At 42.2% G+C, this 288,358-nt stretch overlaps 3 protein-coding genes across 4 annotated transcripts; all 3 read left to right on the top strand.

The window, feature by feature from the left end:
- Nucleotides 1-8,847: 8,847 nt before the first annotated feature.
- On the top strand, nt 8,848-15,932 carry APOH (apolipoprotein H). The gene is made up of 8 exons (XM_009482695.2): nt 8,848-8,911; nt 10,061-10,237; nt 10,843-10,939; nt 12,311-12,387; nt 12,972-13,160; nt 13,762-13,941; nt 14,430-14,627; nt 15,862-15,932. The coding sequence occupies exons 1-8, from the start codon at nt 8,848-8,850 to the stop codon at nt 15,930-15,932; spliced, it is 1,053 nt and encodes a 350-aa protein (XP_009480970.2).
- A 5,324-nt stretch (nt 15,933-21,256) lies between these two features.
- Nucleotides 21,257-204,171, top strand: CEP112 (centrosomal protein 112). Its single transcript, XM_075719938.1, has 27 exons — nt 21,257-21,288; nt 22,260-22,380; nt 23,342-23,532; nt 24,321-24,487; nt 31,222-31,318; nt 33,723-33,797; nt 43,309-43,356; nt 43,497-43,574; nt 56,947-57,033; nt 58,956-59,055; nt 60,272-60,390; nt 62,449-62,592; nt 65,461-65,615; nt 65,950-66,079; nt 67,093-67,185; nt 67,984-68,043; nt 71,572-71,651; nt 87,979-88,114; nt 91,383-91,490; nt 103,788-103,970; nt 133,636-133,866; nt 150,434-150,496; nt 154,421-154,570; nt 179,071-179,160; nt 199,935-200,036; nt 202,415-202,479; nt 203,835-204,171. Exons 2-27 carry the CDS (start codon nt 22,281-22,283, stop codon nt 203,836-203,838), a joined length of 2,856 nt encoding a protein of 951 aa, XP_075576053.1. The 5' UTR covers nt 21,257-21,288; nt 22,260-22,280; the 3' UTR covers nt 203,839-204,171.
- Nucleotides 204,172-236,599: 32,428 nt separating this feature from the next.
- AXIN2 (axin 2) lies at nt 236,600-260,078 on the top strand. Of its 2 annotated transcripts, XM_075719964.1 has the most exons (11): nt 236,600-236,641; nt 237,249-238,178; nt 244,172-244,312; nt 249,905-250,007; nt 251,916-252,056; nt 252,267-252,763; nt 252,902-253,084; nt 253,369-253,587; nt 254,187-254,282; nt 255,509-255,676; nt 259,952-260,078. In XM_075719964.1, the coding sequence occupies exons 2-11, from the start codon at nt 237,355-237,357 to the stop codon at nt 260,076-260,078; spliced, it is 2,499 nt and encodes an 832-aa protein (XP_075576079.1). In that variant the 5' UTR covers nt 236,600-236,641; nt 237,249-237,354. The 2 variants fall into 2 exon arrangements, with proteins under 2 accessions (XP_075576079.1, XP_075576078.1); XM_075719963.1 differs by lacking the exons at nt 236,600-236,641; nt 252,902-253,084 and having other exon boundaries at nt 237,355-238,178.
- The last annotated feature ends 28,280 nt before the right edge of the window (nt 260,079-288,358 follow it).

The raw sequence follows: 288,358 nt of genomic DNA on the forward strand, positions 1-288,358 counted from the left end.
CCAACGAAACAAGAGAGCCTTTGTTATTTATTTGGAGAAACATGGCACACAGGTTTGTAAGAAACAAAGTAGGTGGCTTTTGCAATGGACAACTGACCCCTGGAATTCCTTGCCCAGAAGAACCAAACGCAAGAAACCGGCGCTGGTGCAGAACACTTCCGTGGGCTAAGGGGAGTGAGAAAGCCTGGCAGAGACAAACGTTGGATGCTACTGAACACAGACCGCAGCTGGCTCAGAAAATTCCCTAAAATGGAAAATGCTTAGAAACCAGGAGATTCTTAGGAGGAAGTACCACATCTGCTTGCCCTGTTCTCGCTTCTTCTTAGGTGTGCACCTGTGGTCGCTGTTGGAGGCAAAACTCGGGGTTAGATGGGCTCTGCCTGAACCAGCACCACCACTCCTACGGCCTTCGTTCTCTTCTTCAACTGAAGAAAAAATATTTACTGTATCCCTGCCAGCTAACAAAAATTTACCCTCAAAAACCTACTTTTCCCACCCTTTTTGCATTAAAAATGTAGGGTGTACATGTAGGGCTTGCATTTGCAGGTAAAAGGAACTCTGTAGGTATGTCTATATGCGATCTCTTGAAGAATAAAATATGTCCATCAAAACCAGGTTAGGAAAGCAGAGTCACTGCACTGCCCTGAAGCCTTTTCCTGACAGGTTGTTGGAATTTCCAGTGTGCTTTTCTGACACTAAACTGGTATGAAGAGCAAATCACTTTATACTGCTTGATTGCTGGAAAACATCAGGTTTGGACTATCAGTTTGTCTAGCATCAGACAGCTCCTGATGTATCAGGACAATACTCACAGTTTCTTTATGGTAGTTACGGGCTGTGTGATGTCACCTCGCTGACACTGAAGCCAAAGTGAAGTTCCCCACTATTTCAGTGTGAACGGAAAGGTGTGGTATATTTTATTTAACGTATTCCCACAAATCCTCTATTGAAAGGAACAACAACGTTGCAAGAGTAAGCCGAGTAGAATTTTGCCATGTGAAGATGAGGTGTAAATAGATATAATATCTATCATACTTCCAATTATTATTTTTGACAGCTGAATATCATTTATCACATAGACAAGAAATAGTAACTTTCACGTTGCATTTGGTTTATTCTAGAGAATAAATGCGAGAGGAAAACAAAATCCTATCAGCTGGAATACACAGGATATTCACTTCTTTTTCTGTGCCACCATTATATTATGACATGTTGATGTAGAGAAAGCAAAATACCATTTTCAATGGTCTGATTTCCAATTATACCACGTCCGTCTGTGCTCTACACAAGTGTTTACGCTTATGGAAACACTAATAATTGAAATGACAAGAGCTTGGCTGGACAAACACGGCTTTAAAATATTTGTTTAATTTAGAAGAACTGAAAAGAGAAAACACTGACGCACAAAGCAAGCTGACCTTAAATTCAATCAGAAAACCCCAAATGACAGTTAACTGAAAAATGAAGTGTGGAAAACCTTTGCCGCAGAGACGTAACAGGAGGAAGGATTCTGTTTGTTAGCATTTAACATTCGTTCAACTCCCCGCTGGAATTTTCATTTCCCAAAAAAACCCAGAAACTGTCCTTTAATGTCAGTAGAGACTATTTTTGGTCTTTTAATCCAGTATTGTGGATTAAAGACTGAAAAGATTAGCAGACTAATACATATCATAACAAGGGAACATCTCCTTTGGTTGCGTTAAGTAAGGCTCATGCTACCATTCAGTTTCACAAGGTATGGTGACCTTAATAGCCCAAAATTGCTATTTGTAAGAAAATAAAATGCTACAGATGCTCTTTCAACATGAATTACATTTTAAACTAGTTTTGTTTGAGAAAATATACTTTTGAAAATCAGACATCTCACCCACACCACTGCTAAGGAAAAAAACCCAGGGCATCCCATCTGCAAGCACCAGTGGATTTTGTTCCAGATGTATTATGTCATGTCTGTGATATAAGAGCTGGGCAGCTGGCTTGAAAAAGGTTTGGGACAGTGGGTAAGCCAAATTGTACAGCAGACTAATATTCAACCTGACTACACTCTGACATCCATGGAAAATACAATGACCCTCTCACAAATGACCACATGCTTAGGTGACGTGAGGGAGAAAAATGAGATAATTTTCTTTTTCCTAGAAATAAATTAAAAAAAAAGAAACAAAACGTGTAGCAAGCATATATACATGTGCTTTCTGTGCATTTTCAACTTGTGTCATAAATACTGTGCACTCCATAGAATGCTCATGACCTGTTCTCTCCAAAACATCTGGACATCGTCTCTTTTCAAAACTTAAATTTATGAGAATGTCACTGGTATCAGTTCTGGCAAGGTTGGAAAGATTGCAATTTTATTTCATTCTCTTGCCAAAATGCTGGCAGCATCTTTGTGTCTCCATGTGCAATGAAAAGATCTCCATGTGCAGTGAATAAAGGAAATAGACCTCTGATATTTATTTTTCTTATTTTTACATAAAATTACAAAATAAATGCAAAACTCCAAGGAAAACCTGGCTAGATGATGTGGCAGATTGCAATACTAGAATCAACATTTTTAGAGATATACACCCGTGTGGAGATTGTCAAAGCAGTTGAGTGACCTTCTGCAAACTGAAAGAGGTAGCTACATTTTCCGAAAAACCCAATATGCCAAAAATTTACTTTATTAAAGTGAGCACTTTTAAAAGCATGGCCTTCATTTAGTTATCTAAATAGAATTTGAGCCCTTCTGAAAATCTGATTCCAGTTATTGATACAGGCCCCTTCAAAATCTGCTTCCTCTTAGAAAGACTTCGCCCTGGATTTATTGCTGGAGATTAGAGGCTGTCACAAAGTGAAATTAGTTTATTGATATCTTCCTACTCTCTAATGGTCCACACTATCAGAGTACCATAGTTCGTGGTACACTACGAGTCTGTTAACAGGATCCAGACGCAGAATAATGCGATGTCACGAGCATCAGACACAGGCCGCATCAGCAGAGGTGTATGAGGAGGTTTCAACAGCAGCACGATTTTCTAGCAAAATGTCTAGCTCAAGACATACTAATCTTGCATTAGCTGTAAACTCATCTACTTGTGTTTAAATATTCAAGAACACTCTTAAAAATTAGCTTGTAAAAGTCAATGGCATTCCCTCCGGATCCAACAATTTGTGAAATTTTCTGTTCCGAGACTCCATTTTTGGCTTTTTCAGACTTGTCAGTCAACAGTGCAGTTGAGAATTTCCCCTTTTGGAGTAAATTTGCTAGGAATACCAGATTAAAAATATGTGAGGAAAAATTATAGTCAACTATTTGTGTTGCTCAAGAAAGACTTGGAAAAAACCCCTAATCTTGTAATTTTGTTAGTTGTATATAAATTGATTCAAATCACATATAAAATAATTGATAAAATCCCAGGAAAAGACCCCAAATGAAGCCAAGGACAAGAGTCCGCCTGGCTTGCGAAGGTTTTGGTTTAGACCATACGGGAGATCAGTATCCACTTTTTGATTACGCTGTACAGGAGCTGAATCACAAAGAAGGTGGATTTATTCATCTGGAACACTCTGGACTTCTGCCCAGGAAGAATGTAGCAGATGATATCGATGGGTTAATAGAGATCATAGGATCCATCTAGATTGAAGCTGTTGATTTATTAGGTGATACCAATGGACGCCTCCGACACAGCCAAAGAGCATCAATTCTAGGCTGCTTTTAGACACACGCGCTTTTCAATGAAGTTTTTAATATGGATGAATACACCAAACGGCTTCTTGATTATTGATCCCCTTATCCGTCATTTGGGAAAGCCAAAGAATGGCAGTAAATAAATGGGGTGGTAGCTGGGCTTTCTGATAGCATCGCGGCAATGCGCCAAGGGAGGCACAGGCAATTTGAGAGTGTTCCCGTTTACCCAGAGAAATCCTTTATTGGGAGGGATGGAGTCATCCTAGGATGGAAACTAGCAAGGGGTGCTCCACCGGATCACAAAGCGGTAAAATGCTAATGGCATTTTTGATGTGCTGAAAGTGTAAAGTGCATTCCTGCAGCCGTGCGCTTTCCTTGGAGAACTTGCATCAGATCCTGACCAGGTCTGAACCCTCTCCAGCTTGTAAACAAGATGACAACCTGAGGCTGTATATATATATACACACACGCACAAAAAAAAAAAAAAAAAAAAAAAATTAAAAACCCAAGGCCAGATGCTGCTCCCACGGAAATCTGTAGCATCTGCTTAATAGAAAGCAGAGCAATAATGATGAAGGGAATCTTGAAAACTTTGTTTCAAGCTTGATGGGAGAAGAGAAACAGTTTGGCTTGAGCTTGGAGAGCACCCTGTCCTTTCTGACCCCTCTCTTAGGATGGCTGGCTGGCTGCTTCTTTGAATGCAGTTGTGTATCTCTACACCTGCACTGAGGGAAAAGGCAAAAAGGCGGGACAAGGCAAAAAAAGGGTGAGAAGGTCTGTGGCTCCATACTGGACTTTCATGTTGATATCTCAAAAATTACCCCTTGCAGATCTGTTCACTGCAGATTCAAACTCTCATAGAGAATTATTTGCCCCCAAGGCTTCATAATTTAACATTCCCAATGAAGAAATTTAACACAGGATTTTTTAGACAGAGTTTTGCTGAATTTATCAGAGGAACAGACTGTTTCATAATATTTGGGTCGCAGTAGAACTGTGAGAGAGATTCTCCGGATTTTCCGTGCAGGAAATGAGAAGTTGAAGAGGAGGAAGTAGCTTTAAAGCGCGCTCTGGTTTTGCACACTGTGAATTTAACGTATGTGAAAACTAGAACACCTTCATGCCTCTGCGAGAGAATATAGGCCTGCTGTCACCCGGAAAATTTGTTAGTGCCAGCCCTCTGACATCTTGGTTTAATACAACATTGGGTATTTTAGTACTACACATCCAGTAAACTGGTGGATGCTTAAAGCAATTTAACGTCTAGGACTAAAATGATAATTATTTTGCTAACTGCAGAAAAAACACTGTGGAATGTCAGTGGTAACTAGAACTGCAGTTTACCCCTAGAATATGCTACTAAGTGAAAATAATCTTTTTAAGAATTATATAGACACTGGTTACTTTTTATGTCACCGAGACATGCTTTCAGGTCAGTAACAGTTACTGTGTGCTGACTTCCAACATCTCCAAACACATCAAATATAAACTTTCACTAGAAAGTAATTCACTCCAAATGGATCTGGGCTTCTGGCTGGCTGAATATTTTGCTAATAATGAACATATACATCTAAATTGTCTATACAGGTCTACATCCAATATGAAATGCAACTAATATTTAGGAGGTAGGAATATTTTCAACTTGTCCAGAACAGAATGCAATTATTTTTCTTTAAGGCTAAAAATGACTCAGCTTACCTTCTTGCTTTTTATTTCTTACCTCTTCAGTGCAATGGAGCACTCACCTCAATATCGGATGTATTGAGTAGAGGCGATAAAAATGTTTGTGCAGTGTGTAAATGAACTTTGAACAAATATTAATAGAACTATCTTGGCAACATGAAGGGCCACGATTGGACCCGTGACTTAGCACCTGCTCCTGCAGAGGAACACGGATACATCCGTTAGCCGTCTGACCATCACCTCTTCATAGCCCGGAGAGAGAAATGGGTGCTCATATGAAAACCCAGTGACTGACACGTGAAACAAAAGGAACAGCATGAAGGAAGCTGGAATCCAAGTATCTGAGCCTTGTAGGAAAAGGATGAGGTTGTTGGTCCCGGTACCGGCACAAGGCCGGCTTTCACGCCAGAGGGAGTGCCTCAGCAAGTAGATGCTGGCACGTAAGGGGGACGGCATTTGGGCTTCTCAACAGTCTGCCTCAGTGTCCCTGCTCAATACATTCCTGTCGATCTGAGAAACAGCTGCTTTTTGAACTGGCTCTGTCGTGCACTTTGGGGCTGAAGAACAGTCACAAAACCTTGAGAAAGGTGGGTAATGCAGACCCAACGCTCGCTGTCTGGAAGGACAGACTGCCAGGAAGCCTGTGGCAGGATCAGAGGTGTGGCATCTCCTACAATATCAGGAAAATTAAGCATCAACTAGAGAAGCAGACAGGCAGATTAGAGGAAGGACATAAGGTCTGGCTCGTTAGCTGGGGGAACTGTGGGGAACTGTTACCTTGCACCGACCTTCAGTCTGTCTAGTTCTTGCAAACTTTCTGCATAATACCACTAGGAGAGACCAATTCCTGTCTGCAAGTCTTTGTCTACCACCTTCTTATCTTGTGTCCCGATTATTACAATTTCTTTTCCTATTGTCATGACAGCTCCAGCTGCCCCCTGGCATCAATGAAGAATGCTGCTGCATGGGCTGGTTTTCATCATCATTTTTCTTTTAGCATCCCTCTACTATTTTTTTTCCTCCTTCTCTTCCATATGACATTTTTACCTTCACTTTTAAGGCCTTTGCTGGCTTATCCTCTTCCTCTCTCTTATTCCTTACTGAAACCACTCTAATCAGCCAGCGATGCCGGTCGCCATCATTTAATTGCTATCTTTTCAACCATGCACTCTTGATCTCTGCTATGCTGCCCTTCACGTTTTTATCTGGGCAACAACCCCTTCCGCAAAGCCAATTCGTTCACATCCCTCCTGCATATTCTCCTTTTAGGTTATGCAGGCACAAAACTGGGTCACAATTAGCCTTCTGTGATACCGATACTCCACATATCATGCCAGCCGATACCATCTCAGGGTGCTCTTGCACTACTTTCTCTGCTTGCAGCTACCACTTCTTTCCTTAGAATGCAAGGTTATTTGTGGTAGAGACCATCAGTCTGCTCTGTATTTATATGGTCACTAATGAAACAAAGTTCTGCTTCATGATTGGGTTTATAGGAGCTATGCTAATAAATAGCACCCGTGCTAAAGGAGCAGGTTGGACTTGCTAGGCAATCAGATGATAGCTATAACTGCATACTATCACCAAATACAGAAGGAACAAGGTTGGTTTGCTTATGCTCTGCCAAGGTGAAGCCCTACAATAATAATCACCTCTTCTCCAGTTACTGGAAAATACACAGTTATTTGTAACATACAGTCTAATGTTTCTTATTGCAGAGAAATAGGTTTTCAAAAAGAATCAGTGTTGGCAGTTACTGTGCAGTTGTGTGAAATGCATACTTCAATACTCATTTCTCTTTCAGTTTTGCGTGCAATTATTCAGTTTTACTTTCAGTTTCAAAAGCAGTAAAGTTATGCCACACAAAAGCCATGGAAAAATTAATGTGTGCATAATTTAAGCCAATTTTTTTTTTCCTCTTCTTAAAGCAGCGTAGAAAACTTTTCAGTTCAAGTTTCTCTCGGTATGGTAGATGGTAGAGTACATTCTGCCATCTGCCGAGCACAGTGCGAAATGCTCATACGGTCAATGTTGAAATGGATAAAATTGTGCCCATCTATTCCTGGGTTATTCTGAACACAAAAAAGAATGTAATCAAAATAGCAGGCAGATTTAAGGAAGGATTTAAACCAGAGGCAAGAAAGTTCATTACAGCATTGCAGTGTGTTGGGAAGGGAAAAGATACTTGTGAAATTTTGTAGAGAAAGAAAAGAGGAAGAAGCAGGCTGTGACAAATGGAAAAATAATCAGATGTAAATTCAGAAAATTAAGACAATTTTTTTTTTTCCCTGTTGATTTAGCTGTGGTACTTTGCCCTTTGGCACTGTGTACTTGGCAAATATTTTGAGCAGGACCTTCATGCCATTTTCTTTCTGAGAAGAATAGCATGTTCCTAGTTGTTTAATGTTGTGGCTAAAATTTGTGTTTTAAATGCAAACAGATAAACTTTTTATAAAACAAAAATAAACAAATGATTTAAGATCACAGCAGTAAGAGTTCGACATAACCTAGCTTCTCGTTAGAGCTTCGAATGTCCCTCACTCCCCCTCACAGGCTGTGAGTCAGCAGGGAAGGAGGCTACTTAGATTAGAAACACCAAACCGTGGCACAATGATTACACAAATGTTATTTTGGTCGCACTTCAGATGCTCCTGCAGTTCAGATCTGCTAAATTAAGAGAACTGCACTGATCAGAACCTCAGCCGATATCTGTGGAGTCTTGACTCGATGACCCCAAATCACAGCACCAAAACAAGTTTTTATACCACCCAAAAATATGATTTAAGTTTGACCCCCTTGTCACAACTAAGCACAGTCCAGAATCATTATTTCACTTCTCCTGCAGCGCTGGCGTTGTGAGCGCTGTCTCCGCTGCTTTTAGCTACCTGGTAATTGAAAGATGCTTATTGACGATGTGAATCTGAGCAAACAGGCCCCCGAAGCCTGAATTTCAGGCCAGATCATCATCTAGTGTAAACTGGCATGAAGTTGGTATCGTCACCGGAGGCGTATGACAATACCAGTGTCACTCCAGCGCTGACGCTTCGCCTTACGAAGGTTTTGTTGTAACTCTCAGGACTCTCTGGTACGCAGAAGTGTACACGCTCGAGTGACAAACAAAAGCTTCTTAGTGACAGTTCTATTATTTGATCCAATATCGTATTCCAAACACCCTCATCCTCTGAAGATGCTGAGAAGATAATATTGTCTTTTCAAAAACATCGGTCCCAACAGGAGATGCTCTGCAGAAACAACCGGAGAGGAGCTGTTTTCAGCGGAGATCGCTATTTGAATTCCTGCATTATGTACGAATGCAACATGTGATGGTGGTTTCATCCTTTATTACACACCACACAAGGAACCTTTTATCTTTTGTTTACTAGGATGGGAATAAATACAAAGAGTTAATATGTAACCATCCTTTTGTGGATGCCTTTATTTTTAAGAGAAGAAGCACTGGACCGAGGGTCACTTGGGCTCGTGGACTGGCAGCAATGCACTCCCTGGCACTGGTTGTGTGCGTAGTTGCTCTGAGCCACTGTGTTCTTCCAGCCAAAGGTAAGTGTCTTCCACTTTCTAACAGCCGATACTACCCTGAAGTGGGGATGAGGGAAGCTGGAGAAAGCAACAGGATTTTAAAGCCTTCAGAAAATTCTGAGCAAGTGTTTTGAAGGGGAATTTTCTCTGAAAGCTATTTCCTCTCTTTTTCCCTTCCTTTCCTTCCTCTGTCTCTTCGCGCAGTGAGGTGAATTGCTGTATACAAAAGTATAATATGGAGCAAACCAGAAGAAATATTGACAGAAGTTGTGGAAACCAGGCTGCCTGCATGCCAGGGGCATTGCGTGTGCCAGGAGCTAGCCTGGCTCCCCTCACTCTCCCTGCTGCTGCAGGGGCTCCCTGGCACAGCTCCCGCCTTCCTTTTCTCCTCCTTTCCCCCACGCCAAGGGCTCTGGGCACTGTTCCATGCGCTCTCTCCCTCCGTTTCCTGTGCATTTCCACAGCACGAGCTTTGTGTTCCTCTGCTCTCTCCCCACAACCTCAGCAGGAGCCTCTCTCCATGCCCTTTGCAGCAGCACAGTCTGCACCCTCCATTCCCCCGTCGCTGCTCCCTCCTGTTCTCACTCTCCGGGTGATGAGTTCTTCACGCTGTCAACACGATAAAGCTGTTTTGGAATCACAAATGTCTAATGTAACAGAGCGTTTGCCCCACTGAACAGAAAAAAACTGGGGAAACCAGAGAAAAAGAAATTTAATTTAAAAAAAAATTAATAATCTCATTTCAGGCTGACCCCACCAAACTAATTTGGATTAAAAATGAAATGCATTCATTTGCTTCTAAGTCCCTCTCACCCTCTTTTGTCCAAAATAATTTACCATAATTTACTCACTTGGCAGAATACCTACATAAATCCACTTTGAAGCAAAAGTAAATTTTAGTTAAAAAAAAAAAAAAAGTGACACTAACTGGGGCTGCTGACAAAGCTGCCGAGGAGAAGAGGAAGAACACCTTTTTTTCTGGCTAATACTTCTAGCAGCCATCAGTTGCCTCAGTAAGTTACGTACCTATAGATTACAGAAGGACCGTTTAGCTCAGTGCAGGAACATACCATCGTCAATGATAATACAGAAACCTGTGCTTCCAGTTGAGAAATAAAAGCAACTCCAACTTTCTGCCCAATTTCTTGTAAAGCGTCTCCTTTCCTCCAGTCTGTCCCAGGCCACCAGCAGTGCTATTTGCCACAGTTGATGCAAACAAAACCGTGTATGATGTGGGTGAGGAAATACAATATACCTGTAGGCCTGGGTTTGTCCCCAATAACGGCCAAAGGAAGTACACCTGCCTCCCGACTGGCAAGTGGCCTCTCAATACGCTGCTATGCCTACGTAAGTAAAACAAAGCAAATCCTACTCCTAGATTTTACACCATCTCGCTGACATGCCATGCGCTGACCTGAAAAGGGTATTTTGTAGTCCACGTGTTTAATCTGAGATATTTAAACTGATATACTTCTGTTTTCCGATTGTTCTTTCTTTACTTGTTGGAAGACAACTGGGTGTGGGGCAGAAGAGGGGCAAATAAGGGGAAGGATCTTCCCATACATGTCCCACGCTTTCCCTTAAGCCTCTGCTCCCAGATGGGGATGGAGACGGGATCTGGACAAGGTGAACCTTAATCTGACTCAGCCCAGCAGTGCTTATACTCTAACGACACCTGCATTTATTATATCCCTCTTTGTTCATTTTTATCACCTTGTTGCATAGAATCCAGAATCACCAGACAATCAAGCATTAAAAATTATTTAATCACAAAACCTTGTAAACTACTATATTTTGATAGAAAGGTAGAATGGCCAGACTTATGAAATGTAAGACATGGGAGTGGAGAAACATGAAAGACACCAGGACCCCTTTAAGATCAACTCGTTTCCATTAGCCTAGCTTCGTGCCTCATGAAATAATATTATCCTTCTTTTATCTTTAATTAACAGCAAAGAGATGTCCTAGCCCTGGACCCTTGCAGCATGGAAAAATTGATTTCATAGACCTCCACTATCAGAGTTCTATAAGTTTTTCATGTGAACCAGGGTAAGCATTCCCTTCCTCATGCTGTTAACCAAATAACCTAAACACAGTATTACATTCTAGTTATCACCTGCTGCAGTATTGCAAGCCTGGGAAAAATTGCACATAAAAGCCCACCTCCACTTCAGAAACAAGAAAAAAAATTGCATAGCTGGTAATCCTCCTCAGTTCAGTTTTGGCTATAACATCCCAGAACTTTGCTCCTCCAAAGCAATGTCTTACAGATACGGAAACTATCAAAACAGCACAGATTTTATGCAAAGATTTATTCTGGGCTGCTTTCCCCTGCTTTTTAAATCCTCTTATTACATCATGAGATGAAAACGTATAGCAGAGAGAAAATAATCTCCATCTAAGTTGTTATGCTGTTAGGCTCTGGAGACTGAAAATTTTGTTTCTATGCCTTTCTGAGTTCAGTAAATGAAAACATGAGGTTAATCCTAATTCGGTCCCTGGAGCAAATGCACTTTTACTCAAGGCTACTCACCAGTTTTAGAAATGGTGATGCTTTTAGAGAAGAATAGTTATGGCAAATGCAGGGAAATACTTGATAGTAGCAGACAGTTCATTTTACTTGGGTAATTAATTAATAAACAGTGCTTACCTGGGAAGGCTGTAGGCGAGACACAGCCAAGAGTTCACTGAAGAGCATCAACAGCCTCAGCTACCTCCTCCTTCTCCAAAACAGGAGGAAGGTAAGGAATAAACAAATTCAACTATGACACCAAGTGTAGCAATGGGACTTGATTTAATTTTGCTAATTATAATTTACTGGGTTTCAGCTGTGTGATATTGAAATGCTAGATACACAATGAACATCTCTTCAAAACTCAGAGTAAGTGCTAATAATATAAGTACAGAGGATGGGAGAGAAGCATTTAGAGTGCGTATGGAAATTAAATTGGGCTATCTGGCATTAAAATAAAATAATGCACCTCAGTGACTTTAGTTCTAAAGAATGCTGAGTTCTTTGCAATAGTTTGATCCTAATTGCCATAATTAGCTAGGAACCCCTCCCAAGAAACCGTGACATTTACATTAGCAATCACAGATCAATGCTTGCTACTTACATATATCCACAGTATTAATCACTTGTAGAAATTAAGATATAAGATAGAATATACAGTTGAAATGGCAAAACATCTTGTGTTATCAAGCCTTTTGTCTGGATACTTGCAATACTCGAATACTAACAATTTTTCATATTTGAATCTAAGCTTCCTTTGAGGTCAGTAAGTGCTAGAAGTAGAGAAGGATTTCAGAGCTGGACTCTTAAGTCTGTTTATGAGAAATGGCAATCTTCCTTGCAAAGAACAACTTGATTCTTCTCTGTGTTTGTTAAGCTTTCTGATAACTGGGTCTTTTTGTTTTCAGTTACAACCTTGTTGGGACAAGAACGAGCCAATGCATGGCAGATGGAAAGTGGAGTGGAACTTTTCCACAGTGTCAACGTACGTGTTTAAATACTGAAGAACTACCCTATCCTTATTCTTATTACAGAAAGATTCCTTTACATTGCTCAGAATTACATATACTCTTATTCAGAGGCCTCCTATAGTGCCATGCAAAAAATGGTTAGGAAAAATCAAGAGCCCTGTATGTTTGGTTTTAGATGCGTGGATTCTAGTTTTAGAGAAATAGAGTTTAAAGGTCTGTAGAAAAGGCCAGGATTAGGGATGCTCTTTACAGCTGAAGGTAAGATGCTTATCCACTCAAATTCTTTCTCCCTGTGTATAAAAAGAGGATATTGTCATGCCTTTGCAACTGTTATACCTGTTTTTGCTATAACCTGTCCTGCATAAACACTTTACTGAAAAAGCAATATACTGCATAATATTGTCTGAAAAGCATAGCAGAAATCACGAATTACATACTCTAAGGCCCCTGAGACTTTTAATCTGAACTTTTTGTTTTGTTAGCTACGCTTCTGCAAAGGGCGGTGTGGGTTAATTTGGTTATAAGCATCTTGCTCCTGTGATTCTAGTAATAATTTGATCTTTAAGCTTCAGTTTCTATGAATGCTGTGCTTTTCTAGCGGTGACTTGTGCACCTCCCTCGATTCCTGAATTTGGAGTCCTTTCTTACCGTCACTTAAAACCTGGAAAGCCTTTTAATTTCCTGGACACAATTACTTTTGAATGTGTACCTCCTCTTGCACTTATTGGGAATGAGACGGCTACCTGCATGGCCAACGGGAACTGGAGTGGCATTCCAGAGTGCAAGGGTAAGTAACTTTCTTTCCTCAACCCCTAAAAATATTCCCTAGAATTGTATATATAAAACTAGATGAACAACCTTAATATTTTTTTTCCAATTGTTTTTGCAAACATACAGTAGAATTATTCTGAAAGTTAGACTCGTGAATGGAAGGCAACTGCTAACGAGATTGCATGCAACATGGGTTTGACAAAATGTTTGCTGGAGGTATAAAGGTTATATAAACAAAACCTGCTCAAAGTAGTTCACAGTGGGGAATCAGAGCCTGGCCTCCAGAGAGCAGCGAACATTTTATCCTACTGAGTGTTAGGATTAATCTAAGAAATAGACAACCTTACCCCTAGTCCTAAGAACTTCACTGGTTTCAGTGAAACTATGCCACATTTAAGTAGTCTTTGGATATAACTACAGATTGCAATAGATGTGTATTTAAAACAAGTAACATTTATTTACTGTGTTTTTTTAAACTATCTTTCCTCTGGCTATGTTTTCCTGTGCAAGAGGCTGAAATGAACCACCATGAAAGCTTTATGTATTTTTCGAAGTATATAATGCATCTTTTAGAACTGCAACATTGATAAAGCTTTGTTTTTGTTCTTGTACCGCAGTTGTCGTATGCCCCACTCCAACAGGAATAGAAAACGGATTCATACAGTTTGCTGTTCGTAGAACCTATCACTATAATGAAAGCGTCAGCTTCGGCTGCCAGTCCAACTATGTGCTGGATGGACCTACGCATTCCCGATGTGAAAAGACTGGAAACTGGTCCACGAAGCCCACCTGTAAAGGTATACATGCACTATCTGTTAGCAACTATCTATCGAAGTGAATTTTCCCTGCTCTGATTGTTAATGAGCTATTACAGCTTTGTGCAAAAGCTGTCCTCAAAAGAAAACTGAGATAGTAATTTCAAAGCCCTGATAATCTAAGACCACCCCCAAAACTGAACGCTGTATGACACGATGTATCTGAATTGACATCAGTAATCAGCCATGTAACTTTATTTGTCTGAGTATTTCCTCTTCTCTTCTTATTTAATATAATTAGAAATTTTACTGAGGCTGAATTTTCACTGGAAACTTTCGATCCTATACTTAGGGGTCTGAATTTCTTCAGCATTGTAATCCCAGCAGAAGTACTATGTATGTGTGGGACACATTATTTTTCACTCCCAAATGTCACCTGTACAGATTTCTGATGGAATCTAATCTACCCACTTTTCAAAATAGAGTTCTAATCATCCTTACATGTTGCTTGTAACTGGATCGTTTTACAGGACCATGTAAAATACCAGTTAAGAAAGCTGTAGTACTATACAACGGCGAGAAGAAAAGAGTTCAGAATGACCTTAAGGAAGGCATAACGCATGGTGAAAGTATATCATTCTTCTGCAAGAATAAAGAAAAATCCTGTGCCTATACCGTAGCTGCTCCATGTGTGGATGGCAACCTTACTGTCCCCGCCTGTTTCAAAGGTACAAGCTAGGCTAATCATAAAACAGCTTCTGCTGGTGGAATAGCAAGTACTTTAGTGTGGGTCAACATCATAATTCATCTTCGAGCCCTATTTGACTGGCTAATTCATCTGACTTGTACTAAATTTATTGGGTGTTTAGGAAGAAATGGCCTGAGAGAAGGAGAGAATGCATAGCAAGACTTTTCTTTTGGATACATCGGAGACCTGCTTTAAACCCTATTCTGTTCTTAGAACCATAGAATCATCAAATCGTTTAGGTTGGAAAAGCCCTTTAAGATCATCCAGTCCAACCATTAGCCTAACACTACCAAGTCCACCACTAAACCAAGGAAGGGGAGAGTAGCAATTTCATGTTTCCTGGCTTGGTGGCTGGATTATTTTTAAAGACAGTAAAAACCAGGAATCATTAAGGTTGGAAAGGACCTCTAAGATCATCAGTCCAACCATCAACCCAACACCCCCATGCCCACTAAACCATGTCCCCAAGTGTCACATCTGCCCGTTTTTCGAACGCTTCCAGGGATGGGGACTCCACCACCTCTCTGGGCAGCCTGTTCCAACGCTTGACTACCCTTTCCGTGAAGAAATTTTTAGAAGGTGTTACTTAGAGTTGGCCTAGCCCCAAAAAAAGGCCATGCATAAAGTATTCCTGGATTTCATGAATCCTTGGATCAACGTCTTCTACAGGGGAAAAGAGCCTGAATGCTGCTGCAGCCTTGAGAACCTGACGTATTCACTGCCGTTTTGGTGAATTACTCCCAGGTTACGCTGATGGGTAACACACTGGTTCTGACTTTGGAGCAAGAGAGCAAAGAGCAGCTGATGGCTGCAGTGAGGAAGGGATGCTGGAGGAACTCGTGCACAGGCACACAGGTTTTAGAATAAACAAACAGACCAAATACTGGAGTCTGGTAGCAAGAGGAAATGCATTGCATTTGTTTTATCAATATCCCTTGAGTAGAATATTCCTCGTAAGTTTTATTTTCATTTGTAAGTGAAGGAAAAAACATAGCCTATGCACGATGAAAACATCTTTCCTCACATTTGGCTTGGCTTCTGATGGATGTAGCTTAGCTTTCATTAAAATAGAAATTAAACCAGTGTATTTCTTCTAGTGGTTTTACTATGATGCAAAGATTGATCGCTCACCTAGCAGGATCCCTGAGACATACTGTTTTCAGCTATCATGCGTTTCAAGAATTTAACCCAAGTTCTTAACTTGTTTTCAACAGAACGTGGCTTTTTTTCAAGTCTTGTGAAGAAGGACCCATCAGACATGAAACCATGTGAAGATCAGGCATGAATCAGAGAAGTAATACAGCACTAAATCTCTGCCTTACTGCAACAAAACATTATATATGAGAGGAAAACTCAGGTTCTGTGAGTGTACCTTTCCAGGCGAACTCTGGACTCTCTGTAAACACAGTCTCAGCTGTTTTCCCAACCACTGTCCCTACCGGCCTTTTCACAAGCTATGACACATTATTTCAGCCATTAACTTTCATTCGCTTTCCTCTGCCTTCTTCCAAATCCCCACAATACTGCTTCTCTTTCCGTATTTCCAACGCTTATGCAATTGCAAATTACTTTCTCAATAGCAGTCCCTTTACAATAAAGTAATTTTCAGCCAATAGTGTGTTTTTATTTAATATTACCTAATCATCAATCAAATCCTTTAGCTCTTAACTGATTTATACGGAAAGGCCTTCATCATTAGTAATTAGCTGGGTTCTGATTCCATTACCACTCCCCTGTGATAGGGAGTGGACCTTTAATTATAGATAGACAGAAGGTCATCAGCCAAGGATTTTCCAGAATTTACGTAAGTAGAAAGACTGAGATTTCCAAATGAGTTTAGAAGCCAAGTATCCAACCATAGTTCAAATGTCAATAGCATCAGATGAAGGGTTCTTTTACACTTAAAAAAATTTGCTATAGTAAGAGTTTTTAGGTTTTTGAGATTCTAACTTCACCTGAAACTGTTTTAAACAACTGTTAATTTTTACCACTGTTTCAATATTACGCAATGTAACTGATTCCTTTATTTTTTAAAAAAAAAGAATTGTACACCATTGAGCAATAGCAATGATTTCTGGTCATTAAGTAGCTTTGAAGTAAACTGTACTTTTAATTGGATTTATGATACAGGTAGTTCACTCGTATGATCCAGTCTGGCAACTTTTGTGCTTATGTCCGCATTTCTATTCAGAAAAAAAAAATTATTATTTCAACATACTGGAAAGTGATAGAGAAATATTTGTTGTACACTTATAATAAATTGTCATGAGTCATCTGTGGTTCCCTCTGAAGTATAAAAGCTTTCTCTGTGATTAAAAGCAGAGGTAAGCTACATGGCAAGCAAGCTACTGTAGAACTTCTTAAAAGGACCATTTAACATTAAGATCAAACTACTTGTAAGATGCTACAGCTACCATTAAAAAACTCTGAACATACTCTAATTATCTTTTTTTTTTTTTGAAGGCTGCACATGAATATTTTAATAGTATGACTGATACAGTTTTTCTTATACTTCCTATTTTTCAGGAGAGATTGAGGCAGCTATTATTAAGTATTTAATACTTTGTACTCATCAGCAATTTAATTCACTAATGTAGAGACAGACAAATTCACGCTAGCAACCGGAGAGGGTATTTCGTCGGTACAATGTGCACGGTACTTTGGTTCCTAACGTATTTAAGTGGGATCCTTGAATGGCATTTGACTTACGGGCCAAGATATTCACAACTACTTTTAAGGCATACATAGATCAGCTGGCAGGAACCCATCTGTTTGGAAATCTAGTCTAAATGTTGTGTGGATACATCGCTGGGATCGGGATGTTCAGGACAGTAGCTGAGATACCAAACACAGTTTAATATTAACTTGTCTTTCACAGCAAAACACTGTGAAGCTGGCGTTAAGTAAAGTTAGCATTCACTGCCACAGACATGCTACTTTTCACTGACATAATTTATATTTTGCACAAAAACAGTTGCCCCAGGAACATTCAGATTTTCCTAAGCAAATTTTCCCAGTTCTACTTACCTGTGCAGCAGGATAAAAACTGATCACATCAGCTGGCCCTGCTTCCTAGCTGGATATGCAGTGTTTGAATATTTTAAAGAACCACCCTTAGGAGCCAACGTTCATATGCTGAATTTATTATCTAGTCTCCTGAAGCAAGAAGAGGGAGAAAAAAAAAATCTGTGACCTGGTAAGTCTTTGAAGTAGTGAGGTGTTTGTGAATCACAACTTTTCAGATATGAAAGGTTTGCTTAGACGGTCTGAAAAATAACATCTTGCAACTAGAGGTGTTCGAAAGGCTGGTACGGGTAAGCGAAACCTGCCTTTTTTTTTTAAAGATGTTTGAAAGAATGCCTTAAGCTGTGCTCACGTTACTTGCGGCAACCTGCTGAGACAGTTACGGAAATAAGAGAACACGTTAAAATGAGATTAAAAAAACCCAGTGAATGTGTTTTACTTAAATGAAGATTTTTTACAATTCAAGTTGGGAATTTGTTCTGTGTTCTGGCTGGGATATCTATGTGTTCTACAATTGCGTATCTATAGTGTTTTCCTCCAGAGGGTCAGTGCACATCAGGACTCACCAGGTCCGGGCTGCAGCTTCGGCTGGAGACAAGACCTTGGTCACTTCTTGAACCTTTAGGTTTTCTTTCTTTTTGGACAGAAGTTATGCAATTGTCAAATCAATGCAGGTAGGCTTCAATCTCTCTGGCCACTCTGCTCTGCATTGGTAAGCAGACCCAGAAACCGGGTCTGTTCTCTCAGGAAATTTGTCCTGGAGTACTGGTTCCAATGTCATTGGTTCTGCTCTGCCTCGTGTTCTTTTTCACCATATACCAGCAAATTCAGTTTTTCAAAGTATTTTGTGATGAGCACGACAGAGATATATTCAAATCTGAAGGTAACGTGCAGATATGCATCAACGAACAGCAGTTGGCTTAGAAATTCCAACCCTTTTCAACTGTCAGATTTGCAAAGCTAGACAGAAATGGAAACCTCACCGTGTATCAGCCGCCTGGAAAGAGTCATATTGTTAAGTCCATTTGGCCTTCCATGTTCTACTGAGTAACAAAACTGTTGTCTGTCTCCTGTGACTTGGACTGACTTGGACTTGGATTTCATAACGATTACAAAACTCCTGTAACAAAGCTGGGTATCTGAAGACGTGAAAAGTTCAGCAAGTTCAGCTCTTTGAGCAAGTCAGCCACCCAGCAGTCTTACTGTGTTGCAAGAATCTTCTGCTATTTTAAAATAGATTACAAGTAGTCATATCTTCAAAAATATATTAAATGACAATTATTTTAAATTTGGAATTTAAAGATAATAAATATACTTTATAATCTACTCATGAGATTCTACCACGGATTAAATACTCCATTACTGATTTTTGCACTGTTTCTATGCAAATGTTGATTTAAGGAGTTATGTGCAACCTGAGTAGGCAACCAGTGTAGCCGTTGTAGCTATCACCAAGTGAGCCCCAATGCAGAACCTTTTCTGCTGACGATCAGCTGAGAAATCAAAGAAAACAGCCAATTTTCTATGGTACATTTAAGAAACTCTTGTTCGATGTGTATGTGCATGTGAATTGTGCTTAGAAGAGTTGAAGAGTTTGCTCATTCGAGGTAAAAGCACTTTAGATGCTATACACACAGTAAGGTCAATGACAGATTTTGGGGAAAGAGAAATAATTAATTGAATCAAAGAGGTCAGACATTTTATTTGGGATCATACATACACACAATTAGTTCACTGACTCAGCAAGAGGCTGAAGAGCTGAAGGGACTGGGAGATTTGATCATAGAATCATAGAATCATTTAGGTTGGAAAAGACCTTTAAGATCATCCAGTCCAACCATTAACCTAACATTACCAAGTCTACCACTAAACCAATTAAGGTATCTAATTATTTTGGATTAATCAATGGTTTTCTTGACATAGCTACAAAACAACAAGGGTAACCTATGTCTTTTGTGTAGAAATGTCAGGCACGCACTTTTAAACTTTTCTATTCCACAACACCCCCTCCTGTTTTGTGTCCTTGGGATATGACATAGACAACCCATGAAACATGAGCAATATTGAGCCTACTAGACGTTTCAAAGTGAACTCAAAATCACTCTGTTATCTACAAGGATATACTTGAATAAATTTTACTTAGAAATACTCAGAAACTGTGGCTAAAATTGGCTCTGCAATTATTCAGCCTGCACCTGCAAATTTCAGTCTCATTTTACCCGCTCATGTTTCTGACACCCACTATGGAGCTACAAAAACACTGCTCAGACTCAAAAGCTACTTCTGATTTGTTGACCTTTAATTTCAGAGTGGCAAACATTTCTCACTAAGCTTTGAGTGGAAGCATTTTTTTCCCCAAATATTGATCCGAATGAAGATGTAAAAATAGATACAGCCGATATCCAACTAGCAGCAATTAAAACGAAGAAACACATCTCAAACAACCCAGAGTTATCTCCCGCTGCTTCTGCACCTTTACTTTTCTAGCCCAGACTCTCCCGCGGTGCTGACCCAACGGGTCTGTCCCCTGTGCCACGAGGACACGAGCCAACCTCAGGGAACTTCTGGCATCTCCCGCTTCTCCTCCGTGCTCCCTCAGGCTCTGCTGGGCCAGCTTGAGGTTTTTAATGTGCATGGATGAGCAAGTGTGTATGAGGCCGGGCTGAGAGTTGGGGGTGTTCAGCCTGGCGAGGAGAAGGCCGCGAGGAGACCTTACTGCGGCCTGGCAGTGCTGAAAGGGGCCTACAGGAAAGATGGGGAGAATCTTTTTAACAAGGCCTCTTGTGACAGGACAAGGAATAATGGATTTAAACTAAAGAAGAATAGATTTAGACTAGACATAAGAAATTTTTTACAATGCGGGTGGTGAGGCACTGGCACAGGTTGCCCAGAGAGGTGGTGGAGGCCCCATCCCTGGGAACATCCCAGGCCAGGTTGGACGGGGCTCTGAGCACCCTGGGCTGGTTAAAGCTGTCCCTGGCACTGCAGGGGCTGGGCTGGGTGGGCTCTGAAGGTCCCTTCCAGCCCAAAGCATTCTATCATTCTAAGTAACTATTTAGCTACGTATGCATGTGTATTTGTGGGGGAAGAGCGCTGGGCGTAGCGATGGCTGCACAGCTGGGTGCGGCGGGCCCGGCTGGGACAGCCGCTGCCAGCTGCGTGAGGCGACATTAATCACTTCAGAGAGCGATTAAGGCTCAGGACAGCGACCGCCCTTCCGCCGTCCAACAGGGCCACCTTCCATGCACAACTGTACTCTCTCAAGCCCAAAGAGTTTCTTCCCTACGGGCTCCTGGGCACGACCAGCTCCCCAGACTCCACCGCCCCCCCCGGCCCTCGGCGCTCTCCTCACGGCCGGCGCTACCGGCTGCCCCAGGCTTCCCGCCCCGGGCTGGGGCCGGGCCCGGCCGCCGCCTCGCCCGGCGACCCGCGGGCCGCCCGCGGAAACGGAAACGCGCGGGGCCGGCGAGGGCCGCCGGGAGCGGAGGTGGGGTCGGTTTGAACCGTTGGCCGCTCGGCCGGGCCGGCCTTTCCCCGGCTGAGGGGGGCCGGGAGCCGCCGGCCCGGCTCGGCCCCCCCGTCCCCCGCAGCCGGGCCTGGGAGCCGCGGAGAGCGAGGTAGCGGGGGCGGCGGGTCCCGAGGGGAGCGGGGCGGCCTCCCCGGCGGGAGAGGGGCCGCGGCTGCCGGGCGAAGCTGGCCGGGGGGAGCCCCGCCGGGCCGCGGGGCCTGGCTGCGGCATCAGAGCCCGCGAACTCGGCCACGGCAGCGGCGGGAGCGGGAACAGGGCCGGGGCCGTTCGCTGTGGCAAACGGCTGCAGGAAGCGGCTCCGGGCGGACGCGGGGCTCCTCGCAAGCGGCTTGGTGAAGCAGCTGAAGGACGGGAAGCAGGGAGACGCTTGTTGTCGCCCTGCAGGGAAGGCGGCCGAAGCTGGGGCCGGGCGGGGAGGGCCCCACTGCTCGGGGGTGCGCCGGGGCTCGGCGGCGGGGAGGGCCCCAGCCGCCTGGGCGGGCTGCCGGCTCGGCTCGGCTCGGCTTGGCCCGGCCCGGCTGGGCAGAGAAGCGTGCCAGCTGCGAGCTCGGAAGCACAGAAAAAGGTGCATACTGGGACATCAATGACAGATGACCTTGGATAAAGAGCTCTTGTTTGGCTGTCTCTTCAACACTCCATCAAAAACCAGCTCTGACATCTGTTGGTTCTGTTACTTTGAACTCATAGGCCTATTTGCTGGCTTTTCTCCTTTATTTCCCCCCCTCTTCTTTAAAAACCCCCACTAATTCTAAGGAAGAAAAACGTGAATGCGGCTATGGCGTTAATTCAGGTGTTTTATGCAAATTGTGTGTAATTGAATACCTTTTTGTGCGGTTGACTTTATTTTCAAATCTCTACAAGCACATTCTTGTAGATTACACTGAACACCTGTTGTTGGCAAAGACTCGCTCTTGTGTTTGTGTTTATTTGAACCTAACAAAACATTCAGTTTTATTTTCTGTGTAGTTCCAAAGGATGTCTTTGCATAGCCTAAGATGAACAGAGACAAATCTACGGCGGTATTTGATGTTTTCTACTTCCGTGTGAATAATTTTGCAGGTTACTCTGTGTTCTTTCAAAATGAATGGTGAAGAGGAAGTATGGGAAAAACTAGATGCAGAATTTGATCACTGTGTTGTGGATATGAAGCCTCACGTTCTAAAACTACAGCATAGGTCAGGTAAATATGGTAAAATGTGCGTATAGAGAAACGCTCACAGGAACATGTAGGGTACTGGTAATTATTATGCGTACTTGTGTCGCTTTCTTTAACCAGACGCTTAATATCTGACCTTACAAGGCACTGTTTGGGGGGAGGGGGTTGTACAGCTTCTAAAGTTGGATTTTTTTAGGTACCTGTTGCTATTGTTTGAGCTTATCTGTCTTATCTTGGTGATGTAAGTGTGCTTTTGCGTAAATACATTAACTTCTCTATTTTTAAAAAAATTAATTCAGTAGAAACTAAAAGCTTCTAGAAGGCATTGTTTTTGAGGTTGCGCTTAAAAATTGCAAATATTTTTTAGAGATAAGGTTTTTAAGATTTGGCTTAGGAATGTGTAATAATATAAACATCAATTAATAAACGATGGCTCATAAATCTAATGATTAGGACAAACTGTTATTATTAAAGGCACGAACCTTACAAAGACTTTGCTTTGTAAACATTTAATGAAATGAAGAGTTTAATCATCTGGTAGCAAAGCTTGTGTAAATAGAGGCTTTTAAAATGAATGAAGATTTGTTGTGTATTTAAAATAGTAACACTCATGCAAGCTGTACACTGTAGTTAAAGGCAGCTCTTGCAGGGAGTTCAGAATTCCTGGTGACTTAAAGTGTTCTGTACTTATTAGAGATCGATTCCCAACATGCTATTTCTAGAAGTCATGTAAACTTCTGGTAAACTTGAATTCATAGAAAATATCTGTGGATGACAAATTTGAACTATTGTTAAAGACTTGGTTTTAGTCTGGGTATTTAACCATTTTTTTTCATTTGGCTCAGTCAGGGTTTTTTGTTTGTTTTGCTTTAAACTTTTGGATAGAAGGGAAACATCTAAAAAGTTGGTCACCAGTAATGGCTTCTGTTATTTCTATGTGTTTGTTCTGAAAATGTATAGTGATTATGTGTATCTATATTTTTAGAACGACAAAGGTGTGCACTGTGGATTAAAAAACTATGTGAACCCTCTGGAGCAGGCACAGGAATAGTGGGAAGGAAGAATCGGAACCTCTATGCAAAACTTTTGCTCCATATGCTGAAGCGAGGTGTGCTGGAAGGTCCTTTTACACATAAACCAGAACCAGGAATACTGAAAACTTTACCTTCATACATGGTGGGTGTAACTTCTCTATAAGACAAACTTGCTTAAATCTGTTCTGAGAATACTTTTAAGTCTTTGATTTGGCGTGACTTTGAAAAACAATTCTGTATGAATTGAGTGGAATTGCATGTGGTAAATACAGGCATTTATGTCGTATATCTTGTAATTGGTGTTGGAAAAAACCTTTCAATGTGCAAAACCTTTTATGAGATGTGTTTCTTCTTCAGAATTCAGGTTCTAAGAAGGCTAATAAAAATAGGTGTTCTGAAGGAGCAGAAAGATAATTTTTGTCTAATTCTTTGGAAGGACATAATAAAAGACCCTGGAGGCTGTATTTTGTCTTAATCAGCAGATAGTTCTTCTAAAAGGAAAAATGTGCTTAAATGAGGTGACTTCAGTAGTCTGCCATTGTGGCTTTTGCTACACACTCCAGCTATTTAAACTCTATGAAAGAAAAAGTAACAGTATTTCACATAGATATTGTTAAACTTGCAGTTTGTTTTCTGAAGACCTGAATATTCTGTGTCAATCACTGGAATCAGCTTTAGTGAGATAACAGTCCTAATTTATGCTAAAATTACCCATACTGAAAGAAGTCAAGTACTGGAAAACATTTACACCATTGCCTGTTGTACTAAATTCCATGGGTTGGGAAGGTAATATTTGCACACCTCACTGACTTCACTGGAAAAAGAATTTTTATGCTGCAGATATTCCAGCAAGGAATGACATTAACAGTGTAAAGAATGTATTTGTGTAAATATATTCTAGTGTTGATTTTGTATTTATTTTAATTACAGTCAATTTATTTTGATGAGCCAAATTCAACAAGAGTTCGGAGTAGTAGTCCAGACTGCTTACCTGACTGGGTGATGGGAGAACTAGGAAACAGTGAATCCAAGCATGAGGAATCGTGGAAGACATCTTCTAAAGAGGAGTCATCTTTAGCAACACCACTTACATATGGGTAAGACTTCTGTAGTTGCTTTATTCAGTATTTGATTCATATTTAATAGATGTTTGATTTGATAAGCCCTATATATTTGAATTTGTATGTATGAATTTATTGCACTTCCTCACAGACTCATCTTGAATATGGCGTTTGTACTTTGTATACAGAAACTGTGGTAATAGCTTCTAACTTAATGATAGCTTTTATACTTTTCTGTTATTACATCCCTCCATTATGTCTTCTGTTAAGTCTTCTTCCATGTCCCATAGCTCTATCCTCTTTCCCTTCCTCTTGTTCTCCTTCCCCTTTAAGTTACGAGACACTTTGCATGGAAAATCAAGAGGCCAAACTGATAGTTTGAGAAATTTAGCAGCAGCTGAAGGAGGGCTTTACAGTAATTTGGACTATAAGTTACTGTGGGGTACTCCTGACTTGTACAAAGAGCACATTTGCTAACATAGAAAGAATCACTTTCTGCTTTTTTGCACCATGATCTCTCTTTATGTTAATACTCTCTGTAGTCTTGGTAACATCCTCTGTAGACTTCAAAAGTAGATAATAGCTATCGTTCTGGCATTCTAAATATCTATCAAATAAGCTGGTACTTTGGTTATGTTTTTTAGACCTCAGATATTATGGTGGCAAAGCACAGTGGTCACAAGGCAAGAGACAGAATTCATACAAAATTACTTCACTGGGAGAGTGAAGCACAGACAGATGTGGACAGGCAGTAAAGAAGAAGTGATGTGGTAAAAGACTGTATAGAGGCAGAAGATTCTCAGGCCAGGTTTCTCTTAAAATAGATCAAAACCATTGCTGTCCCCTTGGAGTTCTTGTACAGTCCTGCTTTCTGCATGCTGATGTATGGAAACTGGAAAGTGGTATTAATGAAGTAAGCTTCATTAATCTTCGCTATTTCTATACTATCCACTATAAGTGGATTAATCTTCACTATTTCTATACAGTTCAAAATAAAAGGAATGTACAGTAAGCAGTGACAAAAAATGTGGGGAGAGTAAACACGTAATATTAAAAAAAAAGTTGTAGTCTAAGGTCATAATGCTGAAAGGAGCTTTTATATCAAATAGTTTTTAATGGCTTTTTTTCTGTAGAGAATAAAAATATAAACACACATACAGATGGTGGATTTAAAGGATGTTCTATCATTGTTGCTCACAGGTTTTTTAGAGGAAACAGAATAGTGGCTCCCTGCAGATAAGCAAGTTTTGCTCTTCTGTGACAAAGGCAGGCAAGTTAGATGCGTACAGAGAAAGAGGGATTTGATCCATCTTTTTGCGAGCATGTTAGTTCTTATTAAACACTTCTCTGTTTGTCTTGTGTTTCATCATGGCTTCTTTATGAAATAGCAAGATTTCTTTGTATTTCCCGTAAGCTTCACAAATCTTGGATTACAGAGGGTCAGACTGGACCAGCTATACTTGTTAAAACTTATGAGGCTAAAAATCAGAGCTGCTGCCTGTGGGATACTCTGCCATGTGGTTTTGTTCTACTGTGTGGGGGCGATTGTTTGCAATGACTCCATCCTTGCCTGAACAATCTCTCTCTGAGTTTGATTTAAAATGTTTTGATTTATATCATGCTGTCTGCTACAAATACATGTGCTTTGTTGGCGACTAGCACCCCCTATGCCTAGATCCTGCTTGTTTGTCATTAGGCTAACGCAAACATTTCAGTGTTGCTTATTTGCAGCTGTACAGCAGAATCCTGAGTATCTGTAGTGGCATCTTGTTAGGGCAATCCATTGGACAGTCTCTTTTTGTAGGTTCGCAGGAGCCAGTGAGCTTAAGCTGTATCCTTAGTTCCAGTCAGCTGAATATAGAGCTGTTCACAGAGCAGGTAAAGGGATGAAATGTATCGGGTTATTAAGGGTTGTTTTCCTCTTGGCTTAGAAAAATGTCCCTGCAGTACTGAAGGTGTGCCAAGCTGCTCAGCTGGACACAGTTGAAAATCATAGGCTTTATCTCTGTCCTATTTTTTGGGCATCTTAGGTAAATTTTATTTTAATCTACTGTCTGTTCTTAAATATTTATTTTTTTTCTATTTTTCTTTGCAGTGCAACTTTGCACTGATTATCAAGATCTGTGTTCCTTTTGTTTTTTTCTCGTGTAGCTGCATTTCAGTCATGGATGGAATTGCCTCTCACTCGTTTTGAGGTTTCTAGTTAATGTTTAAACTCTCTGAAATCCTTGGTGAAAAGAGCACTCTTAGAGGTAGGGCGTGCATATTATTCAAAGCTCAGTAAGCTCTGTACGAAAGGAAGTAAGTGTTTGCTCTATTTCTATATGAAACTTCTGGTTTCGTTTCATTGCATTATAAATATGCTCTCAGTTTTTGTTTCAGAAGTCTAATGCTTTTTTAATGTGTTCACTTATACTTTTCATAAGCGGTTATCATTAGCTGTTCACTTTTTTAGGCACACTGATGTTTATGCTATATATCACAGTGCCATCTTGCATTTTTTTTAATTTTTCAGCTGTGATTTGGATAGATGACGCATAGGCGCTCTTGCAAGTTACATCATGTTGATACTGAGTATCTTGAAACTTTTCCTCCTAACATATCCATTAACTGTGTAATTCTAACAGTCATTTAAACAGTTGCTCTTAGGACTGATGCCTCTCTCTGAGTCCTACAATGTTAATACTAAGGGGTCTTCTGGTTGCTTATGCTCAAATGCTCTGATATGAACCTGCGGTTTCGATAGCAGACTTGAGGTTTAAGAAACAAAGGCAGAGAATGGAGAAACTGCCAGCTGTGTTACCGTATTACTGCTTTAGGCTTGGTGGTACAAAGAACCGTTGGGTAGAGCTGTCCAAACACCCTCAATTAAAAAAAACTTGGTTTGACCTTATGAAAACAAGGAATGTTTTATGCTTTAGAAATGCTTTTTGAGACCTTGGCTAAATCTATGTCAGATAATGTTGTGCCGTATCAGGATACCTGGTATGGATCTGATCAGATTGTCTTGGTCGCTTGGAGTAGCACCATCATGATAAAGTGTCACTCTGGGTATTGGAAACAACAAAGCAATATCAGCACAACTCTCCACTCTGGGGCCTGATCTAGCATATTGATTATCTCTACAAGGCCATATTTGCGGCATAACAATACACCTAATTCCTCTGAATTCCTTACTTGTACTGTCAGCTGGGGTGTTATTTGAGTGGGATGAGGCAGCATGCTCCTCCCTGTGCATCCAGCTGGTGCTTGTCCCTGTTGGAGGAAGGCTGAGGTACAGTTCTGCCTACTCCCTCCCTTGTATTCTTCACCATATTTTTTCTCTCTTCGCTACCTGTATAGTAGAATATTGGAACTCTGACCCCTTTTCCTATGCAGTATCTCAGCCTAAGATTCAGCTTGGTCTGGCAAAGTTCCCTAGGATGTGGGTGGGGTAGTGAAGCTTTATTTCATTTACTTTTTCTCTTTTGTCCTGTGGGACTGTAGCAATGCCTACACTGGTGATGACCAGATGGTTCCCAAGGCTCTGGTGAGTTCTCTGGAGACCTATAGTACATGTTATTTCAGGCCAGGAGAGGCAAGTAAATGTGATGGAAGAAGTTACTGGTTTAAAGAAACCTGGAAGTGGAACTTAGCTGTACAGGCATGGCTCTGCTAATGGGTACTTATACCAAGAATGGTGCTGTGTCTAAGGAAATCTGGATTTATGTGTTGGCAATTAGAAATTTTGACAGCTCTGTAGGTTACATAAATTAATCTTCATAGCAATGAGAAACTTATGTTAAATGTGTGAGTTATGCAGGAAGAAATACTGAAGGTAAATGTTCAGGTGTTATGTTTTGTAGAAATAGCTTATTTAATACTTATTTACATGTGCCTATATCAAGATGTTAACTATACTCAACGTATAGATCCTGTCTTTCTTTGTATTTACAGTTTTGAATGAGCTATCAGTGCAAGTAAAGATGTAAAGTACTAAATACTTCTGGAATCTGCAGTTGTAGAGAGAGCCAGCAGATGGTGATCTTGTTACGTTATACTTGTCCCTCTAGTCAGCCCGTGTACTGGGAAAACTGTATCCGTAGGCATGTAATATACGTAGCTGGATGAAAATTTTGCATTCCAACCATGACTCAATTCTTACAGATAGACTACAACATTTTCTTAGGGCAAAATAGATAATGTCAGTGAGAAATGTGTGAGTAATTTTTTGATGTTTATTTATCTCAAGATGCCCTCCTTGAAAAGAAGCAAACAAATGGAGAAGTTCTTTTCATAGTTATTTTTATCTTGCAATACACATACTTCTATGTATGAAGATTTGGGCTTTTCTATAAGAAGTTGTTTATCTGGCTAAATAAAAAGTAGATAGAGAAACCTTACTTGCAAACTAGGCTGTAAATGAATAAGAGCAAGCCAGCTGGTGCTAGGAAGGTGAAACATGAGAGAATTGGTTTTATGAATGTGTAGTTTGGTTTGAACAGAAAACTGGTCTTTCTCACCCTGCAGGAAAATTCTACTGTATGTTTATAGATTATGCCTGAAAAACATTGTTAAAGGTTAGTGTGTAGCTGTGCTATACCAGGAAGAACCAGTGAGTTTCCCTTACTTTGTTCCTAGTAGGAAATTATTTACTAATCTCCTTTATTAGCAGCAAATTGCTTCCTTCTCCCATGCTAGCTCACTGTTTTGGCTGAAGCAGGAGGTCACAGGGCTGGTGTCAAGACTCTGACCATTCTCCGCTCACCTGCCGTGGGAGGAAAAAGAAATAATCTTGTGATTTCTGGAGCCTGACTCGTATTAGCAGAAGGCTGGAAAAGGGAGTGAACGGGTCGTATATGCTTGATATGAGCAAAATTGCAGTCTGAACTTAATGGTCTTCTCAAATTTTGTTTATAGAATCAAGTAAAGCAACTTCCTTTTCAGTTGGTCTTCAAAATAGCAAATATAGAACTAAGAATATATCTAGACTTTTTTCCCCCATTTTGTCAATTTAAAAATATTATTAGTAACTTGGGTTGGTTTGAATATTTATTGATGTTCCTTAATCTCTTAATGATAGGGGCATGAATTCTGTTTTCTCTCATTTTAAACAATTGGGACTTTATTGAATTGTTAGGTAACCCGAGTATTGTTCAGAAAAGAGGTCTGATAAAAGTGCAGATTTACTGACAGGCAAAGATTTGTCCACTTTTAATGAAAGATAATTTTGTGTCAAATGAAATCTTGGTAAGAAACGTGTGATTTGGAATGCTAGAGACAGTCATTGTATTATTATATTTCTTTTGATCTTTTTTACCTCTAAGTCTTTGCTTATCTAAACTATTTACTGCTTTGTAATTGTTATTTTGCATCCATGTATGTTGTTGGTATTTATTGGTGCTGGAAGGGAAGGTATGCTCCCAGTTGTTGTATTTCACTGTTCCCTGCTGTTCTGATGAAAGCTGGGGCGGTGTGCTTCATGAAAAGTTTGTCTGTGTTTGTCTTCCCAGAAGTGACTAGTTTACATTGTACATCTAACAGTTGTCTTTCTGTTCATAAACACTTCATTTGTCTCAGTGTCTTTTTGGCATAACTTACTGTCTAATTTGCTGCTGGATGGAAAGAATGAAAGGTATTTTAATGGTCTGACTTGATTTTAATACAATACAGCTAGTCATAGGAAGGTGAGCGCACTAACAGGAGATTTTAATTACTTTCATACATGTGGATTTGACATTGGAGTACATGCTGAAGGGCGTTTCGCTACTGTTTTGGATCTTTTTGCTATATCAGCCTATCTAATAAACTGTTATAATTTTTATTTTATTTTGTTCCAGGCTGTTCTTTTCTTTCCCTGCTCAATAGTTGAGAAAGGTCTGTTGACCAGGTCCATCAGTGAAGGTTATCTTCAACTACCTGCTATTCTTAATTTCCTTTTGTTCAAATGCTTTCTTTATGACAAAAGCTTTTCCAAAAAATCCCTTTTTTTTTCTCTACTGGGCAGAGTGCTTATTCATGCTGTACTTGTATCCTGTCTTGCGGGCCTTTCTTTACCATCCACCCCTATATGCCACTTTAGTCCATAAAATAGAGCTGAAATTAAATGCAACTAATACAGTCTTTATGACTTGTTTCTTGACTTGTTTCTTTGACATGTTACTCTCCATCCTGGCCTTTCAAGTCATTGCTTTTCTGCTGAGCTGTATGCGTCGTTCTTGCCCTTTTCTTTCTGGTTGTATGTTATATGAAGATACACCTTGATCTAACCTCATATTTTTTTTGGCCTTCCCAAAGTCTTCTCGCCTGTGGTGCAGCCAACCATCACCTTCATTCCTTTTTTTTCTCTGAGTTGCTGGACTTTATCCTACACTGTCTCATATGTTTAGCAATTTTGTTTCAAAAATGTTCTCTTAGATCAGCCTTCTCAGTTAACATAGATTTATTCTAAAATCTGTTGCATGATGTTGGGTCACGTAGTAACGGAGAAATGCAAAGAACGCTTTTTAATATACTGTGAAGTACGCAGTATTTCTGGTGGTTTTGTTGGTGTGGGGTTTTTTTGGCTGTTGTTTTTTTAATGGAATGTTTAAGGCTTTTGTTTGCCTTTAACATGCCTTTAATAAGAAATTTTTCTTTTTTTAGTCTACTATTTTTGATCTTTGCATCTTGACAATTATTTTCGCTTGTGTGTTTTAAAAGATTTTATTTTAAGATTAACATCCTTTGTGTGCCCCAAGTTGTCGAAAATGAATTCTTCTCTTTTTGCTTACTCTTTTTGTTAATAACAGGGAAAGATTCAAGTACAATGAGAAGCCAGCATTAAGATCACATTCTATGAGTCCTCCTCACCGGACAGATGAAGATAACCTAGCCACATCACTGTCTGTAAGATGCTTCTCCTTTTTGTCATAAAACTTGCTCTAGTTTCAATGAATTGTTTTTATATATCCCCGTAAAGCTGTTATTTCTAATTGCACGAGTCATGATCCCTGTGTACAAGTGCAGACATTTGGGAAGGAGTGATAGAAACGACTAAAGCTCATCAAAATCTGCCCTCTGCAAGTGCAGGGGAAAAGAATTTCTTGTAGGATGCTCTCAATTCATCCTAATGGTTGACCTCTGTTTAGTATAGTGTGTTTAATGTCTGCTGCATTGTTTTCCCTAGGCTTGGCAAACTGACTGTATTGACATCATCTTGTATTTTGCAAGAGTAGATTAAAGAAAGCTGCGTAGATGTCTTTGGCTCTGTCTAATGATGGCTGACCTCTGAAAGAGTGAATTTTGGACAGTTTGTTTTATCAAACTTTCCACAACTAGCGTTATGGATGATGGAAGGACACTAGACAGACTTTGTGTAAAACCCTTTTAGTCCAAAATATTTAATGATATTGTATGTATAATAGCAAGCATTTAAACTGAAAATCACTCCTGACAAGTATATGTTATCAACAAGTATGCTGTTTTCCTTCATGAATGTGTTCTGTAGCCTTGTAGTGTCCAGTCTTTGTTACTGGAGAGGTCTGTCTCCTGTAGTTCCTTCACCATAGCCAGAGGATCTATAATAGCTCTCATTCCTCCATGAAACACTGAATTTGCTGTATGTATGCTGTAGGTCTGCTCACACTTATTTTTTTGATTGTATCAGAGGAACAGTTTAGAAAGATTACAGCCAGAGGTGGGCTGTTGACATCTGAGGAATTTGCATAGACTGTTCTTGCACTTCTTTATGGGCACAATCAAGAACTTATGAGGACATGAAGTGCATGTAGGATAAACTGGAAGCTTGCTTCTGAGGCCTGTCTTTCTCAGGAAATTTGTGTTCTGCTATGCATTTGGAATAGAGGACTAGCAAGGGGTTGCTTTATCATGGCAGGCTACAAACAGTGGGCAAAAATTGAATGTCTCTGCTCTAGGCTCTGGTTGGTGTGAATGTACTTATAATGTGTGTGTTGACTGTATATATAAAAATGTAATTTAGAAAAAGAAATGACATAATTAAAAATAAAAAATAAAAACAGATGCTGGATTTACTACATTTCTCCTTATTGGTTTCCTGTTTGTTTTGCTTGACTTAAAGAAGTATTTCTTATGGAACGGTTATTGTAAAGAAAAGGATTTCCTTCAGTTGAAACCTGGATTTGGGGCTTTAAAGTCTTTTGGTTTTTTTGTTGTTTTGTTTTGTTTATTTTTTTTGTTCCTGGCTCTGCCACAGGCTTCCAGGGCAATGTTAGACAAATCACTGCACTTCATTGTTCTTCAGCTCCATGTACTGGATTCTACTGTGATTACAGCTTTAAAAGGGCCTTTAAGTGAAATAATCCTCTCTTGCTTTGCCAAACAGTTTGATGAACGTTTGGCTGGCTGGAACAAATAGTATCTTGTTCTGTTGTTGGTGACACACAGATGTTCTGGCATAATTCAGGCCCAGGTAGAGGAACAGGGAGTCTTTTAAGAAACATTAAGAACTACCTCAACCAAGTATTGATTAACTGAAGTCAAAGCTCCATTCACTGTATGTTCATAATGAATGAGCAGATGTAAAAAAGAGGTGCTTGCATGCCAGTACACAAGCCTCTTGCTAACAAAACTTAATGAGACAAAGTAATTCACGCTTCAACATTCTGTTTCTCTAAATAGCGTTATATCTTGGTTAAGGAGAATCTTCTGTACCAGCTCCCCTATTTGATACACTAAATATGAACAGTAATTCTGTTATCCTACAGCAAAAATTTTGTTCTGAAAGACGTAGCCTTGAGCAACAGTAACTACACTCCTTACTGAATGTTGGAAATTGTTTCTGCGAAGAGGACCCCTAGCCTTGAGCTGGGCAGCAGCTACCCTGTCCTCTGCTTTTGCAGCTCTGCCCACTATAACTATTCCTGCCTTGTTGTGGTTTCCTTTAATTATTTTGGTTTTTATTTGGAGGCTGATCAGGTGATCTCTGATTTCTGGATTAGCCCCACAAAAAGTACTGTGGAGATGGATCATTTCTAGAATAAGTATGTTGCCTAAAGAATGGAGTAGTTTCATTTTTGTTTAGTAAACTCGCCCTTTGTAAAGGAGGCCGTTGCTTTGGAAATAAGTAAAATGAAGAACAACATTAAAGTGTGGAGGCAGGCTAATTTATCCTCTGAATTCCTTTCTTAGCACAGTATCCTCCTGATAACTGAGCTATTTAGATTAAACCTGTCAGAGGTATTGTCATGACACTATTAAGAAGTAATTAATTTTTTTAGACTATGTATCTTCCAGCTCTTCTGATATTTTGTTTGACTTTTTTATGTTCTAGGACCGTTGTCATAAAAAACCCATTTCTTTGGATGACAGTGACCTTGAAGCACGTCTCAATAGTTGGAATCTTGGGGTAAAATAAACTGAGTACATTACTTATTTATTGACTTGAAATGAAAACTACTTAGTGATGTAGTCTGCTTCTCTGAATTTAGTCAACAAAAATTTACGGAGGAGTCGTTCTTTTAGAAATGAATTGGTAAAGCTTGGAAAGGTTAATTATGAATACATGTCATCTTGAGAAGAAAACGTTAAAAATGCCTCATTTTTACACAATAATAGTCTTATTGTATTTAATATAGTTACTGATAAATCAAGCAAAATAATAATACCTGCTGGTCAAAACCAAGTGTCTGGTAGAAGTTCAGACTGTTTCTTGATAACTCAATAACATTATTTTGAATTTATGCTTGTATAAATGAAGGAAGAGTTTGGCTTTCTGTACTATTTTTTTTTTTAAGGAATACAGAGTTTGCAAGCCATTAATACAACTCAACATTTTTTTGCCAGTTTGCCTTGTTTTGGAAGTGTTCAAGAGGCTTTTCAGTGGTTAACCTCTTTCCTTCCCTTTTAATAATTAGAATCTTTAGACCAGCTCTGTGGCTCTTACTCATGGAAAGAATAGCATGTCTTTGCAAATTTGCTTTGCTGAGGAAAGAATCTACCATTGTGGAAGCTTCTGCAGTACTTTGGCCTATGTTCTTGTGGGGCCTTGGCTTTAGAATGTGTTTGTGAATATGGTGCTTTTGCTATGATGCTGAGATTTTTCCTGACTTTGATATATCAAAACTAAAGTATCTGAAAGAGAATCTACTGTGGGGATGGAATAAGGAGGAGTTCTTTCTTGGACAGCTCGACAACTTCAGAACTAGTGTTTATTGGATCTCAGAAAAAAGTAGAAGATATCTCCTCAAAGCTTTCCATGTTTACAGCTAGGAGGACTTTAATCTGTATTGAAATTTTTTTTTAGACTCTAAACCTCTTTTGTAACCACTTCTGTAAAAGCAAATCTATTTTCAAGCTATCATCTTTTCCTAGGATTTGAACACATCCTCTATATTTTTGGGCTGGTGTAGCGCAAGAGGTAAATACAGTGAGGCAGAAATACATTTTTATAAGGAGAGATTTAAAAATTGCTAGGTAAGATCGAAGCAAATCTGTGTTCATCATTGATGTTTGCATGTACAAACTTAATATGTGGGGTTTGATCTGTGTGTTGTTCCTGAGCGGTTAATCAAATCATAGAATGATAGAATGCTTTGGGTGGGAAGGGACCTTCAGAGCCCACCCAGCCCAACCCCCTGCAATGACAGGGACAGCTTTAACCAGACCAGGGTGCTCAGAGCCCCGTCCAACCTGGCCTGCAATGTTTCCAGGGATGGGGCCTCCACCGCCTCTCTGGGCAACCCATTCCAGTGTCTCACCACCCTCATTGTAAAAAATTGCTTCCTTATATCCAGTCTAAACCTACCCTCCTTTAGTTTAAAACCATTACTCCTTGTCCTGTCACAACAGGCCTTGCTAAGAAGATTGTCCCCGTCCTTCCTGTAGGCCCCCTTTAAGTACTTAAAGGCTGCAATGAGGTCTCCTCGCAGCCTTCTCTTCTCCAGGCTGAACAACCCCAACTCTCTCAGCCTTAATATTTTGGACCGGAAATATTTTGGACCTAGACATATTGGATTAATTTAAATTTTATTTTAATTTAAGGCTACTGTTATAATAAGACTTTATTCCCATGGTTGTGTTTTCTGTGGTATTAGTCCACGACAATTCCAAGGTCGTGGTGAAGTTCCTTCTCTCTGTAGCTATATTCCGCTGTATTTTTTCTGTTGTGTTGTTTTGTCTTTTTTTTTTTTTAACCCTTTCTCGTGTACCACCAAATCTTTAACCTATGTGATTAGGATTAATATCCTCATAACAATTTAATTTTATTAAGATCACTTTTATTTTAATAAAGAGGTTTTTTTTCTTTCTCATTTTCTGCTTATTCTCACGGGTTGGAAGCTCACTCAGTGTCTGGGAGAGAGGGCAGCTGAAGTTAGGAGGGATGAGAGCTAGTTTATAAAGAAATACTTCAGCTTTGTTTCTTTAAAAATGAAGTCATGTATTTTCATGTTGTCATTTTAATCCATTACTGAATAATCCTTATTCTTCATCATCAGTTCAGAAGGATATGACAGCATTTAACAATCTTGCCTATTACACTCAACATTTTGCATTGAGAGCTAAGTTCTCTTCAGTAAAAACATAAGTGATAAGAGAGAAAGTAAACTTTTTTGTGTCCTTCTTGGTGTTTCTCTTGCTGTTTTGGTGCCTGTTAGCATTCTAAATGCTAATTGCTTCCTTGCTTTACTTCTGAGAGAGAAGGAAGTCTTGACCTTGAGACAATCCAGGAGCTGCCTGACTGCTTTCTCCAAACTGAAGGTGGAGATGAGTGAAAATGTTAGTTGGAGTGGTATTGCTGCTTGGAGCTCCTTGTGTTTTATAGACTAATACAAGATCGATTTCTGGCACTTCCAGACTTAGATGAATGTATTTTTCAGGAATTGTAGTTTTGTAAAGTGGGCAGAGTGGATCTCCAGAAAGCTCTTCAATAGCAGTCAACTCCAATTTGCGAAAGCGCTATGCAGGTGTCTGAAACAAATGTGCAAGCAGTCACTTGCAGATTTTGGATATTTGGGCTGTATAAATACCTGGATTATATGAACAGATAGTTGTAATACCTTGAGCTTTTAAAGCTGCTTTAAGGGGGAAACTTGCTCATGGCCATTTTACAAATTGTTCCAATTGATGCTGACAAAGAATCTCTTTATATCCAGCATTTTTATATCAGTGTTGATCTGCCTGCTTGCTTATCTCTTTAATTTTATTTGTTTTTTATTTCTTTTTCTAATTGAAATTCCAGTTTGCAATCATGTTGTGTTGATAATGGATGGTTATTAAACTATGATGATCCTCCACTGATATGGGAGCTCTCTTGGATAACAAATTGGCTACCGTGACACATAAATCAGTTTTTCAAGTCTCCTCTCCAGGGATGGTAATTAAACAAGTCGCTAGCGAGAGACTTTGATTGCCTGATAAGACTTGTTGGGAGTTACCTGACAAAGAGGATTTGAGGTTGTAAAAGAGAGGTCTGTAAGTGGTTGCTGTTGAACAGTGTTTCCCCACTATGGATCACAGCCTCCAGTGGGTTCTTAAAGGGTCAGGAAGTTTTAAGTAGAATTTCACACTTAAAGAAGAATATGTAATTATTAAAAATGAAAAAAAAAAAGCTCACTAATTGATGGCAGCATTTCAGAATCTGTAAGGTTTGAGTGTAAGATGTGACTGCTATTATTTGTAAGCATTTACATTGCCATAGGAGCATCTAGCTATCTTTTAATTGCTAGCCACATTTGCAGACCATTCGAGAAACTTAATTTACAAGCGATCTCACCTCAGATACAGAAGACCCTTGACCCAAAAGAATGCTTCACTAGTGAGGGACAGTTAGGAAAGGAAATACAGAATGGTTTTCATTCTGAACTGCCTAATAAGGAACAGTTGTTATTTAAAATATTTTCAAAATTTCCTTAGTGTTTTTTTTTGTTTGTTTTACTTGTGTGCCAAAGAATAAATGGTGAATCGGGGTTGCTAGTCTGGCAAAGTATGTGTGCTTCTGTACATTTTTCTTGCAGTGATGGGGATAGAGCCGATTCTGGGAATTTTCAACAAGTCTGTGTACAAGGATTTTTCTCAGTAAGAATCCTTGAAATTTTAAGAAGCTATTCATATTTCAAGCACGTGTATATGGACAATATCCTTTTATTCAAGAATCTGCAAATATCTAGATAGGTGCTCTACATAAAGGTGAGAAAAGCTTAGCATCTTCCAGCTCTGAGTTGCTGCTAAGCCTTCACTGTTCCAGTATAGGCTTCTGTGGATTATAATCACCAGTTATAAACTGTTAATTTATTTTTACCCTTATCTTTTGGGCTTCTACTTCTTTGATATATTTTAAATTTCCTCTTCGTCAAAGGTCGTGTATTTTTAAGGTCACATACTGAATGTGTTTTCACTTTTTATGATATGCTTGCATCAGTGGCTGAGATTTTTTTTATTATTAAAAATATTGTGAAAAGTTTGGGAAATAATTTTCTCATTTCTCTACTAAACAGAGAGGTCAAAGCTTAATAGACTGTAATATGGAGGCTTCAGATATATTTGTTATTAGTAGTAACAACATTTTCTACACGAGAAGTAAGACTGTTGCATTACTTTGTTAATATTGTTGCTTCTCCTGAGCAGTGAAAGAATTTTTCCATTTGCCTTGCAGCATTCCTGATTATCTCTGTCAAATATTTTATTGTTCCAGTTCTTTAGATTCTACTCATGCATGGGTAAATGTTTAAAATAAAGTTGAGTTTTGATAGTGATAAATTTGCCTTTCATACATGGAATACTAATATAACCTAATTTTAAACACATTCTAAAAATGTGGGTTTCTTAGCCCTTATTGACTCTTACCTAAACTGGTGTGGGCACTCTCCTTTGTTAAGTGTTCATGTCTTGAAGTTGCATTTGTGATGTAGAAAAGAAGAAATCCTTTCGTATTGCTGTTTGAAGGGAAAAGCCAGGAGTTTAGACAAATGCAAGTAATCTTTGGCCACATTGTTACTTTGAACTTTCTTTGTCATTCTTTAGCTATTTTAGAGTATAATAAAAATCCCTCAGCTATCTTATTTATTTTATTAACAGCTGTCAATAAACTTCTACATGTTGTTGCAAACTTAGTACACTTCATAAATAGAACATCCTTCCCTTTAGTCATGTCTCAAAAAATAATTAAATATTGTGAAATAGATGTAGTGTCAGGAGAAGAAGCTTTCTGGATAACGGAATTAAACTTGCTCTCTTTTTCTTTTTCTTTTTTTCCTCTTGTTCAAGCTTTTTAGATTGTAGACAAACACAATTTTTGGATATAAAATTTAAGTTGCGTAAAGGAACAACAATGAATTCAACCACTGCATATTCTTACCTGACCTGCCTATATATGTATTTTTCATGATGCTTCTGATACAGTTTCATTTGTCACTGAACTGTAGCCAGTTTTAGGTGTGACAAGGCAACTCTTTTAAACATCCCAGGAAATTCAGCACTTCATTTTAGGTAGGAAGCATACAAAGAGATTGTACCCTGGGGAAATAGCAAAGGGTTTTTTAATCAGGGAGAACATAATTTTTCATCATTGGAATTCAGCCAGGACAAGAGTTAACTCTTTAGCTTTTACTAGAAGTGATGTGGGATCTTCAATACAAAGAACCTGGATGCTCAGGTCTTACCCAGAAGAATTTATCATGGGAAATGTTGTTGCCTAATAAAGGTTTAAGAGGACTTAGACCAAAGAAATTCTGCGGTCAGTGGCTTGCATTACGTTCTCCTTTCTTGGAGAAATTATGTATAACACAGGGTTAAAGTAGATGCAAGCACAGAGAATTCTTGGGTGGCTACAGCAACAGTGTATGTTAATGCCTGTTTTGTGTACTTGGCTCACATCTGCCTCTGTCTTTCCAGTCTAGTTAAGCTCAACTGTTTCTGTACAAACCATTTGATTATCTTTTGTTTGGTTTCTTAGTCTGTCTGCTTACTATAAACATACCTACTGTATATGTTGTGGTGTTGGAGGGCAGCAACACTGTAAAAACTTTCCCACAGTGCACTCCAAGTGGTGTTGTGACTTCAAAAAATAAATTCAACTTCCATGCTGACAAACAATCTTCATGTGCTTTAATGTCCTTCCACTAAGACTGCAGAAGCAGCATTAAAGTGAACTTCCCTGCAAATTATGATGTTAGATAAGAATGTCCTTACTCAAATTTCCTGAAGCTACTCAGCAGTTATTTCTGTAGGGAACATGCTGGCTTGCTGGGTTTGTTAGATTAAAGTAAGAACTTAGGGCAAGGTTCAGTTTAGTTGTTTACCATTTCAAAATCTTAAGTGTTCTTAACTCTTTCATGTGTGTTTTTTCCATCCTTGTTTTGAAAACAATCACATTTTGTCTTTGAAGAAGCTTAAGGGGGAATGTGCAACAGGCCTGCTGATCCAAATGTGGGGTGTTTTTTTTCCTGAATCTTAATATATACAACATACCTTCTGACTGTTACTGAACTGTAATAAGCTACAGGCGTGCGTTATTGAAGATCAGCATTCCTTGATAACCATCTTCCAAAGGACAAAATGTGACTTCGGAAAGGGTAGAATGAAAGCATAACATTAATGTTGTCATTGTTGTGGTATTTACTGTGTCAGAAACTTTGGTATAAGTTTCTGGACTATGACAGATACCGAGCCTGTACACTGTTCTCAGCCTGAGGGGTGAAATATAGTTGATGTCCTGAGGATGAGTCTCGTGGAAGTACTTAGTGCTCAAAGTTGTGCTTTTTCTGTGCTGTCCTTGCTTTTGGGGGGAAACCATTTCAGCGTGGTTTACTTCTCCTATCAGTGCTTCACTCATGGCTTGCATTGGTAGCTTTAAAATTGTATACTTCAAAAATGTTTGGTTTTGACCACTTTATATAGAAATAGAAGTAAAAAATACTGAAGTTAAAAATTCTGGCCAATTGACCTAAAATTCAGTTTTGGAATCTGAGTCGTTATGCAGATTTCTGCTATACATTTTTCAATTTAGGAGAATAAGTATATTTTCATAGAAGTAGATTATTTCTGTTAAGTAATGGGGATCTGATCATCCAAAGCCTTCCCAACTCAAGCGCTAGAAGGTGACCATGCCGGTCCTCACAAATTGAAACATGGTTTGTTGTCTGTTTGACTGCCTAATAGAACAGGAGAGTCCAAAATCTTTTCTACAAAGAAATTCAAAATGCCATTTTTGTTAAGAAGTGGTATTTACAAATTAGAGTTCAATTCTAGTGCGAATAAAGATGTCTTTCATGATGACATTTATTTGGTTCATACTCTTAAAAAAGCATGTGATTTACTGTTCTTCTCATGGCAGCCCTTCAGTTTCATACATATGTATTTTGGTTTGTCTTTGACCTTTTGCTTATTATTTTTAAATTTGCATGTTTCTCATAAATACAAGCTTTTTTCTTTTTTGGGCATTCTTTATTGTGATATTCCCTCTTTAATGTGGTGTAATTTTGAGAACAAGAAGTTTTGCAGAAGACCAGCATGAAAAGAATGAATGTTGAGACATTAAATGTTTACAGATCAGTTTAAGTGGATATAATCCACAACAAGTAACAAAGTGGGAACATTTAACTTCAAAGCACATATGGCTGCTGTTACAAAATCAAAAAATGCAAGACTTAGGCCATACAAAGTATTAGAGACACATTTTCCTTCTTTCTCATAAACAAGTAGGATATACCTTAGCTTTTTAGATTGGTTTTGAAATGAAGACTGTAAACAGCTTAATTGCACGGTCAGATAAAATATTTGAATTAATTGTAAATATTTACAATAATTTTTAGCTTTAAAAAAGCAAAAGTAAAGGGTGATTGTATTCATTTTGCATGAGAGGGAGCGCTTTTGAAAATCCTTAAGCCTTTGAAATTTGGTTCTGCAGCCTTAGCCTTCTCAAAATTCCACCAGGTACTGGTGAAAGCTTTCAGTGTTACCTGCTGCTCAGTCTTCTGGGGAGCCAAATCAGGGGTCTGCCTTGACCTTTCGGCAAGCCGCCTTCAGTCCTGGCTATCTGTACAGGTGATGCTTAGGCGTGTGGGATGGATGGGGAAGTAGCTGAGATGAGCTAGAAGGAAGAGTATAATACTAGTAAAATGAGAGAATTTTAGATAGAAAATACTATTGCAGGTACAAATGTGTAGGACAAAGAAAATCCTGCTAAATTTTTTTGGTTTAGAATTTCTGTACTTTTTATTTCCATTTCTTTTGATTCCCCACCACTATCTGTCTTCTGTGGTTAATGCCCTGTGATGTTCTCACTCCTATATTCCTCTCTTCACCAATGTCCTCTTCTGTGTCCAAAATTTTTTGCAGTAGGTGCATACGGGATTCTTTTATTCACTAATGTCTATCCGTGTTTTTTGCATGCCAATCATTGTGGCATATTTAAAAAAAAAGACAACCAAAAGCCCCTGAAATAAAACCAACCCAGGATGCTTTATATGAAAGAAAATTTAATGTATCTATTTTAGTAAGCTCATTGACAATAAAGAGAAATAGGTTATTTATTAAATTCTTGTTTCTATATACTTTCAGCTACGACATTAAAATATTAGATAATACTATTAATTGAAATTGAATGTATGTGTTAAACCTGCTAATATCTACAACTACTTCTGGGTGAAACATGACGACTCTTCAACAGCATATAGAAATCCTACATAACCTTTTAGGACAGGAAATGAATAATACTGTATCAAATTGAAATTTCAGAGGGATTAAGCCTCTTCTTCACTGATAAATTCAACACACAAATTTCTTTAATAATACTGGAGAAAGTGCAAGCATTTGATATACTTGCCATGCCTCATAGATCAATTTAATCTTTTCGGGGGGGAAAAAAAAAATCTAAATGTTATGTGTATTGCAATCACATTCATATTCCAAATCTTGCTGCCACATTTTACAAGATTATACCCTTGAAATCGTTTCTTGGGTGTTATGTATTCTGTGTGATGTGATGTTTGAGCCTCGTTGTCTGAGAAAATTAAAAAGATATAGCTGTCTGATAGAGGAAGTGGGTTGCAAACAATGTTTTGTATTCAGTTCTTAAAAATAGTGATTGAAAGAGCTGCTTTAATTATATAGTACTGTTAATGAATTGTTTCCTTATGTTTTGTCTCTATGAGTTGCATATGTGGATATAGTTTCAAGGCACTTAACTGTAGTTTTTTGAAAACGCTAGATTAAGATAATTGTAATCTGTAAATTTATTCTAGCTTTACACTGATTTAAATGAAAGTTTATCCAATAAAGTTGGAAATCTTTTGTATAAGCTATGTATTTAGCTGCTGAAGTCTTTTAAAACATGCACCGAAAGAATTTATACAACCACAAGGATTTGGGGGGGAAAAATGTGCAATTTTTCATCCATTTGCATTAGGAAACACTACAATTTTAAAACTTATTGAGTAGGTCATGTCCAACAAAATGATCTCTTATGAAGACTTTCTGTTTCTGTAATTTATAAAAAATGGCAGTATGTTATTGGACCTTTGCATTCTGCTGAGTGCTTTTCTTAAGGATCATTGAAATGTTGTAAAGGAGAAAAAATTATGCACAGGAAAATTTACTTGTATGTTACATCTAGGTTACAGCCACGTGTCTAGAGATGGCACTGTTTTGATGATTTGCAGATTAACTAAGCAAATTTTCTAGTGGAAAGCAGTTCTTGAACTGGTGTGTACGTCCAAAGGCATGCTTCGATCTGTTCTATTGTTCTTTTGAGTGACAGAGCTACTGTATACCCTCACAGATACAGATTACCTCTCAAAGTGTGCACATGGAGTTGTCATTGCAAACTTTTTTGAATATTTGGACATATTTGTTACTGTTTGTAAGAAATAATAAGACATTGCTGATATTGATTAATTTTTCTCTAACTTGCTGTTTTTCAGTTAGAAAATCCAAGATATTTGCGGGAAAAACCGATGCCAGTGTCTTTGGTAGGTATTTATATTCCCTTGATGTTTTATAAGGGCAAACAAACGTGCTTAATATTTTTCATTTCTGGTTAGGAATGATTTTACTTGGAGTTACTGCTTTGAACTTATTAAGTTGTTTTGAACTTCTTCTCATTCACTAGATGACACCCAAAATTGGCCTAGGAAAAAGTAGCACTTTTTCTGATGAGCAGGCACTATTTCGAATGCATGAAAAAGAGGTAAGATTCTTTTTGGTCTTTTTAGAACAAGAAAATTGCACCCAAATTAGCATGTTAGGGCATTTTCTTTGCAAATTCGGTATTCACAAAGCAGTTTGTTATAGCAGAAAATCTCATGTAAGAGAATTTTTGCTGAAGTGACAGGGCTTTTCATTAAATACTTAATGCATTTCCCAATTACTTACGGAATAAAAAAGACTTTCTGAACACATTTGCTGTTCTTTTGAAGGAATTTTTAGTGTAGAAGAGTTTGAATTCTAGGAATTTTCCAAACTACCTTTTAACAGAAGCAATGGAACCCTTCATTTAGTGAGGATTTTTGTTTACTTTCTATATACCTTTAAAAAGCCACAGATCTAGACCTTATTTCTTTTAGGACCTGCATTATTGCTATATGTGCCCCATCTAGCTCCAATCCTCTTTTACTCATATGGTTTTTTGTATTAATTCTTTTGAAAACTGTTAATTGGCGAGATTACTGTCAAAGCTTGCCTATCTAATTCTCTCATGCCATATTACTTCTTTTTGAACAGGTACAAAGGTAAAGTTTTGTGGTCATTTTTTACCTTTTTCATAGTTGAAGGAAGTTGTATGCCTATGGTATTTTTGTCATAAACTACTCAGTTTATTTAAAGCATCAGTCATGAGATAAAATTAAAATATACTATGTTTAGCACATAGATATTTCAGATTCTTCTGAAACCATGTAAACATTACATTTTTTTTTTTTTTGAAAGTCAGTAAATCAATGGTCTGGTGGACCAGACTTCAGGAAGGGAAATCCAACATATATTAGGAAAACGATAAAAAAACCCCAAACAAACTGAACACACTTCTCTCTTTGCCCTTCAAATTTCTGTTTTCAGCCATATGCTCTTGGAAAATTGAGGCATATGTACACAGTCCCCTAGCTACCCACAAGTACTTAGACCTACACAGGCCTTCAAATACGTACAAGATGGAAAGGAAAGGGCATCATGTGCAAACCATGAAATTGTCCGTCCTTTTCCATGGTATGTTGTAAGGACACTTATGAATTAGAACTGTCCTAAAGTTACTTTCAAGGACACTTCAGAAGACGTCTGTAACTGAGATACAGAGGAGGGTAAATTTAGTTTGCAGATGCTGCTGCTGTTAATAAAGTAATGGGTATGAAAGTCTGCTTTATGTTGATAGCTGGCAGTCTAATTTGATGCTTAAACAAGCAGCCTGATAGGGCAGTTGCACAATACATATGCCTTTCACTTCCTCTGCTCTGGTCTAATATTGACTGTTCTTTTGTATTGACAATATTCAAGCCACCGTTGCCTCAGGATGAGGCAAGGCAAGGTTTCATAAGATGTGAAAATAGACCAAAAAATAAATAAATTGAAAGCACAATGTTGTAATTTAAATATTATTCTCAAATTAAATAAACAGGAATGCATGCCAAGTAGCTACATAAAATAGTAAGTGAATACTTAGCTAGTTCAGTGGAAAAATCCTCTGAACCACACAGTAAAAATCCAGTACTTTTTGCTAATGGTACTCAACTGTGGGCTAGTTTAAACTGGAAAGGTTATAGACAGTATTTCACAATCACCATGTGTGTGCTATTAAGTACAAAACTTAAATGTGTTTTCATCTTATTTTGTTTGTGAAGCTCATTTAAGAGTAAAGCCTTTTCATTTATAGAATATAAATGTATTAACAGAAAAATAGTGCTGTACAAAAGAGTTTTGGTAAACCTTTAACTGTTTTCAACCTCTTTGTAGTAGAATGGGAGAACATAAAATAGGATAACTGTGGTTTTTTGCTTTTAACCTTTAGACCTTTGTTCATAAACCATTCCTGCACCTGTTTTGACTCTGTAATGCTAAACACATGGCCATTTTCAATGATAACCACATCACAGATTTATGAAAATGTGAACATCATCAGGCAGTGGTTTTTAGTCATATTTTCCCCAAATACTTCTGACATGGATTAAACCATTTGGGAAACTGTCATTACCGAAAAATCATGGGTTCAAACAAGGAAGATGCAACAAAACAGGAATATATCAGTTTTCAGCAGTACAGCAAAAAAGAACAGATGGTATGACTGGCTTATCTTGATAAATAGGAAAAAAACCTCCCTTTGAACTTCACCTTTGGTCATCCCGAGTGCCACCCAATACTCCATGGAGCAGAGGAGGCAGGAAAGAAAAAGTTCCTATTCGTGATTTTTCAGAAAACCAGAACTAATACCATTCTAAGATATGGGTTTGAAAGTCTTCTGGAATGAAAAAACAAATTTAGCTATGTCAATAAAATCTGATGTGGTGTTAACCTTTCTCAAACAGCTATCTCAAACAGGTTTATCTGATGTATCCTTTAAAGAAGTTTTGGGTTTTCTTTAAAGGAGTTGTGTTTCTTAATTTTTCGTTTTGTCAGTCCTAATACTTCTTTTTTTTTTTTTTCATTTTTCCTAATTTCTGTCCGTTTTATTTCTGTAAGCAAAGATACTTATTTCTTTAGACTCAGCAAATGAAACCTAAACAAATTTGAGGCAAGAATATTGGAAATAATTCTCTCTTTTTATTCTTTGAAATTGAAGGTTATAATTAACATCAGGAGTAAATTTGTACTGAGCTGTATACCAACTCTGAAATTTTTTTTTTTTTAGGCAAACTGGCAAGGTCGATGCTTTGTGCAATAACTGTATTATGAAGCTTCATCTATCTGGGTTAACTGAGAACATCAAGTGTTTCCAGTGTTTTTGTTGACTTCATCACTGTGCTCTTGTCACTTTTCTGTTTAGATTTTTGGAAATCCAGTGACAAAGTCTTCGGACACTGGAGCATGGGTGCTTTTCCAGCTTCTTGTATACTAAAGCAGTCTGGCAGATGTGTGTCTCCTACAATCAGCTGGGGTAGTAGTTAGTGCAGTGCAGCTGGAGGGAGGAGAAGTTCTGGGGAAGGCAACGGGTGAATTTTCAAGAGGATACAGAATACCTGCAGGATAATTTCCACCAATTTGTCATGTGGAATGAGGACTGAGGAACAGAGAGTACGTGCCCAGGGAAAAGGAGAGATGAGCTCGGTAGTGAAAGATAACGTAGAGTGTAGAGAATGGGAAAAATACGTCTTTTTCCCCTGAAAATGCATTTTCATGGATTGAGGACTAAAAGTAAGATGAAAAGGAAGAGAGGGGTTTTTTTTATGTATTCAAGAGTTGTATCTTTAAGATGCAGCCTTTTAAAAAAAGCTGTTTAGAACCTTTATCTTTGTAATTGTTATTTAGGTTTTTCTCTTTTTTTTTTTTTTTTTTTTAATGAGCACTCCCATTTGTTGCATGACACAAACTTTGTTTATAGAGATCATCAAGCCATGTATATAGTTTTACTGCACCAAAAGTGTTGAGACCTAGTGATAAGTTTATGTTAAGATAAAATCAGCATGCTGCAGCGATGATGTTATAGTTAAGTCTTGGTCTGGCTGAAACTGTTCTGAATTTAAGGTGTTGAAAGCAACATATTTACTGTGCTTCTCACTTAATCTGGCAAGAGATTATAACTTGCAATGGAGAGAGTTGCATAAGGGCTGTGATACTGATTTTCCCCAAGAGGGACCATACATAGAATGTAGAGGAAAGAATGCAGGGAGGAAAGAAAGTTGTAGAACTTGGGAGGGAGAGTGAATAACACTTGCTGGTGTTATCATAGAAAAGAGGTGGGGTTTTAGGGGGGGGAAGAACACTTGAAGATAAAAATATGTGTCCCTGCAATTAGAAGGAGATGGTGATCAGTGAGCATTGTCCTTTTGGTTTAGAGTTCCTCCTCTTAATTGCTCTGTTCTATGGCAAAGTATTTAAATACATGAATTCAGAGTTTAATGCATGCCAAATTAAAAGCAATAAATAAAACTAATATGGAGACAGTATCCTAAAAGAAGGACTCTTGTACTTAAACTGAGCTTTTATCAATGTGAAATTAACATTACTGTGCTTTCAGCTACATCATGGATTTGATATTTTTTCCTCATTGAAAACAGATATTTTGTTCATATCTTCCAAGAATAGTAACAAAATATATCACTATTGTTCTCTTGTATATTATAATGAAATAAAAGTGTTCGTGCGCTCATGTGTATGTATGTCTCTAGAGTTTAAACCTCCTTGGTAGATGGGTATAGATACATATGTGCATGGAGTTAGGAGAGCTGAGTACAGCTAAGGGAGCCTACCTAGGCATGTAATGGGGCTGGTGACCCTGTTTACGCTTTTTAAGCTCAGAGGTATTTACTAATAATAGGAGGCGAGTGTTTCTGATGGACTTCCTGACAGCATTTGAGTTGCAAAGGCTTCTGTAGGTGGACCCAAAACTTGAATCTTGCAATAACTGGAGCTTTGTGTGTTGGTTTTTTTTTTTTTCTTCTGATCTCTCTGTTCTTTACTTCCACTTCTCTTCCTTTACTGTTGCCCTTCTTCTGCCATCCTGTTCATCCAGAACAATCCAAGTCATACTTCTCATAAACTTCTTGCTGTTTTCCAATGGGTAAAAATTGTTTAGCTTTTTAATTTTGATGAATATTCTTGTTAGAATGTAGGAATGCATGTTGAATTCTGTTCACACAAGTGTGGCCCATGAGACTGGGCAAGAAAATGCAAAAAGGCAGAGAAGACAGAATTATTGCTTTCATCTTGATTTTCAATTTTCCGTAACTTTTTTCTTATGACAACTTGATTCTGAAAATACTGTCTTACTCCCCTTAAAAATATTCAAAGCAGTGTGTATTGTGACTTTGAATATTCTCTGGTTCCTTTGAATTTTCTCCTTTTATCCAGAAATCTGATGTCTATTTTGAATGCAGTGTCTGATTGATATTGAGAATTCAGTTGTAAACTGATTCGCACTGCCAAGTAATCATTCTGAATAGTAATCTGTTAGTTCATGTTTAAAAACGCAGCAATCTTGACTTCTGTTAACGTGATTCCTGGCTGATTAATGTCCTGTTCCTAAGAACATATGCAAGTTGTCCATTGTCTTCTGTGTGAGGAAATCGCATCCTGGCTTGCTTTGATAACTCTTCAGAATGTAATGCAATAAAACCCAAACCTTATTTTATTGCTAGGCTGGTGTGAGACATACAGCGTATGTCAGGTTGAGACATGTTTTCATAAACGGATTTGTGATTTATAATTCCTGATACTAATTGGTCTGGTCATGGAGATATATACGTACATGTACAGTTATTTATTTTTTTGCAATAGTTTGTGAACTGTGTCTTTAATTATTGCACATATGTGCTGGAGACACTGAGAAAGATCAAAGAGGTAGGTTAGCAATTCAAACTAGTGTTTTAACCAGTAGAATGTCCAGATGGTTGCCAAGCAGCTGGGAATTAATCTTTTGCTGCATGATTAATCTCTACCTCCAAGTGTCTCTCTCCTTTTTTTTTAAAAAAAAAAAAAAAAAAAAAAGTTTGATTTTTTTTTTTTTTTTAACATGTGTAAGTCCTGGTTTTTAAGGGAGAAAAGACATTGACTAGAAAAAGTAGGTGCTATACACTGTTATAGCTACATGTTGCACTTGGGAAATAAGGGTAGGAGTACGGTTTTAATGATTGTTTTAGGAGATCCTGGAATGAGTGTAAAAAGTTCAGTAGCTGCTGAAATACAACATATTAAAAAAAAAAAAAGGAATAATACTGGGGAGAAAAAGTAAGTGTTGTTGACTCAGTGTATACAGACTCATTTACTTCACTGGGCTCGGCACTATGCAGAATTATATGAAGTGTCCAAGTAGTATGTACTATTCTGTTATACTCAGATTTTACTATCTCCCTGTGAAATCAGTATGATTTCTCCATGTTCACAAGGTTCAACTGGGTTCAATTTTCAGTGCTGGCAATTGAAGATACAGTTTGTTGCATTTTTGAGCTGTCTTCTATGAAATTGCATCTAAGAAGTTATTACCGTGTATAAGCTTTCACAATTTCTAAACATATTTTGAACATTTTTGGTACTTACTGATGTCGGAGTCTCTACTATTAGTGGCAGACATATTTGTTACGTATGGAAGCAGGACACTTGCCACTCCAAATAAAGTTGTTAAGTAATACGATGTGCTGTAGTGCTAATATGCATGTTATGTTTATTAGCTGTATAAAACATCCTTTAGAGGGAAAATACCATTTCAAGTTATTACAGTTGTTGGGATACAAAGCTGTACGCTTTTCTCCCTATTCCTACCACCCCCAACTTGGAAATCTATGAAAAATACATTGTTCTCTCTTGAAAGAGGCTAATGATATTTACATATGAATAAGAACAATTGTCCCTTCAGTTATTTTTCTGTGTACAGCAAATGCGTATTAATTTAAAATTTAATTTATCATTTAAAAAGTCAGACTTTTCTCGACGGGGGAAAGCTGGTATGATTTGATTTAGGACAAAGCCTTTCATTTTTAGTGGCTATAAAAATGGGGTGATGTCATATTAATTTTTTACTTAAGTGAATATCTAGTTTCTCTTCAAAGAGCAGTTTTAAAGAGTAAAGATACAAACAAGGTTAGATATGTGGAGAGAAGTATAAATATTTGTTAGGTCAAATAATATAGTCCAGATCATAAACATAGACTTTTGTGGAGGGACCTTTGAATCTGGGCAAAATGCCATGTTTATAAAGAGTCTTTTTATATTCTAATTTCTGGCTTGCATGTTTCACTGGTTTGATACTGCTTTTCTTTCAGTCTCTCTCTGGTTTGTCCAGACTGTAAGCTCTTTGCGACAGAGACTTTACAAGACATTTAGTTCACCTTAGGCATTGCATGGGATAAAAATATTGATGTATAATTTTTTTTTTTTTAAATTTCTGTGTTACACTCAGAGGACGAGCGCAAACATCAGGAAAAAAGCCCAGCATTAATGTGAATCCCAGATGGAAAACCTGCTTTTATTTTGTGTAACGTTCCACTAGGAAAAATATTATTTATGACTTCCTTTAATTTATAGGATTTGTTCTTAAAGTCTGATAGAACTTTGGAAACTTGAATCAAGTAAAACCAGCCAGGTGGCAAAAATACACACCGCCATCACTTACCCCCGCTGCCCCTCCCAGGACATTTTTGGGAAATGTCTGCATCTGAAACAGTGAGAAACAATGACCCTTGATATTTAAAAGAATCTCCTTGGCATATCATAAAAATTCCCCAAATAGTCCTTCTGTATTGTACAGAATCCCATTATCAAGGGAACCAAGCTGAACCTCAGGGAGGTGCAGCAGGTACTGCTTCTGTACCTGGAACTCCTCTTGAAATCTTAACCTGCGAAGAAAAGCAAACTTCTCAACAATGCATTTTATGGGTTTTTTTTCTCAACAAAACGTTCATCCTTATATCTTGCTTATTTGTTTGTAAGGAGTTTTGGTAGGGCTGTGTGCTTGTCTGTGGACTTACATTGCTTTACACTGGCACAGCTTAAACGTTCTCCTGGTTTTAGCCTTCCTGGAATTTTATGGTGGACTGTTAGACGCAAGGGCATCCACATCAGCCCTGTCTTGTGTTTTGTTCAACTCTTGAGACTTTTTCACCTGTTATCCCTCAGAAAGGTTTATTCTAAGTAGTTTAAGTGAACAAGACAGGCTTGAGGGTCTTATTTAACTCTTCCAGAAAATAACTTTTCCTCTTGTCTGTCTTTTAGACTTTGAGTAAAGATCACGAAACTCTCCTGTACAACATGCTCCTTGAATACTGTCTGCACTTACAAGGAAATAAAATCTGTTTGTGCCTTTAAGACCTGAGGTCATATTTGATACTTTGGCTGTGATAAACACATTTGACTTTGTCATAGACCTGGAACATCAGTGCGTCTTCTCTCCTAATGTACTTTGCTTGCTTTAGTTGTGAAGATTTTCTAGCTCTTGGCTGTCATGGGAAGGGAATATGATCACCACATTCATCGATGTGTGAACGACGAGGTGTATTTCTCTATGCATCTTACACCTTTTTAGCCTTCCCGCTTTCTTTTCATACTATGAAGCATTTCTCTTTGACGTTAAAACCACTTAAAGAGTAGATATTGATCTTCAGAATTATTTGAGCAAGTGGGTAAGAAGCTGCTTATTGAATATAAAAGGTGATATTAAGTTATATATCATGTGACAAGTGTGCTGGTTACAGACATCTGAATGCAATGAAGTTGGAAATGAGCAGTGTTTTTTCCACATACTCCAAACTCAGTGCAAGTTTTTCAGCAGTTCCATTTTGAAAATGGAAGATTAGTTCCAATATGATTAAACTTTATATTTACTGCAGAAATTTCTGTTCCAATAAATTGCTATAAAGTATGAATTTATTTCCTTTTTTTCTGATTTTCTGTTAGATATTTAGCTAGTTATTCTGCCTCTTAAATTGCTCTAAATGTTAAAAGTATTAATACACCTGAAAGCTAATCTTAACAATTTTTGAGGGTACAATATAAAATATGGAAATAACACAATGAAAGAAGATAGCTCATTAATTATGATGCAAGATACGCTATTCCAAATTAATTTGTCTGAAGTCAGCATGTCTTTATGTATAATAAATCTCAAATGTTTTGCAACTACAGTATCTCCTGCCTTGGCCTGCCTATATAGTTTAAAACACTGTATAAATTATCAGTATTTATTTTCTTAACCCTGGATGCAAAAATTGAGTAAACATGATTCAGCAGAAAGTTCTAGTTGTTTGTTGGTTTGGGGTTTTGTTTTGTTTTTTAAGAAACCTTTTTCTTCTATGGAAATATCAAAGCTTTGTATTGTGCACTGATTTCTTTTAGCAGCTGCATAACACCAAGACAAGTAAGTTTTGTCGTATATTGTAAGATACACAAGTCATTGTTCTAGATTGTTAGTTCTTACTTTGAAGTTCTCATTTATTGTTTACATCCTTCTCCCCCTTCCTCGTTTCCTCCCTCCCCCATATATTCATAGACTTGGAAAAAAATCTGGCAAGCAAACAAGTACTGTTTTGTCAAATATATAAAAAAAAAAAAAATCTCTGATGAATGTTAAAACTTCAAGATGCCACCTCTGGCCTAAAGGTGATCCCTGTAATGAAGGCAAGTGAACAGTGATCAGTAGTTCAAAGCTACCTCTGATTAATTTTGTTGGTCTACTTATCGATTTACTTTAAATCGGGTATTGAAATATTCCTACAATTTTTTTTTTAAAGGGTGACAAGATGAATGTTTGTCTTCTGTCATGAGGAAAAACGGGGAGATGACCTTTATTTTGCCAAAGATTTATGATAGTTGCAGATTAGACTATAGGTTTTGGTTTGACATTTATTGTTTAAATTTTCATAGCACCTAACCTGTGCTGTGAAAATATAGGACACTGATAACGATGAAAACCCATTCTCAGGTAACTGTTTGCTGGTTTTGGTGGTGTTTTGGCTTTTTTTTTTTTTTTTTAATTAGGAAGAAAGTGTGACTAGGCACATAAAAGCAGTTCTATTGATACCACCCTCCATGGCTTTAAATAACAGGGACAGCACAGATGTTTGACATCAGTAATGTTTACATGGCCTTAGGGTTTAATTGCCTCATACTCTTTGTAAGGAGAATAAACAATGACAGAAATCCAAAGGAATGATGTTCAGGCAACAGCAATGGCTGCATTTCATACATAGTTGCAAACTTCTCAGCCATAGCTAAGTATCTACACTTCTTTTTTTTTTTCTTTTTTGTCTGAATGGTAACATGCCAAAAATTTCATGTTGTCTGCTGCCTCTTAACTGGTAATAAAAGATATTAAAACTGATGAGCATGAGCGCAATTGGTTCTAGCGAGGTGAATGACTTTTCTAAGTTGTTTTTATCTATTTTCTCTAAAACTTATGAAGGTGTTTGATACTGTTGTAGGTTATTTTGTTTCTCAGTATGTGTTCAATAAATACAGCAAAGCTGAAGTGCAAAGGGCACTTTATAGAAGAGTAGCACATAAAGTCACAAAGCGCTATTCCACAGCAAATTGAGACTAACTTAGCAAATGAGGTTCGACATTTGGTAACTACAGATATGTGGTTGACTCAGTTTGGTATGGTTTTAATTTGAAAGATACTGCTTTATTGAAATTAGTATTTAATAACATGTTTAAACTTTGAAATGGAAGGGGAGAAGTTTCACTCCCAGTTGGGAAGTGATGAGTCCATTTGCTTCAACCTCAGCCTTAATGAGATCACTTTTTAAAATGTGTTTACATGACTCAATTTTTTTTAATCTACATATGTGGTGGGATTGGAAGGCCCCCTTACACAAAGGGTGGGTCAAAAAGCAGATTTAGAAATGAAATCAGTAATCCAAGCTTTGCTGTAGGACGCTGTTTTGTTGTCCTTATGCTTTCTGGCTTTTCCAGCAGTTTTCCACAGAAGCAATTATAAGTGTAGGATTTCTAAACCAATATATCTTTGCTTTTACAGCAAATGCTCAAATTAACACTTCCAGAAGTTGTGATGAAGATACATGTGTGTCTTGGAACTACGGACGTTATAAAATTTAAATGTCGTGGGCAATTTTTTAATTTTATTTTTTACCAGTTACTCATTACAAATACAGCTTTCCTCTTAAAACTAGCCAAAAATTCCATGTGCGCATCAACTATTGAATTTCAAACACTTTAATATGGGGCTCCTCACACTTATTTATAGTAGGTCGTGAAGGGACAAAAATTGTGTAAGTTGTGGATGAAGCAGACAGGGCAGGAAAATGTGTGGGGTGCCGAAACTTGTTTCTAGAAGTTGAGGACCTTGAGTGCTTTTGAAGCTATCGCCTTTTCAGCCCTCAATTGATGAGGAGCTGGTCTTTGGGATTTCTCAAGTCAGAGAGGTTTGGGGGTTTTTTGGGTTGGCTTGGGTTTGGTTTTTTTTTTAATATTCAAAGAAAAAGTAATCTGTTATTAGTGTTTGCCTTCATTGAGAGCTGACTTCTGCATCTTGCACACATTTTTCGCATGTGTTGTTTGGCTGCAAGTAGCTCTCCTTTTTGGAAAGTAGTCCAAAGTCTGTGAAATTTTAAGGGACACCTGTTCTACTACTGGAAGTAGTGCAATGAATTGATGAACTAGAATTGATGAGAACTAGTGCAAGTGCAAGAATGGTGTTAAGTGGAAGATTAATGACAAGAAGTGGGAGCCGACTTCCAAGTACAGGGATTTCTGCTGTCAACCTGTGGGAAAACAGCCATGTGGCTGTGAACAGTCGCCATCACGTGAAAATTTATGTCCATATTTAATACAAGACAAATTTTAGACTTTGTTTTATTTGTATGTTCTTTCAACATAGAGCATAGTAAAATGTAGACCATAACTCAGCTGATGCAAACTGCCAAGGATTAATTTACATCAGCCAAGACATTCTCACTTTATTAATGAGTTTTAAATGTAATGTGTTTGTGCAGATTTAATAGCCATGTGAGTGCAATAGCTATACATCAGTAATTCATAAGCTTTTAATGTAATTCAAGTAGATTGGAATCTCTTTCATGTTTAGTTTCTAGTGTTTGTGTTTTTACAAGACCTTCATATTTATTTATGGAATGTTCACAAACTGTCTGTCTGGAAGTGGATTACTGTGCTCTTTTTTTGAAATCAACACTTATTTATCACCTGGTACTAAGATTTTCTTCTATAATGTCACTTTGTTGGAGGGATATATGCATATATTTCTTTTCATATATACATATGCGTATATTTAATGAATAGAACATGCATTTTTTATCATGATGCTTATTTTTGGATGATAAAAGAGATGGCTGACAGCTGAGAATACTATCTGTTTTCTTTGGATTAATTGTCAATCTAACTTTTTCCCCCCGTAATTTGCGTAAGACTATGTACCTATTTAGTCTTGGGAGATAGGTAGCGTCTTTATATGTGGTGTAATAAGCAGGCATATACTTTGGGTATCAGTGGTTGTGGAGTCTGGATATCGAAAGAATTTGCTGCTCTTGCTTCTTCTGTTTTCAGTTCTTGAGGAGTCTTTGATATTTACTGCCCAGTTTTTTGCATTTTTGAATTGACTTGGATATTTGTAGCTCACGTTTCCGAGTCACGATAACGTAGTGACGTTTTCAAGTCACAATAAACAGAAATATGTAACACAAAGTAATCATATAAAAGAAATTAATAATTTGCAGTGTGTTTATTGTTTGTATACGTTAGATAAGGATTAATGCTTGAATGACTACTTTTGGTAAGTCAAAGGAATAAAAATAAAGGCAGAATGAATAATGCTTGTTGGTTCCTTTTGAGTTTGTCAGTTGAGAGTATTAGAAGCCAGGTTCTTAGCTGAGCGAAACAGAAATTTAGGAACTGAAAATAGCTGGATGGTGATGGGAGTCCAGTGTCCAGCTCCAAGGCGGGTGGACCTCAGCACCATGGGCTCTTAGGACATCCAAAAGACAAATACAAGTTTTCCTGTTGGCAACAGACTGCTTAAAGACGTCTTCTGGTGAGATGTTGGTGCTCACACTCCAGTGATTTTGGTCTGCCCTTCCTAAAGTGAGGGGGGCCGTTGGCATCTGTCACTCTAGGGAAGCTTTTCTGTCCACTTTGCTTTCTGAGCAGAAGAAGCAATTAAATGTGGAAGTGGAATAGCCCAAAACTGAACTCGAGGTGTCACTTTTGCCTTTTAGAAAACTCTAAAAAACACAAAATACCTATCATATTTGCAGAGTCCTGAAGACAGTCTTTAATGGCGTAGTGAAAATATGCAAGAGATTTAAAAATACTTTAAAGATGAAAACTTAGACTGTAAGTAAGAAGTGGCAATGTGTTATTGTGTCGGAGGGGTTCAAGTACGCTACTTTGAACAAACACAAGCAAAAGCAGGAAATGTATTTTAGCAATCAAATTCAGCAGTAATATCCTTAATCCCATTATAAGTAACCTGAAAAGGAAACGTGTTTATAATGTGAAATCTATGAATAATAGAAAACAAACAAAAATAAACACGCATCTGGGCTAAAGGACATTCTTTGTATAAATGTAACACCTGCCTAAAGAATAAAAGCAAGTTTACCGTACTTGGTATATTAACAGAAATATTAAAAGTTTCATTCTTAAGTGTTTATTTAAATAAAGGATGATAGCTTTTTCTGGGCAGTAGCAGTTGTTTTTATTGCCAACTAAAACATCTTAACAAATTCATCTTCTAAATAAATATTTTAGGTTGAGATCTTTTGTCACAGTTTTATCAAATAAATATGAAAATACTGAGAAACTGAGTATACATTTTTCATAGCAATTATTTGTTAGGGACTTCCCATTGCCTTCTCAAAGACATAAATGAATAATTTAAAAGTTATGCAAAGGTCATTAGTGTAATTTATTCTTTAATTATGTTCTGTATCTGTTCTGTTTTGCTTTTAAAGCTGGACATGAAAATGAAAATAGTAGAAGGTAAATTTCATGAAGAAAAACTTAAATTGCAGCAGAAGCATGATACTGACGTTCAAAAGGTAAGAAGTGTTTGTATTTTTTTTTCCCAAAGACCATATATAAAAAAAGAAAAAAAGGAGAGAATCTGATTATAATAATTTGCAGTTGTACTTTTAACTTCTTCACAGTTGCAATTAATGCTCCTTTAAAGTAAGGCTGTAGGTAACAGTTTGCATAAGCTGATAGGAATGCAGAATATTCTATGATAACATAAACTTAGGAAGGGAAAAACACTTGCAGAAAGCAGATGAAAATACAAGGCGATTTGTTTGTTTGTTTGAACAAGACAGGCTATTTTACCAGCCTAACAGCTTCTGTGGATTCGTATGCCGATGAAATCATAAACTCATGATTTTTCTTTTAGAGAGGAAGGGCTCATATAGAAAAACGTGAACAAAAATACTTAAAACAATTAAATTTTTATGGACAAAACGCGAAAAATCACAGTAGGAAAATCTGTGAGTGTATCACATGTTCCTACTAACACAGCAGTTAGTGCTTGTTCTCATGCCTCTGTTTTGACACCGTATCTTAAAGCGTAGGCTGGTCAATAAACAGTTCGTTATTTGCGTTATTGCATTGTTAAAGCTATGTATGGCTTTGAATTCTTCACAGCAATAAAATGGCACCAGATATACTTCCTTTGGGTTAAGCTGGATTTGTCTTTATTGTGTTGCATAACACCACTTTTGGGAAGATTACAAAAAGACTATCAAAACCCATACTGTTACTTTTAATGCTGTGTTCTAAACATGCGGCGTCAAATTCTGTGGGGTCCTAAGTGCTTTCTGGGATCAGAGAGCTTCGGGAACATAATGGGAGTTAAATGCTCAGCGTCAGGATCCTGATGACTTACCCTACTGGAAGCTTTGCGTTACTGAGTACCTCTGTTTTGTTTCTTAAGACTGAGTCACAGGCTTGGAGGAAGTTAGTTGACACAACACTATGACACATCAAAGCCTCCTGAAAGGATGTTAATATTTGGTCAGGTGCATATTTGGCTCATCTGTTCTCAAAGTCTGCAAGCATAACTAGCAAGCGAAGCTGAGAGTCTAAAGGAAACAGCTTTGTGGGAATACGAAATAGTTTAAATGCTTTCTCATCCCTTGAGTTGTCATCCTTTTCGAACTGATGTTAGAATTCCGTCTTTTGAAGTTGTTTAATAACGTTGGATATTTTAGAAAAGGTTCAATGGTGTCATATTAATCTTTAAAGACACAAAACATTTAATGCAGATGGACTAATATTGTTTTAAGATGAAGGCTTCTGTTTGATGAGAGATTTGGGGCACTGTTATAAAATTTCTGTGACTTTAATGTTTATCTTAAACACAAAGTTTAATTTAAACTACTATCTCAAAGTGTGCAAATATTCGAGCATTTTTTTTTCCCAAATCAGCGTGTACGGAAATGTAATTGTAGTTACACCTCGTGTACTTGCTCTATTCCAACCCATTGTTTCTTGGAATACGTGCCAAGAATTGCAATTGGTGAAGTACAAAAGTGTATTGAAGTTCACCAATGGTGTAAGTATTTCTTAAACCTGTTGAGAACTTTAGATCTTTTAAAATAGTATTAGGCAACGTAATTATGGAAAGGGAAACAAATCCTTTCTATTTGCAGTAGTAGCACCATGAAACTTCCAAACTCAACAACAGCAACTCTGGATTTGCCCAAGTTTAAAGGAAAACAAAAAGACCCCCCTAAAACATGAAACTCCTTTTTAATCTACTCTGCTGCCTACATTTTAAGTCAATCGTTTTTTTATGACTGGGCAGTCTTAGCTGTGGAAATTACTTAAATTTATCACTTAGTCCTGCACGACCTTCAAGCGCTTCTTGAAGGCAGCTCCTTTGACAGAGATTGGTGTGTGTTATTTTGTGCACCGGTTGTAGTTTTGGTTTTTTGGACTTTTGTTAAAGTATTGTGAATTTTCCCTACAGATTTTGGATAGAAAGAATGATGAAATAGAGGTATTGAAGTCCCTCTACAAAAACAAACAAAATGAAGCTGAGGAGACGATTAGAAAACTGGAGAAAAAAGGTGAGTTTTATTATTCACAGTTGTTGTTTTCTGCGTGGTGGTATTGTACTGCATCCTTTCTGTGGCTACGGGCTTACGTGTTCCTTCTAGGTGCAGATGTCCCTTTCCTCTTCATTTGCAGGTCTTGACCTAATTTTTCCTCTAGATTTTGAGAGGCTTGTCTGGTTGTCTTTGCTGTCCAGTTTCCAAACCAAATTTTCCAAGAGGCAGTGTGATCTTGGTATATTTAATACTTACAGGTTTTATGAGAGTCACCAAAAAAAGTTTTTTTGATTTTTTCCGAAGTATTTTGACCACTTATTTCAATCTTTTTGGAATCTCTGGCTCAAGGTTAATTTATTTATACATTCAGTACATTTTAATCAAACCACAAGTTATTATTTATTTAGGACTATTGCGGCAAGAGATTTCAAACATGAGTAGTACTCTTGAATATGTCATAAGTCCAAAACTTGGCCTGACTGCGGCTTGTCAGCAGTTTTTGAATGTTATTTTCTTTTAGAATTCCTTGGAGTCCATTTACACTATAGAGTAAACCACAATATAAAATAATACACAAGTTTGGTAACCTACGTACAAAAAAGGAGAGAGTTCCATGTATATTGTTTCCTGCTCCTTGGCAAAGTAAATTGTCCAGCAAGGGATCTGGTGCTTCTGTTGGTGGGCTGGTGGTTGCGCTCAGCTGTAGCGGGTTGTGTTCGAGTCACCTACACTCTTGCCAGATACCGAAAATCATCTTCTGAAAAGTGAATATGTACCTGCTTTGTTTTCCACACAATTTGTCAGAGTATGAATTCTTGATGCAATCGCTTGCTATTTAAGCTGGGGAACTTAATTTCCTTGTATATCTTGGGCGTTCAACCTTCACAAGAACCTTTTCTCCTAAGGATGCATGTAAAATCAGGTTAAAAATGCCTGTTTGCTTGCGGTTACAGAATTTTGTTGATGTATATTTACTGCTTCAGTAAGGAAAACTCACTGTGTAATATTTTGTAAATAAAATAGAGAAGAGACAACACCTAGTAATATTTTAGTGACACAGAATCTAAGTGCTAAATTTTAAAGAAGCATACACATTAAGTATTTTTAAGAGCCAAAAAACATCAGAAAGCCAGGTCAATTGGAAAACTGATGTAATGTGATTACATCTGTTGCCAACACTGAAAAATCCCAAAGGTATCTCTTGAATGGTTGTTTGTTTTCCCATTTTTGACAGTTCAGACCCTTGTTCGTGAGTCACAAGTCGTCAGAGAAGCAAAAGAGAAGCAGATTGGGGAGTTGAAGAAGATGTGTGAGCAAAGCAATGATTCTTTGAACAATGAGTGGGAGAAAAGGGTAATGAACAATACCTGCTTTCTTTGAAAGACTTCTACAGTGTATATCTGGGATAATACGCTTTGTGACTTAAAAAAATATATATATAAGGAATGTGTTACTTTTAGTGATATTTCCTTATGCTGATTTTATTTTTTTCTGAGTAATCTTGCAAGACTCTTTTTGCTGCTGCGTGCACACCCACCCCCGCCCAGCTGGTCACTCTGTTCCTGGGGTGCATCTGGCCCTCTTGGCAAGTCTCTGGATGTGTTAGGGAAGTGTTTATTTCTGGTTGACCTGACATGGAATTTTAATCTCGGTAAACCTGCTGCTACCTGCTGCCACGGTGATTCCTTTGAACTGTTATTTTTGCATTGGGTCATGAATTCTTCAATGTATTTTTATTTATTGTTGGACTCAAGACAGCAGCAAAGCAGAGAGAAAAGCATGTTTATTGCAAGACAGCTTCACCTTTGCCCAGATTATTGTCAGTATTTGTCTTGCTTACCCCTCTCAGGAGAGGGAGGGTCACAAAAAGGGCAAAACCACCTCCTTCCGTAGATGAAGTATGCTGTTTAATTTAATTTTTTTGCAGCTCTGCGTCCGGAAGTGATGTTGGTTTTAATTCTCATCTTGTAAGAGATAAATCATAAATCTTGTCCTTTGTGCTTAAGACTGTGAGGCTTCAGTGTTAGGTGGTTTTTCTTGTTCTAGAGAAGCATTATTCTCAGCCCGAGGTCATCCTGCTTCTTGCAGTTACCTAGCAAGTGCTGTTTCTACAGCTGCAACTGTCCTCAATGATGCCAGTGTGCAAAGAAGGCGGCAGATGAAAATACTACTATTAATTTTAACTTAATGAAATTCTAGAAGTGAAGTTGGAGCATGTATCTTATGGAAAAATGTGGGTAGTGGGAAATATGACAGAAATGTAGTAAAAGTTAACAGTACGATATTTTTATAACTTTATATACTACTTCCTTATGTGTATTTTTTCCTTTGAATAGATGCAGGTTGTTTGAATAGATGTTGCTGACAATAATGCAAATATTACTGTAGTCTATTGTACGGGAAGTAGAGATATTCCCAAATTTTTTGGTTTTATTTGTATCTTATGCACCTGGAGATTAAATATTTATTTATTTATTTATTTCCCCAGATTATTTTTAAAAGAATCTCAAATTCAGCGAATCTTCCGAACACCACAGTATATATGTGATACTTATAATTTATTAGCATTCTTATCTTTGGATGAAAAAATTTGTGTGAAGTTACTGCACACTGTTGAAGTCTGTTAAATAATGGTCCAGATTCACAGACACCTCCGTGATTTTGCTAGTCTATGTGTTAGAAAAATCTATACTTGTGCAAATTAACCTGATTTTAGCAGTGTGTTTAGAATGATGCTTTTATTTTGTATATTGCGTCTTTCTCCTTCAGCCGTGAAATGGATTTGTTAGAAACTTGAGAAATACGTAACAGCTGTTATACAACCAATACACCATGCAAGTTTTGTATGCTAATTCGACGTGACGTTATTCTTTACTGTTGTATAGAGAGAAAATTTAGATTTGAGGCTGCTTAACTAGAAAGGGAGGCCACTGGTGTTTAGAATATAAATCAAGTGTTAGTAATGACACAAATAATCCTTTTATTAGACAAGTAGATGGTCAAGGCTCTCCAGCTTCTTACAAATTAAGAGGCAGATAAACTGGCAGTATAAGTATCTGGAGAGAGTGTTAGTGTTTCTGTAATAGAAATTCATTAATTTTGTGCAACAGTCATTGGTGTTCAGTTTAAATATGTAAACAAATAGAATAGCAGAGAATGGCAAGAATATGTACGTGTTTTAGTATTCTGTATGGATAAGTTATGCCCTCTATACATTTTTAAATGACTTCTAAATTACCGCTTTATAGAGTCATAGTAGACCTGTTTAGTGAGACAATGATCTAGCTTTGTTACAGAGGACAGAAATGTGGCCTGTGCTCCTCAGTTATTCTATTTATATGCTATAAGATAATACTTCTAAATGCTAGTTTTATATGCCATTTATTAATTGGTTATATTTTTGTGATGCAGCTTCACAACGCTGTGGCTGAGATGGAAAAGGAGAAGTTTAACATTCGGAAGAAGCACACAGAAGATATGCAGGAACTGCTTGAGGACACCAACGCTCGTCTTAGCAAAATGGAGGAAGATTATTTGGAACAAATAAAGTCAACTGTAAGTTTTTTGTAAAAATGTCACAACAGAAAGTGTCTCCTGCAGGATTCAATTTTCATGCACTTGAGCAAAAGTGCCCATGAATACTGTTGGGCTGAGAAATTTTTTCAACAGTGCAATTGTGGTTTTTCTCTCTTGGGAGAGAACAGTGTCCTGGCAGCCAGTCCAAGCAAGGACTTTTCCCCCAGATAAAATTCATCAAAGTACAGTGCTTCAGTGTATATTACGTAGATATATATTTGTATTGAAGGATTGTTTCTAGTATTTCTCACTGGTTTTGATTCAAGTTAGCAGAACTTTTGTCTTTGTAGACTATAAAAAAGGATTTATATAGTACATCTGCTTTCATAGATACATGTGACTTATTACTTAGCCACCTCCTCTTTGAATGATCAAATGCTTCTGTTAGATTAAAGATCAAATAATAAAGGAATTTTAAAATAAGTATTATTCTAATTTATGGCATTTGTTTCCTACAATAATTAGAAAAATGTAGGCAGGTGTAATTTGGATTTTGTGCCTGCTATAGAAATGATGTAAAAAGCAAAAAAATTAACAAGTATCCTCAAGAAAGCATCCTGTACTTTTTTTATTAGGATGAGGTATGAAGAAAATTGAATGAGTGAAAAGACAATGTCAAACAAAATTTATTCCTTTATTAATGAATGTTGAATTTAAAAATTAGCATTCAGGTCATGTCATAGGTAACAGTAAATACAGAGAAAAATGGACACAGTCTGTCAGCAAGATTGAATTTAAGAACCATCAAAACTAGACAGATCTTGCTGAGCAGCTTCTGATTTAATAATTAAACAAGGTAGAGTTCAAGGCAGGTCTTAAGATGAAAGACTAGACTGTCACTGGAAATTATTTTCTTTTTTTTCCTCTCTCTCTCTTTCACTCTCCTGATTTTTGTGGGTTGGATTAGGTGGGTTTGGTTTTTTTTTTTTTTTTTTTTGGTTGGTATTTCAGAGTTTCCTCATTCAGAGTTTCACGTTGTCAAGAATGCCATTGCTGTAAGCAAGTGAAATTGGCTGAACAATTTAACTAATACCATAGAACCGATAAGTAGGGTTTTGTCAACTGAAAAAGTATTAACTTCCTTGAGGGGTGGGAGGCCTGGGAGGATTTATGATATTTGACGATATCTTAAGTATGAATTTTTTTTTTTTTTTTTGGTATGTGTGTGGTGGTGGTGTTCTTTACAAAAAAAAAAAACAAACCCAACCCAAAACCAACCAACCAACCAAAAAACCCCCAAAACCCAAAAACCAAACAAACCCCACCTGCCACCCCAGCCCATACTGTGCAGCTGGCTTTGTATTGATGGAAAAGTTTGCTGTACTATGTTCATGAAATATCTTAAGCCACTTGCCAGAGTTCAGGTGACCATTCCGCCTGTGTGAGGTTCTTGCATTACTCCAGCCTCATTTAACAATTCTGTGGCAGTTGGGGCACTGACTTGAGATGGCAGATGTTTGAGTTTTTATTTTACTTTAACAGAGGGTGAAAATACTCTTCCACTTCCCTCGTCTTTGGACCTTTGTTAATATAAAAATAACTATGATACGTATATCCTGGAAGGATAGCTGTGTCTCTTATTTTTTGACTGCAGCCTCCTGAGGAATTCTTCTCTCATTTCCGTGCATATTAACATACATTTAGGGAAGAATGGGAAGTAGTAGAATAGTCTCATGCTACCTGGCTGTTCTCATTCTGCTCATTTTTAAAATTGTTTATGTTGGGAGTTGAAGTTGTTGGAAAAAGATATAGCTTTTGACAGATATTTGTAATTTATTGAAAAGAAATCGCTGTAATTAAGCAAATGATATGGAGAAGTGGATTAGGGAAACACGTATCAGCAGAGGCTTGAGGAATGCGCTCTCAGTCCTGATACGGATTTGGTATATTCCTGAGCACAACACTTTCCTTTTCTGTAATTCACTAATAAAATGGAGATGATGTACTTACTTTACAAGATGATTAGTAAATTATTTGGTTAATATTAGTTAATTGATTTGGAACACAACAAGATAGCACTTGCACTGTTAATGTAGCATTTGTATTATAATCGTTCCTCTTGTATCCTCCAAATCCATAGCAGATATTACTGTATCTTATTGTTTACATCCTTGGATGTGGTTTTGCCAAAGTGTGCACATAAAAGGCAGTTGTTTAAAATCTATAATTCTTTAGCAACCTATGTGTGTTGCTCTTTAGTTTCGAATTTTTTTATATACATATTTTTTTTTTATGTCAACATACGATGGTCATAAAAAGTACTCGGAAGACTATTTCAGCATGAGAAAGCTACACATTTCACTGGATCCTATATATAGTTTAATATGGTTTCTAGCTGACTTTTATAGCTGCTCGTCACCATAATGATCAGTAAAATCTTTTTTTATATATATATAAAAATATAGTTTTTTCCCCAAAAATATTCTTTCCCACATGAGGTTGTAGATATTGCTAGTGCTAATGCACTTGGTGGTTAATGGAAGGTCTAAAAATGCTTGATGTATATTATCATCCGTTACAGTTTTTCATAGAAATACCTGTCTTCTCGCCCATGTTAGAAGATTTGTAGTTTAGAAATCGGTTGCACATACTGTTTTGCTTAGGGGAGAAGACACGTTACTTTGGCGGGGGGTGGGGTGGGTGTGTATTAGACATCCATATTTTGAAGATTTATTTATATTTTATGTACAACATAGAATTGACTGTCATGACTGATGACAGCTTTGCCATTGTAACTCTTGTGTCTCTGGACCACCAAAGAACCTTGTTGCTCTAGGCTACTGAATAACAACAGGGGTATATCCTAATTTATTCTGGTGTTGTCTCAACAATGACCTATTCTTTTAGAACCAGACGGTAAAAAAACTGGAGGCTCGTGTCCAGCAGTTGACTGTTGAAGCTGAAAATAGTAATATACAGCGTCAAAAATTATCTCAAGAAAAGACCGATGCAGAACAACGTTACCAGGCAGTATGCTCTGAACTTCAGGAAATGAAAGCAAGGTAATTAAATAGCAGTTGCTGTTTTTATTGTTGAAGAATATGGAATTTCCAAAAGCAAACAATATTAATTTTATTTCAAGAACTCACTAAATGGTAATTGGCATTAGAAATTTGTCGTGAAAATGTATTAATTGATGTAAAACTCATTTTAGAACTGACCCAAATGACCATCATAAGTAGTATGTTATCTTTCCATTATTTATAAGCATTTCCTTCTGTGAACAACGAGCACGTGGTACAGGCGGACTTGCATACTCTGTAGAATTGATGCTGAGCAGGTAAGATGCCAAAATATGAAAGCAATTTCCATATTCTGTTTGCTTACTACTTGTAGGCACAGCTCACTTCAGAAAGGCAAGGACCATATTATACAGGAATATGAGGAGAACATTCAGCAACTACAAAGTAAATATGATGTTGATATAAATTTTATAAAGCAGGAACATGCTCTCTCTGCTGCTAAGGTATGCTTCCACATATAATAGGCATTAAAATGTTGTTTATTTTTAAGTGGTCTCCTCAGTATAAATGTAATGCTTATGAATAAATCCAAGGAACTTTTCAGTTCCCTAAGTTATTCATGTGCATAAGTTTAGAAAAAAAAAAAGTGAATTTAATTTTGCATTCCCAAATTTGACTGAAAAATCATCTGAAGTTGCCTGATAATTCGGGGGGGGGGTGTGTGGGGTGTGTGTGTGTATGTGCACATACAGGTGGTATTTCAATAGCTGTTTCAGCTAAGGTACAATTAATATGCTGATTTTCTTTGTGCTTCTGTAAAAATTCCATATACCAGAGGACCTCAGCACACTTCAAGGCTTAATGTTTTCATAAGGCCTCTTCGATGAGGGAAAATACTTTTTCCAAAAATAAACTGTCTTGCAGGCCTCTTAATATGGAACATGATGTTAAATATTTATGTGTCTAAGAAATTATTTTTAAATTCTGCAAGCGTATATTCCACCCAAAATGTAATAATTCTGGTTTGTTTCTGTAAAAACATCTATCAGGTTGATATCTACCAATATGCATAGGTAGATACATAGTATATATTTAATATAATTTTTGAGTTAAATAATTGTAGAAAAGGCTCATGTTTTAAATACCATCTGCTAATCCTTAGGACCATAGGATAAATGGGGTCTTTTGCATTTATTTACTGGAATTCTGGGAGCGTTGATGATACTTTACTCCATGTAATTTACAAGGTATTTTTCTTTCTTTCAATTGTTAGTGCCAAGGGGGTTTTTTATTATTAGTTATTGTTTTGTGGTTTTGTTTACATTTCGAAGTTCACCAGATGGACAGAAGTGACATACCCGGAGTTGTAAACTCGTACAGGTTTTTTTCCCAAGTTGGTAATTCTTTCTGATTTCCAGGCACCGTTGAGAAATAAATTTAAAAACGCAAATTAGGTGTCTGTAGAGCTAATGAGGAATGCAACACAAAAATTCCTTCTTCTGTTAAATCCCTACAGGCATCTGATGCAATTGAAGAATTACAGCATAGTCTGTCTCTCTTAAAACAACAGTTACAAGATTCAGAACATCAAAGACAGCAACAGCTGAGGGTGAGCTCTGAATTTCTTACTCAAGAATGACCAGCCCTTTTTCCAGTGATTTGAATGTTTAGATAGCCGTACTAAAATGCACTTATATATAACATGCATCTTTGTATGTATTTTACTCATAGAAATATATAAAGTGTCACCTTATGCTTAAAGGTTGATTTAAAAAGTAGGACTAAAAGAGACCGCTTTATGGGTAAGAGCAGAATTTTCACAGGAACTTTTTGACTGTTTATTGTAATACACAGGTTAAAACAGTATAAATGTGTATCAGTGGACTACAGAGAAGCATGTCAAAGAATTACAGATATATTTCTTTTCCTAAACTGCAAGCATTTTTAAGTTTCAAAATTGTTTTTGTTGCTATTTGACAGTTCAGTTCAATATTCCGTCTTCCCATAGACATTTAAATTAATCCTCCTATCTCAGGATAATGAGTTCCACATCTGTATCATGTATCAATTCGGTTTGAATTTTGGCATCTATTTTTCCTCCTATGTCTTTCATTTCATGGTTGATGTGGTACAGAATAGCATTTTTATAGCTCAGGAAAACAAGTTGCTTTTTCTCTTTAGAAAACGTGAATCATGACTTTTGAGATAGTTTTGTTATGTGTAGTTGTTTTGCTGTTGGTTGAATTTTTTTGTACGTCAAAGAATTTTTTAATGATGATATAAAGTGGATTTTTAGTTTTTATGGACTGTTCTATATAATAGCCAATGTGTGTGTGTTTAATGACTGCTTTGAAATGAAAGAAAACTGTGATTTGTCTATTTAGAATACACATCTCTTCCTTTACAGGATCAAGAATACAAGCTTCAACAGGACAAACTTCACTTGGAGCGTGTATATGAAAAACAGGTAATGTTTTCAGGAAAATATACCATCTTATGCACATTTCCAATTTTGTTGTGTACAGAAGCTAAAGGTTTACATTCTGAAATCCCCAAAGTAGTAAATTTTGGAATCTTAAGCGTTTTGCATGGGTTTGAAAAATAATTGGACACATTCAAGGAAGATTTTAAGTACAGCTATTTAAGTACAGAGATACCGTCTCTGATTCTAAGTACACTTCCTCTTAAAGCACTTTGCAAATACTGTTTACTCTCTTAGACTTTAAACATCAATAGGTTTCAAATTAAACTTCAAGTTTAGTGATGTTATATGTTCAACTCATGCAGTGTTTAGTAAGAGGGTGTGTTAGATGCCTATTTAATTGAAAAGATGTGTTATTTGAACATGTCATTTCCAAATGTGGCAAATTCATAACATAATGAATTGTGATCATAGCTACTTGTCACTTGGTAACAGCATTTGCAACGTGAATTGTAGTGAGTTTTTGGGTTGAGTTAGTGCCTTGTGCTGACTTGAAGTCAAATACTATTTCATTCCAGGATATGTTTTGGTCTAATCCTAGCCTTCATTTGCCTTTTTAGACAAGTCATATTTTTTATGACGTTAGTCTCAAGAAGAGCCTAGGATTGGAATAATATTGCAGGGCAAAATAAAAATATGTTAGCATAATTTGTATATCTTCTAGCTATTGAAGTACAGTGGACATTGGTTTATTGCAATACATCACTTCCTCTGCAGATAAGTACAGATTAAACGTGGCTGGTAGTGTTTCCAGGCACCAAGTCCAAATGCCAACAAATGGCTCACATCTTAAACTTTATGATTCTGGACTGTAAGGTGGATGCATGCGTATTACCTTTCTGCAGTGGTGCCTGTCCTGTGTGAATCCTGAATGAGGTTTGAGGATCATTTGGGAGAATGCTGCTTAGCGTGGGCTAAGAGCATGTCAGCAATCCCTCTCTACCAGTAAGCGCAGCTAGTGCAGTTGTAATGCTGTATCGGTAAACAAGAAAGCAGACCCTTTATTTTTAATAGATAACTTTACAGCAGTTTGCCTAGTCATAAATTGTGATGTAACTCTGTTTTCAAAATCAAATCTTTGAGAAAGGAGGAGAAAAAATACATGTGAACAATCTATGGGTATAAACCCATAAAATAGTGTAGATTGGCCCATAAAATACTAAAACAAGCTTGCCTTCAAGTAAAGGAATCATGAAGTCCCTAGTGCAATCTATTCACTTAAGAACCTACCCATTATCAAATAATCTTTATTAGTCTACAGTGGCTATTGCCTGCTAGGATATTTAAACATCAAACAAATAATAGGTAGTAACCCTGAATGTCTCTGTTTGATTAAATGTGCTTATCTGCTGAATCAGGAACCAGTTAGGCTAAATGGTTTTACAAGCAAAGGAAACACCTGCTTTTTATAAATACTCTACCGCTTGTTTTCCAAACATTCAGCTAAGCGCAAGAACAGTGACAGATTATTCCTGAGAGCCATTCTCGAGCCAGCTGTTAAATATATATAATTTTGCCAGCTTTGGCAGTACCTTCTTTACTCTCTGATAGACAGTCCATCGGTTTGGAGGCTCTTTCAAACCAACCAAGTATTCAGAATTCCACGTGGTAAACACCTACATGGAACTGCTTACGGTAGAGAATCTCTAAATTTGTTTCTTCATTGGACTATACTTTCATGCTTCCGACTATACACTTAGTAAAACACGTTTTTCTTTATTGTAGTGACTTAGTAGCATGTAACATTGCAAATGATTGTGGGTGAGTAAAGGATTTCCTGTGCTCCCCATCCGGTAAAGAAAAACGTGCTTAGTATGTCACATCGCCACATTGTTACTTGAGCAATCCTAAAAGCAAAACAAACTCTTGCACTTAATCTGCCTTTGGCAAAAAGTGTTATGAAAACCCATGGCTTGGATCATGCCTGGGAGGTTGCTAAATTCTGAAGCTGCTTTCCTCTCTTGATCCAGAAGCACCAGAGAAAAGAATTCTTCATAAAAACGTCTATTCCTGGTTGGTGAATTTAGGAAGTGGGAGTCAGATTTTGTTCGATGTTTTTTGCGACTCTGTTGCTTTATAGGGAGGGAGGTACTTTCTCAGATTGCTAGGTTGTGTTCCTTGTGAGGTCTTGAAAGTTGCCATTTTCATTCTGCATTGTTTAAATACTAATAGGAATTAAAATAGTATTTCAAAATTAAATGGTAACTAAAATATACTGGGAAAAATACAAACATTTAGAGGAGAATTAAAGGGCCTCAAAGTTTTTGGAACGATATTTTTAGGATGTTTATGTAAGAGGTCTGTTTGTCTCGTTTTTGTGTGCAAATGTCTTTTAAAATATGTGTATAGATATTGCCTGGTGTAATGGCAGTTGCATGGAGGAGAATTACTTGGAAATGCACAGTGAGCTTGGGGAAATGGACAGGAGAGGGATAAGCAATGTGGCCGAGTGAAGGCGAAAGGTGAGGGACGCCGTGAGGTTAGACAGTAGTGATCCTCTGCTGTGTACTGAGGTCGCGTTTAGTGACGTGGAAGATTTTTACGCTGCAAGATTATTCAAAGTGAACACATATACTGACGCTGGTCTAGGTAAGAGATGATGGGGAAGAGACAGGAAGATGACGGGGGCAGCTTTTTTCTGTTGTGCGAGGATGCAGAGGCTTTCGGGCTGCACTAGGATTGATTTCTTGCCACATCCATTGGCGTGACAGCTGACTGATTCCTCTGGATTCACACTGTATTGTAAGCAGCACGCGGTCACACTTTCCTATGGAATGATCGTTGTTCGTGAAGGTGCTCTATCATTTTAGAGCGGTGTCTGCGCTTTTTGTGGGTTTGTTAGTTGTGCGCTTATACAAGAGTGCCACACCCCTGCATTTCCAAATGGCGTTTTTAATGGCTGGATGCAAAATGGAAAAATGGAAAGTTTTCTCTAATGATTCAAGCGCTCTGGTTTGATTTTGCTGGGTCAGAAGTTCATTAGTACTAAACCACTCTTCCTCAAAGTTTTACTTTTCTTAGGAGTATCTACCCTCAGCTAGTTAATGCTTGAGTATGTATTATTCTAAAGTAATGTTATTTACTATCATTATGTTTGGTATTTTCGTTGTAAGAATTAATAAAAAGTAGTTCACTTTGGTTATTCACAAATTGGTAAGTAGGAACTCTGCACCATAGAATACATGTCATTTTAGGCAGGTTTTTATGTGCTTTCCTGTATTTATCTAAAGAAAATCTATTTCTTTTTATGTATTACTGATATTTCTTTATTCTAGAGAATAATATTCCTTCTAAGAAGAAACATAGCTCTAGTGGCTATATTCTCATACTTTATCTCTCTGTTAATCCTTATTCTTACATTTTATGTGATTTTAGAAATATATAGGTGTTGTCTACATCAGTGCAAAAGAAGTATGCAAAATAAATAGTTTTTATAATTTAAAATAACTTTTTTTTTTTTTTAATCAGACTTTATTTTAGCTAAAATGGTATTTTTTTTCCTTCAAATGGTAGATTCATGTCATCCGGAATGATCTTGATAAAGAAAGAGGGGATGCTCAAAAGAAAATTCGCAAACTGGAAGAGACTTTGAAGTAAGTGAATATGGAATAATTGTTGAACCATCCCCAACATTTTAGTCAAATTTATTAAATAAACTTATGCTTTGTTTCATCTAACTGCCTTCCTATAATTTGTCTGGGTTATCTTCCCATTGTAAAGCTACATCTTCAGGGCTCTAGTCAGCCATAAAGATTAAAAAAGCAAAGCGAGAACCAAGCTACCCAAATTTGTTGACTTTCAAGTGGTAGGAATAAAGCAGAATTGAAGTTAGTGATGTCAGCTGGTCTTGCCCTGTCAAATAAATGAAACTGGCTTCAATTTAGAATGGATACATAATAGGCAAATAATTCAAACTAAAGACTAGTTGCTCTGGACTAATTTAGAGGCATAAATTTGAAAGATGTATTTGTTTAAATTATATTTTAACTTGATTTAGTATCTGATGTTTGTGATTTTTTTTTTTTTTTAATATCCATAGATTACAACTTTAATATGGATTTTTCCTCTTTGATACCACACTTTTTTGTGTGAATACTTATTTTTCCAATGTAGCTAAGGCTCAGAGAAATGGCCTGCAGCAAACAAAAGACACTTTTCATTAACTAACTTGGAACAGCTTTTTTGCTGACCTTGAACATAAAAAAAACTAATCAGGATGCAAGAAGTTTGATGTTTTCCGAGTGGAGGAGTGGTTCACATAGAGCAGATGCACATATGACAAGATTGACTCTTGTTGTGCTGCTTCCATTTTTGATTATGTAAAATATTATTTCCATATGTTTATCCAGTTTAAATTCAAAGTTATGGAAATAATTTCTAGGGAAAACAGATTATTCTGAAACAAACCAGAAGTTATTTGCTAAAACTACTCAGTTAAATGTTACCATGTATCTTATCTAGACTGCTGGAGGCGTTGTGAAGATACTTGCATTCAATAAAAGTCACAGGGCTGAAGTCTGTATTCCTTTATTTCTATAATCTCTTAGGTATTTGGCATAAATAGAGACTATATTAAATCACTACAGACATTAATAAAAATTCTAGCTTTTAATCTTTAAATTATTTACACTGACTATTATTTATAATGTTAGGGAGATTGAATTGTTATCAACTAAACTGTTGATACCACCATGTGGGTGCTGTCAGTGCAGAGTAAATGCCGTAGTGCTCCGCTTCAGGCAGGTATTTGTGAAGTGGGTTAGTGTGCTGCGGATTTTGAACTTTTTAGTTAACAGCGCTGTGCTGAGAAGCTCTGTAGATAGCTGAGGAGGTCTTCATTTAGTTCAGATATTCCCTAGCTGTAATTAAGCTTAGGTTAAATGTTTGGGTTAGTTGGGTTAGAGTAAGGATTTGAAAGACTAAAGTTTCAAGAGCCCAGTTGACGGGTGGATGCTCCAGGGCCCACAAATTAAGATGACGTTGGCGGAGGCTGGTCCCAACCTTGTGCTTTGCGTGAGTCGGTCCTTTGGCCACAACGGAGGCTGGGTCAGCCTCTGGGATCTGAGAGCCCTGGAGACTGGATGACAGCTTAAAAGTATGTCTGGACTATTTCCCCTACAGCAAGTGATTAATACCTATTCCCGGTTTTCAGAGTGTCTTCTAATACAAGCTACTTTACTCATATGTAGAGTACTTTTTCCAGGTTGCTTCCATGTTCTATGGCACTCTGCTCCTGTTATGCTTTTTTATTTTATTTTATTTTATTTTTATTCAGGGTGTTGAAAATAATGTAGCAATTTCTAATATTAGTTTAATATATCGGTCTCCTAATTTAAAATGGAAAATGTTTTAATTTTGGAGATAGCTTACTCTTTGATAATGATTCTATACTACTGTTCTCTTGGTTGTTTTATACCTGTGATTTGGGGTTAGTTTTAAGATTAGTAATGGAATTAGTAATGCTAATAAGGAATTATTTTGTAATTGAATAGAAATAAAAATGAGCTTTCATCCTTGTTTTTGTCTGGATGGAGACAGAAGATGGCAGAATCATCGGGGTGGATTTGTGCTCCTAAAGGTTAAAAACGTTGTATCTACAGAAATGCAGTGCCTTAGTCTAAGCCCAGCATATATTCTGCTGGCCGGTTCTTCCAGATTTCAGCTCTGGTTCAAAACCTCTGCATCTTGCATCTGCACGTTTCTGACCATGGATGTGTCAGTGCATGTGAGTGTTAAGAACAAATGCACACACCCAGTGTAGAGAAACTGCTAATCCCGCAAGGCTGACTTTCTGGAAACCAGGCCATTAATTTAGTACCAATGTTTCTGGACAACGTTAAGATTTTTACGTGTCTGTGTTTATATATGATATGTACATAAGTAATACATAACAAGCAGTAATAATTTTGTGTCAGAAATGGATGGCTTCCTTATGGCTTTTTTGTTCCCACTGCTGCAAAAATCAGTCCTTTTAAGTCTCTTGCTATTAATATGAATCCACAAGATCTAATGTTTTATGTGAAAATGCTTTATTTTTCTGTATTTCTTTAACTATTTGCAGAGTCAAATTAAGTTATTACAAGCTAAGGCAGACACAGTAAACCTTTAGAACACAACCTTATCTTCCTCGAGATGGGTGAAAGTATAGTTCACCATCTTCAATAGAAACGATGCCTTGTGGAATTGCAGCTCAGAACCCAGTAGTAGGTGCATCAGTGATTTCTCATGAACTGCTTTGATCTGAATGCACTTTGATGCTGAAATGGCCACAGGATTATATCTTGAGTAGTCAGCTGCAAACACATAGAAAGGGAAGTGGCAGGCATTTTGGTGGGCTTTTTAATTATTATTGTTATTATTTTTCCAGTGGTGTGACAGCAAACACTGCTGTTGCAGTTTCAAATAATGTCCACGTAGATGCGTAATGAAAGTGATGAGAGACATTGTGTGCAATAGTAAAATCCACATTTCTAAAAGTATCTTTCGCTTCAAATAAATAGTGTTGCCAGAGTTTTAATACTGAATACGTGTTTACAAAGTTTATGGAATGGTTTTTTTTTTATTCTTCTAAAGTTTATGGTGGAAATCTCTGTCAAAGCCAAATCTTTAGCAAAAGAATTGCTCTAAGACTCATGACTCTTGGTTGTGACTTGTAGATATAAATTTTATATTTAGTTTAGCAATGCATGTCACAGGCATTGCCTAATAGCAAAAGTGACTACAGGAAGTGCTCCAAGGATTTTTCTAGAATGTCATTTAAACTGCATTTATATAATAACAAAGCATTCTTAAAAAGCTTCTGTGTAATTACTTGGGGGGAAAGGTTGCTTCTCTAATCCCTTTAGTTTGGTTGCATAAGATACGTCATGAGAGTGGGTTACAAATAGGCTAAATCTCTGTGGTTCTTATCTCTTTTATTTTAAGTAGAGGAATAGAAAATAAAGAGGTACAGTTATGTTGCAATTTGCCACGCTACAGACTGAGTTGAATACCACAGAAAAAAATTAAGAAAAAAATCTGCATCCGTTTGTTGCTGAAGAAATTACATGGAAGAGAAAGAAAGGGTCTTGCTGACTTTATACAACGCTGTTACCCAGAGTAGCTCTCAACATGAGCTGTTGTGTCTTGCTCTGTGAAATTTGGGCACCTGTTTATTAAAAATATTTATTTTGCCTTTGCTAATATTTTACTATCCAATTATTTCATAATTTTAGTTTACTAGGCTGTAGGGAAATATTTCCTATTTTATTGAAGAATTGAAATATAGAAGCGTAGAGACTTGTGGCAGTTTAGGGAACTGGAAACAGCCATGGCCTTGATGTCATTTAAAACTGAGGCTCGGGCATGTGTGTTAAAGCCTCTTTGACTGTTTTTACTCTTATTTCTATTTCAGTGATCATTTTTGAAGCAACTTTACTTACCTGATCTGCACTTGAGTAATGTTGCCAACAGTGGTATTGCAGGTGGAGGATTTATGCCCTTTTCTAAAGACCTAACACAGAGTTCTAAAGAGCTCTTTTCCCCAATAAATAATTGTGGTTTTAAAATGTTTAAGTATTTAAGCTCCCTTCAGTTTGGACCTGTTCTGCACATTCTCTGGCTGTGAAGACTCTTGCTGTGTCTATAAGCAGCAGTTTTTAGTAAATATCTGTCCCAATTACTAAACAAAAGCTCTAAGGTTGTATCTAACTTGTTTTCATAAAATGATGCAAGCATTCTGAGCTGTTAATGCTTTAGTCAGTTTGATGTGTCGATCACAAATGTTGGATTATATTTCTTTTCAACAGAAGGTGTACTAAGTAATGACCTCTATTGATATTAGCCCTCAAAGAACAGGGCGAACTCTAGCCCTCTCACTACAGAAATGTTTAAAGACATACTGAAGGTACTATTTTAAAAAAAAAAAAAAAAAAATTTCCTTTTTTACTGTTTCTTTTGGTTCCAAAATAGCATTGTAAACTACAGACAACAGTCTTCCTAGTCATTGCAAAAATGCCACAAATAATTATAGTAGTAATTTCATGAAACGCCAGTGAGAGTGCATGCTCAGCAAGGACCCTGGAGATAAGTGTGTATTATGTTCACAATGTAAATATTCAGAATTTAATGTTACCGAGGTAGTCATAGCAATGATCCCAGAGGCTTCCCGTGGAAGTATCGCTGCTCTGTGCCAGGCGTTACTTGCAGCCAGCAGAAGTGCCTATACTTTAAGGCTGGCCTCATTTATTTGCTGCTAAACAGAGTAACTTAGAATAGTGTTGCTTAAGATCAGAGGTAAAAATCTCTTTTACGATCCAAAGAAAGAGCAGAATAGCCATGTGCATTATTGGTATTTATATACTCCATCAGTGTACGAGGTCTAACTGCCAGCTTGACCGACATCAAGGAGGAGATCTGGTGTACAGGAGGAAATGTTAGTTTTACAGCATTTAGTTTGAAGTTCATTATATGTTATTAGAATCATAGAATCATTAAGGTTGGAAAAGACCCTTAAGATCAAGTCCAACCGTAAACTGTAAAATATACTATTAGTAATAATAGAGAAAAAAATAAAGATGAAACAGTAAAGAAGGGAGGATTTGATTGTATAAGTAGTTGCGTAGTTACAGGTTTTTTGAAGTGTGAATATAGCATATATTTAGACCACCTCAGTTGTAATGTGGCTTGGCTTTTGCCACTTCCATTCTGGAGTCCATAATAGTTTTATGACTGCATAGACGTATAAAGTTTGTCTGGTTTGAGACGAAGATTTTGGACTGAACTATAAACACACGTAATAGCTGAGGCTGTTATCATCTGTCACCTGCATGGAAGTGCAGACCACCTTGCTGCTGCTGGTTTCTCAGCATAATGGTTGTGATCGGTCTCCCATACTGGAAATAACTATGGGATCTGATTTAACGCTTTCGCGTGCCTCGTACACAAATTAATATTTCATTATACTACTGAAGTACCGCTTTTCTGAGTCCTTGTTCTTCTGTTCTGCAGTGTGATTGAAGGAAACAGTTTTTAAAAAGTCATGTTAGGAGAAATGAACTGAACTGTTACCTCTACAGGTGCAGACGTTGTAATTGAACATTGAAGTGTCAAGGAACGCGTGCGCACTCTTTACAGTTAAATGCCTCATAACATTCTTCCTCTCAATCGTTGCCTTTTTGGTGTTTTGTTTTTGTGTTTTTTTTTTTTTTTTTTTAACCCTGCCTGCGGAGCCAAATCTCAGCACTTTGCAAGTGGTGATGATACAGAGCAAATGTTTAGCAGCTGGTTTATTGAAAGTCACTTAATAAAATTATTTGTTTACATAAGAAACTGGCAACACCTCTTCTCTCCATTGCTTCTCTACCCCTCATCTGAACTTGTTTAAAACTCTTCTGGGGAAGAAAGCGGGGCTAAACTTTCCAGAAACCAACAAAGCCGTTCCTGTCTATTAGCAGATTTGTATTTTTACAACAGATTCTAAGGCGCGCACGTGCAGTTTTCACAGTATTTTGTGATTCGGTTTAGACAGCAGACCAAAATGTTTCAAAGCCTTTTCGACTGAAGGCATGGTATGAAGATGATGCACGTAGGTGTTCAATAAAATCCAGAAATAAAAGTACTTGTGTACATGCACATATTTTCTCTGGGAATCCTTGACATGAGAATTAAGGGAAAGAAATTGGTTTCTCTTTGGGGATGGTGCCGTGCAGTTTCCTCACTGTAGACTTAAAAAGACTTATTTCATTGCTTTTCCCAACGTGATAGCTGTGTCAGTCCTTTATACCTCCACATGCTGGTGCTGGACTCTCCTATTTCAAGGGGCTTTGTGAAGTGTAGTTCAGTGATGCTAATATATATTTTAAATTTCAGTTTTTGTAGTACTAGTTATTACTAGGTTTTGTTTCATAGAACGTATCTGATAAAAATGCATTTGCACTTGTATTTACTAAAACAAGTTGGAAAAATGTTGTTTTGGGAAAGAAATAACAATTTTTTCATACCAGTTATTCTACTTGAAATCTTAGTCATTTCTTTATTCAAAGGGCTTCTGCTTGTCAGCTCCTAGTATGGTTTGCCAGTCATTTGGTTATTCCCTTCTGAATTGTTTGGTCCCTACCTGACATCGTCACAAGATACATGGAGCAATGGAGCTCTTCTCAGGTTTGTCCTGAGGTTTTATACTTAGTGCTGAAACTTGTAACGCCTTAGGAGAATGGCTTTTATATCACACTTACTCAAAAGCAGAAGCTAGTGGCAGTACGTTCTGCACAAAGAAATCTAGTTATAATTGTTCTGCAACTTCAGCCTGAATGCCTGACAAAAGGGATGCCGGGATTGCAGCTACCCGGAGGTTGGGTACGTTCCCATCTCCTCTCGTTTTTACATCCACAGGGCTTCGGTCTGGTTTGGACTATGGTGCAGTGGAATGATTTGAGTTTATGTGATCCTGTTATCGTGCTGCCCTGCGTGTATTTTTTTTTTTCCCCTCTCTGTTCTGAGACTCCTTGTCCGCCTCCAGCAGGCGTTCTGCCTGGTGCTTTCCAAAGTTCCCCTGTGTTGGTGAAATGGGGACAAGACAAAAATGGGAACAGGGCAAGATGGTCACTTGCAGAATCTCTGTTCTACTTTTTCCTGCAGCGATGGCTGCGTAATGACTCATTTTTCATTGTATAGCTTTCTTTGACATACAAGCAGAAGGCCCAGATTTGTTTGGTCTGAAAGGCTCTTTTTGCTTTGTTCAGAATACGTGAAAATGTATCAATTTTTAGCACCAAAAGTTCTGTGTAAGTGTCTTTTAGTCTTTGAGATCACTAATCTTTGCAAAATTCCTATGGCTTTTATATAATTTTTCTTTTCTCTGTATTATGATAAAAGGGACAATGTAAAAGAAATGAGGGGACTTAAATCTGAGAGAAATAAATGGTATATGTAATGCTTCTGAGCTAACAGAGGGAAACATGAAGGCAAGGATAAATAAAAACGTGAAAATAAATGGCAGAAGGAGATAGAATAAATAGCAGTGACTATAACTTCATTTTGTTTTGCAGGTTACAGTTGCATAATTTTGCATTTACTGTTACGTTGGATCCTAATATTTTTAAAAAAGTTAAATTTGGACTTTCCAAATATACAGGAATTGTATTTTTAAAAATCTGTGAGATGTAGTGGATTTTGAGAATTTAATGATACCAAACCATCTGAGAATTTCTTTTTAAACAGCTTCTTCAGAATAGGATTGTATGGATTATATTGTACGGACTTCCTGTAGCGGTGGATGTCATAAATGCCACTGCACACAGAAAAATACAACTGCATGATAATCATCAATATGATGATAAATAAATAAATGGAGTGATAGCTTTAACCACAAGTTGATTTTTTTTCCTTTCTTGCCCCTCGAAGTTGAATCCAGATTCTGAATAATTACTTAGCGTTGTTAATATTTTTAGGATAATTGCCTACGCGTAGCTGTTTTCCTGTAGTTAATTCCATTTTTCCTTGAAAATGAAGTATTTGTGCATGGAAGAATTCTTGTAGGAATGGAAAAGCTATTACTATTTAAAGCCGGAAATAATTAAAGAAATATGAGAAGGCATTGTCTTTAATTCCAAATGTTGCAATAAAGAACATTGTTAAGAATTTATACTTATGTTCATTGTATTCATCATTCTCTCTTATTAAAATGTTTAGTGTTGTCTTGTTGCAACAGTTGCGATATGACGAAAAACGCAAACTTTGTGATTTAAAACCAGTGGTAACGTGAAGTGGCTGAAGAGTTTGAATATAATTTTACTCTTTAAAACAGGGCTGTGTGGTTTTTTTGGTGGGTTGGGTTTTCTTTTCTCCTCTAAGCATCAGTGGAAAACCAGCCAGCTGTTCTCCACTTGGTGCTCTGTTTGAGCATCTGAAACCTTTTAGAGCAAAACCAGTCAAAGTTTCCAGCATATTGTAAACATTCCTTTAGCCCTGGTGAACATGCTGACATAACCCTCACTCTAGGGGGCACAATGTAAAGTATGAACAGAGAACCAAAAAATGTGGTAGCTTTATTTAATAGTCTCACTTAAAAGAAAAAATAAAGTGTTCTATTAACTATTTACAGCCTTTCATTTTCTTTCACCAGTTTCTCTGGAGACCTACTGGCAATAATGAAATATGTATTTAAAGGAAAGCTTCAGTTGTACAAAAAAAATGTAACAGTTCATTTTTAATCCTTGTCTATGGGACTGCTATGTCCCTCAAGATGGCTATAGAGATATCACAACATCTTCCTAATGATACCAACTATGAAAATGTTCAATGTAATGTATAGCTGTATGAAATGAAAAGTATTGCCTTGTGAGGCGAACAGCATCAGTGTATCATGCTATAACGCTTAGGTTAACTGCTGTAAATTGCTATTCTCATAATTAATGTAGTTGAGGGCTACAGATTTTGACCTCACTAAATGAATATAACAGTAGTTAACACAAATGCCGGAATTGTTTCCTTATTATGCTGAAAGGCTTCCCTTTCACATGAGCGTATCTCTTAGATTCAGTGCCATATATTTCAAGACTATATAGTGCCCAAAACATTGATGAAATGAGAAGAGCCTTCAGTTGGCTAAAGAAAGTCTTACAGATGATTGACTTCAATTACTGATTTTTAATATGCATGAAGTGTTTCAGGCTGTCACCTTTTCTGGGTCCATTAACTATCTATAAAAATAGTACAAGGAATGACTTTGTTCCTTTGTTGTTGTTGCTAGGTGATTATGATTGCTAAACTTCAATTACACTTGGTAATCTTAAGTTTACTTTTACATTTTACATGCTTTGTACAACTTTCCTCCAGCTTCATCAACAACACAACCAACCTGCATTGAGGAATTAAAGTTAATATATCAAACAGTAGGGGTTTTTTTGGGTTTTTTTTTCAGTAAAAGTGAAAACCCATGTCCACCATACCAGCATCATAGAAGAAAGAAATTGATGGGTTAAGTAGATACTCATCACTCTTCAGTATTGAGTTACTATATTGTCTGTTGCAACATGGATATTACTGTTGTGAATCCTAAACTACAATAGTACGATTATTTGAGCCATAAAAATAGTTACCTTAAATATGTTGCATGGCAGAATGAATGCTGTATCCTTGTACCTCGTTGTATAGGCGAGCGATATGCTTGCTTTTTGGATTCTTTACTTGCGTATTCAAAACTGGTATTTGGTGGTGCAGCCGTGATTGTCGAAGGGTAGAAGAGAAACAGGATTGGTGGGAAATAATTTATTTTATTAAAGGCTTTTTGACCCAGGGTGGTTTTATCAGCACGTCTTTGAAATAATAAAGCTGGCATGCTTTAAGCTGAAGTAATTAGTTAGATGTTTCATTTAGAATTCTGTACTGGAAAAATTGGAGACAGTCTTAATACTGTTATTTCATCCTCGTCGTCTTTGATTTGCCAACCGCTGTTGGCTCTGCCACTCATAATACATTGTGGGCCGTTCTTTGTTAGTGTGAAGTGATTCTTCTTGCCTGGCTCTCCTCCTCTGCTCGGTGATCTCTGCCATAGTTTGTCCTCCAGATGGTTTATTTTAGTCGCCCTCCAGCTTTCTGTGCCACAGCACTGTTCTCTGATCCCTATCTTTTCCTTCTTTGCACCTCTTCTGGGTATCTCATGAATCTATTTGCTATCTCTGCTGCTGACTTTCTGGTCCACCTTTTAATTACAGTCTTGTCTCCTTTTATCTAAGCCATTATCTACACCTGTCTCTCTAATTCTCCCCTCCGTGTTCTCCTTGTTGAGGTTTAGCTGTCATCTCAGCATGTAAGAGCCATGACTATTAATCTCTGTTCTAATCCTCCTCTCTTGATAACCGAGCCTCTGTGGCCTTTCATATACGTGGTGTATCTATATCTTGTAGACAGTTTCTGCAGTGTTGAGCAAAATTATAACATTTTCCTTTCCAGCCACATTTACAACACTTTCCCAGCCTTTTAACCCACATCTCATTCATCATTTGGCAGTTGCTGTTTTTATTCTGTTTGCATAGCACCTAGCACAACAGTACCCTGTCATTATTATAATGAGAAATAGTTATAATAATTATTAGTGTGTTTAACCAATGTCTAGTTAATTTGTGAGCCATTAATTTTGAATGTAATGCATTATTCTTCTTATTTCACAGAAGTGTGATATACACACGTGGAATATTTACTCTAAATTCATTAACGGCTTTAAGTGGTGGTTTAGTTTGTTAATGTTATCTCATGATTTATTTAAAACATAAGTATATAGTTTAAAATAGTAATTGTATTATAAATGACATTTATTGTTATAGCTTACTTGAAGGAATGCAGACCAGCTTTTTGATGTTAACATCTCAAATTATGCAAATGGTAAACAATTTATAAGTGGTTTGTGCTTTTTCTCATAAAGACAAGCTCATCTTAAAATCAGGGAACGAAAGATAAAATTGTTCTCTATATTTTTGGCTTTATTTCTTTGAAATGATGAAACAAGTTAGAATGCTTTCTAACAACTTCGAAATATTAAAGTGCCCAGGGACATGATAGGGATGATGTTTTGAAGGCAATAAATATTTCAGCTTCACATTTCAGTCTTTCTTCTTCGTTCCTTTGATCTCGCTTTGGTTTAGTTATCATTCCGCTTGAATGACTTCACACTGTCTTTCTTCCTCTCCACACCAAAAAGAAGTGTTCTGCACATACTCCATATGTTTGGGCGCTCGCCTTATAGGAGAGCCCTCGTCGTTCCTCGTTGTTTGCTGGTAGTAATGGCCTCTACAGTGAGATACTCTAACCACAGCTAAGATGGGTGCATTTAGGCCCAATATGTAATTTACACAGAAAGCTGTTACTTAGCTGCCACTGTTTGTTAAAAATAGCAGAGCAGGAGAAGTAAAATTGGTTTTTTCTGTATTTCAGAGAATTGTTACTACTACTGAAGCATTCTTCTGTAACAATAAACTAAACCAGTAACCCCTTCTTTCCACAAATATATGGTACTTTAGGCCTTACTACATTATTTATGTAGTTGAAATAGTCTGCATTCTAGAAATTAAATTAGAGGGGCTGTTGCGTGGAGTGGTTTTAATGGTTATTGCACCCAGCTAAAATGTGGTGTCATGGGTCTTGCATTTGTCTATAAATCATGCATTCATGTGGAGTCCTGGCAGTATCAGGGCACGTCCGTGTGAGAGTCCCTCTGAGATCAGGAGCAGGATCGTGGGGTCACTTATATAAGATTTTGTGTACAGAAATGTGTGTATCTGTGTATGGGATGGGTACTCCTGTCTGTAGCTTATACACAAACGATGCTGAGGTAAATTTCCTGAATTTTGCTTCTGCATGGGCAGATCATACGTGTTTTGATGACGGTTATGTTTTTAGCTGCTCAGTATGCTGTGTATTGTGTTGTCTAGTGAGTTGTCTTCTCCTTTGGGAACATGTGTTTATATAGGTTTTTTTAAATCTAAATGGACTATATAAATGGTGATAATGGATTTTGTTTTTCAACACAGAGTAGTGGGAGAGTCAATTTTTTATTTCTTGTGTCAACAACTAAAAAGGACAGCTGTTTAGAAACAAACCCAGCAATATCCTTCTTCAGCTGCCTTCCAGCAAGAGACTACTTTGCAGCTTGGTGGGTAGTGAAGCAATTTTCCCCTCAGAAGTATCAATATTTGGGGAGGAGAGGAAGGAATGGGCAAAGACTCGTGCAAGTACAGTAAATCTAAATACATAGGGTCAGTGCATATCAGGATCATCAGGGTAGTCAGCAGGAGAGCTTGGCCTTTCTGAGAAGATCACTGTTTGAAGATCTCGGCTTCATCAGTGGGACTGAAGGCTCAACCATTACTCTGCTTTTCCATGTCTCAGCCTTACAGAGCAAGATTGATTTTTATCTACAGGCATAAACTCAGAGTCACACTAACTTGTGACAGACGAGAGATGAAGCCTCTCACTCTTCTGGAGTCCATCAGAATCTAAGTTTCAGCAGCTTATTCAGTGGCAAAATGTATCTTTACCATAGAAATTCCTTGCTCCGCTTTTGTGCTCCACTAAACTCGGGGAACAATGGTCTGTTGGACACCAGTGGGTTTTCACTGCTGCCATCACTATTTGAAAACCTGACAAAGAATTTGCATATTCATGAATTAAAGCCTGGTATAATTTTTGTAAGAAAACATCAGGATTTTCACAATCTAGTTGTTTTTAATATCACTGCAAAGCTCTCCACACTACGCACAGGGCACTTGCGTGCCGATTTGCTAATGGGATGTGAAACTTGCTGTCCACAGAAGTTGTCCACATGTAGCTCGTGGAGGTACACATTTGGTACATCTGCATGTTTACATGCACTCTAAAATGTCTGAATTTTTTGAAGAGGCTGTGACCAAGACAGGTGCATCTCCTGTCCTTGTTTGCTGTTGGTCAGCCCTTTGCTTTTCGTGCAGGGAATGGTGAGACCCCTGCGAGTGACAGTGCTGGTTCATACCGCGTTTGCTGGGGCATCTTGAGTTTATTTAACCTCTCATGTAAATCGCTGGATTGCTCTGTGTTTCATTAACTTGGCTTGCAATGCTGTAATGTCTTACTGTGTTTAGTTGTTACCTCTTGGAAGGCATTTTACGAAGCAAGGAAAATACTTATGATTAAGCATGAAGAGGAAGTATGCAAGATGTTTATATTTTCCATTTATCTGTACACTTCAGAGTGCTGCTTTCTGAAATTGCAATTCTGGACTTCATAGTCAACTTTCACTGAGATGGTTTGTGCTGTGTAAGATTGCTAATTCTGTTGCCATATCCTTTATATGCTGAAACAAGAGGAATTTGCTGCTTTTTAAATTGGGGCCAAAGAGTAAATTCACCCTATTTTTATATTCAAGCCGGCTCAGCTTTAGGGGATTTAAGTGATGTAATTGTATTGTATTCGGCCCCACAACTAGTCCAACTGAAAAAAATAATCTTCAAAGTGAATATTTTAGTGCTTCATGCAAGGCACATTGCTCAGTGTCTTGGGAAAAAGAAGTAAAGCTTTTCTTATATTTGCGAACCGTGGTCCATTGTTGTACGTGTTTTCTAAGCTTCTGTACGAATCTTAACTGCACAAAAAGTAGAGAGAGCTAGCTCCCACATCCTTAAAAAATGAAGTTTTATTCCTGGTTATAATGAGATGTTGCATCTATTCATGGGATTAAGTCCTTAAAAGAAAGGAAGATGCATAAAACCAGATTCCTAAAAGTTTACATCGTAATATTTCAAAATAAAAATATGTTCCTCAGGAAGAAGATGTATAAATTTGGAGGCTCACTAACAGCACAAAGACTGTAATCTTGTTCTTTTACATTTAGATTTGTTGCATTTCCATCTGACTGGAACAAAAATGTTGTTCCGATGTCTCTTGACACTTATCGGCGTGTATATGTTTGAATAAGTTTTGGGTTTTGGTTTTGTTTCCAGTGCGGATTGCAAGCGTTAGATGTGTTTTGCGGGGAGGGAGATTCGTTACCTGGTGCCCATAACTGAATTAAGGATCTTTGGGAGGAGAGGTTGAGGTTTTCCCCTCTTGGTGTTTCCTCCAAGGTGAGGCATGTGGATAGCGCTCCGCTGGTGAACCGTGCTGCTGCCCAGCTCCCATCTTCTCTTCCAGGGTGTTGGGCCATGCGTAGGTCTCGGAAGGTAGATCATCCTCTTACGTATTCTTTCCTGTGAACTGCTGGTAGATGTTGTGGGAGAGGGGAACAACGTGCTCACTGTAATTCAGTATCAAACAGCTATTAACTTAAAAACTTCTACATTCAGCAGCTCCCTGGTGCAGGGGTTTCAAGGGGATAATTGAGCCAAATGCCTTTGCAGCTGGAGCTGATGCATAACTAACTCATCAGACAGTTCCCATCATTTTAGCTCTGGAGGCGTCATTGGCATGCCCATTCTGAGCAATGGCTGAGGATTTTTGTACTTGCAGTTTTGATCTTTTGGATCCTCTGTAGTAGAATTTTAAATCCTAAATGCTCTTTTTGCCAGTTGAAGGTAGACCGGGGGAAAATGTTGATTTTGGTGTTGGGGTTTTTTTGTGTGTAACTTTTATTGTCTCGTAAATGAATGGAGAATATGGTAACTTAGATTAATATACAGATATGCTTCCCCCTCAAAGGAGTTTAGAAAATGGAATTGCTGTGACAGTAGAAATAAAAGATATCTGCCTAGGGGTGACGGAAGCTCTCTAGCAAATTTGAAGAAAATTTGCACATGCTCCTCTATGAACACAAAACCAAAAATGCTAAACAATTCTCACTCTAAACAATTTTGTTCTGTTTTGCTCCAGTTTCTACTGGGTAAGGGAGGTATTTTCCTTTTTCTGTAAGGAAAACAGCAGTCTCCTTAGTCTCAATTATTCCATCAGCTATGAGTAAGGTACCAAAATATTTTTTTTTTTTAAATATGCATAATGAAAAAACTATAAAAGTAAACAGTAATATACTTACTCAGGGCTTGTGGCATTTCTTTGATCTCTTTGCTAATGGAATTACCCTGCTCTCCAGCAAACGGACACTTTGTGAAGATGTAGGATTATGTTCTTTGTCCCATTGTCAAAGTCTGGTGTGGAAACCACAGAAGAGGATGTGAATACTGTAACTTTGGGATTGGCAGCTTCCTGACCTTTATAAAAGGCTTGCTCAGTGCGGTAATAGCTGGTTCAGTGCTGGCAAGGTGACAGACGAGATGAATTAGCTGGTCTTTTCCGTCTCTTATGTGTCAGATTCTTTGTTTTATATGGAAATAATTTCTGTGAAAATGGGAGATTTATCATGAGGTAATTCCTCTGCCTGTGAAATGAAAATGTCAACCACAGGTCTGTTTGAATGTGTCTTCTGTTACAAACGGCTGGTGGAGCCGGCTTTGTCCGTTGATACCACCAGTGTGCTCCCCTGTGCTTTAACACAAAGTCAGGCAACGCCGCTGACCTGCGATAATAGAAACATGTAAGAGAAAGTTAATAATGCTGCCTGATTGTTTTCTATCTGAGGAATCACATCAAAATTCCTTAAACAGAATAGAATCATAGAATCATAGGATCGTTCAGGTTGGAAAAGACCTTTAAAATCATCCGGTCCAACCGTTAACCTACACTGCCAAGATTTACAAGTTATCAGAATTTTTGTCTGTGATGCATCAATATGGTGGATGTGTCTGGTTTTTAGATGTGTATATATGTGTGCATGTACATAAAATGTTACACATGCATTACTATTTATATGCTATGTTGTCTTCAGAAACCCAAACCGATTTCTATATATGTATCGACATTAATATGTCAAATCGTATAGGCTGTTGATATGAAATATCTTTGCATAAAGATTTAACATCTGTCATTACTTTAAAGGCTGAATAGATATTACAGCATTATGGGTTTCTAATAGATTAAGAAGGTACCATATGTCACGCATTACCCTGCTTTGCATTTTGATATGTGTCAAGCAGTGAATAATCCTGCATCTTGTCTGAGCAAAGATGGCACTGGGATAATTTTTTTGTTTGTTTTTAATGGGAGAAGACGATCATGCTAAAAGGAATTAATTTAAATATTGGGGGGGGCAATATACTTTTAAAGGTGAGATTAAGAAAAGGGGGCTGTACAGCGGGTAGTAACCCATTCAAGTCAATGCAGACTTTGAAGATGGAGGTACTGTCGTAAGCTATGAACGCCATGTTTAGGTGGGCAAAATTCAGTAAGAGAAAGCGAAAATAACTCTAGCCTTCTATTCCCTTCTTCAAAGTATTGCTAAGGGAAGTTTGGCAGAAGCTGGGACAGGAAATTGAAATCTGAATACTATTTTAAACTGATAGGGTTAAAGGCCTCTCTTTTACACTAGCACACTTGTTCTTTTATTTGATACTTGAACTCTGAAAATTTTCTGTGACTTTCTAGGGAGAAGGAGGAGCAGCTGACTCGGGTGACAGAGGTACAGAGGCTGCAGGCCCAGCAGGCAGATGCTGCCCTGGAGGAGTTTAAGCGGCAGGTGGAGCTGAACTCAGAAAAAGTCTATGCTGAAATGAAACAGCAGGTGAGAAGGTCACAATGCCAGCCTTTCTGAAACTCTGTCTCAGTAGGAAAGCATATTCTGATCTTATAATGCCAGAAACATGCTTCACTTGAGAGTGCTACATCAAAATCTTTCAGAATGTAGTGTCTTTGCTAGCAAGTCAAAAAGGGATGTTAGCAGTTGTTTCATCTTTCTAACAAAGCCAGAATTGTCATTGTTACAAAGATATCTGCGGTTATGATACTGATTAGGGATTTTTCAGGAGTGAGAGTATAAAGTGTTAGTTTATACACCCCTATGGAACGACGTTTGTAATTTTCCACTTAAATGTGTGTCTCTTCCTACTCTTTTCGGAACGACTCTGTCTTCCGTTAATGAGGTCTTGTAATCAGTTTGAGCCTAAACAGGGGCAGAGCCATTGTGGCTGCTGGCAGTCGTGTGCAGAGGACAGAAAAATCCATTTTTCTGTCCCTGAAAATTAGTAGCAGGAATTTATGTAAAAAGATTTCAGCGTCTTAAATTCCTTAGGGAGCAAACAATAGTTCAGCCGTTGTCCCTGGGATTTTACAAATGTCACGCAATGAGTGAAATAAGGAACAAGTGACAGGTGATCAAAAAGAAGGGGAGAGAAGGGAGTAGTTCCTTAACTGGCTCATGTGGTCGAAATCTCTCCACATATTTCAAGCTTGTAATTCTACTTGACCATATACTCAGTTTTCCAACCTCACCTATCATAACCAAACCTTGCTGTTGACAGTAGGATGCTGCAGTCTTATACTGTAATGGGTTTCTAAGGATGCTGGCTTATAATTTAGGAAATTCTCTTTCTGCTGTTCTCGTGAAGTTTTTTTCCCTGAAAATCTTCAACAAAAGTGAGAAATTAAGTAAGGCATTGCTGGTATTTTTAAGACCCATGGAGACAGCAAATAATAGAATTTGGAAATAAAAAAAGCAAGAACAAGCTCATAAAAGCAAGATTTGTTCTGCAAACTAGACCCATGAGGGCAATACAACAAATCCGACAATTTCAATCCGACATTTTCTGTGCGGTGAGACTCTCCTCCAGCTTCTTCATGATGACTTAAAATAATATCTTATTTCTGCTCCAAAAGGGATGTAGTCTAATTCTAGAAAGACTAATAATAGTTTCATTCACTTAAAAAATCCAGCAAACAAAACCCATCCAAACAAAAAAAAATGTGCAAAAGAATTTGGAAAACTTAAGGTCAACTGTCATTTAAAAATGACTGCGCATTTCATTTAGAATATTGCTGTGGGAAATTTTGAAAATAATTTTTGCTGTACTCCAAGAATCAGCCATGGGTTTATTCTGTCCCTGCTTGCATGCTAAAATATAGAAATAGTAAATGGTATTGTACAATTGAGCAGTACTGTTCTACAGGAACCAAGGTTCAAGAAAATACATCAAAGAAACACTACTGAAGCTGTCTTCATAGCTTTGTCCTTTCTCATTCTTCTGCATGCACATGCTCTTTAGATAAATCACCCATTGGATTGTAACACATTGGAAAATTCTATTTTTTGTGGTTAGGTGGAGTGTATTACTTATAAAACAAAAACTGTAGTAGCTATAGCAACACTGTACTTTAACTACACTAGACATATTGGGCTTCTAAAACCATTTTTTGGTGTGCGGCTAATTATGGAGATAAGTAGGATGGGGTCTGGCGTTTTCATTCCTTGTAATCAATATTTGATTCATTAGTTTGGCTCTGTGATTTTTTTTGCCGTGTGCTTCCTATTCTGTCAAGCTTGTGATAAGAGTCACCTGATGCCCACTGATGGGCGAGTGGTACATTTTTAACTGTAAGTTCTCCATTTTTTTCTAATAGCAACTAGCAAAAAGAGAAACAATACATAGACTATGTCATGGTACTTCAGATCTAGTGTTTCCTGGCTTTGGCAAATAATGATCGAGAGCCCTTATTCCACTTGTAGGAAATATATGAATGTGACCTAATGAGTAAAGCACAAAAGCCAGTAGAGTTAAAGCATCTTTGCATATGTTTTTTTACTCTTTCACTTTTTAGAATGTTTTCATTCTCTTTTAAAAAAAAAAAAATCCTTTAATAAAGTAACAAGATCTTTTATTTTTACTGGGTTTTTTATTGAGCTGAGTAAAATATGGCTATGGACGTGCAATTTGAGTAAGTTTGGAGGCGGAAGAAATTATTCATAAAATATTCCTTGAAGTCCCTTTTCTTACAGCAGATAGTAGCAGGGAGGTTCAAGAGCTACTGGAAGGATAACTTGTTCCTTTCTATTCTGTTTTTCCACTTTCTATCTGGCCAACTATTCCTAGTCCCATATCTTCCCCTCTTGCTGCAGTACTTTCCAATAAAACACTTCTGCTCTGAGTACTGCCTTTTCTCCTCTTTCCCTGGCTTAGAAATGATGTCCAGGCCGATTGGCAAAGGCATCTGTTGAAGACAGAGCACTCCCTTAGGCCAAAAAGGATTTTGGCTTGTGGTTCAGGAATTCATGTGTTTCTTCTTTTGGTACAGCAGATGGACTTGTGGCAGCGCTGGTCCTCCTGACAGCTACACCCCTTTTCTGTTGTTTTTTAGGGAGACAGTTTATTCACTGCTTGTGTTGGGACCTAGATCTAAAAGTAATTGATGAGTATGCACTGCTGCATAGTGCTGTGTGCCTATATATATATCTATTCCCTTGGAAACATGCCTGATGTACAGCTAACAGTTGTGCTTTTGATACAAAAGCCTTTGTTAATTGGGTTATGAAATTGCTTCCTTGATGCTGTGTGCTGGAATCTGCAGGACTCATTATTCATAGGTGATGACTATCTTCAGAGAACTTTACTTGCAGCCAAATAATTCTCTTTTAAGTTATTTTACTGATTTAATGTAAACTTACTTTAAATGTGTAGTTTGTGCACTGACTCACACATGATTTCCCTTGAATTTCCACAGGCAATATATTTTTAAGTGAAATATATTTGAGTCTTAAATATGTCTGGAAAAAATATTCACTCCATTTTGATGGGATGTTCACCACTGTCAAGTGAAAAATGGAGCCAATTCTTTGTAATCAGGGAGTGGCGTGGTGTAGATGATAACTATATCCTTAAGTAACTAATAATCCGGTATTCACTGAATATTAATTTTCACTCCATACAAATAGTATTATCATTCTCAGCAAGTTATATTCGTGTCTTTGATGGTTTGCAAACAACTGTAGAAACGTCAGGATGTTTCAAGCTATGCCGCTTTAAAAAAAAATCAAATATCCCCTTTCTTTTACCATGTAGATGGAAAAGGTTGAAGCAGATCTAAGCAGATCAAAATCACTCCGGGAAAAGCAATCCAAAGAATTCTCCTGGCAACTGGAAGAGCTCAAGCAAAGATACGAGCAACAGGTCAGTTGGTTTGCTCCTTTGGGTGGAGGGGAGGAGGGACATCGTTTCATGCAGATGTAGGTCAGTTCCCATGGCAGGCTTAATCCTGTTCTCGCTGTGCGTTGCTGTTCTTTGTATAAAGACAAAAATTTGTAGGTATGCAGAGTTTATGTGATGGGGGATGGAGGGAAAAGAGTCTACATAGAAAATATTTTTGTTTCCTCTTTGCAATCCTTTGTACCTCTGACTCTTGCAAATTTTTTCCCAGGCTTACAGGTGGCAACACCTATTTTCATAATGGCCAGATGACATTATTTAACGTGTTATCTGTTTTTCTTCTTGTCAAGAAACAGCATTTTATTCTTTTTTTATCATTTTTAACATGGGGAACGTTCATATGAATGCTTGTTTTGGCCCAGTGATAATGATTTTCTTTATTGTAATGTAATTTCAGCATTGGGAAATATTCAGGAAACATTTGGGTGGAGACAAGGAAGTTGAGTTCAGTAGTGTTGCGAAGTGTGAAGGGGAAAACCAGAAATAGAAGCAGACAAATTATCGCGTGATATAGACTTGAGAGCTACGCAGCTGAAACAGCCCGTCAAACGCTTGCGTAAGGTGGTACTTTGTCATGAAACTAAAGCAGTGTCTGTTTGGTACCACCTGTTAAAGGACTGAAAAAATTTTTTTAGCAATGATACAGTTGGTCCATAAGCTTGAAGTTCTCTCTTATCAATGTTTTTGCATGGATATAAGTTTACATTTCCACTGGGGAAATGTGGTTTCATTTCTGTTATCTCCTGTGCTGCTAAAAGGATGAAATACTGCAGTTGGCTTGTGGTACGAGACCTGCTGTGGTCCATCTGGAAGGGGCTTTTTCAACTAATTAAGGAACAGGATCACTTTGGTAGGTGTTGAGAGAGATGTTCGCCTGTGCTTGGGAGGAACAGTAGTGTGTTTTGTGCATGGCTCTCAACTTACGTTTGAATCGAAAGGAGTTTGTTGGTTCAGATCAAAGTATTGTTGCTTATCCTCACTCAGAATTGTCAACATTACTGATTGTGTTGTCACCTGAGAAAGGGTGAGAAGCTGTCCCATGTAAGAGATACAGCTCCCCAGGTGCTTTGTTTTACTGGGTGATATTATTTATGATTCTTCTATTTAAGGATTCAGGAATAGTCCAGGTTGCAGAGATATTGGGGGTTTTTGTTTCGTGGGTTTTGTCTTGCAGATGACCTCACTTGCCAAAGGAACAGTAAGAATTCTACCTCTCTGTCACGATTTAGTATAATCTCTGGAATAAAGGCTAGAAATCACAAATGCAGTCACTACTATGTAATTATGGCAATAGATTTTCTTCATATTATTTATTCATGTGAAAGCCACTGCAATAATTGCTTGCATTAAAGGTGAGGAAGTTTGACATGTCAAAGGACGTACTGAAGGGAGGACGATGGGAAGTGTTGGGGTTAGTTGGGTGTCTGCCTTCAGGCTAATTTTTTAATGGAATCTTATATTTACATCATTTTAGTGATATGGTTGGTTCACTTTTTTCTTTACAGTTCTCATAATTCATGGTCCATCTTTGAAATCCAAAGTAAGCATTTATTCAAAGATCTTGTTCCCAGGCTTAGGAACATGATCTGTAGAGTTAAGTACTAATCTGCAGTTCATCAGATGTTATGACAATCCTGTTCCTACCTCTAAATGGAAATTTTTTTTTTTACTTTCAGTATACATGGCAAGAGCTACCAAGCCATAGATACAAGCTTCTGCCAAATAATCTGCTGGTTTTGCACACTAAAGGAAAATTATAACACCTAGTAGTGTCAGGGTTTATTTTTTATTTGTTTTCTTGTATAATCGTGCCTATTATATTTAGACCTTCTGGAGACTGGATCAAAAAACCCCCAAAAACCAAGAAATGAATGTGATACTTAAAACTTTTTTGGTGAATCTTTTTACATTGGTATTCTGTAACAACGTTGATATTGTGGTAAACATCATGAAAGCATTTTCCACCAAGAGGAGATGTTTACTGCTTCACTTTCATTTATTTAGGATAACTACTTTTTACTGTGAGAAAAAACAGCTAGACTTTATGAAACATCACTGAAACCCAAGAAAAGGGTTACAGCACTAAACAGCTAAACAATGAGAGCCTCAGAAGAATTTTCAGAGGAATCCTGTTTATGCCCTTTTTTAAAATTTATTTCTCTTCGTACTTCATTTGGAATGTTCTTTGAAAGCTTGCGATCATGAAAAATATGTGACCCTTCCTGCAGATTGCAGTGGGTTATCATTGGAAATGACGTTCTTTTTGTATTGTCATTTCTGCAGTACAAAGCTCCTTCAGCCCAGCCATGGAGTGGTATGAGCTCAGTTCTTCCACTCTTAAAATTTCCTTTCAGGAGTTCCAACTTCTGTTTCTCTGTATTACTCTATTTATGCTTCAGAACTTCTAAACCATTTGTAAAGCAGACTTTTCCTTGTCTTGTTTTAGTGCATATTTCTTTGGTGGTTACTTGGGGAGGAATAGACTGATTTAAACTGTTTAAATAGAGCAGTAAATCAGAATTGGTGATGCGTTTCAGCAGGGCTCTAGCAGACTTCCAGTTGGGAAATAGACACCCAACCAAAACCAGGATACTTTAGTTACCTGAGAGATGTAGTAATTGCTTTGAGATGTTCTGCCTCAAGTGTCTGAATCTAATTGTCAAATGGAATTTATACACAAAGGGAAAGAAGATTGACCTTCAGATAAATTTTGCGTAGGTTGGCATGGTGAGTGGCAGAGGTAGCACTGGCAGCATACTGGACAATTCAGTTGCCCGTAAGTTTAATCATGTTGGTAGTGAAGGACCAAATGAACTGATGTGGGATCCAGTTCTCCAACCTGAGAAACGTCTTGGAAGTGTAGGAACTTGAGAGCTGTGGTTTTACCTCTCTGCTTTATTTGAATGGTTGCCTGTGCTTCCTTGAATTTTGATTTTAGAGATGACTGGTGTGAACATGGACTGTTGGTTGCAGGGCTGAAAGATTGCTCTGCCTACAGATTAGATATACTGATATATTATATATTGGTATTTACCTGGTATTTATATCAATAAATAACCTGATATATATTGATTTTTTTTTTTTTTTATTTTCCTTGAAAAAGAAGTAGGAAAAAACCATACAAACCCATGGTAGTTAGTATTTTGTTAACTTTTCAAATGCATTTGGATCCATTAATGAAGCAAAGAAGAAATTTTGGCTCTTGCAGTATTTAGTTTCAGCTGTCACATGTCACTCCTGGTTCCAGCTTCATCTGATTCAGTGCCACTTTCTTTTGAAGTATCCACTGAGAACACTCTTAGAGAGAAACTGGTGGCGCTTTTTTCTTTAAATATACTTTAGCTCAACTTTGTTCTACTTGCAGCTGTTAGATTTGAAAGTATATTTTGAAGAAAAAAATAACTCCAGCAGCACCACAGTTCCTATCTGCTGGGAGCAGCTGCTTTCGGCACTTCAAAGCCAGTGGACACCACAGCGAAGGCCTCAGCCTTTCCTGCCTTTGAAATGGTTGCAGTATCTATAGTCAGGCTTTATGGCACCGTCAGCACAGGAAAAAAGGTTGTTTGGTTTTTTGCACCCCCTCCCTTTTTTCTTTTTTTCTTCCCCCTCCCCCCCCTTACTTTCTAATTACATCCTTAGTTTAGCTCAGAATACCTGGGAAGTGTTTCTGCTCTAATCATTTTCCACAAGCCCAAATGTTTGAAAGAGCATGTGCCCAGACCTTGCAGTAACGGATTTCAGGCAGGCAGATTTGACAGAGCAGTTAGTTAATTTGCTTTTTTCCCGTATCCACGTCTGGGCACTTTCTGAGAGCACGCCTCTCGGGGCGAGCTGTGGTACCACAGCAGGGTGCTCGTGGTGGAGCAGGGCTTCCACTTCCAACGGGGACCTTTCGCAGCGGAGTCAAGTATGTACTCACCTTCGCTTCAGGCAGATTTTCATAAATTGTTATGAATAGAACGCTTTCAGTGACCTTTGGAGATCTTAGTGGTTAAACGGCATTAGCTTGTCCTTTTTAAAAAAAAGAAATACAATAGTAGATCACTGTGATCGCTGTTACACCCATTTTTTGCTATAAATAGTTGCTGAAGTGCTATGACTGAGTGTGGGGAAAAAGAAAAAGATGCAATATTAGTAAGAGAGCCCAAGTCTATGAAATTTCATTTTCCCAGCAGGAAGAACGCACTATGAAAAAGTTGAATTATTGTGATAGCAGGGTGGTGTTACTTGCTGAGTTATGGACATACTTTCTGAGATTAGATACCAACCCGAAGGTATAAATAAGCCTTTTGTTTTGGTTCGTCTTTTCTTTAATCTTGTGTCTTCCATTTTAAAATAATAATTATTCATGCTTCCATAGCAAAGTGGAAAGCTATTACGTGATAACTGAAGAATCTGCCCATATCTCAGGAAATCCTTTCTTGCGACATTTATTGTTGGGTTCTGACTTCTGTAAAACTTGTGAAGGGATAGAGTTGTCATCTTGTCCTGTTTAGCCAAATAGGAAAGAAACAGGACACCTTCAGAAATATTTTACTGGGTATTTTAAAAAATCACTTTGAAATCATGCTAACGATGAGAGGAATAGCCTACACTTTTAAGTTGGGAGCAAGACAAAGATGTGGTTAAGCTTAAATATGCCTTTTTCTATTAAAGAAAGAGAGGTAAAGAAGTGCAGAATCAGCTGGTGAAAAGTGAAAAAAGCATGGCTGTAATCTTACCTGCCAGCAGCAGGGACAAGTATCCAAGGTAGTGCTGGGAAATTGTTCTTATTTTAGCAGTGTGCTGGAGCAGAGGAAAATATTATTAGGAGGAGAGCAAGAATATCCTTTAGATCTTTCTGTATGTCTTTTATAACGTTATAGTGAGGTTAATTTAAAGAAAAGAGTGAGGTTATATCAGGTAAAATATAAATTTTGTAATCACAACCATTGTTTTTATACATAAGTGTATATATTTAAAAACAAACATTCAGTGCTAGCCTAATGTTAAGGTTCCAAGCACAATCTCATGCTCAGTTGCTTAAAAATATTCTAAAGTGTTATTTAGATTAACATTTAATGGCTGGGCATCTCCCCTGATAATTTTTAACCATATAACTTTGTGCCAAGAGATTTCACCACTGTTTGGATTATCAAGGCCGTGATGACGTTGGTGTGCTTTTGCTTAAAATTGTAGTGATAATTCCTCGAAATTCTGGAGGTAGGGTACTTTTGACCTGGGTGCATTTTTATTTTTCCCTTGAAGATCTACTCAAGTGTATTTAGGTAATAAACATTGCTTAATTCAGATGTTCAGGAGCTCAGCGGCTAAATGTTCTGAAGCGTCTCGCTGAGAATTTCCATGTCCTCTCTGGGAAACAGAGCCAGAACAGTTTGCGTATGAAAAGGTGGTGTAAAGGCTGTGACCTCGTGAGAGGGGGGAAAACACAACATAGGTAAGGAACAGACTAAAAAGTGGGGATTAAGCATTAAACCAAGAAACTGCTGTGACTTGGGGATGGGACTTGGAAAGGAAGCTCCTCAGGGAAAATAAGTACTGTCTGTGAAAAGAATTTGAGTGGCTGTGAAAAGCCTGTGCAATGGAGCCTAGAGCTACTTAGGCTGAGAAATGTCATTTAGTCCCATGGATGGAGAGCACTGGAGAGGCAAGTCCTGCAGAAGAGCTCAGCTGGAGGGGTGGCATGGGCTGAAGGGTCCATTAAGCATGAGTTGGCTCTCCGGGAGCCAGCGTTCCTTATTACTCCCGCTTTATCTGTGGCCACTCTGCCTTTCTAAGGTAGGACGCAGAGAGGATAGATGCCGCTTCTACATTGGATGCATTGAGTTTACAGTCCTATCATGTTTATTTGGCATATTACTTTTAGCTAATCGATCTTCCAGCTTGTGGTCTTGTCTTCAGAGCTACTACAAACATCATCAGTCCTATCACGAAACACAGTCACCATATGTGCACCTTAAACTGTGACTCCAGTGTCACGCTCAAGCCTTCAGAGACATTCAGCCGTCTGAATGAGAGATAACATAGAGGTAACAAGCTTAATATTCAGCTTGCATTGTCCCCGTCCCTTTTCTCAGTTAAGAGTTCCTGCTACTGCACTTATGTCCTAGCTTTTTTTCCCAGACTCATTCTTCCTTTTCTGTTTCTTCTAGCTTCTTTTTGACCACTGTTACCCACTCGAGTGAAGAAAACATTTACAAAGATGAGCCTGAAACATGGTATTCCTCAGACAGACCAATGTTCTAGGCGTTTCTTAGCTGTACTTTAAACAGTCCAGTTATATTCAGAGATTCATGATCCATTTTTAGTATGCTGGTTTAGTTATAAGGACACAGTCTTTGTAAAAAGCTTTGTTCCTCTCCTCTTTGTCTATAGCCTAAGATAATTGAAATACAGTCTGTTCTTGCATGGAGGCCAAATGAGCACGTTAGCAGAGGCTCTAAATTTTTCATGTCATCAGCAACAAGCTGCATAAATTTCATTTAATAAATTAACCTAGGATGCATAGATGTTTCCTTTGAACCATCCTAACACACAGATGAATGCCACTCGCGCAGAATATCTGAGGAATAGTTTCTTCAATCGTCATCATCAGCTTTTCACTTTATGATATAGCTAAAACTCACAAATGGGAAAAGGATATGAATTTAATCTCCAAGTAAAGAGTGGGTGGAAATCTTCTCACTGTACTAGTGCTATTTACAGAATTGTTAACCAGACAGATGGGTATTTGCACTGTCTCCTTCAGGCATCTAACTTGTGTGTGATTCAGAGTTAAAAGCCTGAGCTCCCTGTATAGTCAACAGAATCAACTTTGGGGGGAGGAGGGAGAGGGGAGACCATTCCAGGAACATGAATTGGTGCCTGCAGTAAATAGCAAGTCAGGCCGCGAACGCCTGTGAAGTCGGTTCTCAGTGTTGAAAGAAGGTCCTTGGATAAACTCTGAATCCCTAAACAAAGACTACGTACAGTAAATTCTGTACCAGAGCCTACTACAAACAGGCATTTGCAGTGGCTCAAGGTATATTCCTTTGAAAGAAGCGTTTCTGTGTGCAGACCACATTGGCTTTACTGGAGCAGGTGGGCTGCGGAGGGGAGCGGGACCTCCTGACGTTCATCACGGCGCTACGTGTGGTTTAATCACAGGGACGCAACTTCATTTCCACTATGTTGGTGATTTAAAAACAAATTTCCTCACAGCAGGAGGATTGGGAAGATAGGAGGATTGAGGTGAGGTTTGTGCTGCCCGCACTGTAAAGGTATTAAAATTCTGGAAGGCCTTTGTAAGTAAAAATTTACAGATCAGCTATATCATTTTATATACATAGTGAGACCGCTCAGGTATATGGTTGTAGCAGGGAGGATAAATTAAACTGCAGCTTGGCTAATAGACCAGCTTGTCTCTTTTTGAGAATTTCTTGCAATTTGTAGTTTGCAGATGAAATGTAGTTATTAGTGGTTGATTGTAAGGTGAAGTATAACAGGAAACACAGTTACGCCAATTAAATTATTGCAGCCTGCAATGAAATAGAGAGTAAAATGCATTCGCTATGCATGTACATTACCCTATACGTATTTGCTACTTCGGTGGTAATACGTGGTTCTGCACTGATGTATTTTCACTGTCCCATTTGCCCTTGGCTCATTACAGCCCTTTTATCTTGGGAGCACTTTGTGTTCCAAATTATAACAAAATCTCAAAAAAATGTGTACTTTTAAAATCCATTTAATTTATCTGCTGCAAAGTAGTTCTGGTATGCTCCCTTGCCTTGCAGTGAAGATTCCTCTTTTCTGCCCAAAGTTATGCTAAGCCAGAGCCCGGCATGATTAATACTCGATCCTCCAGCCTGTTATATCAGATTACTTTTAGAAGCAGTGTATTTGCGGAGATGGGTAATCCCCATATCCTCATGAAACACGCACATTTATTTGTAGGCTTAGGAGGCAGAAAAGGCTAGATTTTACCAGAGCTGTTATTTGGGGATAGATCGTGTGCTGTATGCTGTGCTGGGCAGAGGGTAGGGCTGGTTTTGAGCAGAGTAATGATAGTGAAGACACCTGATTTACAGATGCTCTTAAATGCTTGTAAGATAGAATTGCTGCAGAACAGACGTGCTATATGCACGCTGTACGAGTGCGTTTGGTTCAGTTCTTTGCCATGACATGTGTAACTTCTTGGTGGCTTCTCCAGCCCTCAGAAGTTCAGTTGTGCCAAAATAGCGCTAATAAAATCATCCTGCCATGCAAAACTATATTTTATATAAGTGTTACTTACAACATTTCTGGAATTGTGGACATAAATTTACATGACTTTTCATACTTTGGTGTCAAATATTTATTGTAGCAGCTACATTTTTCAAAGAGGTAGTGAGCTAACTAATTTCCTTTCCCTCCTTTGGGGACTATAAAAAGAATTTCAAAGGCATACTTGTTCTTGAGAACAAGTTGAAATTGTTCTAAAATTGAGAAGCCTAAAGTTAGCGTGTGATGTAAAAGCAAAAACTGGATAGTAGAAGGTCTTGTCTGTAGTAGGGAGTTTAAAAAGGTATTTGCTGACATTGATTATATTACAGGCATTTGGCTTCTGAAAATGTCTTCTGCAATCAGCAGGCTATTTACTGCAGATCTTTCTTCTTCAGATGTACAAACCAGCGCTAACAGCAGCATGATTTCGCTTTAGGTCTTTATTAGATTGTCTCTTGTTTTAGCAGGTTGTTCCAAAGCACCTCCGCCTTCGGGCGCAGTCAGGTCTGCCCGCGCTACGGGCCGTCCTTCGGCAGCAGCGGTGGTTGTCGGTGCCCGCACAGGATGGGCATGGTCTGCATTGCCAGACTGGTTTGGCAGTCTGCGTGCATGTGTGTGTTTATGCTAGTGAATAGCAAAAGATGGTCACCGTTCTTGGATTAATCTAGTTTTAGCTTTTTCTTAAGAGTTTTGTCTTCTCTTTTCTCTTGTCTTCTCTGCAAGAGTAAGCAAATATTGTTAAATTTCAGGTTAAAAGCAGAAATTTAAAAATAAATGGTGTAATTCTGGTGATGGCTTAGTAAATCAGCTGTTGGCTGTTGCCTTGAATATGGTTCTGTCATACTGGTGCGGAAAGAATTAAAAAATAAAGAATTAATCTAAGAGGAGATTGTAAGTTTAAAATGCTTGCGTTACTTGGTAGTAACAGCATTTCACGGTGAGAACAGCTACATTGGGTCAGGCAGTCCTGCTTGTTTGAGTGTCAGGGCCGTGGCTGGAGATAGGAACAGATGCGCAGAGAAGAGAGTAAGAGATTTTCATCTTCGGGCGGGCAAAATGAGGAAACATCTAAGCCACAACGAATACGATCTGATTACGGTAATAGGGCGCACACTATTATTTAATGAATGTTTCTTTTCAGTGTCACCCCTGATTCCCATTGTGAATATGGTGTTGCTTGTCTGTCTGAAATGTATAGCACCTAAAACTGTCTGTCTTCTAGGCACTTATGTGCTGGATTTGCGTGGACTTTTTAATGTAATCTGATGAAGCACTAGGCATCTGGGGGTAGATGCAGAAAGATCTCAACATGGTACAATTTTGGAAGGAGGTGGTTTTGTTATATCGTTCATAAAGGCACTCTCTACCGCAAAGAGGAGACAGAATCCATACTGATTTATGAAGAATTAATATAGTTTTCATGCAGCTTCCTGTGATGAAGTCCTGTTGTTGCTGAAAACCAGCATGGGTTTTTTTCCTTTTGTTGGTATACGTTAATTTTTTTTTTTTTCCTTTTAAAAAAACCCCAACAACAATACAAGAAGGAGAGGGGAGGAGTGGAAGAGAAACCGTAGCGCTTGGCAGCAGTTCTGAGGAGAACAGGAGGTTCAGGGAGTGTTCCCCAGTGCAGTCAAATAGCTACTTGGTCACTTCATGTTATTTGTACAGGAAAGCGCGTTTTGTTGGTCACAAATGTGGGGCGCTTGTTAATATTCATTAGGGAAGGTGGGTTTTCTGGGTCTTTGCACTTGAGGGAAGAAAATGCTCTCGTCCCCATCCTTTCTCTCTTCTCCTGTCTCTCCACCTCTCCTCCCTGCCAGAGATCTCTAAAAAGCAAACCAAAAACACCATGGGGAATACTTTGCTTTAAGCGGTGAGGTTTTTTTTCTTCAACAAATTTGCCTTTTGTAAACCACCTCCCCTCACACTGCCATCCTTTCTCTTCCCACGTGGCAGGCTGGGGGACACCCCTCCTGCATGCAGAAGGTCTGGGTCCCTTTTAGCTCTTTCCACCTCTTAAATTCAAAAATGTTGCGTCTATAATATAAATGCTGTAGGTGAAGAGATTATTAAATAAAACTGTAATTACTTTGGTTGGGTAAACTGGTGGCGTACACATTTATCGTGTAACTGGTTGAAGAAGCAGGACCCATGCCTTGCCCCCTTCCAGCACACATTCCCTGCCTGCTGCCTTTTCTTGTCTTCAGTTAAAAAAGTGAAAACCTAAATAATTGAAGTTCCCCACAAGAAATTGTCTTTCCCCAGACCTTACATGGCGCAACCAATTGAAAATCCAGTAATGAAGAAAAGAAAATGTTTGTATAAAAAGACATCTCTTGTTGACACGATTTCTTTTTAATCAGGTCTGATTTATGAAAAAATGCTAAAAATGTTTTCCCATAACTCAGGCAAAACCTTTAGAGTTGTTTTAGGGAGGAAGACTTCTTTCATTTAGGCACGCTAAGGACACCGATAGGATCTGAAAAGAAACCAGTTTTGTACACAAACCTTGGGCAAAAACCTGACTTAAAGAACTTTGCCTACGGATCCCAGGCCCAGTACAGATAATGTATGCCTCCTGGGCGGTTAACTCCTTCAGGGACTTCAGGCGTCTGTTAATGAGCTCTTTAGTATTATTAAATAATGTAGATATGTTAAACCGTAGAATATTGCATCTGTTCTACTTGCTCCATCTTTGGAAGGACGCTCCCAGCCGCAGCACGGGTGACATTGACATATTTTCCTTTTAAACCGGGAAGATGCTGATCTGTAGTTTGAGAAAATACGTTCTTTTTTACTTCGCTTCAAATTTTAAACCCGAAAGCCACGCAAACAGCTAATATTATTCCGGAATTGAATGCTACAGCTTTAAGATAAGGTGCCGGGGCGCTCTCAGAGCACACACAGCCGGCTCCTCCCGTTGGCTTTTTTTTCTCACGCTGAAAATAACCCACCATATTCATGATAAGGGCATTTTTTTTTTTTTTTTTTCCCCCTCTCCACCCCCGCCCCCCCCCGAAATCCACCAAAACTGAAGAAAAATCCAAGTGACTGTTCTTAGCAGCTGTGTGGCCCGGAGTTCAGTGGGGAAGCGGCTTCCTGCCGTCCCTATTCATCACCTGCTTCAAAGGCAGCCTGGCTGCTCCAGTGTGCAGGCCAGGTAGGGTGCCATTGTGCGCAGGCGGGGAGGATTAGTATCAAAGCTTCGGCAACCAGGCCCTTGGTCTCGGGCTGCCATTCAGTCTAGCGGGGAGAGGCTAAGACTGGCCAAGGTCACAGCATCCAGTGTGGTGCGGACTGGGAAAGGATCCTGAGAATAGAGGGCTTCTTATGAAATCATGGTGCAAGCTTGCGGCACAGCAGGTGCCCTGCTGGAACACATACATCTGTTTATGTTGGGATAGCGTAGCTGACAACGGGATAATAGAGCTTTGTTTTTTATAATTTTCTTTCTTTTTTTATTTCCAAAAAAAAAAAAAAAAAAAAAGACAACTATATACGACAGCGTTGAGGAATATTGAAGGAAGAGCTTTCGCTTTGGAAATCATAAAGAAATCTTTAAAAGACTTAATTGCTGGGGTGGGGGGGTTGTGTGTGTATACTTAAGCGAAGGGTAGAGCAGGCTGCCTATTAACCATTTAGGATCCTCAGCCCTGCTGATGAGCAGCAGCAGGATACGGGGAGACTGTACACAGAATGCGACAATGCTTTTTTTTTTTTTTTTTCCTTTTTTTTTTGGTTTTTTTTTTTTTTTTTTTTTTTTTTTTGGTACGCTCCGACATTTGTACCAACAAATTGGTTAAGGATGCGCTGGATTTGCTCAGTTGTCTCCATTGTTGGAATCATCTGGAGGAATTCTGTCACGCTAACGGTGGCTTTTTAAAAGGTGAGGTAATAGTGACGTAAAAATAAAATTGCCAACTTGATGAAATTAAGGGGAAAATTTAAGCTGTAGACGAGTTGTCATGACGACAAGGATGTTCTATTGATGAACTGTACTCCTCACTGTCCAATCAGATAGTGGAGCTGAAGCTGGAGCATGAACAGGAGAAGACGCACCTATTCCAGCAGCACAACGCAGAGAAGGACTGCCTGGTCCGAGACCATGAACGGGAAATCGAGAAACTGGAAAAACAGCTTCGCGCTGCCATGGCAGAGCACGAGAGTAAAACTCAAGAATGCAGGAAACGAGACGGACAGGTAATGACCAATACTGTTTCAAAGACGTAGGCTTATTAGAAAATGCTAATAATTAGTGTTTCCTGTTTGCCAGCATTGTTGGTGATGCACGCTGTGTGAGCATTTGCGAAACTGGCACATAAACGTGATTTTGGTTTTCGTTTTTCTTTTTTTTTTTTTTTTTTTCCGCTTTCCCCCCTCCCTTCCCACTGCTGAATAGGGCTTTAACTGCAAAAACCACAGGTAGCCAGATTAAAAATCCCATGGTGCGCTATAACTCGGCCTATTTATAATCTTGTCTCATTTTCTTTCATGATGGATTTGTTTAAGAAAAAAAGGTATCTGTTCTTCTCCCCCCCCCCCGCCCTCACACCCACCCCTCCTTTTCTCCTTCCTGGGCAAATCCATATGAATTATATCTGCTTCATTCGTATGCTTTTTTTGTTTTAAATCTCTGCAGGTAACTCACAAATGGCTTTATTTCATTTTGTTCATGTCTTTTTGTTTCAGTTTTGCATTCTAGATTTGCATTGTGTGTTTGGCTACGTATGTGGGATATTTGATAAGATGATGTGGGTTTGGGGTTGCTTACCATCACGTTTATTTTCCTACACACACACACCCCTCCCATCCTCCATCTCTGTGGTCACTGTTGGAAGCCATTTGGCAGAATAACCCCCAGCTGGGGTAGCATTTGACTCTTCAAACTTCTGGATGAAATGCGCACTGTCAGCATGGAAAATGATCTTTATGAGTTTTCAGTTCAAAAAACATCTTACTGCATTTTTTTCAATATATTTTGTAAGGATGGCATGGTGTATTTTCCTAAGAGCCTATATTAAAAAGGCCTGCAATGGCAATATTTAAAAATGTAGGGTGGTTTTGCAGTTTAAAGAGTGTTCAGAAAATAATCTTTACTAATCAGCATTAGAATTACTTATCATGCATGGATTATTTTATACCAAAAGTGGACATTTTGGTAAGGCATCTTTAACGACATATGTTTTCCGCGTACCGCCGCCTTCCCTATGAGATGTAAGACTCTGACATTGAGGCATTTTCGCTTTACTTTCCTGTAGACTCGTAGGCTGTGTCTTTTACCGGCAACCATAATGTAGCTAAGTGAAATTGAATACTTAATTTTTAATTTAAATTTTTTTTGTTACCTTTGTACGACTCGGACTCTATCGAAATCTGGCTTAAGTAAGTCTATTGGAAAACAAATGGTTTGTTGGGGGAGGATGAGGGATATATTGCAGAGCCAGGACGTATTTCTCCATTTCCACCATTATGGTTTTCCAAGGAAAACGAGAGATACTTTTGTGAGAACGCTTGGGAAGAGGATATTCAGGTGGCTTCTGAAAAATTAAACCTTGCCCTTTATTCTCCACTTTATTGTAAGAGTGAACAAAGACTTCAGTTGTTAAAGAGATTGGTTTTTATCTTTGCTTTTTTTTTCTTTGGCCCAAGATAGATGCATCCTAACGAGACAGCTATTTGCGAGTGCCTTTTCAAAGTTGTATCGTCCTCTCACCTGCATTCCTGATGATGTTTGCGTACAAAGGCAGAGCTGTGGCACTCAGGTTAAAAAACAGTTTTAGAATTATGTACAGAATGATTCTCTCTACACGCCAGCGTTCATTACCGTTGTTGTATTGCTTTGTATAACACTGAATACAAAGGTAAAGGGACTGTCTTAAGCGACCTCAGAGAATCCAGGAGGTGTCTTCCAAGTCCATCTCTCTGTTTAGTTCTGTTGTGGGTTGTTTCTGGCAAAGATTGGAGCTCAAAGTTTGGTTGTGCTTTCTATTTGCAATGGAATATATAATGCTACTACATGTGCTATGCAAAAACCTGGAAATTATCGCAGCTATTAGGAAAAGCTGAACAGTCTGAATAGCAAAAACTTTGGCCTTTTTACAGGGCTTTTCTTTGTAGTTTGAATATCCCTGTACAGTCATTTGAACATTGCTGCCATGAGAATGACGTGTAAATCGGGGAAGAAAATGCAGTTGCCTTGGACTAGAAGAGCTGTTGTTTATTTAAATTCTAGTAAGAATCTGTCTGCTTTCAAGGACGCATGGGTTTTTTCCATTTTGGAAAATAAATCATTCTTCGTTCCTTCCTCTCGTCTTTGTATTAGAATTCACTTTTGTCTTTGCAGTGAGCTCAATAGGCAATACTGGTGTTTCTTATGGAATTATGGCACATATTTTAATAAAATTTTAAATCTTTGCATGTGTTTGCTAAAACACATGTTTCTGGACATCTAACATGACTAATGGCCAATGTCCTTTATGAACCATTTGGTGGTCTCTTAAAGATATCACAGTGATTTAATGAGTTTATATAGACACAGCTTTTCAAAAACCTGTTAAAATTGTACCATGTTTGACAGCAGTAATTTTTAGGACTGCTTTATATTGCAGTGAAGGTGCTATGAGACAGGAGAAGAGGCCATTTTGCTTCACTAAATGAAAAGTGGATTTGCTGGGTATTTAAAAAAATTTAAATAATAACTAGTGTTAATCACATATGAGTAGCTTGGTTTGAAGGACCTATCTGTTCAATGTTTGGTGAATGATGTGAAAGCACCGTTATTAAAGGTATTCACTGTTCTTCTTTCTTAAATCCTTTTCCATGTGAAAGTAGCAAATGTTTAAAACACGTATTTCTTACTATATTACTAAAGACAGCTATGATTGAGTACTGCGGAACAATCTATTATGGTGTTACTGAAAAGATTAATTTCTTTTTCACTGCATATCCAAGGTCTCTACTTTCATGTAGGTTTCCAGCTACTATAAAAGACTGTATACAACACTGGTAGATTTTATTCAAATATGAATACATTTATTAATGCTTTACTCAGAACTAAAGTATAAAAATTAAGATTCCAGTGCATTTCTGGATTTTAATTCAATATAAAATGATGTTACTGCTCCTTTGAAATGTAAGTTTAATATATTTTCAGGAAAGGAACTTGATTTAAGTGGATGACCTTTTGTATTGCTGATGAATTTCTGGATAACAATTGCATTCCACTTTAGCTCTTGGATTTATCCATTTCTAGGAGGCTTGCTTTGATTTTTTTTCACCTAGGGTTGTAATGCTTGGGGAGGAGTGAATTGACATGTAGGTCAATAAAAGTCAAAGCAGTACAAAGGCTTTTATACCATGCTGTGTTCTTGTAGTCTTTTAAATCCTATACATTTTCTATGAACTGCCATAATATTGTTATTCTTTAAATAGTAGCTAATAATACAGGAATTTTTTTTTTTTTAAGAAAAAAGGTACTTTTGAGTTACTACATCTATTTAATTTAGATTTTTTAATATATTTGGATTATTTTTTTATAAGCATTTTTAAGCTGTAGTTTCATTGTTCATTCATTCCCAACCTCCCTAAATAATTTTAGTGCATACATTAGTTCACAAAACAGGGAAACTCCCTGGATGATAAGACTTCTTCCTTTTGTTTTAATGAAAACAGCCTTGCCACTGAATTGGCAATTTCCTGAAGCAAGACTTCTGATTACAGAGAATAATACATCTAGTTTGCTTCTGCGAAATAAGATCGCAAGGTTAGGAAATTTTAATAACTGATGCCCGATGGGCTGTGGTGCCAGTTGTACCCTTAGATTTTCCCTCTATCCTGCGAATGTCATTCTCTCCCCAGCATCTGACATGTGCCCTCAACCAGCTCAAAGATTTTCATGTTCCAGCTGCCGTGCAAAGTTGGATCATTTTCGTGCTTGTTCTTTGACCGCTGACCTTCGGGCAAGAAGAAGAACAAAAATGTACCCCTGTAACTTCAAATACGGCACTTTACACTAACGCGAGAGGAAAGAAAGTTTCCGTGAGGAAACTGAATTCTCTTTCCAGGTTCTGTTATGAGATAATTGGCAAGTCCACCGTTTTCATCCATTCGTAATTGGGTCAAGAGTAGCTTGAACGCGGAGGCGTGTTTTGCCAGTATTTGTCACTGATGTCACGGTATTTAATTTTAACATATACTGTTTATGCTCGCAAAAATGAGACTGCTTTAAGAGAAGATCACTGGTGTTTGGGGGTGTCTTAGGGCTCTCGATGAACCATTACTGGTTGGGAAAGGAAAACCTTGAGCAGTTCTGAAGTCAGGCGAACACACCCATTGAGAATGGAAGCTCTTATAAAAAAAGAGCAGGCTGGAGGTGGTGAGAAGAGTTAATAAGGTATTTTCCTGTGGCCGGAGTATCTGTTTCCTTTATCCTCTCTTGCTTTTTGCACTTCCCGTAATCCCCTTGGCCTTTACCATCCCGGTTTGCTTTACCTTCTCAGAAATCAGCCGCTCCTTCCCTGGGGCCCAATGTATAGGGCATCCTTTCACTTCTCTTCTGGCTTCTCCTCTTTGAAAATGTGCTTCTTTGCACTTGCAAACAGTGATCTTTCTGCAACTGTTGCTTTGCACCTGGTTTTGTCTGAATTAATTCCGAGCTGTTTGAGCCTGTTGAGTTAACAATTAAAAAAAACCCAAAAAACCCACAATGATTATTATTTTCATTCCAGCAAATCCTTGGTATATGTTTATGGTTCTGTATAGATAATTACTGTATCAACAAAGTGGGGGGAACAGAAGAGATGTGTCTTGCCTCCATATATGTAGTCAGTCTGAAGTGGTACTGTGCTGATGTGTTTGATGGAGAGCTTTATCAACTATTGACAGAGGAAATACAGAAAAAAAATAATACTATATACTCGTTTAGTGATAGCTAAATAGCCCAACACATGCACAATTTCTGTCTTGTGTGTAAATATTGCTGTAGCAGTAACTTTTTCGTGCTGTACTAATACAGAAGGAATTCGGGAGCATTTGTTTCACAATAGGAGACTTTCTTAAACTTTGATCTGAAAGACCCTATTGTTACCGTACAGGTAAATCACTGAACAAGTCTTCTACTTCATGTAATTGTTCTAATATCTCCAAACACCAGTTTGCACAGAGATATTCTTCTAGTATCCGTGGAAGCAGTTTGCTTGATCGTGTCTGGAGAGTACGGATAGATGTAGCCTGCGAAGCATTCAGATGTTGATGGTGCTACTGAAGTCACTTCTGTATACAATTTTGAGTAAATAAATTCTGTGACTCATTTTTTCTTTGACTTCTTTTTCTTTTCGCAATAGAAGATGTCTTTGGCATGAGAAGAAATGCATTGCTTGCTATGCAGGCTTTCTCTGCAGACAGTCTAAATGATGGAGTTGCAGTCTGAGTATTTGTTTGTTATATTTTACTTGGAGAGTAGCTATTGGGCTGACAGTCAGACTTCTGTAGACAGACAGCCATTCCCTTTTAGCCTTTCCTAAACAAAAGCTTTTGGCTGTATTGCAGCATGTTTAATTTACCACAAATCAACCCAGGATAATGAACGTGACTGTTGATGTAAAATATTTAAGTACCAAATATTTGTTGCAGCACTTGCATGATTTTCCTTGGTTGTTATTCATAGTCTACTGACTCAGGGTTGGGCTGGATCCCATTGATGGGGATCTACTGAAATCAAGGATCTGGTGATGGGTCCTATAGGGACATTCAAACTGGGCTTGAACTAATGGTATTGCTGTGAAGTTGAGAGTTCAGTGAAATGCCCAAAGGCACCAGCTTCCTGGGGAAATACTCAAAATACTATCCCATTTTGGCCTCTGGTTATCAACACAGCTAGTTTCAGCTCTACTTGAGTAAATGCAAAGGAGTTGTGGGAAGAACTTGAGCTGCAGCATAGACATAATGTTTGAGAACAGAGGAAAAAATGAGCCTTTGCTCTAAAACTGAAGCATACGGTTCAGGCTCAGGGTTCCCTCCGTCAAGCAGCCCCATCAAGATGAGGGTCTGGGCCTCTTGTGCACCTTCCCCTTCCCTGCTCAGATGAAGCCACCTTGCCACGTTTGTTGTTTTGCGTCAAGCGCTCTGCTTCTGCTCCCCGCTTCTAAGCTGCTGCTTCTGTTTGAGATGCCTTTCAAAAGACTGTTGAACAAGCTGTAAACATCTGCCACTTCCTCGCTTAATGGAACCATCAAAGTGTTCCCGTGCTGTAGTGGGTGATCATCTATGATCTCTTCCACATTTTTCCTTGACTCTCATTTTTTACGATATGACTGAAATTAGATAGTGAGGAATTCAGCGCAGGAGGTGTGACTTGACTTGCTCCTCTGTCCTTTTGCGCTTCAGGCTGTTCAGCATTTGAAATATTTACTACGGACGTTTTTGGAAGACATACGTAATGGTGCATAAATTATCATTTGCTGATTAAAAATGTTAAGTTAGCTTAGGAGAGAACTGACATTTTGTGCTGTCTACAGTGTATGTAAAAGAGAAAGCAGTTGCCATAGAAACTAGCTCATCACATGATATGAACTCTGATTCTGAGATGGAGTTCTTTTCAGCAAAATGGACTTTTTATGTGATATGAAATTGAATATATGTGGTAGCTGTTACTACACTGTAATCAACATTTTATATTAATTTTTTGTTTTAATTTTAAATATTGGCAGCTGAAAAGGTGAAGTATGTAATTTCACTTGTGTAGGGGCAGGGTGTATATCATATGGCAGTAATTTTATTTCATACCAGTACCTTGTTTAGGAAAAAGTGATTATTTCCTGCACAGATATTAATCAACAGAGCATAATTTCTCTGAGAAAAAATGAGATCAGTCTTGCTCATCTGCAGGGTAAAGGATCTTTATGCCAGTTTTTAACATGTACACTAGGTGTGGCTTTGCATATATGGTTTGCATGTGATGGTTACAGTGAATGATTAACACTAATAGACAGTAGTGTGAAATTATTTTTAAAACTAAGGTTATATAAATGAATACTGAAGTTATAAATGATCAAGTACACTAGTAAACACGAAACACGTGATAGTAACTGTAGCATTTGAGATGGTGTAACATAATTTCTAAGCAGAGAGGCAAAAACTGTGCAGAAATGGTCAACTTACAATATAAGCTCTTGATTTGGAAATAAAAGGAGCACGCATTTTTTTCTCTGAAGTTTAGTGTATGACAAAGCCAGACTCTAAAGTTGCTTATTGATATTACTTCCAAGTGTGTAAAGGTTGAAATCTTCTCTTTTGAATGTAGTTTCTGTGATATTAGATTGTTCTAAATATTACTACTAAACTTGTTGTTTGGCAAATGTCTGCTGTACAGAGAAGGGGGTGCTTACAACATTCTTTGTTAATGTTTTTTAGTTCCTTTGAAAATTGCTTTTCAGAGTTATCTTATAATTTACTTGAGAGAGTTGTTCAATAGAAGGAATTTGACTTCTCCTAATCCTTAGAACAAGTACAGCAATTTGGAAAACAGCAGCGATATCTCCTTCAAACATTCCACTGAATGGCTGAAGGAACATGCTCTGATGGGAGATCAGGAGTCATACTGAAGTCTTTCACAGCATCATAGAGTAATTTGGTTTGGAAGGACCTCTGGAGGTCATCACGTCCAACCTCCTGCTCAGAGCAGGTCTAACTTCAAAATTACATCATGTTGCTTAGGGCCAAGTCCAACTGAGTTTTGAAATTCTGCAGTGATGGAGATTTCACAACCTCCCTGAGCAACCTACTCTAGTGCCTTAATAATCTGTTGTGAAATTTCTTTTCCTTTATATCCAGTTGGAATGTCTGTTATTACAATTCAGATCCATAGCTTACTGTCCTTTCTCTGCCACCTTCAAGAGTCTGTCTTCTCTACAATTCCCCTTTACGCTCAGTTGAAGGCAACAGTTAGATTCCTCTTTAGACTTCTGTTCTCCAGGCTGAACAAACCTAGTTTGTTGAACTTCCTGAAGGTCATAGTGGCCCATTCCTCCAGCTTGCAGAATTTGAGGTCCCTGTGAATGGCAGCCCTGCTCTCCAACATACTGACTGCTTCCCCCCAAGAGATGCCATTCGCTCACTCCCCACCCCTGGTGGGATGGGGGAGAGAATCGGAAGAGTAAAAGTGAGAAAACTCATGGGTTGAGATAAAGACAGTTTAACAGGCAAAAGCTGCACGCGCAAGCAAAGCAAAGCAAAGCAAGGAATTAATTCACTGCTTCCCACCGGCAGGCAGGTGCTCAGCCATCTCCAGGAAAGCAGGGCTCCATCATGTGTAACAGTGACTTGGGGAGAGAAACGCCACCACTCCAAAGGTCCCGCCCTTCCTTCTTCTTCCCCCAGCTTTATACGCTGAGCATGACATTGTATGGTATGGGATATCCCTTGGGTCAGTTGGGGTCAGCTGTCCTGGCTGTGTCCCCTTCCAACTTCTTGTGCCCCCCAGCCTGCTCACTGGTGGGGTGGGGTGAGGAGCAGAAAAGGCCTTGACTCAGTGTAGGCACTGCTCAGCTGTAATGAAAACATCCCTGTGTTATCAACACTGTTTCCAGCACAAATCCAAAACATAGCCCCATACTAGCTACTATGAAGAAAATTAACTCTACCCCAGCCAAAACCAGCACGTTCTTGACCCCTTATTCCATACCATTTATGTCATGCTCAGGTCCCACACTATCCAGTACATCCTCATTAACCACCCCTCCCCTTCCCATCCTTTGATACAATACACAGATATCATTCCCTTAGTCTGTGGACCACCCCGTGAAACGTCTGTAAAATGCCCATCAATGTCCACAAATGTCCACAAAATGTGCATTGACTTCATTTCGTCCATGACTTTGGGCTCCATCTGTTACAGTGGTCACTCAGGACAGGAGAGGTGGTGTGTTGAGTGGAGTTATTGGGCACCAAAGACAGCTCAGGTCGGGCCATTGCTTCTTGTAAGGCTTGTCCTCCATTGGTTCAGGTGGTTCCTGTTATAGTAATTCCTGTAACATACAACTCGGATCCTGGGTTACAACAATTTAAAGGTATTTCCATTACAGTCTTCCCCCTGGTCCCTTTGGACCAGACCGTAGGGTTTAGCATTGCAATGAATTCCTCCCCTTGCCCCTGCTCTGGCTTGGACTTATGTACAGACTGCAGTCCCTTTGGGTTGTACCTGCTCCAAGTGGAGCCTTATTGATGAGCCACAGTCTCTTCAAGAGTATACCTGGTGCGACATAGACTTACCCACAGCCACAGTTGCTTTGAGGGGTACCTGTTCCAGCGTGGCCTTCTCCATGGGCCACCATGCCTTCAGAGATAGACCTGCTCCAGCGTGGCCTTACCCACAGCCACAGTCCCTTCAGAAGCAGACCTGCTCCAACATGGCCTCACCCATGGCTGCAGTCCCTCCAGGGGTGTACCTGCTCTGTCGTGGGCTTATCCATGTCCACACGCTTGAAGGTGCTCCAGCATGACCTCATGCACAGCCACTGATGCTTCAGGGTGTCCTGTTCCCGCATGGACTCATCCACAGGTCACAGCCCCTTCGACTCAAGTTCACGCTGGAGTTCCAGCCGGTCCAGTACAGCAGCACAGGAACAGCAGCGCTGCCCTGGCCGTCTGCCAGCCCAGAGGCATCACCATTGCTGTTATCAAAATGTTCCCAGGCACAGCAGAGTAAGATGATAAGCAGCACAGCAAGCAGCGAAAGCAAAAAGCAGCCACTAACGAGCATTAGACTCTAATATACAGGAGGGCAAGCAAGCCCCATGGCAAGCACAGGAGCCTGCCAATTAGTAGCTAAACAGCAATAACAGCTACAAATTCATCTAGCACATTCCAATCAAACCTGTCGCTATCGCGAACCCTTCGAGCCCCACATTGGGCACAATATTGTGCAGGGTTCATTGTGTCCTATCATCCAGGTCATTGATGGAGATGTTAAGCTGTGTCAGCCCCATCTGATGTTTGAGAAATGCCACTTACAGCTGGTTGCCAGTTGACTCCTACTCTTCAAACCCAGTGATGCAGTGAGTTCTCCATTCACAGTGTAGTCCACCCATCCAGTCTATGTCTCTTCAGTTTGATTATACAGATGCCATAAAAGTCTGTATCAAAAGCCTTGCTAAAGTCAACATAAAAGACATTGACAGTTCTCCCCTTTCCACAGTGTCAGTCATTTCATTGTAGAAGACAGTCAGTTTGGTCAAGCATGCCCTTGGTGTATCCAGGTTGGCTGTTCCCAGTGACCCACTTATTCCTCCTGTGTATGGAAATTAATTTCTCCAGAGATGGAGGTTAGGGTGTCCTATCTATGATTACATACTAAGGTGCTATGTATTGTAAATTAAATAGTTAATTTTTTTAGACCGTGCTTTTTCTCTTGTCCGTGCTTCAAGAGAAAGATTATCCAAAATCAATTTAGTCTCTCTTCCTTAGGTCAGCAGATGTTAATTCCATTCACTCACTGCCACCATAAATCAAGTTTTGAACAGTAGTCTAGCTGTTAAATGATTTATCTGATAGGAGAGGTTTTATGATCCATTCAGTTCCTCAATTCAAAGGTATTATAAATACCAAATGAAAGAATGAAACACGAGAAGAGAAATTATGACAATCTGTAGTTTGGAATGTTAACACCACTTGTTTTGGCAGTATTACTGGTCTTAAAACAATAGGATCCATATGGATGCTAATTTTCCCAATTTTGAGTAATAAATACAACCTCTTTATGGTTTAAGTAATGATATTACTCAATACTACTGCAGGGTCCAGTAGACGGTTTCATGATGAGGTAATAAATAGCAATTTTGGAGAGCTGATTATTTGTATTTTTCTTTTATGTGGTTTACGATGGGGGAAGAAGAAATCACAAAGCCAGTGAAAAGCCTTGCCCTCTCCTGTAGCTGACATTCTTTGGCTGAAGATATGTCAGATGAGAAATATGAGACCATCCATAAAGCTCCGCACGCTCCCACATTAAAGTATTATAGAGAAACCTTCAAGTGGAAAACCAGTAACAAATTGCAGCTGAGATGCTTATGGCATACTGCACTGTCCTGGGCGCCCTACCACTGCTCTGCTTATTCCTCCGTATATTGCTTTAGTCGGGAAGAAAAACGGAAGACTTCTCTGGTTTTCCTCTATTTCGTAGACAGGAGCTGTGAGGGATAAAAAAACCCCAAACGCCATGATGGGTTTTCTGCGGATCTGAAGATGGTGTTGCTGGCCCAGACACCAGGCTGAGTACTTTACTGTTAAACATCTCTGCAGCTGTTTGCCCACTGGTGCAACCCCGGTGCCTGTAGCAACTCTTCGAAGTGTCCGTTTCTGCCTCAGATGTTAGGAATTTGCTAACCCATCAGCTGGAGGGGTAGCCAAGTGCTCTGCACTCTTTCAGCACCGCTCCTCACGCCAGTGCTGCGCTCGGTGTGTGCTCCCAACTCCCTCCCCTTGTTTCAGCTCCAGGAGGCAGTTTCTGATCCACCCCTTCCAAGCTGCTCGATCTCTTTTTCTACCAAAGCACCGACTCTTGGCACGCCACGCCACGCGCAGCGGAGGCTCAGTTTTGTGTCCTGCCAGTGCTGAGCAGTGAGTAACAAATACGTGCCAGTCAAGGGCTCCTGACTGGGCTCCGTGGGACGTGCAAACCAAAGAAATGGGGGGACTCGGCACAGTGCAAGGAATCGTGTTGGACCTGGGTGGTGGAGCCTGTCGGTCGCTGGTCGTGTGCTCTGGTGAGCCCCGCTGGGACCCGTCTCCTCCGGGGAGTCAGCTCAGAAGAGACCATTGCCTGCCTCCTTTCCTGAACTGGGACTCTGCGTTTGGTCCTCGGGCAGGACCAGCTGCCCTGGCAGAGCCTTGGAGGGCCCACGTAGTCTTCTGTAGCGCTCCACATTTCCCATCCTGATTCATTATCTCCTTGTCTTTGCTGCTGCCATTTTGTGCTTCTGTTTTCCCTCAAACCCAGATAAGAGCAGGGATTTTAGGTTCTGCATTTAGGGAAATTCCAGATAGAGCGAGCTTCGCGTGTCCTCAGCTATAGGCTTTGGACATGTGTTAGGCATGTACGTTCAAGCTTGCAGAACTGTCTATGCCCTTTTTGCAAGCTGACTTTTTTTCTTCTTGGAAGCTTACCTTTTTTTTCTCTATTTTTTCCTTCTTTTTTTTTAAGAATCAAATTAGAAAGAAGATACATATTTTAAAATGCAGTATTTTCAATATGAAGTCAGACAGCAGAGCTGTTCTCTGGTCCAGTCACCTTTGAAGAAATGATTGTCATCTTTAACAAATACTGTTTCTTCATTTTGAAAGAGTGGCACAGACTCTGACAGTGATTTAAGGTCTTTAGTGTTGATTTCATGCGAAAAAATATTTTTCACAGTATAACTTTAAAGGAGACTTTTTCCCCCCAATTACTCTACATGTTGGCAGCAAATTAGCTTTGAGGCAATATTGTGCACATCATAGTTCCCTGTTGATGTATTGGGGAGTCACTTTTGGATCTTTTAGCTCAGTCAGACCAATGACTGACGTTGTTCATGTCTTCCATTTCTGTAGGTTTGAAAGACTTTCTTTTGACAGGGAAGGTGATGTGGAAAAAAGAAGCCAAAGTACAAGAAATGATTGGCAAAGTGATGATATCATCAAATGTTCAAAGACTTTGCAAATTGAGGCTTATTAGGCTGACATTTTGTCTTCTATTCAGCACTAATTGGAATCATGCCTGAGTGCATGATGTGGAAGGTACTTAATACCTGAGTGTTTATCATGACAAAATGACAGAAATCGGTGTCAAGGATGCTGTAGATTTCTGTTTAATGCAGAAAACAATATATTTCAAACTGCAATTACATATCTCATAGTAATTTTATTCATATCTATGAAAGTCCTCCTGAAATACTGTAAATAAGACAACTTTGGTTTTGGCCCCTAAAATATTGGCCTGATTGTGAATATTCCATTTTCAGGTTTTAAAGTTGTTCTTCAGAGTTCATAAAAACAACACTGATGTGGTTTTAAAAAAAAAAAAAAAAAAAAGATGACAAAAAACCCTGACACAGTGTTTTTACTTGAAACAGACCTGAAATCCCACGAAGAGTGAACTCCGTCTTTCGCACGGGTGATACAGTTCTTCTAAAGTTGTCTCTGACAGCTTGAATTCTTTTGTAGTCTGTGCTTTCTGCTGTATTGGCATCTGTAAAATGAGTTTAGAAAAGAGAAATAGCAAGGAAAGTGATTTTTGGAAAGGCAGCCACTGCAAGCACAGAGTACGCTGGAATATTTGAAAATAGCTGCATGTTCTCCTGCTGTATTTGGTATCCTTAGGGATTTCCGAGTTCAAGGTGGCTGCCGCTTTCAGGGGACGCATGCGTGCTGGCTGGGAGAGCACACATGACCAGTGTGTTACTCTACATCTTCATCTTGGACCTTATGAAGTTGAACTCAGATCTTCAATTAAACCTCTGGTGTAATATAAAATTAATATTTATTCAACAGTCCATGGAAACAACTTAGTTGAAATCATTACCTGAATTACTGTTTCTAATGAAATACAGATTGATCATTGCAAAGTAATGTATTTAAAAAAAAAAAAAAACCAAAACCAAACACAAATCAATGTAGTCTGGATGCTTATAGGAATTACTGGTCATTATGTGCATTATGTGACTGATACAGCTGCCTGGGTGTTACTGTAAACTCCACCAATCCTGTAACTAATAAGATGTTGACAAGCAGTAGTTTAGGGGCTGATGGTAATTACTTGTATTGCTGGAATCCTCTCAGGAGTCTGAGTCTCTGTTGCGTTACTGAAAACATGTAACGACAGACAATTCCTGTCCCAGTAAGCTCGTAACATAAATGTGCTTATAGGGTATTAGAAGTGGGTGCAGCAAGCAGAAGGTTGAGGACCCATGATAAACAATGACGTTTATCAGTAGGTTGACATGGTTTGAGCAAGAAAACGGAGGACGCAGCACGTGGGCTGCTGCCCTGGAGTGGCTCTACTAATGACATAGCAAAAATGCCTTTCCGTGGTTTGTCTGTAGCATTAAGAGACATCTAAATTACATTGGACGCTTGCCATGTCTGCAGTTGCTGCTGTTGTCGAAGGTTTCTTACGTGACTGAATAGAAAAGTGTTTGTAGGTGGGAGATGAACACATGAACATTTTTGTCTGTTCAAGGTTTGGGAGCCTCTGTAATGATTTGCATGCTTATATAAATGCTAGTTGTTCAATCTGTTCAAGCTACATTTGATAACAACTAACTATAAGCCTTCTAAAACTAAGTATTGTATTGATTTGCTTGTAGGAAAGCAAATTTGAAGAATAATTTGTTATTGTAACTTTTGATCTGTTGGATACTGTTGTTGGGGAGCGGAGGGGGAGAGAATGGAACAGGACCCAAGCTGTCAATACACCATTGGTAATATTGGAGAGAAAATACTCGTTTTCCTGCTAAGGTCAGTTGGGGGGATGTGAGAGAGTCTGTGTGTTTGTATGTATGTATGTATATGTATGTGTATGTATTATTGCCCTCTAATGGATAGAATCTGAATGGCTCAGCTTTGCGTGCTTATATGGGTGTCTGTAGCAAAACATTATTTTCAGGGTGTCTGATATTTCCCATTTTAGAAGAATCTTGTTGTGTTTATTCATAAATCTGATACAAGTTTTGTGGGGAACATTCCTTTAGTTTGTAAAATTAATTTGAGATTCGGTAGAAAGTCCCGCAGCTTAGAGAAGTGTCTTTTCTTTGTTCCTTGAAGTTTTATTTCAGCTAAATTATAACTGCTTAAAATTCGTCATTTTCTTTTCCTGTTTTTACCATAATGCTAAAAAAATAACTGAATATAAACAGAAGTACCACGTCTCTGTACAACGGCAATATCAACGCCCTTTGGAGGGAAGTAGACGAGTAGAGCTCACTCCCCTTGCTTTATTACATCCAGAGCATGCCCCTGTCTTGTAACGCTGCTGCTGAGAGCCCCATGTAGCCAGGATCCGCCAAGCTCCGGAGATGCGGGTGGAAGAGGGAGCGAGATCTGCATCTCACTTCTCCTGTCGACACCCTGGCTGTAGCGGGTGCTCCCTGTGGCCACTTCCACCCCATCCTGCTGAGCAGCTTCCTGGCTGCTCACTCGTGTAGGGTTTTGTTTTTTTTTTTTTTTTTTTTGGAAAAGTGGCAAAAGCGTGTAATGTAATATTCATAGATTGAGGTTTCAAATCTTGATGAGATTCATGATAAAGTCAAGTATTCTAATGATGCATGGGAGATTAGGTTTTCTTTTGCTTTTTAAATAAAACTCTTTGAAGGTAACTTTAGAATAACATGAGAAGGAAGGCTGCAGGTTAGTTGGAAATTGGATTTACAATTGTTTGTACTGAAAGTAGTCCACTTCTGCCTGTTCTTTATAGTGGAGTCCTAACATAGTTGTATTTTTTCCTAGCAGGACTCCGTTTTCATTCAATAAATACCTTTGGGAGAATTAAATTTCAGAATTACATTTCTTCTCTTTGCGGCCATAGACTTTTCCTTTTCAAAATTTCCAGCGCTTGCTTTTGCAGTTGGATAACTATACAGTGTTTTGAACACATAGCAGAACATTTGTTGCGAACAGCTTTCTTCATCTCCAGTTGTAGATGCATGTAATTTCAGAGTAGCAGTGGGAATCCAACAGTTATCTTCCTCCCCTCAAGGAGGTTCATGGTGGTGGTGGTAGGCAGCGCAGTTCTTGCAAAGAGGTTCCTGATGGATATGGATTGCACCAAGTCAAATAGTCATACTTGTGAGATCATCTAAATGTTCTGGGGAGATCAGCAACTGATTTCACAAAGCTCTGCTAAGGTACCAATCTCTCTGTACATTAAGTTTTAGCTGAGTCCATCATATTTCTATTTATGATCCAATTAACAAGCTGACTCTAGGTTGGAGGAGCAGAAAGAACCGTACATTAGTCAAATTCCCTTGTAATGACTGTGTTTTCATGAGAATGACTTCTCTGAGGTGTGATACAACGCAAGGCACGCAGTACTGGCTTTTCCCGTCCCTCCCCAGGGCTGGGGTGCTTCCCTGTGCTCTACCTGCTCAGCTCGGCGGGCACACTTTCACCAAAGACTGTTGTAGTGATCTGAGAGCTTACTCCGGGGAGCAAAAGAAATTGTCCCTGGGTTTTGGGCTACTACATTTTCCATTCATGGTAAAACCAGAAAAAATTTGCATATGTTAACAGAGAGATGAAGGATATGGCAGGAGCATCTTCTCGGCCCAAGATGAGGACTTTATCTATGTTTATAAATATTGGTGTTTTTCTTCTGAACATGATGTTTCCTAGCAATATGTTTTTTTCTGAGAAAAGTTGTTTTCCGCTTAGAATACATTGGCAGCCATTGTTTGTATTGTTTAGGATCAATTGAGGAATTTTTCTAAATGTTATTTCGATTTGATGACTTTCTTCGTCAGTGAATTATGAAAGCTCTGATTGTTAGTGCACAAGAAGGATACAATACATTACTGGGTCACATGCTCGCTTAATGCATGCACATTGTGATGGTGGTAGTAATAGCACCATTAAAGAACAAAAGGTAGCAACACATAGTAGCTCTGTATCTGGCCAATCCCCTCAAATTACCATAAATATTTGAGCAATCTGAATAGTTTTGGAATCTGTAGTAAAGCTTTCCTGTTCTTATCTGGCACTGAAGGAATGTGGAATAAAGTATTCATTTAACAAAGTATAAAAATATGTATGCTATGCAGTTATAATCATGTGTCATTAATCAGAAAATTCTGCAGAAACTCTGACAAATTAAAAACACAAGGATGTGTCTGCAAGGGCTTTTTCAGTCGTTAAAAAGCTGCTTCACCTCTCAAGCAAACTATTTAATGGCAACTTCTTGCTCAGCGTACTGACATCTTCAAAGGCTCTGACATCTGTCGGCCTTTGAACTACCATTAAAAAATATTATCCCATTTCCATTCTTTTATGCCCATTTTTTTAATTATAGCCCTTCTTTCAAGTTAGGAACATGGTTGGTTTAAATGATGCTGTCCTTTCGTTTTCAGCCACCCAGCTGCGGTTTGAATAAATTGATGTAGAATCAAAGGCGGGACTTTAAAGGGAAAAGGTTTGATGGACTTGGACTCCGAACCAGATGAGGTTTTATGATGAAAAGGGTTTAATCCCAGCACAGGCATCGCTTCTATCAGTCGAGCAGTACAAAGCGATTCATATATATAGGTTCACGAGAAATGATCTATTTTTTTTTTTAAACAGCACAGATCTCTTCAGGACTTGCAAATGTGGCATTAGCTAATATTCAGAGAGCTGATTTCCTTTCATCCACCAGAAGCTTATGATTATAGTACAGTTCTCGAATTGGAAATGAGAGCTGCAACACAGATTTAAAGCTATGCTGTCTGATTTGTATTCAATATACATGTCACTGCGGGACAAGCTAGTCTAGGCCGAGCTGGTTCAATAAAGGGAAAAACAGTTTCAGCATCTGAAATTCTTGGGGGCGTTGGGGGGAGTTACCAATTAATTCTTACCTGCTCTACCCGAGTATTATGTCGGATACTTAGTAGATTACTATCAGTTCTAAAGCTGTGCAAACAAACCCTTGTGATAACATTTCTTTGGCATCTTTTGCATCAGAGGCTGAGAGAAAATACGTGGCATTAATCAGCAATGGCTTCTAATGTAGCCATTTATATGGAGGCAATGTTTGTTTTGCTGTGCATGAGTTTCAAGGAGGTTTAGCAGAGACAGCCTTGCTATTCCTTTATAGCAGTAGCCTTCATTAATGTGGTAATTAGGCATGCATATGGAGAAAACGGAAATCTCTGTCTCAACAAATGCATCAGATGCCATTTGTCAAAAATACCGCCTCATAGTATTCAAGAAGTAATCTCTCTAATAGTTCCCTGATCTTCATGCTTCATGTTAGTAGAAATGTGGTACATAGTCATGATCTCTTACTTTCACATAATAAGATTGTGCTGAAAACAGTGGTGCTTTCCGGAAAAGTAAAAGCAGTAGATTTCAAAAGTCTGCAAATTACGTCCTCTTAAAAAAGTGTGCTTCGTTGTTGTACAGAAAGGAGAATGCTCCCTTCGGTGCTCTGCCTCCAGTCAACGGTTTCTCCTTCAAGCCCTTCCCACAACCGTTGTTCCCCTGCCAGAGTATTCAGTTTAGGAGTAGTACATTGTTCCTGATCTCTTAATGCAATTTTGAGGTGTTGGTTTGGCTTGGTTTGGGTTTTTTTCGGGGGGTAGTAAATATAAACACAGACCTATGTAAATGTGGATATATTTAACGGGTTATTTTATTTTACTGGTATTTCATAGAATTTGCATGTTTAGTATATATTTAGATTTTACATTTAAACTATATATTAATATTTTTCAAAGTACAGTAGATTCAAAACAGTTGCATAAATAAATCTGAAGAAATTCCTGCCCCACGATGCAGTGGCCTATTTGTCATTCAGAAAACGAAATGGCATCAACTGAATTCAAGGACAAACTGGGAAGGATGAAAAGGATAGAGATCAATGTAAAGGTGCCAGAGGAAGATACTGAGCCAAAAATACTCTCGATTCCAAGAAAAGAAATGTTATGCAGACAGTTTTCATTTATTTTGTGCAAATCATCCTGTGATTGATCTTGTCTTTCTGAACTGGTAGCTGTGGAGCACGATGCTTCCAAAAGGTCTCTGAACTCAGAGGAGTCACTATCGAGATGATGGGAATAATGCAACCAGCACTTGAGGATGAAGGTGCAGAGAGGGAGACTAGAAATGGTGTCAGCTGTATGTGTGTGCACAAAATACACAGTAGGTTCCATCAGCTGATGCTTTGGACTCCAACGTAACACCTAGGTTGTAGTAAAGACTTCCTTCTCTAGGACTTTCATCCTTAGGTGGAGGTGACAAATTTATCTGTTTGATAGAAAGATTGACACTAGTCAACTAGAATATGCTTCTTCCAATTAGGAGTTGACTTCAAAAAGGAAAAGGTCAAAAGCTGTACATGTGACATGGTTTAGTGGGCATGGGGGTTTTGGGTTGATGATTGGAATGATGATCTTAGAGGTCCTTTCCAATCTTAATGATTCCCAGTTTTTACTTTCGTTATAAATGATCCAGCCACCAAGCCAGGAGGCATGGGGTTGCTGCTCTTCCCTTAACTGGTTTAGTGGTGGACTTGTTAATGTTAGGTTAATGGTTGGACTGGATGATCTTAAAGGTCTTTTCCAACCTAAACGATTCGATGATTCTATGATGTGTGTAATTCTGCATCTTATTTGTGTAAGCAGCTAACGTACTCATTGATTAACAGAAATACTGCAACCATTGCTACTGCCTTGCCAGAAATTAGGGGTTTTTTGAAAGTTAGAAGCTGATTATTTCTTTAAAGTCTAAACCTGTAAGTGACACAGTTTTCATTTCTGAAGCTGCTGGATTTCAGGATTTCTGCCCACACATATTGCCATTCATGAGACCGAGAATGAGGACTTCATGCTTGGTTAAAGACTGTCATCTTCAATATAGCAGCATGACATCAGTAATGGGAGAGTTTCCTGGTGTATTAGGTTCTTTAGTAGAGCAGAATAGTACACACAGGCTAGTTCATTTAAGTCATCTTTAGTCATCAGCTCAGCGAATAACAGCGTTAGGTTCCTTAGTTGGCTTCCTGTAATTATGCTACCTTTTTCACCTTGATTAAGTCAGAGCTTGGACAGAAGCCTGAACTTCGAGTCTTCCTCAAGTCCCTCAACTGCCATAGTCATGGCAGATGACCTGAATGGGAGTTAGCATCCAAAGTTTGCATTTCTACAAGTATTAACTTCACAAGTTGAAGATGGAAGATATCTTAGGATCGTTTAGGTTGGAAAAGACCTTTATCTTATGCATGAACAGCTTATTACTTAGGCTTTGTATCTGCATCTTGTCTTATGTTTGTCCTGTCAAGTTTTGCAACCGAAGCCATTTCCATTACAGTCACCATAAAACCCTTATGGGATGTGTGGGGTAAAATTTCTGGAATGCTCAAAAGTGTTTCAAACAGTAATTTAAACAAATGCATCCAAAAGAGAACTGTGTGATGCTTTTCTGGGTGGTTTTTTTTGGGGGGGTGGGATTGTTTTGATTTTTTTACTTACAGTGAACTCTTTTCATTAGTTGACAGGGCAAAGACATAGACAATACAGCCTGTACCTCTTCTGAGGACAAATTAGGAATTATAATACATCTAATTTTGCTGCCTCATAGAGATGAATGTCTGTAGTAATCCTTAAATCTGTAATACATCATGTCTGCATTTAAATCAGAATTACAAGTTGTTCGGGAAATGCTAATGCTTTTAAATTTAATATGTGGAAAATTTAAATGCAAATGTTTTTTAAAAGCTTTGATTTAGGGGATGCTGGACACAGAAATACTTTATCAGATTGACGGGTAGTACTTTCCAGTCTGCTGCAGAGATCTTCAGCCTCCATTTCTGTATTCTGTTGCAGGGAAGTCCTATCATTCCTTAAATATCAGTAGCTTTTCTTCACTTTCAGAACAAGCCTTGCTCAGTGTTATTTCAGAACTGAATATCTCTTTAACATTCAGCCAAAAGGAATATTTTCCTTTCACATCCTGAAATGCAGAAAATAAAGCTTTATATTTTTTCACAAAGGAAAACAGGGGAAGAATAAACACATGTGTTTGGTGTAATTTTCATCAATTATTGTTTAGGGATAGCTTGTTATGGTTTGTATGATGCAGCAAGCCTGGTATTAGATACAGATTTTTAGTTATTTTTTTAGCCACTCTGTATTTTATCTATAATCTGCTCTCACAAGTCATTTTAGGGGATCACTGCATTAAGCAGGTATTTATGGCTTTTGCATCTCCATCATATTGAAGTTACATTAATGCAGTTATGTAGATTACTGGGTGCCCAGTTGAGTGTCTCCGCTAAATTTCGTAGTAGAAAGACACAAGGAAATGAGTCCTCCAACCATTCCCTTCCAGGTAGGTCTCTTAGTAGTCTTATTCAAATCATTTTGTTTGTACAAAGGAAAATACAAATGTAAACATTTCTTTTATCAGATAAAAAGAGAGGCGAACAAAGGCTGCATGTTTTAATTTTTGACTCACTAATCTATCTCAAAGCAAATACAGTAAATCAGGTAATAAGAAACTGTTCTGTGTCCGTCTTCCGGGCAAGAGGGCCAAGTCTTTTCCAGGTCTTAGAACTGTTAAATGGAAAATTAATTTACATTTATCTCAATTTCAACTAGGTAAGTAATCCTTTCACTCACCAGTGCACTGTATTGTTTAGTTACACGTGTAGGCTTGAGGTTCTTCCATTTGACTAAAAATCACTTTATTAGGAAGGCAGTGACAATAACCAACCTGTATGAAGTTCTGCCTTCGAGCTGCTGTTAACTAAATTAGAATCAAATGTACTTATGTAAATTAAGAAATCAAAATAAGCTCCGTTAATTTTAAGCTCTTTGTGGAGCTGTTCAAACGGATGTCTGATTTTCTTTCTTTCTTTCCACCACCCCCCCGCCCCTTTTATTTTTAAAGCCCAATAGTTTGTAGCTTAAGTGCCATTTACATTAACTGGGATTTAGGCAGCTAACAGGCTTCTTTAAGAGTCCAGATCTATTTCAGTGCACTCCTTTTGGAAAAAAAGATCAAAATTTGTGTTTCGCTTAATACCATGTCACAGCAGACCTTGAGAATTTGCTACCCCTTTCTCACGTGTAGTCACAGATGTAGAAACAAGAACAGTGCCGGTATTTTCAGTGTAACTTTTCCTGCTGGCATTTTGATACCTGCGTCTTGCATAGATCTTTTCAGCCTTCAGAAATGTATGGAAAAGTTAGTGAACAGTTTGGGGTTTAGATTACCTATGGAAATGTTGCCTAAGCATGTTTCTCTATAGGAACAACATGGATAGACTCTTTTTTCATGAATTGCATTGAAAATGGAGCTCGGCAGAAGGTAACTTCTCTTTATTATTCTTCATGAGTCAACACTTCTGTCGTGTTTCAGGAAAATGCTTAAGCTGTCGAACAAGAGTAGACAAGATACAGCAAATGCATTACTAAGAAATAAAATTTAAAGGGTGCTGGACTTTTTTGGGGACTATGTTAAGCGCAGGGGAAAAAATGAAGTTGTCCATGGTTTGAATATGAAGAAGAGAGTGATGTTTAGCCTCCAGCAGCACTGTACAGGTAGGGTGGTGTTAAACCTGCCCCCACCCCTAACTAACACCCTTGTAGGCACAAAATAAGCAAGGTTGGTAGGAATATACTTTTATCAGATTCATGAATGTTAGAGGTGTTTTTCAGAGCATACACAGTGCTGAAACAGTCCAAGTAAAGAATCTTACAAAGGAGGTTTGGCATTTAAAAGCAGCTTAGTGCTGTTAAAATTAATAGAATAAATATGTAAGTTAGCAGCTCAACACTTCACTTTACAAATCCTAGTGGATATTTTCAAGAGAGATGTCAGAGGTACTTCTACAAAGGTGAGAAAAGCTGGGATTGTGTTGAGATGGAGTTGATAACCTTTGCATAAGCTCTGTAAAATGGAGATTCAGATTTTACACTGCTGAACAGCAAACATTTTACTGCTAGTACCATGGTTGCCATCTGCGCTGCTATTACATAAGTTTTTTTGACACTGAACATTCGTGTCTCTGAGTCTAGAGAACTGCCACTCTTCATATGCGGTGCAGGTTAGTGGGTACAACTTTGGTTTGTGTAACAGATTTCCTACAAGAGAATACCTAAACTTGATGTTATACAGCCAGATTTATAAACTGTGAATGTCTGATTAATGAACGTATCAATAACTTCACCCATCATGGCAGTGTGGTCATATATAGGATAAAGATATCTTGTAGTTAACAAGTTGTGCAATAGCACCAACATTATGGGCTGAGTTTTTTCCCTCAAGAACGAGAACACTTAAGTATGCACAAAATACTATAGAAGCATGTAATAAAATGCGTCTCTCTGAGTATTGAAGCTTTAGCTTTACTGATATTTTAGTGTTTCCAGGAAGTACCAGACTACGGATCAGGACTACTTATAATTATAGTAGTGCTAGCAGGGCTCCTGTGCTTCCAAGATTTCCTCCGGAAGAGCTTGCGCAGCCCCACACTTTTTGGAAAATGCGATCAGCGCTCTTAGGAGGTGAGACCAACCTGTTGGTCATTGAACTGTTGTTCATTTTCACTTCATTTCCCACCATTTCGTTTATCTGCTCCCTTAAGTACCGTATTTATGGGCCTATGTGTTCTTACCCAAAAGGCATTTAAACTTGACAGTGTAATAGATTGTGCTGTGAAAGCTAAATAGCTGTTTACTACTTATCCCCGTTAATTTGCGTTCTGCCACATCATTACCCGTGTGATAATGGGCGTGACATTTGCCGAAGTAGTTTTCTTTGCAAATCAAATCTATCTTTTTAAGGATTCATAAGATGGACAAATTGCTGATTTTACCAGTCACAAGAAAAATCGGATAATAAATTCTTCACATATTTGAATTGAAATTGCTATGGTATAGAAAATATTTTCAATGTAGCTGGTTAAAATGGAGCTAATTGAGTTCATTACAAAGCTTTATTTAGAAGATGACATTAAAAACTTGAGTTACTAGATTTTAATGGCTCTTGTTAGTTCAAAATTCTTTTAAAGTATCTGTTTAGATTTGATACCTCTTTGGATTTAGATTGTAGCTTAATCAAAAAGATGGCTTTTTCCAGCACTGCTGTGTACCCCTTGTATCATTGTCATGTTATGAAGGAGCCACAAATACAGCTGCCAGCTGGCTGAACTGGCCACTTGAAATTCATCTGGCATGGAGAAAAGCAGAGCTACACTGGGACCAGGGAGCCCGACTCAGGAGGATGCTTTGGGGACAAAAAGATTGGAGCGCCATTGACTGTGCCTGGCCCTTGGTACTGCACTTGGTTGCCTAACTCTTTTATCTCTTAGGGATAAAAATCCTGGGGATAGTTCCCTAAAACCGGAATGAGATGAAGTGTAAGACCGATTGTTGTGACTTGCTGAAACTGCAGTAGTAAGACTCATTAATATAAACCAATTTTGTTTTAAACACAAACCAGCGTTACACACCTTTGAAGTTCTTACAGCTATATTTTTTTTGAAGCTTAGAGCTGCAAACAAATACTATTTGTTTACTTTTTTAGCATTCTTTTATGTTAGATGCATTGCTTATTTTTGTAATGGTAGAGAAACTTGTCTTATCTGTTTCTCGGCACTTTATAAAGCTCTTTTTATTAATAAGAAAGCTAAAGTAGTTCAGATTCCCACTTTCAACACATAATCCCTTCTAAGGTATTTTACACCAAATATGTCACTGGGTGCTGCATGACCGGGAGGGGGTACTTCATCCACCTCTTCTGGGACGTTGCACTGATCGTGGGTAAAAAGGGAGTCATTGTCACCACTAGAGCACTGGGTGTTTCGACTTTGTTCCTTATTTTCCTTTTAATTCTTCGTCATCATCAAAGTGAGATTTGTTTTTACTACAGACTTCCTTTCCCTTGACTGGACTGATCTCCTTTCAAAAATAATCCACTACCCAATAACAAATGTTATGAATGCCTCATCCATCTCTGTCACATCACGCCAGCGTAACAAGACACAGAGAAACAAATCTCCCTTTCAGAAGGGTTTGGCTGATGGTTTCACAGAGCGCACTGTTCAAATGCATGCACTAATTTTAATGTTCTTCCAGGTGAGAAAATGCTGAAAGTATTGGTGCACACAGAGGCAGAAGCTGCGTATTGGTGGTTCAAATAGGGCTGTTACTTATGGGCTAATATTTTAGATTATTATCCTAGAAAGGATCATTGTGATCATGTAACCTAACAGTTCGTGTTTGAGCTAAGTCCATGGAACTGCTCAGAGGTTTCTGGGGTTTTTGTTTGTTTTTTTTTTTTTATGTTACATGCAAGCAAAATTAAACACAGCAAATTGAGACCTATGCAGTCATCTGCAGCCGAAGCCAAGTTAGCCCATGTGGAAAACTTTTGAAACTCAGTTTGAAGAGTTGTCATGATCCACTTGAGAAATGCAGTGGTCTTTAAAAGTGATACTTTTTTTCATCAGCCTGAGTACACTCAGCAGTGAAGAGCAACGAAGGGTTATTGCAACTTCATCTGCTGGGAGATGTTAGTCACTTACTGTAAAAACTGCTGAAGCAACACCTCAATGACTCGAGATCTGGCCTCAGGGAATAAGTTCAGAGTGGATTTCATCTTAACTCTGCATTGCCTTGTTTCTGTGAGTTTAAAATGCCCTCAACACTATTTGAAGCTAAATATGGTGATGGGGTGGATGTGGTTTGGTGTGGGATACATTGAGAGGGAGACAGTGAAGTCCGTGTATTCCATCGCTGTGAGGATAAAAGATGCGGTCATGCTCCAGCCTCTTCCTTAGAAACTGATCCAAGTAAATGCTTCATGGGGTTGAAATAGGAGCTCCTGAAAAATAAAGGAAATATATCTTTCTTTTTTTTCTTCTCCTTTTTTAATTAGACTGTTGTCATTCGGTCCATTTCTCATCTCTGTTGCATATAACCGTAGCAGAGTTTCAGACATCAGCAACAGATTTTAATTTCAACTTTTTGCCAGCTTTATATTTTCTTATGCAATTTACTTTTTAAAATTAAGAGCACATGTTTTCCTTCCAAATAACATGCAGAACATTTATTGGCATTTTAAATAGGCCAAAGTGAGTGAGCAACCTTCTTTTTTTCTTTCAAGTCTATTTTTTCCCTACAGGCAAATTGCTGTGGGCTTATGACCCACCCTTTTTATGACACTATTTCAGCACAGATATTCTTAGTTAGAATTCTAAGTTATTCCTTTGAAACAGAAATAGAAATCACCATCTCGGCTAGCAGTTTCTTCAGCTATGGGATTGTCATACGTGCATACACATACATACAAGTATGCCGTATAAATTCATGTGAAATCTCTACACTGTCACAGAGTTTACTTTACATATTTGTATTTTTGTTCTATTTGGGAGACTCTGTAAGCTAGTGGTTTCTTTCTGTTTGTTTTTCTTTATGTGGATTAATAGTCGTTTTACAAAATGCTTACTTGTTTGGGGCATGCTGCTGTGGCATGGCCATCCCGTGGAATTGCTGTGAACTTCTGCATTCTGTGTAGAAAAGATACAGATCTCTCTTATTTCATTTACTCATACCCATACAACCGAAATAAAGACTATAACATTTTGATGCAAAAAAACAAGGCAACAAGTAGCAATAGAATTTTGGACTATTATATACTGTGAAGTCTTTATTTCTTAGGTTTAAGCCTTATGTCTAGCACAAGAATAACTTGCTCTGGTGAAGTGTTTAAGATGTGTCTTTCTCACAGCAGCTCTTGTACCCAAGTTACTGTTTGGACCATGCCAACAGTTCGGTAGGCATGGTTCACAAACATAGATTTGAGCAGCTAGAAAAGGGATTTAAGCAGCCAATACTGAGAAAGAGGATTCAGTTTTACAAACAAGCCAAGTGAGATTTTGTAATGGTGTCTTTTGTTTTTCCACATAATTATTAAGAAAAGACAGTTGCTCTTAAGTTTTCTATTTTATGGATTTTTCAAAACTGAGAATTATGTCTTCTTGGGGTTTTTTTCTTAGTAGTACTAATTTGCCTATGTTTAAGTCTAATAATAGTTTGTTAAACCTGGCATGTGGAATAGCAGAATCTTAGGGATGGAAAGTTTGGGATTCATTTCCTTTAGCAGTTTGAAGATATCCATGTCACACAAAGTTGTCTCATGCAGCAAGTTGTTCAGTTGTAAGCTGCTTCTGCCAGTGACTTTGTTTATGGGAAAAAATAATCTGGCTGTGAGAACTAGACTTATTTTAAAGTAATTGACAAGAACTGTGTCTGTGATCCCCAATATAAGCTTTTTCCAGTCACTTTGGAGAGATTAGATGTCTCTTAACATCATCTTACTAGCAGTGAAGTTGCTCCAAAAGGACTTCTTTAATCACATTAGTTTCGCTGCCATCACCCTGTCCTCAGATTCTTTCTTCTTTCCTAATAGAACCAAATCTGCTTTTGCCATCTATTAGGTCCAACAGTAATGCTCCTTTGCATATTAATTACTCTTACTTTACCTATAACGTTCAGCTCACTGTCCTTTGGCTCCCCAGTTTTGAATCTGAAGGCTTGGAGCCGTTACTTTTTCCATGTGGCAGCAGAAAACACTATATTGCGCTATTTGATTTTTTTAATGGCTTTGTATAAGAATTGTTGAATATAGAATGAAGTAAAGCAGAAAGATGTAACGGTTGAGTCAGGAATTCACCCAGTCTCTGTTTTGGCTTGTAATATGATTTATGAATGACTTTTCCCTGTATTATAAGAAGTTAGCCTTGGCTCCTTATCCTAAATATTTTATCAAACTTTTTAGGAAACTTCTGAGCAACGTAATATCTTAGTTTCACTTATATGGGGGTGGGGAGGGGGGAAGTTAAAGGAAGCTTTTTGTTTTTAAAAAAGAATGAACAAAAAAAAAAAAAGGCAAGGGGTAGTGGAGGGGGAATGAGGTCTCAAAAAGAGATCTGACAGATTAAAAGATAATTGTTACTATTCCAGGCAGGATTTGCATTGGAATGGCTATTAAAAAACCCAAATGCTACGTATGTCAGTTTAGAACTCAGACCATATCATCCTATAGAAATTGTAGCTCTGTAGCATTTCTTTGGTTAAGTAAAAGCCAGTTAGGCTAACATTTTGTTATGATCTTGAGGTCAACTTATTTTCTGAAAGAATTATAAAAGTATATTGTAGATTATAATCATATATTAAAATGGACTTTACATTTTAGTCTGTATAATTATATACTAAAATGTACTTTACATTTTTAGTCTGTACACAGATTTAAGAAAAAATTAAACGTGTAGAGGAAACGTTCAGGGAAGGAAGGAAAGGATCTAGTGCAGATTACACTATATGAAACATATGTTTGAGATAATGCTGATATAGCTGAAGTATGTGGCCCGTCTTATACTTCTGCATACAAATGCTGTGCTCATTCCATCTCTACGCATACGCACACAAAATTTTACCTTTGACATAGTAGGGAATAATGCCAGTGAGCAATTAAGAAAGCGTGGAAGCAAAAGTCAGTCTTGGGATAAATTTCCGAGATGGTTAATATTATTAAATACATGTTACAGCTGTGCCAGTGGAAGGACACAACTGAAGGTTTGAGGGGAGCTGACATGTCTTTTATTACACCACGTCGTTCAAATAGTTTGAAGAAATAAGCAAACTTTCAAGCCTCGATTTTTCTCTCTCAGATCACAGTATTTATAACAATCTGTCTTGGGATATTAATGTTCAAGGCAATGTTTCTGATAGTCATTCATTTCCCAACTTTGGTCAGAAACGAATGTTTCTTTTTCAAAGATTTGTAGTAATGTGGCTCTCGGAGACTGCAAATAGATGGTTTAGCTGAATACAGACAGTATATTAAAAATGTCTCAAGAAGAAAAATAGTAGTTGGAGAGAGAGATCAGTCCAGAGCTGTAGAAGCAGTAACTGGCATTCCAGTGCAATGGGATCTTTAAATATACAGTAATTTTCATCAGATTTTCTTATGAAACCTTTAATAAGCTTGAGCTGAGTCACCTACATCTGTTTGGTGGAACATCGATTTCTCATCTCAATATTATCACATCCTCTGCGAAAGAATTCCAGGGAACTGCACAGTTACTTGTGAAGCAGGGAGGAAAAAGGGGGAGATACTGTGCAAGGTTTTTAGGGAAAATGCTAATTTTCAGAATTGTATTTACAAGTGAAAGCATGTGTACTTGCAACGTCATACGCTGCAATTAGCTGTAAGGACAGCGGGTTTATGTCGCAGATATGATGCTCCTACACTTCGTTTAAGAAGCTACAGAAGAAATGCAGTTAGAAAAGTAACTAATGAGAGTTATATGCAAGTGTAAATCTAAAGTAATGAGCGTATACTCTACTACTACTGTAAAGTAGCAATGTATATTCTGTATACTTTAGGAGTAACACAGATTTACCACATACAACTTTCATTCCTCACCCTTTCAAGTTCCCCCATCGAAGGCAGGCAGCGAGCCGACTCCCCGCTGTTCTGCTGCCGCACCGTAGTCCCCCGCTCCCGACGCCACTGCTGCGGCGCACGACTTATTTTGCTCCCGAGGAATGAAGGATAATCTGTGATCGCATAAAAGAGAGCTGTGGATTCTGAAGTCTGTGTCTTGCATTTTGAATGTCGTGTATCCTATCTATGGTGTTTGCAGAGTCTTAAAGGTTCTCTGCATTGGCCCCTGTCATCCTCTCTCGGCGTGCTCCGGTTCCCTCACCCGCAGGAGGACGTTCTTCGATACGTTCCTGGTGCGCGTTAGCACATTATGATGACATACAGTCTATAAGCTGTAGCAGTGATTGATAAATGATTGATGATACACTGATATCTCATTAGAAGGCGGCAGGTCATTTCTTAAGGGAAAAAAAAGAAGGCGTGGGCATTATACGTGGTGATTAGATGCCACAAACTACATTTCTTCACCTATGGGGGCAGCCCCTCCAAAAAGGTAAATCTTGCTCCATCCATGCTTTGGGCAGGGGAGAGCCATATTCATCTGCGAATACGAAGAGAGCGGGAAGAGCAGTAAGAGAGACCAAGAAAAGGGATAGAGAATCCTTTGAGTCTCCTTCCTACCCCAGCTCACAGCCTGTCTGAGAAAATCAAGTGTGTTGTGGGTTTGTTTTAACTTTGTTCTTTATTTCAGGTTATCTGTGATATGGAGAGCCAAATCCACAAGCTGAGGGAAGAGCTTATTCAGGTGAATGCTCAGCGGAAGCAACAGCTGCTGGAGCTGAGCCATCAGTGGGAAGAGGAGAAGCAGAGGGCAGCTCGAGACCATGAGACAGCGGTGAATAAGCTGAAAGTGGAGGCAGAAAAAATGACATTCGACCTGAAAAAGATACATGCGGCAGAAACAGAGAAGGCCTTGGACAAGGTAAGAGGATCACGTAGGGCAGCTTCCTGTGGCATGGCAAAAGGGGAGCGACCACCCCAAAAGTCAGATAAGCAAAGTTTCACTGAGGAAAAATGTTTAGGGGTCACTTGAGTTGAAAAAACAAACACATGCTGTAGATCTGACATTGGATGCCGCAATCGCGGCGCGAGTATGGAAAGTTTTGTGGTTCTGTAATGAAAGACTTGTTCTCTTTGAGCAGGCAGCGGCAGTGGCCGCTGCCGAAGCTGTTTTCCCTGCGAGCGGTGCTGGGGCAGCACCTTCCAGCTGCCGTGAGCGTGGAACGGGGACGACCGCGCGCTGCTCGGGAGCTGGCGGGACTTTAAAAATCCAGATGATTTCAGAGGCAAAGCCAGCCAAGGACTAGGCTAATCGCTTTTCCTTTGCTGGAACAGATAGAGTAGAAAGGGCGGTTCTATCTAACGAAGCTTTTTCTCCCGTAAAAAGAGGGAAGGTTCTTAAGGAGGAAAAAGTTCAGGCTAAAACTGCAAGGAAATTGGGTCTAGTTGCTAACGATGGCTGGTCTACTTTTGCCTGCGTGCATCGGGTGAGCAAGTAGTGTGTGAAAGGCTGGAAAATAGAAATGAATGTTTCAGATACATCAAGGCTTCCCTCCCCATTCTGTTCGGTGGGGTCACTGACTGCGCGTCAGCGCTCGCTGAGCATCCCCTTGTACCAGTGTCTCGGATTCAAGTATTTCACCACATTAGGGATGATACGAGCTAAAACATGTGGGTTTTATTTCAAAAGCTAAACTAAAAAAAACCCTACTTAATATTTATGGTAGACGCTGCGTATATGTAAGCAGATAGTTGTTGAAGTATCTTTTATATGCGTTAATGTAATAAATCATACATTTTATTGCAAAGTGATGTACTGTGGCGCAAATTAACAATCTGCATATAGTGTTTGAGCAGCCTTTGTGAAAGTGACATTTCATTTACCTGCGTCAGGTTCTTGGGCTGTAATTTTAAACAGCATTCGGAGGATTATGTTGGAAATCAGCCAGCCTGAAGCCATTAAAATGGCTGTGATCAACAATTCAGAATCTTTTCTGAATGTAAGGAAAGCTCCGCTTGGCATAATTATTTAAAGCCAAGGTCACAGAAAGTATTTAAACCTTTGAAATTCATCGTTAAAGGATTAATTTTAACTCAGGAAGACATTGTCATTTTTGCTTAAAAATGGAATTTGAATCTCAATTCTTTTCTTTCTTTGATCTTTTTTTACATGTGTAGTATAGCAAAAGAAAAGTTAACTTCTTTACATCCTCAAATTAAAGTTACAAATAATCCTTCATAGGGCAATATCTTTAATAGTCTTGAATTGTCATTTTTGTCAGAAATACTATATTTTTGATTTGTTGGATTTTTTTCTATTTAAAAAAATACTGCTAATTTTAAGCTATATTAACTGCTATTGATTTTTTTTTTTTTTTTTAATTTAACCTACTTCCCTATTTTTACCTCTAACCAGAAGAGCACATGTTGAGTAAAAGATGGCGGGGGGGGGAAGTATCTCTGTTGGAAAGTCTGGAAAGTCTCTCACAGACATGTGAAAATACCTTGCATTACCTTCAGGTCTCCCTTTACCATTCTGCTTCGTTTCTACCTTCCAAATGTAGAGCTGTGGAAAGTGGCCACAAGTCCAAAAGTCAATTAGCTTAGAGGGCAAACTCCAGTTAAAGCTCAAAAGTTACAGTTTCATCTAACTTAGTTCAAATCTTCATCCTATTAAAGTCCACAGAACTTTGATGAAGGAGATTTTATCGGGGCATGGGGGAAGCATCGTAATTGCAGCATCAGTCTTGAAACTTGTTCTTAAAAGTCTTTTTATTCTTCTAGCAAATCTTGTTACCTTGAAATTTAGGACAATATGGGAGAAAAATTTGTCCTCTAAATTTACCTTTTTTCTGCCAGTTCTGTAAAGATTGCTTAAAAATCCAAGGGGAAGCTGAATTTCACTGTTTAGGCTTGGAACATCTGACTGTCCAGATTTTCTGAAGGTCAGCCCATTCCCAAGTGAAGGATCTCATTCCTCTGTGGTCTCTTTTGTGAGTAATACTGATTTCTGTGTGGCTTGTTCTGTGTAATTGTGGACTGTTGTTCACGTGAACATGACGAAATACAAAAGAAATGGCTAACGCTTCAGTGAAAAGAGAAATGGAAGTCAGAATGGGTAGAAGGAGCTGTAGGATTCATATGGTGTTGCCCTCCCTGTAGCCCTGCTGCAGCGGGGATGGGAAGGCGGAGAGTGGGGGACAGAGATGGAGGAACAGTTTTCATTGGAAGCGCACTGGACATATAAATATTTGTTGGTATTTGTAGACAGCTTTTCAGTATTTAGGGACACAGAATTTACCGATGTCTTTAATTTTCTGTTGCTTAAAATTCTCGACTTTAAAGATACTATATTGTTTATTATAATATTTTATTTGATTGATTTTGGTAGTGATTACAGCATACAATGCCAGAAAGTTGCTCAATAAATGTAGTATGGTAATGTTTTTGAACCTCTGATTCTAAAAGCAAATTTCTTTTGACAGTTATTGCATCTCCCAGTCACTAGGGAATGATAAGTGGGACAATATTTAACAGGTTGCCAAATGGCACTGTGTAACCTGCGCTATAGGAAAAACAAACATGGCATCTGTTGTTGTGGAAATAATAATAAAGGGAAAAGTCCATAATTTTCCAGTGACCTTCTCTGTTGCAGGTATTATTTTCAATTAAGCACCACTTTGTAAGAAAGTGAGCTATAGCTGACCTAAATATGCACATTATCAGTAGCGTTGAACCTGTTGCGGACAGGTTGGGCACCTCTGAGAGTTCTCCGTGCTGAGCGCTGCCCCGAGCTGCCGGAGCGCTGGAGAAGGTGACGAGGGCTCTACCTGGACTGCAGTGAGACAACTTCTGTAAGCAAGGTGCTTATGACCAGCCTGGTACGTAGAAACAGAGCTGAGGTGATAAGGGAGCAGCTCGGCGTGTGCGGGGCTGATGCGATGCAGCGGGAGCTGTTCTTGCTGGGGCAGCGCAGCGATTCATCTTCAGCCTTGCTTTTTGCTAGATCAGGTGCCACAGCCCGATCACACGTAATCACCTTACTGCTCACCTTTTAAGACGTAACTTGGTAGTTATATTAGGGCACAGAACCACCTTATCAGATAAGGATAACAAATTTTAATGTCCTTAAGGTCAGAGAAGCCATGCTAGACATAAATCAGACAAAAATTCACGACGATAGCATGGAGGATTTGAAACAGTACTTATCACGTTCTTAGGACTTTGGTACTTTCATAGTGTCTGTTATCTGTCTCTAACATAAAAATGACTTGAGAATATCTCCAAATTACTTCCTGTCTATTAGTTAAGGAATCTTAAATGTCATTTCAGAAGAACACTTGTATTCAATTGCAATAATTTTGATTTACTTTTAAAGTATAGATTTAATTTGCTTGCATTTCATTGTAGCAAGTGATTATAGCATTTTCTGATGTGATGGTAGGGTTTTTTTTTTTTAATTTGAAGTCATACCTCGTTATGATGAAATGAAACATAAGCTGTTTAAGAAATAAACGTATTAGAGAGACGTAGTACTGTAGTTAGGCTCCACTGATGACTACTTTCAGCAGGGAGACAGGTGTGCTCTAGGTTGCATCAGCAGCACTTACGGCATGAGCACTCATCAGCCAGGTGTAACGGACTGTACAAAGCTTATGAGCATTTTCAGGTTTGCCAGAAATTACTAAAAGCAAGAGACAAACTCTATTTCTAAGTGCGTGCAGATGTGAAGCTTGGCTAACGCAACTGTTTGTATCATTCATCTGTGGTATTTTCTTGGCAAAGAAAATGAGCATTCAGAAAGCATGACCCGAGCAGATCAGTAGACATGCTAACAATGCTCAAAGGAAGCAACCTTGGAACTGAAAATATCTCATAAAAAACCTGTCTTTGAGCAGCGCACATGAGTAAATTGGAGTGGGAGAAAAAGGTTGGGGTTTTTTTCCTCTATAAATAATTTTCAATATTTAGCTTTTTATTGACTTCTTTTCTATATTTAAATAGACATTTTGACTCATCCTGTTAAATCTTTATGCACGTTCCAGGAACACTAATTCTTTTTCAGTGCTGCTTTTCTTGTTGAGAAGCAATTTACATTTTTGTGTATTGACTGTACTGGATGCACATGATAGTTGATTACAGGATGAAGCTGTAGTCGAAAAAAAAAAAAAAGCATCAAACACTTTAGTTTCTGGACTGCAGTTCTTCTGATTGCAGTACAGTTGTCAAACGGTTCACTCTGCAGAGACGGGACTCCAAGATGGCATGCAACCTGGGCAGAGCCGTGCAAATCATGCTTGTAGGTTTTAATGATGTAGCAGTTAGTTGTATCTGTGATTTTTGTTATTTTAAATGAAAACTGACATTTACAATGTTTTCTAGTCTATACCTGTTACAGTCGCTCCACCTATGTCTGGTGGGAAGTCCACATGCCCAGGAAAATTCAAAGTTAAGGTTCAAATTTAAAAGAATATAAATCAGTTGAAAGTATTGTACTTGGTGTAAGTGACCGCTTCCCTAATTAAAAATAACTATTTTATAGAATAGTTCTGTTATAATGTTTTTGTAACGGGGGCTTTTTCAAAAATCTGCAGACAGTGTCCTATAATTGGATGCTTAATTTTTGAACAATTTCTACTTGCATATAGTTTGCAAATAAGGTGCTGATAATGTACCCTAGAGAGCATTTCAGTCCTTCCTCTATCATCAAGCTTTGTGATGCTGGATTAATTAACTAGCAAGTACAGCCCTAGGAGGCAGTCCAGTTGGACATGCTCGTCGGGCATACTTTCATACTGCATATGTAGGAATATCTTTAATTCACAATATGTGTTCTGGCACTATTGTCAGTACTCATACAGATGATTCTATGATGTCATACTGTTCAGCACTGGCAAAGAAATAGAAGATGAAGGGAAAGAATATGACATCTTCGGAGATTAAAGAGATACGCCAAGAGATACTCTATTAAAAGTATTGAGTTTCCCCTAAGCAGTTAAGTTACTTCTGCTCATAAAGAATAAGCATTGCATGCTTTCCATTAGCTTACGTTGTTGAATACTGTCTCTCTAGCTGTTGTTCTTCTCTGCCAACTCTACATTTCATTAACTACCAAAAACGGTTCCATCTTTGTGTCTAAGACCTTCTGGGAACTGGACCGTCTCTGCAGCAATTCTGTAGGTTCCTGCTTAGAATTCTTAGCATAATGGAGTCTTTGATCTGAGTGACACCTTTCACTTCATTAACTTGAACACTAATAGCCATAGGATAGATAGCTTCATTTATGTGAGCATCCAGATGAGCTATTTTCACACTCGTTGCAGCGATACCCTGGTTATTTACATGGGGGCAAATAGGTCAACCATAAAATGTGGACATGTATTCTTCCCGAGTATAATGATATCATTAAACTGGTATCTAATTATAATGTAAACGTATGTTTTTCTCCTTGCTGAATGCACTCAGGATCTCCACCCGTTGTTGTATATGTGACATTTGTTTAGACTAAAATTTTTAAATGTTTGTTTGAGTCTATTACATAGATACTTTTGTTTAGGCCTTAGCTATGAATGTTCTAAAGAGCTTCTAGTTCTTACCAAGAAGAGGTGGATATTCCCCGAGTCTCTTACTTTTTTTTCATTATAATCCGAGAACTACTGTCTATGATATTATCTCTCTATTCCAGAGTAGTAATATTTTTGTTGGTTTTGTGTTGTCAGGTCTGTGTATATTGACTTACATTTGGTTCTTGAACATTTCTGACATCGTGTTAGTGATTCACCAACTAATATTATTAAAAATGAGCATAGTACTTTGGCTTTGTTGGAGAAAGTCTGCCAAAAGCCTAGAAGATCAAGAAAAAAGAAACACATTTCAAACAGAGAAGATTTGTATAGAAAAGTTAGTCTATGTTAGCACAAGAAGTGCAGATTATTTAATCCGTTTTTATAGTAACTTTACAGCAACTCTTGCAATAAAATTTCGGTCACAGATGAGGGGAGAAAACCAGTTTCCTCTCTAGTGTGTCCCCTTTTGCACTGCTCCTTCTTATTCCTCCAAAGAAAAAGAAAGAAAGAAAGATGATAGTGGACCAGGAACATGGCGACAGGAATTGCATCATCCCTTAGGGGAACCATTTGGAAGAGTCTTCAATCAACAGAGCCAAACATGAAGAAAAATATGGTAAAGTAATCTCAGGGATATTTCACCCAGATGAGACTAAACAGAATTTATGGCTCTCTCCCTACAGGAGATACTTCAAAGCAATAGTCTCAGTTATTCACAGAGAGTTACTCTGCTTCTACCTCCTTTAAAAAAAAAATACAAAAAACCCTCAGAAAAACAAAATGGAAACCAGGTAAGATTTCTGCCCATCAACTGTATTTGTAAACCTGGTTCCAGAGGTAGTCAAGAGTAGTTGGTGTAACTGTCACTGGGGGAAAAAAATATGCACCCATGAGCATTAGGCTTACTTTTTAACACCTTCGTTAATGTTTGGAGAGAAGATCAAGCACCACATTATTTGCATTCACAAATAACACCATAGGGTTAAAAATTAAAATGACTGATGAAATACTGTTAAGAAATGAGAACCAGACGAGAAGCAGCATAATTGAGCTAAATGATAAATTATGACACAATACAGAATAAAAAGATAGCTTTCAACAGGGCAAGGACTGATATAATTAAAATTAGAGCTCTATCATATGGCCTGTCTTTCAGCGCACTTTATTCAGTCCTTATCGTATCAATTATAGTCGGTTAGTTGTTTGAGAAGTTTGGGGGTTTTTTAACCAGCTGGTATTAATCTAAGGTATCTATCTAAGAAGTATTCACAGGTGGGATTTTTTGTCTTCTCTGTCTCCTCTTTCTTTTCAAGTCTGCGTACAAACGCCACTTCTAGTTCTGCCTCACCAGGGCACGCTCCGCTTTTTCTCAATTCTATAATTCCTCCAGGTTGTAGCCTTTGGTGTATATTCATTAGATCAAGACTCACAAAATCATGAAGATGGTGGATAAAGTGAACGCCGAATTGTTATTTACTGCCCAAGGACTTGGGCGTAGTTGCTGGAAACTAATAAAAGATTGATTTAAAACTGGTGAAAGACGGTCCTTCTCTAAACAACAGATAGTGAGCTGCTTGAACTGATTTCCATGGAGGTTGCGAAGGCAGATGTTACCAGCAGGTTCAAAACGGGATTGAACGGTTTTATGAGCGGCGTGTTCGTAACCAGTCGCTGATGGGCGTAAGCAGGGATTTCAGGTCTGACTTCCCTGACAGAGCAGCTGTGGGTGCCGGCGGAACAGGAGGGGCACCGACTGCAGAAGGGGGCCAGGTTTCTGCAAGCAGGATCTCCCGTGCCTCTGGAGAAGCCACGGGGCTCGGTGGCCCATGAGCCTGGCTCTGGAGGCCGTACCTGACGTTTTCAGTACAACTGTTGTTTCAGTCTTAACTTTCCTGGTTACGAAGTGCAGGAGGCTTTCCAGTGGTGGAATGCCTGTTCTCATTATTTTTTCAGTAGTTTCCTGAGCCTTTCCTCACTGTCCAAACAAACTGTAACACACCGACTTTATCTTGTAATACACAATTGCTTATTATTTTAACTTTATTAAATATTTTTAAAGCCCAATTGAATCATTACCTCATTCTCTCCTTTTTTTTCACAATACTATGGGTCTTGGAGAATGCTGATTGCACGTAGGTACACTTTTGTCTATTTTACCTGATTTTTATTTAATTTTAATTTAATTTTAAAAAATTTACCTAAAATTATTTCTCTAATTTTATTTATCTTTACATCCCAGGGTACATTATAACATTAGGAAAAACATTGGCTATTCTCCAGTACGGTAGCTGATTGTAATGTGAGATTACTTTTTGTTTTTTTTTAAACAACTCGGCCAATTCATTCTTAGATTCTTTCAGAATTATTGAATGAATACCATCTGGTCTGGGTTCCTAGAGAGGGGTGAGAGGACAGATCTTACGACCAATGCCCTGTTACTGGATCCCAGTACCTGTAGCGATCACCGCTGACTTCACTGGGGCTTCTTCAGGTTTTTGTTTATGCAGACAACGGTAACTGGCATTTGTTACCTGGAATTAGTAAATACTAAGTGGAAATTTCTCCTGCATCCCATGCCATGAACTCCACATTCTTACTTTTCTGGAAAGTTTCCGGGGTGATGCGTCCTTTACACAAAGAGTTTCTCAGGCCCCCCAAACCTGAGAGTTGGCACAGGCCAAAACAAAAGCTGCCCCCCAGAACGTGTCCATCACACCCCTGCGTAGGTCAGTATTTGGATATTTAAATTTTTCACTATAGCTTTATTTTAGAAAAAATGCTCCGTTACTGACAGCAAACTAATGTAAGACATCTTTATTGCATATTTAAATTCTGGCACAATTTGAAGACATTGTTTAACACTAATTTGCTCTTTCTTCATATCTTTATAATAGAGAAAAGCTGCAGGTGGCTTTTTTTTTTTTTTTTTCCTTTTTGGAGGGGAAGGAGTGTTTTGGCAATAGGGAAGGGGTAAAACGATGTTATTAGTCCTTCAGAGTCTTTAATGTGAAGAAACAAAAGTGTTCCAAAACGACTTGCTTACAGCTGCAGAACATGTCATGGAGTAAAACCCACCTTCATTAAATGGGTGAGAAAGAATTCTAATTGTTTTGAAGTTCTTATGATCAGTCTGCATATGCCTCATTGTAATGTGATACTAAAGTGCCTCAATTATGATTTGTATATTTTGGTGCCAGAAGGTTTTTTTCTTATGCTAAATTATTAAGTTCTGTCAGCTGCTGGGCTGTCATATAGAGATACAGTAAATCACATTATATTTTGTCATGGATTACACAGAGCAATAAATTTGGGAACAGAGATCAAAGTAGTTTCACAATCACATCTGACTGTAGGAGGGGTGTTTAACTTGTAGAAAATCTGATTTAGGTGAAACTGTTGCAGTTCTTGTGCGAATTTGAAATGAATTTGGGTGTTTGCTTGAAAATGAATAAGGTACAAATCCCCAAAAGACTTCTCCTGTATTTAGCTCAGAGGAGTTAATTCTGACCTACAGCTGCAGGACGGAGAACGGATAAATAATTAAACATTGGGAATGTTAAGAGTCTCGCAATGTCTTATTTATGTTTTTAATTGCTTTCATGATTGAGCAATGTATTCCATTCTCTTTTTAATTGGGACTTTGCTGGACTTGCGCACAGTTAGTCATCGGTACAGTAATGCTTTCTGGCTCCGTGAAGTTGTCGTTCTTTTTGGGAAGCTTTGTTGTATTTAGAACTACAAAAAGTAATCCAGCATAATCTTGCTAAGGAGCACTGATTGCTTCAGATCATAGATTTGTTAGGGGATTTTGTCGTATTTTGAATGTTTGTCTTTCCAACTTTCCAGCTTAACTTTTGTTGGGCTCTCATCTAATGATGTAACTTGGAGTATCGAGTTAACTTAGTAATACCGAGTCTGTCCTTTTGTTTCCAGTTTCCCTTCTATTTAATAAAAAATACTTCCTCTCAAAATGATACATACGTAGGAATTTTTTCTAGCCATTATCTTCTTAACACTCGCTTGTTATTGCCACAAAATTCAGCTTAAAACAGCGACGGAGAATCTGAAAAATAAACATCGCATTCTTATCCCTTTATAGTCCTTTCAGGAGCCTTATGGTCTCTGCTTGGCAAAAATCAAGGCGTGTAAACTTAGCTGATATATAATGATAAAGAGCGTGGGTCTCAGAAATCTCCGATTTCTGAAGGAATCGTGTATCGTAAAGCTCATATTAAGTAGCCTTTAACCGAGTCAAATCACGGATCAGTGTCACATCTTGGTACCGTTGCCTTCTGCTTGCGGAGGAAGCATTAGCTTTGACTTGCATCTTCAGAGATGTTTAGCAGCCTATCCCTTCGTGATTTTACTGGGTGTCAGCTGTTTGGGTACCAAAACCATCTGGGCCTGAGTGATACAAGCTATTCTGTAAACTTCTTTATATTGGAGCGGGAGAGAGAGACAGAGTGCACGTGAGCAGGGAGGTGCCTGTGTAGCAGAGGTGCCCGGTATTTCTGATGAATAAAGGCAGCTTGTAAAAGCTCAAATAATTCCCGTTGAGCGCATGTTGTATTTGTTAAGGCTCTGAAAAAGAAAATGCCACCACTTCTGATATAATGTCTTAAACCCGCTTTAAATAACCATCTTAATTTAGTCGGACAGAACAGAAGAAAGCCAGGAAATATTAAAAATCGTAATCCAGGAATGTATTTGTGCTGTACCAGATTTAGGCATGTAGCTGCGGGAAAACTAGGCTTCAGTACCCTAATGTGGAGAGTGTGGCAGTCTCAACGTCTTCACTAGGTTTGCTCAGTTCATCGTATTTGAATGTTGAGCAAAAGAAGGAATCGTGCCATAATGTTAAAAACCACCTGCCTCCGAACTGGGTTGGCAAAACGTCGCAGTACAGCTTCAGAGTAAATTATAAGTCACTGCCTGTCCTTTTAAATGCCCGATTCATGTATCGGTACTATCTTGTATAAAGTATATTTAAAGTATTGAACAATTTCATGTGGCAAAGCTGGACTATTAATTTGGTTTTAAAACCTTGTATTGTATACAAGGCTTGGATGTTAGGCCAAGTCACGCAGTTGGTTTTAAATAAGGTGCCTGGCTCACTGCAACATTAAATAGAAATCAGTATTAGTGAAGCTGGGAAATATTTAGATGCTCAGTAAATCCATTTAGGTGAAGCAAGTAATTGCGTACTAGTGTAAGGATGGTATAACTTTGGCAGCAGACACTATGCAGTTGGAGTCTCATAGAAGAATTTTTGGAAGAGTTAAGGGTCTGTAATTTCTCTGCGTAATTTCAGAATTATTAGAAATACACTGTTAGTTTAAATGAAAGGACTGGAAATCAGAGTTTTCCTAAGGCACAAATTGCACAAGCAGTTTTTCAGTAGGCCTCCATTAAGCACAGAATTGCAATATATTGCAGAAAGGCAATTCTCCAGACAGGTAGAGCGTCGAATTCATTTCTGTTCATCCTTGGTTTTTTCCCAGTGAAAAGTACTTAATACAGGAATGAGAGAGTTTTTTTCTCATAAAGATGTATGTTTAAAGAACAAAAAAAAAAAAGATTTATAGACCTACAAAAGTGGAATGTAAAACAGAATATTAATAGGATTTGTGGGTATGACAGATTGGGATTTCTGTCATTCATTTTCAAAACCCTTGAAGTCATTTTGTTCTTGACTAATTATTCTGTTAACATCGTTTTGGATATTGAACTATTTTTAATGGTCTTTTAGGCGGCTCAAATTCCGTATTTGAACTGGTGTGCTATTTTCACTGTTACGCAGAGATCTGGCTTTCCATTTGTTATCTGACCGGTGGGGAGAGCAGTAGAAAGAACAAGAGCATTGGTGTAGGAAGTCACCCACTGTTGGTACTAGAAGCACATGATACACGTTTCAGGCTTTGAGGTGGAAATGAAATTTTTATGGACAATCCGATGAGCTTTAAAGGTGATCTGCTAATCTCTGAAGTTTAAACAGATACTGTACAGTGTTTTAACATACTTAATAACAAAAATTGCTACAGTTAGCCATTCTGAAGGTCATTTTCTTTTGACTTCTGTCAAATTACACAATCTTGAATTTTGGTACAAAGCATAATGCTGTCAGACTTGAATAGAAATATTCCAGAATGTGGAGTGGTGTGTTGTTCTTTAAGGTAAATGGGCCCCATTTACATTAGTTCTTTGATGTTAAATTCTTTGCTGCACATCAGAGAACAGTTGCTTCTTCCCTGGAGCAAGTTTTCTTTCTTCTCCTTCCCCCACCCTTTGATTTTTTTTCCTTCCTTTTTTTTTTTTTTTTTTTTTTTAGTTTGCTTACACTTTTATCTGACTAATTATGGAGGATCAGCTTATGTATGGCCATCATTTAGCTAGTTGCAGGCATTTTGAAAAACAGTTGTTTCATAGCTAGTACCCTAAACAGATTTCTTAAATCTGCTTTTCTGTTAGTGAATGTGGGTGTGTATATATAACCCTCTACTTTATGAGAGTTATATTTGTGAGGGTTTTGTTGTTTGTTTATGTTTTGGGGAGATTGAAGTCAAATTGAAACACTACTGAATCAGTCACAAAACTGTAATTCATATCCAGATGAACAGGATTTCACTATGCACCCTTAATTCTTACAGATCTATCCACGTTTGGGTTGCAGGAGTTAGTTTGCGTATTAATTTTGTAGCATAACTGCAATCTAACTTTGCATCTGAAAATCACCACTCCAAAGCTGGAAGGTACAGAATCATTTAGGTTGGAAAAGCCCTTTAAGATCATCGAGTCCAACCGTAAACCTAACACTGCCAAGTCCACCACTAAACCATGTTCCTATGCACAGATTTGTACTGTTCCAAAAAAGTCTTAGCAGCTGCCGTTTTGATAAACATTCAAGACGTCCTAAACGCCTTCATGGATGTTGATGGAAGATGAAGTTGTCCATGTACCTGCCAACCCCACAGAGCAGCTGGAGCTACTGTCGGCACTGGACATGGCCGTACCGGTGAGCAGCCCCCGGGGCTGTTCAGTGCATGCGCTCCATCGAGTGGAACTAGAACTAAAAGTCCCCTCTAATACAGCTTGTACCTTAAAAATAGCATATAAAAACTTTGTAATTAGGGTAGGGCATGGTACGCTTCTGCGGTGTGGTCCCATCGTAGATCCTTTGCTCTTTTATTCTTAGTAATGCTGTTCTGTTTCATGAAAGGAAAAACTGAAAATCAGACTGTGTTAGAATAGCATCCACTAATTCAGATACCACATCTGTAGTGATAATACCGTTTTTAATTTTTACGTGAAATGTTTTGTTGAAGTCGGTGCAGTTTTGCTCAGCAACCACAATATGATGCTTTAAGGCTTGTTATAGAATTATAGTTGGTTTTTAAAACCAATTAACTGTAACAAGGACATAATCTTTTTAATGCCAAAGTCCTCACTCTGTAATATAAAATAACTGCATGTAAAATTGTCATAATCAGATAATTTTAGCTAAAATATGTATTAACTGTGTGAAACTAAACATAAGTTAATTTTTGAATCAGTGGGATTCCTCTATGACTTATCCAATTTAAACCTTTTTATTATAAAAATGGGTATTACAATTGATATGTCTGACAAGTTTTTGCCAAGTGTGAATTTCAACAGCTACCTCTCACACATGGAAAACTAGTTTAAGACCATTAACTATATTTGCAGTGCTGCCCATTGCTATAAAAAGAGCTAGACTTTAATGAATACTGGCTGACCCTCCAAGTGTTCACCTTCCAGTTGGATTCTTATTCATTATGTTTCTGAAATACCATGTAACCTGAAAGCGAGGGAATGCCCTTAAAATAATATAGAAGCAGCTTATGCTTCATACAATGCATGAGCTGAGCAGCTTGTTATAGAAGAAGGAGCCCAGGAAAATGCTGCTTGTGTACACCATGCCATTTTTAACCTTCTCTTTTGTCAAGATAAATGTAATATAAATCTTCCGCGATGTTCACTGTACGCAGCTATGTGTATTTACTTTGCAGTAAGCCATTCCTTACAAAAAAAAAAAGAAAAAGGCGCTTTTTTTTTTGTGTAGCAGGGCTACATGTGCCCCAGGGGAGTAGGTTGATGCCTCCCTAGGTTTATGCAAAGCAACAGCCTATAATCAAGAGGTATTAAATTAGTTTAGTCGCAGGTTTTAAAACGGGGAAAGTTTTATATTTCTACAGTAAAAGAAGATAAGGGAAAAGAGCGTTCCTGTGCATCACCATGAATTAGATCTTTTCAGCTGACCAGTGTAATAGAACTTGCAGAAACTGCCTTCTGCAGAGCTTCGCTGGTGCTACCTGTGCGGTTTGTGATGATGCAAGACCTGTACGGTGTTACAGAGCTAGAGAGAGAAGCTGAAGTCAGCAGGTGGCCATAGTTTTTAGTGCCACAGGACCCAGATAGCCAGTTTTAGACGGCTAGAGCCAGTCTAAATGTGGTTTTGCCATCTCCAGTGCAAGTTTTGGTAGCTCAGTACTTCTGAAAATCAGACCCCTCAAATAAGGATGTTTGAGACGGCAAGTAAATGCAAGAATCTGTGGTTTGTTGATGACTGGGAGACAACTTGTAAATATTTTGCTAATTGGAATTTGTTAAAGCCATTATAAAATAAAACGTTGTAATTGCCTTTAAATAAACTGGTAGGATATACTTTCTTTGCCTTCAGTTAGTAATAAAACACTGAAATTCAGCGTATCTTTCTTTTGGATCGCCTCTGCCATGTCTATCAGAGGTCAGCCTGGTTCTACTCGGTGTGAACAAACAAGTTCTAATTTGTTTATGAAAGTTACAGGTGGTTTTTTTATTATATATTGGGATTTCTTCTGTGGGTTCAGGAGGTTATAAAGCTGCTTCTATGAAAGATGAGGACTTTTACCCCAGGCAAGTTGAGTGAGAGCAGCTGTAATGTGATCTTTGCAGTGCCTTGCTGACTAGTATCTCTCCCTTTCTGGGAGTAACAGTAATTTATACTATTACTGTAATTTATTTTTTACTTTTTTCCCTAAAGATAAACTGGCAGTTTCAGTCCCTTTATGGTATGCAGTGGTGGTAAAACGTAATCTGAAACTAGATGACAGTACAGTGGAAAGAGCGTTCACATGGGTCAGCCCGAGTACAAAGAGGAATGTAGAGAAACATAGCGTGCATAGGGCTGTCTGGCATAACTGCTTCTGTGTTACTGCTCTCTTTTTATTTATGCAGCCCCACAATATGCCCTTACAGTGTTTGTGGCACACTTTAAATGATAAATGTAGAAGAAGTGGAATTTAGTTTGTCTGGTGCTCCAGAATGCTTGTATATGCTTAAACCAATGTTTGTGCCATTATCTCTTTATAGCAAAAGCCAACCAAAATATGTGTTCTCAAAAATTGTGCTTGTATTTGATAATTGGTTTTGATTAACTTTTTTAGTAGATTTCTTAGTACCAACAAACAGACGAAATAGAGACCTCCATATGTTTCATAATTTTGGAATTTGAAGTGATTCGAGATCTTAAATTGCAATATCATGTAAACTTTAAGATCATTTTTAACTGGCTGTAATATACTTATATTAAGCTGCACCATACATAACTGCCTGGATTGTACAAGACGATTCGAGCCCTATCAAGCTTTGCAGTGATTCGCAAACACTGTCTGCAACTTTAAGCTCCTACATTTGTAGTCCAGTAAAATCAATACGACTATTTGCTTGACTGAAATCCCTGGTGTTTGCAGAACTGGAGTTTCAGTCTTGCAACTGGCTCCAAGCAGGGTTCAGAGGCTTCAGGGGGCCCCCGCGGCTTCTGGTCCCCCGGAACGGGCGCTGGCACAGAGGCGGCTGACGGAGCCTGTGCTGGTGTGCTGGATGCTGCGCCGTAAAACTAAGGACGACAGATCAAAGATTGGAACGCGAGGTCAGATAGATTTTGAAAACTTAATCAGCTTAAATTTGCTTCAGAACTCAGCTTCGTAATATTCTGTCCCCCTAAGAAAATATTTTTCTTAGACACCTGTCCTCAAATTTTAGAGCCAAGAACATGAGAGCGCTTAGCAGTTCATTTGAGGACAGTGTTTTGAGGACGGTCTGTCAATATAATACTGTGGCACTTGGCAAGAAAAATACAAATCAGAATTGTGTCCTGAAATGAAATTGAATTTATTTTTTAGTTATTACTGAATTATTTCTGAAATTAAATTATTTGAGGAAAAGACCTTAAGAGCTATTTTCCCCCAGAATTATAGAAATATTTGCTTATTGGATTCCAATATGACAAAGCAGCCTTGTTTTCAGTTTCTTTTATTCTTTATCTTTGAGTTGTGGAAAAAAAAATGCTAGGAGAAGGAAAGAGCTGTATGTCCAAGAGCTCCCAGTTGGTTGAGCTGCACGTTGGGTCGATTTTCAGCGTAATCACCACCTTTAAAAAAGAAGGGGCTTGCAGTGGGACAGAAGGCAGTTGCAGACACCAAGCGGAGACACGAAGCCGTGTCCTCCATGTCGCGCTGTCCCTTTGCAGCCTGTGCCTGGGACTTTCGCCCTTCCCTCTCCCTCCGTTCAGAACCGAAGTCACCCTGATAGACTCGTGTGTGCGTTGCCTCCCTCCCCCTGCCACACACACACACTCACTCACTTTTTTTTTTTTTTTAATCCGCAGAAGTCTTTATGTTTTTCTAATAATTGGCAGCAGAGGTACAATTTCTCCCCTCTTTTAAGTGATGAATAGTTGGCCCGAGATCAAAGGCAAGTCCTTGCGGTTTTTTGGCTGCCACAAAAGGGCGTTGGAGTTGGCGCGGGTCCCAGCCGCTCAGCGATAGGCATGTGGATGAGGTGCCAAGCGGAGGGGTCGGTGGCAAAGTGTCTGTACACGTTCTTCCTCTGAGCTAATCTGGTCGCCTTTTGTGTGTATTTCAGGCAAACAGCCGGCTGAAGCAGACTGAGAAGGAGTACAGTCAGAAGCTGGCTAAATCCTCGCAGGTAGGTAGCGAGAAGGCAGGAACCTCACGTGAATCCATTTGATTTGGAAACTTGATGGAAAGTGTAATTACTTCTGCTCTTACGTGTAGGTTTTCACGATCAAGAGGAGCCATAACCGTTTCCCAAATCAAACACCCCATGTCTGTCTTGCAGATTTTAACCTTTCAAAAAACACAGAGTATTAAGCTGACTAAAAAAATGGGTGGGTTTTTTTGAGTTCTAAATTTCATCTTCTTCATCTACTTAGGTCCCTGCCCACAGCAGGGGGGTTGGAAATAGATGATCTTTAAAGGTCCCGTCCAACCCAACCCATTCTATGTTTCTATCTTTACTTTTTCCTCTCCTGAGGACCCAAGAGGAGTGAGTCCTCCATCAGCTGGTGGGAAGGGAAGACGAGGTGTCCCGTCAACGAGCACATCTCGTAAAATCAGGAACACTTGCACAACCAGGACTTGCGTTTCGTGTCACAAGGTGGTGTTTGCCTGCACAGCCGATGGCAGGATGGGGGTCCCAACTGTGCCATCTTGATGTTTTTCGTTGCTCCTAGCCAGTTCCGCATTTTTGCCCAAAATAACACTTTGAAGAATGTCAGTGTCCTGAAAGCTAACTGGTTTTGACTTGAGTTTTTGTTCCTCAGAGTAGGCTTTTGAACGTGGAAGATGAAAATGTGTCTTGAATTTACATATATGCTTAAAACAATAAGACAGGATGATTTTTAAATATTTCAGCTTTCAGTTTGATTGACAGGTAATACTGAAGTGTAAAAAATGATGGAGATGCAACCAGAAGTTAAGCTTTTAATAATAAGAAAATTGCCACGAGGATTTATGTGGAGGTGGCATTCTTCTCATTCCTCCCGACCACAGCAGAATGCCTGCCTTTTACTCGCAAAGTGTGTTTTCAGCAATAGTAATAATAGTCTAATAACACTCTTTTAAAATCAATAAAAACACTACAAAGAATGGTTTAGAAGCCTCCAGCTAGGCAGAGGTGATCAGTGAGAGAATGACAAGACACAGCAAACTTTAATGTTTTACAAACACTTTAAAATATTTTAAAAGTCCTGATTTCCACTTTTCAGCTACCTTTGAGTCTCATTCTCTGTAGCACTTGTGCAAAATTTTGGCTTTAGTTGTTTCAGTGAAACTTATTGCACTATCGCTTTTTCACACTACATTTTTTGAGACCGCATTTATCAGAATCATTGGTAAATATATTTTTACATTATATTTCTAAAACCTAATGTGTATTTTCTGCATATGCATTTGCATACAGAGAGGTTGTGGGGTCTCCATCCTTGGAGATACTCAAAACCTGACTGGATGTGATCCTGAGCAACCAGCTCGGGGTGACGCTGCTTTGAGCTGGTCCCTTCTACCCTCACCAATTCCACAATTCTGTGATAAATCTGAGAGAACGCTCACCTAAATGCCTCTTTAGTCATTTGTTGAGAGCCTTATTTATAAAGAAGGAAACAACAACCAAAAAAAACCCCTAGTTTTTTATCTTGCCATATGAACCTGAATAGCAGAAGATAGATAAAGCTCAGAAAGTAACACTTAATGCATGCCAGACCTTAAGGAAGAGATCCTTTTCATTGCTAACTGTGTTACCTTTGGCATTGTCATTTTTGTGCTATTGTCATGCCTAGAGAGTGTGATCAAAAGTCAGCCTCTCCGTGTCAGACATAGTTTACTGTCAGAACAGAAACGGGTCTCGGTCCATTCATTAAAGACAGATGGAATAATTGAAGTATCTCTCAATTTTTAAACAGGGGCTGAGGGAAATCGCTTTGATTGTTACAGTGGGAACACCTAGGTAGTGTAGCGCGAGGTAATAACTATTTAACCTAAATGTCATAATAAATTCTGTCAGACTGATATTTATTGGCCTGTAGAACAGTCTCAAAACGGACGACTTTTGAGACGTGGGGTTTTTAAGCTAGGCATTGCTGTAGCTGCTGCAGTGTTCTCCTCAGTGGGGCGAGATGGACCCAACGACCAGAGCTGGCATTCCTCTGCGCTTTCTGTGGCAGACACAACACATACATCAGATGTCAGGGCTATTTGGCACAATGAAGGAGTTTCACCCTGATGTCTGAATTTCTTGACTTTTGTGGGTTTGAATCAAATCCCTAAAGTTACTCGAACATAGTTTTTTTGTAGCTCAGTATTAATAATAGGTCAATTGCAACTTTTCTTGTGGTCATGTTGCTGACAACATCTGTCTAATCTTACTTTCTGTGGCCTCTTGGAACATTCACTTTTAACACCCACACAGAGAAGATATTTCAAGAAATTTTGTCTGAAGTTTATACAAAGTAAACAGATTTTTTTCTCTGAAAAGCACTGCACAAAGCAGATCTTTCTCCATCAATTCATGCTGAAATTTCCTCGCATGCATTTTAGAACTCTTATGCTAGGCCAGGGTCTTAACCCAGTAAAAGCTTTAAAGTTCACTTTTGTGTTATATTAAAGGGTTTGCTATTTTGTTTTCTTTTTTAAAAGTGACAAAATGGAACGTACATAAAGCGATATAGGTTTGCATGGCTTCCAGTTGTTATCTTCATAATTTATATGACCCGTTGCTTTCTCCTGCTTTCTCACTGCATGTGTTACACACCTAGCCTAGCCAAATTTGTGCAAATTGTGTGTCATCTAAATGATGATCTAAATTGCAAACCTGGTGATACTGCTTAATTCTGCCTAAAGAGTTACACCTTGCCAGATAATCTCTAAACTTTGGCCCACTGATCTCATTAAGAGCAAATAGCCTTCCTTTTGATCAGTATTATCCTTTTTAATATGTATTTGTTTCTAGAAAAGAAATACAGAGATAGCCGTGTAGGTTTTATTCATAATCTTTGTTACTCTCTGGGGTTTTCAGGTAGCAAAAACAGATAAATAAATTTACAGTAGAGTTTTAATCAGTCTTTTTCCCCTTCCCCAGTGATTCTAGTACTTTGATTTGTAGAGTATTTCATATTATGTTAGTCCTATATCCTGTTAGTAGTTCTAAAAACCCCGCATTTTTTCCTAAATAATAAATGTGGCCTTAGTACTTAGTTCAATGTTTCTCTACCAATGAGGAGGCCTTGCAAACACACAAGGCTGAGTACTCTGGTAGTCTGTCCCTGAACTGCCTGGGTGCTGAAGTGTTTTCAGAATTAGACTATATTACGCTGCTACAGCAGCTTGACCTTAAGCTTGAATATATACATTCAAGTCAGTGACTCTCCCATATGTTTAAGTGCTTTGCGGGGTGATGACTTACATGTCAGCATAAAATTCTGTAAATATGCCTGAAGGATCAGCTTTAGTTATGACTTTCCACAGTGATAAAAAAGGTGAAACAAGTACATTTCAACAAATCGTGAGTGAATCATGTAAAAGGTCTAGTTTAAGGGTCCTGGACATTGAATCAGGTCCCCACTGTATTGCTGAACGGAATATGCTCCTTTCAGCAGCTCAGAAATTTCACTATCAAGTTTAAATTTCAGTCCAGTATGGAGATTTGGGGTTTTTTCTTCTCTGCAGTATCAGGCTATGAAGTATCTTTCTAGAAAACGAACACCACCATCATTATGTAAATTTGCAGTCCTGGTTTCAGTGCAGTGGAAGACTGGAAACGTGCTCTGTTTTGAAGATCACAGATGTGCTTTGTTCTCATGAGTAAATATTTTGGAATGCCATAGTGGAAAACTCTTCCAAATATTTTGTGTTCAGCATTTTTTGTCGTTCGCAACCTTACTGTATTCCTGCTTCTCTGCGTGGAATTTCATGCTTGCTAGTGTGTACTATGTTAATTTAAAATATTTAGCTTGCGCAGCAGAGTATGCCAATGCCATGCTTGTACTGAGCATAAAAACATGCAAAATACATGCCTTTTACTGAAGAGAGATTTCGCATGCTGTTTTCTTTTTAGATCATAGCTGAACTTAAGACAACCATTTCCTCTCTGACAGAGGAGAACAGCCGGCAGCAGCTTGCCGCAGAGCAGCGGCTCCAGGAAGTTGTACAAAAGTTTGAAGATAAGAAGCAGCAGCTGATTACAGATAATGACAGAGCAATCAAGGTAATCTGGGGATTTTAGTCACTGATGCTACTGGCTGTTTGAGTGCAATTAAAAGTTCTGCAGTGGGCAGATGAATGCAGGTATGGTTCCTGTTCACACAGCGCTCAGTAATTCCATTCACTGGACCTTGACTTTGATGTAGCTGATGACTCAGGCTCTCTTTCCTCTAGCTGATCATATGCCTGCATAAAACGTTTGGTTTCGGTGAGTCTAATCCATCCACTTCAGTCAAAGACTTGAAACTTTCCTGTTCTCTCTCTTTTAATATCTACTCAGATATTTTAAGATATTTTCAGCACCTTTATACAGTGCTTTCAGTACTTGAAAAAAAAAGGTGAGAAATAGGAGAGCCGAGTTGCACCACCTGAGAGCCAGCAGCGTGGCACGGGCTTTAGCTTGGTTTTCACAAGGCCATCTCACCTTTCATGTTTAAGGCTGCGATGAAGGAAAGTATGTTCTTTAGGTTCCACTGAAAACAAAGTCTCTGCTAAATATGAATGGAAGAAAATATTTGCATCAGAGTTGCATTCTCTGGTCTTTTTCAAAGAAGCTTTAAGAGACTACAGGTTCTGAATATTCGGACTCTGGTCCTTGCTGCTTTGACACCCTGATTCAAAGCAGCTGCAGAGAATCCCACCTGCAGAAGCAAGTAGAATTATTTGTTAGACATTTTTCCTTTCAGAGTAGTAAAAAAGCAATGGAAGATTTCTGAAACTATGTAATCTGCTAGCGTTGACAACCAAAACACTTTGTTAAAAGTTGTATAGAAGAAGGAAATTCCCTTTTTTCTTTGTAAAGACATTTACTAGTACCAAACAAAGAATTCTCTTGTTAAATCTAGAAACTCATGAAGAATGAACTCCTACAGTTTTTCTAACTTTTTGTGCTGAAAAGAAACCATGGGATTTTTTACATGTTGGAACCATCTCATATTCAATTATGGTACAGTTAATGTTGTCCTCTACATCTGAATGATTTACATAAGGAGATTAGGTTGACATTACTATCTCATCATCACAGAGTGTTCTTTTTGTTTAATCATTTTTTTTTCCCTCAGGGAAAATGTCTGCCTTTATTTGTGTGTGTGTTGAGGGACAGAATTTTCTTTCTGATCGATCTTTAGTCTCTTCTGTCAAAGGTATAACCATATAGATGTTGGCTATAATCTGTTATCCAAACTGAATCAGTAGAGGTAGCTTTTATTATCACTAGGATCTGCAAATAGTTAAATCATATTATTTTGTGGTACAGGTGGATTTTTGCCAGTTAGGAAAATGTGCTATTTGTAGTTCTTCACTTTTCCAGTGGCCATCTAGATATACAGAAGCTCTGTGACAGTGGAATAGTCTTCCATGTAGTCAGAAATATGCTGTAATTCAATAGTTATCATGCATTATATCTTCTTGAGTTATATATTTGAAATACATATTTTAGACTGTTTACCAGCTTTTTTTCTTAGCACTTGGTGCAAGTGCTACTGTTGAATTTATGGATTCACCTAAACTAAATTACATTCAGTGGAAACTGTTGGTGACAACAGTTTTTGAACTCTAATGATGATAGGTTGTATGAAATCCTTCTCTGTGTAAATCTGTGTTCAGCTATTATAAACTTACTTTTGACATTATTACCTCAAAATGTAAGAAAATACATAAAACCCAAAGGGGAACGCTGCACAGGGTTTCTGAGCAGTGTCCCAGAGAGATTTTAGCACTGGTGCTGTGAGTATGTTTTGTAAGATTTGGTCAACTTGTGGAAGAAACTGCAGGAGCCATTATGCTTGGAGTTCTTGAGCTTTGTTTAGTATCATTAATATTGTACTTTTAAAAAAACCTTCCTTTGAAACCACCGATTAAATGGAAATTTACTGAAAGCCAGATACCCAAGCAGAAAATTCTTAGGAAGGTAAACTGCTGTGTATGCTTCTGGAAGCAGAAAGAGGTGTTTTTAATATTCAATCACTTAATATTTTTAAGAACCACACATACTTCTAGGCGAGCATATGCAGAAATACTTTGCTTTTTATTAGCCTGGGGCAAAAAAAATTCCTTTTGGGGAAAGTGGAATCCTAGATGTCCTAGAGATGGGGAACAACATCTAACCTAGGGCGAGCTGAAGACCTTGAGGGATGATTAAAGAAACATTCTGAAGACAAAGCAATTCTTAATATAGCATAAGCCTTTGAGAAGACTTAATATAATATAAGCTATTGAAAAGACTATCACGAAAAAATGGGCATTTGCTAAATATAACATTGATTTAAACTAACATTGAGGAACAGATTGCAATTTCCTTTAAATGGTATTGAGTTGACTTCCTGTAAGACCTTCCAATTATTATTTCCTTCCAAAGGGAGAAATACATTTTTACAGAACCCAACTGGCTCTCAGAGAAGTTCTGGATTTAGTCAGTAAAGTGATATCCAGATGTGGATGCCATAATACATGATTTTGATGTTAATTCAAATTCCTGACTCTCTTTGCTAGTTGAGATTTCCAAGTTGTTATTATTCCACAATTGTATCTATCTCCTTAATCTCTTTTTTTTTAAGTAGTATCTTAAACATTAGTGAAAAAGAATAAAAGAAACTTTTAAGAACATTTTGCTTCTTTTGACAACCTAAAAACCCAATCTGAGCAACCCTTTTTGGTTTCAGATGGCCTCGGTTTGGGTCGCTTTGAGACAAATGCTTCAAGTACTTGGCATTCTGTATTACACCATGATCTGTCTGGCCTAAGGGCAAGTCAAAGTTTGTGCCATCGGAGTCATAAAATCAGAATAAAATTTTGGCTCATCATGTTCCTTTCTTGTGGCTTACACAGTTAGCAGTTTCGATGCCATCGAGTTGCAGTGTCTAATAGCAAGGACCGAAGAAGCAATGGTGGGACAGGGCGTCGAACAACTGAGTGACTCCTGTCGCTGCCTTTTTGCTGCCGTTCAGTTTGAGCCTGTTGCGATTACGACAGTGTTGGCACAGAGAGCGATTCCAAAAGCACAGCTTGCCGTTCAGTGCCGCGTAGATATCTTTGCTTTGAACTTACCAGGACTTGCATTCTTTGGAGCAGAGTACAAGGACGCTGCAATTGGCCTGGCGTGGGGCATATCCAGCAAAGCTCACCTGGTCTCTGTGCCATGCCTCTCCCGTAATGTGCTTAGACTTCAAAGATCAGGAACCATTGGTTTAGACCATAGGATTAGTTGAGAGCACAATTATATTAATGCCCTGCAGAAGCTTGGAAAAGCTGCTTAAATTGCCATGTCTGTTAACCCATTTGTGATGCTTTAGACTGGGATTTTGGAAGGCACCCTCCAGTAAAGGTTTGGGCGCTGAACTCTTGAGAATGTCTGTGCAGGAGCTACATTGGTCATTGAAGTGTAGTGTAAACTTATTAAGGCTAAATTTAAACTAGCTTTCTTGCATCCCGATAGCAATCTAGCCACAACAACCTGGAGCTCAATACAGTCAAATGGTCAGAGCATTTACCTAACTTTGCTGCTGCTTCTGGCAGTGGTTACTGGCTGGACTCAGCACGAGCATAAAGTTGATTGCCTTGCAGAGATACCTTGAGGTTATTTATGAAATCCCAGCCTTAGGTTTTCTTTTATGAAATCCTTTTGGATCCTGGGATTGAAAGTGCAAAACAGTTCCTGGGATTGGAACTGCAAAACACGTTCAGAGCATTTTAATGTAGAAGTTGATGGCCAAGTAGGGACTCCACATCAAAAAGTGGATTCTGGAAAGAAATGGATGATGGAGAGCATGCAGTGACAAACCCACAACAGAAAAGGGAGAAAATGATGCTTTTTTTGCCAGAGGAACCACATTTGTTGTTTGGCTCATATTACGGATTCTAGGGTTCTGTTATATCCCCTGAATTAACACCAAAATTTCATTAGCAAAACATGGTTTGAAGATGACATATTTCAACACTTTGTGTGTCAGCCAGCTTATGATCAGATTTATTCTGTTAATAAATAAGACTTAAAAGATTTCTAGGAAAGAATGTCATATAATAATGTTCCCCTTTGTGTGAAAAATTTTGAAACAGTTGTTTTTCTTTGTTACGTTTAAAAATGTTGAGACAGAAAAAAATCAAAAGAGTATTTTATAGCCATAGCAGAACAAAGGAGAAAACTTCTGCTTTTAAATTGTCTGGACCTATGTGGACGCTGAGTATTCTCAACATCATCATATATTTGCTAGATGCTGTCGTATCTTAGAGCAAAAAGATAATTTCCTCTATGCAAAGGTTGGACTGAGGGTTTTATCAACACAGTGAAATTTCCTAGCGCAACTATAACAGGATACTTACTCTGCTGTAGTTACGCGTGAGTCAGTCCTTGTGTGCGGTACTGTATTTCCTGGAGTACTGTTTCCACGGCGGGTGGGTTTACATTGCTATCACTCTATTTAGGCGTGTCATGCCAGCAAATTGCCCCATAAAGAGAGTGCGTGGTCACTTGGGCTCGGTGCTCAGAGCACCCATCTGCCACCCAGCCCACCCCTCCAGCCTGCCTGTGTCCTGCAGTGCCAGGGCAAGGTGCCTGGCCGCGTGTCTGTCTGGTTTGATTTGCATAATCCCCTCTCCCTTTCATGTTTGGTTCCTGCTAAAAGTAAAGCAAATTATTTTAAACCTTGGGATGTTTTAAAACATTCAGAACATTTCTTTAAGGGCACCTGATATCTTTGCCTCAAGAAAGTAGTTGTCAAAATATACTGATGGTATTTACAAATGTCTCTAAAATGGAGCGTATCAGAAAAAAAACCCATTTTTAAAAATTCCGTGAACAAGCTAATTTTGCGTGTAGTTATATTTCATTATCAACCATGTTTATTAGCAAATTCCACTTGTAATTACAAATAGTATTTTGTATTAAAAGAAAAAGCATGTCAGAGCTGTGGGAACATTAACCGAGTGACTGTAGTCCTGCAGAAGTATTTAGTCTATTGTCCTCAAAATACCCTTTGGAATACCACCGGTGTACTCTGCAATAGCCAATGTTGGGTTTAGTAAGAAATAAAAAATTCTAATTTGCTGGTTTAGAAGTCCCAAGCAAGGCTAACTCTCAGTGTTTTAGATGTCCTTATTGGTGCTCATTGAGGAAGGGGAGGCACCAGAGAGCGTACGACATAAATTGACCTCATCTGGAGTGCAGAGAAGAAGCATTTTTAGTCCTACCTTGCAAATGAGACACTGGAGGGTAGAGCCTTGACTTTGTCCAAGGTTTGTGGCAAAGATGGAGATTGACTCTGGACTCCTGTGCTCCGGATCCGTGCGTCAGTTGGTGTGTTGGCCCTTCTGTGAAAACAGTTTCAGGATGCAAACAGTAACAAAACTGTAGAGTGATTTCAGAAATGAGATCGCCCGGTGTTAAAGCCGCATCTACCAAGTGCGTTGCAGTCTCGTCAGACCCTTTTGAGAAAGCTGGGCCAGTTCAGTTCTTTACCTTTTTGTTAAGGCTGCTGACAAGTTTCCAAGCTGTGGCAAATAAAGGGGGAACAATTTACATGTTCAGCATTTTCTTTGTATTTAGAGCAGAAAGACAGTAATGACTGGTTGTTCGGAAGGCTGTGAGCATGTGTAACTGATAGCACTGAGGATGTTAATTAGGAAAAAGAACCTTTAAGTTTAGTGTAAACTAAAAATGAAAACCTAAAACTTAGGGTAAAGTCAAGACATATTATTTCAAGGATTTTTTTGTTAAGTGAGTCTTGACTTGCTCTCCTCTCCAGCATACATTGATGCAGTAGGGTTAGCTGTCATAATCTAGACTACTGTTGAATAGCTGTGTAATAAACCTTTGCTAATAAGATCCACATTATTTATAAACTTTTTTTATATTTTATTGTATTTTTTATTTAAACTTGGCTGAAGGTGTTTGGGTTTTTTTTAGCTAACAGTGCCTGTAAAAAGGAGGTCAGCATTTCGCTGTTGAACCTGACACTGACTCATGTTTTATAAGACATCTGGTCAGAACATGCATTACTGTTTGTGATGGTTCGATGGCCAGAGATGTGCCAAATTCTGTCAGTCATTGAAGATCTTCAGAGATGGGTATGTCACAGTGTTCTCCAGAGGGATCTCAAATCCATCTAATTGGTTTTGTGGCTAAGCATTACCATGATAAACTATCTGGCACGGTGAAATAAAGAGTTTTAAGGGACCCTCTTGATGTTAAATACATGGAGTCATTTTTCATGGATCTCTATTCCTTTGTCGCTGACTTTAGTCTATAATACTACTACTAACTCTGCGGTGTCTTTTATTAGCAGGGAATTACAAGGCACCAACATTTGTACCTTAGCATTGTAAAGCAATCATTAACATGTTCCAGGCAAATAACATTATCTCGGTCATAGTTTCCTATATTCTGTTTGATCAGCAGAGGAAATCGTGGCTTCCAAAAGGATAGGTAAATGAAATCTGCAGGGCTTTTATGGGTTTGCTTTCTCTTTTACATGGGGTCCAAACTCGGAGGCACCTGTTTTTCACAGTCTTTGTTTATATGAATACTAGTTTCACCCAAATTCAGTCTGTTAGAGAGATGAGGGTTTAGCCCCAAGCTTATTGACTGTTGCTCATGCTCTTTCTCTTGATTCCATTACATGGTTATCCTTGAAAGGCTGTACTGACACATTCATTATAAATGGTAATAAAAATAGGCTTATTTTTGTGTTAAGGTTAAACAGTTGTTAATCACAACTGAAATTCTGATTTGAAAAAGTCCTCTCTCCTTTTCATAATCATATCTCTTTTTCTGTTGCTACAGAAATTATTTCATTGTCTGAAGCACAGTACCTTCTCTTCAAAATTACAGGGTTTCAGATGTTTGGCCAATCAGGCAATCGGAGTGGCTGAGCATCTGTAAGTACTTTATAATATCTTTGACATGCTTTGTGAGACAAAGAATTGAGTCATCTTTTTTTCCTGCAGCAAGCTTTGCACTCTGGCATTTTTCTTGACTTTTCATGTCTCAACACATTGAAGAACTTACCATGGCCAACAGCAAAATCATACTTACAAGTTTTATAAAAGACTAGAACTAGTGCTTGCCTAGTCCTCTGAACTGCAGTCCAGTTTTATCCAGCAGGTTTAAAAGTCTGTATTTTTACTTTTTCCTACATTATCATTGTCCTTGGTATTTTCCTTTCCCTCCAGAAGGCACTTTGCTGCACAAAGTCCTTTTTACTCTTTTTTAGCCCTAGAAGGGATGCCACCTTACATCTACCAGTCTCCAAATTATGGAATTAAAGATTCCATAAGTGCATAGCAATATATAAAGTCTTATATAGCTAAGCTATCAGTTTCTTTTAATGAGGTGGACTACACTAATTTTGCACTGGAAAAATGGAGAAAAGGAATTCAAAACAAGCCATAAAAGTCACTGCTTTTAACTGACAAGACAGGAGTAATAACACTGAATGGGGTCCTAGGCGATTAGAAGGATACAGAGAAAACACTTTTATTAGTGCTACTGACGTAAGCCTAGGCAGCTAATAAAGGAAGGAAGACGGTGTTTATAACTATGATATAAGAAAATGAAAATTAGCTTTTTTAAGGCTGCTGTGTTGGGTACAGTTTACTGTTGCATTTCAAAGACATTTTATTCTCCAAAGAGCACGGGGACTTTTATGTGGAGGAGAGGGCGGTGCTTAGAAAGGCAGTTGGGGAGATACCCAGAAGTTACAAGGCAGACTGCCTGGGAGGAAGAGCCTGTGCTCAAAAGCCTGGGACTTTACTGGAGAGAAAAAAAAGAAAAAGATAAAGATAAAAACAAGTGTCTAATGTCCTCCAAACGCAGGGCATCTGTAAAACAGTCTGTGCATAGGACTGTGTAGACTTTCCAAGGGCTGTTCTTTGTTCCAGTTCCAGTGAGTTCCTGGAACGCAGCCTCCTTCCCTGGTCCTGGAACAGCCTTTACTGCAGGGCTTCTCCAGCCGTGTAGGTGGAAACACAATATGTGTGAACTATATATTCAACCAACAAAAGATTGCTGGAGAAAATGACATCTTCAAAGCAAACCTTCCATAGTCCACAAACATTTATTACTCTGTAGTAAAGATTTTTAAAGCCTGGCACAGTAACACAAGTTGCAGGGTTTGGCAAACAGAGATTTGGGGATGTGGACCTGGTCTACTGATCAACATGTATTTCCCGTAGATATCTTTCTTATGGTGTGGCTGATCCCAGGAGTGAGCCGAAATAGCACCAGATTGCATTGGCTGATTCCAGCATGCCTACACAATTTCCAGTATTTGTGTAAACATTTTGTTTTTTGCAAAACTGTATGTTCTGACATAGGTTGCTTTTGTTCTTTTACTAATCATGGTGCTGGCTACTCCAGGGATATCAGCAGGAGAGAGTCACCGAGGATTTCAGCTTTATGCATTAAAATGCTCTTGCCAAAATTCATGTTGACTTTAGAAATCTTCAGATTCCATTTAGAATTTTCTGCTGGCTCTCCAGCTTTACATGTAACTGAAACTCAAGCAGATCAAATATCAGAGTGTTTTTAAAAAAATGACTGGCGCACACTTTTGAATGGCAGATCGCAGTGAAATAGAAATATCTTTGTTAAACTTACCATTTTCATAATAGCTGGGCTTTTCTTAAGCATGACAAGAAAAACCTGGTGAATCTGATAGCTGTACAGGGTAACTGTCTACCAATATTTAAAGGCAGGGTAGCAGTAGAATCAAGTGGTCAGTAGCACTCTTAATGTTTTTGGAAGGCATTGCCTTCCAAAAAAATTGAGTAAAAAATTGAGTGTTTTTTTCCATACAAAATGAAAATACCTATTGTTTCCTTAGCATTAAAGGATTAGTTATAAAGAACTACTAAAGGAAAGCAGCCAAAGCTGCCATATTTCTGCCACTTTCTTGCATCAGTGGAGTTGAGAATAAAGGAACTTTCCAAGTTACAGTACTGTACTTGAAAAAAGGAAAAAAGTATGCGGCAACTTTTATCTGTGTATTCAGTAGATCAGATGGCAAACTCACCCAGACAGCCTAGCAGGGGAGCAGCTTCTGCTTTTCTCAGTAAGCCCCGAGTGGTGTGAAGCAGCACCAAGTACAACATCAAAAGACACAAATATGCATCGAGTGTAAAGTTTGGGTTTTTCAAAACATCTGTCTAATTAGCACAACTTACATGTTTGCGAGTTCTAGCTCTGACTTTCTCACAGTTTCATGCTCAGCAGAAGTGGCTTTTTCATCTAACAAGTTTGTGTAAGAGGTTAAACCTACAAACACTGTCACCAAACCTGGCCCTTCGGATCCTTGATATAAACCTATCCTGTTTCCCTCTAGCATCAATCGCCTTATTGTGCCCAGCGAGAAAATGTGAGATGTAGCTGTTAGCCAATGTTTTTCTAGAAGAATGAGATCATTTTAATTGAATATTACTATCAGCCAGTTCTTGTGGTTTGACATGGATTCAAAATGAAGCCGTTCATCTGCTTAAAGAATGCGTAGGCACTAATATAATAACCTCAGTAAGTTTTCGGATGCCTCCATCCTAAGGGAAATTGGTTTGACTTGCCCTTCAGTGGAAATTTTGTGTGCTATTGGCAGCCAAAATAGCACTAGAGTCCAGAAACAGAATAAAATTCTATTCCTGTATATTGTACTTTGCTTCTTTTCCCATTGAAATTTGTATTGTAAACATTTTCAGTTAGGCTCGGTTCGCCTTGTTGCCTTGCAGTTCAAGGACACTGTCTCCATGTGTTCATATAGTACATGTGTATACAAGAAGGTGAAAAACTAAGTTTTATTGAAAATATAGATTATTCTTTGAGCCTTTTGCATATGATTCTGCACTTAATGTGCATACTTCATCTTGCATTGGAGTTTGGGATGCCTTCCCCAGGAATGGTTTATTGTTGCTGATTCATGCACCATCTACACCGTGTTGATTCCCTTCACTGATGAACAGGATTTGAGACAGTAAATATTGTATTTGTTGACCCTCGAAAACATGCATGAAGAAGACTGAGGACTTGAGGCTGAAGCTCACAGGGAAGACTGGGAACCTCAAGGCTGAAGCTTTTTCTTAAGCTCTTCTGTGCAGGCAATAGTTTTGTATCTTTGGCCTCTTCAGAAAGCCTGAGGTCCTCCAGTGAGAAGACTATTTTATAGAGCAAAAAGAGTTCACCTGTTTTCTTCTTCAGGGGTCTGTCTATTAAATTTATTCTTAGGAAACTGAAATAAGTGTTGCCTACAGGATAAAATTTAGGACTCTAAATGAGCGTCTTGGCAACACCCCCTTTGAAACTGCCGGATAACAGGACTGGAAGAGCAGTAAAGCAGAGATTAGTCAAGCACAACAAAAGACTTGCTCCTCTGACACAACTACTTCTTAACTTCTTCTGTTACTAAAACTGTCTCTGCTTATTTTTAGTTCAAGCTTTCACAGCACTGAAGTCAATAACTTCAATTAAGTCAATATGTTAACAATTATGAAAGCAAATCCTTCAGCATTGATGCATGTTCATGTGTGAAGCTAACCCCTGATACAATACAGTTATCTGCAGTAGCGGTGAAGATACCTGTTGGAACTGCCTTCACCAGCTGGGCCAACCAACCAGGAGACCCAAAGTTTGTATTTCTAATGTTGAATATGTCTCCTGCATTTGGCACCTCAAGAGAAATATATCCTCGGTGGAAACCCCAGACTGCCAATTATGAAGAATTCATTAAGATCTGCTGAAGTTCAAAGCAAAAAGGCCAGTTCTTCGCAGGTCAGGGCAGCTCTTTTAATGGTTCCTGCTTTGCCTCCAGCAGCAGCTCATCTCCAGAACCTGTTTATATTTCTGCCAGGACTGTTGGCAGGTGAATAGAGTCACATCAGATCACTTCACGAGTATTTTTATGCTGGAAACCTATGCCCTGAATATGCCATTTTCCTGGCCCAGCATGGCATGAGATCATGGGTTTCAAACCTGTCCATGTTGGCCTTAGAAGACAAAACACGCAATGCACCATTCACTTCCTTTTTGAAATCTGCCGTAAAGTCACAGCTCAGTTTTGCACTGAGGTTTGCTCTTTTACAGTTTAGACCATCGCAAAGGAGTAACGCTTGCTGTGTGGGGAGGAAGGAGAGCATCACTCGATCATGTCCTAAAACCAAATCAGATCATTTGTGAAACAAAAATGAATGAATGCAAGTTCTTCTAGAACCAGATCAGGAGAAAACAAAACAGTCCCTTTTCCTGGGAAATAATTAGTTAGGACATGTCAGCACCAAAGCTTCATGCAGATACGCTGTGGTTTAGGAAAGCACAGCATTTGCCCTCTTGCCAAATGGGCAGCAGTGCTAGACCAGAATTCATCCGGGCTCCTGACAGTCACTGTCTCTGGAGTGCAACATTTTAATTTCAATAGAAGGTCGTACTAGCTCTCTGTATTAGAACTCTGGAAAAGATGTTAAAGCCTGAAGTGCTGTAATGTTTTCCTTCGTATTTTCCATGTGACTGCTCAGGGACTGCTGTGGGTACCCATATGTGGTACCATGGTCCAGCTTGGCCCTTCTGTTCCTGTTGCCAGCGTGACTCCCTGCCCACCCAGCGTCCACCCTTCCACCACCGGGATCTAAACTGGAGGACACACGGGAAGAGGATGTGCTTATTCAGGGAGGGATGATGCCTGCAGGCAAGTGTCCGATCCGTTGCGCACATGCCAGGAGCCTTGGGCGCTCTCTGTGCCGCTGCTCTTTTCCAAGTTACTTATGTAAGAGAGGGTGAAAGTACAAACGAGAGAAAACTAAACAGAAAAGTGAGTTTGTTTGCTTACTGAGAAGCTAGGGAGTGGCAGAATGAAACTGGATAAATAAAAATTTAGGCTACCAAACATTAGATACCTGCAGGAACACCTGCACAATTGGACCAAGCCAGAACTCTGCAGGCAGCTTGAAGGAGAAATCAAAGACATGTATCATCTCTCTCTGGCTTCAGAAAAAAAACATTGCTTTTCTCGATATGGCTATATTTAAATTCCTTATATTTTTTTCCTAATGTTAATATCATTCATATCCTTTACAGTTTTGCACTTGTAATTCGGCAAGGTAAAACAGCAGTTACTGAAGACTCTGTAACCATTTGAATCATATCAGTGGATTTTAATTGTCTGCATACCTGGAAACACCTTTGACCACAGCTGTGCTCTAAGCTCTGAGGAGCAACTCATACCTCACTGTTTTCTTCCTCCTACCAGAATAACACGTCACTTCTACTTACATTTGTGTAAATCCGAAAAGCAAGGAGGACACAGGAAAATGTGAAGTGATTGACGGGCAAAGAATACAGTGAGGTCTTTGTCATCACTGTTAACTTTTATACTTGTCTTAAGTGTTTACATGCTGCTTTTTCCTTTCTACTGTCCTCTACCAGGTCTCCCCTCCGTCCTGAATTGTATGGAAATGTGCATTTGCAAGTCAGGTTTGGCATTGCTGTGGACTCATTTGCTAGCACCTGTCTCTAATAATCCAGCCTTCGTGGCGTATGTGAGAAGGCTGATGTCTCTTCTCCCTCTTTAACTTGCTGTTTGCGAAACCTGCCTCTGCAGAGGACAAGCTTATTTGTGCTTCCTTATCGGATCCTGAAACGAGATCAAGATTTATGCAACTTTAACAATACTGGAATCCTTAGTTCTTTCACACTGCACCATATATTGTTTTTCCTGTCTCATTTGTGATAAGGAAAAGTTTTTGAGTGTGCATAAAGTAGCTGGAAAGCTCTGCTCTTTGTGCTGCGCAGGTCTAATGAGAGACGTTAGTATGTAGCTGCACAAATGAGAAACTGGTGGCGCTTTAGAACTTGATCTGTTTTCTGTTATTTTTAATGCTTTTGCATTTTTAAAATGTCATCCACATAAGAATATTTGGAACTACTTACATATAAAAAAAAATAACAGAAAATGAAAAGAGCCTGCCTTGCTTTTAGATGTGCCAAACAGGTTTGGCAGTCATTCTCTTAGCATTGATCAGGCGTTGCTCAGCCGGTCAAACTCTTGTAGCATTTTCTACCTTCATAGAAACATTCTCACCACGCATTTCTGAAACCAGAAGACACCGGTTGGGTTGTTTTTCTTGTTCAGAGCATTTTGGATGATGACTGAAGTGTATCGTGAATATTGAGATTTGACACATGTCATTCAAAAGCCTGAAAGTCCTGTAGAAGATAAACTGCAAAGATTGTTTTGGCTCAAGGAAAATAGAAATGGCTGTGCTAGGTCAAACTGGAGTCCATCCGTCTCTGTTTTCTGGGACATGGTATCTGATAACAGATGCCCAGGAAAGAGTATAAGAACAGACTGAAGGTTTAGGGACATTTCCTGAATATCTTTCATCACTCATGATGGTCTGAGGTAGAACATCCCCCACTGTACAGTTTCTGAGCTTGGTGTACCTGTTGGGAGTATTTTAATTGCCTTGTCGTGGCCTTCCATGGGAGTTCCTTGGACGAAAAAGCAGAGGGCTATCTTGGGGATGCTGGTTAGGTTCACAAGTAACTCAACAAAAACTTCTGCTGTGTGGCCCTGAGGTCCTCTCCTGTCTGTGCGTTTCCACATAAGACTTTTCTGCCACAGCAGAAAGATCCGCTAACTGAATTAGCACAGTCTTTCAGCCATCATTGAGCTCAAAACTGGGTCAAAAAAGACTTAACAAAAAAAAAAAAAAAAAAAAATCAAAACTCCACTGAAATCAGATCTGCTTTGTCACAACTGTGATAAGAGCTCTTGACATTCCATGAAGACTCTATCTGAGAGACAGCAATAGCTTTGGCGAGTGTTTTTCCCCTTCTCATCCTCTTCCTAGTTTGCCTGTATATAAATTACACCTGATTTGTTACCCATATTGGTGAAATTATCAACGTCAAAAGATCAAGTGTAGGGTGTTGAAGTGCAGCCAAGCTGTTGCCTGTTGCAATGGTGCTCATATCAGGGGTCTCTACCGGGGAATCCTCAGTCTGATCTTACCAGGGCTGGCTTGGAGGGGCACGGACCTGCGGGAAGTTTGCAGACCAAAATCGTCCAACATGCATCAGTGCTCAGCTATGCAACAAGTGTGTGGCATAGGGAAGCATGGAATGCTTGGAAGCATGGAAATTAAATTTAAGCTAGACAAATGCTTAATTTTTTTTTTTTTTTTATTGATCATTCCAGTTCAGCAAAAAAGATTACTTTAAAGCTAAAGAAATAGGGTGGTGGGTACTCCCAGAAACAAGTTATGCAGGAATTAGCATAAAATGTTTTGAATAAAAAGCTAGCAGAAACCTGGACCCTGACATTGTTCTTTGCTACGTGTGTATACGTCTGTCTATCTAAAATATTCTGTACTAGTATTCTGGAGCTCTAAAATGGAAGGAAAAACTTCTAAAGAAGCTGAAATAGATCTTACCCATGTCTAATTTTGAAAGATATATGAACTTAAAGGATTTTAGAAATGTTTGGAAACATTGGCATTATGACAGCAAGTATCTCTGTCATAATGTCATATGATTAACTAGATCAGAAACATTCTGGGATGTTCTGATCAGTTATGTTAATGTGTCTTTTAAAAAGTATAAAGTCAATGCTCTGTAAAATAGATACTTGAAAAACAGTTTTCGTTTTCCTCAGGCTAGTGAGATTAGAGTTTCATAATCTGTTTGACCAGCTGCAGAGGACGTTCTTTTTCATTTTTTCTTTTTAAGTAAATGAGCTTCATCTCAAAATGATTAAAAAAAAAAAAATCAAGCTTCAAAAATGCTCAGTTTTCACACATACTTTTAAATGGGAGCAATTGCATTATCATGTCTCGTTGCAAATGTAATTGGGTTAGAGGTCATTAAAGACTTTGAATAAAAGAATTTCCAAGTTTCCAAGCGTGCATCCTCCCCTGTCAAGAATCACCCCATTTTTGGCTTACAGACATAATTGCAGAAGATACTACTTTGCTGCCTCTCACATCTTACATGTATTGAGTGTGCAGGCAGTGTTGAGTCAAGCTCACTCTTGTTCAGTTCAAAAAGCAGTGGTTTGCCTTGCAAGTTAATATTGTTGATTAAGGTTGCTTTGAAAGGTATAAAGACATTGTTAGGTTTCTTCTTTTGTGTGTGTGTGTAAGAGAATGTGTGTTATTTTATGTAATGGGGAGAATTCCAGCAATATTGGGCAGTCTGCTAGTCCGTTGCACAAAATTAATAGCTTTTCTTTTGTTCTTACTGGGAATCAAATTAGCCTATTGCTTAGAAATATCTGAGCCTTTCATACTTGCTTTTAAAAAGAGCATAGCAAAATAAGATGTTTTGTAAAACCTGTTAGAAATGTTTGTATTTCCAAATCTTCATGCATCTGTGACAAGGAATGCATTTTAGGGAGACATTTGTAGAGCACCAGGGGTCTGCTGGAACCGCTGGTCTGTCTCCAGGTGTAAAGTTTCCGAACACCCACTTAAAGTGGCAGTTTGGTGATAAACTTAGTTGGGAATGAAGCCCCCGGCGGTGAGAAGATTGCCTTGTTCAGCAAGTGATTGATAAATATGCTTTATCATGAGTCAGATGTTCTCTAAATCATTACAGGAAATTCTGCTCAAACCCCTGATGTTTGTTTTTGCAGAGCTGTTGGTAAGAATATAGCAAGCAGGAAAACTAGATGTTTTACTAGTTAATTTGTATTCACAATAGCAGTTTTTCACTAGTATAGCACATCCATTGACGTGACGTTTTAGACATTCTTACGACATAGCATCAAAAATTCAAGAAGTTGTCTGAAAAATGTTGAAGCCGACATCAGGTCTTCACAGGAAACCTGCTCCGAGAATGGCAGACTCCTTGCTGTTCCCTTTGATTGCAAAGTGTTTAATAAAAAGCAAATTAGGAAATGAAAATTGTCTCGTGGATCAATCAGGCGCAGCAGTTATGCCTGTTCAGCATTATCTGTCAGACATTAACCTGATCGGGAGTGTTTTATTTTGTGTAATAGTCTCAAAATCAGACTGAAAGGTTGACTTAAAAAATACCTGATGTATTTTGTGTGTGCTCTGAGGCTGATAACAAACTCTGCAGTTCAAGTTTTAATAACTAGGGGGGAGCTAAGAAACTTCAAAAGGTTCGTGATAAATGTTTTTGACAGTGCGTGAGCTGAACATTAGGCAGAATCTGGGTAAATCCTCTCATAAGTGGTTTAAAATGGAGTTTTGAACTTTTCCTTCATAAGTGTATGCTTAAGATGTCATGGTATCTTTGGGTTTAAAAGATTCATTTTATCTGGTATATGTGAACCATTGGTGTTTCTGTCTACACCTCTGAGAGTGAAAGGGGGAAAAAGCTCGGCAGTTTTCTCCTTTCGGCGACCTCTGCCCCTGCTCTTGACCATGAAACTCGTGGAGGCTGGAAAAAAGGAAAAGCCAGTTTTAAAGCATACTAACAAAATCCTCCAGGTAAATATTATAGTAAATCTTCCGAGCTGACAAGTTTTCTGAATGACTTCATCGCAACAACCCTAAAATGTCCTGGTAAGAGCCAAAGCTGTGCTTGCACATGGCAGCTGCTTGTTGGCTTTTGTGGTTCATTGAGAAAAGCAGATGAAAGCAAGTTTATTACTGCTCTTTGAACCTTGCCTCCCTCCCCCTCTCCTATCACCTGAGCCACTAAAACCAAAGCAAAACCAATTCCTTCCTTGGCTCCCCCTGAAAAAAAATGCCTAACTTTACAATTTATACTGCTGTTTTCTTTGCATTTTTATCTTTGTGGGACTTGCTTTGACTTACGGCATCCTTTGTGTTTCAAAAGAACTGAGTTTATGGTGCCATGCGGTGAAGCCCTGATTCAGCAAAATGCTTAGGCCCTTGCCTAATTTTAAGCTTAGGAATGCTCTGCTGGTGCTGTGGAGGTGGTTTGGGGATATATGGCTAAAGACTTTGCAGAAAAAATGGTCCTAAAACTTTGGTCAGCTCACTTAGATATTTACAGAAAGTGCTGAAAACCCACCAATATTTCATAGGAGCAAAGCAGGAAGAAATATGCGTGTTGCCAGTCCTAACAGTGCTCAGGGAATCTCCAAAAGACACCAATCCAGATGAAGTCTGATGTGAAGGAGTGTTACGGGACTGCTCAGGAACTAATGCCGATGATCCACTCAAGAGCCAAAGCATATAATATTCTGCCAATCAGTCTCTTGCCTATGAATTGCGAAAAATGAAAACAGTGAAGCATTAGAGCCTACCACACTGGAAAAATGTTTGCATATATGTTTCTTTTATGTTAAGTGACCTACTTTTAAAATTTTTCACTACTACTAGAGAGACTTAATTTTCTTTCTACAGTCAAATTATTCCCTTCCTTCCTGAACCCCTTTCTTTCTTCCCACACTCCCTCAAGGGAGGAAATTCTTGTACTTCACAACGGCATCTCCTACTGGAAAATCTCAGAAGCAATATAGACCGGCGCAAAAAGGACCTGCTTGTCTTGCTTGAATGGGAAAAGCCCACAGCTCAGGTGGTTTTGCAAGATCTCTGCTCCCATTTTGAAATGTCAGCATAGTGGGCCAGACTTCCAAATGTGCTCAGTATACGGGAGTTCACGTTATTTCAAGTGGGAGCTGCTTAATTCTGTACCTTTGAAAATTAGCCCTTTTCTCTGATTCCTGACTGAAGAAACCTTTTTTTCATAATGATAGCAGAAAATGGGCAACCAGCTCTTTTAGGGACCCATTCAAAAAGGTATGACCATTGGCATCTTCGTCGCATGGCGTAATTCATGTTCGCTATTCATGAAATAGTGTTTAGTGGCTAAAATCATATATTAGGCATGAGGATTCCCAAATTTACCCTTCCGTCATTGCGTAGTAGGACACTGCGCAGACTGGTCTTTGCAGGGCTTCTCCTTTCCCCCACCCATACGTAGCTGTTAGCAACTTCACCCAGGCAATGAAGTTGAACTGACGGTAAGACTGGGAGGACAGTGGAAGAAAAGTGTTCGAGAGATGTAAAATATTGCTTAAGGTGTTTTAATTTCTGTTCCTGAGGAGCAATAAAGCATAAATTTTCTGCACAGTCATAATAGTAATTGTAATGTTACCTGTAGGATGGAAGAATAATTTGTGTTATTAAACACCATAACTATTTTCAGTATAAAATAATAGATTTTCTTTTCTGTTGCAGTAATGTTGGCCCCTGCATATAGGTTGTGGAAAACTTTGTTTGCAAAACCAAAGCTATTGTTTTAACAAAAACCACAGAAATTTTGCCTTTCATATTGAATCAGTAGCATAACGAGTAGTGGAGCAATAGTTCAACATCAAAGGAGACTTCTTGGATATATAGTGTGTTGCAACAACAGCGAAAAAGTTCCCACCAGAAAGGAATTTTGCCATATGTGAACAGCAAACATATGTATTAGGTTAAAACCATAAGATTTCCTTTGCTTTACACCAAAAACAAGAGAGAACTTAAAGTACAGAGGTTTTCAAACAGTCGTGTGCTGGAATGCAGCACGGAGAGCGAGCAGTTTCCGAGGTTGGGAGCAGTGTCAGTGGACAAAAGCTCTGTGAAATACCAAAAAGCATTGAGGATGCACCAAGAATTTGGCTCAAACATCAGTATTTCACTTTTTAAAAATACACTTGTTTTGCTCTGACTCATGGCATTACATCACTGACTTCATAGATACATTTTCCCAATTTATTTATCCTAGTAATAAGCCCAGACAAATTTACTTATCTCCATTAAATTTTTTAGCAAAAATAATGATTACTTCAAAAATTCTGAGATTCATTTTGATGGGATACTTGGCTTGCTTTCTTTGAATGGAGTTGCATTTGGCTCTAAATTGTGAGACCACCTAGTATAAATGAGAAGTTTTTGCCCAGACAGCCCATACTTCCAGCTTCATGGAGAGGTAAAGGTCCTCAAGACTCAGTGTTTTAATGACAAAATTTTAAAGTATCTCCATGTATATTTCTGGAACAAAATTTTGCTTTAATTTTTCTTAACATTCGCGTGGATTTTCTTTAAAGTTCCAGAGCTAGGTTTTCTTCTCATGAACGGGGAGAGAAAACACATCAATGGATGTAATTTGAATTTAGAAGGCATTTAAAGAGGGGCCTGTAGTCAGAATTATTGTTGGCACATGTTTTGAGGATGTAAAGTGGAAGCCTTCTTCTGTGGGCATTAGTAAGGAGATAATTAAAACTACAGTAGGTAATTATGGTAGCTTTTATTACTGAATCTTTCATTAACTAATTATATTAATTTGGTAACGTTTGAAAAATTCTTTGAAGATGAAAAGTGCTAACTACTGCTACCTTTAGTTGTAGTATTACTCTGCACTGTTCATGAACATTGAGGTCTTTTCTTGATACAGATGCACATCCATCCAGCAGAGTTGCTGGTACAGCTAATAAGAATTACGTATGTATATCAAAAAAAGACTCTGCCGTTATCTGGCATAATCTCATCAGGATGAGCAGTGACTTTCCTGCTGACGCTTTTTGTTTCAAAGTGAAAACACGTTGGTATTTCACATTTTTTAGATTTCCCTTTCCGTGTAAGTGTCCCTTATTTATTAGCTCAGTACCAGCGAGATACTTTGTTGTGATCCCAGACCTGCCCTTGATGTGATGGGAGCAGAAATCAGGCCCTGTCTACTCTCAGGAACACACCAAAAGTAGGACATTATTTCAGGCTGAAGCAGCAAAATGTCACACCTTTGTAAATACAGTATCTTCACAGTAATAATCAATACCAAGTAATTAAAAATAATAATGATTTCTGCTTATGTAATTCTTCCAGAACTCAATTTTCTTTCAGAGAATCCAACACTTCTTTTTTAAAATATCCTGTGGTTAAAGGATAATCAAATCAGTTTTCATATATTAAAGACTAAATCCTTCATATATTCCCATTTCATACTTGTTCCTGTGATTCTTAGAACTCTTTCTCTTACCAGCTTTTAGTTGATTTAGATTAAGCCCTGTAACTAATGCCAAAAATGTATTCCTCCCTTGAAAAGGGATTTTGTAATGCTGGCATCGTACCTTTTTGTCTCCCTGTGGCTCCATGTCAAAACTATAGGCTTTACAAGTTTGGGGTTTTTTTTAAACAAACAAACAAACAAACTCTTTTGTAGCCTCAGTCTGGCACCCAGAAGTCGGGCTGAATTCCTCCGATCTCGTGCATCCTCCCAACATCTCTGCGAGCCGCCCAGGCCAAACTCTGCACTAACTCCACAGCTGCTACTCTGTTGTCTCCAAAGTGCTCCAAGTTACCATGAGCAGAGTTAGGTTTGAAATAAACGTCATTAAACAATTTTGCTGGTGATAATCAAGCCAAAATAGAACAATAGGAAAAAAAAAAAATGCCTACCCAGAAATGCAGCTCAGATGTTCCTTTCTCCTTTCGTCTCGGCCAGTACCCAAACGTTTCGTGTATCACAGTGACAATGATGGACTCGTCCACCAGCTCCACTTGAGGTCCCAAAATCTGACCGTAATATTTCAGTGGCGTAGTCTCAAAGCCATTACTTTTCCCTTTTCTTGTGTCTCTCAACGTTGTATGCGACCAAAACATTTACAATATGATTTTATTTTAGGCTCCTTTCCATTTTTATAAATAAATCAAATGAATGTTCCTTTCATACAGCTGTAATTCACCCACATTGTTGCAGTAGAGCTTATTATCTCATTTACATTTTTAAGTGCTTTTCAAAGTGTAGGATATCTGGGCTGGAAAGCAAAACATTTCATTTCTTTGTTCTCAGGCCAACACAAAGCACTTCCAAGGTCAGGTATGGTGTAGACTTTCAACAGCAAACATGTTTACATGGCATTTGAAAGCCGGTTTAACTGAAAAAAAAATGCTGTCTTTATAACAGTGATGTAAGTCAACTTAGCAAAGCTGAGGGACGGGGATTAATTCTGTACCTGGAAAAATTTAACTAAATAAGTTAGGCTTTGTTTTCTGTTCAGGGAAAAAAGCCTCGGACACTTCAAAATCGGCCTGGTTTTTATGGGTTTTATCCCTTTTTCTTCATCTCAGCAGTTATTAGACATAAGCTCTCTTACTCTTTGGGCAAAATCTGACACTTTGAAGCTGCAGAATAAAAACTGCATTTTGAAACAAAACAAAACAAAAGCCATTGTTTAATTTTACAAAAGAGATGTTCTGTGGTGTACCTGGGGTAAGTCATCTGCTGTTTTTAAGAGTATTCTACGTGACAAAAGCTTCTCTGTCAGATACAGAATAAGATTTGAGGGTACTGGGTAGCTTCAGAAGCAGCTATCAGCATTCAGGCTCTGGCCACTGCATATGAAGCTTTTTGACAATAGAGAGAATTTTCAGTGTGATCTTCAAAAAGGCGCATTATTCATGACATCCATCACGATTCCTCCTAGAAAATTAAAATCATGGGCAACAAACTTGCTTAAGTCTAATTACTATTTTCAGAGCTAATCATATGCAGGAATCTACAGCAACCATGAGATTTTGATGTTACCCTTTTTTTTCTGCATGGCTTTGATCAAATACTGTTCTTTTGGTTTTACTTTTTTGTCCTTGTGCTGATAGGAAAGCTGCAATACCCAAATGAACATTAATTACTCACAGAACATCCTTTCTACACAAAACCAGACTCTGCAAAGTGGCTGGTAGGAGAGCTGCTATGCAACACAGCGATAGTCCAAAAATGGTCAAATTAGAGGTATTCATGATCGAACAGAGGATCACAGTCTTTTTTTTCTGCCATCCCAATGCAAAACGTACCAACAGCCAGTTATTTTGTGATTGGAAAAGTCTTTAAACTCATACAGTATATTCTGGTTTGGACAATCAGTGAATGGATAATTACAAGACTTGATAGTTTGCTACACTTATAGGCTATAGTAAAAATACCTTATTTCTAAATTATACTTGTTTAAGACATTGTCTGCTCTCATAATGAAATGAAATATGTGCGCTCCACGCTGGCAAACGCTATCTAGAGTAGGTGGACCTAACAGAGACAGTGTTATCTGCATTTCCCAAATTAAATTACTTTAAGATGCATTGCAAACCCTCAGATTTAAAGGAACGTCTCATTTTATGCTCTGCAAAATATGTTCGTTTGTTGTAAATAAGAAAAGTAAAGATGGAGAAATTAAGGAAGGAAACAGCAACACTCACGCCAGTTCTCTTCTTTGCCACCATGTGGTCGCTCTCTTTACCAGGAACAATTTGAGATCCTGTTTTGTATTCTGTACTTGCAGATTTGTGTGATGGAGTGTGATTTAAATCTGTTCTCTGAGACAAATATGTACATATATATACGCATACACATTCATACGTATACGTGCTATCTCTTGACCATCTTCAAAGTCCTGTGAAAGAGCAAAACTTGCCCTTGAGCACCAGGAAGGAGTCCAGGTAGGACGTCTGATGTATAGCGAGGTTTTCTCCCTCCTTATTTTTCACCATGCCAAGCTATTTGGACTGTATAAGCTGATTGCATGGAAACAGCAGGAGAAGACGCGTCATACTTTGTAGTTTATCCAAAACGTGCTCTGTGAATGTTCCTGGGAGTTGTCCTGTACTGGTTATGTCCGGACACTTTGGAGTTATGGCAGGACTTTGTCAAATTAATTGGGTCTTTGGTGATCTTTCTGATACATGGAATGGCTCTGCTCCTTATTACATTTCTACATTGCATGACCTGATCACTTTAGTTTTTAAATCAAAGTATGCTTGTTGGTATTTTACCTTACAAAATTAGATGTACAAAAAGAAAACAAAAAGCCTACGGTTCACACATATATTTCAATACATTATTGCAAATTCCTGGTACTGCAAGACTTGTTGAGTATTGAAGACCGGTTATCCAAAGCCTGGATTTCAACTTTTCTCAGAAATGGTGATAGGATAAAAGTCCCTGGGCAGATTTGAAGTTCATGCTTGGGTCTGGTTAAATTTTTTGGCATCAGAACATGTAATAGTCTTATAGCTATAAGACTTTAAAGTTAATGCCTGGCATCACTTCAAAACAATGTGCAAGATCTATCATAAGTAGTCCTCTTATCTTATCTCAATAGCAATTTTATCCTGTAAATTATTTGAGAGTACAGTATTTCAGTGCTGTGGAAAAGAGCAAGGGGGTTTTTCTGTTAAATCTCTGCACTGCGAGTACTTTTAATGATCCTGATTTATGTACGGGTATTCTGCTTGGAGGAAGCAAATGTTAACCGTGTCGTATGTTCTGCAAAGCGCACTAGGTGTCCATGGACTCGTTGGTCTCTCCAGGGCACTCTGCAGAAGGTCTGTGTGCAGCTCAGCTTTTCAAAAAAGCAACACTGGAGGCACCTTCGGCGTCGTTTATAGCGTATCTCCAGTGCGAGTCCCTTCCCAGGTCCAGCCCTGACTCTGTGCCACGCTTTTCAGCTGATGGGTAGCAATGCCCTGATTTCCTGGCATACAAAAGATAACTCAAAATATTCCCTTTCTGCTGCCCCGGCCCCCTCTGTGTTGATGTCAATCTAACATCCACATTGTGCACTTTGCTTCAAGTCAGCACTTGCAGTTAACAATGCCTTTATTCAAGCTGACAACATAACTAAGCTTTTAGTAAATGTGTAAGTAAATGTTAAGTGTGTATTCAAACATTCAACAATGACTAGGAAACTTTAAAAAAAATCTTTGAAACTTTGTATTGTTTGTTTGGTGTGTATCTGTTAGAAATAACATAGACTATCAGTTCCTTGGGGCATGACTGTTCTTTTGTTCAGCATATAACAAAAAGATCAAGGCTCTGAGGGACTGCCGTAATAAAAATAAATATATACGAAGAACAATAATGACAAAACAAATTTGTCAATGCATTTTAAGAGCTTGATTTAGTAGTGATTATTTCTGAACTAAAGAAAGACTGGATGGTTGTGGTAAAGTGACATGATCATATTATTCCTTTTATTTATTGCCATTTATACTTCATTTGTAGATCACATGCTAGACTTTACTAGAGGGTGGGAGGGGAGCCCCTCATCTCGGCGAGCATCCCATTTCAATAATATGGAATACATTTTCACTGCAAATTCCAGACATCGTTTTCCAGAGAGAGGATTATTCTTCTGGCTTAAAGGAAAAGTTATTGGTACACTGCAAAAGTGTTCCTGGGAAGCACAGGTTGTACAAATCAGATGATAACAGAAATCTGAGACATTTGCAATTGCAAATGCAAATGCAGTTGTTGCAATTGCAACATTTCTATTTCCCGTTCAATCTTTGAGGCTATTTATTACATTTTTAGTACGAATACTTGTAGCCTATAACAAGATAGATCTACTAGGATTTAAGTACTCCTGTTCAGTCAATGGTCCTACCTGTGCAGGTCTGTCACGTCTTAGCAGCTATCACGGACGGCTGGGAGCAACGGTAGCTGAAGAGCTGTACTGATACTGCACTGTTTTCTTAATCAGCTCATTGAACGACATTACCTAGAAGTTTTTCTGCCATCCCGTGTTTCTCACGTGTGTTTTGCACCCGTTGGTATTGTTTCAGGTCTTACAAGACGAAGTAGAAAGTTACCGCATTCAGGCGCGGGCTGCAGAGAAGAAGCTGCAACGCAGGGAGCTGGAGACCCATGAGCAGGTACCGGGTGCTGTCCCCCCCAGCCCTCTTCCCTTGGGCAGGGAGATTCGATGTTTAAAAATAATATCTTGCTTCAAAGCAAAAGCACATATTTTCCTGCAAAATTTTCAGCTAGCTTTCTTCTCTGTTTTTTTGGTAATAAAAGAGAATTAAATTGTCTGAACCCTACAGGCAAATACTTATCTCATGCTCTCTATTTCAAGTTGGTATTTCAGCTATTCTAGCTGTTAAATGATGCATTTATTTTGAACTGACTAGACTGTTTTAATAGAGGTTTCTGAGACTATTCTAACCTGTTGTTTAATGGTGTGTATGAAGGGAATTATAATTGGACAATAACTGAGCTAAAAATAAGCTTTATTCCTGATCTTAGGCATTCATTGTCCTAGCATGTTGTCTGCAATCAGTTCCATATGATTAATGGTGCTAAAATTATTCTGGACACTTTCAGTGAAATCAGAGATTTAGTGTGCTTCAAGCAAAACGGTGTATGGTGTTTACAGACGTAGTATTGAAATGGAAAGTCAATGATCTGCATTCAAACCAGATTAAATTGAAGTATTCAGGAAAATGTACAGGTGCTAGATATCTGAGTCACACACGAATTTACAGATTTCTAACAGCAGCATTTGAGAACTTTATCCATAACATATGTCCTATGTAAAGCATTTCTAAATCTATACCTGCAGGAAGAGCAGGTTGGGGTGGTTGTAGAAGAGTAATAATCATTAACTTCAAATATTTTTCCCCAATTGTTGTCATCCTACTTCCATGTGGGAACGCTCGTTCACCCTTGGTGTTTACGTTCATGTATTTCCTCTCAGGAGAGTCGGTGATCAGCTCTTCTGCTCTCTTCCCCCTCTGCCTCCCAAATCTAGATATCAGGCCAGGTTCACCCTTAGCTGCAGTGCTTGCAGCATCAGAGGAATTTGATGCAATGAGTGACTTGGCCTACAAGCGTTGCATTTTGGCTTCAAAAAGTCTCCTGGAAAAGAAGGAGGAAAATTAGCTATTTGGTGCATGGTTGTCCCTCCCAGGGAACAGCACCGGCCTGCACGCTATGAGAGTCGTCTTCCAAATCTCTTAGGTTTTTTATTTTTTTCTTTAATCTTTGCCACTGCCATTTTCCTTTTCTCCTGACCTGTTTTCAGAGAGGATCCAGAAGAAACAAAAAAAATGACTTGTGAAATACAGAGGTAGAAGGCTAGAAATACAGATTCACAGAATGGTCCCCCCTTTCTGCCTTCAGGGTTTTTTTCTCACATGAGCACCTGGTCCAAACCTACCTACAGGACTATCCTGTCCACACTAAATTACTGAAGGACTAGCTCAGCTGGTAATGGCCTGTTCCCCAGTATAAATGGAACAGAAATGTCATTTAAATGACACTGCACCATCCAGCTTAGAGCTTTTCCTGCAAGGTGGTAATATGTTGGCAGACTGATGGTAACGCTCTTCTCTGAGTTCATCAATGTCTTGTCTCTGCCGTTCATCCGTTGGGACTCTCTGAAGAAGCTGGAGCCACTGAGGATGTTTTTGTTTAGGTGGCTTTGGTCTATTTTGCAGACAAACATTTTGAAAGTTGTTAGTGCGTCTTCTCTGTGACTGGTTAATCCATTAGTTATGCTTCTCTCTCCAGAAGAAAAATGTAAAAATGACAGCTCTGACATATTTCCAGTTATTATGTCTTGGCCAGGCTACCTGTAAATGTGTTCATCAAGTATTAACAGTAGCTAACGACTCATGAGCTGATCAGGGAGTTGAAATATTTAAGGCAGTAACTTAGAACTTGCTTTCTGCTTTTACCAAATGTTGTCTGAATCGGAATTGCATAAAACATCAAAATTCGCGCTGGCGCTATTACAAAGGCCACTTTTCTGAGCTTTTACATGTCTATAAATAAGGAGGAGAGAGGGTTAAACAGCTTCTGTTTTTCATTAAAAGGAAAAATCTTGTGTTTTGATTCTATAACAACAACAAACAAATGAATGAAACATGAAAAAACATTTTGTTGTGCTTTTAATTAAAAATAAAAAGCTGTTTCTCGTTATGGCTTGTTGGGTGGTATCTTAGCGCTCCATGTTTGTCTTTTTTTCAGTGCAATGTTCTTATAACTCTTCAGTCTCTAAAAGTGACTGACAGATCCACGAAGCTTAACTCATTGTTACAATAACCCGCTGGTGATCGCACAGAGTTAACCTTTCTTTATTATAATTATCCAGAGAGACAAACTATCCTGTAAATAAGGGGGGGAAATATGTTAGAAGGACTCTGATGGCAAGCCCTGAGCTGTCTAGAGGCGAGCGTGGCACTGCAGTTGAAGACGAGCTGTTGTTTTTAAGAAGCTTTTTCATTCCGATACTTCATGTTCTTGTATGAACTTGTGTTTACTCCCATTCACTTTTTCGATCCTCTTTACAGTGTGAGCAGATGCCATCACGTTATATCCGTGTTGTTTCATCAGTGCTGTGGTATGGCAACGTTATCTGAATGATGCGTTCCAATGCAGATGAACATACATTTGTCAAAAGTGCCTGGGAACTTCTCCCACTTTGACTAACCTGAATAATTTTATCTTTTCCATAAAGGTTGTCCTGTCTCTGCTAAGCATGCTTTTCTAGGACAATGCTCCATGTGTTCAGTAATATTACTTCTAGATTGGAGTCTCAGAACTTCATCTCAAAATGCTGGATGTTTCCTTCAAAAATCGGATGTCCAACTTCTTGAGACATATGTAATTCTATTCATGGAAAGTGGCAAACTAGCAGTAAATAACGTGTAACTGACACTTAATATATTCATATTTTTATATAGGTTTCTTGATATATAGTCCCAAGGCAGTTAAAGCAGTATTAACCAGTAACTAAAGAAAGTTACAACCTAGGAAGGTTCCTAGGAAATTTTGGTGCATCCAAACCTTTTCCTTGCAAAGCAATCATAGAATCATAGAATTGTTTAGGTTGGAAAAGACCTTTAAGATCATCCAGTCCAACCATGAACCTACACTACCAAATCCACACTAAACCAATCAAGGGTAGACTAGACTAAACCATGTCCCGAAGTGCCACATCTACCCGTTTTTTGAACACTTCCAATGCTGAAGTTTCTTATATCTCAGTAATATGTAACTGTGGCAACTGGCTTCTTGTCAACTAAACCCATTTAGGTTATGTTCCTGTATCGTATACTCTTGTGGTGTATCACTTGGTTGTCTCTGATACGTGCCTAGATCTAACGTAAGACAAGATTTCTGATAGAAAGAGCTTTCATTCTACTGAAGGTGTTTCTCTTCCTTGAGTCATATGGCTTTGTGCAGTTGTCAGTCACAGTTAAAAAATCTAAATTGTTCATACAGCAGACTTTACATCCTGTGGATGTGTAATTAAAAATGACGCACATCACTGAGCGCTTAAGCGTGTGCCTTAATGAATCCGGGAATTTAGGCATATGCAACAAATTTTGCTGAACTGGGGCCTGTATGAAAATTAATGGTAGTGATCGTCTTGCTGTATTACCTAGATTTTTTTGGAATACCTCGTTTCATTTCAAATTCCTTTTCGTAAGGGTAATCACCCCAACTCAGTACACTAAAAAGCTCCGAGAATCCCTCTTTTGAGAATTACATGCAAGAACTTTTTCAGAAAAACAACTCTGTTCTTTTCATTCCTTGTTCTAATGTTTTTAACTATAGGGGTGGATTGAGTATGATGTAGAATTTCTAATTGGGGATAATAGAGCGAAAAAAGTTTCTCGTGTTCACAAACAACTGAAGTAGCATCACTATAGGTACTCAAACCGTAGGAATACTCCTCCAAACAGTCAAGTCACAAATAGAGTCTTAAAGGAGAGAGACTCTCTGAAGACAGAAAATCAATTATGTTCAATTCATGATTACTGAGGAAATGAAGGAGAATACCAATGTAGATTTCCAGCCCTTTAATTTCTTTTTTCTCAAATAGATTATAAAAAAGGGAGAAAGGAGTTATCTGAATAAGGATGTTGTAGAAGTATTTGGAATAAAATGGAACAGCTTAGTTTGTTAAGTGGATTTCACTCATGTTCAAATGAAAACAGGAGTGATAATTGTAAAAGAGCTGATTCAAAAGCATTCAGCAATTTTTCATGTTTAATGTTTATCGTTCTGACTTGCTCAATTTTTTATGACTGCTGGATATTTACCACATTCACTCTAACTTACTGTTTCCATGCCAACTAAATATATTTGTTCTCAGATGAATGCTGTGATGCATCGTTCTGAAATTTTAGCTGCCGTGTAGCACAGAGAACTTCTAACATTTGCCACACCTTCTCCTTGATGGGAATAGTGCTACTGCCTGCAGATTTGTGGAGCTGTGAGTAAAGGAACAATAAGACAGAGATGAGCAATGTATGCCTATGTCCAAGGTGTGGGTCCCAAATAGTTCTTAATACAACGACGGCTGGAAGACTTGAGTAATATTAATACCCATTTAGTTTAGGGCTTTTGGTCCATATTTCTTTTCAGATCTATTTTTAAAGGTATCACAGAGTTTTAAATGCAATCAGATAAATTCACTGAAAATCTTTGCCCTCACTTCCGTCATCCTGCCCTGCTATTGGGGTTGGGCTAGATGACCTCTAAAGGTCCCTTCCAACCCAAAGCATCCTATGAATCTATGATTCTGTATCTGGAAAAATCACGTGGAAGCAGTGGAGTTTCCTCCATCTGGAGGTGGGTGAACCACTGCAGGAAGTTTGGTACAAACCCAACCTCTCTCCTGTTACAGAACTTTTAGCTCAGGTGCCCCAGATATTTGCAAAAGCCAGGCAGTGCTCCTGGGGCCCCTGCCTTGAATTCCCAGACTTTCTCAAAGGGTTGTCTTTCTCAGAACAGGTTAGAGTCATCTAAAACCAGGCTAATAAGCTCTAGGTTAGGTGTATACAAGAGTTTGCTTTGTGACCAGCTGCAGGTGGGGAGGATTTAGGCAGCCTTTGTTTTGCAGAGCTGATGAGCGCTTAGGAAACTGAGAAACAAACAGCACGCACTGGAGGTAGTGATGAAATTCTGCCATTTGCTCTGGTTGCTTCAACCCACGTCACTGAAACGCTTCCAAAATTTTCCCCCAGAGACCCATTTCTGCTCCCACAGAAATGGGAAGCTTAGTCTAGATTTGAATGATCTTAACCACAGAAGTGATTCACAGAGAGCAGCCCTTGCACTGTCACTGCCTGCGGACCAGGCGCTTAACCCCTTGGGCAGGCAGCGCTGGCACCGGGGCGCAGCAGCCTCTGCTGCCGTGGGGAAGAAAGTGCGAATCTGAAAGAAGTTTCCACTGTGGCTTTCAAGAACAGCGACACCAAATATTGTCACATTAAAAGAGTTCTTGCAGTGCCTGTACGTGACCGGCGCGGACAGGAGAGGCTGTATCTGAAGAGCGCTTGTTTTTCTGCAGTTCCGCGAGGCTGGAGGCTCCTCTCCTCCTTGCCCATTCGCTTCTGTCCATCCATTGCTCTGCCGACACCCCAAGCACTGGGCTCAGGAGGGTACTGCGTACTTCAGCTGTTTTCCTCCCATAAAGCATTTCATATATGTATATATATATTGTGAAAAATGTAGGAGACAAACAGCCAGAGGGGCGTAGCTCCCCACAGGCTGGCACCTGAAAATCTGCTGGTTCAATGTCTGCAGGCAGCGCAACAGAAGATTTCTTTTCTAACTACATATGGTGAACAAATTTCAGGTTTAAAACGTTTTTATTGAAAAGGGGATATTGGAGAGCCACATAGAAGCAGTGAAGAATCTGATGTAAGCGAGGGCGCACTAGTCGGGCTGTTTGGCGTACGCAGACCAAGACACCCATTTCTCAGGATGGTGTGCTCTTCCCAGACTTCCCTGGCTGTTGGGGAAGAATCAGACTGATTCTGGTTATATCTCTATAAGGGACCTTTCATGGATATAGCTGCCCCTGTATGGCAGTGTTGACAAAGGTACCATAAAATGACTACTCACATTATTTGGAGCCTGATTCTACCACTTTTACGTTGGTTAGTGTCTACCATACATGCGATTCCATTGATATATTCATTAATCACTTTGATACAAAAGCGCTCCCCCAATTTTTCATTACGATTGAGGTTGTTAGAATAAATCATAACTTTGCATTTGACGTATCTGATATTTCGCACAGCATTTTCTTTAACAGCCTACTATGAAAGGAATGCAGAATTAAACCGAATATAGTAAATTATACTGTATAGCATGAAGTTTCAGATTAGCAGAAGGAGATAGAAGCTGAGATTCAAGCACAGAAAAACAGATTTGCAGGTGGGATTTGAAAGGAGCTGGAAATCAATGGAGTTGAAAGTTCCCAGGAGCTCCATATGGCAGGAACTGCGGGAGAGAAGGCTCTCACCAACTGTGCAACTGTCAAAGGGAAAAGAGGTAGATGATGATGTACGTGTGGAAGTCAACGATCAAATGTTAGCTTTGGTAATCAGACACAACTGGAAAATACACAAATATATACCTACTTCACAGAACAGAATGAATTATTGGAATGAAGTGGCCAGCTGGAGAAAGACAGTAAAACAGAAACTACAGAAAAAAATAGTTAAAAGGAAAAAGAAAATTTTTACCAAAAAAGAATAGAAGCATATGCCGGCATGCAGGAATTAGAGAGTATTTTAAAATGTCAGTTTTCTAGCTCTTTGTCTTAAATAGTAGTGAATGAGGAAAAGATCTTTCTTTTAAGAGAGCAGCACATCATTTTAAAGCATCTGTGGTTTGCTTGTGTATTATCAGTTAAGGGAATTTTGTTCTTTCAGAAGTGTTTAAAGTAGGACTACAAGGGACAATAATGCTGGTATTTAATGCAGGGAATTAAAAAAAAGGAAGAAATGTCAATGCATGGAGGAGCCAGTCGGATGACAGAAGAGAAGAGCAGAAGACACCTCATCTCCAGTGCGGGCTCTCAGCGATGCGTGCTCAATTAGTGAACTGTCCCATTCATTTTTTCTGGGTGATGAGGTGCCTGGATGGAGCTAAAAAGGACTGCAAAAGGCCAGCTTTATGCTGATCTTTAACACAATTTAAATTCTAAAGTGGTATTTCGCTTGCAATTTAATCAGCGCAAAATGCCGTCCGTCAGACGTCCATCCGGGAAGCGCAGCAGTGGCCGTCTCCTCCACGACCAGTCCTCACCCATGCCCACAGCTGAGCAGACTAACCAACCCTGATGCGTTGCAAACCTGGCAGCTTGTCTTCCAGTTGAGGTGCTGATTAGACTTTTTGTTCTTGAAAGAGGGGAAATGGCGGTAGTTAAAGAAGCTACATTATCGACAAAGGTTTGCTTGTTCGCACAGTCAGTGTGAAGATACGGAGCCTCATCCTGCACGCTGCTGAGCTTTGTCAGGTCTCCCTGTCGTTAGCAAGCACTCAGCACCTCCGCGTATCAGACACTGAAACCTTGACTCGCTGAACCAGCCCAGGATGGAAAGGATTATATAGAAGGTAACACGTGCTGGAATGTAAAGCTGAAATACATAAATACATTCCAGCGGTGGTGTCAAAGATGCTTATAGCTTTATTTCAGACTTAGTTATCTTCATAGCCTATTAGGACTCGACAGAGCCAGAAATGAGCACCATGTGTTTTCAGCTTCGGCCCAGCAGCGCTGGTTGAGGTTTTGTTCCTTCCTCCAGGTCAGGGGGCGTGAGCCGCGTCCGAGCCCCCTTCGTCCCGCGGAGGGGAGGACTGCTCCTGGCGCAGCGATGGCCTCTCCGGCCGGCACTGACAGCAGCTGAAGGAAACAGCGCTCGGGGACAAAGATGGCATCTGCCATGAGTCATTTGGAAGGAGGGGGAAAGAAGTCGGGGATCCTCCAAATCCCAGCTGGAACAATAGCGGAGCCCTGGAGAGGGGGAGGTTGAGAGAACAGCGCGAATTTTCTAGCCACAACATTCCTGGTTGTTCTATGGTGTTGACAGTGAAAGCTTTTATTCCCCTCCAACTCGCGTAATCCCAAGAATGCTGTTCTTGCCATATGCAGCCCACTGGTGTTTTTTTTTCAAAAAGTTTTGCCTGCCTTCCCTTCCTTTGCAGCTATGAATTATATAGACTCGTATTGCTTAACTACAAACAGAGGATTTTCCAGGTGGGAGATCTTGGTTAAGAAAAAAAAGATATTGAAATACAAGCCACTGAAGTAATAAGGCTTCTTGGATGCAGGTCGGAGAAAAAAAAAAAAGCTATTTAGAGCAGAAAGCTCAGTGTGCAGCTCGCAGCTCGCCGTAACTGGAGGTCCCCGTGGGTTAGTAAAACAACAAGGCAAAAATGTTTTGGACACTCAGATGGTTTACTAGCTAAAGACAGAAAAACAAAGAGGACAGCTATGCCACCAATTTATGTTTTATTGAAACTGTCAGAACAGAGGAGGTTCTCCAGCACTATTTTCTCTGTGGAGAACAACATGGTGTACACTTGACAAAATAACTTGCTCAGCTGATCTTGCTTGGTTACTGTTTTCAGCTGAGCCAAATTCATGCAATTTATGGCATTCATTACTTTTCTTAAGAACTTGAGAACATTTGTATCAAATTGCATTCTATTTCTCTAAATCTGGAAGAACCATATTTCAACGTACGGTTCACAGTAAGAATAGAAATTCCCACTGCCTGAAATAAGAGAGGATGTGGACTAAAAAGCAGCGGATATTCGTGTGTGAATATATTGTGAAAAAACAAATGTTCGGGCCTCGTTCTTCACTGAAAAAATGGATACATCATTTGACTCTTCATTAGGGACAATTCTTGGAGAAGATTTCAAGCTCCAATTAAATATTCTCTTACGACAGAACACTGAGAGATCTGAAGTTTAAGGACATTTCCGATTTCGGCAGATTTGGTTCCTGGGTTGTAGACGTTGCTCCATGTCCCCCGGGCCAGCTGATGGAGGAAGGGGCCCAAGTAGACTCGTAGCAGTTTTGTGGGAGTAGAGCTGTGCTCACTTCGAGTTTAGGAGTGCTGAGAAGCAGAGGAGGAGTCACTGCAATTAGGGGAAACACAAACAAGCAGTGATTAATCATTACTTTGACATTCTTTGGGTTGTTGTTTGGTTTTTGGGGTTTTTGTTGATTGGTTTTGTTTTTTTTTTAATTGGGATGGCATCCTAGTAATTTGTCCTTTGCTTGCCCTTTTCAAAGTGCTTTCAGAAAATTACTTCAGCAATCTTCACATCACCTGAATGAAGTTGACCTATGCAATATTATTATTATCCTCATTTAGAAGGATGAGAGTGTAGTCTGAGATGAAATGATTTGCCTAAGGCTGAAGGAGTTATTTTTACCTTTTTGGTACCCTAACCTGTCTTCAGATTTATTACAGTGGATCTTTCACGTCTTCCTTCAGAGATGCATATTGCAGAACAGATGCATAACCTTTTAAAAGAGATTTCTCTTTTAAACAGCATTGTAACATACCGTTGTTTAAATAATGCAGGAAAGGATTTGAGAGAGACGGAAAATTACTTTTCTCATCTTACTCCCTCTGAAACGTGGAGAAAATTTGATAATAATTAAATGATCCTAATTATGCCTTTTGGTCACTATCCTAGTATTTCATGGCACACGTGGAATTATTATCCTTCACAGATATTATTAACAGGCAGAAATTAAAATACTAAAAAAACCGCACCACCTTAGTTGAGTGAACTGCCTTTTGATTCTTATCTGACATAAACAAAATGTTAACTTCATGCCCTTCAAGACAAGATTTATTTTTTTTAAAGGAACTTCAACAACTCTCCTGTGGTCCCTTCATTTGCTTTGGCAATGTATACTTCAGTGCTTCATTTGCATTTTCCTTATGTTCCTCTGGTTCAAATCAAGTAATTTACAACTGGGAGATCGGGAGAAGATTGCAATTGTTTGGGGTTTTTTTAATTTTTTTTTTTTTTAACGAGATGGGGATTTTGAAACAGGGCCAGTGTGTTCTGGATGATAAACCCGGCATTACAGAGCTCTCGGAAGTAAGAAGGGGAGAGCTGTTTATCAGGAACCTGAATAAGATATGGGGTGGTTGTGGCTGTATTGCAAAGCATAGAAGAGAAGCAGAATATCCTCTGCCCTGCAGGCTGTTCTTAGCCCATGGACTAACATGCATCTGATCATCCTGAAGATACTGTATTTCTCCTGGATGTGCTTAAGTTGTTTCTTTCAAAAAGGAAGGAGAGTGACTGCAGTGCAGCTCGGTGCCAATGGGACTTGTGCCTGATCAGTCCTGGGCTCCCTTCTGCTTCTAACCCAGCCGCACAAACATCCTTTGGAAGCTTTTAGAAATAACGAGTAGCTGCAAAACTGAATTGTGCCCCTTGAAGACTCCTTGAAGTAGTAAAATTGAAACTTGTCTCATGCTATGGAAAAGCGTTGGGCCAGGCAAGCCTGACTGCTTGGTTTGGAAAGCTCCGTTTTGGATATTTCTCTTCCGGGCATCAAACCCAACTTTTAGCTGTTCTGAGAACAGTCAGTGCCTAACTATGACAAGATCTCGCGGTAGCCTGTGAAATTATAACTTCCCTACTTTTTGCATCACTTTCTATAACGGTGTGAATAGTTGTCTCTTCTTTTTTTCCTAATTTATCGTGTGACTAAGCATACATGAGCTATGTGTGGCAACTTCAGCTTTCAGTTGTTTCTGCTGACACCAAAGATGATTGATGGTAAAACTTTAAACCTCATATGTTAGCCACCAACCTGAATAAACAAAGACCAGTGTGGCAGCTTAATATTAAAAGCTATAAAACCTTCCTGGGGGTTCACGGATTAAATCAACTCACCAAAATGAATTTCAAAAAAAACTTTCTCAGGACTGAAGAAAAACGAACACAACAGTAAATGAAATAGAGCTATCCTCATCCAGCTGCCTAAAGCCCTCCTGGGGGATGAAGAATTGCAATTTTAAACATCTCTCAAGAGTGCAAGAAGAGACACAGTATTTGTGGATCCTAGGGAGGCAGCTTGAGGCTATAAAAGAACAAAAAAGCCTTTACGGCACCAAAAAAAAAAAAAAAAATCCCTGCAGACATAGCTTTCGTTGGTCAAAAATAAGTGGTAAAAAATAAAAACATTGCCCCATTAAAATTAGTATACATTAGCCCACTAGATGTTATTTTTCAGTTATAAGAAGTGATTCAGATTGTTGCCATGCACTATTTTAATCTCTTGGGTCATTAAACCTTGATAGTAACTTCAGCCAAAAATATCAGCATGTTGTTTACCATAATATGACAGGAAACAGCTGGGATCTTATTTTCATCTTATTGTGATGCAATTATTAGTGAGCACAGTTGAAAGTAATGTATTTTGTCTTAGCAAACAAACAAATTGCAGTTGTATCCCAAAGAGCAGTTTTCACTGCAGAAAAAGTGTGCGTGTCTTCTCTCTGAAATAGAGTAAGAAATCAGCCCCAAGCAATACTTCAGCTACCAGGGCTTGTTTCTCATTTTCTTTTCTGCGTTTTCAGCCGACCCAGTAATATATATCCTTACGTTAAAGCACAGGACGTATTTCTTCCTGACTTTCCAAGAAACGCCTTCGTCAAAAGGGAACAATCCCCTTGCTCCTTTGCAGAGTTAATGGCAAACGTTAACAGCATTGTGAAAGCGTGTATTTAGAGGACACTTGCAGATTAAACTGTTAAAACCAGCGACCTGGTTGAAAGAAGACTGTTGCCCAATTAGAACATTATTATTTCACTCACAGAGCTGTATTAAAATTTTTGTTGCAGCTACTGTCGTGGTTTAGCCCCAGCCAGCAACTAAGCACCACGCAGCCGCTCGCTCACTCCCCCTACCCCGATGGGATAGGGGAGAGAATTGGAGGAGTAAGAGTGAGAAACACTCCTGGGCTGAGATAAGAACAGTTTAATAATTGAAATAAAGTAAAATAGTAATGCTAATAGTAACAGTATAATAATGATAATAATAATAATGATACACGAAGCAAGTGATGCACAATGCAATTGCTCACCACCCGCCGACCGATACCCAGACAGTTCCCGAGCAGCGATCGCTGCTCCCCGGCCAACCCCCCCCAGTTTATATACGGAGCATGACGTCATATGGTATGGAATAGCCCTTTGGTCAGTTTGGATCAACTATTCTGGCTGTGCCCCCTCCCAGTTTCTTGTGCGCCTGGCAGAGCATGGGAAGCTGAAAAAGTCCTTGACTAGCATAAGCAGTACTCAGCAACAACTAAAAACATCAGCATGTTATCAACATTCTTCTCCTACTAAATCCAAAACACAGCACTATGCCTGCTGTTAGGAAGAAAATTAACTCTATCCCAGCCGAAACCAGGACAGTATCCACCCCTTATTCTATACCATCTACGTCATGCACAGGCCCTCCCCTTTCCAATGTGTTCCAATTAATCACCACCCCTTTCCCTATCTTGATATACACACAGATATCATTCCCTTCGTCTATGGCCCATCCCTCTAAAATGTCCATTGAGTTCATTTAGCCCATGACTTTGGGTTCCATCTGTCATCACAGTCTTTCAGAGCAGGAGAGGTGGTGTGCAGTGTTGGACTGTTGCATGCTGAAGTCAGTTCTCATTCCAACATGGTTTCATCAAAGTTCATTTTCCTTAGGCTGGGCAATTCTTACTGCAATACCATTGATGCGGCATATAGCAATCATAATATATAGTATTATATACTTAATATTAACCTACTATATTATTATATTAACATGCAGTTAAGAGATAACATATAGTTAAGAGATAACATACAGTATTATAAAGCAATTAATATTATACAATTCAGTTCATTGGCTATTTTCACCCAAAATCAAATTCCCTTGAGGTACACATTGGGCTTCCCCATCCTTTCGCATCACCCACCAAGTGCACCCAGGTCCTTGAGCAAAAGCAATCCCACGAATGGGTTTGCCTTTGCCAGAGGGGGAAGTAACCCAGACTGTCTTCCCCAGCATATTTTTCATGTGCACTACAGGAACTTTATCTCCTTCTACAGTACGTAAAAGTTTTGATTGGGCAGGGCCAGCTCGATTGGCAGATCCCCTGGTGTTGACTAACCAGGTGGCTTTTGCTAAATGCGTATCCCAATGTTTAAACGTCCCACCACCCATTGCTCTCAGGGTAGTCTTTAACAATCCATTGTATCGCTCAATTTTCCCGGAGGCTGGTGCATGGTAAGGGATGTGATACACCCACTCAATGCCATGCTCTTTGGCCCAGGTGTCTATGAGGTTGTTTCGGAAATGAGTCCCGTTGTCTGACTCAATTCTTTCTGGGGTGCCATGTCGCCACAGGACTTGCTTTTCAAGGCCCAGGATGGTGTTCCGGGCGGTGGCATGGGGCACGGGATATGTTTCCAGCCATCCAGTGGTTGCTTCCACCATGGTGAGCACATAGCGCTTGCCCTGGCGGGTCTGTGGGAGCGTGATGTAATCAACCTGCCAGGCCTCCCCATATTTATATTTCAGCCATCGTTCACTATACCCAAGGGGCTTGAACTGCTTGGCTTGCTTGATTGCAGCGCATGTTTCACACTCATGAATAACCTGTGCAATACTGTCCATAGTTAAGTCCACCCCTCGATCACGAGCCCATTTATACGTTGCATCCCTTCCTTGATGGCCTGAGGCATCATGGGCCCACCGAGCTATAAATAATTCACCCTTATGTTGCCAGTCCAAATCCACCTGAGCCACTTCAATCTTAGCAGCCTGATCTACTTGCTGGTTGTTTTGATGTTCTTCAGTGGCCCGACTCTTAGGTACATGAGCATCTACATGACGAACTTTTACAACCAGGTTCTCTACCCGGGCAGCAATATCTTGCCACAATGCGGCAGCCCAGATGGGTTTGCCTCTGCGCTGCCAGTTGCTCTGCTTCCATTGCTGCAGCCACCCCCACAGGGCATTTGCCACCATCCATGAGTCAGTATAGAGATAAAGGACTGGCCACTTTTCTCTTTCAGCAATATCTAAAGCCAGCTGGATGGCTTTCACCTCTGCAAACTGACTCGACTCCCCTTCTCCTTCAGCAGTTTCTGCGACTTGTCGTATAGGACTCCATACAGCAGCTTTCCACCTCCGATGCTTTCCCACGAGACGACAGGACCCATCAGTGAACAGGGCATATTGCTTTTCATTTTCTGGCAATTTATTATACAGTGGGGCCTCTTCAGCACGTGTCACCTCCTCCTCTGGTGATATTCTAATGTTTTTTCCTTCTGGCCAGTCCATGATCACTTCCAAGATTCCTGGGCGACTGGGGTTTCCTATTCGAGCCCGTTGTGTGATCAATGCAACCCACTTACTCCATGTAGCATCAGTTGCATGATGTGTAGAGGGGACCCTCCCTTTGAACATCCAGCCCAACACCGGCAGTCGGGGTGCCAGCAGGAGCTGTGCTTCAGTACCAACCACTTCTGAAGCAGCTCGAACCCCTTCATATGCTGCCAGTATCTCTTTCTCAGTTGGAGTGTAGCGGGCTTCGGATCCTCTGTATCCCCGACTCCAAAACCCTAGGGGTCGACCTCGAGTCTCCCCTGGTGCTTTCTGCCAGAGGCTCCAGGTAGGGCCATTCTCCCCGGCTGCGGTGTAGAGCACATTTTTAATATCCTGCCCTGCCCGGACTGGCCCAAGGGCTACTGCATGAACTATCTCACGTTTAATTTGTTCAAAGGCTTGTTGTTGCTCAGGGCCCCATTTGAATTCGTTCTTCTTCCGGGTCACTTGATAGAGAGGGCTTACGATCTGGCTGTAATTTGGAATATGCATTCTCCAAAACCCCACAACACCTAAGAAAGCTTGTGTTTCCTTTTTGCTAGTTGGTGGGGACATAGCTGTTATTTTGTTGATCACATCCATTGGGATCCGACGACGTCCATCTTGCCATTTTATTCCTAAAAACTGGATCTCCTGTGCAGGCCCCTTGACCTTACTCTGTTTTATGGCAAAACCAGCCTTCAGAAGGATTTGGACTATTTTCTTTCCCTTCTCAAAAACTTCTTCTGCTGTATTGCCCCACACAATGATGTCATCAATGTACTGCAGATGTTCTGGAGCTTCACCCTGTTCCAGTGCTGTCTGGATCAGTCCATGGCAAATGGTGGGGCTGTGCTTCCACCCCTGGGGCAGTCGGTTCCAGGTGTACTGAACACCCCTCCAGGTAAAAGCAAACTGGGGTCTGCACTCTGCTGCCAAAGGGATGGAGAAAAATGCATTAGCAATATCAATTGTGGCATACCACTTAGCTGCCTTTGACTCCAGTTCATATTGAAGTTCTAGCATGTCTGGCACGGCAGCACTCAGCGGCGGTGTAACTTCGTTCAGGCCACGATAGTCCACTGTTAGTCTCCACTCCCCATTAGACTTTCGCACTGGCCATATGGGACTGTTAAAGGGTGAGCGAGTCTTGCTGATCACTCCCTGGCTCTCCAGTCGACGAATCAGGTTATGGATGGGAATCAGGGAGTCTCGGTTGGTGCGATATTGCCGCCTGTGCACAGTTGTGGTAGCAATCGGCACGTGTTGTTCCTCAACCTTCAGCAACCCTACAATCGAAGGGTCCTCTGAGAGACCGGGCAAGGTGGACAACTGTTTAATTTCCTCTGTCTCCAAAGCAGCTATACCAAAAGCCCACCGGTACCCTTTTGGGTCCTTGAAATACCCTCTCCTGAGGTAGTCTATGCCAAGGATGCACGGAGCATCTGGGCCAGTCACAATGGGGTGCTTTTGCCACTCATTCCCAGTTAGGCTCACTTCAGCTTCCAGTACAGTGAGCTGTTGGGATCCCCCTGTCACTCCAGAAATACAAATGGGTTCTGCCCCTCTATAGTTTGATGGCATTAGCGTGCACTGTGCACCAGTGTCCACTAGAGCCTTATACTCCTGTGGGTCTGACGTTCCAGGCCATCGAATCCACACAGTCCAGTAAACCCGGTTGTCCCTTTCCTCCACCTGGCTGGAGGCAGGGCCCCTCTAACACTGGTCACAGTATTCGTTGTTCACTTCCTGTAAATGTGAATCAAAAGTCCCCTGATCAAGGTCGGAAGTAAAATTAGCCCTCTTACTCTGTCTCGGGAACTGCTCACTGGAAACTGGAGCTGCAATTTTCCTGGGAGAACCGCCTTTTCTAATAGTTTTTCCTTGCAACTCACGCACCCGTGCCTCTAAGGTTGAGGTGGGTTTTCCATCCCACTTTCTCATGTCCTCTCCATAATCACGCAGGTAAAACCACAGGGTGCCCCGTGGTGTGTATCCTCTATATCCTCTCTCTTGAGCATAGGGACGTTGACTCCTAATGGCTGAGACACTGGTCCGTGCAGGTGGGGAGTAGGACAGATCCTCTCTGAGTTGTTGGAACTCTTGGCATATTTTTTCAGACAGTTTTTCCACAGCCGAGACACAGGCCCGTAGGGAGGAAGAGAGCTTTTCTTCGTAGTCCCGGAGTTGTCTAGCCACTTCATCCACCGTTGGTGCCTCGTCGTCTTTCCAGGCTAGTATTGCCAACGAGTTGGAATACGATGCTGGTGCGCTCCGTACCACCTTCCGCCACATGGATTGTGTGCACCTGACTTCATCTGGGTCTTTGGTTAACCGCTCATCATTCAGGTCACTGTAAATCACCTCCAGCACGCCTAATTCCCTCAGGTACTGGATACCTTTCTCTACGGTGGTCCATTTGCTTGGGCGGTATAAAACATCCTCCTTGAAGGGATACCTTTCCTTCACGCTTGACAGAAGTCGCCTCCAGAGGCTGAGCGGTTTTGCCCCTTTTCCAATTGCTTTGTCAATGCCCCCTTCCCTGGAAAGGGATCCCAGCTGCTTGGCTTCCCTACCCTCTAAATCCAGGCTACTGGCCCCGTTATCCCAGCATCGGAGCAGCCAGGTGATGATGTGCTCGCCTGGATGACGACCGAAATCTTTTCGCATATCTCGCAGCTCACTCAGGGATAGGGATCGGGTGGTCACCATCTCATTTATGGGTTCTTCCTCCTCTGGTTCTCGTGATGGCCCTGGTTCATCTTCATCCCTTACTAAACGAACTGATTTCCTCGTGTATTTCTTCTTCTGTATAGGGGCAACTGATACCGGTGCAGGTTGGTTCTCTGGTTTAGCCGCAGTGCCTGCCACTGGGGTTGGAGTGGCTGCAGTACCTGTGGTGGGTGTTGGAGTAGCCACAGTGCCTGTGGTGGGTGTTGGAGTAGCTGCAGTGCTTGTGGCTGTGGTTGGAGTAGCCACAGAGCCTGTGGTGGGTGTTGGAGTAGCTGCAGTGCTTGTGGCTGTGGTTGGAGTAGCCACAGTGCCTGTTGTTTTGTCATCAGATCCAGAGACCTTCTCTTTCCCTTGAGGGTACTGAATAGTGTTAAACAGGGCTCTATAAGCATGGGCCAGTCCCCAGCATGTTGCAATGAGTTGTGTCTCTTTGGAGTTGCCAGGGTGAGAACATACTTCTTCCAAATACTTTACTAGTTCTTCAGGATTCTGCACTTGTTCAGGGGTAAAGTTCCAAAACACTGGAGGTCCCCACTGCCCTAGGTACTTGCGCATACAATCCCACACACCCTGCCACTCATAACTATCCAGCCTTGGGGTAGATCTCTGGATGGTATTTTTAAACTGCTTACTGACCTTTATCAAAATGGAAACAACATTCCCAAGAATTATCAATAGAAGTATCTTAACAGCCCAGGGGTGTTCAAGATACAGGAAAGTTGTTGTAATGAAGGAGGAAACATCATAGAAGAAAGCAGCAAAGGTGCCATTCTGTATTTCCTCCACAACAAGCCTCTCAGGGTAAGAAGTATAATTGCTAACTCTCTCTATGAGGTAGTACCCGAAGTACAGTAGTGACTTCTGTATGAAACCCAAATACCAAAGAATGCTCAAGGTCAGGGCTTTGATAAGGAACCTCCCAAGCAAAAGATCATGAATCACTGCAGAGCATAGCACACTACACAAACTGACAGCAAGCTTTAACGCGTGCTGCAAAAAAAAGAACATGGTGCAGATCAGAAGAACTAATATCGTGACCAGCAACTGTTAACAGACTCCTTAATACACTCTGATTAATCTGTTGTTATCTCAAGCCCCACGTTGGGCGCCAAAAAGGACTGTCGTGGTTTAGCCCCAGCCAGCAACTAAGCACCACGCAGCCGCTCGCTCACTCCCCCTACCCCGATGGGATAGGGGAGAGAATTGGAGGAGTAAGAGTGAGAAACACTCCTGGGCTGAGATAAGAACAGTTTAATAATTGAAATAAAGTAAAATAGTAATGCTAATAGTAACAGTATAATAATGATAATAATAATAATGATACACGAAGCAAGTGATGCACAATGCAATTGCTCACCACCCGCCGACCGATACCCAGACAGTTCCCGAGCAGCGATCGCTGCTCCCCGGCCAACCCCCCCCAGTTTATATACGGAGCATGACGTCATATGGTATGGAATAGCCCTTTGGTCAGTTTGGATCAACTATTCTGGCTGTGCCCCCTCCCAGTTTCTTGTGCGCCTGGCAGAGCATGGGAAGCTGAAAAAGTCCTTGACTAGCATAAGCAGTACTCAGCAACAACTAAAAACATCAGCATGTTATCAACATTCTTCTCCTACTAAATCCAAAACACAGCACTATGCCTGCTGTTAGGAAGAAAATTAACTCTATCCCAGCCGAAACCAGGACAGCTACTTACAATGAAACTTTCTTGACTTTCCTCTAGGAAGAATTCTAATCAGGGGCTCTTGCTGCGTGCCTGGCACCTGAGGAAGCTGGTGTGAGTCCTAGACGCTCGAGTCTGATGGCTCGATCGTGGTGTAGTGAGTTGTAGCAGAGCCCAGGCTCGGCTCCTGCCATCTGTGTTGCCTGTAAATGGAGAGCTTGGTGCGAGTCAGGCCCCTGCGATGGAGTTTCTGTGCTGGTTGGGTCACCCCAACATATTGGCAAGGTGATCGAGCATCCAGATCCTCTTAATCGTGAAATAGATCTTTATTATTCAAAATTCAGGAAATAAAAGCATTTTGCTCTTCTAGCTGCCTGTGTCTGCTCCTGTTTCACCGAGAACAAATGTAACATGTTGTCTTAACTGAAATATATGTTTCTGCTCTATCAAGGTCCCCACCCAAATGAGCTGTTGGCTCAGAAAATATTTATCCTGGCAAAGCACCTATGCATAGCTTTGTAAGCCTTTATGGAAGTAGTAGCATAAATTTATCGGAGTAACTTTCAAAAACATAAATTTTGATCACTGGTTTATATACAAGCAGAGTTCAAACAAGGTTTCCTGTCTCACCATTTTTTTTTTCTTTAGATTTGCATAGTGGCATCACTTCCTTTCGGCTCACAAGGAAAGCCTCTAATTGCCTATTTGCATAGAGATCTGGAGATTTCCTCTGCATGTTGGAATGACTCATAGACAGAATTTTCCTAAAGTTTTATCAGATTGTTTTATTCCTTTTGTATTGATAATTGTATTATGCATAACGCATATTTTGGCATGACCTGCTTTTTCCGAAAGATGGTTATTGGCACATCTTGCAGTGAACTTTGTGTTTGGTTCTCACGTGTTTAAGCGTGTGCTCCTTGCAAGCTGGGAGCTGGAAGTTGTAACTCGTGGCTTCTTCAGATGTGAGACTGAGGTTTTGATTTGTGGTTGCAATAGTAGATTTAAGCAATTTGGTAACTAAAACAAAATTAGTACAAAACGGTGTTGGTGTGTAAATCATTGTAAAAAAAGACTCAATTTGAAAGTTTAAAGATATTTTATAAGTTAATCTGATATTGAATCCCTTTTATCCTTTATTTACATACTCAGCTGCTAATCCAGAAAAACACCTAAGTACTTGCTTAATTTGAATTAAGCGGTTAATCCTATTGGAAGTTAAGCACACGCGAGGCCCTGATTCAGCCAAGTAATAAAGTGTGCGAGCAGTCCTGTGCAACTCAATGGACAGAGCTGAACCAGACTCTCCGTATTTTTCTGGGTCAAGATTCAGCAAATACAACCCCACCAGAGAGATACGAAGCACGATCCTTCCAGCTGATCTGTCTTCATTTAACATTGCTTTGTAATTGTACTGTTTACTCAGCATCTGTTGAATAAGGTTATGGACTAAAATGTCGTCCTTTAGAAGTAATCATTTTGGTGTGAACGTCTGATCTCATAACGTCTAAGATACTCAAACCTATTTGTTGAAAGTCCCGTAGCATCAATGAAGTTGAGGAAGACACAAAGTGCAGTGAAAAATAGTTGCACAATAAATTAAAAAAGGCCTTGAAGGCACCTAGGAGTTGAGAAATTTTGTAAAAAAATCTTGGGAAACAGTAATTCACCTTGTCTTAGGAAGTAAGTGGCAAATATCACTCTACTGACCTGGTTCAGATCCCACCAAAGACAAAAAGAAAACTTCTGACTATCAATTTGCAAAGTGTGTGTCTGTATAAGTGCTCTATTGAGATAGATTTAGGAATGAGTATTGCTTCTTCAGATCATGTCCCAGCAAATGCCTTACTGCTTCCTTTTCATGACTTTTTGCTCCTCTCTCTGTACTTTTTATTCTTGTTTTCTTTTTCCTTTCTTCCTCCTTTTTACCTCTTCTGCTCTTTACAGGTCTTTGCTGATCTTTCTTCTCTCTCTTTCCCTTTCCCTTGATGTCCCAATTCCAAGTTTACTTGGACTCCAAATTGGGCAAAAGGAGCAAAAAAGTTACTCTCCAGCTTCCAAGAGTAGCCATCTATATAGAAATTTCTTTTTCTTCTGTTACAGATGACCCATATACGACAAGAATATGAAACCACACTCAAAGGTCTGATGCCAGCATCTTTGAGACAGGAACTTGAAGACACCATTGTATCTTTAAAATCTCAGGTAAATTTTTACTATTCATCTTTTTGGACTGGATAAAAACTATCTCTTCTAGACAAGAAATCATGGTCATCTAAAATTTGGCCAAAAATACTGAATAAGTCTCAAAACCAAATTATGGCAGCACTTGCATGCTTCTCACTCAGTCATCCTTCACAAGGCTTTTCTCCTCCAGTTTCCTCACCCTGAGAGCTACCAGATTGTGTCTTTTGATCCCAGATTTTGCTTCAGTTGGCAATTGAAAGTAGAAATTACGCTGTGTTCAGTATTAGGGGTTTTTTGTCAACCTTTCAAATAGAGCACACAGTTATCTCTCATCTTCCTTACCCTGTTTTTCCTGAAGGAATCATTTAAAGGGTGCATGTAAAGGGTGCAGAAGAGAATGAGAAATCATTTTGTTTTCTTTCAGCCTATATAATAAAGCAAATGGGATATTTCTTTTAAGATAGTAGTTCAAATGATCATTGTGTTATTTCCACATTTTCCAATATAAAGAGGCTCTAATAGACTTCGGTAACTGCTTTGTTTTTAATATTGCAAAACGCTAGCTCATCTAGAATAATACAGAATCAATATTACCTATACGAAACAGACTATAAAACTGGCTAATAGAAATATCAAAATGTCATTGTAAATAGGGAATTAATAATGAATTGGGTGTGTTCCTTGTTCATGGTTTCCACAGAAGTTATTTGGTGCTGTCCTATTCAGTATATTAGGAGTTGAAAGAAAACAAAATGTCATCGTGGCCTCAAGTGACATGAGGAAGGATAAAGAACAGTAAGGAGGAGTGGTCGTAGCTGTGGAACAATGGTAGCCCAAAGAAAACACTGTCAGTGTTCGCATATGGCCCGGTTCAGGACTGTACATTTAAACGTGTCGGGAAGGACTGGGATCTGTCCTGGGCTGAAGGGAAGAAATGAAAGGCAGGGCAACGCTGGTGACTCAGAGCTGCCCATGAGCTCTGGGAAGAGCAAAAGCCCTGAGGACACGGCACACAAGTTTAGGCTTGATACCAGCACACGCCTTATACCAACTTTCAGGACCGTTTTTCAAGCGATTGGAGATCTACAGACTCCCCATTTCTCTTTCTTATGCAATCTCTCTCTATAGAGGTGGGTGGTAATTTAATGTATTTGGGGTTTTTTCCCCTTTATTTTTTTCCTCTTTACAATGCATAAGGGTTATTCTGTAGTATTTTTTGCTATGCGTGAGACACTTTCCCTGGCAAAGTGTGCCTTTAATAGAAGTAGGAAATTTTCATCTTCCTATGTGCTAGTAGTAACACAACTTCAGCACTATGGCTGTAAACACTCTGCTTACATGTCAAGGGATTCCTAATGGAAGTGATGCTCTTTCTCATCTAAATAGTTGTGGGAAATAAAGAGTTAAGGATCTACTGGGGAAATCTATTTCCAGTTGATAGTAAAAAGCTATTTTTAAAGTGTGGTTGACTATTAGCACTGTCTGGTAGGAAGCGTTCCTCTGGAGCTAATGGAAGAATACCACAACTTTTAATGAGTTAAAAAAAAGTAGAATCTGATATCCACCTGCAGGGCTTCTGTAAGCAGCAGCAGCATTTCAAAAGAGTAAAAGTAACTACACACACTAAAACCTGGGTGCTATCCCAGAAATACATAGCTGCCGGCTGTATTTCCAGCGGTACGCTGTCGTCGCAGACCACTCGGTAAGCAGGGCTCTTTCTGAAGCACAGGTGTCCTGGTCTTTGAAAATTGTTGAAATTCCTGTTTGAAAACATCAGACAAGAAGGGCAGTGGAATCTCTGCACCTGTCAGGATTATTTATTGTTGGAGGAGGATGAAGAGGATAGGCTGGGTAAAAGCACCGAGCAGTGATAAAAATAAACACCAAAAAAAAAAAAAAAAGAAAATACTTGAGGCTTGGGCAAAGTTTTCTAAAAACATTGCTAAATATAAAGTATGCTGCCCAATTGTCTGCTCTTGGTGAGTCATCCAAAAGTGGCCTCAGTGTATTAATAAACATTAATTTTCGTACACTTCAAGAACAGGTGAGCACCTTCATCACAAGAGCAAAAATGCAGAGATCAGAGCACAGGCATCATATGGGAGTTGAGAGTAGAACTGGAGCTCCCAAACCCTTCCGTAACCCATATTGTACCACCAACCGAGTTTAAAAACTGTTTTGACTCTGTTCCTAAAGGAGTAGATAGTGTGCAGCTGGAGCAGGGCCAGGGAAGCCGTGCTAACAATCTTCCGTCAAGTATTAATTCTAGTATGCAGCTAAAGTGTTACTGCGTTTTATTTAGGCAGGAGAGACAAGAAAAACACCCTTTATGAAATGAGCGCAAATGTATTAATTAGAATTTTGTACGCCATTTTCACGTGGGGTGTATTTTACAGGTAAATATTCTGCAGAAAAGAGTCTCTGTCCTCCAGGAAGAGCTGAACGCCTGCCACGCCAGAAGGTACGTGATTATCTTTGATCAATTTGTACCATTTCACACCTGTGGATCCCAGTTATTGAAGTTTTACGGCTTAATTAAAACACTCAAATATGGTTGCAGTTTGAAAAGATCCTTATTTTCAGTAAACAAGCGTCTGAGAATTTTCCCGGTGCTTAGTCAGTACTATTAGAGCAAGATTAGAGAACTTGCAGGTGCATTACAAGTCTGGGCTTTGCCTCGACGTTCATGATGAGACAGTGGCTCGGTGCACAGCTGCAGCTCTGCGGTGACACCACCTCCTTTTAAGATAGAAAACAATGATGCAATGCGTAATATTACAGATCACATCTTCAAAGTACCGGATCTTCATGAGCCTCAGCTTTTTTCAGACGTTTACACCCTCCAATATAAATTATGGCAAGTGCTGCAGCAATAAAAAGCCTTGCTGTGCCTTTAGAGTAAGTGATTCACATGGAGAGGTGAGTAAAAGGAAACTTCCTAGGAAAGCCACTCCATCTTTTTTATATTTATAGACTTTGATGATAACTTGCATATCTCACAGGAGGATTTCTGCAAATAAGAATGTGTGCTTGTAAAAATAGTGTAAAAATTTGGCAGATATTTAAACAATTGTAAAAATATTAACGGTGTGAAAGTTGTCTGAAAATATTAATCCTAAACTATTTGTTCAGGAGAATTAGCTAAAGCTAACTGGAAACTGAAAATGTCACAGATCCTTGGTAATGTGTCCAGCGTAGGTAACTTTGTTAGATAAATATAAAGGTGTAACGTAGTCTCTAGACTGGCTCCAACAGCAGCAGTAGCATTACCAAGGGATGCATTTGGTCTCCGACTTATTCTGAATTAGTGCCTTCACAGTTAGGAAAACAGCTGTTTCGAAAGATGAATAATCACGTAGCGCTAGGTCAGGCCGGGCCACAAACGACTGAGACGCTGGGGTGGAAGGAGCCCCCGCCACGTCCCGCTGGAGAGGAAGGGCAGGGACAGAGCCAGCACGGCACACAGCCGCTCCTCCCCGCGGGGCTGCCGCGCCATTCGCTCGTAGACTTGGAGAAGCTCCTGTGCTGCTTCTGCTCAGGGAAATTTTCACGCTAAATTTTGTGTTAGCATTTACCTGACCCTCCCTCACCGAAATACTGCTTCTCGCTGCTTCGACGCCCGTGCCCACCCGTGGCTGCAGGTGTGACGCAGCTGCCCCGTGGCACGCTCCCCTCCGCGCCTCCGAACACCGACACAGCGGCAGTCGCGGCCGTATCCGGGCCCGCTGCCGACCGGACCCAGCCCCGGCTTCAGCCTGTTATGTTTTTATAGTAAGAATAGTAAGATGGAACTGATGAGAATCTCTTCATTTTCAGGTAGCTGCTGGAGCTGTTGGATTGCTTCGATTGCCAAGTGGACTGCTTTGAATAGGTTTGAAGATTTGGCTCTTGTAAATTAAAATGCAAAGATCAGTGGCTGTTTTGTTAGCACATAAAATTTAATGAAGTTCATGAAAACACATCCATTCCTCGTGCCAGCATGTTTTTAGTTGTATCTTCCTTCCATTTTTTTTATCATTATCTTATTACAGACTTACGCTTTCGATATACTGTGTGTTTGAGTCCGTGCTGAGCTTGCTTACCGAGTGAGTTTCCTCTACTAATATTTTTGTTATTACTTCCCAGTACCATTCTTTTCACTTTTATACATGAAGAAAATCCCATTTTCTATTATTATTGTCCAAGATATTTTAACATATTTTGACATTGTTTTGTGTCCATGTGTTTACATAATATTAAAATATTATTATTTTGTACTATTTTGTTTTGACATTATTGTCCCGCTTGGGCATCTCACTCACCTAAGGAGCCACAGTGCATATGAGAGTGTTGTATGGCTTTGTTAACTGGGAAAATATTTCATGCTGTGTTTCAAGGAAAAAATCTTGTAGCGAGAATGAAAACACCACGATGACAAATGCAGCCACCGTTGCCAGTTAATAGCATATAAATCGATCATTGGGTTGCATAGGTCGGTCACAGGAAAGCCCTTCGTCATTTACTGATAACACAGTTACGGGCCATTACTGAAAAAGAGTCGTAACTGATACGGCCTGAGTCTGCGTGAGTGTACACGGGCTCCCTTGGGTGATCCTGGTAAATCTAAGCAGATTCCCGAGGGTTTGCAGGGATGAGGTTTGAGCACCGGTGGAAAGCTGAAGGACCCGGACAGCGAGTCCTCCTTGTAGCTGGCTCTGCCTCCCAGGCACAGGAAGGCTTCCTTATCTCTTGGCCATCCCTGAGCCAGAGTGCACATTAGTACATTTGTAATCTGTAAATTTAGATAGGCTGAATACAAGAATAGCTTTTTTATTTCCTAGGCACCATCCTGCCGGCAGCGTTCGTGTCGAGGCACAGTTAATGGTCTGAGTGCTTGAGAGGGGGCCAGAAATTCCTGTCTCCTAAGTCCAGCTGTGGCACTGGCAGCAGCAGCGAGACCCTCCGATTCGCTGCTGATGGGGATGGCCACTTCTCCTCCCTTGACCCGGTGGCATCGGCGCTCAACGGGCCGTGGTCCGGGCAGAATCCGGAGGGTCCTGACCGCTTGAGTGCCCGCGGCTGGACGCGGCTGTCCCGCCGAGTCCCAGCTTGCCAGCTGCGCTCTTATCTCCGCCTGGCATGGAGATCAATGAGGAGAGGCTTTGGCAGGCTGGGCTCCATCCACCCCCACCTCCTGGCAGCGCTGGCAGGGAGCTCCTTGCCAACTACAGGCTCCGACTTTGCTGGGTGCTTTGCTGATTGTCAGTCTGGTTTGGGCCTGGGCAGGTTTTCCACCTTCCTTGAATCAACAAGTGATTCTTCTAATTATAGATAAGGGGTTGTCATGACTCTGATAAGGGAGGAGGTGCTGCGGCAGGTGCCACAAAGCCTCACCTAGGGCAACGGTGAGTTTTAGTAGGAGGAATTTGTTAGGATGCGTTTAGTTAATTGTGGGCAGTAAAAGGAAATGTATGATTTACTCAGAGAGGCGCGCGGCAGCGATGGTTGGGCTCTTTGGGAGAAGCACCGAGAGCTCACGCAGCTGCAGGCTGTGCGCACTGGGATTTACCCGTTGGATATTGCCCCGTTTCCAAATGGCAGACGTTGGGATAGTGAAATCTCTTTTCTCATGCATGAAGGAAGCGAGGCGGTTTTGATTCTGCTGTTCTGCTTGCAGTTTTGCATGATACCTGGCTGGTTATAGTGCTTTTGAAAGCGGTAAGGGGGGGCACATCCATAAAGAAACACATGGACCCTCTTCTAGCTAGTTGAATTCAGGCCTCAATTTCCTTCTTTTTGGTGGAATTGGGTTGCTGATATCATTGATGATCAAAAAGCAGCTTGAGAAAAGTAGATCTTGGTCAATCTGGAAGTTTTAAAACTTTGGGAAACTCTGTCCAGCATTAAATACAGTGTGAGGACCTTTTTGAAGGTGCTTATAAACCTGATAAGAAATGAAATTCAAGGTTGGTTGGAGTTCTCTGGTAGTTGTTAACATTTCTTTGATCATTTTTGTAACGACTAAGAGTTAGAGTCCAAACTGCAGGATTAGAAATGTTCTCATACATATTACTTGCTCTCTACCTCTCTTTTCACCTGCTAGGTAAGGAATTGCCAGCTGCCAGCGGTTGGCTTCATTGCCCATAAAACCAGCTTGCATATGGTTAGAGCTTTATTTGTACTTTTTATTTATTTAATTTTACCTATTTTTGCTGTGGGAGAGAAGATTGTTTCACTCGATATAAAACCCCACAAGAAAAAGGCATCATAACATTTTTCACCAGTATCAAGGGAGGTGAGCCTTATCAAGGCGACACTTCATTTCAGTGCCGCTCACAGTTCTTGTGTTACGCGTAACAAATATGCTCATTTCTGGGGCAGTTGGAAGAAAAGGGATACAACCTCCCTCCTTCTCCCAGCCCTTTGCTTTCTTCTGCAACAGTGCTTTAATTGTACCGGGGACAGCAGATACTCCTGTTACTTGCCCAAATCTCTGCCCACTGTGGTTTCAAACTGAGAAATGATTTTGCTGCGCAGAAAAAGATTTTATTGTGACTGGAAGAAAGTATTTGCGATCACTAGAATATCTTACAGTGTTTTATTGAATTTTCTGAAAAACATGCACAGCTTTGATTCTACCGACAAGCAGTCTCGATAGAGAGTGTATACGGGGCCTGATTTATTTTTTTTAATTATCTTAATGCACTGCAAGTCCTTCCCAAATCACAAAATGTACTGGAGGCACCACACTACTAAATTATACTTGGTCTCGTTCTGAGGGTACAAAGGAAAAGTAAGCCGTCAGATATTGTATGAAAAAGTTTCAGAACACAAGGTCATTTTAATTCAGACTTTTTTTTTCAAGGAACTATCTTTTCTAAGCTTTGATATTTTGTTCAGAAAGGTCATTTCTTTTAAGCCTTTGTCATTAAAGAAGACTTGTTCTTTAAAGTGCGCTATCAAAGAGTGCAGAAATTGCAAGTTACTGAAACTAAAATGCATGATCAATTTTAAGTCTGCCAGCTAAAGCCCGCTTAAAATTAGATGTGCTCTGGTACTGGTGGCTTCTTTGATAAAGCCAGTGGAAGATACGCAGTTGGTCAATTCAAACCAAAAAAAGAGTGAAGATAATTAAATAAAACTTTTCCTCCCTAAATCATAAATTATTTTTTATGAAAAAGCATTGAAAGAACTGAATAAGGATCTGATCCTGCAAAAATGTGAGAAAGAAAGAGTGTGTCTGCGTGTGTGCTGCGTTCGGGAGCAGTTTGTGACACTTTTACAGAGCAATCATGCAGCGCTCTTTCATGTTATCTAACATTTGTAATAATTTAAGTCAAGCCCCTGGACAAAATAGCATTTATTTACCATTTGCTACCACAAGATGACCTCTCCTTCCCTGACAAACATGGTAACAGAAAAGAGTGAAGACGTCGTGTTGTGCTCTTGCTTTGCAGTCCCTGCTCCTGGTCTCTGCTGATGCAGTCTTCACCCCAAGAACCTGACCATTGGTTACTGGCCGTTAAGTGCTGTGCTTGCTTCAAGGCCTCCTTGGGTGAAGAGACGTTTTCTTTCCCGATGGTTCTCCTAATGCTGTTGCTAGCAACAGCAAACTTAATTTTCGCTTTAACCCAGATAGATCCAATATTCAAGGTAGTGTTTTTGGAAGAGCCTTTGGAAGCTGGGCACGCAGCTTACCTTCACACAAGGAGGATTTAGAGCTGCAACTTCCTTTGAGCAGCTCTCTAAAACAATTTTATCTGCATAGCTGGGTCCCAGCAGCCTGTTTTGTCTCGCATGCTGCATAAACATATAGCTTAGTGGAAAGGGAGATGTGCATTATATATGTCAGGACATATATCAGACTTAGGACTGAAAACAAGGAAATGCGTGTTTGTAAAATGAGCAAAGTAAAGGAATACCTTTATCTCAGCTGGACAGTTAAGTTACAACACAATACTTCTAACTTCATAACATCTATTTGCCAGATTTATACTTTAGGAATCTTGTTCTTCTCCCATTTGAAGCCTGATATCAAAGTTTAATAACGGGCAGATCTGGCCATCATTTCAAAAGAAGGTTATGGGTCCTAATTCTGCAGTTGTCTTATCGCAGCCAAACTAATGCTGAAGTTAACTTTGTCCATTTTGCCCAAAGAAAGGCTTCAACGCATTTATTAAAATTCTGAACCTAGAATCCATAAGAAATCTGTCAGTCAAAGTGATCCTGAGCTGAAGTTGAGGACTCTATAATACCACCCTTGTCTCTTCACCAAGGACCAATGCAACAGTGCTGAGAACTTCTGGAGGGTGCAGGACACGTTTAATGAGGTGTAGTTGACGGTCTATGTGACCCGAGAGGTAACACCTACCCCGTAACACACAATACTGATGCAGTTGCTGGCCAGCTGGCTTCCTTCCTGCTGAACTCCACCCTTCACTGTCGCACAGACTCAGCCGTTTAACCCGGCACTGAAGATGCGGCTGGTCAACCTAGGGAGTTCGTCTGCAATGGCCTGTGGATTCCCACGTGACCACTCTTCTTCCAGAGCGAGCATTTTTAGAAAGGGATTCCTCAGAAATGGCTCTTTCTCTTTAAATTCAGAGCCTACCTAAATCTCAGTAAGTTTTTACACAGTCAGGCTCTCATTCTGGATCTAAGGGTGGTGGAAAAACAGACTAAGGCGGCTAATGACTCCATATGGATTTCATGAACAGTCAGAGCCTGGATGTTTGTAAGGCTGTGTTTAATTGTGCTCAGGAATGATGTTACGTCTTCTGAGACTTATCGACACTTGCTTGTCATCTTCTTGTTTGTTCATCACTGTTGGATGAGGTCACTGGCTGACTAATTTCAGTATAGATTTGAATCTAGAATGAAAACTCCGAATGAAAACTCTGACTTTAGTCAGTTCTTCCTCCCCTCTCCCTCATCTTCCGTGGGCTGTAGTAGATGAAATGTCACCTGTCCCAGGTGTCTGCTGGAGGACAGCGCCGTGAGGCAGCGAAGGGATGGGGAATTGGCACTGGGAGGCAGGAGCTGCTCCCGGATGCGCTGCACGCCGTCACTGTGGCAGGGTACGTTGTGTAGCCCACTAACAGGAGGTGCTCACAGCCTCTTCTTCGAAGAGGTGCTGAAGCTCATGTTTGTAAAGCTCAGTGGAGCTTCAAAGTGCCAACTCAGCTGCATATGTCATTGGTGCTCACAGACCATACAGGATGTCTTGAATGCTTTATTTAGTATTTCCATTTGACCTCACCAGCAGCCTGAGAACACCTCCAGCCCACGAAGCCTGTGTTTTCCTTTCCCCAGTCAGCTGCACCTCCAGGAAAGTGCAGATGGACCACAGCACTGGCAGTGAGCTCTGATGGCACTTGAGTGCCTGCGAGTCCTCCCCCAAAAGCACCCAGCCCATGGCTCGTACTGCCCGAACAAGCTCAGCGTCCTGTTCGTATCAGCAGTAACGGTATTTGCATCAAAACGGCTGTGCAGAAGTTTGCAGGCAGAGGAGGAAAAGACACTTCCCCTATTCCTTTTCCCCATTCACTTCCTTCAAGAGAAATTCAGAGCTCAAGCAGCAGAGCAGAACAGCAGCTGGATCTGTGTGAAGATGCTTTGGCAAAAATGGAGTGAGGGAACTTGAGTTGTATTTCTTCAGTCCTTTACTTAAGCTAGATTTTTAGCCTGCTTGTGTAAGATTTACGTATCGGTCAGGGTGCCAGCCTTGGGCTTAGGGGAACCGGCACGCCGTTCGCTGTCCTGCCGCAAAGCTGGTAACGCTGGGTGTAACACAAAGCTCCTCAGGCATTCAGATACCTGAAACATATTGTTTTCATAAATTCCAGGCTAGCACTGTATGAAATTTAAATACCTCTCCAAAGTCTGCAGCTGAGTATTTCAGCAAAATGCCTACGTTAGGGTGCTCGGAGCACCAGAAAGGGCGAGTCTCCCGAGCGCTTGTTTTCAGAGCCCACGGTGCATTTACGGCACTAAGAACCTGTTTAGCAGATGATTTAGCCATTGGGCATCCAGGCCTCATCCAGGCATAAATCTGGAGCAGAGCAAATATTCAACAACTCCATTTACCGTTAATTACTGCTCTTAATACAGCTGAATATTACAGCTGAATTTGTCCGTGACCTGTGCTGAGAAGACCACGTTTTGTTGGTTTTTCCCTGTTTATAGAGCAGCATGGGCACTCCACTTAAAGGTGGTTAGGAAAAATTTCTAAAAGTCCTAAGATTAGGTTGCATGAATTTATCCACGCTCCACATATATTTCAAATGCAAGTGGAAATAACAAAAAGAAATCAAGTGCTTTGCACTTGAATTAATTGCAGAAAGATCTTCCATTTTATTAGATGTCAGATCAGTAAAGGCAACGTGCTCTGAGCGAGCAATATCCCTCACCAGATCCTGCAAGTCTTCATAAATTAGGAGGGAAGAAAACCTGCCACCCGTTAGGAGACAGAGAGTCCTAATGGTTTAGGGGGAAGCTGAAGTTGCCAAAATATACAATGAATAGCCCCACCCAGGTTTCAATGTAATGAGGCGATAAACCCACCAGTCCCGGGGATGCAGCTCCCAGAGAGATGCTGGCTCCTCCTTGGGGAATTCTCTCCCTTTCTCTAAAGGCCAGGCGGGTCACCACCACGGAGCTCCTGCAAGAGGGAAGGGAGCCTGGCTCTGCTGCCCAGAAATCCTCTGACCCCCCCTAAAATTATTCCACGATTTCAACCTTTCCTCACTGATTGTAGCCAAACACCTGGAGAAACCAACTGAATCAACCTTTTTTTTCCAGCATAACCCATGGGATTGATCAATTTGCAGAGAAAAGGAATGCAAAGGTGTTTTTCATGCAGGCGTCTCATAGCTAAAGCAACGCAGAAGCTGCAGAGCAGGCAGGGTTAGGCAGAGGCAACAGGCAGGTCGCAAGGCTAGCCACGGTCCAACCACCTACTTTGCGTCTTTCTGAAGGTTTTGGGTAACACACCATAAGCGATGGTCTCCATTTTCTCCCCTGACTTCATAATAGAGACCCAATTTTGTCGCAGTATTTGCTATCCTCGTGTTTAAACCTTTCCTGCCTTTACAGCCATGAAGCTGGGCCTAATCCAAATCCTTTAAACTCAAAGAGGAACTTTCAGGAGCCTGCAGCTGGCTCTAGACCAAGCCCCGAAGGTTCACTCCGGAGGACCACCTGTCTTACCAACACCTCCTGGGGAGGGTACAGCAAGCGGGGCAGTTCACTGCTGCTCTGCCCGGGAAATCCCGGCAGCTGCACGGTCGAGCTGGTGTGGTTTGGGAGATTTGGAGTTGCTCTCTTGGCTTCTCCTCTCTTGGCAGACGAGCATCAAGTGGTTTTGTAAGATGTGGCTGCCACATGTATGAGGTGGACACGTCCTGCTGCTGGAGGCAGACGCAGAAGTGCACGTACCCATTTTGCTGCTCTGGGCACGGCTGGAAGGACATCCGTTTGTGGCTGCACCTGAACAAGTGCAAAGCAGTAAGACCTACCATGAAACAGCGAACAACGGGCCCTCTGGGTTGTCATCTGCACGTCTGGCCGGTTGGTCCAGCTCCTGGGGCTGGTGTCACAACCGATCCAAGCTCACCTTCCTGTTGCTGGAGCATTTAGCGTAGAGAAAGGGGATTTGAGCCTCCCGTGGGCACAGAGATGGGGCACGTGGGGCTTCATGTCTTGCATTTCCCTCAGCTCGCTCCTGAGCGAGGAGCAGCAAGACCCACAACTTCTCACCGAGAGCCAACTTCAGTCTCCTGAGAGTTCCTCTTGGAGCTTACGGGGTTTGGATGAGGCCCAGTTTCCTCGCTGTAAAGGCAGAAGGAAAGCAAACACACAGATCCCCTTTTCTGCAGCAGCACACGCACAGAGCAGCCGACCAGAGGAGCATCTCCTGCCAGCCCTGTCCCCAGATGGTGTCCCCAGCGACGTTTCGGTGCCTTTTTTCAGACCTTTGCCATGGTTCCTCCTGCCAGCTCTATGGGTGCCATAAACCACTGGGCTGCTATGCTACAGTTTGAAATATAAATACTTGGTGTAGTAAAAAAGTAACCAGGCACCTGCAGACAAGCTCCAGTTACAGCGACGGGGTCCAGCTGCCACCCCACGCCCAGCCCCAACAGCAGCAGGGCCGGAGCACTTGCAGATCATGGACAAAAAGCAGCAGGACAAACCAGCTGGTTCCCAGCGGGGCACTTCCCACCTGAACCTTTGGCCCTAATTCAATAAAGCACATGTGCAAACACTTAACCTTAAGCCTGCACTTAAGTCCAGGCCCATCCCCACGCTGGGGCGTGCTGATGAACAGGGACCTTCTGGGGGCTTCAGACCTGCAGCTGGGCTCGATGGCTGGCTTCTGCCTTTAGTGCAGATCAGCTGGTGCACGCTCCCAAATGTCTTCCTCAAAGCTGAGGCAGAGCTTCTCTAAACAGCGGTATTGTACATACCTCTACCTTCTTCCTGCCCGAAAAATCCTTCGGCAGCCCGCGAGCTGCCCGCGCAGCCCTCTGCGTCAGCAGCTCCCGCTTTGCCGTTGGGTGGCTGTAGGAAGGCTCACGTGAACGTCTTGTCTGCAAAGGACAACTGAAGGTCTTATCCCGCAGTAAGTTGGTGGTTTCGGACACCGCGCAGTAAGTTGGTGGGGTGTCGTACCGGTAGAAGCAGCTTTCCATGTGGAGTGGGCTTGTGCATCAGTAGGACGTTGTGGTATGTTGGCGGAATCAAGTTATTTAACCTTTCTGATGGATCTGATAAGCGCTGTGGACTATTTTCTTTCACGTATTTCTGGTGCGGGTCGATCCTTTCTCTCCAGGCAACGCTAAACCCTATTTTAGGATAGATGTGAGAGCTTTGTTCTTGGGAGCCAGCCCCCGCCGTTGTGACGAGCCGCGCGAAGTTGTCCCGCGATGCCGAGCCTCGCGCAGGATCCAGCCCGCCCGTGGCCTGGCGTGAAGCCACCTCGACGGATGGGCCTGAGCACCCAGGGATGCGCGGGAGCGTCGGGGGCCGGACCGCCCGGCTCCCCCCGCCGGGAATGCCCCCGCCGGGAGCGCGGGTCAGCCCTTCCCAAGTCGTCGCTCTGCCTCGCTTTTATCTTTTTGCAGAGGAAGAGGAGTGCTTTGCTCGGGTTGAGCCTCTGCAACGTGCACGTGGGTTTTCTTGAAAATTCTGGCTGCTGTTACGCTAAACTGTAGGCTGGGAAGTGCTGGGTGGAGGAGGGACTGACGGCCCTTCGCCTCCAAGTGCCGTTGTTACAGAAGATGCTGGGTTTGGCCAGCTAGTTGTCGTAAGGTACGTAGTTGTAAGGAAGAGGGTGAGAAATGCCAAGCTTAAACTGAAATAATACTTTGCAATTCATGCGACTTCTAGAAGCCTTTGAATTGCTATGTGCAGATCTCTCTGGATCTACAGACCTTTATTTCTCTTTTTTTCATATGACAGCTATTTCCAAGTAAATGTATGTATATTCATATGAGCGCTAAGCTGTGAAATAGCTGCATGGGTGCTTAGAAACTTGTATTTAGAGATCTAAAGACCAAAAGGGACTCAGGAATGGCCTAGGGACACCATTCCTAAAACTTCCCTGAATTAATGTTCTGCTTCAAATCCAGTGGGTTTGGCTGAACTAGAACAGCTCTATTAGAAGAGGAACTACTCCTCAAATATTATCGAAATCCTCTTCTACATTCTTACTGACTGTGCTCAGATCCTCTCTGATGAAACCTTTTTAAGCAGAACAGAGCAAGTTCCCTCAATCTCACAACAGGTCGTAATGTCCTCTCGTTTAGTTATCATCATGGTTCTTCTCTAAAATCCCATGAAAAGTAATACCAAGTTAATTCAATAGGACATTATTAAATAGACTGGCATTAATTATAATGCATTCTTTTAAATCTTTATTTATCGAGCATCAGTCTTTAATTCCAAATGGGATAGAACTCAGGGCTTAGGTCACTAATAACAAGGAACATCCCACATGTCTTTAAATACCGACACATCGTGGCTGTCCCCTGCGCCGCCCCAGACCTTCCCCTCCGAGCAGGACGTTTTGCAGAGCGTGGCAGGGGCCTGCCCAGCTGCGAGCCCAGCTTTTGGGAAAGCCTGAGGCAGCTTTGCCAATCGTCGTGTTTTACTTTAAGATTATAATATATTCTTACGTTATCTTTTGCAATAGAAAGGTTTCATCTCCATTCTAATAGCTTATCTGGCTTTTTTCCGCATACAGAACGCTTTTGACTTTTCACCATTAGTCTTTCATTTTGATTTAATAGTGGACACACATCATGCAAATCATCTTTCATTCTAATGTTTTCTTAAAAATCACTGTCCTTTGAACTGTCTTCAGTTCTGCTAGTTAGAGATTTTACCATGTCCTTTTTCTTGATTCGTAATTTCTTCCCGAATTTGGAGCATATTAATTACCTTCTCTTTTTAATTTGTGATTTTTTTTTTTTAATTTATTTTACTCTTAGCTGCTTTCACTCCCTCTTTGCACACTGTACTTGCCTGCAATACTGTTCCACCATTATAAAAACATAGGTACGTATTGTACATCGGTTTGGTCTAGCTAAAAATGCTTTCAGGGGTTGCAATTATCGGTCACAATTTTTTGACAAAAGTTTCCTCCTAAGTTGACTCTTCTTCCGATTGCTTCCAAGCTGGTGAAGAGCAATGCTGTGAAACGCATCTCTCGCGAGCGCAGCCTCAGAGCTACGTTGCACGGGCACAAAAGATTAGGCTTGGGAGAACAACAGAGCAAATACAGCGGAGGAAACGCCTCCCTCCCTTGCCTGTGGCATGATGGCTACTTCCAGCGTTCGGGTGAAGGCTGCGGTTAAAGCGTTGCTGAAATCGCCCTCCCTTGAGTCCTGGGGCTCCCTGGAGGCTCCTGCAGATGTTTGTACCCCCGAGGTCGCAGCCTTTGCCCTTGCGCGCAGCCGGCTTTGTAGCAGGGAGCCCTTCCAGGGCGTGTTATTTACTGGGCAGGCGGGTTCAAGCCTTTCCCCTCCACAGCATGCATTTGAAGCTGTGTTTTCAAAACAGCTATGGGTTTTGATGCTTGCCTTGATTTGAATGCCCGGAGGGCTCTTTGATTGAGGCTCTTCACAACCTAATGTTCTCCGAGAAACCCAAACACCCTCAGTAATTAACGATGGTGCTGTTATGGATGGTTTTATTTGTATCCCGGCCTGTCATCTGGGCTGCGTTTATCGTTTATCGTGTTGGAAGACCTGAGAGGAGACTGGGCTCGGGAGTGGGTCTGGATCCTCTGCGGGGATGGGACTTTCGGGGGGCTCAGGCCACGGCTGAGCGTCGGGAGGGGACGGAGCAGGGGGAGAAGGTGTCGAGCCCCAGCCAAATCCCCGTTTTACACCTGCAGTCACGTTTGGTTTTAACCTTTTCTTGCCCATGGAGAGAGGAAGACTGCGTCCTGGCGGGGTCTCTCCCTAAGCACTCGGCTTCTGTTATTCTTCCTCCCCAGGCAGAGAGGTGCCGGGGTTTACGGTGAGCACCTGTAGCTCTGGAGAGAAAGCGGTTACGAGACAGAGCATTACGGGGGGGACGTAAGGGCTGATGTATTTACAGCGACGCTGCTTCCTCGATGTTCCTAAGACGCAGATGAAAGCAAAACTGGCAGCCGCTCCACGCGATGCAAATCACGCGCCGCTGCAGCGGCGGCCCCGCGGAGGTATGCCGTGTTTAACCGTGGTTACGCAAGACACCGCTGCCAAACCATGTTTTCCTCCGTATGTGGCTTGACAGAACATTGTGTTTAACCTCAGACTAGATGGGATAAAACACAGTTCTCTGTCAGGACTACGAATTCGTATTTCTGTCTGCACCTAAACTCTGTCTTCCACTCCTAACTGTGGTCATTTCCATCGTGTAGACAGGTGGAGTATTTTCAAGGGGACGTAGGACCCTAAAATCTTGATCCTTTTAATCTGAATTAGGTTTCTAACTCAAGTGACAGCTTTGAATTTATGCACCTAAACCATTTAAACCCTTTTTAAAGTGCCTTCCAGACCCTAAAGGAAAGCCCTTGCAGTGGTTTGCTCATCAGCTTGGCCCACATCTGCTCGTACCCAGATGTTGTCCCAGCTAAAAGCAGAGCCCGTTTGCTACCAAGGGTTAACATACGTGTTCAGAACGTTTCGTAGAGCCCTGCGCGGGGGGTTAACGTGTAACAGGGCTCTCGGCTCAGCGTCGCTGAAAGACGCCCAAGGCAAGCCCATCCCCAGCCCACGGCTTTCCCATATGGAGAAGGAGAGCGGGGTCCCAGCTCCATCCCGTGCGGTCCATGTATGGAAACGCTCGAGCGCGGATGGTCTATGGCGCAGCTCCCCAGTATAACGGTGTAGTAATTAACAACAGCCTCTGTGGTTATACGGCACCTTCCATCTGAGAGTCTCACAGCACTTTACAAGCCTGTTTCCCTCAGACATGTGATGCTGGGTCCAAGAGCCCCATCTTGATAGATGATCTCCTCGGGGTGGATTTGTGGCATGGCAGATTTGTTGCTCATGCTCTGACACGTCTGGTTGAGAAATTAGATCTGCATTTCCGCTAGGTGCCAAGAGGCAGGAGCTGTTGAGAGGGCTGCTGCGGATCGCGCGCCGCATGGGCCAAGGCTTGAGCTACGCTTTGTCGGCATCTCTTTATTGTCGACTCTAAATCTGGCCCTGCTCAGCCGCTGCGGGACGGAGCCTGCGATGGATAACGCGATCTATCTGCTGGCAGCCTGATGAACGATTAGCCCTTCGTGCATGGGAGCCAAGCGTGATGCCTTCTTCTGGCTGCAGCCTTCTCGAGGTGGTTTGATTGCAGGGCTCCTCCAGGACAGCACAGGGCAACCCCCGAGCGTCCTAACGAGCCCCCTAACGAGCTTTGTTTGGGGGCTGCAAGCCCAGCTGCCGTGGGGACAGCTGGGAGACGCACGGAGCTCCTGGGCCCTCCATATGCATGCTCTTGACCTCTGAGGCCTCCGAAACTCCATGTGGCTGCTGAGGACACTGGAAAGGGTCAACCCCCTCCCTACGCCCCCAACAAAAGGAGGGGTTTGGTAGACGCGGCCGGGACCCAGCGGTGCAGGGGTCTTGGAGGGAGACGGGGGTGGGGGGAGCGCTGGTTTTCGAGGGATGTGGATTTGCAGGACAGCAAAATTCGTTTGCAAACGCAGGTTGCACAAAGCCAGCTACCACATTTGCAGCCCTCGCCGGGTGCCCGGTAAATGGGGCCAGGCGGGTCGGACGGGGCTCGGATCCGGCCGCCGCCGGCCCGGCGAAGGGCTCTTGCAGCTCGCCCGGGCGGTGCGGGGTGCGGGGTGACTTTGAACCCCCTCCCCGTCCCCGGCAGCTTTGTTATCGGCGCTATTGTGGGGCTGGCAGAGCCAATCCCCGCCGGCCCCGATTCAAAGTCCAGGTGCCAACCAACTTGAACTCTCCAGCATCCCTGCCGTGAAGCAATTATTCCCTCAGACACATTCATTGTTCTCATTACACCATAAATTGTGAATGAATTAAACATGCACTTACCACTATGCACCACAGCTGTCAAGGAAAATAACACACAAATATCGCACGGGGCTGGATCCTGCTCCCGCTCCGCTCCCAGGAAGGTTTGCTGCTCGCAGGGAAGGCGGCGGCAGCCAAGCTCGCTGGAGCTGATATTTGCTTTATGGTGAGGCCAAATCTCTGTTCTCACAGTGCAGGGCAGGACTATCGCCATTGGATTTGATATTTTAATTCTGGGTTGGTGGGTTTTTTTTTTTTCCTTTTGGCCACGTTTCTATCAGTGTTGCACAGAGGGAAGACTGGCCCCTGAGCTTTCCGAGATCCCAGTTGGACCACCTCTTACTTGGGGCACAAAATCCTGCCGCGGGTGTAAGAGGACGAGTCGGGTATCGCTTTGGGTAGGGATAAAACCACCCAAAGCCCCCATGCCTGGCCCGGAGCCCCCCCAGCCCGGTGCAGGGGTGCTGGGCTCGCCGCCGCAAGCCCACGCTGGGGAATTTCACTGTACGTGACCGATGGCTGGCGAGGGAAGCTGTGAGGGAAAGGTAATTCCGAGTGCCCGATTTCATCTTGCAGTGCTCTATACATATATATACTTTCCCAACAAGAAGCATGGGTGTTTATTTATTTTCTAATCTCCACTCCGTGTCCGTGGAGCTTATAGAGCCGGGAACAATCTCCTAGCGTGTCGGCAGATAAATTCCCCGATTGTCCCTGCTCCAAAGAGGGGACCTGGAACCCGCGGCTACCTTGGGGTACAATGTCGGGATTCACCAGACAGGATTACAGAGGGGGCTTTTCTTCTGAGTGCAGGAGCTGGAAGTTTGTCTGCATTTCTCCTCTTGCACCGCATCTCCAAGGAGGTTTTCACTTTCTAAGAAGGATGTTACCCACTGAGCTATTCATAGTAGTTAAATGAGAAAAGGGGTTAATAAAATACATGCTAGAAAAAAGAAAATAAGATTAGAAGGACTGATGTTTTGGCTGTGAGGCCTTCTGTGGGCTGCGGAGAGAGGGGGGAAAAAAAGGAACAAGATTATTATTTTCTTTTCTCTGGCTCAAAGAACTTCATGGCCAGAATGGCACCGCTAATCCAATTTTCTTTCTAACAAGTATTTTATCAACACCTCTTTCTTTTTTCCCCCCTCTCTATTCTCCTTCCCCCAGTCTCCACACTGACATATGATTAGCTGTATCTGCGAAGCAGAAGCATCCACGTAGTTGAAACTTTAATTTTAAAAAAGCTCTGCAGAAGCAGTAGCGGGGCTCGCAGGAGCTGGGGACCCCCAAGACTGTGCACATCTCCCCCCGGCACCCGCACGCCCGTGCACACGCAGTCGTTGCGCTTTTGGGCACCTGGTTTTCTCTCGCCAGCCGCAGAAAAGTATCTTTTACAGCCATTCCGCGCCGCTTGGCAGAGGATCAGATAGCAGCTCCACTGAAAGCAAACAGCCGCCTTTCCGAGGGAGTAAATATTTCGCAACGCGTTGCTTCAGCGTTATTTATTATGAACATATTTTCCCTTTTATCCGGGGATTTGCCAACTCTTCGGAGTCGCAAAACCTCGCCGCGGCCTCGCGGAGGGCGGCTGCGCCCCTCCTCCCCCCCCCCACCCGCCGCCATTTCAGGGGGGAACCCAGCGAGGTTTCACAGAGCCCCGTCTCCCCTCCGGGAGAGGAGGATGTTTTGCGGGAGCCTGGGATCCCCCTGCTCTCTTAAAGGCAAGGGACACCTGAGGTGGGAGGTTCGGTCTAAGCGGGGGCGGTGGGTCGTGTATCAGAGGAAGGAGATGCAGCAGGACCAGTGCGCCCCAGTACGCAGCCGGCACGGCGTCCCGGGGGGCTTTTGGGGCGGTGCGTTAGAGGAGTGGGTGAAACAAGGCGAGGGGAGTTGTGCGCTCTCGTTACCTGCCTTCTCTCTTAAACCTGATGGAGGGAGAAAAAGGGAAGATCTGGTGTAGCGGAAGGTGCTGGAGGAGGAGTGGGTGGGGGAACCATCAAGACGAGACCCAGGAGAGCGCCATTTATCTTGGGTGGGAGAGAAAATGAACTAAAGCCTTAGAAGAACCTGATTGATCTTCATTAGCCCGTGACTCCCATCTGGCTGTGGGAAACTGCAGCTACCCCGAGCCTCCCCCTTCATGGAGGTGCGGTGGGGCTGGCATGGTGAGAGGTCCTGCAGCTCCAGGCGCAACGCCTCTGAACGGGTGGGCTTTTGGTGGCACCGTCTCTTCCCTCGCTCAAGGCTTAAGGAATCTGGTCCCCTCCCTGCAAGCTTTGCCCGGGTCTGGGGGAGGACCCGAGCTGGGGCTTGTCCACCTGCGAGCGCCGCAGCAGCTCCCCGGGGTGCAGGCACCGGTGCAGCCTTTGCCCGCGTCGGTCCCAGCCCCCCGGGAGGAAAAAAGCCCCCCTGCATTTCGCGGGGGCTCAGTGCGGAGCGGCGCAGCGGGGTGCGCTCGGCCACCTCCGCTGCTTTGCAGAGGGATCGGGACGTTTCAGAGCAAAGCCATCTTCTCTATGGTATTTGACTCTGCTCTTCGATATAATGAGCTGAAAAAAAAAAATTAAGTAATAATCATAGTGCAAGAGGGTATGTTGCTGCAGTCAGCCCCGTCCTAGGGGATGGGGCTCAGCCCTCCATGGGATGAGCCCGTGCTCCCCACGACACAGCCGGCCGGGATTTCCAGCGGCCAAGGAGGCTCCCCAAGAGCTGGGCTGTGCCCTGACCGTCTCCGGGCAGGCTGTCTACCAGAAGCGTTATTACAGAAGCAACGAGAACTTGAAAGTGTTTCTTTCTTCCTTCATTACCGTCTTACATTACCTCCCTCTTGCCTGAGTATCCAGGTGCTGATAATTGGCCAAACATCAGAGCAGCTGGAGCAGGAGCGAGTGGCTCAGCCCCGGCCTCGCCGCCACAATTCGGGATTTCTGCTTAGCCAGGAATTAGCTGGGAAGGGAGTCCTCCCGGTCCTCCTGGCTCATGTGTGAAGGGCTCTGGAGGTAGAGGAGCAATGACCCGCAGTGGCTCGGTGTACGAGGAAGCCATTTCAGGGTGTTCCCATTTGTTTCTAATCCTTCTTGGCATTTGTCTTCACTAGAAAATTAGACCGTGTTGGAACATGACTTTGCTTCAGCATATTAATTACTAGCATGATTAAGATAGGTCAGCAGTTAAGTGTAGACAGGCACGGTCATGCTCAACGTAACGTCAGGTAATGGGAGTTAATCCTGCGATTCCAATAAGATTCACTCAGGACCAGTTGGCGTAATTATGAGCAACTGGAATTTTTTTAGTCAAATTTGGATTTTGATGGGAAATCAAACTTTCTACATACAGAGAGGAGTTTCTAATTCATGCTTTTCTTCCCCTCCATGGCAACGCTGAAACTCCAGGGCCAATTTCAGCCAAAACCCACAGTGCGTAAATTCTGAAATGCAGCAGCGATCCATAGTGGACGTCGTTGTGTGGGATGCCTGATGCTGCCATTCCCCAGCCTCACGCATGCTCCTCCGCTCCCCCACGCTCTCCTTGTCCAAGCACGAAGCCCAGCCTTCCGTGGGAGATGCAGTCTAGGTCTATGGAAGAGCGTAGAGCATGAGACATAGAAACTACAGCTCCCATGTTGTACTGCAATTAAAAAAAAGAAGCTATTTGGTTGCAATATAGGGTTTATCAGGATGTTTTTAAAAGTCAGCTCAGTTTTCTTTGGAAAACCCTTCCTGCCAGTCCTTTTTCAACTGGTTCGATGCACAAAGACCGGCAGGACCCCATTTAACCAGCGAAAGACCACCCGGTCCGGGCTGCGGCAGCACGAGCGTCCTGCCGGGGTGCATCGGCAGCCAGCCGTGCCCTCCCTCGCTCCGCAAGGCTCAGCGATCCTCAGCTCACTGTGCTGCACTCAGAGGTTTCCTCTCCCCAGACGTGGCATTTGATGTCCCCGGCTGGTGTCACCTCTTCCACCAGACCTCCTGGTCTGGACCCATGGTGCCACGAGCCCGCTCCATAGCCGCCCCTCGCGGGGCAAGGCTGCTGCGGGCGCACTCCTTTGCATCCCGTGGAGGCTGTCATTAGAGTTTCTCAATCAACGCTTTCTCGTTAGCCACTGGGGCTAGTGGGAGCTTTGAATGAAGGTGGAGCCAAGCCAGGAAAAGATCCTCTCCTGAAAAATTATAATGAAAGCAATAATGGTTGGGTCCTTGAGCAATGCCTGCGTATGACAATCGTTGTCTGGAGGCTACCTTAATTACGAAACAGTGTTCTCAGCCTCGGGCTTCATGGTCTCGGTGCCTTTACTCTCTCTTGAGCAATATTTTATTGCTATTGTCCTCAACCTATTTCATATTAAGTTCAGAGTATCTGAAAGTTATATGACATATATGTTCATTTTCTATTCTATTTACACAAATTTCTTGGTTTTTTGGTTTTTGGGGTTTTTTTTTTATCAGTATCTGAAAGCCTAAAGCTGGGATTATCTAAAGGATTATAGGAGAACTGGGCACCCAAAACCAATTGATTTTTCGCTGTGAATTAGCCAAGTGCATTTGGAGGGCTGGAGACTTCGGTCTGCGCTCACAGTTTCAGGTCCACCTCGTACCTTCTCGGTAAAGAGACCTCAGCACCTCTCGGATCGCCTTAAAAAGGTGGCGAAGCAGGAGCAGTCAGTAAGAAACTGCAGGTACGAGGAGGTAGACGTGGCCCTGAGACATTAAACTGCCTTTGAAAATCTCCTTCTGACTCCCTTAGGCTCTTTTGAAAATGCCACTCTAAGTTACCATCAATTTCGATAATTAAGCACTGGTTTAATTTTAGAGTAACAATAATTGTCAACATTTTCCAGCCCAAGCACCTTAAATTAGACACGCAGATCCAAACGTTGGCACCGGATCAAAGCGAAGCGGTGTGATTTTTCGGAGATGCTGAGCACACGCAGCTCTCGCTCGACGGTGTTGTAGGTTGGTGCTCCGGACTTCAGAAAACCAGGCCATTTGGACTTGATCCCCTGCCAAACTCGGCATGTTCAACATGCATTTCTACACCTTGCTTTAGGCACCTCGGATTAAAAAAAAAAAAAAAAATTAAAAAAAAAAAAAAAGAAAGAATTGGCCGGGAGTATTCCACCCATTTTCCCCTGACAGGGTGAAAGCGGAGGTTGGCTGCCTTTCCCCGGGGAAGGCGCTGGGTCGCACCACGCCGGAGTCCTCCGGGCGTGACAAGGGATGTCACCAGCATCCTCGCCGACAGCGAGCGGGCAAGACCAAGGCAGCAGCCGGGTTAATTCTCTGAGCCCCCTTCCCTGGGCCTGCCTTCCCCCGAGAAGGGACGCCTGCGTCCCACGGCGGCTTTGTGGTGGGTTTTTGGGAATGGGTGGCCAAGGACCTTCTGGGGGCCAGCGGGGTGCGGGTAGCAGAGATGCTGCTGCTCGCAGGCAAGGGCGGAGACCCCCTTGCTGGGGCATCCTACACAGGCCGGGAAGGGATCGCCTGTATCCTGCCGTGCATCTCCCGGTGCCAACGCTTGGCCCAGCGACCGCTGGCTTTGGGGTGGGGGTCATCGCTGGGGCCGGGGCGGGCAGCGGGGCCCCGGTGCGGGGGACCCGTCCCCGTCTCCGTCCCTGCTGAGGCTCGGCAGGGTGAGGTGCCATGGTGGACATCAAAGCCGTGATTAAGCCAATTCTTTAATCGTATCTCCGTGCCTCATTACTCGTCCCGCGCCTTTGATGAGGGCTTCACCTCTCCGTGCTCTCCCCACTCCCAGCCCCACCCTGAATTAGTGCTTTTGCTTTATTTTTAGCAGTGATTTGGAAATTGCTGGGGCTCCTTTTTTCTTTCGTTCGTTCCTTTTTCCCCCTCTTTCTTTCCTTCTTTTTTTGCTTTTTCTTTTTTCTTTTTTTTTTTTTAAGGATCGTGTCAGAGCTCAGTGTCCCTCCCAGCCCCTCCAAACCCCCAGCCAGCCGTTAAGGGAACATTCACACCTATTTTCCTTGCCTTGTCTCCCCTTTATTCTTATGAAGCTCTCATTGATTATTGCCCTTAAATTCCTCAGTCCGGTCATAGATAAAAGGATAACCACTTCAAAGCAAAGTGTTAAGAGTTTAACCTCGAGCTAAAAGAGTGGACAACAAGGTAATTGAGGGTAATAACTGATCACAGACCTACTTTCAAAGGCACATGCAAGCCTCACTTTCAGATGGCTTTAATTTTATTAACATTTGTAGCAGCTCTAGATGCTTTTGAATCATTACAAACTTCAAAGCTTGAGGTAACACTCCAAATGGAGAACCTGACACCAGGTTTTTTGTTCAGACCCACATCATATTGATAGGCTCTGTTGCAAGCATGTAACATCTCTTCTCAAACTATAAAAACCTAGATGAAAAAAATATTGCCAATAGAGAAGATCAAAGCCCGAACCTCCCTTTGAGTGATCCCAAAGAAGTCAAAACAGAAAACAACATGGAGAAAAAAATGTATCTATATTATTCCAGCTATCTTTATCCATATTTAAACTTGTCTGCTGAGGTGGGTGGATAATTCTCCCTGAGTTTTATCAAACTATTTGGCTGATCATCTGTTTCTCTTTGGGCGCTTGGAGCTGGCCCTGTTGCTGTCCCTGTGTGAGGCATTTAAACCCAAGAATTTGGAAACGGCGCATAAAGGAACAGCCCTGACTCAGCTGGGAGGCGAGCCACGTGAGGTAAACATAAAAAAGACATTTATAAACTAAAAACACATGAACCCAAAATCAAAATTATAAAAGGGCACAAGAGCCCTCCCATCTCCGACCCCTGAGGGTGATAGGAAAACAAAAGTGATCCGTATATGTCCGGCTGGCTCGCAGCTAAGTGGGCGTCGTGGCCCGCGCCAGCGCGACGTGCCGGGGTCCCCTCGGCCGGCTTTGCTGGGGCAGGCGCAGCCGCGCGGCTCCTCGCGCCTCGCCCCACCGCGAGCGTTCCTGGGGCCGCACGGTGAATCAGCCCCAGGAATTGATCCAGGGTATAAATAGCCTTTTTCTTTGTCTATTTTTTGTCCAGGGGAGGGTTATTTTTAACTGGGTGAGTTCCCTGAGCTCATGCACGAAGCATTCACAATGAAGGGGGTGGCCCAAGGAAACGGGCTGTCCCTGCTGCCAAAAAATACATCCCGGCTCCCCTCTGCAGAAAGGCTGCTGCCGCTTCAGGCTGGTGTCAAGGCTCCATGCAACTTCAAGTAGTCAGGGAGAACCTCCCCAGCTGCTTCAGCCTCCGTAAAGTCATCAAGAGAAGAAAAAATCGCTTGGATTTTTTTCTTCTTACTGATTTATAGTGGCGTCCAGCAGGTTTTATACTGGTGCAATCTTTTCCTCCTGATCTGCATCAGTGTAATAGCAGAGAGAAGGGTTAGGCAAATTATATTTTTAGTGCACTCCGGGACGAAGGGCTGGGTTTGAGTCCAGGATATTTAACAGCCTCTCAGTGGGGCTGTTCCAGTGGTCCTCCCACGACAGCCCACCCTTGCTCAAAACTCTCCGAGGGCTCCGGCTTGCAAATGCAGAGCCAAGCCGTCAGCGGCTCTGAAGCACGGTGGCTTTGTTGAAACTGTTGAAGGCAAGGGCTCAGTGCTGATTAACCCCAGGGATCTGGCCCACAGGTTTTTGTCGTTTCACTCGCAGCCACGCGTGACAGATGAACATTTCCAGTGTTGTCTGGTGTCAGGTGTATCACATTAGAGTCTCATTATCCGTGCTCACTTCAATAGCAGATGTGAACGTGTATAAGCTTGTGGAAACTGCATACTTTTAAATGTATTAAATAACTTGGGGTTTTAGGCTGATATTACATTCTTTATGAACTGAAATCAATTTAATATAAGCTGTCCTCTCTGTTCGCATGTTAGGTACGCGCCTGTGTAATGAAAGGACGATGGCATATTGGTTAAATTTACGGAATTTATGTTATTGTCTAAAGTTATGGGAGAATAATAAGCAGTTATTTTGGCATTTCTGTTGTGCTTTTAATGAGTCTATTATCAGTTGCACAGACGGGGTGGATAAATGGGCCCCAGCGCTAAAACATATGTTACAAATGCCCAAGGCAAGCCCTGACTTGCAGATCTGGATCTGTACAAAACGAGCTCAGGAATCGCTGCCTCTCTTGCCGGTTTGTTTCTGCCGCTGCCCACTGGAGCTGCCCCCCATGCCACCCCATCCTGGGGACGGGCGTCCCAGCCGTACGTCCTCCACGCCTGGCAGGAGCGCGGAGCAGGAGGTGTCCCGTTTTCCTGAGAGCTGACCGTCATCCCCAGCTCGCTTCAGTGGGAGAGGCACGTCATGGCAGTGCTCTCACTCAATTTAACCAACCAGGCATGCGAGCGGGGATCATAGTCATCTCCACCGTTGCAAAGCTCTATTTTTAAAGGTCTTTTCCAACCTAAACGATTCTATGATTCTGTATTGCCATGTCCAAGCAAAACCCTTCATGCGCGATTAAGACGACAGGAGTGCTCTCCTTTCAGCTTGCAAGGGGCTTGTGTGGAAGCTCTCATTTACATTAATGGGAGTTATGTGCACAGAGGTAAATAAACCCATAAATATATCGCTAACAGACTCCTCAGAACCAGTATATTTTATAGATTTGAAATACTGCAGCAGCGTAGTTGTCCTGGCGCCCTCACAACCTGACTCTGCAGCAGCCACGGGAGGATTTCAGCTTTTACTGCCTTCTAGGAGCTTTTAGAGCTTCCCCCAGGTGGAAATGCTCCCATTGCAAAACAAACTCATCTCAGGAAGAAGCAGCTGGGACTGAGGAGGTGACAGCAGCCCCCTGCTCCCCTCGGTCCTTCCTGCCGTGGCCTCCAGCCCCTCTCCGGGGCTCCCGCTGCGCCATCACTGAGGAGCGGATCTGCAGGTTTCATTAGAAGACCTTAGAGGGGGACATGGGACACGTGGGAGGGAACGCGCTGGCCTTCTCCAGTGTAATAATAGCACGCTAGGAAGCGCTTCAGTCCCCAGAGGACTGTCACGGGGATGGGTTACGTCTTGTACAACCCCATGAACTGGAAGGGCTCTTGGAGGAACGGGAGGACCATGGGGAATGCTCATCCCGACGAATGCAAATGCTACGGAAAAGGAGGGGGGGAGTTGTCAGTGGTGATGCGAAAGGACCAGGAATATGCTCTCAAGAGAACAGGAGACTCAAGTTAGATTTGCTTCCAAAGGAAAAAAAAAGGTGTCTTAATTTTGGCCACGTTGGGAAGAGAGGGAGAAGCCCAGAACCTGCTTTCAGTGACCACAGCTGGGGACTGCAGAGGTGGGGACGTGGTCTAATAGCACTTCAGTTTCTCCTGATTTTCAGTAATACAACGAGGTTCCCACTCCCCCCAGTTTCTTATGGGGAGAAAGGATACTGGGTGAGTGATTTCCAGGCTTCTACAAAAGGATTAGAAAGCATAACTAGCAAAAGGAGAAAAGATTAAAATAATATTTTGATGGTCTCTCCCACAGCATGATGATTTCTACTAAAAAGAAAAAAATCATTAATGACTCTTAATGAAACTTATGTCCAAACAGCCGTTTTTTGGGTCTAGTCTGGAGAGAGATTGACCTCACGCTTACTGAGCTTCCCCTACATTTAATGAAAAGGGGAAACAAAGATGCCAATATTAATTGTTTAACCTTTCTTGAAAGGATTACAGTGGAGGTTCCCACAGTGGAAGAAAACATCTTTTCATACAATCAATAGGGCTTTGGCAGAGGAAGATATGATCTACTAAAAAAAAAAAAAAAAAAAATATAAATTGGGAGAAGGGGAGGCGTGCAATCTGATACTAGATGAAATGGGACCAAAAATTTGCACTTTGTGCTCCTTGGGCAGAAAAATGCTCGAGAGACCCAGTGCCACGACGCCCAGGCAAAACTCTCCCAAGCACCATCCAGGTATTTGCTTGAGAGCAGGATGGCCCCACCGTGATAAATATGTTTCTGGGTGTTGCTGCCCGTTAGAGGTCAAGGGCTGGCAGCTGGGTGTATGTTGTGCCCCGAAAGCACAATGAATTTTTTTCTGGTTCTCGTACTAGCAAATGACGTCAATAATTGTGTAAATGCTCCTGATGCAGAGGGTCGGGTCCTACAGCGCAAATCCTGGCGGGCACTTGGTTGCTGGTTTGAACACAGGTGTACATGAGAGGCCACCTTTAGGGCTTGTGCTTTGGTTCCAGGCAGTGAGGTAGAGCTTAGCACTCAGCCTGTCTCCATCAACCTGCCAGCGGTGGCTTTTGCCACGGAGAAATCCAACCAAAGGGCATTTGTTGTCTTTTGGGGGACTGCGCTGATTTTTCCTGCATGATGGGAAGTCCCATGCTGGGCGTAGGTTCTTTTTTTTTTTTTTTAGAATTAGCTATCCACCGTTTCCTCTTTTAACTAAAAAAATCTGCCTTCTGGTTATTGTCCCCTCTGCCTGATAGATACTGGGGATATGTTTCTCAGTGCTGTTTCCAGCATCGAAGGGGCTCGGATACGGGACTCGGTTGTACAACTCCGTGTGTGCAGGAAACCCCAGTGACTTTGGGGGCCAGGTCTGCACTTGAGGATGCAGCAGGCGACGTGGGGATGAGGCTTTCTCCATGCAAAGTCTCCTCTCTCCAGTCTGTATTTCACACCTGGAAATACAGGCATCCTTAAAACGAAAAAAAGTTTCTTTCGCGGCCTCAGGATGGGTCCAGCTTGTGAGAGGCAGGGTGGAGGCATCATCCCGCTCCTGACAGCGCCGCGAGCGCTGGGTCTCATACCCTTCGCTATCCTCCCTGATACTGAGAATTGAATCGACAGGCAGAAACAAACCAAAACAGGTATAATTTTAGGGTACTCAACTTTGACAGTGCACCTAAAAATAACTGTGCATAAAGGGTTTGGTGGTGTGTTTTTTTTTTTTTTTCCCCCTGGAAGTGAAGAATTTTATTTGACTTTGTGATCTAGAAGTTTTCCACTAGTCAGGAAAGCCTGTTCACTCGTAACCGTTGTCTCTCCTCCTGCTTTTTCCATTATCGTCAGCCTTTGAGGGCTGTGTGAACTGGGATGTTCAGGGTCCTGCTGTATGTGCGGGATGCCCAGTAGCAGGCGGGGGTCAAAAACGCACTGTGCCAGCCGAGGCAGCACCCTGCTGCATAGGAAGGGTTAAATTTCATGCTGCAGCTGCAAAGCCCAATTTCTTTATTTCCTGTTAATGACATTATTGCCTACATAAAACCATTGAAACATGTTTCTTTCATTTGTTTAATTTCAAATTCTGAGCACACTAGCTGGAAACTATGTTTAATAGTTAAACTCAAAACATTTGGATTTCCTTTCCTCGCTGAGATTTGCAGTGAGTACACTTCATACTTAGTTGAGTTTTAAAGTAACCATTTTTACACAGCTATAGAAGCCAGCCAGAAAACAAAAAGGATTATATTGCAGAATCAAATCACATCAGTTCAGGCTAGTAACACATCATATATTTCACTTCCTCCGCGGTCGTGCCAAGATACCATCAGACCCGACTCGTTACCAAGCTGGCCATGTTCTCTTCCAGGAGCGTCCAGCCTCTGCAGAACGAGAGCCAGCACACCCCGCTTGCTCTGTGCATGCAGGAGGAGGGCTTCCCTGAGCATGCATGGAAAAAATGTTCCTGTTTCTGTGAAAAAACGGGATGGAATCTACTTCAGGCCTTGCTTTGCTAGCACCAATGCTCCCATCACCTCCCCGTGTTTCTCCTACATCCTCCTGCTGAACCTCACGTGCCAGGTTCTTGCTGCCAAGCGCTCTCTGGGCAAGGGCGAAGTGGGAGCGCAGGGTAGGCACGCTGAGTACACGTGTAGGTGGATCTGAACCGTCTCAAATTTGAAGGGATGTCCTTAAATCCGAACCCGTTTGGCAGATAAATATCCAAGCTGCCAGAGACACATTATCTGCTGATGCTTTTAGCAAACTGCCACAAACTCTGCAAGGAGCAGGGGGGATTTAGCCCTCTCAGGACACCTATAAGCAGTTGTGGTACAGCTTGACTGCTTGCGTGGTGGAGTGTCTAAAAGTCACTTCATAAGCACTCATGGGATTAGTGCATGGAGAACCCCAATGAAAACTGGGCTTCAAACCCCTTCAGAGTCAGATTCCCCCTGGCATGTGTACGCTATGTATGAAGCAAACCCAGGATCAATATTATGCCTAGCAGAAGCAGTGAGCAGAGACGGAGCAAGGAGGAATGTGGCCCTGAACGGGACTCTCTAAGGAGTTACCACCTGGTCCTGACAAGAGGACCACACTCAGTGCCTCTGCCATGGCATCGTGGATATGTCCCCAGCAGCCACAGCAGCGCTCAATCTTCCATCAAAAAATCCATATTTGACTTAAAAAATTTTAGTTGCACTTAAATGTTACCTTCAAGGGTGAAATGTGGGCTCCCTGTTGCCTGTGAAGAGCTCAGCTGCTAGGACTGGAGAGTACATAGCACGGCTGCATACCCTGGCCGGGGTGTTTGCACCCCTTACTCCCACCCCAGTGGCACGCATCCAGGCAAGCAGTTGCCCATCAGAGACCTTGTAGACCTGGTCTCCTACCGGTTACTTAAACAAGAAGCTAGCAGAGAAAGCGATGTCTCCTTCGTGCACAGCAAGGAAGGGGTGGTGGAAAAAAGAAGTCGTGGGAAGTTGGTCATAAATATCCTCATTTGCCTCTCTCGCCCCCGCCCTCTTTTCAATCACTGTTCTGTGCAGGTGAAGGAATCAGTTCAGAAATGTTAATAGGTAGCAAAGTGCTTATGTGTGTTTTATCAGCTCTCGTAGAACGGTTAATGCTGATACGGTGCCCCTTTTAAGTCTAAAAAATCTGGCCAAGCATGTGCAGATAGCAGGGAGTGCGCTGAACAAAACATCAAGGAAAAAAGTCTGTAGGGGGGAATGGAAATGTTAAAAGGATTATAGGAAGAGAAAATGTATCGGACTTATCTGGCTATACTCGGTAACAAAAGTATGTCGGTTTATGAAATGAACTTGAAATCCCATAAAACTAATTGTGTGTTTTCTTGTCTTATTCTTGAGTGTCTCTGGCAGTGCTTTTTTTCCCCCCACTGCAAAAGCATGTCGGCATGTGGATAATACTCTGTGCTTGCAGTATGTAGAGAGATTATACAGCCGATTGGTTTTATACCTCTTAAACTAACGATGTTAAACTAGTTTATTAAAAAAAAAAAACAACCAAACTTCAAAGGTTCACATGTGGGTTGCAAACCTCTCATGTCTTCTGTATACAGGGCCTTCCTCTTATTTTGATCAAGACTGTTCCCAGCACTTCTGTTGAAATACTTGCAAGCCTTTGATCTTGTTATCAACATGACCACCAGCGAGAGCACTGCCGCTTGCTGAGCGTATGACAGAGCAGATGACGTCAGTCACCGGCTCTGACTAACACCGCTTTTTGGGTTTAGACCGTGCTGGCTGCTGCTCGGGTCCTCCTTGGGGTGTGATTATCACAGAGGAGTCTTCCTGCCAGGAAAACGATTTCTATCCCGAGACTTCAGCCTGCCACGGCTATGCATTTCGCCAAGGCGGGGAGAGAGAATAGCGCTGCTCGCCCTCCTCGTGCTTGGCCGGGGAAGGGGAGGCAAAGGGATGGAGCGGGGAGCAGGGAGGGGAGAGGTTTGAGGGGTCCTGGGGGGGATTTGGCCCCACGTAGGGGCCGGTGAGAGGTGCACATGAGCGGAAGGAGCTCAGCATGCTCGTTTCGTCCTTCCTCCATATTTTCCAGCAATGTCTTTGGGATCTTGCCGTAGTTTTAGCAGAGGAAGCACTTTTGAGTTGCATTAGTAACTTCAGCGTCAGGCAGCAGCAGCGTATTCTGGCCCGAGCGGCGGGGGCCGGCCGGGGTTCGGGTGGCACCTCTTGGCTCCGTCACTGCTTTGGCGTTGTCCGTAAGGAAGGTGCTTCCCTGGCCCTCGGTGTCTCCCTGTGCACAGAGAAGGGCACTGCCTTTGACCTCCAGTACAGGACTTGGAGTTCAGGAAAAGCACAATCTAAAATGTAGGCATTACTGTTCTTATGATTTGCTGAGGCTGTTGGATGCGATTATGCCCCTCGTACCGCTGCCACCTCCACAAAGCTGCGTATAGGGAAGAAGAAAACAGCCCTGGCGTAGTCCTCAGAGCCTTAACATTCCTGGCGTTTGACCTAGTTTTCTGCAGGAAGACAACAACCTGGAGACATCCCTTCTGGAGCAAGACACCTGCAAAATACCTGCCTTGTGGGCAGAGAAGGCAGCGAAGGAGCCGCGTTAGTTGTGTGCAGTTAGGGCAAGACGGGGTGTTGCGTTATGAGCCCAGTGAGCGTGGACTGGCGCATCTGTCAGCGCTGCACCCGGGGCGATGCTCATAGACCTTAATGGCTCCCACTGATTTTTTCTTTCCTATTTTTTTTTAACTACCTGCTCTAAAAAAGCTTCCCCCTCCCCCCCCCAAAAAAACCCCAACTTTGTCTTTATTATGTAGCTTCACTGTGAACTGACTCTTTTCATCTAAAATTACTCCTTTGTGGTGCCACAATTGGACTTAAAGCTTCTTTGCACTGTCTGTGAACGTGACATACAGCAGCAGCCAGCGAGGAGAGGATGCGTCTGGCCTTTGCAGCAGCACCGTGAGGGCATTAGCACGGCTGGGTCACGCTGCTTCATACAGCTTTTTGCAGTCATTTTCTCACACATTTACTGAATTTTTATCTAAACTGCAGAAGGGCTGACAAATAAAATATAAATAGTTAATTTTCCTTCTGTTCAGCCTGGGAATTCAGATTCAAGTTTAGACTGGAAAATCAGAAGGAAATTCAAAGATACTCTGCTTTCTTGATGACTGCAGCTGCTACCTGAACACAGAGATTCCCTGTAGATCTACGAACAAGGACTTCCAGAAACCGATAAAGATGAAGAAAACTCTGGAAGACCTTCTTGTACCTGCCACCGCCTGCCTAGTTCATCGGATTACTTTCAAATCTCAGGCGCTACGTGACTCTTCCCGTTGGCAGGAGGAGAAAATAGACTCCCTGACTGGACATGCAGAAAATGAACGGGCCACCGCGGCTTTGGGGAGGGCAAACCGCTCCGCGGGCACTTCCACACAAAGCCACGTCCCCAGGGGCTTGCCCTCCTCTAATTTTGTTCCCAAAGCATCCCTTTCTGGTGGCTGTCATAAAGAGGGTGGTGGGCTAGACGGGGCTTTGGGTGGGCTGCTCTTATGCACGTGCGATCCCAAATAATGCAGTGAATTAGGTACCTGGCTGAGTTACTCGATTGCTCGGTGCGCTCCCAGGGCGTCGGTGCAGGGCAGTATTATTGCACAACGAGACTTGGAGAAAACTACTTGGTTAAATGACATTTTTATGAAGTATAATGAATGATACCTAATGAGATTTTTTTCTTCCAAAGTGGAAGAGCCCAAGGTTTTCAGCCTCCATTATGAAGGCTCAATTTTCTGTGTTATAGTAGTAAATGGGACTCAACTTTTTATGCCAACATGGTTTCAAAGCAAGTTCAAGGTGTAAGTAGCAGGAGGTGATCCATCAGCTTCTGGTGGTTGGAGGTCCCGGGCTGGAGGTGTTCTCACTGTCCCCATTGCAAGGGTCCCAGGGGACACAGGCTGTTCATTCTCCCAGGAAAGGATCATTTTGTACGGCTTGGTAGCGTCTGGCATAGTGGCATGTCGATACTTGGCATCAGCAGCAGCAAAAATACTAGTAATTCTAGTAATTCATAACTACTTGTGTGCCTAGAACTGGCTTTTACTGCTCGGCTCGTGGGTTTGGCAGCAAGTCTGCTTTCTGTGCCCAATGGTAACCATTCCCAGGACTGAAAAACGTGTAATTGGGCAGCAACAACAAATTTGCCCGCGTGTTATTTCATATTATTAGCCCAGTTGTCCAGTCCAGGCACCTAGAACATGCACGCTGCTCCTCGCTGCTGTGCGTGGCGCTCGGGTGGATTCAGCCGTCCCGGCGCTGGTGAAATGGCAGCTTCAAAGGCTGCCACGCTCAGGGCCACCGCGACGCACGGCCTCTTCGGTGTTTTGCTTGTCATCTCGGTGGAGGCGGTGGTTTGAGCGGGGCCTAGGAGGAGAGGAAGAAACGGGGAGCGCTGCAGCGTGCGGCGAAGCCAAGCACCGTCTTTAGCGACGCTGCGAACGCGTTTGCTTTTTCAACGGCGCTTCAAGAGGAGGCGGCTTGGGTGGGAAGGGAGACGCACGGGTTTACGGCCATGACTTTGGTTTCTGCGTTCCATTTAGGATCAGGTTAAGCCCCCGGGACCAGAGTTGGGGTCTCCCCGATGTGCCTGTCGCCGGGGTCCCCTGCACCTCGTCGTTCCCTTGGGGTTCCACCGCGGGGTTCCCCCTCGCTGTGGAGGCGCGGGGGGGTTGGCAGGGCAGGGGGGAGCAGGGTGAGGCTGATGGGAGCAGGGGGGTCCGTCTCGGCTCCGTTTCTTGGGGCGGTGGGTGGTTTTGCTGGCCGGCATGGGCAGCTCTGTGCTGGGGGGGGGGGGGCAGGGCAGTGCGTGTGCCCCCGCGGGGTGCGGGCATGGGGAGAAGGGCTGCTCCCATGGTGGGCTGCACTTTGCTGTTGCATTTCCCAGGAGATGCCATAAATCATGTCCACCAAAAAGTGCAGGTGCCGTTTTTTTTGGCAGAGGCGTTGCCACGTGCGCTGCCCGCGCTCCCCTGCCCAACCTTCCCGGTCCCATACGCACGCGTGCGGCAGGCCCAGCAATCGAGGGGGAGCGGGCTCGCTTTCCAGAGCTTTTTCCTAGGAAGAGGGGGATCACGGGGTGCTGAGCGCAGCGGCGAGCCTGGGTGCAGGCAGCTGTGGGCGTCCTTAGGTGGTGGTGCCCGCGGCGGTCGCTGCCCGGGGCTTGAGGAGCGGGGGGACCGGCGCACGGGGTCTTCTGCTTACGCGCAGAAGTGCTTTACAGCGCGGGGCTTCATCCCAAAGTCTTTGCTCAGGGATACGGCAGAGAGATTCCATTTGGGCCCTCTAGAAGGACTTGCAATCTAGGAATTAATAATGATAGAAATCAAGCAGAGCTTGACTTCAGAAGCTCGCCCTGCTCTGGCGTTCCCCTCCGTCCTGCTCCGCCACCCGGTTTTGAGCTCCGTGCCTGCCCACGAAGCTCGGGCGTGCTCCAGGAAGAGGGAAATGGAGCTGCAGGCCCCGGGGTGGGCGATGAGGAGGCGGAGGGCAGAGCCCGGCCATGGCTCTGCTGGCCCGGGCCAAGGTGGGCTCCCACGGCCGGGCCAGCTCCTGCCCGGAGGGATCCGCCGCGGCCCCGCGTCCAGCCTCGGAGCAGGACGGCGAGGAGGGCAGGAGGCACACTGGATCTGGCGGACAGGTTTGGGGGCCAACCCCTAATTAAAACCTTTTGTATGAAGTTAAAAAACCTCCATTCCGTGTCTGTTTAATATTTAACAGATGGGGGGGGGGAGATGTGAACACAACTGCAGACGGAGTTTTGCTGATGTGCCAGTTATATTGCAATCAGATATTGCTTAATTAGTATGCAGAGCGAAAGCATGCCTTCGGATTATTTATTAAAAAAAAAAAAAAATAATACGGGGGCCCACCCCATTTTCTCCCTGAGCTGAAAACTTTTCGCGCAGTTTTTATGCCTGGGAGTAACCTCCCGCCCCGCAGTGCTCCGGCTGGCCGGGGAAGGGGCAGCGAGGTGCTGCCGCGGCCCGCGGAAGGCTGCGCGGAAGGGCGCGGAGCGGCGCGGAAGGGTGCGCCTGCGCCTTTAAGGCGGCGGCGGCGCGGGGGGCGGTGGAGCGGCGGCTGCCGATCGCTTCCCTTTGATAAGGTCCTGGCAACTCCGTAGCCGCTCCGGGATGCCGGGAGAAGGGGGCAAAAAAAAAATAATAATACTCCCCCCCAAAATATGATTATTTTCCTCACGAATGGTGAAAACCACACCCCCCCACCCGGGCAGAAGCCTCCCCCGCGCACGCCTCGCACCGGGGATGCCCGGGGGCGGGAGCTCCGGGCGGGGCAGGGGGGGTCCTCCCCCCGTTTCTTCTTCTTTAATTTTTAATTTTTTTTTTTTTAGTTATTTTGAGGAGGGGCGGGCTGGGTTTTTTTTCCCCTTTTTTTTTTTTTTTTTTTTTTTTGTGTGTGTGTGTGTGCGAGCGTGGCGGGCGGCGCGGCCCCGCGCTACCGCCCTTGCAGGACCGCTCCGCCGGCCTCCGCTTTGATGCGCGCAGCGCTGGCGGGGAGAGCCCGGGGGGGCGGGGAGGGGCGGGGGGGAGGGAGGGGAGGAGGAGGCGGGGGCGGGACCAGCGCTTTTGTATTTAAAATAAATAAAATAAATAACCAGGGGAGGGAGAAGAGGGAGGCGCGGATCGCGGTGGGCTCCTTCCCTCGCAGCCCCCCCCCACCCCCCCCCCCCCTTCCCGATGCTCTCCGATGCGGTTGCACCGCCGGGGAGGAGAGGAGGAGGAGGAGGAGGAGGAGGAGGAAGGACAGCGAGGGGCGCGGGGGGAGCGGGGCCAGCCTGCGCGCTGCCGGCGGCGGAGAGCGGCGGGGCCGCGGGCGCGCAGCGAGCTCCGGCTCCGCGGTGAGTGGCAACTTCGGGGGCAGCGGGCCGCGCTCCCGGCGCCTTTTTATTTCATTTTTCTTTAAAAATACGGATTTTTTTTTTAATTTTTTTTTTTTTTTTTTTTTGGCGTGCGCGCCTTGCGGTGCCCGCGCTGCGCGGGCGCGGTGCCTGCGCGGGCGCGGCCGGGGCCGGCTGCTGCACGGGGCTCGGAGGATCCAAGTCGCTCCGGACTTTTTTCCCCCCCTTTCCTTCCCCCCCCCCTCAGCTCCGACCTCTCTCCTCCCAGCCCGTCGCCATTTCTGGAGCAGGTTTTTTTTCATCATTATTATTATTGTTGTTATTATTATTTTGCACGCCCGTCCAGCGCCGGGCAGCCTGGCCGGCTGGGGGCTGCGCCGCCCGGGGGCTGCCCCCCCGGTCCCCGGCCCCCCCTGCTTCTCCTTTCTATTTTATTTTCCTCTTCCCGGAGCGGGGTTCGAGGGCTCCCGGCCCCGGGGGGGCGGCGGGGGTCGGGGGGTGCCCGGGATGCCCCGCTGCGCCCAGGTACGGCCGCCGCGCCTTACACCCCCCCCCCCCCCCCCCGCCCCGCGTATTTTTTAATTTTTTTGGGGGGATCCGTGCTCCAGCATCTGGTCTCCGCCGAGAAGCCCCCCAAGCCCCTCTCCCGAGCGGCTGCGCCCCGGGGGGGTCGGGGCCGGCCGCCCCCGGCAGCGCGGAGCTGGGCGCGCAACGTGCGCGCTGGCGGGGGCCGAGGGGGCACGGGGGGTGCGGAATGGAAAGCAGATGCGGGGGCAGGGCCGCCCCGTGCTGCCGTGCGCTGGCGGGGGGGCCGCGCTGCCACCCCCCCTCCCACCCCCCCCCGCCCCGGCCCCGCTAAAAGTGCGCCGGGAGTTCAGCGGAGCGGATCTGATAGTCGCGATCGGGCTGGCGATAGAGCCGCGCTCCCTCTGCCCTGCCTTTCTCTCTCGCTCCCCCTTTCTTTTTTTTTTTTTTTTTTTTTTGAATGTGAAGAGTTGAAAAGCCTGTTTACTTTCTGTCTTTGATGTTGGAAGGATCTGGTTTTGATTAGATCAATACTCCTTTTTTCTCTCCCCCCCCCCCGCCTTTTTTTTTTTTTTTTTTTTTTTTCTCCTTTCCCTTCCCTTTGCAGAGAGGAGGCTCAGAGGATCCCCTGCTGACTCCAGGCAGAGGAAGGCAGAGGCGCAGGCAGCTCCTGGAGGATCTGGGAGCCCCTCTCCCCGTCGGGCTCCGGAGCCATGAGCAGCGCCGTGGTCCTCGCCCACCTCCCAGACCCCAGCAGCAGCTTCAGGGAAGACGCCCCCCGACCCCCTGTCCCGGGGGAGGAAGGAGAAGCACCATGCCCGCAACTCGCCAGCTCGTTTCTCCCCAAAAGCCAAAGCTTCAAGGCCATGCCGGTGCCTCCTGCCCCGCGGAGGAATGAGAACGGACTCGGGGAGCCGGAAGGCAGCGCATCTCCGGACTCCCCTCTGGCCAGATGGACCAAATCCTTGCATTCCTTGTTGGGAGATCAAGATGGTGCCTATCTTTTTCGGACCTTCCTGGAAAGGGAAAAATGTGTGGATACCTTAGACTTCTGGTTTGCCTGCAATGGCTTCAGGCAGATGGACCTTAAGGATACCAAAACTTTAAGAGTAGCCAAAGCTATATACAAAAGGTACATCGAGAACAACAGCATTGTCTCCAAGCAGCTCAAGCCTGCTACCAAGACCTACATAAGGGATAGCATCAAGAAGCAGCAGATAGATTCTATCATGTTTGATCAGGCACAGACTGAGATTCAGACTGTGATGGAGGAAAATGCCTACCAGATGTTCTTAACTTCCGATATATACCTCGAATATGTAAGGAGTGGAGGGGAGAATCCTGCTTACATGAACAGCAACGGACTGGGGAGCTTGAAAGTTGTCTGTGGCTATCTCCCGACCTTGAATGAAGAAGAGGAATGGAGCTGTGCAGACTTTAAAAACAAAATCTTGCCTTCGGTGGTTGGACTATCCAGCAAGACGTTGAGGGTTACGGCGAATGTCAGAGCTACGGAAACGATCGAGAACGGATACAGGTAAGGGAACCCCTGGAAGTGGTGCTTTGTTTTAACTTTCAGGACTTGTGAGAGTGCTTTTCGGAAGGCTGTTGGGGTGCCTGCTGGGGAGCTAGCAGGGAGTCGAGGGGAGGCTGGGCTTCCCGTGGGGCTGGGAGCACGGGTGCTTCCCCGCACCTCCAAACACTGGAATTTGGGGGGCTGTGGGATGGGTTTGGGGGTTCCCCCCCGCCTCTGTAGAGAGGAAAACAAGATACTGTGCTCTTAAGCCCGATTGGCTCTTTTGGTTCTCTTATAGATCAAAAACTTCATAGCAACTATGTCCTCCGGACATACGTTAATTATTGGTTCAACTTTCAAACGTATTAAGAGCAGTAGTAGAGTGGATCATATAGACGCATGAATAATGTAACCTACTAGTTCCCCAGCTCCACCATCAACCAGTGTTTAACTATGTTGGTTATGTGGGAAGCAATTGTGCGGTCATGGAGGAGGAAATGTATGCACTTATTACATCAAACTCTGCAACTTGCACAAAATCTGCTTTTATTTTGACCGTGCGCGTGTGATCTACGGCCTCTCCCATCGCGTTGGGTGTTGGTATCGTGTCAAAGCCATTCAGGGTGGCTTTCAGCCAATGCATACAGGAGGATACTTAAAATTGAGTGCTTAATGTAGAGACGTTCCAGGTGTAGAGTAATAGTAGATCATTGGTGCTCTCCTGTAGATCTTTGGTGCTCTCCTGTTGGCCGTGTGCTCAAAGTTAAACTCATCACGACGTGGTTGTGTCTGATGGCAGCTCAGGAGGATGCGGGGAGTGTCGCGTGGTGGCAGGGCCGTCTTCTGCCCTTGTCTCGGGGTGCGTCTGCGTCGCTGAACCCTTCTCTTTTGTTGGAAATGGTGATGGCACAGCGGTGTGAGGGTGAAGAAAGTAAGAGCCGTCTCGGAGTGAAGGGGGGGATGGGTAAGAGAGACTCTGATGAGCAAATGATGAGTTGTATAATCCTCTGAAAATGTATTCTTTCCTCTCCCCACCCTTGCCATAAATGCGGATTGTTGAATCAGGGCTGTGAGGAGAGGGCTCTGCTGGCAGATGTGCGCTCTCCTCCGCTGGCCCAGGAGGTCGGGGTTTGGTGCGGTGAGTGTTTGACATCTCGTTTACAGGAATTTTGAGAGCGTGTCTGTGATTCATGGACATCAAAGGGCATCAGGCTTCTCCCGGGGAGGCTTTGCTGGAGCGTGCCCTCCTCTCCTGCCCCGTGGAGAGCTTCCAGCTGTGCCAGGCTTCCCAGCGCTGAGCCGCCGGGAGCTGGGAGGGTCCCCTTGGCCGTGAGGGTGCTGCGGAGCCAGAGGCCTCTTTGGTGCCCTCCTGGGGGCCCTCCCTGCCAGCGGAGGGGTGATGGGCGTGGGTGCGGACGGCAGGGATGCGCTTCAGCCCGCTGTGGCCCCTGGACCTCTCCCGCTGGGGGGGGGCACTCGCTGGCAGCTGGTCTGTGGAGGACTTGGGTTTTGGGATCCTCATCTCGTGCCTGAATGTTACTGTCTGAGCATCTGCTGTTCTCCAGAACTTGGTTTGAACTGCTGCCCTTCGCTTGCTTTCCAGGAGGGGGATGTTTGATGCTTTTATCTCTCAGCCTTTGTTGGTATTCAGTGCTGGAAGGGCTTGGCTGTAATGTTCTACCAGAGCTGCAGGCCCTGCTAAAAACCCACATGTGCCTTGTCCAGGAGAGCTCTCGCAGAATGGTGGCTGCTTGCCTGATTAGTGCTGGGTTTTGGGGTTTTTTTTCTTTTCTTTTTTTTTTTTTTCTTTCTTTTCTTTTTTGTCCAGGGATTAATGCAGCTTGTGCCTCACATGTCAGATCTACCCTCCTAGGACATTAGGTAGTGCATTTTGCTTTGATCACCTTCTGTTGAATTTCCAGGAGCTTTTGCTCTCCATGGGGCCAAGAGATCTCAATGCAAAGAGAGGGAGGTCAAGCTGAGATGCTTCTCAGTTCCTCCCTGAGCTATCCATTTGTGAAGCCACTTGTGCGTGCATGTGCTAGAAGCTGATGAGCATATGGATGGGTTATCTCTCATCGCTCGGCATTTAGGATTGTGTTTAGGATTGGAGCTGAAGCTTGCACAAAGTCTGTCCTGGTGAGTGGCCAAACCACACCTCCCTCCTCGTGCCTGTGATGGAATTAAAGAATTTCTGCTCAGCGCGTACTGGTTTTGAAGCGCTGTGCAGGCTCTCGCCACTCGCTTCGGTGGGTTTCAATGTGATGATGCCAGCGCAAGCCGGGAGCGCTGGGCTGAGCGCACCTGATGGTGGGAGCAGAGCAATCTCGGGCCAGCCCGGTATTTGGACAGGAGACCACCTGGAAATCCCAGGGTACGGAGTCACGGCCAAAAGCACGGCAAACGGGAGACCACAGAAGCCGTACAAGTTGAAAGACTTTGTTTGGCCCCAGCATCGGTGATGGACAGGAACAGGAGAAGTCAAGTGAAAACACGGTGTTTGCGCCTGGCTGCGAAACAGGCGTGTGCATGCAAACTGCTGGTTGTGTATTTGGAGCCCTAACGCAGGGAATATTTTAAATGTAGAACCTCCCTCTTGTCCTTCAAAGCGACTCCCCTCCCCTCTAGGTTGTGGTGTGGTTAAAACCGGCCTCCCCACGCTGCGCTGGACCTGGCCCCATGCTCCAGGAATTCCAGCTATTATTTATACGCACTTCTAAATTTATCACGCGCGAGTTTGTGTACACAGAGAGCGCTTCTTCCTTTGCAGTGCCGCCGTGTAACGTGGTTTTGTTCAGTCCAAGGTGGACTCATCTGCCTCCCATTAAGCTCTAACATCAGTGGGACTGGCCTTGCTTTGGGAAGGCTGGGGCTTGCAGATGGCCTTCTCCCGGCTCCCAGTGCTTCCTGGCCTTTGAAAGGACCCGCCGGTGGAGCTCCTTGTGTGTGAAGTTATTGGAACCAAGTTTGGCTTCAATTATCAAAGTAAATGATGCTATTGTAAAGCTATGCTCGAAGCAGTGTTCTACAATTAGAGCATGGAAGCTGTGATTAACATAGTTAAAATATACTTTTTTTTTTTTCCCCCCAGGTTTGTGCATGAGTGTTTTTTTTTTTCTTTTTTGTCTTTAAACCTGTGATTGCCCAGTGATGTTTGTCCCAAGAAAATACTTAATGAGATTCAGTTTTGCCTCAAAATACTCCTAGTAGATTTTTCCTCTCTCTCTGTATAAATCTGTGGTTTGAACTGCTAGAGTGCTTTTATTTCTAAGAAACGGAGTTTGACAATTAAAAAAAAACCCCACACTCTGAAATGGCGCCCTCGTAATAGGGGGTGCAACCACGAGCCCCTGAAATTTTCATGGCATTATACCACCTCTGATATGCCCATTGCCTAACATAGCACATCGAGAGTTACATGCTGTGTGTCATCGCATCAAGATAAGAATAGGCTGAGAAACATCAGACATTCTCCTTGAAGCTCCAGAGCAACTGCTACCTGACAGCTGAAAACACTTTGCGTATTGAGTTTGGAGCTGGGGTGTGTGTTTGTGTGTGCAGCATCTGCGGCAGGAGACCACCGCTTTCCACTGGAATTTAAAACCCTCGCAGGCAACTTGATGCATCTGGGTGCAATTACTGTAGTAAGGTGGTCAAATTTAAAAAGAAAAAAAAAAAAAATTATTAAACCTAGCAAAACAGATCCTATTGGTTTTCTTAGAGGATGTGGGGATTTCTGTGGGGCAGTGTGCTGGAGGTGGAGTGTGGGGGCTGGCTTTAAAAATACATAAAACTTTGGGGATTTTTTTTTTTTTTTTTTTGGCCCGTAAGGTGTTGGTAGGTGAATCAGTGTTGCAGTCCAGTACTGACGGCAAGATGAGTTAGTTCTGGCCACTTTCTCTAATTATATCTCTCCAAACGCTGTGTTTGGACACACCTCCTCTCCCTGTGCCGTATTCATACGGACCCGCTGCCTCCGCCCCCACCCCAGCCTCTCCAGCAATCCCGTCTGCTGGAAGAACGTGGCACATCAGCCCTCCTGCACGCAACCAGGGTGACACAGACGTCTCCCAGCAAGGTGGTGGCCCTGTGCTGGGGAGCATCCTGCATCCCTGAGCCTCGTGGTCCTTGGATGCGCTCTCAAGACCTGAGCCAGCTTTAAGTCAAATAGTTACAAGAGTTGCATCCCTTACACAGTCACCCCAAAGCCCACCAAGGACCTAGGAAGGGTCCCTTGGACTGCACATCCCCCTGAATCAGAGTAGAACACTACATGGTTTTTAGAGGAACTTTTTTTGTAGTAGTAGTAGGATAACTTAGCTTTCAGCCACATGTGGAATTAATTTATCTTTGAAGATTTAACTTCTTTCCTGTGGCATTCCTTACTATCTCTTTTTTTCCTCCTCCTTCTTCCCAGATACATATTTTTTAACATCTTGATCTCCCCATCAGAAATGCCTTGGCCTCCTTCGGAAAGGAATGCAGCCCCGGCTGGGCTGAATACCTGCCTGCAGCCAGCCCCGCGCCTCTCATACCAGAGAGGCCTATCTTCCCCACCATGCTTCCCTCTCCTTTTTTTTTCCTTTTTTCTCCCCCTTTTTTTTTTTTTTTAAACTTAAGCCTTTGTGGAGGCTGCTGTTTTCGGTGCTGGCGGAGGAGGAATGCGCGGCGGTGGGGGTGTGGGTGCCTGGCTGGCGAGGGATGGAGAGCGGGGCGGTGGGAGGACATTGCTGCTCACTTAAACCCAGCTGGTCCCCTCCAGCCCCCGTGGGGGCAGGGAGGTGGAAAGCCCATTAAAAAAAACCTGCCGAGCCTGCTGGCACATTCCTTAGGCCCCCAAGTCCTGGGTAAGTGGCCCTAATTATTAAAATCAGCAGTCCTTATCAGATGACAAGGCCTTTTGCTTTGATATACAAAGGCTGAAGCTTAACAACCCCGTCTTTCCCTGGAAGAGGGACAAAATGTGCACCTTAACGTGGGGCTTTCAAACCTCCCTGCATAATCCCCTTATCGCCTGCTGAAGATATGTATATTGATCCTGGCTGGGAAGTTGGAGTAATGGGAGGTAGCAGGCGGGGGGGGGACGCCCAGGTTCCCCCCGCGCTCTGTGAGGTGACCCTGCCATGGTGACCCCGCCACGCTCCGTCGCAGCCCGTGTCACTGCCCGTGAATTTTGCACCGCTCTTGGGTACGCAACTCAAACATCCAGGCTGGGCTTGGGGTTTGCTTCTCCAAGCCAAGCCAAAGGTGTTGGTAGCGGTAACCCACGTGCCTGTTGATACAGCCTGCTGCTCCTGTCCTCGCATCCCTCTTCCTCCTCTTCCCCACCCAACTCTATGCACAAAACCACAGGTTGAACAAGTAGTAGGTTCCCCTAAAAACTGGGCCTTTTTATTACATGTGTATAATGCCAGGAAGATGGCACCCATCTTTGGGAGGCCAGGCCTGAGACAGCAGATTTCAGCCCTGTCCGTGCCTCCTCTGACACGTGGTGGTCCTGCCCCAGTAGTTTTGGGCAGTTCTCTTATTTCAGGCAACACAGATACCGTGACTTGTATTCCCAAAGGGGCCCTAACTCCTGCCTTCAGAGTCGACTTAAGCATTTATTAGCTGGTGTCTCAATGGCTTTCACTGGGACTTGAGCTATGAACTTCTTGGTCTTTTGCCCACCAGCAGCAAAACTCCTGGCGACCTCAGCAGTGCAGCATCAGGTTTTAAGGACCAAGGTTTTGAAGGTATCAAAGTACGTAGAGGTGCTTCCTGGGATTTTCTAAAGCGCGCTTCCAGTGCGCGCGCTTCCAGTGCTAAAAGCAACATCTTTAAAGCCGGACTTGGGGTGTGTTGAGACAGTGTGTCCTGGTTGCTGCTGGTCTGAGCAATGGATGGTTGGTTGCTTCTGAAGAGGTTGAGCAGCCAGCATGCCTGGTTCCCATAAGGAGAGTGCTACCATGAAACTTGTGTGTTTTTCTCTAGCCCAAGACTGGTAACTAGATTCCTGTTCTGCTTGTCCCTAGGTCCTTCAAGAGGAACGATCCCGTTAACCCATACCATGTGAATTCTGGCTATGTTTTTGCCCCAGCAACCAGCGCGAACGATAGTGAAATATCTAGCGATGCCCTGACGGACGACTCCATGTCAATGACGGACAGCAGTGTGTAAGTACCTTGTGTTGGCCGGGTCATTTTGGGATGCGTCATCTGTGAATCACCTGCGCCGATGCACCGTGGGGGCTTACAGGAGTGATGGGTCCGGGGTCATCACCCTGCTTCTGCTCGCCGTTGACTTAGGGGCTGCTGAAACTGAGGTGTGCGCCCAAACCGAGAGGTGTGGCAGGGCATGGTAGCCTCGCTCTTCATGCCGTCACCGGAGGTATCGGATGGAGTAAAATAATGAATCCCCCTATTGCCATTTTGCAACTGCAGCTGAGCAAACGTGTTTTCCCCGATGCTAATGCACCATGCTGCCTGACTAACCCAAGGAGCGTATCTCCCTGAGCCTTTTTCTTAAGGCCAGGCTTCCTTAACTAGTTATCAGTCATCAAAGAGGAGGAGATTACTTCCTGTAGGAAGTACTTTCTGTAATTAAGGTTCGTCATTAATGTCAGAATGTACATTAATAGGGCCAGTGACCTGAAGGGGCAAATAGCTGCTCATCTAGTGTGGCTGGGGCAGTCTTCAAAGAGCCATTTGAATGGAGCTGTGTGGATCAGGTCTGGGTGTTTCAGGAGCGTAGGGATGAGAGATGATGCTGTGGCTGAGGCCAGGAATTGCAGGATCTGTCTTTTCCTCCTGACTCTGCTGAGAGGTGTGCAACTCAGAGCAAGTCGTTTGACCGTTCTTCCTCAGTTTGCTTTCCCCAGCAGGAGAGAAATGGTGCTTTTGTGGCTGGGGGTAGAGGAGAAATAACACTCACTTAGTGCTCCTCGGGACCGTTTTGTTCAACTGGGCAGAAGGCGGATGTTGCCGTTTGTGCTTCATGATCTTCCCTTAAGTACAAGTGCTCTAGAAAAGCCCACCTGTAAACAGTGCTGCATTCTTCGTCTTCATCTCATAGGTCAAACTTGTCCAGTGTCTCTCTCAGATGTGTCCAGTGATTACTGTGTGCTCCTCGGAGAGGTTTGCATGCTGGGTTTTTAAAGTCAACAGTGCTGCGTGATGATGCACAGCAGAAAACAGGACTTACCAAAAATCCTTGATGCGTAAACAAAGTCTTTTTTTAAATGCACATGTGTATTTTGAACTGATATTACGGAAAAAAATAGTTTGTTGTCCCACCAGATTCCCTTATTGAACAATATTGGCATTAAATAAAAGAGCTGAATCATAGGGTGACTTCTTTATTTCTTCTTACTGGCTCTGGTTGTATGTGATCATGTGTCAACAGAGCATTCATTGGGTTAGTCATTTCTGGACCAGTGTAGGGTCACTTGGGATTCACAGGGCTAGGATTATACCCTCTCTTCACAGCAATGCCAATTGTAGGCCTTATACAGATGAGAGCACTGAGTGAGAAATAAAGTGCATGGTGGATGAAAGGCTTAACTGAATCGCTTTCAGCCCATTGTTAGTCCAGGGGAGCTTAGCGGGGATGAGAGGGCAGCAGCCTGCTTTGAAATTTGCTTGAACAAGTGAATAGGAGCTCCCCATAAAGCAGCGCGTGAAAGGAGCCCGCCTGTTTTTTCCTGCCGTAACAATAGCCCGCGCAGGCTGTGAGAGTTTGGGGAAGCTTGGCTGATTAAACTGCCCGCAGCTCCAGGTTGGGGGGCGGCGGGGAGGGCTGGGGAGGGGGGGAGCGGGACGGCGGAGGCTGGAGGAATATTTCCTGCTGCAGAACCGGTCCCCCGGGCATCCCCGGAGTCACGCTCCGTCCGTGGGGCCGGGAGCAGGCAGGCACGCCAGGATGTTGGGTGGTTTTGGAAGTGGGAGAGGTAAATTGGCAGTTTTGGAGGCCGGGCTTAAAGTTAAGGCTGATGTAAAACTTCCTTTGCAGAGGCGACGGGCCGCTGCCAAGATCGCAGTAGAACATGTGGGATTCGCAGCCTCTCCTGGCACCTGGCTCCGCTGGTTGCTGAAGACGCTGTCGGGGTTTTTGGGGCGCAAACCCGCCATGCTTTCACAGGCTGAGCCCCGGTGCTCTTCTGCCTGCGAGGTTTTGCCCCCCTTTAACAGAGGACCCAGGTTTATTCTGTTTCGTCAGTGCGAATGCAAATTAGTTCTTTTGGCTTATATTGCTATCAACTGAAGAGGAAAAACTTGTTCTGGAAAAGTCTGTCAGACTCAGTAAAGTGAGTTGTGTTTGTTTTTTTTTTTAAATAAATCTAAATCTGAACTGTACTGGAATTAGGAGAGGTCTCCAAATAATGCACAATCTACCTTTTTTTTTTTATGATAGATGTCAGGGATCAGTCTGTCTGTGTATATTTTGTAATAGCCACAAAGCATCATGCAAATTTATATTTCCATTTCTTGATTGGGGGGGGGAGAAGAAAGGGGATTTTTTTTTTATTTGCTTGTATCTTATTTATGGATTTACTTTGGACACAGGGGAATGCTGCTGAGCAAACTTCAAATATTACCTTATCTTACAAACCAGGCTTTTGATGTTGGCAAGATCAGAGGCTTGTTTCAGAGCCGTTGCCAAATGAAGATGGGAGTGAATGCATATGCGCATGAGTCTGATATTTCAAAGCAGCAGTAAAACTACATTCAGGTTAGGTCAGGCACATCTGAGTCAAAAGGCTAAGATAATTGGCTCAGCTTAAATGGTAGCTGACTGGGTAGAAGACTTCAAACTAGTGTTTCCCCCAGAAACAGATTGGCTTAGCCCCAGCCTGGTTAGCTGAAATGTTTATAATTAAACTCTACTATTTAGTGCCTAAACTCTGTAGCTCTTCAGCCCGCAGCTTTTAGTAGCCAAGAAAGTGAGTGCAAATGTTTGCTGCTGGTGCAAGGGGAGAGGTGGCACCTGGAGAGCTGGGGTTAACCCTTGTCCTGCCCCGAAACCTCTGGCCAAGCTCAGCCTTTTCATTTCAAAGGTGCTCTCTCCTGGTCTGGGGGGTCTGCTTCAGCATCGGGGTTCCCCCTGCCCCCCACATCTCTTGCTGTACGGAGCCTGGCTCCAGCTCCATCCGTCTGTCCCTCCTGGGGTTGGGGATCGCCCGTTGGTCACCCCTTCAACCCTGGCGTTGTCCATTTTCCCTCTGTTATATGGAAGGCCTAGGTTTAGACAGCCCTCATCAAAGTGGTTGTAGAAGTCCCTCCCCATTCCCCAGGCTGACTTTCCCAAGCTGCTCCACAGCCTTCCCATCCCAGTGAAGTACCTCTTTTTTTTATTATTTTTATTTTTTTTTAATTTTTTTTAATCTTTTTTTAAATTCTGCACATTGTTCCAAGTTGTAAAACTCTTCTGACAAGGCAGGGCTGTAGAAGCAGGGAGCAGGAGGTTTGATGTGGGGCTCTCCAGTGCAACCGGAGGAGTTTTAGGGGGAAGAAGGAGCCTTCGTACCGGCCTGAACGAGGGCAAATCTTGAATGAAGCGAGGAGCCACGCTGTTGGGTCAGCGTTGCTTTTCCTCCTCCTTTTCGAGCCGCCCTGCCTGGGAACGGCACGAGTCCCCGCTCCTGCTCCATAGCCTGTCCCAGGACTGCCCCTTGGGGCAGAGGTGGTCCCCCGGAGCTGGGAGCATGGGGACACCCTGCAAGGAGATGTGCTCCCAGCTGGGTGGCCGCAGCAGAGGGGTTGGGGGCGGCATCTCGTGCTTGCAGACCTGGAGGGAGGTGGGGAGCGTGGGAGGGCTGCAGGGCTCCCCGTTGCCCCTTGGTCGTGTCTTTGGGTGCCTCGTGTTGAACGCACAGACCTTCAGCTGCTTCCCCACTCTTCCCCATCTGGCCTCTTGGACTGCCATTTCTAGAGGACACCTCCTCTTCCATTGAATGTGTTAACAGGATTAGTTCCATATGTATGTATGCATGTAACGTGCTCATGCTGGCATTTTTACTTACCTTTAAAATGCCTATTTGCTGGTTATTCCCTATATTGAAGGTCTTCCCTAAGAGATCCTTATCTCAGTAAGCCTCAGTTAACAAATGTGTCTCTGAAGGTACAGATGATTTGGTTTTCACCTTAGATTTGCTTTTCTCCCATCCTGCCCCAAAGCTAAGGCATGTCATATGCCCCAAGCCCTGTAGTCCCATGGGTTCATGGAGCAGAAATGCTTGGTGGCCACCAGCGGCTGCGGTTGGTGGCCATGGCTGGCTGTGATGGCTGGTGCGTGCTGGGGTGCTTCCCTAGAAAGAGCTCCCGAGGCCCGTGTTGTGCAATGGGGCCATCAGGACAGTTAGCTCCTTCCGCTTGTAATGAGACCTGTGCTCGTGGACCGTGTCTGGAGGAGGCTGATGTTCATCATTGATGTTCATCATTGTGGCATCAAGGACTTCCCTGCAGTGCCTGCGTGCTCTCTTTTATTATAAAGATTTTCCCAAGTTTTTTAAGATGAAATTGTTCTGGTCTTTCACTCCGGGCTTTGCAGCTTAATCTTGCTCATTCAAACAATTCAATGGCAACTGAACGCTTTGGCCAAGACCTTCACAAAGGCCTCTGATAGCGTGCTTCAAACCATGATCATGGAGTGATGGCATCCAATCATCCTCCTCAAGAGAAGGGACCTGGCGTCTCCAGGAAGGCATTCCCTCGCGCCTTGTCTCCGGTTGCGTGTCCAAAACACGTCGGTGTGTGCCCACCGCTGCCGTGGCCGCGGGGGGTGGCACGCAGGGCCGCCATGCCACGTTGGCTCCCCTGGCAGCAGCGCAGGGCCGCTGCTGCCTGCTGGGCCGCCGCCACTCCTCCTTGGGCAGGAGCTATTTTCTCCACTCGGGAGATGAGTCAGGTGTGGGGGCAGGTGGATGAAAGGGACGGGACCAGAGATCAAGGTTATGCAGCCAGTCTGAGGGAAGGGGTGGAATTAGACATTCAGGATCTCCAGGCATGCTCTTCCGGCTGTCCCCGCTGTCTGTAGAATGCCCTTTAATCCTAACTGAGGTAATTTTTTGCGTGGCCGGATGAGAACACCCCGCATTGCCTCGAGCGAGCTGTGCGGGGGGCTGTTCCCACCGGTGCTCCTCGCCTGCTCTCTTCATGGCTTCCCGGCCACACACTGGTGTGGCCAAGGGGAACAACGTCGTGCCCGCAGGGTGCGGCCCGGCTTTGCGGTGGCCTGCCTGTGCCAGCCAGCCCCAGGGCAGGAGAAACATCCCGGATCTTAAGTAGGGCTAGAGATGGGGAGCAGCCCTTTGGTGGCCATCCATCTTCAGCCTCTGCCGCCGTGTTTCCATGGTGCCCACACTCCATGGGGTGTTTCAGAGCTTGAGGGGAGTTGTGGTCTTAGCGTAATTCGGTGGTGGAAAAGCAGCAAAAATAAAGGGCAGAAGCAGAAACGTAGCATTGGAAGGGCCTTTCTGTGAAATGCCTCAGAAGTGAAGCTGATGGGATCTTTGGGCATCTTCCCGCGCAGCGTTGCCTTCAGCTTGCTTTTCAGCTTGCTTTTCAGCTTTTGCGTTATTACTGCGCATCCACCTAGATGGTGACGCAGGCGCTTCCCAAGATGTTTGAGGCTTCAGGTGACCGTCCGGAGGGCTCAGCGCCTCTGGGAACGTGGGCCTGTGGCGTGCCTGGGTGGTTTCAGATGGAGAAGCGTCTTGGTTAGAGCACGGGGAGAGCCCTGACTGACAGTGACCTCTCTTCCCTGTGCAGAGATGGGATCCCCCCGTACAGAATTGGGAGCAAGAAGCAGCTCCAGCGGGAAATGCATCGGAGCGTCAAGGCCAACGGTCAAGTTTCTCTACCTCATTTTCCGGTAAGTTCAGGTGGGAGCTGCAGGGTCTGGGTTGGCCATGGGAAATTCTGGGACTGGGAATGGGCATCATGGAGTGGAGGGAAGGGAGCAGGGGAGGAGAGCGTTTCCATCCCGACACGATGCCAGAGAAGAGATGCTGCTTGGTGTTGGGTAGGAGCCATGTGCTCTCAGCATCCTTGCAAAACCTGCTTGTGTACAGTCCCATTTTGGTCCTCCCCTGAAAACCAGGTGCTAATTAAGGCTTTTCAGGGGCACTGAGTTTGTCCTCCTGGTCTAAATCCAAGCAGAGATGCCCCAGTTGGGTCTAGTGAGAGCCTTGGCTCTGGCCACCACCCTGACACCTCCGCCGGGGGCGAGCAGAGCGGGGCTTGGCCTCATGCTCATCGCCGGTGGCCTTCGAAAGCACATCGTCTGTAAGCTGGCGGGAAGCAGGATCTCCCAAAAGGGAGACATTTACAGCAGATACGTGCCTTGCTTTGAGGGGATCCGATTCGCGGTGTTGCCGTCCTCTCGAAAATTAACTCACTGACTTGCTAATTCAGTTGACTTGCAGACACCCGATTCCTGCAGTGCATAAACTGTTTACACAGACAAGTATAAACTTATCTTGTCTTGAGATTAATATGCCAAAATTCCTCTTTCTGCTATCTTAAGCAGCAAGAAATCATAGATGATATTTCTGGGGGGGGGGGGGGGGGGTGGTGGTTTATGTGGTTTTTCTTTTTGGTATTTCCCCCCCCCCCCCCCCCCTTCCTCCCTAAAGAAAGTTCTATAGCCTGAGCTTGTAAATTAGATTATTTTGTCCCAGGGCGTGCAAATCGACTTTCTCTGTAAGGCAGTGCTTTGATCAGGGACTGAATAGAGCCAGCTTGTGTAAGAGTGACAATTTCCAGCAGAGTGGCCTTTTTCTACCCTCACATCATTTCTGGAGCTAAGTGGTTGCCGGAGAGAGGCCCCACCTCATCTGGTGGGTAGTATGTGAAAGAGTTGGCAGTTCAGCTTTCTGCTTTCAGGGGGGAAAAAAAAGAGGGAGAGAGAGGGAGAGTGGGGGCGAGGAGTGGGGTGCGTGGCGGTGGCAGGAGGGAGGGCAGAGTTGGGTGGGTGGTTTCTTTTTCCTCTTCTTTTTTTTTTTTCCCTCCCCTTTTCCTGCCATGTTTGCTGCTTTTGGCAGAAATTCGCGTTTTGCCTTTTTATATTCTGCACTTGATTTGGAGATGTTCCCTTTTTCCCTTGATAGATCTGCTTGAGGCAGCCAAGCTCAGCAGTGTAGCACCGCTAGCCTGCAGCAGCTTTCTTCATTTTCTGTACAAAGAGATGGGGGGGGGGGGGGGAAGAGATCTAGGACACTGTTGAGACAACACTACCTCAAAGGTGCCCAGTGTGTAGCCAGGAAATAAATTACCAGCACTTCTCTGATCTGCAACCGTTTGACTTCTTTTTTTTTTTTTTTTTTTTCTTCTCCTTTCCCTTTTTCTCCCCCATCTTATTTTTTTAAATTTCCAACTCCTTTCTGTTTATACTCACTTTATTCCTTGAGTTAAAGTCTCTCCCTCCCACCTCAGAGGTTTTTTTTTTTTTTTTTTTTGATGTTTGACAACAGTCTTTGAAGATTTTCTACTTCAGAGTAGCTACTGATGGGCTGGTTGTACTACAGAGAGAACAAGCGGGGTTCCTCAGAGTGCGACCAACTGCTCCTGCCGAAGGCAAACGCTGGTGGGGAGGATGTCACTCCATGAGGCCACAGCACTAGCTCATAAAAATCCAGAGCAGACCATGCCTAGTTGCGGTCGTCTTTTCATCCAAACATGGAGACACAACAAGCGTAGCGGGGCCGGCGATGCCGCTCCGGCTAAGCACCCGTGCTGCCCGCTAAACATGCCTTGTGCCTTCTGTCCCTGCTCCTTGTAGAGGACCCACCGTCTTCCCAAGGAGATGACCCCAGTGGAGCCGGCTGCCTTCGCCGCGGAGCTCATTTCCCGGCTGGAGAAGCTGAAGCAGGAGCAGGAAACCATGGACAGTCTGGAGGAGAGGCTGCAGCAAATCAAGGAGGTAGGGGGATTAACCCTCCCGGGGCTGGGCAGGGCTCGCGTGTGCTGCCCAGCTTGGCGGGTGGGCGGGAGGGGGCCGTATCCTGCCCACGGGGAGGAACGCATTTTGATCTCACCACAGTTAGTGAGCCCATGGGGGGGGTATCCCAGCGCACGCCTCGCGGGCTCCCCGTCTTCTTGCATTTATTCCTCGCCATCGCTTGGCCGGCAGGACGAGGAGAAGGAGGGCTTGGAGCTCCCTGCCACCCTGCAGAGCAGTCGGGAGATGGTGAACCCCCAGTACCCGCAGCACCCGCTCTCGCTCCTGCCCTCCGGCAGCTACGAGGAGGACCCCCAGGCCATCCTGGACGAGCATCTCTCCCGCGTGCTGAAGACCCCCGGCTGCCAGTCGCCCGGCATGGGCCGGCACAGCCCCCGCGCCCGCTCCCCTGACCGCCTGCTGACGGGCAAGCTGCAGCCCGGCACGGCCTCGCCGGCGGCGTGCGCCTTGGTGGGTAAGGGATTCATCACCAAGCAGACCACCAAGCACGTCCACCACCACTACATCCACCACCACACCGTGCCCAAGACGAAGGAGCAGATCGAAGCGGAGGCGGCTCAGCGGGTGCAGTGCTGCTGCCCGGCGGGCAGCGACTACTACTGCTACCCCAAGTGCAAGGGCCACCCGAAAAGCACGGACCCCCCTCTCCCTCCGCTGGAGCCCTTCGGGTAAGTCACGAGCATCTTTCTCCATTGCACCCACCCCAGACCGTCACCCCAGCATCCCCCCTGCGATGGGGCCGATCGGGGTGGTCCCGCAGCAGCGCAGGGGGCTAACGGCGGGCTCATGTCCCCTCTCGCCATCAGCAGGACGGGGACGCTGCCGAAGAGGCCGGGCAGAGGAGCGGAGAGCGTCGCCCTGCCGGCCGGGGACGGGGGGCTGCCCGGCCCCGGTGGGGTGCAGCTGCCCGGGGGCGAGGCGGACCGGGCGCAGAACGTCTGGCAGTGGATGCTGGAGAGCGAGAGACAAAATAAGCACAAGCCCCATAGGTAAATATGCAGCTGTCTACAGCAATATCGCTCCCGGTAAATATTTATATATTACATGGGCTGTCTATTTTTACAATCGCTAAAAACAAATGAGACTCTTTGCTCCTCCGGTTTAATATAAAAGCTGTTCCGCAGAACCAGAAAAACCACAAAAATGTCATGTTTTTGGCAATAAACCTCCTTTCATGTTATGACAGACTTTTGAGAGGGAGCGAGCAGAATAGGAGCTGCTATTAAAGTCATATTTTCCAGCTTTTCTAACCCGACTTCTTCCCCTCCCCAAGCACACAAAGCACAAAGAAGGCCTACAGCTCCGACTTCGCCAAGGGGGCCCCCGGCCGCCACCACCCGTGGGGGACCGGCAGCCACCCGCGCGGGGCGCAGCCCGCCCACCCCTTCGTCCAGGACCCCGCCATGCCCCCGCTCACGCCGCCCAACACCCTGGCGCAGCTGGAGGAAGCGTGCCGCCGCCTCGCCGAGGTCTCCAAGCCGCAGAAGCAACGGTAACGGCCGCGGGAGGGATGGTCGCGGTCCCGCGGCGGGGTTTGGGGAGCGGCAGGGGTGGGAGAGGTTTGCCGGGCGCCGGTTGTGCTCATCTTCGACCAGCGCTCGGGCTGATGGCGGGCAAGGCGGTGGGCGAGCGTGGTGGGTGTCCTCCCCATCTAGGTAGAGGGTCAGCCACGGGGCCGGGACCGTGGGGACGCGTGACGGCGCGGCTTGGCCGAGCCCCAAGGATGAGCCTCCTTATTCCAACCCCACCCCACCCCGGCGCAAATACTTTGAGTCCTAGACTATTACTTCCACTCTTTTGATGGCTGTAATTTGCCCATTTTTCCTCTGGGACGGACTCCAGCTACATACCAAGTGGAGAATTGGACTGGTTATCGTTCATTTGGGTATGGAAGGATAAATTAGCCCACAGCATTTTTAATTCTTCCTTTGATTGTTTACAACATGTGAGGGTTGATACAAAGAGCAAACTTAACGACCCACAGGAGACTTCAATTAAGAAGATTGTATTTCAACAATTTTTTTAAAAAGTTTTTTTTTCTCTTCCCCCCCTCCCCTTCTTCCCCACTTGCCCTCCCCCTCTCCACTTCAGATGTTCAACCTCAAATCAGCAGAGGGATCGAAACCACTCCGCTGCCGTTCAGGGGGGAAACACCCCTTTCTGCAATGCAAGTCTAACGACAGAAGAGTGAGTATTGCACACGCAGAAAAGGATTGGGAAATATATATATATAAAAAAAAAAAAAATTATATTTTCATTAAATGGATTGCGCTTTGAAAAGAGAGGAAATTCTTATATCTGAAATTTTGTCTTTCAAACATTCTTCTTAAAGAAAGAACAAAACATTTTCAAATCTTGTCTCTGGCTCTTTTTAACTTGCATTCCTGTAAAGTGGACAAAGATTGGATTAGTCTAATTACAGGATGGTTCTTTTAACAAGAAATCTGCTACAGAGAGGTCTAAAATGGCCTAAATAATTAAAGTTTTCTTTCTTACCCTCTTCATCTTAAGCAATGAGTAATGTTTGAAGTCCAGACTGAGCCACCTGACTAGAGCCTTTCATTTTTAATTGGTTGACCTTAAGTCCACCAGCTGTCTTTGCTAGCAGCTTTTTTTCTGAAGCCACTCTACAAAGACTTAGAACAAATTAGGAAGACTAAATTACTGCGGACTAACACTTTGTGACCTTTTGACATGCCAAGTGTACATTGCCTCAGAAGCAGTTGTAGGTTTGGCTGCATGGTATTCACTAGAGCGTTGCCATTTTGCCGGGTAATATTGTTTTAATTATTCTTTAAGAAGGGTTTCTTAGTGCAAATGACAAGATCCAGTTAATTTTATCCTCGCTGGGAAAAGTAAGATTACCTGTGTACTTCAGGTGAAGAATCTGGCAGTGGTTTTGCTTTGTTAGCTGTTGGTGGTTGCAGGTGGTTTTGTGCACGAGAAGAAAGCTTGGCAGATGCTTTGTACGAAGGCAGATGAAACGAGCCTTTTTAAAAATCAGAGGTGCGCAATACTGGGGCTCGCTAGGTAGACGTTAGCCCATGGTGAGCCCTGCGCACGCTCCCCTGGCCCGCGGTCCTGCTCTGATGCTTCCAGCAAGCATCGAAACTCCATCCCTCAGTTCTCCCACCCACAAAAATGGTGCTGCCCACGGCCGGGTGCTTTGCGATGCCGCCATTCCCACCATCGCGGCGAGCAGGAGCTGTTGTGGGAGCCCAGCGAAGGGCTGTGCGAGTGCCGCGTGACAAACTCGTGGCGCGTACGGGAATATCGGACTTTCTGGGTCAGCCCAGGATATTTCTGACCAGCGTTACGTGGTGGCAGAAACACCGCTGGACTGGGCGCGGTGAAACGGCTTGTTCTCAAATGGAAAAAATAGAGGGGTTTGTGTGTGTTTTCTGTTTTTTCAGTCACAAAGAGCCAAAGAAACTGCCAGTTGTTCACACCTCTCAGTCGAGTGAGCTGGTTGTCACCTATTTTTTTTGCGGAGAAGAAATTCCCTACAGGAGGATGTTAAAGGCCCAGAGCCTGACACTTGGGCACTTTAAAGAACAGCTGAGCAAAAAGGGAAATTATAGGTAAGAATCTGTCGTTTGTTCTTTAGTATATTCTAAGAAGTCAAAAGAATCAGCAGATATTTTGCAGGTCTGCCTGCAGCGATACATTTACCTTGCTTTTCAGAGGCTGTAGATCTTCTTACTCTCTTCCCACTCAAACCAAGAGCAACTTGGAGATGGAGAAAAGGGCCCCGAGGTGCAGCTTGGCTGTGGGGCCACCTCCTCTCCATCTCCCTCCCCAGCCTTCTCCCCCACTTGCATAAGGATGCAGGCTGGCGGGCTTCGTGCTCCAACCCTTGGCCAAAAAAGCTTGAATACCAGGAAAAACTGGGATGGCCTTGTGGCAAAGGCTTGGAGCGGTGGGGGTTCGGTTTCCAAACTGGGGTCAGCAGTCATCTTGGTGCTGGCCTCCTGCTTTGCCTACTCATTTAATTTTTTTCATTTTTTTTTAATTGTTTTTTTGCAATGGTGTGGTTGTCAATGCGGTCAGTGAAAGGTTGGGATGTTGCATCTGAGTGGACGTGTAGCTGAGATGCAGCGAGCTCACTTTTTTCTTTGTTAGGGGGGAAAAAAAAAAAAACAAACCTCTCTGCCCTGCAGGGAGAGCTCCACCAGCGATACCAAGTTCCTCCTCAGAAACCCCAGCAAACCCTGCCTGTCTGGTTTCCAGGGCCCAGCTCCCAGTTTAGCCAGTTTGCTGCTTCCCCTGCTCTCCTAGTTCCCATGGCAGTAGCTTCACATTGGCTGTTTTTGCTGTGCTTTCCCAGTGGATCTGGGCATTGGTGGGATCATCTGTTGGCCTCTTCTCCTGCAGGGTGAGCAGGAGAGGGAAGTTCCAGCTTTAAGTTTTGACTTTGCACAGAATTTGGTGGTGCTTCAAAGAGCCAGAAGGCTTGCCCTATAACTGGCAGCCTCTGATTTAACCTCCACATTGTCATTTGGGTTTGGTACGAGGACTTTTCCAGCTGGTGCTCCATCACTGGCCTGTCTCTAGCTTTGGGAAGTCCACCTTTGCAGCTCAGAAGTGGGTCACCTAAGGGCACTCGCGTGCCCAGCTGGGGTCTGTCTATAGCTGTTGCGCAGCGGGGCTGAAATACCGCCCATCCTTCCCCAAAACCACCTTTGCAGCCCGCCCAGCTGCCATCAGATGGCAGCAACCTGCAAGTACGCCCAACCTGGACAACCTCCAGGAGAGGTCTCTGGGCTTCTTGCACCGTTGCACCATTTTCCAGCCCCTGAAGCCTCTCCTGGCCCGCCGTGCTCTTCCTCCGGCTGACGCGGCCTCATGGCCCGGTTGCAGACCAGTTTCCCTGGCCTCACCGCTGGTCTCCGCTGCTCCAGTGGCTGTATAGTCCCACCTGCCCCCCAAAAAAGAAAAAAAATCCTTTTTTTTGTTTGTTTGTTTTCCGTGACATTTTTTTTGTGATGCCCGAGTGCAGGAATAGGCTACTAAAACCTCTGTGGCCCAAAAGCCCCTCCAGGTGCAATTATTTGTGCCTTGTCAGACTGTAATTACTTTAGAAAACGTTTTTAAGTGACTGACAAGGATGAAACAACGTTTTGCTTAGATCTCACCCCTTTACACCTGGGTAAAGACAATACAGAAATTTATAAAAGGAACTTGGGTACATGCCCAGTATTTTATCTTGCACAGGCACAAGGTGAAACTAATTACACAAATGTGTGTACCTCCAGGGAATCATTTTGATCTAAGCTTTGACTTTTGGCTGGACTTTGAGTGAAACTGCGGGTGACCTTCAGGGAAGAGGTCCGCAGTGCCCGGAGTAGCGTGTGTGTTACGGGGAGGCACTAACTAGGCTGCTTTGGTCACATCTGGCATTGATTTCTTTTTAAGGCACATTTAATAAGCATGTCTTTGAAGCCGTTGCCTTTCATTTAATGCACAAAGACATGCAGAAATGCTCCGCTCTCCAAATTCTTTATTGATTGGATCAGTTTGCGAGGCGGGTACCTTGGGCTCCCGCGATGCCAGAGCCATGCGGCCGGCCCCGCCGTGGGGCAGCCACCAGGAAATCGCCGCTTTGCTTTCCTCTCCCCCCACCACCCCCCCAAAACAAAAAAAAAAAACAAAAAAAAAAAACCAAAAAAAAGAGGAATTAAGCAGTGATTTAATACTGATGGCGTTAACAAAAAACAAACATACACGCACAAAAAAACTGGGTGGTGTCGGGTAATCTGAAGATGGCAGCGGTTCAAAACAGAGCTGTAACGCCAGGCCTGCTCGCCTCGATTGGTGCCAGATGTCCCAAAAAATAAAAAAAAAAAATTAAAAAAAAAAAAAAGAGCAAAGCTTGCCACATAAAATATGTTTCAATGGAAGGCCCATTTCTGAGCAAATAAGAGCAGAGTGACTTGTTTGAAGATGTTGTGGGGGAGGATTTTTTTTTTTGCTTTGCCGCCTCTTCTATTTTCTTTTTCCCCTTTTCTCTGTGAAATAAGGTTGTAATTATGTAAAAGGTCATAGCATGTTTTCTCAAATAAAAATTTTGTAAACACAGCCAGCGCTTGGGCTTGTGGAGGAAGTTATTGGGAAGAGCGGCTGTTATCTGGAGAGGGGTGGAGAAAGGGAAAGGGAAGAGAAAGTTCTTTGTAATTCATTCAAACTTTCCCTGGGTTTTTTTGGTTTTGTTTCAAGGCTGCTGGCCTGGGGAATTGTGGCCTTGACCTGCAGCATGAAAGTTGGTGGGAGCTGGGCCATTGACTTCAATGAGTGCAGGCTCTGAAGGACTTAAATAAGATGTTTTTCCTTGCTGAGCCATTAAAGACACAACATGTGTCAGCTTGGAATGACTTTACAAAAATAAATCCTAACCATACCTTGACTAGATGGAGCTGGTTTCGTCCCTTTGACTAAAAAGCCAGCTTTTATCCCCCCCTACCAAAATAATTTTAACGTACCCTAAAAATAAATAGATGTGCAGGCTGTTGTTACTGAGTATTTTAAAAATGTGTAATAGAACAGTCACTTTAAAAAGAAAAAAAAAAAATCAAACAAAGGCTAAGACCCTGCTGTGGCTCTTTCAGTTTTAATAGTAAAAGTGAGCTTAATTTGATCTCCTTTCCCATCCTACAAAAGTAATAATTGCAACCCCCTTTCCCCTAACAAACATCTGCCAACCCCAGTTGCCTGCAAACTACAGGGGAGGGGTTAATTTTTTTTTTATATATTTTTTTTCTTTGTAATCCATCTGATGGAAGGTTTTTGCCATCCCTGGCGATCAGATGGCGAAGCGCTTTTCCAAGGGAGCAGGCATGTCCGAGGAGGTGTGCGGCAGCAGACGGACAGGCTCCCTAAATGCTACCCCTCTGAATGGAAGCCCTTCATTTGTGCATATGCAATTAAGCAGCCTTAGAAGGAAGAAAGCTCCAAACGGGATAAAAGGAACCTTTAATCAAGAAGCTGAACGGTCTAATTCAGGATAATAGAGGGGTCCTTACTGTTTGACACAGGAGGGGTGGGGGTGCTTTTTGTCTCTGGGAGCCTTGGCTTCATGATCTAACGACCCGGAGCAAAAGAGGAGGAATGCAGGACACTGCTACTTGACCTCCCCGTGTCACATCCCGCAGGCTGGACCAGGGCTGCTCTGCGCCTCTGGCTGCTAGGAAGCGTCGGGAAACAAATGCGGGAGTTTCTGTCACTTAAAATGGATCCCTGAATTAGGCATTTGGTTGTTTCGAATGTCAAGCTCCTTTTTTTTCACTAGGAGCGCCGCAGAGTTTCAGCTTTTGCGTTGCAGGAAGCTGGGATGGTTTTCTTTTAATCCATCCGTATGCCTAAAAAGCCTCTCCTTTTAATAACAGTTGCTAATTTTAATGTTGGCTTTCAGCTCTGAAACAAGAAAACACATGAAAGAAAGAAGGTGGGGAGAGAGGGGAACCTTGAGAATGCTTTGCTTTGAAATTCTATTTATTTATTTTTTAAATAAGATAGTTGACCAGAAATCGCCGCGCGTTCTAATTGTCTTTGCGGCTGAGGATATCCACTGCCAACGCGTATAATTTACTCACTGTAGAAGCTGTTGTCACCGCTGAGGAGCGTGCGCAGCCCTGCTCCCTCCATCCCATCGCCATCCCTGGCAGCCCCGGGGAGGCTTTCGTGTTGCTGGGCCTGAGCAGCCCGGAGGTTTTCCTGGCAACGCTGGGCGCCGGAGGAGCATCCTAGGAGGGAGAGATTGGAAACGTTGTGGTTAACAGACCTGCCAAAGCATCCTTTGCTCTACCGTTTTTTTTTTGTTTGTTTTTTTTTTAACGGCGTTTTAATTCTCCTTACCACAGATACTACTTCAAAAAAGCAAGCGACGAGTTTGACTGCGGTGCGGTGTTTGAAGAGATTTGGGAAGACGAAACCATCCTGCCGATGTACGAAGGAAGGATTCTTGGGAAAGTAGAAAGGATCGATTGATGGCATCTGTGTTTCTTAAGAAAAGTTAAGCTAGAAAAGTCTTTGGACACACAACAGTAGTGATGACAAAGAGGAAAAAAAAAAAAAAAAACTCTGAAGGAAAGTTTTGAACCAATGAAGAAAAAAAGTGAAGTCTATGAAGACTTTGCTGAAATAGCCTTAGAGGAAAAAAAATGGCATTTATTATTCATGAGTTGGGTACTGAGATGATAAAAACCCTGAACTATTTATTAAAAACATGACCACTGTTGGCTATTGGAGATGCAGACCGTGTTTGAGAGACTTCCATACATAATATATGATTTCCTGGGGATCTGAAATCTATGGACTAAGAGAAACTGTGTATAGCTTACCTTAACAGTAATCCTTATTGATATTTATTGAACAGTCTGTTTTCCCTTAAGTCCAGTTTTTGGATATGCTGCTTTAACAATGGAGAAGAGAGGGGCTGGGAAGTGGGGTGATGGGAGGAAGGATTTTATTTTTTTATATTGTTCCCACTATCTAAAATTTAGGAGTTTGGCTATAAGCGCATTCATAATTTTTTTTTTTTTTTTTTTTTTTGAAGGGGGAGGAGGGAAGGAGTGACATTGTGCCCAGTATTTCTCCAAGTGAAGATAAAACTTTTCTAAAGAAAAAATAATAATAAAAGCCGAAATAAAAATACTGTCCTACCATTCGTCTAGAGACCGGTGCATTTTAATCTATGCTGCTCTAATTTGAAATAAAGGTCTTAAGCGTTAAATACATTAGATGCAATATAACAACAGCAACTTGTTAGTTTGTCCATGGATTTCTGCGGTGTGAGGTTTTTGCTTTGCTGCAGTCAGTGGTGAGTGGCCAGTGCCTCTCTCCATTAAGGCAAGGTAGAGCAAAACCCTGAGCCTGGGAATGCTGTAGAAGCCGCCATCCAATTCCCGTTTCCATACTTAGCACGCCAAAAGGACACGTTGCAAAAGCCAGATTAAAAAAAAACCCCGTATGTATTCCACATAGCTAGCTAATTTCTTTTAGCCATTCTACTTCGATGTTAGTACAACTTGTATTTCAGCGACAGGTAACTACGATGGGGCGTATTTTTCAGCTTGGTGTGGAGCGCGTGATTCGTTGTGTGGTGGTTTTTGCTTGGGTTTTTTTCGGTTGGTTTGGGGTTGGTTTTTTTTTTGGTGTTTTGTTTTTTTTTGGCCTTACCTTCACAACAACACCTGCGTGAGGCCGTGGGAGATGCGGGCGAAGGCTCTCTGCAGCCCTCGGCAGAGCGTCGTGTGTGGGTGTTGGGGCAGAGCGACCCTTTCCCCGAGAAAGACCTTGCATTTCTACAGTTGGGTTTTGTGTTGATTAAGTTAATCTGTGCATTCTGTTTGCCATTGCTACTTTGTGTAAGTCTGTATATATTGTAGAAAAATGTATGGTGAAAATATTAATACACTATCTCTAGTGTTTTTAAAATTTAATCAGTACAGTACCTGTGCCTGCATGGTGTTACGAGACCATGCGTCGCCCTATATTCAGGGTTCAAGCTTTCCCTTGTTTGTTTAAGGGGTTTATGTATAAATATATTTTATGCCTTTTATTACAAGTCCTGTACTCATGACTTTTGCCATGGCATTTTGTTCTACTTATACTGTAAATTATGCATTATAAAGAGTTTCATTTAAAAAAAAAATTACTTGGTACAATAATTATTGTAATTAAGAGATGTAGCCTTTATTAAAATTTTATATTTTTCAAATTAATATTGTCTGACCTTTTTTTTTTCCACCCTTAATGCCTTAAAAGGTTTCTTCTCTTGTATGGTGGTAGCTGGAAACAGCAGCTGAGCCTTGGCAGGAGCTATTCCTGCTGGGAAGCGGCTGCGGCTCAAGTAGACGAGGCGAAGGCTGGGGCTGCGCTTCAGTGCAATGATTAAATCATTTACAGCTCGTTCGGGTAACTCCGCTACCAATTTCGCCTAGCCTGCCTGCGCCGCCAAGCCTACCTGATGGGGCGAGGCCGGGCGGACAGAGGAGCGGGGGCTTCCTCCGGCGCTGGAAGCGGGATAAAGCAGCCAGGCGCGACGTTCGAAGGGAGGTGGTGGTCCCGGTGGCCGAGCTCTGCCGCCGGCCCGTGGCACGTCAGAGGGCTTCCTCGACAGGGATGGAGGGTGGGCGCAGCCTCGCCCCGCCGCCTCGGCGCTGGGACTGGTCGTCACCCGGCTCGGTGAAGCCCTGGCTCACGGGGCTGCTTTGGGAGGAGCTGGGGAGTCGCGATGGAAGCGGCTGAGCAGGACGAGCGCCAGGGAGCTCTTCCCCGCGCGCCTGCCCTCTCACCGGTATTTATGGTACAAAACCTATTTTATAGCTGAACGAGCTTAATTTGTTCCTGAGGGAAGCTGCCCATACCAGGGATGGATTTGTCTCCCAGCTGTCGCCCAGACCTTCTCCGGCTCAAGCAAGTAACCCTGGGAAAGCAATTGTGGAAACGCTTTTGGTCTGTCCTGTTGGTAACCAAAGCCAGCCTCTTTTCTTTTGCTAGACCAATGGCACCGACTATTTCAACCCCCCCACTCTCCCCACCCTATTTTTTTTCTATGAGGTTTTAAATTATCTGGGTTATTTTGTGTGTATGAGAAGACTTCATTTAAAACATCAGTAAAACTTCTATCAAAGGGCTCAACTTCACACCGAGTACACAGAGCTCAGGACTGAATCCTGCAGTTCAAGGGAGCTGCAGGCAGTTTTACACATTTAAATGGATGGTGCCTTGTTTTAAAAAAAACCATCTGAAGTTCATGGGGTTCATCTTAATTGATAAGCTGGACATAACGGATGGGTGTAGGGAGACTTCAACAACATAAGGGAAGAAAGGTATTTTTTTTTTTCCCCCTCTCTCTCTTTTTTTAGTCTACCATCAAAGGTTGGGAACTTAGCACTACATCGTAGTATTATTTTTCTTCTGCTATTAAAATGAATCACACTGTGCCTAATTCTTCTTGGGAAGATGAATGTGTTTGAGGCAGCTTGAAGCCATTCAGTGCCTCGCAAGCCTTTGCATCTTTCTATCAATGTTCCAAAACACTCACCTCTGTTTTTTGGATGTCTGTAGAAACAAAATATAAAATGGCTTCAAATACATGGCAGGCTGTTTAGCGGAGATGAAAGGGTATTTGAATAGTCTTTTAAAAATGAATGAAAAGTGAATACTCTCTTCTGTTTCAATTATAAGTGGGACATGGAGCTCGTTAGACACCACCTTAATATGTGACACACTGAAAATGTTCACCTACCTTCAGCGTTTCAGAAACATTTTGTTTTTAGCTTGTCTTGGGATAAAGATCGTGATTACAGGTCTGGCTTGTCAGCTGCTAAATGGAGAGGCAGCGTGGGAAAGTTCTACTGTTACAACTTAAGAAGTGTAACATCCAACCAATTTTTTTTTTTTTTAAATGGTACAGAACATGGGGAGGGAGCAAGAACCTTATTTTTGACCCAAGTGTTCTTCTTTCAGTTTAGCTTAAGTTTATAAGGTTTAATGGAAGCCATGTAAACTCATGCTGGAAGAACAAGTGTCCACAGAGCCACTTGCAGCATTATGGTACCTGCCAAAATGTCCTGTTTTGGGTCCTTACAGAGGAGGAACCCAAAATGTCCCATGTTAGGTCCTTCCAGAGGAGGGACATCAACAGCAAGAGCCAGCTCAGCAAAAGCAAATACGAGCAGGGCTCGGGCACTGCAGGAAGGATGGCGTGAGCGAGCCCTAACCACTCCACATGCTTAAATCACACTAATGCTTAACACTTAGAGCATTTTTCGTCTTCAAAGCATGCTGGAAGCATTCATTAAGCCCCACAACACCCACGGAGGTAGGTAAACCTGCCCGCGTTAGACAGTTGCGCGGTGCATAACTGGCGGCGTGGACGGGGCAAGCGGCGGCCGGGTGAGCTTCAAAGCCGTGTGTCTGCTCCGCAGGCTGGGTCATGGTCCAACAAAAACACCGGCCCTGGTTGCTGCACAATTAAAACGCGTTGACGGACCTTTAACGGTCCTCAGGAGCGTTTGGGCCGTGGAGCCCAGAAGGAGCAGTGGGCTGGGAGTCATGGGCAGGCATCGCCTAGAGGCTTTTTTGGGGGGGAAAAACCCACTTTCCCAAGGGTTTCACAGCTGGGATTTGTTGGGGGTGTGCGGCGATGAGCAATGGTCTTGCTCGGTCCCAAATAAAGGCTTGAAGTGGTGGGGAGTGGGGCTGGGCTGTGCCGGGGAGGGGGCAGCCACGGCGTCAGTTCTGTCTGAGATAAGTGGGGACAAGGACCCTGGAAACATGTATTTTGCTTCTCTCAGCAAAAAACAGGCTGCATTTGGATGCAAAAAGCATCCCAGCCCTTGCTCACAGGCCCTGCGCTGGCGGATAGGTCACAGCAGATACGAGTGACATTATTTTGTTCTTCTCTCTCTACCCTGAACGTTTGGCATTGCCTGGCTCAAAGGGTGCAAAACATCCGAGTCAGCGTCCAAAAAAAAAAGCATGAGGCTGCCCCCAAAATCATGAGCTCAGGATAAAATAAAATAATATTACCAACCACCTCAAGTCATGATTTCTGTCTCTGATTTTTCAGCTCCTGGCATTCGGTGCGAGAGCCGGAGGCAGTTACGGTGTTGGTGCTGGTGACGGAGTTGCACGGACTCGCACGCGCCGCCACATCCTCGTGGGGCAGGTGGAAGAGGCTTGTGCCTTGGGAATAGAATTGTTTAGGTTGGAAAAGACCTTTAAGATCATCCAGCCCCGTGGCAGGGCCGACACACGTCCCTGGTACATGAGCCTACGTCCAACAGTGGTCCCAGTTGGTAAAACCAACTCAAACCTCCGAAATTCCTGGCAGCCCCCCTGGAAGCGAGGGATGGAGGGGGGATGCTGTCTGCCTCCCGCAGCACGGAGGACCGGCAGTGGGTACAGGGGCCAGGCAGCGATAATTTGGGGATCCTTTCTCCAGGGAACCAGTGCACGGACTAAGCGACCTGCCACCGTCCCGCAGCCCCTCTGCACCGTCAGAGGGGACGGGAGGCTCCCACCCTTCACAGCACGCTGTTTACAGCATCCCGAGGCACACCAACTCTGTCCGTACCCTTCCCGTGCTCTTCTGCAAAGCCATTTCTCAGACGGTGAAACAAAGACCCCCAAACAGTGACAAAATCCCCCCTGCCCTTCATGAACATGGACTATAGACTCTATGTTATTTTTAACAGTGCCAGTACTGGGGAGGGTGCTTTGCATTGGTCAAGTCCCATGAAAACTCCCTCCTTTTCCCAGGTGCCGGGACCAGCAGCACTGCTGGTTCCCCCCAGCCTTTCCCAAGTCTCCCTGAGGTTTTTCTCCCCTCCACCCAGGGAGTTTATTCCCTCGAAGCCCGTGAGTCAGTCGTGCGCCGGCTGGGCTGGAGCACCTGCCGGTTCACACTCTGCTTGGCTCGTATTGGCAATTTTATTCCCTTCCTCTTTCACCTTCCATTAACCTCATGTTCCTCAAACACCTTCATCCAACTACTCCACTCCAGTAGCAACCTCAGATTAATTAAAAAGGAAAAAAGAAAGGAGCGCTCAGTCTTTAAACAAGGTTCCTATCCCATTGCTTTCAAATGCTCTCTCTTAATCACAGAGCCCAGAAAACACCCACACAGAGGAGGCTGGAGAATTATTTAAGGCAAATCATCTTCCTTCCCCTTCTGAAAAAAGATCAGACTAGTTCTGGATGGTGAAAGCAGCTCTGGTTCAGGTCCTTTCCATTCTTCCCAGCAACGTCCCCGATTCCTGCCCGCAGCCTTGCCCAGCCTCCTCGCGCAGCCCAGCACACACACTCCTTTCCCCCTTGCCTTCATTAGCATATTACTAATCATAATGAAGAGTCCCAAGCTGAATTTTTCTAACATTTAAACCATGGCATGCCATATGTTTTAGGCTCTCTTTTAAATTAAATGAGTGTTGTGATGCGTTTAATCTTCAGGGAGCATTGAACCCACATAGCGAGAGAGGAGGCTAATTTTGGACATCAGATCTAGGTGATAGCATAATTTCAGACAATTTTGGCTGACCTCCCTGGGCAATGCCCTTCATCTCTTTCATGAGAAGATCTATTTTTAGGGAAGAAAGCCCATTAAGTCTTGCCTTCCTTAATTCAGCGCTTCACTGGGTAAGATTTGACAGGTAGATCTTTTTTTTTTTATAGACATTATTATTTTTTAAAAAGAAAACAGAAAGACCCTCCGGGAATTCTGGCTTTCAACATTTGTCTTGGGCCCTGCAGGAGTCTGGAACATCTCTGAACCCTACAGTTCATCCTGCTTTGAAACAACCGCCTCGTCATTCCTAACGCACGTCGCCAGCGCTGCCTCCTCATCCGCGGTCGCAGCACCCCCGGCTCCCTGCTCCCGCTCCCACCGGCGTGGCAGCTCTCCTCGCCTTCCCCTTCTTCTCACCTTCTGCTGTGCTGGCTCAAAGCGAGCTCTCATTCCCCGCAAACCCTTCAAAAGTCAAAGGCTAAACGGGATGCATGGTGGGGATGCTCCTACCTTGGCTCTTCCCTTTCCCCCCCGGCTTGCAGAGCCGCTTCCCGGGGAAGTGCCGCAGCCTCAGCACGGTCCCTGCGAGGAAGCCCAGCTCACCCCTCAAGGTCTCCTCCAGCCCTAAAATATGAACAGCGAGGAGTCCAGCAAAACCCCTCCACCCCTTCAAAGTACATGCAGGTGGCTGCAGCAGCCTGACAGAGCTTGGAGCAAAAGGTTTGTGCCTTTTCCAAAGCTCCTGTTTCCTAAAATCCTTACATGTCTGAAGGTTTCTGGTAGCCCTACAAACGCAACATCCTTTCCAAACGTTTCACAGCAAGTTGCTAACCAAAGTGTCTCTCCTCTACAGGCACAAACGTTAAAGGATTACACGGCAGGACGAGGGGTCTTTGCCTTCAGAGGCCAACCAACCAACCTCCCACCAGCCCCAGCAGGACGGAGGCGAAGGGCAGGGCTTGGGGACCGGACACCGCTCCTGGACAGATGCTGTAAAACCAGCTGGTTTCCAAAGATGATTTGGGAATAACGAGGGGACAGCTGATGGAGCGTGTAGGTGGGGAGCCCGCTCCAGCCAGAACGGCTGGGGAGGGGTTAAACCCTGCGCCGTGTTGTTGCCATGCAAAAAGCAGGCAAAGCACCGGAGTTTTGCATTGAGATTCAAATGCCCAGATCAAAGCCGAGCTCCAGGAAGGAAGGGCCAATTTAGGTTGGAACCGGAGAAAACTTTCTCAGCTAACTTCTGGGAAGTGAAACAACCAAGTTTCAGAAAGCTTCCGTCAAAAGGGTACCTTGAAGGAAGACGAGTTTCCGCAGGAGCGGAGGAGGTGGCCCTTTCCCTCTCCTCCCAGCCAGGGAATTATTATTGGACACCGGATCGCAACGCACCCATTACACTACCCGCCCCACTCTTTTGCAGCTGTCACCAAAATGCCCCTGTTCTTCCACAGCCTTCCAAAAAAGGGCGAGCTGGAGTGAGTCCTGCCAAACACAGCCCAGCGCTGGCGTCCCCGTGCCACCCGGCGCGGGTGGCATTCGCGTCCCGGCGTTCCCGAGAGACGCCGCGCTGCACCGAGCCAAACGCCTAAAGCCTTCAGAGACAGCTCATGTCCAAATTGGGCTTCATGGCCTTTTGGGATGGACGCCGGCCCATAATTCAACATTTGATGAAGTAGCCAAAATACTATTTCCAACTTTTTCTTCTTTACTGTTTATTCCAAAGCAAACAAACAAATGAAAAAAAAAAAAAAAGTTTGAGAGTTTAGCTTTGCTAGTTTATGACTCTCTGCTCTGTCCTTTCTCCTTCGGGATTCGCTGCCCTGACCTTTGTTAAGCCGGGAAGAGGACGGCGAGCTCTTACCTTGCCCGTGTGACAGGTTGCCAAAGTAGGGAGAAAGTGTCTACTCGCTTATTCTAGTAGCATGTAGTGCTTTTGTGTTTCAAGTCTTTGTAGATTTGCAATGCCTTTAAAAACCCTTGCAACTGTCCAACATGGGGTGTTTAATTACCAGGTAAAAGAATTTTTTTAGACTCCATTTAATTATTTGATTGCACAGTAACCAAAGAGTGTAAGAGGGCTGTAGCCAGAAGGCACTTCAAAGCAATGCCTTGATGTTTCTTAGTGGGCATTAATGGTTTCTGAAGGCAGGAGATTGTTTAAAAAAAATATTAAAACCCTCCTCATGATCCCGCCAGCAATCTCAAAAAAATGCATAAACACTGGAATCCTCTGCCAGGGAGGAAAAAAAGAGTTCAAAGGGATCTGAGAGTTTTCATGTAAAGTTTAGAGTTTAAGGCGTGACTGTTGGCTACGGAGCCCCACTGTTTGAACTCTTGTTTATTAAAAACAGTTTCCCAGCATTTCACAGGGTTCAGAAAGACAACAGTAAAGTGCAGCCTTTTTCACAGCACAGTGTTTAAAGGCTCCATTGATTTCTACCTATATGTTTTATCTCTTCTCTTTTTTTTTTGATCAAATGCTGAAATTTAGCACAATATCCAAGAGAAGGCTGAGCTGGGTCTGTGGAGGAGAGAACCGCTCTGGAATAAGGGTTTGACTTTATTTTTTAAAATACTTTTTAACAGTTCACTCTGGACTCTTCAGTGCCCCAGAAGGCTGGATGACAGCAGCAGCAGTATTAGGAAATGACAACTTGGCTGGCCCCAAACTCCGACTGCCTTTTTGATATTATCGCCAACCCTCCAGCCTTTATCTGAGCCGGAGCTCTCAATCAACGTCCAGCCAAACAATCGGCCACTGGGAAAAGTCCTTTTTTTTTTTTTTTTTCCCCCTCAGGGTGGGAGATAATCTTTCAGCCTGTTTTGCCTGGGCATGCATCTTATTTTTGATGAGCCCACCACCACACCAAGAACGGTCTCATTCTTTTCTGTGCTTATATGTCTCTCTTTCCTGTGGCTTCAGCCAGCCTCATTTGCTTAAAAAAATCCTACTTGTTAAACTCAAGGGTTTTTATCCTGCAACAAAGGGAAAGGGAATCTGCAGCTTGGTCCTGTTGGCCGTGGCTGGGTAAGAGGGGGCTTGGAAGGGGGCAGCAGCCGGACCTGCTGTGCAGTTTGCAGCGAGATGCAATGGTTCCTGCGAGGGCAGGGAGAGGAGCACGGAGACACACAGGAGCACTGGGAAAATCCTGTGCTGTCCTGGGGGGAAAAGAAAAAAAGCTTACAGCTGAGTGTTTTAGCAAGTTCTTAAGTCTAACTGGAGAGATCTGAAGATAACACAGCTCAGAGCTGCCCCAGTTTTGCCTTGAACAACAGAGGCTATCATCCATCCAGCGCAGGTCTAGAAGTATTGCCAGAAGACATTATAACAGGCACATTAGGAGCAGAATTAAAGTAAACGTAAAACAAAACAAACAGAAACATCTGCTGAGCAGGTAGCCTGAGAATAAACCCCTTATTAAAGCTGATCTCCAGGCTGAAGCCTCAGCTCCAAGTCACCGGGGTGCTGCCAGGTGACACCGGCCGAGGTTCTGACGCAGGAGAGAAAGAGCTAATAACAGTGTCGTGTCGAAGCCCGGCTTTGCCTTGCACAAACACAGGAGAGGCAAGGGAAGATAGAATGTGCAGGAAACAAACGGGGTTTTGTTTGAGTCTCTGGGCTTGGTCCTGCCAGACTCCTCTGCAAACGTGGCTGGGAGCTAACGAGAGACCATCGATGCTCCGGAGAACGTCTCCGTGCTTGGAGGGCTGCAAGCTGGAGCAGGATGGGAGAGGATGGGGGAAGGATTTCTAGCGTTCCCTCAAGGGAAATGGGTGTGTGCAATGGAGTAAGGCAGGCTGAAGTGAGATCAGACCCCAGGCATTTCAATTACACTCAGGATTCTGCACCAGAGGAGTCATGTTCAAACCTGAGGACAAGAAACCCTGTCCTCTTGAATGAGGAGATGCTTGCTAAGAGGGACTGCACGTGAAAACGTCTCACATGCTTTATAGTTACTGAGATAAACTCAGATTTTAAATGCAGTGGGGAGAGAAACAGAAAGGAAAAAAAAAAACAACCACAAAAAAGTCTAAAAAAGAAGGAAGGACAGAGCACCAAATTTCTTGTTCTAAGCAGCTGACGGCAGAGCGCTGCTCCGAAGATGCTCCTTGCTGCGACCGACCCCCAAGCGCTGCGACAGCGGCAGAGCTGAGGTTATTCTCCTGCCATCCCCACTCACAGTAAAAATCTCCTCTTTCCCAACTCCAGGGATTGATGGAAAATATGAACTTAATTTTGGGTTCTGTTTTCCTTAAATCGGCGCAGTTCCAGTAAAATCAGATTAAAATACCTCCAGTTCCTGATGTTTGGGGATATTTAAAGTCAGATCAAAGCACTTTTAACCAGTCCTTTTGGTAGCACGTTTGATGAGAAACACAGGTGCACTAATATATGAAGCTAGCAGCCGGGCTGATTTAAATGCTGCCTTGCATTTCTGCTTCTGATCCCCTTAAATATCAGCTGGGGGCAGGGGGAAGGAATGGATGGATGATGTTTTAATAGAAGACTACTTTTTTTTTTTTTTTCTTTCTGGATACAATTTAAGCTGCTTCACTTTCTGCATGAAAACTTTAACTTGCTTTTTTTTTTTTCCCCTCTTTTCTTTAATAATTACAAGGAGAAAGAGACTGTCAGACAACGGAGAGCCACAGAAAGGTGGAGGGTAAAGTGATTTACAGGCCATAATCTTTCAAGTGCAAGATGTTGGCCTGTGCTCGTGCTTGCAAGGAACGAAGCACAAGCTCCACGTCTCATGCGCAGAGCCCAAGCACTGGGTTAGACCTGAAGGTCTAACCCTGACATGCAGATGATTTTTTTTATTGTTTTTGTGCATGCACACAGAATTAGCTGGCGCTGGTGGCACGGTGGGGTAGAATCCTGCCGCGTGGGTCTGGGCAGGTGAGGAACCAGGATCAGGGTGGGCTCAGCCCCTTGGCCGTGCTCCCACATCGGATAGGGAATGCTCTCCAAATCACACAGAGTTTCGCAGGGGAGTTTTTCAGGGATTTCCCCAGAGGCATTTAGCTGGGAATTTTTGGTTTTGGAGATCAGAGAACAAAACCGAACGCAACCGTACTTGGTGAACGGGAAGGGGTTTTCGATAATTCTCTGCGGAGTTAACCCAATCCCAAGCGGTGCTGGTGGTGTAGGGGGCAGGATGGAAAGCAGAGCTGTTGCAGGGGCACGGATCCTCCCCCTGGTATTTTGGGGACCAGCATTTATCAGGGATTTTGAGATGACACATTTCACCCATGAAAGCTTGGTGCTCTCGAGCCTTTCTTGTCCTGCCTCCAAACAATACCTGCTCCATTCAAAACGTGCCCTGTTGCCCCAAAATGAAGGCGGGTTAAATTTAACTGTTTGACAACACTAATTAAAAGTCGTTATTGTTATAGTTCAGGAAAATCAGTGTGTTTCTTACAAAGGGTTCAGCCCTGTTTGTTGACAAAACAACGTGACCCCAGCAATTCGTCCCCAGTGGGACAGGATGGGAAGTACTATAGGATTTTCTCTGCTGGGAGCTTTCAAGTTTTATTGTGTGCAATTAAAATGCAGATGAATAACATAGTAAAATAATAAAATGCTCCTCATAAAAGTGCCCCAGTGAAACGAAACTGTCAAAACACAAGAGGGAAAAAAAAACAACAAAAGAGTAAACATTGCTTCCTCTCTCAAAAAATCATGGAAGTTTAAACAAACTCGCTGTTATCGGGAGATAGCAAAGTCAGCGGTTTAGTTACAGCTTCCCACCTGCTCGTCTGCAGCTCCTCGAGAAGGCGGCTGTGGCTCGCAGTGGCGCGTGCCCCATCGCCCTGCAAAAGCCGGGTTGCCAGGCCCCCAGCCCCACGTAGCCCCTGGGACGCCTCAGCCCCAGCGGCACCCCGCTGTCCCCCCCGCTGTCGCCACCTTCCCACCCAGGTGGCACCGCCTCGTGTGGGAGAGAAGCAGAGACACCGTCCCGCCCCAAATCGAGAGCCTGCTTGGACGAATCGCTGTTGCTAGCGTGCAATTACAAATGGCCCCTAAGATTCAGATTTGGGAACTTTTTGTCCCTTTTGCAGCAAAATCGCATGGAAAATGCAATCGAAACCTTGCTGGCACCGCATGATTAGGGAATTGCTGCATTTGTGTGAGATGTGTTGGTTTCACTGAGCTACTGTCAAGTCATTTAATAAGAGGTATAAAAAAAGCCAGGCTTAGACTGTCAACTCAAGTGCTGGGAGGTCAGAAGACGCCAGAATTCCCCTTTAAAGTGAACGTGCGCACGGAGGAGAGCAAAGTCAGGATGCTGGGTGCGATACAGCCGGGCTGGATGCGGCCGTGGGGCGGGTGGTGCAGCGCCTGGCACACGGCGGGGACCCGCCTCTGCCAGCATCGCTGCCCAGCCCCCCGCTCCCCTCCCCGGCAGATCCATCCGTCGTTTCCCCAAACTCCACCTGGACTTTTATGGGAACAGGTTCCACCCTGTGGTTTAAAGCACTGTAAAACCCCAATAATAAAAAAAGAGCAAAGTTTCTCTTGTGATAAGTCACGGGGCTGAACAGCAAACAAGGCCAATAACAGAGAAGAAAAATAAACAAGCAGCGCGGCCCAGACTTCAAGAAGGAAATCAGATATTAAAGCTGAGTGGCAGCAGCTGCTTTGCAGCGCTCTCCTGGTGGCTTTGAGTCTTACAGCCGAGCGCTGCTCCGAGAAACCCAGGCACAATTTGGATAATGTACCTGTGCTTTGCATTTAAGGGAGCTGATCCAGCAGCGAAGCAAAGAAAAACCCTGAACTGAGAGCGCTTGAAGGGGATATGCTGCTGGGAGGTAAAAGGTTACTCCAGTCTGTGTTTGAACACTCTCAGTAGATGCTACGGCGTATTTTGCACGGTATCGGAGATTAGGTGATCACCACTACTAGACTTTATCTTGCATTAGCTTCACCCCTGGGGCTCAGAGCTTCCTTGGTGCAGCTTATCAGAGCAGGTCCCAATTCTGCACAAAATCAGCCATTGATGCTGAGACACAGGCAGGTATCGGCGGGGTCACGGCCTCGCACTAAACCCTGGGACCAGCGATTGCTCCTCCGTCCCATACAGCATTAAGGGAGCTGGAAACCTGAACTCTGAGCAGCGGCACGAGCACAATCCATGGCTGAGTCAAGGGCACCAAGACACCCCATAATATCCCCGAGGGCAGCGAGACGCTCCATAATGTCCTTTGGCCAACACTGCCAGTCTGCAACCCTATTTTGGCTTTAACTCCCCTATCACACCAGCTACTACCCCCACCATTCCCAAACCCCAGAGGTGGCTCTCCTGATTTACGCCGCTTGAGGATTTGTTCCATTCGGGACATTTCAGAGCAGCTCCCGTCTTCCTCCATGGCTCCCGCACTTGCAGTTGTGATTTTTCCCCTCTTTCATGTGGTCATTGAACTCCTGTTATCTCCCTCAATTAATATTAATGGCTTCCTTTAAGCTTCTCCTTTAGCTCTCACTCTTTCCAACAACTTTTTGATGATTTTGATTCTCCCAGACTCCTTTCTTCCCCCACCCTCACACTGCTTGTCTGCCTCTAATCCGCGGCGTTTCCCCGAGATAGCATCAGCGGCACTTGCTGCGCGGGCGACCCGCACGGGCTGCGTGCAGGGGACATAGAGCGCGGCAGGCTTGGGTGATGCCTTCAGGACCGCGGGTGGGATGAAGGGTTGGGAATGATGCAGGGACAACACTGGGGCCACGTCAGGGCACCCACCGAAGATGCAAGGAGCGGATCTGAAGCCAACTTGGCCAAGTCACATATGCCCAGGATTTGGCCTTACACAGCTAAATAGAGGGAGATTAAATTGCTTGAAAGATGACCAGACTCTATCTAGGCTTGTTTTTAATGTGGAAGATGGGGCGCTTTACTTTAAAGTTGGGGGGAGGGAAGAAAGGGTTTTATCTGCATTTCTTAATAGGCAAGACAAGTCTGAAAAGCCAAACGCGGCTCATCCCACATGGTGCCGGCCGTCAGGACATCAGTTTGAAACAGAACATCACACAAGAGAAAGGGCAGGAGGGACCGGTGACAACAAGCCCAGCTTTCCCCCCGAGACCTTTCCCTATCGCCGCATCTCATCGTATTGTTTCTTCCACGACCTCTGGGTCTGAGGGCGAGAAGGCCACTCATGGACGGGGATGAGGGAAGTGATGTACACCTTTTCACGGCACCTTTTCTCAACTTGTAGTAAGTGAAGATAAACCCAAGTGTGCGTTTCTCGGAGGTGGTTGCAATGAAACACCAAAGCTGCTACTTTTGCACAGCACAGGGGTGTTGTGCACAGCACTTTTGCTGCCACAGGAGGGGACGCCAAGTGATGGAGGTTGCTCCCTTTCTCTGTGTCCCTCCCACGCACTGCAAAAATATTGCAATCGGATGGGGAAATCATCTTAAGCAGGCTGGTCTGCCCCGTAATAAAGTCTGTAGAGGCCTTTCCAATTACCGGGGGGGTGTTGCATTGACCTCGCCTGCATTTCTCAGCAGCCCCAGAGGTACGTGGAGACAGAAGCTGTGGTGGGGCCTGACCTGCTCCTGAATTCAGCCCTTCCCATCTCCCCCAGAATGTGCTCATCCCATGGACCACTTACACAGCATCTCACGGAGAGCAGCTGGTACCCGAATCCCACTGGGCAGCCAGCTTAGGGATGCCTGCAGGCTCCCCCACCGCTCCAAAGGCCCCTTGCATTAGGCACTGCCGAGCTCTCGGACAACCAAGCTCAGCTCTGAATTTTTTCCAAGATGACACAAAACCAGATTTATTCTTTTTCTTTTTTTTTTTTTTTTTTTTTTTTTGAAAGCATTGAGCAATACCCAAGCATGTGCAAATCAGGACTTTTGCAAAATGCTGCCTTGCGCCAACTTTCTGGGATGGAAACCGAGGATGCTGACATGTTTGGTCCCAATTTACTAGGCTTAGCAATGCTTTTAACCCTCCACCCCTGCCCGAGCTGCAGCCTGCTCAGCCTTTCACCCTGCCTCCCGCCGAGGGCTCTCTGCAGATGCTGCTGCACAAAAATGCTAAAACGGGGGCCAACGAACAGGCTCCTGGGAGGTTTCCAGATGCTGCTCTCTCCTTGCACAGCCCAAGAGGGATGAGGCGATGCCCATCCAGGTTACTGCATTAGTCTAAATCCATCCTTTCACCGCTCTAAAGCGTTTGCTTAAGGCAGAGCCTTCTCTGGGGTCCAGGATCTCTTTCTTGCATTTTATGAGTTTTTTCCCTAATTATGGAATCTCTTTCAATCTAGACCTCCTTTGATCATGGCTGACCCCAGAGAGAAGTCGTCTTGTCTGGATCGACTGAGAAAAGAAAGAGATGATAGGCAGAAGTGACCTGCCTGGGCTGACTAAGAAAATATGTGGCAAAGCAAAGATTTGAACACAAGCTTTGCACAGCCACGGCTTTAGAGAAACCATGGGACAAACCTTCTTCCCAGCCTGTGATCAACCACCACATCCTTCCAGGTAAACCACATTTCAAATGGGAACTAGAGGTGAGGAATCAGTTAGCGCTTTCTGCAGCTATTTTACTCCCCCGGTACATGCGGGATGGGAACGGACCATTTCTGGTGCAATCTGAGCATCCAGAAGGAATTTCTGAGCCAGGAGGCATTACCGGTGCAGGAGAAAGCCATCCCGGTTAACCAGCGTAGAGGAGACCCCGCTCTGATTCAGCTGACAGATCACAAAGCGCATCCTATAAAACTCAGTGAAATGAGATTTCTTCAGGAAAAGGCTATTTTCAGTGCCATTCTGATTATTTGCCCTCTGTTGTCTTCCATAAAGGATACTGTGAAGTTAATGATCCAGCCGTGGAATTTTAAATAGCTGCTTCATGACTAACAACATGTGCTCCAGATCAGCTCGAGCCTGTATTTACATATTTCCCATGATAAGTCAACATATGGTTCTTGTTTGTAACGTGGAGTTGCTCTCTTCTTATTATTACCCCCTTTTTTTCCCTTTTCACAATTACAGGGGAAAAACCTTTTCTTATAATTATTGTTAGAAAAAGCATTGTACAAATAAGCAGCTACTAGGGCAACTAGAAGCCTGCTAATTGCTTTATTTTGATTCTCACTCGATCCTGAGCTGGTTTGCCATACAGGGGCTCGGGGCTGCATTCATGAGCGCCGTTGGATGCCCAAGGTCAGCTCTCTCCTCATCATGCCATGGGATGGGGTTTCACAACCCTCCTTGACAGCTTGGCAATGGCACTCTTTGGGAAACTTGCGCTAATGGTTTGAATTTCTTCCCTTTTGAATTTGCAGTTTTAAGTACATAGATAATTTGTACAATTGTTGGGGTTTTTTTTCCCTCTTCCCCCTCTATTTCCCTCCCCACATCAAAGCATCTGTTAATGGCTGGATATAAACATCCTAAATGCTCTCATGGCATGGCTGGAATTGCAGGAATTGGCGTTTTCCAAACTCCTCTGTCATTTTCCCCATGCTCTGCTCCCTGGACTGCCCTCTAACGAGTCAAGTCCTGAGGCTTCAGCTATTTCCTTTGGGAGATTATTCCATATGGAAATGGGCTCTAACCATGAAGAATTTTTTTCCTTCAACCCAGTCACAAAGATTATTTCCTTTATTTAATCTTATTACTCCCACTTGAACCAGGCTAAATAATTCCCATCCTCCCTGGGTATTTACACCCCTCATACTTGCAGACAGATACCGTATCCCACCCTTAGTCATCATTTTGCGAAGCTAAACATATGTAACTCTTTTAATCCTTCCTCATAAATCACTCCAGGCCTTTAATCGTTTTTATTGCTCTTCTCTGAATCCCGTTCAATTGGTTGACATTGTTCTGCTCTTTAGAGGTGCTTGGAGGATGGATATTCCAGGTGAAATTTCACTGGATGCACGGTACAAGGTTCGTTAACACAACCTTCCTCTCTGATTACCTGCACGCTGCTCACAGGACTGAGGATTGATATTGCAACGTCTACTGACAGGAAAAAGGACCCACGGATATCACTCGGACTAAAGAACAAGTGATCCAGGTGATCCCGGGATCAAGCCCCCCTAAACCTCAGTTATAAGCTGTTTGAGGAGGTGTGGTGCTCGTTTCACCCCACGGAGGTCACACGTGTGACACGACCATTGGAGGGTGATCCTGCAGATGGGGCTGCGTTATGGGATAAATTTTGCTCAGCAAGATTCGATGCTCCAGAGAGGCCGGGCAAGAATTTGGGCTCCCCCTTTTTCAAACCCTCCTGAACCCTACTGGGGACAGGGCTGAGCAGTGCAAGAGTGTGCAGGGTCAGCCTCATCCCATCCACCGGCGAGTCCTGCACACCTCGCACGACGACGCTGTCACGTGCAGCATCGAGTGCAAACGTGGCAGTGCAAACGTGCGACCACGTTACGGCTCACAGCTGCGAGCAGGGCATTGAGAAATAACCAGTATTCCCATAAAAACGCGCTGTAAACTCAGTGTAACAAAGCAAAGCATGCACTCATGCCTGTGCCACATACGGAGAGCCGAGGGGCCCATCTGCCTAAATCGGGGAGCGACGGCGGCATTTTGGGGCCAAATAAAAGGAGCGACGAGCCCTGCACAGCTTCGGCGCGAACCAGGGGAGATGCTAGGTGAGATGACACATGGGGCACCCCGGATTCACGCTGGTTTAACTGGCATTGAGCAACTAGTCTGTTCAAAGTACGAGTCTCCTCTGGAAGGAATTATTAGCGCGGCTCAAACCCCTCTGGGATCCATATGGTGTTTAATATTATTTATGGGTTACTTGTGTTCCATTAACAGCGACTTTGGGGTTTGGCATGGGGCATCACTTGGGGGACAGAGGCTTCCCTTGGGTGAGGGGAGGCAGCCTGAGAGCCTCCGCTTTTTTCCCCTTCCCCGAGAGCATCCCCGCTCTCCTCCCCGGCTGCTCCCTGGCAGCGGCTCCCGATGAGGCTGGCTGGGGACGGCTTTGTCCCCCTTCCACCCTGCAGACCTCACCGGCGCAGAGCGGCGGGTGCCTGCGCCCCGGCTGCGATCGCCCCAATCCCAGTCTCCTACACTCATCACCCTCGGAGTGTTTTGTGCCTCTTCCCCCAAAAACCTGCTGCGTGGGGTAGGAAAGGGCTTGAGCAGAGAGGGGACAAAGCGTGCTCCACCCCAGCGGTCCCCGAAGGGACCTTTGCTCTGTGCTCGGCCCGCGAGTGCCAAAGCATCTGAGGGGGAACCCGGCCAACGCTCCTTTTGCTGAGTGTCGGGGATGTGCTGGAAGGAGGTGGTGCCTCCGTGTGAAACCCGGGAACAGGGGAAAAAATCAGTGCACAGCCCATGGCTCAGAGAGACTGCTTTTTTAAAAAAGTCCATGCTGGGTTTGGCACCAAAACCAAATTTGCTGATTAAACCTCTGCAAGGGCTCAGGTGGAGGCACATCGTTGGGGAGCCCCATCCCTCTGACGTGCCGTCAGGGGGTGCGATCCTGCCCAGTTTATGGTCCTGTTGCCTTTCACCCCTCTGACAAGAGCCTGCATCCGAGGCCCTTCACGCTACGGAGACCCAAGGCTTTCTGCTGCAAAGCTAGCTGCCTTCGGAACAAAGTTAATTCTCTTTGGTTCTCAACGATGCTGCCATTCATAACAAATAGTCCATAATAAATACCTCGGTGAGATCAAAAGATCCTTAAACAGCCTTAATAAAAAAAAAAAAAAAAAATCAGGGAAGTGCAATTTGGTTCTGTTCTTCACCACTTTTCTTCTCTCCTCTTTGCGGAAGGTGACAGCTACGTAACTTTGACATTTCAAAGATCCACGTCTCATTGTATGTAGGCAGGCAGGCTGAGTGCTTTGTGTTTTCCTTAGTTGTGTCCAGCGGTATCCCACTAACCATCCTCCTGCCAACGGAAAGGGATTTCTCCCTTTGCCTGCTGACAGCATTTTCGCTTTGAAAGCGAGAGTTGACTGCTTCTTAATGAGTGCTGTCGCGAGCTGGTCGCTAAGGGTGGGGACTCTTGCGAAGGAGCGCAGCTATTCACGCCGGCTTGCGGCTGGTGCGTCCTGGGGATGCGAAGCCAGCACAGCCTCAGTTGCTACTGCCGGCAGTTCCTGGGGATTCTCCTAATGGCCCGATTTATACCATGAAACGCATCTCAGAAGCCTCGCAAATAAACGCAGTGCACTTTACAAAGAGCGCCGAGACTGGTATGTTATAAAAGAGAGTTTCCTTTCAGACCCCAGGTATCCCGAGGTGCTTTATAAAATAACGCTAGGTGCCTGCCAGCTCGGATTTTGCCATCGCGATTCCGCTCGCGAAGCCGCTTGCCCAAATACTGCTCAACCACACACAAAGAAAAAAAATTATTAAACTCCGACGGATATATATCACCTCTTTGCGGAGGAACGTGTGAAATAATTACTCGCACTAGTATTTGTGTTTATTACAAAAGCACCTGAGAGCAGCGCGGGGCCGGGTGGTGCACTGCGGTATGCGCTACGCAAACTAGAGCAGAAGATGGGACCGTAAAACAACAGGAGTGTCACCTCCAGCCCCATGCTGTGTCACCATCTTTTTTCACCCATAAAGCACCATAAAAGCAATTCCACCAGCCAGCACACCTTCCACAACCAGACAAGTGGATGTGCCTAATGCTTCAAAAAATTCCTACTTTTTTTTTCTTTTTTTGCTTAAACAATATTTTACCTTGAAAGTATTAGCAACAAATAAAGATGGAGACTTTTTGACCAGAATACGTTGCAGTCAGCATCTCTCCATCTCCCATAGTGCAGATTCCCGTCTGATTGCTGGGCTTCCAAACATGCATATTTTCCTTTGTGTGTTGGTTTGAATCCACACAAAATACAGGATAAATTTCCTTTGAAGAAAGTGGGAAAGCAGTATGGCAACAAGCCTAGGTAGGTATTGAGTTACTTTCTGTAATTCATATTTTCTCTAATGAGAGGCTTGCAAGAAAGATATTCCTCTGGTTGCTCTTCAAGTCAGACAGGTATAACAACAAGAACCCCAGAAAGGTATATGTAATCTAACGATGGCTTTGAACCAGCTCCCAGGATACGAGCACTCCTGAACTTTAAAGGTATTTAGATCCAAATCTGGATCTGTGCTTTGTGGTTGACCATTTATCCCACTCCCCCACCACATTAAGTATATTTTTTTTTTTTTCCCCCCAACAATGACCCAGATCAAAACATGACATGTTAACAACTTTCGACTTCAAGGCAGCTGTTGGCATCTCAGTTTTCTGGCTTACATTTGTAAAAAATGAGAGGACTTACACAAATGTGCCCAGCATCTGACTTGCAGCATTTTACTGAAAATACTACTCCATTTTGCAGATTAGCCCAGCTCATATAAAAATAAAATAAATAAAATAAAATACCAGAATACAGTAGGAACACATGTAGTAGATGCAATAGCTTGTGTGATTCCTGTGCCAGAGCACTTTATCAAATCCTTTTTTTTTTTCTGCACAGTAACTTCCTAATGCTTGAGACCACCTCCAATATGAGACTGGAGATGAGACAAGGATCCTGAACAAACACAGGATTCCCTGACATTAGCTTGATAACTTCCTGGGAAAATCAGAAATTCAATGAATTTATTAAGAGGTTTTCAGGCCAGGAGGGAGGGTAATAAAGATACAAAGTTCAGGCCAAAGCCGCTCCCTGAATGCAGTCCAATAACTTGCAGATCTCAGATGAGAACAATTCTTTTAATCTTTTAATGTCATTTCAAATTTATTACCTCTACAGAGTGATTGCAGATACTTTGGGTAGGTTCTGCCTGTGTAGCTACACCTGCCCGCGCTAGCCACGTCACGGCTTTCTGCTCCCTGGCTGAATAACCTTGCAAATGTCCCACCCTGAACATTTCTGTGAATTAAAACAATTAGTTCCCATGAATTCATGATGGATGCAACTTTGAAGTTTTCCTTTTGTGAGCATCAGGGTCATTAAGAGTCATTTGTTGCAGCCACCGCGGGAAAGGAGTCGGGATTTGGAGGGGTGAGGACAGCCAAGGAGTCAAGGCGTAATTTGTAAACCTGATAATCAGCTTAGAAGAAAGTGTCCCACAGGATTTCGTGGCATCACTTGTGACGTTTTCACAGTGGGTATGTATTACAAGAGTGGACAATGGGATCTCTAAAATCTTGTAGGTCTTTTATCTCTACAATTACATTTTCAATAGGCTTTAAAAATACAAGACCTTCCATTAACTTTCTCTCTCAATGAGAGAAGCACCCATGAAACTACAAGCTAAATTTGGCCCTTGAGCTAAATTTGGTGGCTCTCACAACCTGGAAAGCCTAGGCTGTGCTAGCAGGGGGAAAAAAAAATTCTTGGAAAAGGAACTTTTCCTTCTTTTGAAGTCAGAATGGATTTGCAAGGGTCTTATGTGATGAGGGGACAGTTTTAAGTAGAGGGGATATGTGTATAATTTTAACCATGTAAATAGTCCTTTGCAGCCTGGGAATCTTCAGAGTTTTCAAGGCTTTAAGAAGTTGGCACCGCATACTTGTTAAAATCAGTTTAACCACTTGCCAAGAGGTTTAAAGAAAGATGACACCTATTTTGCATGAATAGTAATATTCCTCTGATGAATTTAGTTATACTAATGGGAGAGCTTAAAGAATATGCTCCTGCTCATGATGGATTTTTTAAGGCAAATAATAAGGTTCTGGAGGGTGTAACCTAAAATAGACATTTCATAAAAGAGTCGTCCTTGAACAAAAATGTCATGAAAGCATGAAATGAAAAATAGACGACAATCAGAATTCCTCTTGAAGTGCTTTGTAGTAATTATTTTAAAAAATCCTCACAAAAGACTCTTTTCAATTGCAGAATAGCAAGTGAGGTCTGTATGGTTCAAGGCCAAATAATTTCTGCAATGGAAAAAACAGCGTCAGTTCTTCAGTTCTGATACAAGGTATTTTAAATGGGCATGAGCTTCAATTATTGCTTTCTTTTCCCCAGCTTCTGTGGGACATGAATCGCCCACAGATAAACCCCCTGCTCTGCAAAGTGATGACCAACATCATTGGCAGCTCTAATGCTCCTGATTCGACAGCAACACCGAGCATCACAGCCGTCAGATAAGGATCGGGGGCTTGCGGCACCACGTATGGGGCTGGAGACCCCTCTTTGCCAGTCCCCAGCTGGTCCAGTCACGCTGGTGGATAGAGCCTATTCCTGGGAGACTTAAAGTAGACCAGTCTGGGAAGGTTGGACCCTTTCCTCTCTCCTGCCTCCTTTGTGTCCCACTTGCACCCCACAGACCCCACAACCAGCTCTTTGCTCTTCCAGCCCATTGCTGGAGGGCGAGAGGGGGCTGTGGAGCAGGGGGGGTGCTCCACTTCCAGCCCTTGTCCTCTTCGCTGCTGCAAGGAGGAGGCCGTGAAAGCAGCAGCTCCCCAGCTCTGGAGAGGGGTGCCGTGGAGAAGAAGATGGGACCAGCACAGACATTTAAGAACCAGGCAGAGACAGCTAGATACAGTGGTAGTATCCAACTGTTGCTATCAGATGAGCATCTAATGACAGCTCTACTGATATCATCTTTAGATATCACCTTAAATGAGTGCCATGGTGTAAGCACATCACCACCATCATGGCGACAGATCTGCTCTAGATGAAGACATTTTCCTATAATGGATTTGTGCTTTTAAGTCATCAAATCACAAACACAGTCTGGAAAGCATCAGCAACTGGAGAACAAGCCAGGATTCATCCCCTGTTGAAGCAGCACTGCCGATCCATACCATCACGAGGTAGGTACAATCTGCTTTCCTACCTCAGGTCTTCGTGGTGACCCAAGGGGAAGCTGGTGGGAGCGATACATGTACGAGACAACCCTCAACCCAAAAGCCCGACTGCCAGCTGAGCCTACTGCGCTTCCCCTTGGAAACAGGCCCATTCCTGCCTGTTTGGGTTTTTTTTTGCAGTGATGCCCATGAAGCACACACGGCTGAGAACCAGTCAGCAGCCCGCTGGCGCGTAGGTGAGCGCTCACTGCGTCTCGACATGCAGGGTCCTGCTCGGCAGGGAACAACAGCGAAGGGCAGAGCGAGCCAGGCTTGGCTGCCCACATCTCCCACCCATCCTTCCCTATCACCCAGGGCTACTTCGCACTGTCTGAGCTCACCACGCTTTCATGTCTTTATTTTCCCTTCACGTGTCTCGTGCAGGAAGAGGCATTTCCTGAGCTGCCAAAACCCAGCCTTGCTTCGCCGGCAGGTGCTGGATGAGACCCCTGCACCATGGGGAGCGAGCATGGACCTCGGGTGCAGCCACGATTTCCCAGCTCCTCAGCAGGGAAGAGCCGCTTGCACATCCACGGCACGACCGGTTCCCATCCCGGAGCACGTCCATGCCCCCGCTGAGCACCGAGACATGCCAGCCACCGGCAAGTGGCCATTCCCCTCTGCTTGGGGGGCCGCTCGGCCGTGCAGGATTGGTCTCCGGGGAGAAGAGGAGTGGGCAGGGCAAGACAAAGGGTTGACACTGCTTATTGTATGTACAAATGTTGGTGTTTTTTAATGTATGCAGCTTCACTCCAAGACTACACCGTGCCTGCCTTGCCTGGAGGAGCCAGACTTGCTCCCCAGCATCCCTGAAACACGGGTGACAGGGGTGTCATTCTTCGCTCGAACAATAGCAACTTGTTCACAGCTCGATACCAGGCTGGTAAAACTCGGAATTTTCAAGTGTGTTTGATTTGGGGCTTAGCTAAACAAAACTCATTTTCTAAGGCAGGCTGAGGGATTCTCACAAGCTGTACGCCTCTACGGCCCCAGCTCAGACCTGCTCCCCACTGCCCTTTCCCCCAGCATCCTTTCCCCTCTCTCTTCTTGTTTATGCTCTTCACCCCCTTGGCAATTCTAATTTTGCACTGAAAATCCTCCTGGTCCTTCTTAAACCTACGGCTGACCCATGTTTAAGAGTGCAGGGTTTGAAGTAGAACCTATTCCCCACCAGAAGATTTTAATTTTAACCTAACTGCTGCACTTTGTTTCCAAATGCTTTATTTAAAATTGCTTCAATGTGTAGCTTTCCGAAAAATTATTTTCCCTTTTCTGAGGCTTTTCTGGCTTTGGATTTTTCCCTCCTGATTTTTAGGACTTCTCTTTCTTCTTTCCTGAGGAAATACTACCCCCCAAACCAGATCTCCTGCAAACTGCCTCTGGACTTTCCTGCAGATGTGTAACCTCTCTGTGCCTCAGTTTACATAGGTGTAAAAACCCAGGGAACGTCATTTCCCTGCCTCAGAGAAGTACGATGAAACATAATTAAATTAACTAATGCCTACAAAGGGATCCTGTATCCTCAGGTGGACAATCTGTATGGAAAATGCGCTCCTAAGAGAGCGCTAGAAGTGCTTCAAGATGAAGACACAACAACAGGAGATCAGAGGGACTTGGCTGCACTCCTCCTCCAGCCACAGCATGGTCCGTGCACGTTTCCCCCGAGGGACCTGTTCGGTGCCTGCGGAGGCAGGGCACCGAGGGGAGTCGGGCCGCGCTCTTGCCCCCCGGGATGCTTTCTGGCAGGGGCCGTGGGACCGGGCAGCGGTGGCAGTACCTGCATGCTTGGCTTTGGCAGAGCTTCTGGGCTGGAGCTGGAGGGCACAAACGGCTCGTGCAGCAGATGCCGGGTCTCCCCTTCCTCCAAAGCCCCTTTAAGGACCTTTAGGACGAGAGGAAATGGGCTTAAGCTGCGCCAGGGGAGGTTTAGGTTGGAAATTAGGAAAAATTTCTTTACGGAAAGGGTGGTCAAGAATTGGAACAGGCTGCCCAGAGAGGTGGGGGAGTCCCCATCCCTGGAAGTGTTCAAAAAACGGGCAGATGTGGCACTCTGGGACACGGTTTAGTCTAGTCTACCCTTGATTGGCTTAGAGTAGACTTGGTAGTGTAGGTTAATGGTTGGACTGGATGATCTTAAAGGTCTTTTCCAACCTAAACGATTCTATGATTCTATGAAGTGAATGAAATGCAGCGCTCCTGTGATGTGACAGCAGGAGGAGAAGCGCTTACGATCAAGGAGGAGCAAGAGCCGGGGAAAGCAGCAAGGCGCTCAGCCTGGGTTTAACGCAGCTCCTGTCCCGAGGAGGTGAGGGAAGCTGGGAGATGGCACAAATCCTGGAGAGGGACCAGGGACCGTGCTGGAGGCTGAACCCCGTCAGCCTGCGGGGAGGAAGAGGTGACCCAACCTGCCACTGCCGGCGGCAGGGCCATGCCGCGTGGTACAAGCCTCGCCTGGGGGCCATGCTGCACCCTTAGCCCGGTGCACCCGAGCACCCATGGGCAGCCACCGCACCGCCTCCGGGCCCCAGGGCAGAGCGGCCGTGCCGTCACCGGTGCCTTGGTCTGCACCGAGCATCGCGGCAGGGGACAGTCTGACACAGAAGGAGCCGGGGTGCAAGGCGGGGCTGTACACAGATATGCTGTTGGCTTTTATGGGTTTGCTCCTTGCCTTGCGATGAGTGTTTGGAGAAGGCTGCCGTGCCTTGCTCTGTGGCACTCTGATCTGTCTGGTACCGCTGCCCTCCTCCTCCTCCTGATGCATCAGGTAACTCTTCCCAGGGGAAGTTAACTACATTAATATGTATGAACACAACCCAAAAGAAAAAAGGTACATTTTCTGAGACACAACAACATACCTGCCACTCTCTCTAAGCAAACCTGTGCTGCCTACGTGATAAACACAAGCCCATGACTCTTTGCAAGTACAAGGAAGTGCATATTTCATTACAACGACATTCCAGCCACCTACAGCAAAAATAATTAATGACTGCTTGATGGCCCTAATGTTTTTTTTGTTTTTGGAAGCATGTGAATAGATTAAACTTTATTCCCAGTGAAAAGGAAAAGCTATAGATCATTTTGAGCTGGAACAAATAGATCTTATATTATTCACTGTTACGTATTTATCAATCAGTAATTTCTGAATGACCAAAATAACCTTAAGAGTGCTGTATTTTTCCTCAGTGTTTCCAGTAAGACTGTTTTACATTCTTTGGGCAGAAGAAAACACTACTTCTGGTTTAAAACAGTTTCACAAGATGCCAGTGGAAAAGGATGCTAAAACTACCCCAGGTGACAGGAGCTGTCTGCGGCCATTGCCACGCAGCAGCTATCAGCATCCGCCAGGTACCCGCAGTAACCCCATTCCTGAACAGCTGGATCCATGGCAAGAGTGGTTGTGATGCCATGGGATGAAAAATGTTGTTGCTGATGCAAAACACCATATTTACAGTGAGATGGGAGTATTGCATGTGCTGCACATATTATTGCACTCCTCTCTCAGAGGACAACATTGCAGAGAGAGAGGCTTTGCCTCAGCTGCTAAAGTCCATGGGTGTGAGCACATTTTTTTGGCATCATTAAGCTAGCAGTGGTGCATCCCACCTTTGGCCAAAGCTCGGCTGTCTGCCCCGTGCAAGCCCAGGACACCACCAAAGAGCATGTTCCAGCTAGTTGCACATCCTGAGCCATCTGCTTGCAAACTCGTGCAGCTTCGACGCTACTGAGCTCACCCATGATTTGGAGGGACTTGCTCTGCACACCCTGACAAGCATTGTGCCATTTGCCCGCAGGGCCAACACGAGCAGCATCGGCACCAAGAAACTGCCCGTTCCTCACTGATTCAGTGTTGCCTAAAACTAGGATTAGAGATAAAAATGAAAACACTGCACAAGCAGTTAGAGTCTGACCAAAACAAGCGCAGGAGTAGGAGCAGCCCTGTGTCCAGGCACCCCTCGTGCTTTCCTCCCTTTCCAAGCCAAGTCCCCAGCATGAACCATTAAGGATGCTATGCAGCAAAGCCACTTGGTAGTGTTAGGTTAATGGTGGGACATGATGGTCTTAAAGGTCTTTTCCAACCTAAACAATTCTATGATTCTAAGCTGTTGAAGGAGAAGCAGCAGGACCACTGCCACATCTAAGCACTCAGGAAACTGTTGCCATACAAAAAGAATTGCTTTGTAAAAAGCCTGAAGGAGTTCAGTTTGGTTCCTGGATTCAGAAACCTCAGGTTTCCCATGCTGGAGCTTTACTCTGCCACAGCACCCTCTGTTCAACACTTCCCACTGTCCTTGAGCGACAGCAAGACCCTTAGAGCCACTGGCCTCCCTCGCTGGCTTTTTAGGAGAAACATCAGCAAGAGTTTTCCCATGTCCCTTGGACACTGGTGTTTTCTTTCTTCATTTCTCAGTCCATCTCATGTGATTTAAGCAAGATCTGGGCTAGCCGCATGGAAGAGTTTGGGAAATCCCTGCGTCTCTGTGCCAGGTGAGCATGTCCCTGGTGACTGGGGATCGCAGGTAATTAGAAATATCTGAGGTGCACCAGTTACTGTTACGTGCTGCGGGTTTATCGCCGAACACTGCTATAATATTTATGAAGTGGTTTGCATTCCTGTGCTAGACTGACACATTTTGAGAAGTCATAAACAAATCATCTTTTCAAGTGGAATTTAAAGCTGTTTTGCAGTGTTGTGTTCTCTAACAGCCCCATCACTTTTAAGGCAGGAACATCCAAAGTTCAAGTCCTGCAAGTGCATTTACTATTCCGTTACTACCATTAGCAGCAGTGTTACTCAGCTGGAGAACAGGTCTAGATGCCATCTCACCACTGGTACCACATCCATCCAGCCTTTTCACAAGTGCTGGCTTTAAACTAAGCTGCATTTCTCCTGACTGTCTCTATGCGGGGAGGTGTTTCAGGACCTTACTTCCCCAAAGGCTACAAACACATTCTACATTTCATCCTACATTTGCAAAGTGAAGTTGTGCATTTTCCTCACCAGTTCCTGGAGCATTTCACGGCAGAGAGAGCCAGTGCATGAGTGCCTGGTATGAGCTGTTCTCTCTGAGCACATCCTAACCTCTCCTGATCAATTTTCACGCTGCCTGCTCTTTCAACGTGCATTTTCCTGAATTTACTGCTCTGCCCCCAATTCCACTCTTCCCTTCCATTCCTACTGACCAAGATGGAGACCTGGTGATGCTTTGCTAATTTTCAGCCAGCTCCAAAACTGGACATAAGAAACACACGTACAGGTTCAAGCACCATTGAGCAATCTCAGCGCTTAGCTCCAAATACAAGATGAGTCTCACTGGAAAGTTAAAGCCAGCAAGAAGCTCTTAAAAAGCATTTATAAAGTAAAATACAAACTTCAAACAGTCACCATGGGGATAAAATTTTCAAGTGACAGTTTAAACTGTCAAACATTAACACACGGTACTATTTA

This window comes from Pelecanus crispus, chromosome 12, assembly GCF_030463565.1.
Source record: "Pelecanus crispus isolate bPelCri1 chromosome 12, bPelCri1.pri, whole genome shotgun sequence".
In the NCBI taxonomy this organism is placed as follows: Eukaryota; Metazoa; Chordata; class Aves; order Pelecaniformes; family Pelecanidae; genus Pelecanus; species Pelecanus crispus.

What these genes read in the sequence shown, in the direction of transcription:
- APOH (XM_009482695.2), top strand. Translation starts at nt 8,848, where the DNA reads ATGCACTCCCTGGCACTGGTTGTGTGCGTAGTTGCTCTGAGCCACTGT. An exon ending in AGTTTTTCATGTGAACCAGG is followed by an intron (nt 10,940 to 12,310) that starts GTAAGCATTCCC and finishes TTTTGTTTTCAG; the next exon opens with TTACAACCTTGTTGGGACAA. An exon ending in TGTCCCCGCCTGTTTCAAAG is followed by an intron (nt 14,628 to 15,861) that starts GTACAAGCTAGG and finishes TGTTTTCAACAG; the next exon opens with AACGTGGCTTTTTTTCAAGT.
- CEP112 (XM_075719938.1), top strand. Translation starts at nt 22,281, where the DNA reads ATGAATGGTGAAGAGGAAGTATGGGAAAAACTAGATGCAGAATTTGAT. An exon ending in TTCGAATGCATGAAAAAGAG is followed by an intron (nt 43,575 to 56,946) that starts GTAAGATTCTTT and finishes TTGCTTTTAAAG; the next exon opens with CTGGACATGAAAATGAAAAT. An exon ending in AGCTGGAGACCCATGAGCAG is followed by an intron (nt 179,161 to 199,934) that starts GTACCGGGTGCT and finishes CTTCTGTTACAG; the next exon opens with ATGACCCATATACGACAAGA.
- AXIN2 (XM_075719964.1), top strand. Translation starts at nt 237,355, where the DNA reads ATGAGCAGCGCCGTGGTCCTCGCCCACCTCCCAGACCCCAGCAGCAGC. An exon ending in GCAAGTCTAACGACAGAAGA is followed by an intron (nt 254,283 to 255,508) that starts GTGAGTATTGCA and finishes CTGTTTTTTCAG; the next exon opens with TCACAAAGAGCCAAAGAAAC. An exon ending in AGCAAAAAGGGAAATTATAG is followed by an intron (nt 255,677 to 259,951) that starts GTAAGAATCTGT and finishes TCCTTACCACAG; the next exon opens with ATACTACTTCAAAAAAGCAA.